The sequence below is a fragment of the Suncus etruscus genome, chromosome X (genome assembly GCF_024139225.1).
Source record: "Suncus etruscus isolate mSunEtr1 chromosome X, mSunEtr1.pri.cur, whole genome shotgun sequence".
Taxonomy (NCBI): domain Eukaryota; kingdom Metazoa; phylum Chordata; class Mammalia; order Eulipotyphla; family Soricidae; genus Suncus; species Suncus etruscus.
The window spans coordinates 128,631,801-128,920,158 of record NC_064868.1 but is presented as its reverse complement, the minus strand read 5'-3'; the positions used below and the strand labels follow the sequence as shown (position 1 = coordinate 128,920,158).

The 288,358-nt window shown below is 40.6% G+C and overlaps 1 protein-coding gene and 2 non-coding genes across 3 annotated transcripts; 2 read left to right on the top strand and 1 right to left on the bottom strand.

The window, feature by feature from the left end:
- Positions 1 to 21,781: 21,781 nt before the first annotated feature.
- Positions 21,782 to 21,888, bottom strand: LOC126000136 (U6 spliceosomal RNA). Its single transcript, XR_007492500.1, has one exon. It is a non-coding gene; the product is annotated as a U6 spliceosomal RNA (small nuclear RNA).
- A 30,646-nt stretch (positions 21,889 to 52,534) lies between these two features.
- TMEM164 (transmembrane protein 164) lies at positions 52,535 to 282,262 on the top strand. Its single transcript, XM_049767613.1, has 6 exons — positions 52,535 to 53,009; positions 131,166 to 131,215; positions 184,835 to 184,901; positions 250,292 to 250,370; positions 280,237 to 280,337; positions 281,956 to 282,262. Exons 1-6 carry the CDS (start codon positions 52,632 to 52,634, stop codon positions 282,160 to 282,162), a joined length of 882 nt encoding a protein of 293 aa, XP_049623570.1. The 5' UTR covers positions 52,535 to 52,631; the 3' UTR covers positions 282,163 to 282,262.
- Positions 254,162 to 254,280, top strand: LOC125999918 (U6atac minor spliceosomal RNA). Its single transcript, XR_007492351.1, has one exon. It is a non-coding gene; the product is annotated as a U6atac minor spliceosomal RNA (small nuclear RNA).
- Positions 282,263 to 288,358: the final 6,096 nt, after the last annotated feature.

The window sequence follows — 288,358 nt, the reverse complement described above, 5'->3', positions numbered from 1 at the left end:
ACAGTTGTGAGCAACCGTATGAAATTCAAGGTTGTAAAGAGATTATGCCTGTTTAAAATCAAGAACATGTTGACATAAGTTCGAGGAAGTATTCTTGCACAGATAATGTCATGACTTCTTTTATTTTCTTAAAGCAATCAGTTAATGTTATTTAGAATTATTTTTTCCCCGGGGTTCTTTTCAAAGAAGCAGTTTCCCAATTAATTCATTTAATTTAACTTTATTCTAGTATCAGAAAAATTTCCCATTTTAAATTTTTCCTTTTTTCCATTCTCTATTTTAAATCCAGTTCCTCATATCCCTGATCCAGAAAAACAAATTCTCAATTGCATGCATTTTTCAGTACACAGCTTAAGTAGGCATACAGCATGTAAGTTTGTGCTGTTAAAGCAATTTGTGAAAACACAATTGAGAAGAGGGAGAAAGTTTTAGCCTGTTTCCTTTCTTCCTTTCATTAAAGACCAAGTTTTCCTTGAGCTAGAGCTCTACCGTCAAAACGTTTTAAGTCCTAAGATTCTTTTTACCATAAATGCATATTTAAGTTTTAAATATTCCCAAATTCTGTTCATAAAGCATTCAGAAATGCCAACCCTTGACATATTAGTGTCCTGATTTCAAAATTGAAATTAGCATCAGATGGGGTGTTGCACCATCCCCAGTTCTCACTTGCCCTGAGGAAAGAAACGGGTGATTCTCTTCAGCTGAGGGACAGGAATGGTCAAAGCAGCACCAGTGATACTGAGGTGGCAGTGTGGTGACTATAGCACAAAGGCATGTACCTTATTGGAAGAAGCTTAATCTTTAGCTTTTGTTGCTCATAACAGGAAATGCCTTTTGTATCTTGTTCATTAAACCAAACCCTTTCAGTAAGGAGCTAATGATGGTGTTATGTAATAATATAAAAATATATAAAATAATATTAATAACCTGCAATAATATAAAATATAAAAATTATATAAATATAAAAATAATATTAAAATATATTAAAATAATATATAATATAATATAAGGCCTCTCATTCCAGCAGACTTTTTCAGGCCTCATTAAAGGGGTATCACAGAATTTATATATGTCTATCATATATTTATATATGTCTAGCCCCAGTGAACAGTGTCACAAGGGAGGGAGACCCTATGGACTAGCCACAGGCAATGCTCAGGTGCTCATCTGGAACAATAAACACCCACTAATAGCTAAAGCAACCCTGAGAAAAAAGAAGATGGGAGGCATTACTTTCCTCAATTTTAAATTGTCCTACAAGGGGCTGGAGTGATAGTATGGCTGTAAGGCATTTGCCTTGCATGCTGTCAATCCGGGCAGAACCCGGGTTCATTCCCTGGCATCCTATATGGTCCCCCAAGCCTGCCAGGAGTGATTTCTGAGCACAGAGCCAGGAATAACCCCTAAGCGCCTCTTGGTGTGGTCCAAATACCAAAAATAAATAAATTGTACTACAAAGTAGTAATCATGGTACTGAAATAAAGACAGACCCTCAGATCAACGGAATAGATGTGAATACAAAAAGAATAACCCTTAGGCATATAATTACTAATCTTTGATAAAGGAGTAAGAAAAAGCAAAATCGAGCAAGAAAAGCCTCTTCAACAAGTGGTGTTAGGACAACTGGTCAGCCACAAGCAAAACAGCAAACTCAGACCTCTATCTAACAACATGCATAAGTCAAATAAAAATGGATTAAAGATCTTGATATCAGACCTGAAACTATAAGGTATATAGAAGAAAATTTAGGCAAAACACTCCATGATATTGAAACTAAAGGCAGCTTCAAGGAGGAAACACCACTGTCCTAACAAATGGTAGCAGAGATAAATGGGATTACATTAAGCTGAGAAGCTTCTGCACTTCAAAGCAAACAGTGAATAGGGTCAAAAGTTCACCCACAGAATGGGAGAAACTATTCACACAACACCCATCAGATAAGGGGCTAACATCTAAGATATACAAGGTACTGACAGAACTTAACAAGAAAACAATATCTCACCCCATCAAAAAATGGGAAGAACAGACAATTCCTTAAATAAAACATAGAAATGGCCAAAAGGCACATGAAAAAGTGCTTCACATCACTAATCATCAAGGAGATGCAAATCAAAACAACAATGTGGTACCATCTGATGCCAAAGAGACTGGCACACATCACAAAGGACAAGAACAACCACTGCTGGTGCAGATGTGGGGAAAAAAACTCTCCTTCACTACTGGTGGGAATGCCATCTGGTCTAGCCTTTATAAAAAAAACAATATGGATATTCCTTAAAAAACTGGACATTGAGCTCCTATATGATCCAGCTATACCACTCCTAGGGGTATATCCTAGGACCACAAAAACATGAAATTTTCTTATACATGGATGGATATGGACCCTATTATGTTGAGGAAATAAGTCAAAGGGAGAGAGATAAGTACAGAATAGTCTCACTCATATGTGTGATTTAAGAGAAATAAAAGACAGTATAATAACACCCAGAGACAATAGAGATGAGGGCTGGAAGGACCAGCCCGTGATAAGAAGCTTATCACAAAGAGTGGTAAGTGCAGATAGAGAAATAACTACATTTTTTTACTTTTTCTTTTCACCTTTTCTGAGTTAATTAGCACAAGTACCCTTAATTATGTTAACTCTACTCTGGCTTATAAAAGTAGCAGGGAAAGCACCAGAGAGCTATGAGCTTGACTTGCTCAGTAAGATCACAGAGACTCCTCAGTCCCCCTGGCTGACATGTACTTTCTTCTGTAACTCTGTCTGGCTTCTTGTGTGATGCCCTTGTTGCTACCCTCTCATCCCAGAGTCAGCACATACACAAGCATGGTGAAGACTGTGAACTTCAGGCTGCAGGCAGCAGCCCGAAGAAAATGAGCAACCCCCACAGTTTCTCATAATAATACATAATTAAACAAGTACTTCATTTGCTTCCACCACTCCATGTTCCAACACTAATCCCACTACCAATATAAGTATGTTTTCTCCATCATTGTCTCCCACCCATTTCCAAACTTGCCCCCTTGGAAGGCATGAAATAATGTATTTCATATTGTTTGATTATAGGTTTAAGTGCTGCAAAAAGAAAATTTGTGAAAATCATTGTATCTTGCAATGTGGCCATTAAATCATTGTCAATATGTTTACTAAGCTATTTTTTCTTGTTGATCTTTCTGATTTTTCTTGGAATATTTTGTAGCCTTCATTCCATGTTGATGCTAAATTGGTGTGTTCTATGGAGCTGGCTATGTCAGTGGTGGCTGTTTATTTTAGACTTTTGACATCTTTCATGGAAGAACACAAACATAGCTTTAAGTCGATTGATTTTTGGCTTTATTATAGCAAGAAACCAGTCTACTATGATTTTTTCTCCATATCTCCAAGTCCAAGATAGTAACAAAAGATTCATTTTGGTTTTGTCCTTTGCCTCATTTGGACTTCCCTTCTCTAACATTGAGAAACCTGAACACATCATCTTTAATCTGATATACCCAAACTTTCATCACTTTTCCTCCTTGCAACGTTTCCCTTATCATACCACATGTGACAGCATTGGTGAATCTCACAAACATTTTGTTGAACAAACATTCAAATACAAACAAATATAAAAGGAGGTAAAGTGATATGCATGATATTCCTTCAGTAATAGTATTAAAAGCCACAGTACCTAAAAGGAAAAAAGAAAGAGGAGAGAGAAAACAAAAATGTCTGCCATAGATGATTGGTGTTGGAATAATGTATGACTGAAACTAAATCATGAACAACTTTGTATCTCTCAGGGATTCATTTCAAATTTAATTTTAATTAGGATCAGAGTGATAGTACAGTTGGTATCATACTTGCCTCATATACAGCCAACCCAAGTATGATCCTGGCATCCCAAATGGTCCCATTAGAACACTAAGAGTGTTTTCTGAATGCAGAGCCAGGAATAACCACTGAGCACTGCCAGGTGTGGCAGTTAATTAATTAAAAGAAGAGTATAAGTGACTTGATTATGTATAAATGAAAATCAAGATAAGCCACAGGCATTCATAATGATAGCTCAAGGAGCTGAGTGTTTGCTTTGGATACTGGTGACCCAGGTTTGATATCCAGCCCTACATGATGCCTAGACATAGTTTGGGGCAACATCGTATTCTTTGAGAAATAGAAATACTAGATGCAACATACAAAAATACATGCATATTTTGCATGAGAAAGAGGAAGAGAAAGAGGGAGAGAGGAAGAAATAAGGAAGTAGAGAATAATTCATAATAATCAAAGGTGATACAAATACGTTACTTCTGATGTGGGTGTGTAGCTAGGGAGGAGAATGAGGAAGAATGAAAGTATTTCTTATCTTATTCTAGGGAGTGATACTAAGCACATTCATAAATAAAAATTAATTGGCCTATTAACTTATGCTTAAGACCTGTTGTGTGATTAGTGACTATGTTAGATAGCACAGAAACATTTTAAGGGCAACCACCATGTTCCCTTTCAGTAGCATTTTAATTATAACATATGGTTGTATTTAATTCTAAATGTTATTCCTGAAGATTGCAACACTGAACTCAAAATTTCAAAATTTTAGGCTCAGATGAATCAAGGGACTGGAACATATACTTTGCATATGTAGCCCAGGTTTGATCCCTGGTACCTCATGGTCCCATAGTACTATGAGGAGTGCCCCCCCCAAAATAATTTCAGTAATTCTAAAGGGTCTAGGGAGATCTTAGTAGCAAAAATTGTTGCCATACAGGAGTCCAATGACTGCAAGCAAATTTTAGCATCACCCTACAGATCAGAGGGTGTTCCCAATGACAGCTATTTCAGACCTTAACCCTCCAACAAAGTGTTTGTGATCTCTGGCTCTGCTGGTGTGATTCTTAGAGCTGCAACAGTTGTGTGATTCCTAAGTGTGTGTGACTCCTGATGTACTTCAGAAACAATAAAGGGAAGGGAAAAACTAAGATAAATGAATAACATTTTCTCTACCCAAGTTTTAAATATATGGCGCTTGATATCAAACTATGATCAGATATAGGCAAGACAATTGCTTTAGCCCCTGTACTATCTGGCCCCTAAAATTATGTTATCATAAACCTCAGTCCCATATTCAAAGTCTAAGGATCTTTTATCATTATATAACTTTCACCTCCTTTGTGTTTTTAATTACTTTATTTAAACACTGTTTTACTGAGTTTTTCCTAATAAAGTTGTTTCTGGCATTTTACGTCCCAACACAAGTCCCACCATGAGTTTAACATTCCCTCAACCATTGTCATTTCCCAACAACCCTCAAACCTGGATCCTTGGTGGGGACAACATTATTTACTATATAGTGTTTCTCACAAATAAATGGCAATGAAATTTTTAAAAAATCTTAAATAACAGAGCATTTATGAAAATTATTGTATCTTACAATGTTACTTTAACTATTTGAAGGTTTACTAAGCTGTTTGTTGCTAGTTTAGCATTCTGTGTTGTTGCTGTAGTTTGTTGAGCTTAGGTGTCTTCTGAGAAGCTACTAATTAGAGGCTACTTTCACCTCTAATTTGATATGTCGCCACTGGGGTGTCAGTATTGATGAATTTGATGTTGCTGGGATCTATAGATCAGAACCAATGAATGGAGGCAGCTGCTGGGGCTTCTGGAATTATGAAGAGTCAAGAAGAGGCTATCAACTCGCACCCCAAGAAGACCCCTTGAGTTTTAATGCTCAAACCACCATACCTTGAGGTATTTTTCTCAGTTAGATGTCTCTGCAGAGATTAGTGATGAAGCAATAATGTTGAGCCATTGGCATGGGCCATAGTGACTGTGGTGTGTGAGTACAGCTATTAGGGCTTTGACAGGCCTTGAAATCAGCCCACTTCCCTTCTGGGGCATCTGAGAGATTTTAGCTGCAAAATCAATGTACCCATGTATTATATCAGTGCCCTTAAATGTTAGCAGCTAGGCTTGCATCTCTTCCAAGAATAGTGTGAGACTATGAAGCTGGTTGATATGCTGACAATGGCGGTTGTGGTATGTTATGGCAGCTCCTGCTCTGTTCTTTTATATCCTGCATAATTATGAGGTTATCTTCTAGTTGTCTCTTCCCTTTGACTAGTTTCACTCAGCATGACTCCCTCTAGCTCCATAAATGCTGTAGCAAACTACAAGTGTCCAGATTTTCTTAGAAATGAATAGTATTGGGCTGGAGAGACAGCACAGCGGTAGTGTGTTTGCCTTGCATGCAGAAGGACGGTGACTCGAATCCCGGCATTCTATATGGTTCCCCCAAGCATGCCGGGGGCAATTTCTGAGTTTAGAGCCAGGAGTGGCCTCTGAGCGTGCCAGGTGTGACCCAAAATCCAAAAAAAAAATGAATAGTATTCCATTGTGTCTTTATTCTTTCATCTGTAGTTGAACACTCGGATTGTCTCCATACCTTATGTCAATAGTGTGACATGGAACATGAATATGCAAATATCTTTTCCACATAATGTGTTTGTGTTATCAGGAATGCCAAGAAGTGAAAAAACCTCAGACATATGGAAGTTCTGGTCTTACTTTTTTGAGAAATATTCACTCAGCCTTCCATAGAGTGATTTAGAATACATGTTCACTAAGAGCAAATGAGGGTGCCATTTTGTTTCTTTCTGTTGTTTTTGTTTTTGGACCAATTTTTCAAGACTTACTCCTGGTTCTACATTCAGAGATCATTCCTGGCATAGTTGAAGGGATGAAATAGAGTCCAAGGACTGAACCAGGGTGGGCTTGCATGCAAGGCAAGAACCCTACTCTCAATACAATCTCTCCAGTTCCCAAAGTCTGCCTTTATAACCATACTCAGCCAGCACTAGTTGTTTTCAATCTTTCTGGTGTGTGCCATTCTCCCTTCATGTGAGCTGTTACCACATGTCTGTTTTGATTTCTATCTCCCTGATAAAATTCAAGATTGTCTGTCAACCATATCTATGCCTGTTGGCCATATGTCTGACTTATTTAAGCAGAAAAATTGAATCATCTCCTTTAGTGTGCAAATATTTTCTCCCAAATCAGTAGGGCACTTTTCAAATCTTTTAAGCTGAATTTATATTTTGATATAATTAAATTTTTATTAATTATTTTATTTAAACACCATGTATATAAGGTTGCTCATACTAGTGTAGTTTTTTTATAATTACAAAGTTATTCATGGCTGAGCTTCAGTCATCCAATGTACACCCTTGACTAGTACACTTTTCACACAACCAATGTCCCAAAGATCCCTTCCGCCCTCCCCCATTCCTCCCTATGGAGCAGACAGTTTTCTCTTTCTTTTTCTCTCTTTCTCATGTATACAGACATGCTCACTTTCTTTCTTCAACTCCCTTTTAGACACTATGCTTTGCAATAATGTAACTGAGGGGGGATCAAGCCTATCACTTTATCTCTTTTCAAAAACTGAATTTTTGTTCAGAGTGATCATTTCCAACTATCATTAGCATAGTAATGACACGCACTAAGTGCACTCTCCAACTATTCATTTTTTGTACACTCTCCAACTATTTGTGGAAACTTCCTATCATCGACTGGTCATACTGGCCCTTGTCTCCTTTGTTCTGGGTATTATTACCATACTACATTATTTTATATCCCACGAATGACTGTGATCATTCTATATCTATTCCTCTCCCTCTGACTCATTTATCTCAGCATAATACTCTTCATATCTGTCCTCATATAAGCAAATTTCATGACTTTATTTTTCCTAAAGCTGTGTAGTATTACACTGTGTAGATGTACCACAATTTTTTATCCACATATCTGTTCTTGGGCACTTGGGTTATTTCCAGATACTATTGTATAGCTATTGTAAATAGTGCTGCTATGAATGTAGGAATAAAGAGGGCTTTTCCACGTTGTGTTTTTTTGAGCTCCACGGGTATTTTTGTACTTTGTGACGTTCCAGTCTCTGAGGTGTGAAATGATATCTCATTGTGGTTTTGATTGGAATTTCCCTGATTAATGATGTGGAACGTATTTTCATGTGCCTTTTGAACACCAGAATTTCTTCTTTGAGGAAATGTCTGTTTATTTCTTCTGCTCACTTTGGATGGGGTAAGATATTTTTTTCTTGCTAAGCACTGCCATTGCCTTCTATATCTTTGATTAATCTTTGACAAGATAAGAAATACAAAGTGGAGCAAGGAAAACCTCTTAAACAATTGGTCCTTTATCTGATGGGTATTGGATGAACAGTTTTCCACATTCCATGAATAGTCTTTGTATCCTAATCGCCATTTCCATTAAGGTGAAAAACTTCTTGATTTAATGTAGTCCCATTTTTTTTAACATTGCTTCCACTTGCTTGGCAAGTAGTCTTTCATTACTGAAAATGACTTTGCCTTCATTGTCATGGAGTGTTCTACATATATTTTCCTTTTCTGTGGGGGGCACACCCGTTTGATGCTCAGGGGTTATTCCTGGCTAAGCGCTCAGAAATTGCCCCTGGCTTGGGGGGACCATATGGGACGCCAGGGGATCAAACCGCGGTCCTTCCTTGGCTAGCGCTTGCAAGGCAGACACCTTACCTCTAGTACCACCTCGCCGGCCCCATATTTTCTTGATGTACCTTATGGTTTCCTGTCTGTTATCAAGGTCTTTAATCCATTTGATTGAAGTTTTGTTCACAGCCTTAAAGACAGATTTGCGTTCACTTTTTGGCATGTAGCTAACCAATTTCACCAACACCAATTGTTTAAGAGGCTTTCCTTGCTCTACTTTGTATTTCTTACCTCTTGTCAAAGATTAATTGATAATATACCTAAGTGTCAGTTTCAGAATACTTAAGTCTATTCCATTAATCAGAGAGCCTATCTTTATTCCAATATTATGTGGTTTTATTGTCTACCGCTTTACAGTAACATTTCAAGTTGGGGACTCTGATGCCTGCTATCTTCTTTTTCCAGATGATTGCTTTCACTATGTGCAGAGTTTATTATCACATATGATATGTTTATTTGATATGTTTCTTTGAAAAATGCCATGTGTATCTTTATAGGAATTGGATTAAACCTGTATAGTGCTTTGGGATGTATTGCCATTTTAATTATGTTGATCCTCCCAATCTATGAGCAGGGTATAGGTTTCCATGTCCTTGTGTCATCTTTAGTTATTGAAGTAGTGTTTTGTAATTTTTGTTTCACTGGTCTTTCATTTCTTTACATAAGTTGACTCCAAAATACCTGGTTTTCCAAGGCACAATTATGAATAAAATTGTTATTTTAATATTTCTTTTTTCTCTTTCATTTCTTTATATAAAAAGCCACGAATTTTAGGGCTGGAGTGATAGCACTGGGGTAGGTCATTTGTCTTACACACAGACACTGGGACTGAGCCAGGCTTGATTCCCTGCATCCAATATGAGCCCCCAAGTCTATCAGGAGTGATTTCTGAGTACAGAGCCAGAAGTAACCCCTCAGTACCACCAGGTGTGCCCCTCCAAAATGCCAGAAATATTTGCAAACTAATTTTGTAGCCTAACATTTTACTAGCAAATCTATTGTTTCTAGTAGCTTTTTTGAAAAGTCTTTAGGATTTTCTGAATACAGTATGTGATCTACAGTGAGAACTTGATTTCTTCCTTTCCTATCTGGATACCCTTGTTAATATTTTCCTTGCCTAATTGCTATGACAAGTACTTCCAATATTATATTGAATAGAAGTGGCAAGAGGGGTCAATCTTGTATTTTGTCATATCTTAGATAAAAGGCTTTTATTTGTGTCCCATTGAGTATAATGCTTGCTATAGGCTCATAATAAATGATTTTATTTTATTGATGAAGGTTCCTTCAATTCCCATCTTGCCAAGAGTTTTTTTATCATTAATGGTGACTGGATCTTGTCAAATGTTTTCTCTGCATCTATTGATGTGATCATACAATTTTTATATTTTCTTTTGTTGATATTGTATATTATATTTATTTATTTTCATATGTTAGCCATCCTTGTATCTCTGGAATGAAAACTTCATGATCATGGTGGATGACCAAGTTTAATCTCTGGGTGAGCTGTCAGATTCTACTTGCTAGTGTTTTGTTGATGATCTTCGCATGTGTTTCATAAGAATATCAGCCAGTAATTATCTTTAATTGTGGCATCTCTATATATTATTTCTTTAATTTCCTGGAAGATACTGAAAAGAATTGGCAGTAAGTCTTATTTAAAGGTTTGAAAAAATTAGTGAAACCATCTGGGCTTGGGCTTTTGTTTTGGGGAAGTCTTTTGATTAACATTTCAGTTTCCTCAGTAGTGTTATTTCTGTTTAGGTATCCCAGATCATCTTTGTTTAACCTTGGGAGGAGATAGGTCTCCAAAATTATATTCATTTCTTCCAGGTTCTCTTGTTTTGTGTCACTAAGATTATCAAAGTAATCTCTGATTCCTTTTCAAATTTTTGTAGTATCTGTAGTGACATTTTATTATTATTAATATTAAGGCTTCCTGCTTAAATTTATTATTTAATTTATTATTAGTTTTATTAAATATCTATTTCTTTATGAATCTTGCTAGTAGTTTATCAATCTTGTTTATTATTTTAAGGAACCAACTAGTTCATTGATCTCTTGTATTGTTTTGGGGTGTCCATTTCATTAATTTCTGCTCTAAGAGTTATTTTCTTCTTCCTACCTGTCTGGTCCATTTTGTTGGAAATTTTCCAATTTCTTTAGCTGTGGCATTAAATTTTCTGTGTAGGCACTTTATTCTCTCCTGATGAATGCTTTCAAAGCTATAAATTTTTTTCTTAATACAGCTTTTTTCTGTATGCCAAAAATTCTGATAATTTGTGTCTTTATTCTCATTTTTTTCTAGGAATCTTTTGATTTCCCCTTTTATTTCATCTTAACCTACTGATTGTTCAGCAGTGAGCTGTTAAATTTCCAGGTATTAAAGTTATGTATCCATTCCTGCTTGTAATTAACCTTTATTTTTATTTCTGCCCGTAAATTACCTCTATTTTCTATTTCCATCATGGTCTGAGAAGATAGTTGATACAATTCCTGTCCTTTTTGATTTTATGGCCCAGAGTGTGGACTATCTTGGAGAATGCCCCATGTGCATTGAAGAAGAATATGCATTCAAGTTTTAAGGATATATATAGTATATATATGTATATATATATAGTTTTACTATATAGGTCAATATCTGCATAAATATACATATATACTAAGCCTCTCTTCTATGTCTTCATATATATATACATATATGTATATATATACATATATACTAAGCCTCTCTTCTATGTCTTCCTTCAAAGACAGTATATACTTTTAGAGTCTTATCTTGGTTGATATATCAAGAGGTGAAAAACTGTTGTTGAAGTTCTCACTACTCTTGCATTGCTACTAAGGTTTTTTCAAGTCTATTAGCATTTGCTTTATATATTTTTGACACATCATTGGATGCATATATGTTTAGGAGTGAGATTTATTCCTACTGTACATATGTCTTGATTATTAAGCAATGACCTCCTTTGTCTTTTATAACTTTTTAAATCATGACTTCTATGTCATATGCTATTAGTATGATCATCCCCGTCTTTTTTTTCTCTTGGGGTGGAGTGGTGGTATGGTAAGTGGTGGGTAGTGATGGGACACCCCAGTCTTTTTAAGGGAAATGTTTTCTTGAAGGATTGCCTTCCATATTTTGACTTTGAATCTATGTTGGTTATTTCAGACAGGAAAATATTAAATTCAATGATCTGATTCATATTGCCAATCTGTATCTCTTTTGTTTTGTTTTTGTTTTTTGGGAGAGAACACCCATTTGACACTCAGGGTTACCCCTGGCTATGCGCTAAGAAATCGCTCCTGGCTTGGGGAACCATATAGGACACCAGGAGATTGAACCATGGTCTGTCCTAGGCTAGCACTTGCAAGGCAGACAGATGCCTTACCTCTAGTGCCACCACTCTGGCCCCAACACTGTATCTCTTAACTGGTGCATACAGTCCATGACGTTGACAGAGATGATTGTCATAAAATTTTGTCTCATGTTTTTGTAGAAGTTTGGTGTGTTTGTGGTGTCTATCGTGCCTTAACACGACCCTTAAATTCTTTTTTTAAGGTTGCTTTTGGGTCTAATATTCGTGAGCTTTTTGTTATGCATGAAGTTCTCTATCCTTCCTGTAAATCTGATTGAAAGTATGGTTCTGTATTTTAATTACTTAGGCATTCACTTCATTAAGTTTTATCACTATATCACATCATTGCCTTAGAGCCTGTAGTATTGCTTTTGATGATTTTGCTCTAAATCTTCAGTTTGCTTTTTATATGTAATTTCCCTTTTTATGTTTCTTCTTTCAGTATTCTATTTATGGTGTTCATAATTGGGACTAGGATGTGCTTTGGGGTACTTAAGTTGGATCTCTTTTTGCTGATAGTTTTTGGGTGTCCTACATATGGTTGCAAGCATTCTACAGCTCTGGGAACACAATGATTATGTCTTTGACTTTTCCTTTTTTTTAATTTTCATTTTTAATTATTAGAAAAATGATGCAAAGAGGACAAGGTAAAGTTACAGTGAAAGGACAATTGCCCATAAACAGAGTTCTCAGAAGAACACCCATAAACAGAGTTCTCAGAAGAAATCCCCTTGCTGATGCCTAAATATTGAACTTACAGTCAAAGAACATTAAGAAAAATAAGGCAGAACCCATGTACAATTACATTGTCCACAAGTCCCCAGATTGTAGTACATTATAACATTTCTTAGCAGTACACAATGCAACCTAAAGCCATGAGATTTATGTGACTCCTTAAACATTGAAGGCATAGTATTTTTTTATATTTTCATGCGCATACATATTAGTTTAAGTTAACATCAAAAGTTTAAGAGGTTTTTTTAAGGGTTAGTCAAAAGGGCACGGTAAAAATGGTGTTAGAGTGGCAAATATTGTTTGCATAGGCCCACCAAAATATGGGGGACATGGAAAGGAAAAGCCTTGGTCTAAATACAAGGAGACCCCTACCCCTGAATTGTCCTGGCATAAGACCAACTCTAGGCTCCAGGCAAACTAGTTTATTCAATCCAAGTCATTGTCTGTAGTGCCAATACAGTTTTATTTTTCATGCAGTTCTATTGTTGGCATCAGGTTTCTGTATTAAAGATCCTGGAATCTGCACATCCTACATTGAAGTCAGGCTGGTGTGGAGTATCCTCTAGTTTTACCTCACAATTAAGGGGCAATACAGAAAGCCCTGTCCAGTAAGCAGGTCATTGTTGTTGTTGTTGTTGTTGTTGTTGTTGTTGTTGTTTTTGTCATTGTTGTTGTTAAGTCTTCTCAGTGTTAAGGGAAGTTTCTTTTGAGTAGGTCGATGTCAGAGCAGCGGTAGGGTCTTCCCTGGAAGAGGATTGCCTCCAGGTGATGTTATAGATAACCTTAGATGTTTCGTAGATGTGTTCTCTAGATCTGGGGTAAATGGAGAATGCCCATTCTTCTGAGGCCTGTGCCAGGTCTTTATGTCAATGTTCAGGGTGTAAGGTCCCATTGCACTACAAGATTTGTGTGTTCCCATCTCTAGTAGATAAGAACTTATTTGTATGTATAGTATTTTCCCGTTTTAGTGTGCCTATGCAAACAAGAAATAAAGCCACGTGGCGTTATCAGACTATATGGGGTCATAAGAACACGTTCAACAATACCCATGACTTGGTTCAAACATAAGCATTAAACTGAGGGATTCTTTCACACCAAATTCCATATTGAGCAGTTCACAAAGAGAAGATAAAAAAGGGGGGGATCGTCACTGTATAAGAGAATATTCAGCAAAAGTTATAGCCGTCAAAAAAAACACATATAAAATATTGAAAAGACATACATGTGCTTTCTATGCCTTTTGGAATAGTTGGGTGGGTGTTAACTCTAGGGCACCACTTTGGTCTGTGACTTAGGACTCTACAGTACTTAAGTTAAAAAGGGTAAATGAGGAGTAATGATGATAGGGGTTAAGAGAGTTAAAGAGAAAAATGATCTTTTGTAGGGGTGTGTGAAAGGGCAGAGGACAAAATGGACATTCTGCACACATAAAAACATAATTCAATGATAGTGAGTGCTATTAATGTATTTGGTGGGCGCAGGGGCACTAGCTCCCCCCCCCCCCGCGATTTTGAAAATACAGACTGGAAAGAGAAAACCAGTGACTGCATCAAGAAGCTGGGAGGCCTGAAGTTCAGAGCCCCACCCAGACCCTCCCCAAGGAGCCGAATGAATAATAGGGGAAAGCCTAGGGTACCTTCAAGCTCCGCCAAGGGACCCAACTCACTGGCTTGCCCAGGCATGTGGCCCGGGGAAGCCCTGGAGATCTGGAGCAAGGCGGTAGAGGGGTGCTGGGGTTACCCAAGTCCCGCACCCCCCCAGGCCTGGTTAAGAAGGCCTCTGGCATGGCGGAGGCCTGCCGAACCCCATGCTGCTAGACTCCCGGCTCCCAGGAAGGAAAGAGATCCGACTTTTCCTTTTATAAAGATTTTCTTTTGGGCCCTCTGGGACCCCAATGATTCTTATGTTGTTCCTATTGAATTTTGTGGTAAGAGTAAGGATAACAAATATTAGTACTGTAAATCATTATTATGCATGGAAGAAGCAGGGGTAATGCCATGGATATAACTCACAGCCTCACCCATACAAAGTGGGCATTCTACCATTAGGTCATATACCCTATCCTCTGAACATTTCTAATTTGGGAATTTTCATTTTGAGGACACACTCCAGTAGTTACCAGGCTTCACTCTTTATTCTGAGCTTATTAATCATTTCTGGCATTCATTCATTTTTATTATTGAAACCCAACTACAGACATGTTTGTAATCACGGTGCTTAAATAAAGATATTAATTTAAAAATATAATAAAATGAAAAAAGTCATTCCTGGCAGTGCTGGAGATCAAACCTAGGTTGACTGTATTCAACGTAAGTGCCTTTTTTACCAGCTGTACTAGCTTCCTGCCCCTTTAACAAGTTTAATTTTGTGGACTATATTACATAAAATCTTGTCCATGGAATGAGACTTTATTACTAACTTTATATTGCAGTAGCTCACATTTTATAACTTGTCAAATGAGTTTGGGAGGATATGCAGAGATTGGATCTTTTGTATGTTGCTAGTAGGAATTTATAGCCACTTTCAAGCAGTTTGGCTGTTGCTTAAAAGTAAAACACAATTAACATCTGACAAAACAAGGTTATTTCTAGATGTTTGGCTAAGAACATAAGAAATATTCATTGATACAGACACTAGTCTATGAATGTTTATAGGAGCATTTTTTCAAAATAGTCACAAAGCAATAATACAGGTATTTATTTTTTAAGAATGGGTAAACAGTGTGCTGTTTTTACATAAATGGAATGTTTTCCAACCCTGAAAAGGGATGAAGTACTGACATATGCCAAAACATGGGTGAACCATGAAAAGTTTAGGCTCAATGAAAAAAAAGTTAGACATAAAATAACAGATTGTATCTTTGGTTCCATTAATATAAAATGTTCAGAGTAGGCAAATTCACAGATAGTTTTTGTTTTTATTTGTCAGGAAAAAAGATGCAATGTTGAGATTTTTTCCATCAGTATATATAGATCTACTTCATTCTGTCAACCACGGTTTATTGTCTATTATACAACACTATATATAACTCATGCAGTCAATAAAAGCCCTGTTTCTCTTTGGGTGATGTGGGAAGATTCCCCTTTCTGCTCCAGCAGCCAACAGCCAAGCCCAACACCCTCAAGCAAATTTTGTGTGAAGTTTAAGCTTTTCAAACTACCAAGTCACCAAATTTCCAGGTTTATAGATCTTGGAACACAAAATGTCATAAAATGTGGTAAAATCACTCACAGCAAATCTGGTAGAAAAGTTGCAATGAAGACCAACGGGATAAGTGAGCAGAAGCTATTCTGTTACTTGAGTAGTAACAGATACTTCTGTTACTATAGTTACAGATACTAGTAACTATACTTCAATAGTAACAGAAGGCTCAAATTGCACCGACCACAGTTCAGGAAGTCCTTCCACAATGACATTAGTAACACTATGAAGAGAAATAACAATAATTACAAATTGACCCTTATTGACAAAGTTTGTATTCACCATTTGCCTTTGTATTGTAACAAACAATATGGAGTAAATGCCTTTATGCTTCCAAGGGTGTAGGCTAAGGTGGGTAAGTGGGGAAACTAGGTACACTGGTGGAGAGAAAAGTCACATGGGTGGGGTTCTAAAGTCTGAGGCCTGTCAGAGGCCAAACAGGCATGCTTCAGACAAGAGAGGTTTTTCTGGGAACCAGGCTTAATAAAGGATCAGGCAGGGTAGAGAGGCCAGGAGCCTTATAATAAACCTCAAGGCCAAAGAAAGGGAAGGAGAGAGAGATCTGGGTTTGGGACCAGGGTAAGGATTCAGTCAGATACAGAACCAGAGAAAGGGGATAGGAAGAAGGGACGACAGAACAGTACAACCAACAGTTTGTCCAGCAAAGCTGCCGAGGAAATGTAGCCAGAATCAGAAGAAACTACAGCAGCAGTAGCAGCAGCCAGTTCCCACCAGCACCCATACCCCAGCATTCGAGCTGGTGTTTATAAACACCCCAGATAACTGCCACTAAATAATTAGGGTGTCATCTTAAAGGGACAGACTCCTTTTATGGGCTGTACAGACCCGTGAACCTAAAATCGTTGGGATTGGTGTTTGATCATTTAATGCCTGAAATTACTGTGTTCTGAATAACTTGGTAAATCGCAGTGGTGTAATAAAAATCTTTAAGCAGATGAAGTGCATGCCTTACATGTGCAAGCCCCCTAAGTTAGATCCCTGATATTACTTGTTCCCCCAGTAAATTCAAGTTATCCTTGATGACACTGAAGACTGTCAAGCCTGAGCACCAAACTATGAGGTCTATGCTGCTAGATGGATAGATGGCTGGATGAATAATTGAATGGATTTAGCTTTTGAAGAAATATGAATTTAGGATTTTTGAGTAATATGAATATGATATGACAGAATACTGGGTGCCAATTACAGATCTGTGTGTATTCATGTTGCTCTGAAAATTATATTTATGATCTAAGAACTTGAGAATAAGCTCTTTTAAGAAAGCAGTTTTGTAGGATAGAAAGTATATTGAGCTTGGGAGTCCAGCTTTCTATTTTAAGCACAGTTGTGAGCTGACTGGTGACCTGAGGTTTTCTCTGGTCCTTAATGTCATATTTTGAAAGAGCTGGGTTATCTGTTCATGTCATAGCATTTTCTTGGGAACAATCATTAACAACAGTAGAAAGGTACAAGGTATTGTTGTAAGTGTTGTGCCCTGTATGGAATAATTTCATTATCAACAAAGGTTTGTCTTTGGGGGAATTTTATAATCAACTGGATTTGCATCAAAGGAGGAAAGTGAAAGCCAGAGAAGTGAAATGGCAGACCTTAAAAGTGAGAACTTGGGGAGTCTAGCAGGAGGAGGGTTTGGCAGGCCCCCCGCCATGCCGGAGGCCTGCTTGGCCAGGCCTAGGGGGGGTGCAGGACTTGGGTAACCCCAGCACCCCTCTGCCGCCTTGCTCCAGATCTCCAGGGCTTCCCCGGGCCACATGCCTGGGCAAGCCGGTGAGTTGGGTCCCTTGGTGGAGCTTGAAGGTACCCTAGGCCTTCCCCCACTATCCATGCGGCTCCTTAGGGAGGGTCTGGGTGGGGCTCTGAACTTCTGGTCTCCCAGCTTCTTGAAGGATCTCTCCTTCCTGGGAGCCGGGAGTCTAGCAGGAGGAGGTTTGGCTGGCACTGGTAATCTCTGTCCAGTCTACATTTTCAAATGTACAAGAAACATTAATCGTACTCTCACAAGAAACATTAATCGTACTCTCACAAGAAACATTAATAGTACTCACTATCATTGAATTATGTTTTTATGTATGCAGAATGTCCATTTTGTACTCTGCCCTTTTGCATACCCCTTCATAAGTTCATATTTCTCTTTAACTTCCTTAACTCCTATCATCATTACTCCTTTTTTACCCTTTCTAACTTAAGTACTGTTGTGTCCTAAGTCACAGACCAAAGTGGTGCCCTAGAGTTAACACCCACCCAACTATTTTAAAAGGCATAAAAAGGACACATATCTTTTCAACATTTTATGGGTGTTTTCTTTGACGGCTATAACTTTTGCTAAATACTTTCTTATACAGTGATGATCCCCCCCCCCATGTTTTTTATCTTCTCTTTGTGAACTGCTCAATATGGAATTTGGTGTGAAAGAGTCCCTCAGTTTAATACTTATGTTTGAACCTAGTCATGGGTCTTGTTGGAAATGTTCTTATGCCCCCATATATCTGATAGCACCACGTGGCTTTATATCTTGTTTGCGTAGGCACACTAACATGGGAAAATACTATACATACCAATAAGTTCTTATCTAATAGAAATGGGAACACACAAATCTTGTAGTGCAATGAGACCTTACACCCTGAACATTGACATAAAGACCTGGCACAGGCCTCAGAAGAATGGGCATTCTCCATTTACCCCTTGATCTACAGAAGACATTTACAAAACATCCAAGGTTGTATATAACATCACCCGGAGGCATTCCTGTACCAGGGACGACCCTACAGCTGCTCTGACATCGATCTACTCAAAAGAGACACCCCTTAACACTGAGAAGGACAACAAGAACAATGACCTGCTTACTGGACAGGGCTTGCTGTATTGCCCCTTTATGGTGAGGTTTGTCTATAACATTACCTGGAAGCAATCCTCTACCACGGAAGACCCTACCACTGCTCAGACATCGTCCTGCTCAAAAGAGACTTCCCTTAACACTGAGAAGACTTTAACAACAACAACCTGCTTACAGGACAGGGGCTTCCTGCATTGCCCTTTCATGGTGAGGTGAAAACGAGAAGGCACTCCACATCATGACTTCAATGTAGGACATTCAGATTCCAGAATCTTTAATACAGAAACATGAGACCAACAACAGAGACTGTGTGATAAGTGTGTTGGCGCTACGGACAATGTCTTGGAGGCGAACGATAACTTTCCTGAGGCCTAGAGCTGGTCTTATGCCAGGAAACTTCTGGGGTAGGATCTCTTGTATTTAGGCCAAGGTTATTCCTTTCCATGCCTCTGATATTTTGGTGTGGCCTATGCAAACAACAATTGCCACTCTAACACCGTTTTTACTGTGCTCCTTTGACTCTAATCCTTAAAACGCACCCACTTAAAATTTGAGGTTAACTTAAGCTATATGCATGTACATGGAAATGTAAAAAATACTATGCCTCTAATGTTTAAGGAGTTACGTAAGTTTGATGGCTTTAGATTGCCTTGTGTGCTGTTAAGAAATATTATAATGTGCTACAATCTGGGGACTTGAGGGACAAAGTAATTGCACAAGGATTCTGTTTTATTTATCTTAACTTTCTTTGGTGAAAGTTCAAAGTTAAGATATCAGCAAGGGGACTTCTTCTGATAATTATGTTATGGGTGATTGTCCTTCCACTGTAACTTTACCTTATCCTCTTTCTTTGCATCTTTTGTTCTCATAATTCAAAATAAAAAAATCATAAAAAAAAAGAAAAAAAAAAGTGAGAACTTGTCTGGAAGCCCAGCTTTAGAACAATTCAGATTCTCAGTTAGTCTAGCTCTTTGGATGTGGCTCTGAGTCAGTAGGGCGACGCTGCTTTTCCGGATCACCTTCAAATAGATGTCAGCCTCTCTTAGACACTGAGCCCTGAAAGGAGCCAGGAACCTGGGGCATTAATGAACTTTTGTTCACTTCAGCACAGATTGCTCTGACATTTGCTGTGTTCAATCTGAGCATGCCCTGGTTCCTCTGAAATCTCTTCCATCACAATATTAGTTTAATTTTCTTCAGATCCAATGACTTCTTGGCCTACAGATTGGTAGAGGATAGGTTATTTTTAAATCTCTGGCTAAACATCAATATTAAATATTTCTGTGTGCCATTTGAAACAAAACCCAACATACATTCTTGCTTTTTGTCAGGTGTCAACACAGTGAGACAAGTGGCGTAGCTATCTACTTGACTCTCTGTCCCTATACCCTCTCCTTTCTCCATAGCAGTCCCCTTCTGGCCACATGACCCCCAATCTATGAGCCAAAAACTCTATGTCCTATCTTTGGGGGCCAATCTTGCCCTACAGCAACTTAAATTCTTCCCATTCAATGCTCATTCATATTCAGAAATAATATAGTGTTGACAACTGCTACCTTCATCCTGAAGTTCAACTTCGTAAAATTTGTCTCTGAATCTTGTCTTTGTTGTTGAGCTTCTACTTGGTTATTAGTAATTTTTTATATTGGAAATTTATTCTGTTTTTCCTTAGTATTTTTCTTCCTGCCTCTCAGGAGTTCTAGCTCTTCACTGGTTATAGCTTTCCAACTCCATGCCTTAATTTCCTAAGGATGCCTAACCAACTGCATTTGAACACCAGCTGCTGACGGAAATCCCAAGAAATCCCAATCTTGATACCTTGAAATTTGCTCCATCTGCTCTAATTAGATCTTATCTCTAAGCTGGATTATATGACAAATCAGAACCAAGTGGATATTTCTATTTCATTGATATTTCTATTTCACATTCAAAATGAACCAATAACATTTCCCCTTGAATAGTGGGGTTTATTTACCTTTGGGTATTTTTGGTCACTCAGGGATCTGCACTCTTGGTGATACTCCTGGAGTCATAGTACAGTGAATAGAATATTTACCTTGCACATGGATGGCCTGGGTTTAATTCTTGGTACCTCATATGATCCTTCAAAAATTGCCAGGAGGGATCCCTGAGTGCAGAGCCAGTAATAAGCACTGAGCACCAACATGTGTGACCCCAAATCCAATAAATAAATAAAATGCATCTACCTCAAAGGCCCAAAAACTCTACTCAGAAAATATATTTGTGCTAATTTATTCATTACATCACTTTTTATAATAGCCAAAACTTAGAAACAATAAAAATGTACAAGGAGAAATGACTGGGTTATTAGATACACAAAATGGATTTATTCCACACAATGGAATACTACTCAGTGATGAAGAAAGATAAAATCAAGAAATTTGCCAGTACATGGATGGAACTGGATAGTAAATCCTGAGTCCTGTCAACCAGAGAGAGAAAGATACAGAATGATCTCTCATATGTGGTTACAAAAACCCACAGTATGGCAACAACATCTGAGATCTGGTCTACAAAATGGTGATACTGGTGGAGGGAGGGGAATGGGTGGTAAAGCAGAGGAGGAGACAGATCATCCTCAGACAATGGTACCATCATGATGGTAGTGGATCTAGTGTTGCGATGTTCTATGCAGCGATCCCTATCATTGTTAGTCTTGTACAACTGTAAATCACAGTGGCTAAATTTTTACAAACTAGCAATTAAAATGTGGAAGAGGGTGACTTTGCATACTGCACCAATGGAAAACGGCATCTAATCTCCAATAACAAATCTAATTCCCTTATCTTCACCAAGATCAACCCCCAAGCACCAACTCACATTCAGCCTGAGTACTGCTAGATGTAACCTCCCAATCAAAAATAAATAAATTAAAAAGACATAAAATTGGGCCCTTTGTGAACTATTTAAAATAAATCAATTTTTTAAAAAAGATTTGTTCAATAAAGTAAGAGACAACAAAAATAAAGAAAAAAATGAAAGACTTGTTCAAGGGCATCAATTGACCTATTACCTGATAAAATCAATCAAAATATTTAAATATTTCAATGTTTTTTGCTCATAGTATCATTTTTTGCAATGAAAAACTACATATAAAAACATGGAACACTTCACAAATTTGCGTGTCATCCTTGCGCAGGGGCCATGCTAATCTTCTCTGTATCATTCCAATTTGAGTATATATGCTGCCAAAGCGAGCACCATAGTATCCTTTAATCTGTTGAGTTTAAGCTTCATAGTAAATCGGAAATTCATCTGTTCTCTGCAATGCTATATTTCTAATGCCTAAAACTGTGCTTAGTTTATGATAAGGTTGCAATGAATACTGTTGAAATGATGAAGTTTAATCAATTGTGTGGTAATGGAAGTGTTTGTCATATTCTCTGAGCTTTTTAACAGGTAAGATAAAGATTTAACATCTTTATTTCCAGGTATAAGGATAAGGAACACATGCAGGCAGAGAATCACCACTCATTCTAATACAGAGGTGAATATTTGTGTAGCAGATTAGTTAGTATATTTTGTTTGGATGTGCAGGTCTTTCAGACTACTTTGCCTAAATATTCTGAGGGCTTGTTCTATATCACTGTGGTTTTGGAGGAGGTTTGTCAGAAAGATTCATTCATTAATGCAAGAAATCATCCAGTTAGCAAATGTTCATTGAATGCCATGTATCAACCATAATTCTAAATGTGGGGAAGTGGACCCATAAATGAAATTAAATTCTGTTCCCAATAATTTTACATTGGGAAGAGAGAGATTTATCAAAAACAAAAGCATACTACAGCATTTGGTGCTATATCTCAAAGGAAACAAAATATTAAGAATTTTCTGATGATATTGTAAATAGCTCTGCAATGAATAGAGGGGTGCAATTTTGTATTGTGTGTGTTTTCTTGTATTCTCAGGGTATATCCCTAGGAGTGGCCTCACTGGATCATATGGGAGATCAATTTTCAATTTTAGAGTAATCTTCATATTGTTTTCCATAAAGGCTGGACCAGCAGTGAATGAGAGTTCTTTTCTCCCCACATCCCTGCCAGACAGTTTTTTGTGATTTGTGCCAGCCTCTGTGCCATGAGATGGTACCTCATAGTTGTTTTGATTTGCATCTGCCCGATGATTAGTGATGTGGAGCATTTTTTGATGTGCCTTTTGACCATTTGTATTTATTTCTTCTTTGAGGAAGTATCTGTTTATTTCTTTTCCCCACTTTTCCCCCCACTTTTCTTGTTAAGTTCTGTCAGTACCTTGTATTTCTTAGATGGATATTAGGTAAATAGTTTCTCCCAGTCTGTGGCTGGCCTTTGTATCTTCGTCACTATTTCCTTTGAGGTGCAGAAGCTTCTCAGCTTAATGTAGTCCCATCTGTTTATCTCTGTTTCAACTTGTTTGGAGAATGCTGTTTCCTCCTTGAAGATGCCTTTAGTCTCAATGTCATGAGTTGTTTTACCTACATGTTCTTCTATATACCTTATGGTTCAGGGTTTGATATTAAGGCCTTTAATCCATTTGGTTTTGACCTTTGTGCATGGTGTTAGACGCAGGTCTGAGTTTGCTTTTTTGCATGCGGCTGACTAGTTATGCCAACACCACTTGTTGAAGAGGCTTTCCTTGCTCTGTTTTGCGTTTCTTGCCCCTTTATCAAAGATTAATTTATGGGGCCAGAGAGATAGCATGGAGGTAAGGTATTTGCTTTGCATGCAGAAGGAGGTTGGTTCGAATCCCGGCATCCCATATGGTCCCCCGTGCCTGCCAGGAGCCATTTCTGAGCATAAATCCAGGAGTAAACCCTGAGCGCTGCTGGGTTAAAAACAAACAAAAAAACAAACAAACAAACAAAAAGATTAATTTATTATATGTCTGGGGAACATCCTCTGAATACTTCAGTCTATTCTGTTGATCTGAAGTTCTATCTTTATTCCTATTCCATGCTGTTTTAATGACTATTGATTTATAGCACAATTTGAAGTTGGGGAAAGTGCTATTTCCTATCTTCTTTTTCCTCAGATTTGTTTTTAGCTATTTGGGGGTGTTTATTATTCCAAATGAATTTTAAGAGTGTATGAACCACTTCTTTGAAGAATGTTACAGGTATCCTTAAAGGAATTGCATTAAATCTGTACAATGCTTTGAGAAGTATTGCCATTTTAATGATGTTAATCCCCAATCCATAAACAGGGTGTGTGTCTCCATTCCCTTGTGCCCTCTTTTATTGTTTGAAGGAGTGTTTTGTAGTTGTCTTTGTATAATTCCTTCACCACTTTAGTTGACTCCAAGGTATTTATTTGCGTTTGTGTGGCACTAATGTGAATGGGATTGTTTATTTAATGTCCATTTTTTCTATACACATCACCTGTGTATATTATATTAAATATTATATTCTATTAAGTATAATATAGTCTAGTCTTGCTCATTTGTGGGATTTAAAAGAATAAAAGATTTTATTGTAATAATACCCAAAGACAATAGAGATGAGGGCTGGAAGGAACATTTCAAGACATGAAGCTTACCACAGTGAGTGGTGAGTGCAGTTAGAGAAATAAATACACTAACAACTATCATGACACTGTTATTGAGTGAGAGAAACAGAATGCCTGTCTTGAATACAGGCAGAGGAAGGGGAAGAGGATGATGGGGGACATTGGTGGTGGGTATGTTGCATTGGTGAAGTGCGGAGTATTTTTTATATGACTGAAACCCAACTACAAACATGATTGTAATAATGGTCATTAAATAAAGATATTATTTAAAAAGCACTTTTCTAGAGCATGTTGAACAGATGATACACAAAAGCAGCAAATAAAGTTCATATTATGGTAGTGACTTACTCTTTCCTTTAGGAAATAGACTAACTTATGAGTCACTGAACAGTTCCAGCCATTCATTTTATAAAAAATAAATTAAAATTTTTCCCTGAGGAAATAGCCTTTGGCAGACCTGTAAGAAGTGAAGTGATTCCTGTGAATATTCAGGAAGAGTTTTCCATTAAGGAGTGGCAAGTCCATAACCTGAAAGTGGGAATATGTGTGACATGCTTTAAGAACAGCGGATTGATGGATATGACTGGAGCTTATCAGAAAAATAGCAAGAAGGATGGGAGGGTTGTCCAATTATGTAGGGGCATGGATTTGACGGAGTGAAATTTGGAGTAAGAAGATAATATTTAGTGGGGATTGAGTGATATAAATTCAAGCAATTCATTGTAGCTGCAGTTCTGCTCAAGAATATAGTTTAAGATATTAGGAGCAAAAAGCCAGGAAAGCAGCTGGGAGTTTGCCGCAGTATTCTAGATGGGAAATAATAATAGTTAAGATAAAGGTTTGTGCAGATATGGGATAAACCAATCAAATTCTGTTGTATTTATTATCATAATCATAATTATTATTTATATGAGGACGACAAGCACGCTAGTGATCAAATCCAGTTTTTCCTGGATTTGCAAGGGATGCAATTTACCATGAGACACATCCTTAACCCCTCTGGTGCTATTTTTAGCTAAAAAATCTAATTATTTGCAAATATCTTGGGAGAAAAAGGAATTTAGGATGACACAAAGGTTTGTTTCAGCAACTAGAAGGATGGCCTGTTGAGATGAAAAGTAGAGAAGGATTAAACAAAGAAAGAAAAAGGATCCAAGAAGCAAGATGGATATTACAAAGTCAGGCAGCACAGATTTATAGTCCAGATGTTAGCCATCCTGCCTGCCTTGAAACAACTTCAGAGAGGCTTAAAAAGCAGAATGACCTTGAAGTTACTGCATATTAGTAAGAAAGTAAAAGTAACTACTACACAGAAGTTTAGTTATAAAGTAAAATATTGCTTGCCTATCTCATTAATTATAAAAGTATAAAAGACAGAGAGGGACCAAAGAAATGTAGACAATTCTAAAGACTTAGGCAATTTAGCTGTTTAGATAATTGCTTTTCACACTGTTGGATTACACCCTCTTTTACTCAAAGCAAAGACATTCCCTAGCTTCTTCCATCCTTTTTCCCCTTCCCCCTTTTACATGTTTTACATGTAAAAGACTGGGTTACCTTGAGATAGGTACATTTATCTGTCACTGGATCCTCCCATTCCTGGTTGTGGATTGAGCTGATTAATAAAAAGAAGTCAGTTTAGGATGCTGAGGACCACAATGCTGGAAAAAAAAATCCCTTGCTCCCACGACTATGCTTTTCTACCATATGAATGTCTTGGTTTATTAATGTTAATGGCAACCCTGTTTCAGACCTATTCTTCTGGGTTGGATTACAGGAGTGAGCCTTTATACATGTGACTGATCTGGGTTAAATTCTTGGCACTGAATATGGTCTCCCATGCACCAACATGAATGATACCTTAAAACCACAGGTTTGGTTCCCCTCCCAATAATAATAATAATAATAACAACAACAACAACAACAACAACAACAAATTCAGCCACCATGTTTGAATCAAGCTACTCCAATTGTTAGAAGGGAATATTAGAATACAAGTTTAGAATTAAGTGCTGTTTCACTTAGATATAAGTTCTACCATGACAGGCTTTCATTGTAGAGGATAAGGAGTAGGCCCAATAAGATAACGAGTTCCAGAAACTTTATGGGCACATACCAGAATGATCATAAAGGAATGCAGGAAATAATCTAATAATTCACCCAAGGCTTTTAGATCATTGGACCTATAGAAATGGCAGGAAATAAAGATTTTTGAATGAAGTTTAAAATTATATTCATAATGGTTGTTTTATGTATTTTGTAAGTTGAGAAGTGTTTCTTTTATATTTTTTGATGGTATTGGGTCACACCTGGCAACGCTCAGGGGTTCCTCCTGGCTCTACACTCAGAAATTGCTCCTGGCAGGCTCGGGGAACCATATGGGATGCTGGGATTTGAACCACCATCCTTCTGCATGCAAGGCAAACACCTTACTTCCATGTTATCTCTCTGGCCCCTGTTTTTTTTTCTCTTCTTGGCAACTTTAGTATTTTGATTCTTCGTGGCATTATGTTGGTTTGGATAAATACAGGCAGGAAGTTTTCCTCTCTGTAGTCGGGATTATTCCTTGTGCGGACTAGAAATTTTAAAAGTCAGCTAGGGGACCCCAGAGCTCTCTTTCAGGGATACAGAGTTGAAAGGGGTCAAGGTTAAGTGACAAGCAGGTCCAGTACTATTACAAATACTCTGCAGATCTCAGGGAGACCACAGAAGTGGATTGGTCTAGGGAAATTGGAGATCATCTAGGAGTGTCTAGATAGGTTCTGGCTGGCCACAGCCTGGGTCCTGCTCTCAGCTTGAGAAAAGCTGCAGAGAACTTTTCCAGAGAACCTGTGGAGAGCGGTGGGGCAGGCTCTCCCTAGGACACTCCTACAGAGGGTGAAACACCCAAGCATGGAGGAAAGAGCTTAGGATCAGACTTCCACGAATTGCCAAAGATAGATGACTATGCATACATCCAAAGCACTTTCTGGACTCCTTAACAGAAGTAACAGAAGTCGTGCTCCATAACAGGAGGGAGCTCGACCTTGTTTTGCTTCAGCAGGGAGGGCTCTGTACCACTTTATGACAGTGAGATCCTGCATATTGAACCAGCTAGTGAGTTGTGTTAAAAACCAGGTCCAATCCAGCCCAACTACTGGTCTGAAGACAGCAGAACCAGCCTCTAGGTGAGACAACCATATGAGTGTGGTCAGGATTGACCACATGTACCAGAAGAGGGGAGGAATGTTAGAAGGGAATATTATAATTATTAACACAGTCTTTTCTCGAATGAGATGCAAAGCAAGCCATGAAAGAGTACGGCTACACCAGCTCATGCAGCGCAAATCTAGCCATCTCAGGAGGAGGTGGGAAAAGTCTGAATTCATGCTTGATGTCTATGCCACCCAGAATCACCATTCCCCCTACAGTCTGTCTCATCCATCACTGACTTTTAGGATTCCCTGCCAGGATGCTCACCTGACCACACTTCAGTTCTGCCAGGTCTTGGGCTGGTATCACCAGGGCTTTTGTTGAACAAGTGCTGGCACCTCCTCCTTATCTTCCTTCTTCGAGGAAAACCTGGCAGCTGTAATCATACCCACAGACACAATCGCCATGTTCAAACTGCGACTTCTTTCAGGATGTCCTGCAGCTGAATATATGTCCCTTAAAATTCGTAGTATCATAGCTTTGAATTTCTGGATCTCTGTGACGCTGTGATCACTAAAGGAACACCTCAATTTAATAAACTGAACATATAACAAGAACTTCTGTCATTGCATTAATGACTTTATTGGTGATACATTAATTTTGACAAATGACCTTGCTACTGTACTTTTTTCTTTCTTTTATCTCTTCTCTTCCATTTTATTTTTATTGTCCATTTTTTCAATAACTGCTTTCACTTATATAGAAAGAAATATTACAATGAATTACGTCAACTATGGGATACATTTTATTTAGATAAGTAAAATGATAAAAAATAAAAATAAACAAAAATTAAAACAAGTAAAAAATAACAGAAGAGGTAAAATCACCTTTCCTCACTGAAATTCTATCTATAAAGACCGATCCCATTACTAATGGGAGACTTTCTTCTGTCCTGCATATTTTCTTGTCTTTATCATGTCACTGGGAGCTCAGTTACTGCATCTTCTGTCTATCAGTCTTCATTGACAGGTGACAGTAAACTGTCCTTAATACTGCCATCATGAGAGGCTGGCAAGACAGAAGAAGCCGCAGGTTTATGGAGGGGGTAATAAGGAGTTCTGTTCGAATGTGTTACATTTAAAGGGCTGTTGAGTTGACAGTTGGGTAGGTGCAGCAGGATTTGAGAGAAGTGGTAATCTCAGTTACAAATTTAGAATTATTCAAATATTTATGCAGTTAAAGCCACACAAGGCTTGGGAAGAGTGTAGAGAATACAAATAAACCATGTTTGAATTCTGAGGCTATTCCATTGGTTAGAGGTCAGGAATCAAAGGAGAAATCAACAAAAGACCAGAGCAGGAATTAAAATGGTGTTTTCATAGTCATTGAAGAAAAAAGCATTTTAAGGAAGAGAGACGTTTCAGCTGTTTAAGATGCAGATGACTTGTCAAACAAGAGGTGGACTGAGAATTAGCCGTTTGATTTGACAAACAAGAAGGCCTATTTGTCATCTTGAGGGGGGGCTATCGTGTTAGAAAGATACAGACAGAACCTGATTGGAGACAAGTTAAGAAAGAGGCAGAGGGGCCAGAGCAATGGCACAGAGCGTGAGGCACTTGCCTTACAAGCCGCTTGTTGTGTATGTAAACATTTTAATGGGGTTATCATGTTACTGACCCTACCCTTGATCTGTGATTGTGCCCTACCCTAGGGTGTGACAACAGCCGCTGACTGAGGTTTCAATAGTGGCCTGCCATATGGTTCTCTGTGCCCTGTCAGGAGCGATTCCTGAGGTCATAGCCAGGAGTAACCCTGGAGGACCCCTGGATGTGGCCCCCAAACCAAAGGATGAGGAGGAGAAGGAAGGAAGAAAGAAAGGGAGGAATGAAATAAGGAATGAAGAAAGGATAAAAGGAATGAAGAAAGGAAGGAGGGAGGGCGAGGAAGGAAGGAAGGAAGGAAGGAAGGAAGGAAGGAAGGAAGGAAGGAAGGAAGGAAGGAAGGAAGGAAGGAAGGAAGGAAGGAAGGAAGGAAGGAGACAAGGAGGGAGAGTGGGAGAAAGGAAGAAAGGAAATAAAGAAAAAAGAGAGAAGAGGAAAGAAAAAAGAAAAAAGTAGGAAGAAATGAGAGGAGAGAAGGAGGGAGGGGGAAGGAGGAAGAGAGGGAGGAAGGAAGAAACGAAGGAAATAAAGAGAAAGAAAAAAAATACATAAAGAAAGGAAAGAAGAAAGAAAGATAAAGAAGTAATAAAGAAAAAGAAAGAAGGAAGGAAAGAGAGGAAGTAGGGAAGGAGAGAGGGAGGAACGAAAGATAAGAAAGAGATAAAGAAAGAAAGAAGGAAGAAAGAAAGAAAGAAAGAAAGAAAGAAAGAAGAAAGAAAGAAAGAAAGAAAGAAAGAAAGAAAGAAAGAAAGAAAGAAAGAAAGAAAGAAAGAAAGAAAAAGAAGAAAGAAAGAAAGAAAGAAAGAAAGAAAGAAAGAAAGAAAGAAAGAAAGGAAAGAAAGAAAGAAAGAAAGAAAGAAAGAAAGAAAGAAAGAAAGAAAGAAAGAAAGAAAGAAAGAAAGAAAGAAAGAAAGAAAGAAAGAAAGAAAGAAAGAAAGAAAGAAAGAAAGAAAAAGAAAAGCAAAGGGCCAGAGCAGTGGCACAATGGTAAGGCGTTAGCCTTGCACGTGGCTAACCTAGGATGAACCACAGTTCGATCCCCCGGTGTCCCATATGGTCTCCCAGGCCAGGAGTGATTTCTGAGTGCATAGCTGGGAGTAAACCCTGAGCATCACCAGGTGTGGCCCCAAAACAAAAAAATAAGGAAAAGAAAGCAGAAAGAACGAAAGAAGAAAGACATTTTAGGGCTGTCAGAAGGAACAATAAGAGAAAACACAGACTGCTTCTGCTTAATGCTGGTTATTTGGCCTGTAAGCCATGGATACTCACTATAATAAAATAGCATTTTTTCCTCCCCTGACCATTTGCACGTGAACACATACAGACATACACTTGATTTTTGTTTAGTCTTTTTGGGCTGGCAATGCTCACGAATGACTCCTAGGTCTGTATTCAGGATTCACTTCTGCCAATGCTTGGGAGACTTTATAGGATGCTGGAGACTGAGGTCAAGTCAGGAATTTGCAAGGCTAGCTCCTATCCACTACAATAACACTCCGGCTTCACACACACACACACACACACACACACACACACACACACACACACACACACACACACACACACACACACCACACTCTTGAGTTGAAACTTAAGGAGTTAAATGTTTGCAACTGAGCCAGGAGGAAAACTGAAAGTCCTATTTCTTTTTCATTGCTAAATCTAAGCTCTGCCTCTTGTCCTCGGCCTAGGTGTGCTGGGCTGGGCCTTTGACCAATATTTTTCTCACCATCTGTTTTTAAGATCCAACTTGACCCACTTCCATTACAGAACATAAATTAGAAAGCTCACGTCGTGCTATTGGAGCCCAGTGGATCATGTTATTCATTTCTTAATCAAATCCTCTGTCTTTAGATGCTGGAAATGAGAATTAGTTGGAGTTTAATATCTCCAGGGATGTTTTCTTTCCAGGCAAGCCTGGTCTGTCTTCTTTAGAAAACAAGATGAAATTCAATCTTCTGTTGATGTGATGAGAAAGGAAAAGAGGCCACCAGGGCTAAGATCTGCCCAGAGGATGCAGATGGCCTGAGAAAAGTGTTTCCCAAAGTGGCATATGGAGGGGGGTGAGACGGGTGTTAGAAACCTCAGGTGGAATAGGAGGTGCTTTCTGTTTACTTGCTTTAAAAAAGTAGATTTAAAAATGTTTTATTTAAATCCCATAATTAGAAGGTTGTTCTTGCTAATTTTCTTCATAATGTTGTTCATATTTGAGTTATAGTTATATAATGTACAGCAACCTTCATCAATGCCAACTGTTTTCCACTCACCACCCTAACTGATGCCCTCTTCCCTCACACCTGATCTGGGGCAGGCATTTTAATTCATCTTCCTTCCTTCCTTCCTTCCTTCCTTCCTTCCTTCCTTCCTTCCTTCCTTCCTTCCTTCCTTCCTTCCTTCCTTCCTTCCTTTCTTCTTTCTTTCTTTCTTCTTTCTTCTTTATCTTTTTCTTTCTTTCTCTTTCTTTCTTTCTTTCTTTCTTTCTTTCTTTCTTTCTTTCTTTCTTTCTTTCTTTCTTTCTTTCTTTCTTTTTCTTTATTTCTTTCTCTCTCTCTTCCTTCCTTCCTTCCTTCCTTCCTTCCTTCCTTCCTTCCTTCCTTCCTTCCTTCCTTCCTTCCTTCCTTCCTTCCTCCCTTCCTGTCTCCTTCCCTCTTCCTGTCTCCTTCCTTCCCTCTCTCTCCTTCCTTCCTTCCTTCTTCCTTCCTTTCATCTTTCTCCCTTTTATTTTAATTTAATTTTTATTTTGATCATAGTGGCTTACATATTGTTGACAATCATATTTTAGGTACATATTTACATAAAATCAGGGGGGATTTCCATCACCAATTTGTCCTCCCTACACCTCCGTTTTTGTCCTACCTCCCATATGCTCTTCTCTCACCCCTAGGGCTGCCAGAATATGTTGTTCCCTCTGTATCTAGCCTAATACTTAGTAGTCTTGCACCTGTTTGGTCCTGGTGCCTCCCTTATTTCCCCCTCTAACTGGGGGGCAGGACTAGCTAGTTCAAGTTACGTGGTTTTGTTTGAAGAAGGGAATAGTAGTAAACTGGAGTAAAGGTTTAATACGCAGAAAATAAGCGGAATTCTTCTAGAGGGTCTCATCCTCAGTTAGAGAGACAAAGGAGAAAAAGGTGAAACACTCCACCAGTACAAAAAGAAGTGTCAAATATCCAGTGAGGACTCCAACAATAACGCTAAGCACCACAAAAAAAAAACAAAAAAACAAAAAAAAAAATGCCACGGTCTTGAGATAAGAAACATGGCACAGCATAAAATGAAAGAAAAGAAAAGAAAGGAAAAGAAAAGAAAAAAGTGTAAATGGGGGCACCACTTCAATAACCACACCAAAACAAAGAAATCAACCAAAATAGGTAAATATAATAATAATGATAATAAATGAAGATAAAAAATAATATATATAAAAAGATAAATAATATTTTGTGTTTTGTTTCTTTCCCTCCTGCCCTGGCATAGTAAATATTGGGGTCATTCCAAAAGGAATTCACTTGGCCTAAGAGATATGGGGTTTCTCCGCCCTTGGAGTATATTGTCATGGGATCAACTATAGATTCTGTTCAGGATCCTTTACTCTCCCGGTGGTGTTTTTGTGTTGTTTGGAAGACTTCTGTTCCATCCTAGGTGATACAATCAGACCTCTGTATCTATTGATCTCAGTATCTGCACAGTTCCAGGGATGGGACTTATGATGAAGTCAGTCTTTGTGATTCTAGAAGCTTCGTTCCCTCAGTGTCATTTTAATCCATCTCCTGTGGTTGGTGGTCTTGGTCTTGGCACTAAACCTGGGATGGCACCTAGGATAACGCCTTACCTTGTGTTTCCAGAAGCCCCATTCCGTTACAGTTGTCTCTGCCGGACCTTTGGAACTGGGGATCATGGTTGTTGTGCAGGTTGTAGTTCAAACCCTAGACTAGGGCTTTTATATTGGTCCCAAGATATATATAATCTGGTCATGGTTCTAGCAGCCAGTCATCTGTAAATCTCGATCTTGGTTTTTGGACCTACCAACAGGTGACAAGTCTTCTGATTTTGTCTTATCGATGGCTGGTAAGGTAGGATAACCTGTTCTTAGGTCATGTTGTTCCCATTTTCCTGTTGTCAGGATATTAGATATCTATATCTATATTTATATCTAATATCTAATAGATATTAGAGCTGGCACTCATTGGTGTTCCAGCAGTATTAAGGTTGTCCCGGATGGGGTTTGTTTCCTGCAGCTGTTGTGAAGAACTGTGCCGTTTCTGTGACTGGGATCCAGGGATCAAGGCTGGACAGATGGGATCTAATCTCCTGAGGTCTAAGTTGATTCCACATGACATATTTTCAAGGTAGGAGTTAACCCTGTATTGTAAACAACTATGAGTTCCTATCTCTAGTAGATAAGAGCTCTTTTTTATGTGTAAGATTTCCCCTTTTTTTAGTGTGCCTTTGCAAAGAGAAATGGTGCTATGTTATATTGTTGGTGCATTTGGGTGGACAGATAGGAAAACAGAAACAGGTCACATACCCAAAAAAGATTAAAAAAATAGGATTAAAAATGTATGTGCTCACATATGTATATGTAGAACAGACAATTAAAAAATGAATTAACGAAGTATTTAAAGGACCAAAGTGATGCAAAAGACTACCTTACATTTGGGGAAAGGCAGGTAAAGAGGAGGTGTAATACAGGTCTTATGTTTATGTTGGGAGTACATGTTTTCCCATTGTCTTTTGGGTTTTTCTTGTAGTGTGTGGGTTCCCAGGCACCTTTCCATCACACCCCCTGACCTTCTTCAGATTGGCAAAAGATTTGCGGCAGAAAGGTCTTGGAAGAGTTCTTGTATTGGGACTACTTTTGGAACTAAGTCTGGTTTCAAGTAACAGTCCACATTAGGAGAAGATAGTAGGGAGGGCCGCGCAGCATGGGTCCGCAGGGGAGTTAGCTGCCTTTTCTTGCAGGAGACAAAGTGTGGGTTTGACTGGGTGTCTCTTCATTTGGGTACTGGGTACTGGTTCATTGGGGTAGGAGGTCAATCTTGATGCCTAATAGAGTAAGGACTGAGGGTGAAGAGTTTTAATACAGTGGGGAGTCTGGATGGGAATGAGGGGTGAGGGGGTAGTTGGATTTCCAAAGGGGGGAAAGGGGAAGGTATATGGTAGGGGTAGGAAGGGAGAAAAGAGAAAATACATTAGAAAGAAAGGGAAAAGAGAAAAGAAAAAAAGTAGAGAGAAGAGTAGAAAAGAAATAATAAAAAAGAAAGTAGTGAGAAGAGAGGAGAGAATAGCAAGGGAATGTTAGTTTGCTTGAATGTGTTTGATGAGTAGAGTCTGTAGTTTAAGTCTGTATGTCACGGTTACTGCTTCGGTGGTCTGACTGGCCACGTGCTTCGATTCCTAAAAGAAGGTATAACCTTGAAATAAAGTGTATGTTAAAGAGTTTTCTTGGGACCATCTCATAGTGCCAGCTAGGTATGGTATCTCATGTGGTATCCCGAGCTGCCATCTTGGTTTGTCCACCCTTTGTATCCAAGAATGCCCGGTCCGCTCTCCGCTTGCGCTTCTTTCTCCCTTTTTTTAACATTGTGGCTTACACTGCTGTTAATGAAGTCCTTTCATAATGGATCCTGTTGTATTAAATAATTAAAAATGGAGCTGAATGGCGATGGATGGAGGTGGATTTCTTTCTGCCATCCCAGGCCACGTGGCGAACGGCGGAATCAGACTCACTCACAGGCATCAGGAAGCATCAACTTTATTCATGCCCTATTCACCACATGTGTGTGGCTTATCTTATAACCTTTCAAGCATTGCTATTCTTAGCTAGCCCTGCATCTTAACTCCTTTCAGCCATCTTCCTTTGACCTCCATCCTGGTCAAAGACCAAAAGAGGCAACAACCCAAAAGCCAGAGCGTGCAGCAGGGCAGACCAGCCCCTAATCCCCTGGCTCCAGGGTTTATCTACCTATTCCAAGACCCCTCCCAGGAATGGGCGGGGTCTTGCAGGTAAGGTCACACCTAATATTCAGTTCCCAAGACCCCTCCCAGAAATGGGCGGGTCTCAGATAGGCACACCTAACTCCAGGGTGGAGTTACAGATCCTTCTTACTCTAGTTGCACTCTCTGATTTTGTAACAAGCTTCCCACCGTAGACTGGTCCTCCTATTCCTCATCTCTATTGTCTCTGCATATCATCCACACACTCTTTTATTTTCCTTATATCCCACAGATGAGTGAGATTATTCTATGTTTATTCTTCTCCCTCTGACTCATTTCACTCAACATAATAATCTCCATGTCCATCCATGTATAAGCAAATTTCAGGGATTTATTTTTCCTAGTGGCTGCATAATATTACATTATGTATATGTACCACAGTTCCTTGGGTGTTTTTTAGCCATTCATTTAAAAGGTAGATTTGGAGGCTGGAAAGATAGTACAGGATTAAGGCATGTTCATACACAGCACGGCCTGTTTGATCGTTAACGGACCATGTGGCCCACTGACATTGAACCCTGCCAAGAATAATCCCTGAATATCATCCAGAATGAGTATTGAGTACTACCAAGTGTAGTAAATGAATGAATAAATAAATAAATAAATAAAATCTAAAGATTTCTGGCCAGTGGGTGCTAATTAATTTTCTTCTGAAAAGGACCAGTAGGCCAAATAAGTTTAGAGTAGCAGCTGTAAAATATTGATAAAGTCTTTTTCTTAGAATCTCTACTTTGGAGATATTCCTTCTGTTTTATTTCTGATTTTAACATTTAAATCAGATGACGTGACTAGACTAAAATTCAACTTCAGTTAATATTGAAAACCCAACTGAGGTGAAAATTATATTGAAGGCAAAAAGAAATAAACATTATAAGAACTAGTGTTCTCAATCTTTTTTAAGTATTTTTTGCTATTTTTCTCTCCTTTTACTCTACAAGTTACTTCAATCAGGGCCCAGATTCTCTACTCATAATCAGAGTTCCTTTGACTTCTGAAGGGATTGGAAGTTTTTTTTTTGTTTTTGTGCCATACCCCGCAATGCTCATGGGTTAATCCTGGCTCTACACTCCGGAATTGTTTTGGCAGTGCTGGGGAACCAAATGGGATGCTAGAGTTAGAACCTGAGTTGGCCACATGCAAGGTAAATGCCTTACCTGCCAAGCTATCTCTCTAGTCTCAAGAAATGGAACTTTTTGATCCCAACTACCTACTACTCTCTTTCACTTAGAAATTCCAGGATCTTATATATAAAGATCTTCTATTCGTTTTTTTCTTTCTTTTTTATATAAAAATTTTATTTAAACACCATGATTACAAACATGATCGTAGTTGGGTTTCAGTTATAAACAAAACAACCCCCTTCACCAGTGCAACATTCCCATCACCAATATTCCCCTCCTTCCCAACCCCTGCCTGTATTTGAGACAGAAATTTTACTTCTCTCAATCATTAAGATTTGTTTTACCTTTATAAATTATTCTGTTTTTTCTTTATAAATTAAACTCCTTAATTTGAGATAATCATGGATCCACAAGCAGTTGTAAGTGATACTAAAAACAAAATTCTTTATTCACCATATTTTTCGTACTATAAGACACATTTTCTCCCTCCTCTCCAAAAGTGTGTCTTTTTTGTTTGTTTGTTTTTGGGTTTGGGGCTAAACCCGGCATCGCTCAGGGGTTACTCCTGGTTCTATGCTTAGAAATCACACCTGGCAGGCTTTGGGGACCATATGGGATGCCGGGAATCAAATCCAGGTTCATACCAGGTTGGCCTCTTGCAAGGTAAATGTCCTATCACTGTGCTGTCTCTACACCCCCACCAAAAGTGTGTCTTATGGAACAAATGCTTCTTGGAACTGAAGCCTGATTGCAGGGGAGGAGAAGGTCTAAAAACCGTGTGCATCTTATGGTCAAGTGCATCTCATAGAGTGAAAAATACAGTACATTTGCTTTCAAAAACCACTTAAAGATAACACAAGGATTAAGACACTTTCCTTGCATGAGGCTAACCCTGGTTTCATCTCCAGCAGTGTATGGTCTCTGAAGAATCACTGGAAATTGTCTCTGAACACAAAGCCCATGAGGACCACTGGGTGAGGCCTTAAAATGGGGAGATCTCTTTATTGAGGTCGGATTGACATACAAAAGGTGTACATTTAATGTATATGATTTGATGAATTTGGAAATAACTGACTTGACATGTCCATAATCAATATCACAAAGTATTCATCACTTCCAAGTCTATATATGCCATTCTTTTATTGACTTTTAGTAAGAACAATTAACCTAAGCTTGATCATTTTTTCTTTCTTTTTTTCCTTGGTTTTTGGGCCACACCCGGTGATGATAGAGGTTACTCCTGGTTATACGCTCAGAAATCACTCCTGGCTTGGGGGACCATATGGGAAACCAAGGAATTGAATGGAGGTCCATCCTGGGTTAGCCACGTGCAAGGCAAACGCCCTACCGCTGAGCCATCGCTCCAGCCCCAAGCTTGATCTTATTAGCAAGAATTTTTGATTCAGTGCCATACCAGTGATGTTCAAGGTTTACTCCTGGTTCTATGCTCACAGATCATTCCTGGAAGGGCTAAGGGGACCATAGATTGGAACCAGATTGTCTTCATATAATGATAGCACCCTGCACACTGTACTATATATCTGGCCCTTCCTCTTAGCAACTTTTTTTGTTTGTTTTTTGGGGGCCACACCCAGTGACACTTAGGGGTTACTCCTGGCTCTTCAGTCAGAAATTACTCCTGGAAGGCTCGGGGTATCATATGGAATGCTGGCAACAGAACCGGGGTTCCTCCTGGGTTGGCCATGTGCAAGGCAAATGCCCTAACACTGTGCTATCTCTTCTACCACCCCCTTAGCAACTTTTAAATTAAAGAACAAACACTGTGATGTGCACTGTAGGAGGAAGGTGATATTATTAGATTTTACTTGATTGTCTCCTCCACTCTTTATTCCGCCTCTCTTCATGATGAAGTTCATATTACATTATTCTGTACAACCTCTAGAAAAGTAGGAAATGGTATGGCTGATTGACTTTTGTAGGTGTTTTATTCTAAGTGAGAAAAGATGAGACTCCTAGGCAACCACTGAAGCTCATTATTCACTTGCATTGATGATGAATTATATCTTGCTCTACACAAAGTCCCTGAAAATTGCTTCAAGCCAGAACAAAGGGAATATCAAATATAGGAAGAAATGTTATTTAAAATTGTGCCAGGTATACCCATGCATATATCTTTTAGAGTTTAAAGGAGGCCCTTTGGAGGACCATCTGTTTTTTGTTTGCTTGTTTGTTTGTTTGTTTGTTCGTTTGGGCCACATTAGCAATGGTCAGTTCTTACTCTTGCTTTATCCTCAGAGATCATCCCTAGTGGTGCTCAGGAGAGTCTATGTGGTGTCAAGAATCCAATCCACATTAGTTGCATGAAAGGAAGTGTCTCAACCCCTGCATTTCTCTGGACCCCTGAAGACTAATCCAAAGCAAAGAACAAATGTTGGGTTGAGGAACAAATGAGATAAAATTGGGTGGCACAAGGTAGCTGTAAATAAAAGGCTCCATCACAAAATGTATGCCCTCTTGGGCAGGCTCTGGAAAGAGGCAGGAAATCATGGAGATAATGAAAAACTTGAGTAGAAATTGTTCATTGCTCCATGTACAATGATCATGTCCTGGGCAAAATGCATAGCTGGTATCATATTCGATTGTTCTTTCTTCTTGGTTTGTTTCTTTACAAATACATTTATCAATCTCCAGAGAATCCCATCCAAGAAAGAACGGTTCAGGAAATATTCAACTAGATGCCAGCTATGCCAACTGAGTTCTTACAGAGGTGGATCACTTCTTGATTTGAAGAATCAAGTGAAAATCGTCTACCTATCCTTAATGGTAGGAAGTAATATCCAGTGGTCAAATGATTAAAATGAAATTCTGTGGCTTTTTGGCATGATACTAAATCAGGTATTGTGCTTGCCTTGTATATGGCCAATCTGGATTTGATCTCTGACACCCCATATTGTTCCCTGATCTCTGCTGGGAGAGATCCTTGAGTAAAGAACCAGGAATGTACCCTGAGCACCACAGAATGTGACCCCCAAACCAAAAAAGAAGATAAATTAAAAATTAGAAAATTAAATGAATCTCTATATTTACAGGTCCAGCCAACTTCAGATTGGCCCTAGATGATTAGGTTGCAGGAAGCTGCATCTTGACTTAACATGTATAGACATTTTTTCTTATAAGTAGTTCCTAAATAGGTATATTTAATTCAGGATCCTGGATATTCCAAATGGTCTACAGATGAAAATAATATAGATGGGGAGTGGGATTTAGTATAAGATTATGGAGTCAGGGCCTGAGCGACAGCACAGTGGGTAGGGCATTTGCATTGCACATGGCAGACCCAGGTTTGATTTCTGGCATGCCATATGGCTTGTCGAACTTGACAGCAGTGATTTCTAAGCACAGAGCCAGGAGTAACCCCTGAACACTACTGTGTATGGCCCAACCCCCCAAAAAGATTAGGTAGTCAACAGGTAGGATGAGCACATGGAAAGAAACAAGGTTGGAGGGTATATGGTGAGGAAAAAAAGTTGAGAAACACTACCCTAAACAATAATTTACCAAGTATTTATACAACATTGACCTTGTATTAGATATTATAAACAGTGTAGAGATGATTTAAAGTATATGTAAGGTCCATGGCTATAACTCAGGGCTTGAATACATGTTTTGTTTATATGAAGCCTTGGGCTTCATAGACATCCCGAACAAAAATAAAGTATATGGGACATATACATAGATTGCACGAAACTAACTACTACACATTTTATACTATACATTTTATAACTACTACACATATTATAATGTTCCCTCACCTGGATTTGTATATCTTCAAGGATAGAGGACTGTTGTCTATGGAGACTGAGGGTCGACTATACTGTGATGATTAAGCTGAGTCCTAGGGTCCAACACAGCACAGTGCTCTTGCTTCTTGTGCTACTGGGCTTGAGATGGTATAGGGATTAATGTGCTTGTCTTGCAAGCTGACATCATGGTTTGATCCCCAGCACTGAATATGTTTCCTGTGCCCTACCAGGAGTCATCCCTGAGCACAGAGCCAAGAGTAAGTCTCGAGCATCACCTGTGTGACCTAACTCCCCACATCCCCAAAACAACTGTGCTTCTGGCCACTAATGGTCACCTAGACTTTGTCGCCCATCGTGCAAGAACAAGTCACAGTACATGAGACTTGGGCAAGAGACAGACTGGTGTGCTACTGACGCTCTGCATTAGGATAGATCTAACTTGAAAATTTGCTTTGTATTTACTACCTGTGGGACATGAAACCTATTATTTATCACTTCCTCCTCTTGTCTAAAAGCCTTATTGTTCCCCAGGGCTGAGGTAACTTAGCATACAACTTCTTAATAAATTACAGTTGTTAATATGTTTATCATAATGAACAAGGTTTCTCTTGTTGGGTGTAACTTGAGATGCGAGTGTTGATTTGGGAGCTGTTTGCTATTGCCATACGTCACCATCAGAATTTAGTAGAAATTTACCTGGCCCTGACACATTTGAATGCAAGAGGGAAGAAATACTAACAACAATATCTCTAAGCAAGCTTGGCAAACAAAATTACATTCTTTCCTTGAGGTTGGAGTTATGGTAGAGCTGGTAGGGCACATGCCTTGTACATGGCCTACCCAGTTTTCATACTAGGAATTGTTTGTGTTCCCCTGAGCGTTCCAAGTGCCCCCCCCAAATAAAGAGAAATATAAATAACATTGTATGACTGTAACTAATCATGATAACTTTATTTGTGGGAAAAAATTCCTGTACTATGAACAAGCGTGTAAGCGTGGTGTTAAAATTAAAAATAAATAAAACTAAAAAAAAAAAGAAATAGACCTTTTCTCAATCTGATTGCACTTTTGGAGAAATGAATCCGAGGCACTAGAGAGATAGCTCCAGGGGGCAGATTGCACGTTTTGCATATGCAAGATCCCAAGTTCAATGTTTGAATACTGCTATGTGTATGGCCCTGGTTGCCTCCGCTCAAGATTGTTAGGCCTGAGCAGTACCAACTTGCCACACCTGAGCACTAAACTGTCAGCATTCAGTATTGGGTTGAGAATCTGAGGGAGTGGCCCCAGGGACCCTAAGCAGTGCTGGGGAACCTTCACACACAGAGAAAGAAAATGAATCTGAACTCTTGGTCTCTCTACCAGTAGCAACTAGCTTTACCTTCTCCTGTGGAACAGAAAGGAGCTAGAGCATTGAAGACTTTTATAAAATAGAAAGTTGGGGGAGAGCAGAGAGACAGGAAAGTGGGTAAAGTGTTTGCCTTGAACGTGGCCTACCCGAGTTCAAGCCTGCACAGAACAGGACTAAGTCCTGAGTGTGGCCTCTAAACCAAAATAAAATAGGGTAGCTAACTTACCTAGAAGTAGAATGGATGGGACAATCATTGTAAGAACCCCCCAGGGACACACACTCTACCTAGCTTTCCAAACCCACTTTCAGCACACTGACTTCCGATAGCATTGCACTTGAGGAGAAGAGGAACTCCAAAGTGCCACTTGGCCCACATCTCAAAATCAATTGCACATTGTACATGGTTTCCTTTCTTTTCTTTCTCTTATGAGAGTCTAGGCTCTAATAACATACCTGCTATGCTGTGCTTGTTCAGGATCTCAGTTCTATATAAGACTACATATTTGAAAGGTTATTTAATTAAAAAAAAAAACAAACTATGTGATCCACTGACTTCTGCCATAGGGTTAAAATAGAATTTGAATTGGAAAAAATGGGAACATGCATTAAGACAAACAGTTATAGAGTTACTTACTTGTTAGAAAAGGTGTTAGAATGCCCCCCACATGGCCTCGAGGGTCCTGCCAACATCCCTAAAGTGAACAGTATATCATGTTGGCTTTAAAAAATAAAAAGTTAGGCTTGGGGCCTCTGAGAGCTTAAGCCTCTGGTCTGTACTTGCAAAAGCTTATCATTGGCAAGGAATTCAATTTATGTGTCTGAGTTCCTGTGCAGTTTGTTTATTTACTTTTGTTACTCAAACATTGGCTCATGAAATCAAGTAGATACTTACTTTTCGATCATTTTCAATGCTGGGAACTTGAAGACTGCTTGCGGCATTAAACTTCGGCAAAAAGTGAGGAGGTGCGGTTTTTGTATCAAACAATGTTATCTGTGATGTTTCAACTATTAAATAGGGCTTTTCAACATATGGCTGGGAACATAGTGGCCTTCAAAACATGTTGCGTAAAAAAGTGACATGCCAGAGAGATAATACAGTAAGTATGGTACTAGTTTTGCATCCAATCAAAACCTGTTTAAAGCCTGAATAGCATAATGTTCTCCAAACGCTGTCATTAGTGATCCCTGAGCATAGAGACTTGAGGAAGCCCTGATCATGTACATTGCTACTCTGACACTCTCCCTACTAAAACAACATAAAAAGAGTGACGAGAGAGGTAAGGGGATAGTATCACTAGACATGAGGCAGAAGGAAACTTCTGGCCTTCTATCTTTCACAAACTTGGGGCTAACTGATCAAGGAATGAATCCATTTCTGTCAGTGGAGCAGTTACTTCATGATGTTACCATCATGGAGATAGAAATAAGACAAAAGAGTTAGAAAGCTGGAGTTGGAACTGCAGTCTGCATTTGTAAAATCCATTCTTTGACATCAACACGCCACTGGTTTGGGGAATATTAAATCTAGAAGGTACTTTAGAAGTGAGCGCTGGAAATCCTTTGGAATTCCATAAAAGGACAATGATTCCTAATGAAAGGGCATGACTTGCCCAATCTAGTTCAATCCAACTCAGGTGTGTTGGTTGCCACACTAGTAAGTGATCTTGCTGCCCCATGCTGTGAGAAGAGGGTGCAAGGAGTCTTGCTTGGTGTCCTGAAGTATATTTTTTGGTTCTGCCTGTGACTTCTAGCCACTAATCTTTTTTGGAATCCCTAGGGAAAAAAAAAGAAAACCCCCTAGCCAATTTATAATTGAGATAGTCAAATAATGCCAGACTCAATTTCTAATCACAGAATTATGGTAGTTTAGGACAATAAACCAAGAAAACATTTCTCCACTCACAGTCAATTAAGTGGATGAAGAAAAATCTTAGACCTGGAAGCTTAAGGAGTAAATTGTTGGTCTCGAACATTTCCTGCAACTTAGCTTGGGCTTTCGAGATTGTGAAGTAATGACATGATGATCTAGCAGTTTCTGTTTAAAGTCAACATCACACGAATCAATGACCTGAGCTTTCCAGGGGTGACTACTGAAGTCTTTCTTTTCTTTGTTTTAAAATCCTTTTTATTTTTTTTTTATTTTTTTATTTTAAATCCTTTTATTTCCAACTGCTTGGACTGCCTTAAAATCAAACCTTTTTTTAGTCTTCTAGACAATATAAATTGAATATTTATTATATTATAGCATAGGAACAACCGAATAGAAAGAGAAACTTTATTGGTTTGAAAACAGTCTTTTTTTTTAAACAGTCTTTTTTAACTTTTAAAAGTATTTTAATTTTGGATATCTTTATTTAAACACCTTGATTAAAAGTATGATTGTAGTTGGGTTTCAGTCATGTAAAGAACACACCCCTTAACCAATGCAACTGAAATCTTTATTTTCATTGCACCGACTGAATATTTAGACTCTTCTGTGACGTCATCCCTTGTAAAAGCATCACTTCCCCATTATTTTTACTGTAACATGTAATGACGGTAATTGTTTTGCAAATCAGGAAGATGGCAAAGAGCCTCTTGTGCTGAATTCTTTTTGCTCTGACCTCGAAGATCAGGGGAAAGTAAAGATAAGACCTGTCATCTCTTCCTGCCAAATAAAAGGCAAATGAAGAATGAACTTGGTTAGGCATCAGATCAATGACTCAAGATCCTGCATGGCTTTTTGCCTCCTCCCAATCTAATGTTTCCGTCCACTTTCGATCAGTCAGGTGTCTTGACAAGCTCTCCAGTGGGGAACAAGTGGAAATTTCTGCTAGTGAAATCCAGTGGACTCACAGAGGGCCAAATGTTGAAGCCAAACATTCAACAAAAATCTAAAGACTCCTCAGGATCCATATGAAAAAGTTGGTTGATACCTAGAGATGCCAGGAGATGATTTAAAACTCAACTTCTTCAATGAAGGTCAAGGATAAAGGATCTTACTCCTTCAAATAACATCAGAAAACAAAACTGCAAGATTATGATTTTCTATTTTTCTTAGCTCTGATGAAAGGACTGTGCATTGTGAGAGCTCAAGTTATTTTCACCTCTTGCTGGAGACAGTGAATGAAAATCAGAGCTATAGAGAAAATCTGTAACTGTGCCTGGAGGCCTTGAAAACAATTGTTAGATGGTTTTGACTATGAGAAGAATTAGCACAAAAGTGACTTAGAAAACCTGGAAACTTGGAATTGTTGTCAAAATAAAGGATGTAGATACACTCAAGTGGCTGGCATCAGCTAATGGTTGAAGAATGAGGGGAGGAGAGTAGCTGGGCCCGTTTTGCATTATTTGGGGATCAGCCAAGGCATTCTTGGCTTACCTCGGATGGAAGGATAGAGGAACATATGAGGACTTTGAGGAAATTTCTCTAAAGTGGGTTACATCAGAAATGTTCTCACCCTTCCTATGAAATATTAGAGGAGCCTTAGGGGGAACATTCTGAACCAGCTTCCCAGATTGTATGAAGTTAATGTATTCCACGTGTCTTGAATAACGTAGCCAAACTATGATATGGGAACTCTCTTGTTAATAATAGTTACGGAAGCATGTATGGACAGATGGACGGGCAATGGATGGGCGATGAATGGACAGAGAAGAGCCATCAAGAAAGAGCAGCTTCCTGCTCAGCAATGTAAACCCTGAGTCCTACGGATCCCATGTCTCCTGGGTTTACTATCTGCCACATGCTCAGTACTCTTAGTGATATAATATGTAGATATAACACATTGATTAAAGTGCTTACATGGCATGCGACATAACTGGATTCTCTCCCCTGAACACTGAACCAGGAGTAAGCCTTCAGCACACACAGAGGTGCTGCCTTTTTTGCCCCCCCCAAAAAAGCAGTGCTCTGACAGACCAAACAGACAGAATGATGCGCAAAACAACACAGACACAATATAGCACATGCTCTATGATCCCACTTACATGGCATTCAAAAATAGGCCAAATTTGGGCTTAGAAAAGGACAGAGTTTTAGGCACTTGCCTTGCATGTGGCTGTGTCTGTGACAATGCTTGGAATTCTGGTACCATGTACGGTACCCTAACCACTGCCCAATGTGGCCTCGAAGCATATAGCCTGGTATATCTGCTGAGTATAGAGACATTAGTGAGTGACCTCTGAGCTCAGAGTAAGTATGAGACCAGTAGGAGAGCACTGCCAACTGTGGCTCCCCTCCCCAATAAAATAGATCAAACTAATCTATCTAATCATATAGAAGAGTAGCTTATCATCTTGGGGGTGGGCAATATACTGGAAGGAGAGCGCCACAATAGGTGCTAACTATAGGGTGTATATATCTGTCAATGTCATGGAGCTAGGACCAGAGAGATAGAATAGTGGGTGGGGCATTTGCCTTGCATGTGGCCAGCCCAGGGTCAATCCCTGGTACTCCATATGATCTCCCAAATCTGCCAGGAGTGATCCCTAAGTTCAGAGCCAGGAGTAAGCACTGAACACTGCCAGGTGTGTACAACCCTCCAGAAAACCACATACTTGAGACTAATAATTCATATTAGCGAATATAAGTTCATCCTCAGTAAGAAAGGAAAGAAAAGGGACCGGAGAAATAGCATGGAGGTAAGGTGTTTGCCTTTCATGCAGAAGGATGATGGTTCGAATCCTGGCATCCCATATGGTCCCCTGTGCCTACCAGGGGCGATTTATGAGCATAGAGCTAGGAGGAACCCCTGAGCAGTGCCGAGTGTGACCCAAAAACCAAAAAAAGAAAGGGAAGAAAAATAAAAATGAGGGCCAGGAGACTGGTATTTGGTAGGAAGCTTGCCACACTGCAGGCAGACTGCTTAGTTAGGACAGAAATGGGTGGTGAAAGGAGGTAAAGTGTTGTGCATGATAATTTTCAGTAACGGTATTGTGTAAAATCATTCTTCATTGTGAAATCCCTGCACACACCATATTGCCAACCTTGGTTGAATGGGTCTGAAGCAGGTTAGCCGTGAAGAATGAATAAACCCAGCCAGTCAGGAGATTCTAGCTTTCTGGTCTCTCTCCAACAAGCTAGAGTGACCTTTCCTTAGTCACCCATCCAGGTGGGGGGGGGGATAGAGTGGACTTTTATATAGCAAAGGGACAGGTGAAAAGAGAAGAGGAAATTGGGGGGAATGCCTTTGTTTTGTGTAATAGCTGGGTGTCAACTAACAGTATTGAAAACTACAGTGCCTAAAATTTAAAAGGGAGAGAGAGAGAGAGAGAGAGAGAGAGAGAGAGAGAGAGAGAAGTGTCTGCCATAGAGGCAAGTTGTGGGTGGGTGGGGTTCAGGTGGAAGGGAACATAGGGAAATTGGTGACAGAAAATCTACACTGGTGAAGGGATGGATGACTGGAACTGATGCATCAACCACTTTTTAACTCTGTCTCTTCTAATAACTCAATGAACAAAAAAAGACAAGAAAGAACATTTGAAAAGGAAAGATATCTTTATGAACAGCTCGTACATCAATCAAGATTTGTTACTTGTGCTTCTCCAGTGACAGGCAATCTTGTGAGTTCAGGTCACTGAGTTTGGGACAAGCTGATCCAGAAAGAATTATGTTTCAACACTTCTGGACAGTATGACTTGAGCTTCCACTTTCTTGTCTGTGAAATAAGAATCCCAACAATTGGACTGAACTCACCAAGTTTGTCAAGAAACTTCAATGAAAGGAAGAGGCCATGAAGAGCGCTCATTGACTTAATAGTGTGCCGTCAGTCTTCGTTTGATTTTCTTGCTTTAGAGACCTCAGTGTTCTCCATTTTGGTTTTTTTTTTTTTTTTTTTTTTTTTGGTTTTTGGGCCACACCCGATGACGCTCAGGGGTTACTCCTGGCTATGCGCTCAGAAGTCGCTCCTGGCTTGGGGGACCATATGGGATGCCGGGGGATCGAACCACGGTCCGTCCTAGGCTAGCGAAGGTAAGACAGGCACCTTACCTTTAGCGCCACCGCCCGGCCCCTCCATTTTGGTTTTAAGAAGACAAAAGTCCTATGTGCACAGCCTCAAATTGTCTTAGTCTAGGGAAAAATTCCAAGATCAGTGTTTTTTTAAAAAGCTATGCTGCAGATTCTAAGTAGTAGTCAAAGTTAACAATCACTGAACTAGATTTATCCCATATTCTTTATAAAAATACCTCCTCTTCCTGATAAAGATGTTTTTGCTAATTGTATCTAGTACCAGGGGAGTTTTTGCTGGTGGTGGTGTGTGTGTGGGGGGGAATGAGATGCTTCACTTGGGTGTGCTCAGGGTCCATTCCTAGTTATAAATACACTCAGGGATTACTTCAGACTTGCTTTGGGGCAAATACTCTTTGCAGATGGACAGTTAGATTCGAACTATAGAAAGAAGCAGAAAGAGAAAAGTCAGATGGCCCAAAGTTGCTGGGATCCAGGCTACTGAGCCCCTAGGCCCAGTTCTCACTTTGCAGCTAATTAGCAAACAATTCGAGAGAAGTCAAACTGCTTCCTGAGCCAACAGCGTCAATCAATCATTTTGAACTGTTTTTATTCCGAGTAAGATGAGTCTTTTGACTTTCTTTGTTGCTTTGTTTTGAGGTGCTCCTGACAGCACCCAGTGGGGGAACCAAGCTGAGTTTGGAATTTGGGAAGAGATCACATGTGTGTGGATGGGGGAGTCGTCATGGAAACTAAGATGGGGCTAGAACCCAGAGAGGACAGGGTGGGAGGGCGGTGAGTGAAAGCCAGACTGGGAATACAATTTCGGGTCATCCATCTGCAAGCAGGCACTGGCACTGAGCTATATTTGAGGTCACTCGAAGGACTTGTGTGTGTTGCCTCTACAGGCAGAGGCGAATCCAAACAACATGCCTTCTGCTTGAAGGTTTCAATAAATAAAACTGCATGAAAAGCGGGAAAGTGGAATTCCCAAGAAGCAGAATAGCAGAAGCTCCAGATATTTTTGGTTGTTTTCGGGCTGCATCCGGTGGTGCTGAAACCCAGTCGTTCTGCTCTCAGGGATCACTCCTGTCCCTGTTGGAGATCCTGGTGGCTTTGGGGACCAGATGCTATGCTGGGGATCAAACCGGAATTGGCCACCCACAAGCACACCTCTTATATGTTGAACGATCATTTCAGACCCAGGTATTTTTTAAAAAATATTTTATTCCGGGGGCCGGGCGGTGGCGCTGGAGGTAAGGTGCCTGCCTTACCTGCGCTAGCCTAGGAGACGGACCGCGGTTCGATCCCCCGGCGTCCCATATGGTCCCCCAAGCCAGGAGCGACTTCTGAGCGCATAGCCAGGAGTAACCCCTGAGCGTTACCGGGTGTGGCCCAAAAACCAAAAAAAAAAAAAAATTTTTATTCTATCATCAATGACTCTGATCATTATTTGGTTTGCGGCCACACCCAGTTGTGCTCAGGGCTTCTGCCTGGCTCTGTACTCCTGGCAGTCTTGGGGACCTTAGAGAATGTGGGGGATTGACTACAGACAGGCACACAGGCTAACACTGTACTATGACTCTGGCTCCAAAGCTCCAGATAGAACGTTTAGAAACAAATCAACCCTCGATTTCAATGCAAGTATCAACTAAAGCACAGAGAGATGTTTTTTCCCCTAAGGCTGGTGGAAGGAGCACAGATTCCCTTTACACTGCTTTGCAAGGTTTGGCTTGAAGAGCAAAATTCATTTACTCCTGCTATTGTTTGGGGATCAGAAGGCTCTGGCCTGGGTCCCAGCAAGCAAATAAGAGGGACATTTTCTGAAGCTTTTTGAGTTTCCAAAATTTGACACACAGTTTCAACTCAATTATTGCCTGCCTCTTACCTATGGGACTAGCAATCTCGTTCGTTGATGCTATTTGCCTTTCTGTTAAGTGCTGGCTGGGTGAGAGATTAGAAAATATGAAGGCCCATCCCCTGCTGAGAAAGATCTGAGACTGGCCTAACAAGGAGAGAACAATGACAGACGACAGTAGGTGAGTCAGAATAAAGGGAATAGTGCGGGCAATAAATGCTATAGAAGCAAGAGAAGTGTGTGTGGGGAGAGAGAGGGGGGGGAGAGAGGAGAGAGGAGAGAGAGGAGAGAGGAGAGAGAGAGGAGAGAGAGAGAGGAGAGAGGAGAGAGAGGAGAGAGGAGAGAGGGGAGAGAGGAGAGAGAGGAGAGGAGAGGTGAGAGAAGAGAAGAGAGGAGAGAGGAGAGAGAAGAGAGAGGAGAGAGAAGAGAAGAGAGGAGAGAGGAGAGAGAGGAGAGAGAGAGGAGAGAGAAGAGAGAGAGGAGAGAGAGGAGAGAGGAGAGAAAGGAGAGAGAGAAGAGGAGAGAGAAGAGAGAAAGAGAGAGAGGAGAGAGAGGGGAGAGAGGAGAAGAGAGAGGAGAGAGAGAGAGAAAGAGAATGTTTTCAGTGCTGGGGTTAGGTATAAGGAAGAATGCAGTTTCACATGGGCTTTGAAGGATGAGTAGGATTGTTTATGCCAACATGAGGCATGACATTGAATCTGAGTGTATGTACGTGTGTGAGCACATACAGACACATATGTAGGCATGCACCAGTTAAGAACCATAATGTGTGGTAGGCATTGAGTACATGTTACACAGCAGATACTTCATAGTGGCCCACCTAATTTGAGTGCTTTACATGCACATAATCTTCGAACTTATATAACAACAGATCACAATAACCTTTCAGATAGTAGATGATTGGAGATGGAAGTGCGTGTACATAAAGGAAACTGCGAAGGTGGCTGGCAAGTGGGAATTAGAATCCTGGTCTTAAAGACACGCTGGTTGCTTCCCCCTGGTGCCTATGGGGAAAAACAAAAGGAATTTCTGGCTTAGTGAAGATGTTGGCTTGGTTACAGTTATTAATGGCCAATTCCCAACTGTAGTTCAGCATGGAAGTGGGAGGCATGACTGAAACAGTTTAACGAGTGCTATCATCTCTGGCTTTCTTCTTTAAGAGGGTAACTTGTGGTCTCCAGATACTGTATCCCAGTGCCAGGAGCTCCAAGGCCCGAAATGTTCCTGAGTTGTGTTGTAGGTGATTAAGTGTAAAACCTTAGTAGAAAATAAGTCACTGTCTCCATCAATTCCTGCTTCTCATTTATTTATTTATTTATATTTATTAATTTTTGGGGCCACACCCGGTGACACTCAGGGGTTACTCCTGGCTATGTGCTCAGAAATCACTCCTGGCTTGGGGGATCATATGGGACGCGGGGGATCCAACCAAGGTCCATCCTAGGTCAGCGCATGCAAGGCAGACAATTTACCTCTAGCGCCACCGCTCCGCCCCCCCAATTCCTGCTTCTTCTTGTTGCTTCATAGGAAAACAACAGGCAAAATGGTGGCTGATGTGCCAAATTTGGGATTCCAGAGTAGGCTACCTGGCTGTATTCATCCAGAAAAGCAGATTTGGAAAGGGTGTGATGACAGTTTGATGATACAGTTGTCCTGTATTTTGTCATGGATCTGGCGGGCAGCGAAACCCCAAAAGTGTTTCAGAGGAAATGACTGACTGTGTTGTGCTGGATGTCCTGAGAAAGAGCAACTGTACCTGTCCAAGACATAGGGACTGGACAGTCTCCATTGAGGAGGAGAAAGTTGGGTTTCCTACTTTTCCTCTTATAACAAAAACAACCTCCAGTCTAGGGGTGCAACGGAACAGGAAAAGCAATCCACAAGCTAGGGGTGGAAGGAAAGTGAGAGGAGGGGGACCAATCCTTGGGCCCCTCAGCACCTCCATGGTTCTGGGTGACAGGAGCAGATTGAGAAGCTATCCTGTCCCTTGTTTTGGGGGTCAGGAAGAGATGAGAAGCTTTTTTCCCTCTTCAGCCAATCTGAGATGGAAGGCGTGGCTGGATAAAAAGAGGGGGGCCTGAGCAGGTTCCTCAGGAGTGGGCTGCCTGTTGGTCAGCTGGAAGACAGAGCCGGAGCCCCAAAGGGAAGGAAGGCCTGGACGCTGCATTGGGGAGCAGGGCTGTGGCCAGACAGGTAAGCCGAGGCTGCCATCCCGCTCCCCCACTTTCCTGGGGGGGAAAGAAGTCGACAGCAGCCTGAGGTGGTGCTCTGCAGCGCCTTCGCCTGCAAACTCGGCCGGCCCAGCTGCTTTCCCGGCTGATTCATTTCCCCCAGGAACTTCGGGGGCTCCAGCCAAGTGCTTTCCGGGTGTCTGGGGTGCCGTTTCCTGCCGGCCGCCCCGGGAGCAGTTGGGATGGAGTAGCTCCCCAAGCTTCGGGGGCACCCCAGTGCGGCCCCGGGCTGGGGAGGCAGGAAGCGAGCGCGCGTGCCAAGTGGAAGGGTGCAGAAGGCGGGCCAGGCAGCGTGGGGGGGCGGGGGGGGCGGAGATTGAGGCCCCGGGAACGTGGGGGAGAGAGATCGCGGCCGGGCGGGTCAGTGGGAGGGAGGTGTGAGGGGTGGGGAAGCGGGGGGGAGGCGAGGAGCGCGGCCCCGGGGCAGGGGCGCCCCCAGCTGCACCCCGAGGGCGGCGGGGGGCGGAGGCTGGCGGGAGGGGTGGAGCGGGAGGGGAAGGAGGAAGCTGCTGCAGGGGAGGAAGGCCGGGAGGAGGAGGAGGAGGTGGAGGAGGAGGAGGAGGAGGAGCTCGGAGCGGTGGCGGCAGCGGCTGCGGCCGCCTGGGGACCGAGCGCCTGGGCGCGGGGGGCCCGGATCGGAGCGGGGGCCCGACCCGGCGGTAAGTGGCGGGTGCGGTCCCGGGGGTCCGACGGTTTGGGGGCGCGGGCTGGGGCCGCGGAGGGCGGGCGGGCGGGCGGGCGGGCGGCGAGGCCGGGGGTGGAGCCGGCGGCGGGCCCGGGACGCCCCTAAATTGGCCGCGGCGAAGTTGCGCGCTGGGCGGGGGCCAGCGGCGGCCACGCACGCGGTGGCCGGACTCCACGCGGCCCGGGGGGCGGGTGCGCGCGACCAGGATCCCGCCCCCCCCCCGTTTCCCCGTCCCCCCTTCTCTCCTCTCCGGCCCCCGCACATCCCCTGGGCCGCCCCCGACCCGCACTCCGTCCCACTCGCACCCCGCTTCTGCCGCCGCCCGCGGCCGGCCTGGGTCCCTCCGGCCCGCACCCTGGCACACCCCGCTTGCTCCCCCGCGCCCCCTTTTCTGCTCCCCCCGCCCTGCCCCGCTGCGCCTGGCTTCGTCCTTCCCGTTGCCATTGCCTCTTTGAGACCTTTTTCTCCTCTCCTTCCTTTTAGATCGTTGGCACCCTTCCTTCCTCGTTGGTGGCCGCTGGAGACGCGCGGGGGGCGCCCCAGACAGCCTTGGGGACCAGTTAGAGCCGGCCCTGCGCCTCGCGTGTAGCTCCCCAGCCTCCGGGGCTCTGCAGAGGGCAAGGTTGCGGGCGCGGGGGGTGTACCCTCCTGACCACTCCCCTCACCCCGGGCCCCCCTCTGGGTTCCAGCCTGCTGGGGTGCCCCACCGGCGGTAACCCAGGGGACCCCCTAGGCATCATGGGCCGCTATAGCTCCCAGAGTCTCCTGGACTGGCTGTACGGGGGCGTGGACCCCAGCTTTGCAGGCAATGGGGGCCCCGACTGCGCGGCCTTCCTCTCTGGGCAGCAGCGGCTGCTGGAGAGTGTGGTGGCCCTGAGCCTGTCCCTGTTGGAGATCCTGGTGGCCCTGCGACACATCCTGAGGCAGACGAAGGAGGACAGTCAGGGGGGCCAGCCAGAGAGGCCCCCACGGCCAGACGAAGGCAAGGAGAGCCTGAGCAAGAATCTGCTCTTAGTAGTGCTGTGCCTCACCTTCGGGGTCGAGGTGGGCTTTAAGTTCGCCACCAAGACACTCATCTACCTGCTCAACCCTTGTCACCTGGTCACCATGATGCATGTGAGTGCTTTGACTTCTTCCCGGGCGCCTTCCTGCTAAGTCAATCCTGTGCTCAGCAGACACAGCAGGGCAGGGTAGTTAGTGCACCCCCGCAGCTCCTGGGCTGTGGAGCCGCACACATGACGGGCCACTGCAGGGCTATCTGGGTGGGCCCAGAGTGGCCTTGCCTGCCCCTTGGCCGGACTCATCAACTCCACAGTGGACACAGGTGAAGACCATCTTGCTGCAAGTCCACGTGCCACCTGCACCCGTGTCTCCCCCTCTCCCCAGCCTGCCTCCTAAGCATTCTAGAATGTCGCACCTGCCCCCCTTTCCCAGGCCTCCTCTGTGCCCTCTGCAGAGAGTTGATTACTCTGAGGCATGTTGACATTCTTTCTGGGAGGTGGTCATGTGACACTCCTGGTCCTCACTGTGGGACTCCTCTAGGGAGGGAATAACTATTTTTATGATATTTGGACCTGGGTGTATGTATATGCTCTGAGGGAGTGACATCTGTCTCTTAGTAGAAGATGGGGGCTCACTGAGGGCTGGTGACCTCTATCTGTGGTGAGAGGGTATTTTTTTTTTGATGCATGTTTTCCTGTCTTAGCACTCTTACTCTCTTTCCCGTGGTCATGGTTCAGGGATGCTCAGCGAGCTGCTTTCTTGGCCTCCCATTAGTGGCGCTAAAAGAAAAACAAGTGGGATCCAAAAGAACAGTTGCCAGATACATAAAAATAATATCTGGGTAAGGACCAAGAGTCATATTGTCTTGCTGTATGCAGCCAGTGTGGAGAAATGTTCTAAAACCATTAGATCAAGAAGTAGGAGGAGGATTTGGATGAGGAGGAAGAAGAGACTGAGAAATGAGAAACAACCTGTTTTTTTTTTATTTTTTTATTTTTTTTTTAGATTTCAGGGCTGGTGTGCTTTCTCTGGGCAGTTTTGAACCCAGGCAATTGTATCTCTACTGCTATTCTGTTTGGGAAAGGTGAGACTGACATCCCCTGTGGGACAGAAAGTTGAGGTGATTAGGTCTGTTTTATAGGTCCACTGGGACTCCAGAGGTTATTTGCCTATATAGCCAGATAACTGACCCCCCATTTTTGGACTGCAAGCTGTTGGCGGGGCAGACTGCTTTGCATGGTGCTGGCTTTTCTCATTGAACCACACCTCTTCCATGTTCCTGGGATCTCACAGGATTACAGGATCCTTAGCCTCAGTTTCCCATTCTGTAATACCTGGCAGACAACTTTAAGATCCTTCCCATTTTTCAGATGTGGCAGGAAGGTGCTCTGGAATAAAGGAGGCCTTATTAATTGATAATTGGCATTGAGCATGGCTGGAGCAGGCAGCTTATTCTTTTAAAACCTGGCTTCTTGAGGCACAATTTCATTTACAGGAAGCCTGGGGTTCTACTAGAACTGTCTACATTAGATCTGTCTAAATTTGAGCAAGTCCTCGTTCTTTTTTCTTTCTGAATGGGCTTTTTGTTAATAAGAAGAAACAATGCATTTCAGCCACTACTTTCAAAACAGGAGTGCTTTTGGGGGATGGCAGGTGGTGAGGGGTCACAGGGGGCCTCTTCTACAAAGGAGTCTTGAGGCCTTTGGTACCCCTGGTCTCTCAAAGGTCAACAAAGACTAAATTCAGCCCATCTGGGGCTGATGATGGTATGACGACATCACACCTGGCATCAACAGGCTTTTTAGTGGAAAGGTTTCTCGAGGCTTTTAGAAACTGCAGTAGATTCTTTCCGAGCATTCATGGGTTATCTGACTTCTTTAGGATAAATAGATTTCCTGGGCCTCAGTTTCCCATCTGAAAAGAGATACAGAGTTGTACTCCTCTAAATGGTGAAGGGTGTTGTAGGGGATTCTTTGCTTAGGGAGTGTGGCCTAGAGCTGACCTAGAAGTATCTTTGAACTCCTTGTGCAGAAAACAGAAATTAGGTTTTTCTTGGCTTGCTTTTCCAGCCTGTGTTCTCCCTTGAGGGTGTCCTGGATTGCTTGTTTCTGTGGGTTTTTTTCCTTGATTATTTCCACTCGGGAGAAGCCTCTGTTCTCTTTCAGTCATGTTCTTTTCTCTTCATCTTCCCTCACATGTTTCTAAATGATTTTCAAAAAATCTTATATTGCTTCACCAAAAAAAGTTTTATTTGCAGCAAGGTCCCACAGCTCTATCTTTTCATCCTTATTCATCTTTGCTTCCTATATCACCCCTGGAAATTCCACCTGACCAAGTCACTGTTGGGAACATAGACAGATAAAGATGGCATCCTCTGCCAGCCATGCACCTCCACTCAGCTGCAGACAGTGATGAATGTTTGGGGCCTGTGGGCTGACATCCTGTCACCTGTGTTTTTTTCTGTTCTACTGTGATTCGCCAGAATATGAAGCTCTAGTGAGGGCAGAAAAGTCACCAGGCTTACGCCTGACTTAAATCCTAAATCACAGCTCTGGTGTATTTAAATAGGGACCTTTGGCCTACAGGGCACGCTTTTTGGATAGAACCAGCCTTCTGTGCCTTATCTGTGTTTTCTTCTGGAAAGCCAAATGTGCTGCTTTTCAAAAGTTTCTGTGGGTTCTTAAAAACAACATTGAACAACAGATGAGTGGAAACAGTTTTCTGATGTGGTTGTAGCAATGACTATGGATAAGAGTTATGGTTAATAATACCTTTCATTTATCTAGGACGTTTTATCATATGTAAGGCACTTTTTCACATATTTCCCTTTGTTTAGCATTGGCTAGATTTGCTGGGCTCCAGAGCAAGAGATATTAAAATGTTTCCTGTGTCTGGAAAGGGCAGGGATGGAGTACAAAGACTTGCTTTGACAAGTGAGTTAGGGTATATTAGGAAAGTAAATTCTGTGGATTTTGAGGGTCCTGGTGAGGAAAAAGAGACTTTGGTGGAAACAAAAGGGAGAGTTTAGCAGAAACAGTCTGATGTGTTGTCCCACCAAGATGAGTTGATTTTGGCTTCACAGAAAGGCTTGGGTGCCTAGAAGTTTCAAACAAGGATGGTATTGCTTTATGCCAGGAACTAGAAGGGTTGGTGGGAATTGGTTAGTCACCTCAGCTCCCATTTTTCAGTTGGTAAAATAGTTATATCCAATGCCACGTTAATTAATGGCCATTCTGATATTAGTTGACTGGCAGGATCAGAAGCATAAAAATAAGTATAAGCAGTAGTATAAGGAAGGGCAGGAGTAGGGTGCGGTGGAGAAGAAGGGGTGGTGCCATTCTTAGTAATGCTTAGAGGCAGAAGGGCATGCATCTATGTTCTACTTGATTAATATTCTGGTTCTCAGACATCTTTTTTGGTTTCATTTGATTTCTTCAAGGACCCGGTTCAGTGGACTGAAAAAGCAGAACCATTTCACATCTGAGCTCAAGCCTGAGGCGTTTGAGGGTTCTCAGGCCCAACAAGCATAGAAATTATTAGCACACGAACAGCAAACACCTCCCCTTGCTGTACATACTGTGACATTGTCAATGACATCATTTTTTCTCCAGCCTGGCTTGTCTCCTTGTATATGTTATTGAGGCAGGAAGGAATGACAAAGAATGAACTCGCTTGAGCCATTAATTATACTATTTCCCTAAAATTTCCCCAGAAGTTATAGTTGTTATGGCTTTTGAACTGAGTTGTCACTGTAGAAATCAAGGCTGTAGCAGCAAGAGTTTTCCTAGTTGTTTGCATCTGAATATGTGTCTACTTCACCATACTGAATATAATGTCAGTTTGACTGACTGCATTCATACAGACTAATGGTCTTAAATGTGTGTCTCTTTCTTATTCTTCCATGCGATTATTTTGTCTGTTTTAGGAACTTAACACACCCATTTGAGATGTCCTGTCCATAATGTTCCAGCTCCTTTTGGCTTCCCTGTGTGTCTGCATCAACAGCTTCTGATGAGGTGCTAAACTTAGTGGACATGGCACATACCAGCGAATGCTGCATGCGTGTCTGTGTGCATATGATAGCCTGGATGCAAGCTGTACATTTGGGAAAAATAAATCATGCTTTCTACCTTTGAGCCTCAGCCCACTGCTTTTTAGCCAGTAATATCAAAGAAGCCCCATCCTTTATTATAATAGCATTTTCTGTCTTTACAAGCTTTTTTGATTTCTACCAGAGATGTCTTCTATGCTTTTGCTTTACTGTTTGATTTTCTTTCTCCCTGTTGGAAATATGAAATGTCAGGGATTCAGGACAGTCTGGAGCTTTCGGTGCTATATATCTCAAAACTCACAGAATACAGGCGAGGGGGGGGGTTCTGTTTGATCTGTGCTAGCTTTGGTTGACAGAAAATTTGGTGTCTTTGAAATCGAGGCTTTTGGACCTCCAAACCCTTGACTTTAGACTAGCCACACCTCCTCTCCCCATCTGCTGTCTGGAGCACTGATAACTCCCCCTGTTTGGAATTGATAGCCATGGGTAATGGTACAATGATGGATCCGGCCATGTGGTGACAGTTTATCAAAGGGCTGTGTCTGTGACCTGAGGGATGCATGTCTTGGAAGTGAGACACGACATTATTCTTTTGGAGTTGGCATGACATTCCTCTTGGATATTTCATATTTCCTCCTCCCCTCCCCTAGGAAAAGTGCAGAAAATTTTCCATCTTTTATTGTCCCAGTCTTTTGGGGGCGTCCATTAAAACGAAACGTGGTTTGCATTGGTGGGTTCAACAACCCACAGACAGCCGTGGGATTTAAAAATATGATGCTGGCTTTGCTCATGGCTTGCTCCAGAAATCTGAGCTCAGAATTTAACCTTTTCCTGTCTTCGTATTCTCCTTCAAACCAGGCCACATTGGAAACAAAGCATTGCAGTCTTTGGAAAAATTATGGGGTCACTTAGGCAGAGAAGCTGGACAAATCTGACCAAAGCTGGCAGGCAAGCAGTCCATTTTTTTAACTCCACCTCAGAAACGTAAAACCTCAATTCTTTTCATCTTGTCTTTGAGATCTCACAGAATCTATTCCTCTCATCATTTATGTTGCTTTCCTCTGGATTTTTGCCCAGGCCTTAAGCCCCAAATGCAAAGCCTGGAAAACTTGATTTGCTGAGTCTCACCAGTGTGAGTCCACATGGAACAGAGGAAAGATTTACTTCCCAGCCTTTCCCTGCCAGGCACCTGTTAATACAACCCAGCTTGGCGCTTGCTTTCAAATAACAATCTGTTGCTGGTTCCTACCCAGGGCTAAGCCACGGGTTCTCTTCATTTTTGTCTCTTTGCCATGATGTGTCCCACTTCATCAGTTTCATGAGATTTCTTATTTATCTGCTCTCGGTAGATGCCCCTGAAGAGTCCCCTGAAAATCACGCCTGACCATGATCACATAAGACTGTTGATCTTCCTTTTGCTTAGATGATTAATTCCTTAAGATAGACCTTTGTGTACATGTGAATGATTTTATATGAGTTGTGTTGGCGGGGCCAGCGAGGTGGCGCTAGAGGTAAGGTGTCTGCCTTACAAGCGCTAGCCAAGGAAGGACCACGGTTCGATCCCCTGGCGTCCCATATGGTCCCCCCAAGCCAGGGGCAATTTCTGAGCGCTTAGCCAGGAGTAATCCCTGAGCATCAAACGGGTGGCCCGAAAAAACAAAAACAAAAACAAAAACAAAAAGAGTTGTGCTGGGACACTGAGAGTTTTGTGGGTTTGTGTGTTTGTGAGTTTTGTGTCATCGGTAACACTTCTGAAAGAAAAAAATATTATTTTTCTCCCTCTGTAACTTCCTGCAGAGTGTAATATCATTCCATACTACGCATTAATTGTTTAATGTGTGCCTGGATGTTGCTGAATGAATGACAGAGTGCAGCTGCCTTCTTTCTTCTCTTTTCCCTCCCCACTCTGGTAGCCTAGGCTATGTGCCCTTTAGAGGTCTTAGGCACTTTTTTCTGGGTCTCTGTGCCCATGAACAGATTTTCCTGTCTGATTCTGAAGTAGCTGGAGAAGAGAGATGCTTTAGTGTGGAGCTCACACATCTTTTTTGGTTGAATTTCCATCACAAAGATCTGGTTATGACAACTATGGGCCTCTTCTCTGCCCCAGGTATCTATCTATCTGCTTTCATCCCAATGAAGAACTTTGTATCACCTATGATCTTAATATCTCTGGTAGACATCTGGACATGCCAAATTTATTTCTTTGTTTCTTTGATTTCACGTAATTTGAAGAAAAAAAAAACCATTAGGCTGGTGACTCACTTTTTATCTTTCTCCCTTTCAGTATTTTTCAGTGGGAAGCATATTGTCAGCAGGTTTCAATTGAATTATTCTCTGCAAGAAGATCCTCTTGGTCCTGCAGGATTTTTATTTTTTAAATATTTTCCAGCTTTCTTATGGTCTAGTTGACAGAAAATCGTATGTATGGGGTAATTATTTGATAGATGTCTATAATACAAATAAATAACCCCATTAAGTTAGTAAACAGTTAGCTATTTATTCTTAGCTTTGGTTAAATTAATATTTAGGGTCGCTGTATGACTAAATGGGCTGAGCTTTTATTTTTTTGCGTAAATGAGGTTTCATCTCCAGCACTACATTGGCTCCTGAGCAGCACCAGAAGTAATCCCCTCGAAATAAAGGTTGTTGTCCCAAATATATAAACAAATACTGATGATAAATTGAGGTTTTTTTTAAATCTCAGATGTACCGTTTTTGCCTCTAATTGGGTGAGTGTAAATGAGACTCTATTTGTGTTGAGGAGTGATTCTCTTGAAAGCTTGTCATACTGCAGAAGCCAGTTTTCTATAGGGTATGTGTAGGTAATGGGCAGTGGTGAGAATATGTGATTATTGTAGAGACACAAGTGATTCTAATGTCACTTGGGACCTGGACCCCACTTTTAGAGACATTATATTTTGGTTAAGGTGTTAGGTGGAGGTTGGTTTAAATGGTGGTTATCTTGACTGGGGATCTGTGTGTCCTGTGGGCATGGCATTGAGTTTTCTGGCAGCATGTTCACCATCCTTGTCCCTCCTACATCTGTAGATGTTAACAAACGTGGTTGAAATCATAGAGTGAGGGCCCTTTATTATTGTGTTAAGGTTGTTTAAGATTGTGACTTGTTGAGTTACTGGAAGTTATGTCAGTGAAGTATTTATTTATTTTGTTTTTTGGGGACCCACACCCGGTGAGGCTCAGAGGTTACTTTTGGCTCTGCGCTCAGAAATCAGTCCTAGCTTGAGGGCCATATGGGACGCTGAGGGCTGAAACCACGGTCCACTTAGGTCAGCCACGTACAAGACAAACGCCCTACCGCTGCACCTCCGCTCTGGTCCCATCAGTGGAGTGTTTCTACCAGGTCTCCTTCATGTTCTATTCCTTCAACTTTCCCTCCCTTCTGTCTAGTCCCTTAAGATCTTCAGAAAGTAACAAAGGAAATATCAACTCCCTGTTGGTTCACCTCCACTTTTTTGCTTGCCGGACTCTTGCTTTAAAGGCTCATGCAAATGTATTCACTCTTGCATGTGGCCAAAGACCATTTTTCCTACCCAATTCTTATTAGATATCAAAGACACTAGACATTCCAAGGTAAAAAACGAGAAGTTCGTGCCTCTGTCTCTCCCACCCTCCGTGTTGTTCGCAGTTTAGGTCAGAGAAGCTAGAAAATGGATCGACTAAATAAAAACCTGATGTACAGGAACAAATTGAAGAAACCATAGAGAACACAGGGTCTTTTCTCCCCTAGGACATGTGGGTGATTTGTGAGCTGGCTCATGGAGGAGGAAGGGGACAGGTTAACTTTACAGCAGAAGGGCCCTTGTTTGTCTCCTTTGCTTCTCTAATGTCTCTAATAGGCTCTGGCTCATGGCAGGCACGCCTGTGCCAGTAAATGGGAGTGTACCCCCTGCTGTACAAAACAGGGAACATGAGGCATAATATGTGCAAAGGCATGAAGTTGCCTTCCCTTTTACAGGAACTTGTCTTAACTGTCAACTCCAGAAGAGTTTTACATTTTATTATTTGAGGCAGATTTTTATTTGGGGACCAGGATCTGGGATTTGGGGCTATGTCTGATGGTGTTTTGGGTTTACTCCTGCATCTATTCTCTGGGTTCACTGGGTGGGGGGACCCTGTGCAGTTGGGGGATGTAGCTGGCACTGGCAGTGTGCAGAACGCAAGTGTGCAAAGCCTTGTCTCCTCTCTGGCCTTCTCAGAGGCATAGTTCTTCTTTCTCTCCCGATCCAGCACAGAATCTCCAGGGGTTCTCTGTTGGCCATTAGAACTGCACTTGCTCACAGTCCTCTCCCACAAACCTCACCTGAGGAGAGAGAATTGTGTTCTTTGTGCTGTGTCCAGGAGAGTCTCTCAGTCTGTAGAGTAGAGTGCAGACACAGACTGTTGAGTATGTGGGGACATTCAGCCTGGGAAATGAGCTAACAGGCTTGCGGTTAGAAGCTATTTTTCAGTAGCCTGGGTGCCACAAAGCACAACCACAAACTTCTGGAAATGCCCCCCGTTTCCCCTGATTTTCCTCTCCTGTTTCCAAGTCTTTCCCATGGCCCATTCCATGCAAACTTGCTACCACAAAGAGTATCCCCATCTCCAAAGCAACCCCTTCCCTAACTGGGAAATGCCCTGTCATCTGAGAGAGTGAAATCCAGGAGGGGAATTAGCGGACATCTTCCTCCATTTGAAAACAAAAATCATTGAGTGCCCTCCTGGAATCCATCTTCTTTAAGTGAACAAACAGAAAGCGCCCCACCGTGGCAGTTGAAGTTACTGCACCCCATTCATCCCCATTGTTCCCAAACCCGCTGGGGCAGGGAAGTGGTAGTCTTCACTTTCGGGGACACTGATTGATTGATTGACTTAAAGGGGGTCCTATTCTTGAGTGATCTGTAGTTTCAGCGGAATTTGGGGGGAAAGAATGAGTTTTGAAAGGAACCCTGTCACCTTGATCTCTAAGGTGCCCAGTGTCGTCAAGCAGATGGCCGCTCCCATGTCCCTTGACCCTTTTGGGCCACTCCCCCACCCCTTGGCTCCCAGCCAGAGAAATGGGGTTCTCAGGGTTTGACTAACTTACTTGTTGATCACGGGGGTGGGGGGTTCTAAGGGGTCTGGAAGCAATAGTTCTACCTGCAATGCACAAGAACTCTTGTTCGCCCTCTTCCCTCTGTGTTTCCTCTTTCCTGGGGAAAGTGTGGTGTGTCTTGCCCTTCTGTCATTGCATGGTGGGCAGAGACACTCAGGCCGGTTCGCAGCCTGAGACCCTGAAGATGGAGGTATGAGGGGGCCAGTCTCTTGTCTGCGGTTTCTTTTCAGTAGTGGCTGTAAGAAATCCCAGGATGAGTAAGTGGGGGTGAATTTACCCTGAGCTTTGTGGTTTAGCAGGACAGGAATTCCTGGCAGGAGCCCCGGAGGTTGGAGAAGATGGATTGGTTTGGTGATAACAGTTCAAACTAAGACCTCTGGGCAGGTGTTTAGGGGGTAGAACGGGCACAAACTCATTAAGTAGAGGAAAAAGGAAGCACACGTCCATTCCAATTGCATTTTTCTGCTGCCAGTATCATTATCTCTATCATGTATCATCAGTGGTAGAAACTCTAGGTTCATTTTGCTGGAAATTTAATCACATTTGCCAGTCAGCCAGCTGTGTTTGCAGAAAGACTCAACAGACTGTGCTCCGACTGTTGCTTGCGAAGTGACATTTCATTCAGGTGCTGAATGAAATAAGGCCCCAAACCAGATAGCACAATAATGCCCTTAACTATAGATGTGGGAACCCTATGTAAACACTTATTAGATGTCCAGTGGAACATGAGAAGTGTCTGCTACCCATAAAAGTCTTTCTGCGTGTTAGATGAAAAGGGGATGACCATTTTAGGGATTTGTTTTGGGCTCCCACCTGGGATAGCTCAACGGTCACTTTTGCCAGTGCTCCAGGGACCTTGCAGTTCAAGGGATCAAATCTGGGCTTCCTGCCTGCAAAGCATGGACTTTGGGCTCTGGCTCCAGATTCAGAAAAGAATCCTGATACTATTTTCTTAGATTAGTCCAATCTGAATTGCTGGCATTCACTTGAAGAACCAAACAGGCTTCCTAATTGGCATTTACGTGCTCACTTTTCTCTGGGGCCCTGTAGGTTTGGATTGGGACATAAGTAGCCTGCTTTTCCAACTGCAGATTAAACTTAGTTGATTAAACACGTAACCATACTTTCTGAATTTGTGTTCGAGCCCTCTTCCCACATAATCTCTCCACTCTATTGCCAAGTTGACTTTGCTTTGGAGACCAAGCTGTCACTCTTAAAAGGTGTATCTCTGGAGCTGGAGAGATAGCACAATGGTAGGGCATTTGCCTTGCATTTGGCCAACCTGGGACGAACCCAGGTTGAATTCCTGGCATCCCATATGGTCCCCTGAGCCTGCCAGGAGTAACCCCTGAGCACCTCTGGGTGTGCCCGTTCCCCCCAAAAAAGGTACAGCTCCTTAGACTGGAGAGATAATCCAGTAGGTAAGTTGTTTGCATTGCACTTGCCCAAACTAGGTTTCATCTCCAGTACCCTCTGTGGTCCCCAGAGCTTCAGAAGGAATCCTGAGCCCATAACCAGGAGTAAATCCTGAGAACTGCTTATGAGGCCCCCAAACAAAGAGATGCAATCTTTGAACCCCAACCACACTGCTGTCATTGGAAGACTTCTGGACATATTTCCAATCTTGGTTGGAAAATGAACAGTACCTTGGTCTTGGAATTCAAAGAAAGCTGAAAGCCCTGTTTTCTGTAATCTGGTTCCATAGGGCCTGGTGTTGAGGGAATTTCTAAAATAAATACCAACACTTCAACATTAGTTGTGGAAGGTCACTGTTCCAAAACCCAAGGGAAATTGTCACAAAGGGTCCTCTTCGGATCTCTGCTTGGTCTTTGTCAGATTGCATCTGCTAAGAATTTCCTTTCTTATTAAGTTCCAAGCACTGGAGTATGCCTAAGCATGCCTATTGGCCATCTCTTCACTCTCTCCACTGCATTTTGTTCTCTGTCTCCTGCAGGAATAATGCTGAATTTCATGTGTAGAAGTGCCTCGTTATCTTCAGCACTTTTACACTGAGCCCTGTGGGCTGTCACTGCCAGTGCAAACTGACAAGGTGGGCATTTCTCCCTTATTTCTAGGTTGGGGTTCAGGAACCTGAGCTTCTCCTCAGGAAAGGGAACTAGATTCTCTCTTTGCCATTTTCATTCCAGTTGTCCATTCCACTTACTGGACTTTCCAGTATAGCTCAGCAGACTGGCACCACCCCAAAGTCACATGTCCGTGTTTGCTTGTGGAGTGCCTGCCAGGTGAGCAAAGAGATTGATGGACACTCCTGCCCTGTGACTTTTCTCTCTAAGGCAGGCTTAACATTGGAGTGCTGTCTTCAATATAAGAGGTCAGGGGTCACTTTCAGGCCAAGGAAGCAGTAGATTTTTTTTTTTTTGGTTTTTGGGCCACACCCGGCGGTGCTCAGGGGTTCCTCCTGGCTGTCTGCTCAGAAATAGCTCCTGGCAGGCACGGGGGACCCTATGGGACACCAGGATTCGAACCAACCACCTTTGGTCCTGGATCGGCTGCTTGCAAGGCAAACACCGCTGTGCTATCTCTCTGGGCCCCGGAAGCAATAGATTTGTGGAGAAGAATGCAAACCCCATAATGGGTCTTCTGACTGGCTGAATGGTGCTTGATCATGCCTCACAGCCAGACGGACGCGAGTTAGAAAGTGGGCTAATTGTCATCTTCCCAGATTTCTTCCTCCCCCTACTTCGGGGCTCTCCTGAGAACAGTGTGTAAAGGACATGGATGGCCCCTGCCTGTTGTGTTTTTAATCCCTCCTCCTTCCACAGTCAGTTTTCAATGAACTCTCAGTGACTGCTGGCTTGTTCCACTTAAATTTTCTCTTGATCTTTTTCCCTGGGCATTGGGGGGAATCTTTCTTTGTAGACACAGTTGTCCAGGAACCTGAAGGACAAAGCAGTCTTGTCATCTTTGTCATGCTTTGGAAATAGCAGTGACAGCAGGTCAGAACTGAAAGAAACTTAAGAGAACATCATATCTGTGTCCTGCCTTGTTTTTCCAAATGGACAAATTGAGACCCAGAGGGAAAAAGAGGCTCACCCAAAGTCACAGATAAATTGAAGGGGAAAAAATACGATAGGGGCCGTAGTGATAGCATAGAGGTAAGGAATTTGCCTTGCAAGTAGCTGACCCAGGACTGACCTGGGTTCTATTCCTGGCATCCCATATGGTTCCTCAAGCTCGCCAGGTGCGGGGTCCTGAAGCCCCCCCAGGGGGGGACCCGGCCAGCAGGAATTAGCTGGGAAGGCTTCTCAGACAACCGCACTCCTATTTTGCTGAGTAGAAGAGCAACCACACCTGTAAAAAATCTGAGAGAGGTTAATAATAAAGACCCAAGGCAGCGTCTCACTGTTCAAGGGTATCTTTATTGGCTACAGCTCCTTCTTATATAGTGAAGGAGAAGGGGGCAGTACAAAGGTGATGTCAGTCATACTTTTGGCGCGAAGGCCCATACAAGGCAAGGATATATTTCTGGTTTCAAGGAACAAAGAAAGTTAGGCATTCTCTAAATAAGGAAGTGGGCAGTGGGCTAGGGGGCTGGATGACCTTCAAGTTATGATGAACGTGCTGTTTCTATGGAAATTTCTAGTGACCTTCCAGCTGCATTCCTAATTGCTTAACTATCAGGAGGTGGTGCAAGATGTGCCTGCCTCAGTGATCTTGAACAGACAATGTAGCATACACTTATTGATAACAGCCTAGTTCACTCCGGAATATGGTCTTAAGGAGTGAGGCCTAGTTTCTGATAACGGTACCGGACAGTGTTGCTCTCCTCCGGGCTAGAGTTAATTATATCCTGCAGCTGCACATTCCTTTCTCTTTGGCCCAAGAACTTACAGCAAGACTGCATGTAGCCTTTAGGTGAAAGGCTGGATTATGGCAGAAAGAACAGCAAAATGGCCTCAAACAAGTCACAGTCCCCAACAGCCAGGAGTGATTTATCTGTAATCCCTAAGCACTGCCAGGTGTGGCCCATCCTCCCCCCTCACAAAAAAAAAAACCAAACCAAAATAATACGATAAATTCCTCAATTCAGTGAGAAAAGACAGGTTGTGAGGAATGGGTTGAGGTGTTACTCTTGGCTCTTCACTCAGAAATTGCTCCTGGCAAACTCGAGGGACCCTATGGGATGCTGGGAATCAAACCCGGGTCTGTACAGGGTTGGACATGTTCAAGGCAAATGCCCTACCACTATGCTATCATTCCAGCCCCTATTGTATGCTGTGCTATCGTTCTGACCCTGAGGGTTGAGGTTATTTTTTTTTCTTGTGAACAATGAGGTTGGGCAGGGTTGACCTCCAGCAATACCTGACCAGTTCTGCAGGCTCATACTATAGTTCAGCACTTAGGTCCAGAAGGGCTGGGGATGACTTGGGCCAATTGTAGCAGTTCTCATGGCCACCAGATCTACAGCTGTTAGTCTCAGCTGCCATGTGGTCCTGGTGATTGAACTTGGTGATTAGCATTTGCTAACTGTACATTCCAGTTCTTTGAACTATCTATTTCCCTGACCTGAGAAAGGGCATCTTAGTGTGTCTGGTAGTAGGAGTGGAGAGTAGCATACACCTACAGAGGTATGTAAACCCGATATTCCATCATATTGCAAAGCAGGAATAAATTAATGAAAACATATCATAGAGATTAGAGGTGAATCCAGTGTCTGTGGTAGTACACAGACATGTCTTCTACTCCTAATCAGTCATTCCAGCCTAAAGGGATTTGGATTTGGACACCTTCCCACTAATAGAGAAACAGAGATCATCTATTTTGGGGCATCAGTATCAACCATGCTCTTGGCAGTGAGGTGCCCTGTAAGGACACAGAATCTCTCTTTCAAGTGGATGGCAACTGCTTTTTCATTGTGCTGCTTTTCTGGCTTTGCTTCTTCAACCCCACAGAAGTCCCTCCCCCAGCATCACAACTCTTTATCTTTGTGCCCAGAGCAGGGAGATATGTATGCTGATCAAACCTATTCCTAAAGCTGCTATGATCTGTTACAGGCCATTTTTTAAAAAAATATTTATTTAAACACCATGATTACAGAAATGTTCATAGTTGGGTTTTGGTCATAGAATATATACCACCCTTCACCAGTGCAACCTTCCCATCACCAATGTTCCCCATTCCCTCCTCCCCCACCACCTGTCTTCAGAAGAGGCATTCCAACTCTCTCACTATCATTGTCATGGTAGTTGTTAGTGCAATTGGTGCTCTAACTGTGCTCACCACTCTGTGGAAAGCTTCATATCATGGGCTGGTCCTTTTGGCCCACATCTCTGTTGTCTCTGGATATCATTACCACACTGTCTTTTATTTTCTGAAATCCCACAGATGAATGAGATTATTCTATGTCATCTCTCACCCTCTGACTCATTTTACAGGCCATATTTTGTTGGACACAGGCCTTATTTAGCTAGAAATATAGCTAAATTATTACTAAATATATATACATATATGTAATATTTATAGGTTCTATAAATTTATATATAGCTAAATTATTACTTCCTCTGTTTTGGGAAGGGCTTCATCTGGTGGTACTTGGGAACTAGTGCTGGCTCTGAGTTTGGGAAAACCATACAGTGCAGAGAATCTACTCTGGGCCTCCTATATGCACAGCATGTACATAGCATTTGAACAAACTCTCAGCCTCACTTCTTTCCTCCAGAAGAAATCTGCATTGAGTCATAATGAAGAATTGTCTGAGATTCCATGGCAAGGATCTAACATGGTATCAATATGGTACAATATGGTCCACTATGCTTCTTTTCCATCAGGTATGCCCCACTCAGCATTCATTAAAAATTTACTTTATTTAAATGCCGATTACAAGATTTACACCTAATACTGTTGTGTTGTTTCCCCTCAGATACTAAGTTGTTCATGATTGAGTTTCAGTTATTCAATGGATAAAACCCTTCACCAGTGCACATTTTCTGCCATCAAAGTCCCCAGTTTCCCTTCCACCATTCCCCCTGCCTGCTCTGGGGCAGACATTCTTCTTATTCTTCTCTCTTCCTTACTTTCTTATTTTTTCCTTTTAGACATTGTGGTTTTCAGAAAAAGTTTTTCAAAATGAAAAAAATAAAACACAAGTCTGGGGAGATAGTATAGGACTAAGATACTTGCTCGGTTTGATTCTCAGTACCACATATGGTCCCCAGAGCATAGCACAGGAGTAAGTACCTGAACACAGAATCAGGAATAGCCCCAAGCACTGGTGGATATAGCCCTCAAATACAATACACAGAAAAAGGGTGAACACTTAGGACCAGGCTAGTCAAATTCCAGTTCTACTTCAGCTGTTTCCTAGCTCAAATACTTGACCTTAGGCAAGTTACTTGTTCTCCCTGTGTCTGTGATCTTATCTGTGAAATGAGGTAATAACTTCTTTGAGTTTATATGAGAATTAAATGCATATTTGCATAAAAATGATGTAGTAAGATGGTACAGAGCAAATTCTTAAATAGAACATCTGAGCTATAACTGAATTGATCTGTAAAGTAGGGACAGCCTTTCCTCTTCCTCCCTTGTAGGATAAGTGAAATAACGTATGTGATCTTGCCCTGTAATTAGTGGGGAAGATAATCTTTTGAGAGCATAAACTTTCCCAGGTTTATGGCCCATTATTGCTAGGATGAAATATTGTGGTGGTTCTACTGGCGACATGGCAGTATGAATCCTGAATGTGTCATTTGGATTCTATCTACAAATGCTCAGGTTTTCCATCAAAGCATAATATGCTCTTTTCCTCAATATAATCAAGGGTGCTTGAAATCCTTGTCAAGTGGTTGGAGGATTTGGACTGAAAACCAAGTATCAGGAGACTCTTCCTGAAGTGCTTCCATCTTCATTAATGTTCTTGCAGTCTATGTAGCGACCCAGGTTAAATTCCTTGAACCTTGGACTTGTTCCCCCCCCTTCCTTTTTTATATCTTCATGGCCTAAGGTTTATATTTTATTATCTCCTCCATCTTTCTCTTACTATTTTCTTCTGTCCTCATTCATCTGTTCTTCTTTATCATCAAACTTTGTTTCCTCCAGCAGTTTCATGTCTGATCTTTTCTTCTCTGTTTTTTTTGGGGGGGGTTCAGATAAAGAAATTGTCTACCAAATAATAGTGCTTAAGAGGCCTAGAGGCTCCTCGCAGTAATCATCAACCAGCACCCAACCTCTCAGGTCAGGTGGCTACTTGAGTCTTGCAGCAGTGTGCTTGCATATTGGGGCATTATATGATGCTTTGGAGATGGAACTGCAGGTTTGGCTGCATGCAAAAAGACAACATGGTCCTTAAAACTTACACTATCTCCATGGCCCTAATTTTTGCATGTTTTCCTGCCCTGTCTATCATCGATTACATATTGTAATGATACTAGTAATGAGTGGTACATTGAAAATACATTTAGGATTATGCTATTCCCTTGCCCAGAAATCTATACTAGTTTCCTATTATCCTCTGTTTTCTGTAGACACCGTCTGGTCTCTTGAATGGCCTTTCTCAGGGAAGGCCTGTAACGAGCCTGCTTTCCCAGTGAGTTGCCAGGTCAATTCAAAATCTCTTCTAGCATACGGTTTTAGGCAGGTACTGTCAATTAGTTGGGGTTGGCAGATAAATGTACGCTGGCAAAAGAAAATCCTAAGAGAGTCTGAATTCCCTGTGACAGTCAGTATTCAGGAACTTAGCTGTCTTTGTTCCCATCTTTCTTTCAGCCTGGTGCCCTAGAGCATGACTTTTCATGTGGCTGTGTAACAGCACATGGGGCTCTTAGAATTTAGCAACTGTAAACAGTTTCTGAACTTATCACAACCAAAAATAAAGTCAAAATTAAATGTGTAAAGAATTCAAGGTGTTTCTTGCAGCTTTCACTCGGTTACCTGTGTCAGGTGAAAAGGAGTTGTGAGTAGATCAAAGTTGAAGAATTCTGTGCTAGAACATTTTCTCTTTGTGTAGCAGCAGGTCCCGTATCATTTCTCTGAACTTCTTCTTTGTCTGTGCTGCATTTTAGTCATCAATCTTTCTTCCTGGGTCCAGAGAGGTCATACAAGCCAGGAACACACCTTACACATGAACCAGCCTTGGTTCGATTTTTTCAGCACCGCATTTGGTCTCTTCAAGTGCTTCCAGGAGTGATCCTTGAGTACTAAGCCAAGAGTGAATAAGCCTTGAGTGTTGCTGTGTTTGGGCCAAAAAACAAAAGAAGGAAATTTCTCTTCCCATTGAAATGCCACTTGAAATGCCATTCAAGGTTCCTTTCAAATATTACATATTTGTGGAATTTTCAAGCATCTTAGCCAAATTTATTCATACTCATCTATCTTAGCATTTTATTCTACCAAGCATTACATATTTCTGTGCTTCTTTATTCTTTAGCGTGTATACTCCTACAATAGAAGGTCTGTGTTTGTAATTTTCTATCCCCTCCATCATCTAGTCCAAACCAGAATACAAGTTTTCAAAGCTTGTCATAGAGACTGTTCCAATCCATTTTTTGAGATGTGTAAATACATTTAGAAGACAATTTCATCCCTTGATGTGGGTGTTTGATGAATTTCAGAGGTTTGAGGCATCAAGGATAGAATATATAGCAATTAGAATGTAGGCAGGACTGGAAAAATTATTTTGGTGGCAACTCTTTAGAGATGATAACGGTTAAGGAGACAAAAACATTCCATATGCTGGGAGACAAGGAGAAGAGTCTTAGAATGCATAGTAGAGGCAGGGAGAAGCATAAAAAGGACTCAGTGACACAATACACAAAGAAGTAGAAGGAAGACTTAAGAAAGTTTTTTTCCCCAGAAATTTAAAGCATACCCTCCTGCCACGAGATGCACCATAATTGAGACCAAAGATAACTTCTGAAAAGGCTATTGGAATTAGTGAATGCAGGCTCGGCTATGTAGCTGTCTACCTACTTCCAAATATTTCCCCCAAGAAATATTTTTTTTGTGGGAAGAGATTCCTGAAAGGACATGCATGGTTCAATGTTCATGAATAACGAATGTTAGGAGTCCGTTTTCCAGAGAATATAAATCCAGCCCGTATTTAGCGCAGTTTTTAAAAAATAGGCTGATTTCTATATTTTCTTTGAAAAAGGATCATAAAATATTGTTAAAGAGTATAAAAAGTTTGCACCTCGAGAGATATCTCAGTGGATAGGTTGTTTTCCTTGCACAAAACCAATCGATTTTCATCCCTGGCATTCCTTATGGCCCCCGAGCCTGCAAAGAGTGATTTCTGAGCACAGAGCCAGAAGTAACCACTGAATGGTACAGTGTGGCCCAAAAACCAAAAAAAAAAAAAACAAACAAAACAGTTTTAAGCAATTTGCAGAACAATATTCATGACAGAAATCCATTTCCTAAGATATCAATCCTTTTCATAAGCATATATTTATGCATACCTCATAAAATATAATATATGGACCAAACAGTGCTTGCTTTTGTACAGTTAGGGTAAAAGTGACACTTTTTAACACACTTCTATGTTGCTTGAGTTGGAAGTGCATATTTTTTTGTAATTAAGAAAATGATTTTTCAACATTGAAGCCATCGAGTGCAGTAGATAGGGCATTTGCCTGACATGCAAGCTGACCCGGGTCCAATTTCAGGTACCCCATATTGTTCCCTGACATCCCTGTCAGGAGAAATCCCTGAGTGCAGAATCAGAAGTAAGCCCTCTTCCTGCCAGGTACCCCCCCCTCACACACACACACACACACACACAGTAAAGGCTTATTTAAGGAAAGGAAGGTGATGATCCTTAGCAAGCAGAAACTTTTTGAGCAGAGGTTTAGTGGCTAAAGGAAGCCCATTTACGAGAGAAAGAAGGTTTGGCAAGTGAGAACACATCATGTGTTTGGGAGGCTGTGCCCACAGAGTCTTGCTGCCCAGTGTTGTGTGTGACTGCTGAGGTTGTGGTAGGGGATCTAGGCGAGACTCCTGCTGGCACGAGAAGCACCCCCTTTGCCAAGAGGTCCAGCTGAAAGAGGAGGGGCATATGTAGAAGAATACTCGTGATCCTCAGACTGATTAAGAAAGTATTTAAAAAGCAAAAAGAAAATCAAAAGGGATGTGTGTGTATTTATGACTGATGAAAAGTATTTTGAGGCAGAGAGTAGGGCTGAGCCAAGATCAGCTTTTCATTTTCCCCCCACATTTTTACCAATTTCATTTCTATTGTAATGATATCAAATAATTTTTAAACAGCAATTTCAAGGACACATTAAATTTTAATAATGATTTTCATAATAAAAATTGTATAACTAAAATAAAATAAAAATAAAATTAATAATTTTAACCAAGGAAAACATCAAGCAGAAAACACCTATCCACAGAATGCAAGTAAAGGTCTATTAAAATGAGTGTATGGACTAGTTTACGAAATGCTGACTTCTATCTTGTCATAACATTGAATATTAATGTTTGTGTGAGTATGACTTCTATTCCACATGCCTTAAAGAAATACCATTTTTAATAAAGGAGGTTCCACTCCTATAGTTGTTTTGTTTGTTTTTCCAAGAAAATGAGATCTCTGGTTATTGATCTCTGGCCTTCAGTAAACTGAATGGTTAGGATACAGCTGGACTAGTTAGGAGACTTCAAGGACTGACTGATACTTTAAAAAGCCCCTTTCTGTTTATATATATATATATATATATATATATATATATTTTTTTTTGATGGGAAAAACACACCTGGCTGTGTTTAAGGGCTTACTCCTGGCTCTGCACATCCAGACCTTGTACGGTGCCAGGGATCCAACCAGGGTCAGTCTCAGCACTTTAAACAAGAGCCTTAATTCCTGCCCTACTTCTCCGGCCCACCATTGTTTCAATTTGGTTTGCCAAATCTGTTTGGGCAGTAGCCGAGTTCTTGAATGGCTTGAGAAGAATCTGATGCCTGGCTGAGCACTTTGCGTTAGCTGCTAGGACCCCCCCACCCCCAACTGTGTTTGGTACTAAAAGTGGCAAAGCTGAGGTGAACAATCCTCAGCCCTGACCAGTTATCTTGGGAGCCATTTGCAAAATACTTAGGCTTGTTCCTAATACTCCAATTTTTTTTTTCTTTCCCTCTGATTTTTTATATTTTGGAGGCCAACATCAGATCATTTCCGGAGACGATCATGATTGGATCCTTAGGGAATCATGTAGTTCTAGGTCTCAAAGCCAGGGATCTCACTTATATAGCCTATTTTCTAGCCCTCTGAGCCCTCTCCCCAGTCTCTCAGCATCTCATTCTTAAATTATTTTCTGGGTTGGGGCCTGGGTCATAGCATTTTTAAAGCTCCCCATGCTCCCCATGTGATTTCTGAATTAAATTTGTTCTGAGCCTAAACAGACCGTGTGTGTGTGTGTGTGTGTGTGTGTGCGCGCGTGTGTGTATATGTGTGTGTGTACGTGTGTGTGTATGTGTGTGTGTGTGGTGTGTCGGTATCTTAATATACGCATTTCCCCTCAATATACGTATTTCCTCTCCATTCCCAGAGGAATTGGGTGGGTACAGTGCTAGTAAAGTTTTTGTCCCATTGTGTAACAGTTACAAGCTGGTTTGTCTGAGATATCTAAGATTTAAGAGGCCAGATTTAAGAGTCCCACAGCTACGGTAATTGTACTTCTAGGACCTTGCACCACACTTAAGTAAACTGACTTGCCCTGAATCATGCTGCTTATTGAACTTGTGCCAACACTAGTTTTTTTGTCAGTCTCTTCCCCAGTAGTACAGAATGCTGGGAAACTGGGTGTTCAATCATTGTCACCCCAAAGTGAAAAAGAGCCTAGTTTTCTTCTTCGGGGTTGGATTTTTATTAAAAGGCTAGGAGTGGTAAAATGAGACATATTTGTAAAATCTGTAGGGAGAGAGATTTGATTAGAATTCAGCCTCTTATCTGACAGAAGAGGCTTTGGAGGCATATCTATAGCTCTCCGCATTGATTATGCAATTATCGTGGGCCTAGGGACTGTGAGAGATAGGAGATATATCAGATATGGTTTCTGTTCCCCAGGGAACTTATTTATAGAGCTCATTTGTAGTCTAACCACACAACTGCCTTTTTAGGTTTCAAGTTATATACAGAACTAAGACCATGAAATCTAGAGGTAGAGGCCTTTCGAGTCTTGTGGTCTATGTCTTTTTTTTTTTTTGGTTTTTCGGGCCACACCCACTTGATGCTCAGGGGTTACTCCTGGCTAAGTGCTCAGAAATTGCCCCTGGCTTGGGGGGACCATATGGGATGCCGGGGGAATCGAACCGCTGTCCTTCCTTGGCTAGCGCCTGCAAGGCAGACACCTTACCTCTAGCGCCACTTCAACAGCCCCATATGTCTTTTTTTAATTAAATAATTTTTATTTTGACCAAAGTAGATTACAAATCTTTCACAGTAATATTTTAGGTACATAGTGGCATTGAATCAGGGGCATTCTCACCACCAATGTTGTCTTCCCTCCACCCCTATTCCCAGCATGTAACCCATATTCCCCTTCTTTGCACTCCAGTCTGCTATTAGAAGTGGTCCCCTCTGTGTCTAGCTTGTTGTAGATTGGGTTTCGATTCTGTTGTCGTTGGCTTTGGATTCGGTGTTTAAGTCTGATCACTTTTTTTTGTTTGTTTTTTTGGTTTGTTTTGGTTTTTGTTTTTTTGGGCCACACCCATTTGATGCTCAGGGGTTACTCCTGGCTAAGCACTCAGAAATTGCCCCTGGCTTGGGGGGGACCATATGGGACGCCGGGGGATCCAACCGCGGTCCTTCCTTGGCTAGCGCTTGCAAGGCTGACACCTTACCTCTAGCGCCACCTCACCGGCCCCAAGTCTGATCATTTTTTATTTCTTCTCAATGTTCATACAACTGTTTGGTCTTGATACCCTCCATTATTTCCCCCTCAATTTGTGAAGCAGAACAAGATGGCTCAAGTTATATTGTTCTGTTTGGAGGAAAGAAAAAATGGGGGACAAAAGTCAAACAAGCAAAAAACGGGAGGAGTCCTTCTAGACATTTTATCTTGCTGTTCAGGGAAGAAGCCTCAAGTGTGAAGCTGCTCGCTTGGGTGGGGGGGGGTCATACCCTTTGGGAATCACAGAAGTGGAGCTGGAATTTTGAGGTCTCCTGAATCCCCTAGTTCCTTTTACTCGGTGCTGTTGAGTAGTTGCTGGACAAGAGAACTTAATGGCACATATTAAATCTTTAATGAGAATTCCATTTTGTTCTTGCTGCTTCCAGGCTTGTTCTGGCTGAGGGAGGGGAATTTTAGTCTTTCTTTGTTATTATCTTGTGGGGGGAGGCACCAGAGCTGGTTTCTGCTTGAATTATAGCTCAGGTGCAAGGGGCCTTAAGCAGGGGTAGTTTCTGCTATACTGTAATAGCCACTGACTGTAACTTGATCATGTTCAATTGGGGCAGTTTGGGCCTAGTGCTAGGATTTACCAAGCTTAGTGTGTTTATGACTTTGCCAACACTGTCATCCCTTTCCCCCTCAAGGGGACCCTTGAGTGAGATTACCTTTGAGGCAGGTGTTTTCTGTGTGGGTCTGAGAATATGTGAGATTGGATGGGTTCCTAGTGGTAAGGTTGGGTTTTTGTTTCCACTCTTAATTAGCGAGTGATCAAATGACAAATTTAGGCCTAGGTCTGGGGCTTTCTCTGAAGAGTTGTGTGGAATTCATGGTAGAAAGACTGACTTGTGCTTCCCAGAATCTTTCCTCACACAAATAGGATTTAGGACCCGAAACCTGTCTTAGTGTGCTAGGTTATGTTTACTAGTAACAACAAGCATCTAGGAAATTCTTCCTAGGGGTTGCCTTATGGAAACAGTGATATTCTGACCTTTCTATTTTCAGATGTGGAGCATAAAGTTCCAAGAGATTAAGTAACCTTTTGAACATCACACAGGTAGAAGTGTCCAACATGGTAGGACTGAGCCCCAAGGCAGCGCTTGCTAACTACTATGCTAATATAGCCTATTTTTTAAGGAAATGACCGATTGCATGTTTAAAAATTCATGAAGAACAATCTATCTGTCAGGCTCCTCCAGTTTATTTAAGGAACTAATCCTAAGAGTGGTGTGCATACTTCTTGCCAACTCTTGGGAGGTCTGTGTCCAAATACCTGTTGCCAACCCTGTAGGATCAGGTAAGTGGGCTTCTGGGAGTTCATTATTCTATGTCTGGAGATGAGAACTGACCAGCTGATAGCTAAGATCCTCCTAGCTCTGACATTTGATGGCACTTGGTTTCTTTTCTTGCTTCTTTGCAAAATAAAAAAAAATTACAAGAGAACTAGAGGAGGAACAAAATGTCTCAGAAGTGCCAAAGTGGGGGACATCTAATAGTCCTCCCTGGAGCTTCCTGTATAGGTCAATTAACCTCAGCTAGCTTGCCATGGTGAGCCCGTTTCATTTTGTTTTCTTCTGGGGGTGTATCAAGAAACACTTTTCTTTTGAGCCGTCGCCTTACTTATTATCAGAAAGTACAAGTTTTCTTATTTCATTTCAGGCTGCATCCTCTTTAAGAGTGACTCTAAAGGATCCAATAAAAAACTCGAAAGGTACCAGGGCACTTTCATTTGGGGTGTCTATGTGCTCTGTTAGATTTTGGTTCTGTTTTGCAAATGAGCATCGAGAAAGAGGAGTGCAGAAGCGATCAAAACAGCTCCACCTGCAATTTGGGTCTCTTCAGAATTGAAGAGCTGGGAAACAGCACTAGGCAGGGGCATAATTGGCTTTTCAGTTATCTGTTTTGTTATTAAAACTCATCTAGCATTCAAGAGCACCAAGGTTAATCATCTCTAAAGTCTCTGTGGTGCTGTAGTTAGAATAGTTGCTTTGATTTAAAAACCTTGTTTATGTTTTTGTTGGCGTGTGTAGGAGTGTATTCTTGAACTTGGAAGCCCTCATTTTGGATGGCAATGTGTATCCAGTAGATTTACCTCAGGCACAGCTCTGAAAAGCAGCTCCCTAAGCCAGGTTCTGTTGAATTGCTTCTCTGTACTTAGAATAGCTCTACAATGAGGACGAAATGGTTGTATTTGGGCTGAATGATCCGATGGCGGAAGTCCTTGGCATATAGTCAGTGCTGCCCAAATACTCACCTTTTGCTCACTGGCTTCAGTTCAAACATTTGGGAGACTTGTACTTGGGGACAACCATATCAAGAACCCCATTAGTGCTTCAAAACAGTTCAAAATCCAGTGGCAGCAGAACCCCAACATTAGGGCCCTTCCTTGCATTGTGTGCAGCTACCACCCTGGTTTGAATGTTCAACAGCACATATGTTCCCCTTGAGCACCACCAGAGGTCACTTCTGAGCCCCCTCTGGGTGTGACCCAGTTACCACCCCCAAGCCCTCCAAATCAGGCTTCAAGGATATCCTGTATTTTGGCTTTCAAGCCTCTAACACAAGTGGTTCTACCTTTTTTTGTTCACTCAGATCTGGGTATAGAGATAGTGACAGCAAGAATTTGGTTTTCAGCAAAAGAAAGGGTAAAGCTTAGATCTCATGTCTTCAGTGTTGAGTCTTCTTTGGATTTAGAGCTATAATATTCTCTCACATTAACAATATAGCTGAAGACTTTATCCCTATTACCCCATTACTTCCCTTTCCCATCTCTTCCTTCCCACTTTGACTTTGTTTCTTCTCTGGCCTTCTCTTCCCTAAGGGCCAGGGTCATCTAATACATTACATTTCCTCATGTAGGAATTCTATATAACATAGATAAGTCAGATCATTTTGTTTGTCTTTCTTTTTCTGGTTTACTTTACTTAACATGATATCTTCCAGTTTCAACATGCTTGCAACACATTGCATTTATCATTATTTGCAGCTGTATAGTATTCCATTGTGCTTACACACACATATATATCACATCTTCATAACCCTTGGGGGAGGTAGGTATGGTGAAGTGTGTAAACATTGATGATGGGAGTTGACACAAGTGGTGGGATTGATTTTGAAAATATGCCTAAAACTTGACTATCAGTAACTTTGTAAATCAGTTTTCAAATAAAAAAAGTTGTAATAGAATAAAATGGTATTAAAGGAAAAAAGAGAAGAATGGGTAAAATAAGACCACACAGTGGTGATATGTTTTAAAAATATATATTGTTCTGTTGTGTCATGTAATAGTTTGATGTTTTATCTGACTTTGCCTTAAATGCTTAAATATAATGAATATTCCCACAGTCGTTTTGGCCTTTGGTCTTAGAAGAAAATTAGGATCCATAGATTTGCACATGTCATATCGGCTTCATATCAGTAGTTGTCATTTCTAGATTACCACAAGGTTTTAGAGTAGACCAAATGGGGGGGTTTGTTTTTGTTTGGGGGCCTTACCTGAAAGTGCTTTGGGTTTATGTACTTTCGATCTGCACCGAAGGAACACGTCTGGTTTTGGGGCGCTGGGGACTCTATTCAGTGCTGGGTTCTAAACCCAGGTACCTTACCTCCTGTACTCTCTCCATCCTCAAGGTCCGGGCTTGAAGGTAATTCTGACATTAGTGTACCTTTAAGCAAGTCTCCTAACTCTATCACTTTAATTCTCTTTTGTAAACTGTGTCTAAAAATTCCTTTCTACCATCAAGTTAAAGAGAAGATGTATGACATGAATTAATATGTGTGAAGCCTGAAAAATATGTGGTACTTAATAAAAGTACCAAAATATGAGTTACTGTCTTCCTCTTGTTGCTAAGAAGGGAAGCCAGTAGCTAGGGCTTTTCTTCTGAGATCTCACACACTCTCCCAATGTTCACGTGTGTGCATAGGCTGCAATTTGCCTTTTCTTTGGATGACAAAGAGTAATCTTCTTCACAGGAAGCCTACAGTTGTTGACTTGGCTGCTGGTTGAAGAGTTGGTAAGATTGGGCTGGAAAGCTCTAGAGAAAGGGCGTGTGGTTCTGCTAATTATCATTGCTTGGCAGACAGCAGGGTGGTGTGTGGGGTAATGAGCTCTGGGCTGCGTGGAGGAGTTCCATGACCAGCCCTAGGGAGGACACGCATGAATTTCATTGGCTCCTGTGACATGTGGCTGCCTGCCCTGTCTTTACCTTTGAGATGCATTGGAGTCCAACAGTTGTGATGCGGAGCTTCTAGGTCATAGGGCTGCTAACTGTTTCTTCCCAGGGATAATAACAGCTCGCATTTACTTAGCTTTCACTGGGTCAGGAACTGTTCTTTGTGCTTGATGTCAATTAGCCCATCGATAATCAGAAGCGTGCTAAAAGGTTAGGCAGTTGAAGAGCTGTCATCAAACCCAGCAGCTAGCCATGGGGCAGTGGTAGGAAGTCAAGTTTGCATAGCAGACCCAGGGCTGTCACCCGCTAGTGACAACCACAGTGTCAACTACAACTACAGTATCTTGCCAACTACAGTGTCTTGTTGTGTTTTAAAATGTTATATTTTTAAATAACATTATTGATTCAATAATAAATCTTATTTATTATTAATAATATCAATTATGTGTTTTATTATTGTTGATAAGTGGGTATTATTATTAAGAATACTAATTATTGGGTTATTATTGGGGTCTGGCAATACCTGGATGTGCTCAGGGTTTACTCAGGCATCACTCAAGGTGCTGCTTGGGGACCCCTAAACAGTAGTACTAGGGTTAGACCCTGTAAGGCTTCCTAGAATAGTCTTCCAGCCCTAGTTGTATATTTGTTTGTTTTTTTATTTTGGGACACACCCGGAGATCCTCAGGGGTTACTCCTGAGTATGCGCTCAGAAATTGCTCCTGGGTTGGGGGACCATATGGGATGCCTTGGGAATGAACCGCTGTCCATCCTGGGCCAGCTGCATGCAAGGCAAACGCCCTACCACTGTGCATCGTTCGGCCCCTAGTTGTATGCTTTTAACTTAAGCTTTCATATTACAGCTTTTAGTCTCTGATGTCTCGAAGGTGAAGTTGATATTAGCTCCGACTTTTTGGATCTAATCACTTTACAAAATGCTCATAAAGTGAATTCCATTTTTGGTGTTGGTGGGCATTGAGCCCAGGGCTTCCACATGTCCTCTGCCTCTGAGTGGCACGCCCAGCCTTAGAACATATTTCTCTGAGATTTCTTTTGGGTTCTTTTAGTGAATAATCATAATGGGCACGTGAGGGAAGCCTTTGTCTTTTCCTTTCAGCCACTACATTTTTAATATATCTTTCTTGCCTTATTGTCTGATAAGATCTCTACTATAATGATGCTTTTTAAAAAAGCCACACCCAGCGGCGCTCAGGGGTCACTCCTGGCTCTGCCCTCAGAAATTGCCCCTGGCAGGCTGGGGGACCATATGAGATGCCGGGAATCGAACCCAATCCTGGTTTGCATGCAAGGCAAATGCCCCACTGCTTGCAATCTCTCTGGCCCTATAATGATGCTTAATAAAATGGCAATGGTGGGTGTTCTTATCTTGTTTCCTATCTTAAAGGATATGCTTTCTGTATTTCATAGTGTTAACTATGATGTTTGCCTTATATTTTGGCTGAAATCCTTTATGAATTAGAATAATTTCTTTTTATTGAGTTGACTTTTTATCGTGAATGACTATTACACTTTGTGAGGATTTTTATGCAGCCACTGAGACAACTGTATTGCTTTTGTTCTCTAATATTTTAATGGAGTGAATCATATTCATTGATTTTTTCTAATGTTAAGACCAACTGCACTCCTGGAATCCAGTTACCTTGGTCATAAAGTATCATCTTCCTTATTGCTGAATATGGTTTTGTGGTAATTCATTTGGTAGTTTTTACAACCATATTAATGAATGAATCTTCCTCTAGTTATCTTTTTTTTCTACTGTTCTTGTCAGGATTTTGAGTGTCTGCCAGTTTCATAATAATGGTGGAGAAATGCTCCTTCTCTCCATAAAGTTTGAGCAAGGGCAGTAGTTTGAATAACACCTGGCAAGTGCTTCAGGCTTATTCCTTGTTCTGTACTTAGGGACCATATGGTATTTGAGGGGACCATATACAGTGCAAGGGATTGACTTCTCCAAGGCAACTGGCCTCTCCTGACAATCTGAGGCAGCTTTTATGAGGTAGGATTTATTTATTCTTGAATGTTTACTAGAATTTTTTCTGACGAACTCCTGGACTTTGGTGCCTTTGTGGGAAACTTCAGGGCCACTCATTCAATTTCTTTACTGCTAGTAATAATTTTTAAATATTCTGTTTTTTCATTAGTTGGCTTATATTTGATCATTTTTCTAAGTTTTAAATTTTAGTGGTTCAAAATTATTATCAGGGTCTTAACTAGGGAAACTGCAAATATTGAAATGGTTTATTTTCCTTTATAAAGTTACTTTAAAAATTAATCACTAATTTTGGCTTTGTTATTTTCTTTAGTGTGTTTACCTTCTGTTTTATTATCTTACATCTTAAATATTCTTTTGCCTTGTATGTATTGTCTGAGTTTTTCCACTTTTTTCTCTAACTTGCATGATTAGCTGATTTTATTTCTACTTTCTTATTTGACACCAACATTTACAGTCCACTAATTTTGTTCTGTCTATAGCTTTAACTAGATCTCAACTTTCAATAATGTGGTATTTTGATATGTTTTTCAGTTCTAAGTGTTTTTAAATTTCCATTATATTAATGGTTTTCTTTCACCTGGGGAACCAATTTGAGCCACACCAAGCTGTACTCGGGATTTACTCCTGGCTTTCTTCTCAGGGATCACTCCTGGTACCAGGGATTGATCCAGAGTTGGCCAAGAATATGACAGGCACTTGAACCCCCTGAACTATTATCTGTTCTGCCCTCCATTATGATATATTTTATTTTTATTTTGTAAATGCAGTAGTTGTTTTTAAATTTAAAACGTAAATTAGTTGGTGCTCAAGGCTTACTCCTGGCTCTGTACTCAGCAATCACTTGGCAAGTCTCAGAGCAGTGTCAGCATTGTGTTCAGCATTGTGCCAGGCCAACACTCTACACGTGCTATTGCTCCAGCCTCTCCCTGGTGATTTCTTAACCCATGGACTGTTTCAGAAGGATTTGAAATACGTTTTAAGCACTTTCCAGGGTTCCTTTTATTATCGTCTCTAACTTAATAACACTGCAATCAGAGAATGTGATGTGTGTGTGTGATCTGTTTCTCTGAAATTTTGTTAAGATTTCTTTTGTGGCCCAGCTTGAAGTTAGTGTCCAACAGGTCAACTTAATTTTACTTTTCTCTGATTTTCTTATCCAGCGTTGTGTCTGCTGACGCTTCCAATTGTTGGAAGTTATTAAATTCACCACTAAAAAGGCCAATTTATTTATTTCCTCTTTTAGGACTATGAGATTTTACTTTGATATTTTGAAAGTATGTTACTACATATAGTAAGCAAATTACTTTTTGAATTTCTTTTTTTGTTTTTTTGTTTTTCTTTTTGGGCCACAACCATTTGATGCTCAGGGGTTACTCCTGGCTATGCGCTCAGAAATTGCCCCAGGCTTGGGGGGACCATATGGGACGCCAGGGGATCGAACCGCGGTCCATTCCTTGGCTAGCGCTTGCAAGGCAGACACCTTACCTCTAGTGCCACCTCACCGGCCCCAACTTTTTGAATTTCTTATAGCCATTAATCAAATGTGCAATTTTGGGGTTTCCTTTGCAACTTAGTCTGGCAAACAGATGAATAAGAATGGCTTGGTGGGGGCCGGAGAAATAGCACGGAGGTAAAGCATTTGCTTTGCATGCAGAAGGTCGGTGGCTCAAATCCCGGCATCCCATATGGTCCCCCGAGCCTGCCAGGAGTGATTTCTGAGCATATAGCCAGGAGTAACCCCTGAGCGCTGCTGGGTGTGACCCAAAAACCAAAAAAAAAAAAAAAAAAAAAAAAAAGAATGGCTTGATGAAAGCAAAACATCCCTCTCTAGGTGGATTGGTGAAATTGGATTTTGAGCTCCAGAGGAAACACATTGAAAGTCAGAATTGTACCTTCCAATTTGTAGAATTAATTTTTTAAAGCAATTTGACGTTAGCAAATAAAATTAACACCCTCATATCCTCAAGTGCCAGAGGCTTTTGTCACCATAAGGGGAATGGTTTTGAAAGTGCTGTTTCATTTGAGATGGACAAGTTGGGAAAGAGAGGAAGGAGAGCTTTGCTTGGGGGGGGGGCTTTCCAAGTAAGTTTTGGACCCTTCAGCATGTTTCTGCCCACTGCTTGGCATTTTCTATGGGACCTGGCCCCAATCCCATTACGTCTCTGCCTCTGAGTCAATGACTATGATTGTTTAGGTGCTATTCTTTCCTTTGCACCTGTCAGGGGCACAGTGTACAGAAATGGAGATAATAGTTGCTAGGGGTTCTTAATTCATCTGCTCTTCTGTTCCCTCTGAAGAAAGAAAATAGAGTCTTTAGAAGAAAAGAGCTGGTAAAGTAGGGGGTGTTCTTGACATGACCGAAACCCAACTACAATCATAGTTGTAATCAAGGTGTTTAAATAAAATTATTAAAAAAGAGCTGGTAAGGCCAAGCATCAGAATTGATAGTAACCAGCCAGTGACACCTTTTATTAAACTGTGGAATAGACTCCTCTGCCATAAATCCAAAGTTTGCAGAGACAAATTGCCTTTAGTTCTATTTCAGAGGGATGGGAGATTCTCAACTCCAGTTCTTGACCCTGTATGCTCTGTGACATCTCATTTTCAGGTTCTGGTAAGGCCATTCCTGATTATTATGATTGTATTTTTAAGTAAGCTCTTTAAACTGGTGCCCATTGTTAGCACCTCCTCCCATTCCAGAAAGTTTCAAAAAAAGGGTAGTGGGGAAGTATTTGAGGAACCCACTTTCTGTTTTCCTTTCCTTTAAGTGCAATGATAGTCATCTTTCTTTCTCTGTATTTATTTATTTTTGTTTTGGGTCATATCCGGCAGCTCTTAGGGATTACTCCTAGCTCTGCACTCAGAAATCACGCCTGGCAGGCTCGGGGGACCAAATGAGATGCTGGGAATCAAACCAGGGTCTGTCCTGTGTTGGCCGCGTACAAGGCAAGCACCTCACCGCTATGCTATTGCTCCAGTCCCTTTTCTTTTTATTTTTAAAGTAGACCTTTCATTTTTGATCATGGAAGTAGCGTATGATTATACAGGTTAAGAAACTTAAAAAATACAGGCATGTATGAAGAAAAGATGAAGGTTCCTAAGAATCCATCTATTCATATATTGCATTCTCTTCTTTTTAAAGACATGGGATAATGTCAGAAAGTGTCTCCTCCCACCTCTGATTCTTTCTTTCAAATCTGCTTGAATCATAGAAGTGCAGTGCCACAGAAATTTCAACCTAATAATGCGTATGGGGGACTTTAGATTTTACAGACTATGACTGCATGAAATATATATGAGGGCTTGAAGAGGCTTAAATGATAAACATTAGTCATTCATCTATATATTAGCCTGTAAGGCGGGAAATGCGATTTTAGGGACCTATACTCTGATCCAGTAGTGATTATATGTTAGGAGGGGGAAGCAGACAAGAAGTACATTTGGAATTAGATCGGTTTTGGGTTTTGTTTTGGGGCCATACCCAGCAGCGCTCAGGGGTTCCTCCTGGCTCTGCACTCAGAAATTGCTCCCGGCAGGCTCGCTGGACCATATGGGATGCCAATATTGAAACCAGGTCCATCCTGGGTGAGCTGTGTGCATGGCAAATGCCCTAAAGCTGTGCTATCTCTCCGCCCCTGGACTTAGATTGTTTTTTAAATAACTTCCTTTCTAATAATGAATCACCTATGAGCTAACTGTAGAAAATTAATTTTTTGTATGACTTAGCAAAGTCCTTGATTGGAAAAATCAGTTTCCTTTCAAGTTTTCTATTTCATTAATTTTCTCCTTAATTAAAACCAGTGATTTTAGTGGAAATTCAAATGAACAATATGCATTTCTATTGGGTATAAGCATATGCTTTACAAATACTAGAAATACTGCCCTGGTTCACCCCTGTTCGAAGAAAAGAGACCAACTTTGATTATTTTAGTGACACTGCTTTATGAGCTTTCACATATTCTGCGAATATGAAACTAGCACTAATATCAATGCTATCTCTTGGTAGTGAGTGTTCTTATGTATTTATTTAGCCAGTTAATATCTATCTGTGCACTATTACAAGACATCTAGAAAATATCTGTGCTTCTGTTATTACTCATACATGAAATTCCAGAAGTTTAACTTACTTCATCAACTTCATATAATGAACACCTCAGAGACATTGCAAGGTCACTTCTAGAATGCTGAAATAAAGCTAGTATTGCCATAAAGTAAGTCCCATGAAATGTTTTTTATTTCACTGTGAATATAACAGATAAGTGTTTACTGTACTAAATTATCTATTAAGTGTACAATAACATTATGACATAGAAACACAAAGAAACACAACATAGAATACCTAAAGCACCTGGCATTGAAAAAAATGTTGTTGAGGGCTGACCATCAGGCTTGCCATAGACTTTTATCTGGTAAATCACATAATTTCTCCAAAGTTCAATAGAAGGAGATATGTCTGTGTACCACATTAATCGAGTAGGAAAGCAGAATTCAGTCTTGGAGGAGAAAGATCAGATCAAGTGTTATTTTGTATGTACAGGTAAATAAGCCGCCTGGTGTAGAGAATGGAAGAAGCATAGAAGGATTATTTTGCATTTCCTTAAATATCATCACACAGACGATGGCAGTTTATAAACTGTAAAGATGGGATGGGTAACAGTAAAAATACTGGTCGTTATTGTGACTCGCGAGATTAGCTGGCACCTACCACTTGAACTGTGATATGCTTCCAGGCAATTCCAGAAGAGTCCTAGCAACTTCCTGTCCAGTGCTAGAAAGAACCAGAGAAGCATAGGTTCCTGGTGACTGGAAAAGGCAGCCAACTAAACGTATCAAGGCATTTGTCAAGTAGAGTGACAATGATAATGAGCGATATTTGGTAGACAAAACTGTTGTCTGATGAAACAAAGATGGTATCGAACCACTCTGGCATGGGAAGAAGTATTGCTATGACAACAAATTACTTAGCTTTGATCTAGAAGAAGGGGAACAGGGCAGCAGTATGGTTCAGAAAGCACATGACAACAATTGTTGGCACTGGGCATCGTTGAATTACAAAATGTTAAGTGTAAGCTGTTAAATTATTGAACACCTGGTTGCATTCTGTATCTGCTCCCTTTAACCCAATAGAATTCAGTCCAAATGCATTTTAAAAAAGTGTTTTTGTAAGTAAGATATCCCAAAGGAAATTCAGTTTGAATTTATTGAAGTATCAGGTGTTAAAAGAGAGGGGGATATCCCTAAAAAACCCAAACTCTGGATACCTCTTTACTGGTAATTTGGAGTTCTTATTCTGTAGATGATTAATCTTGGTGATTTCTAATGTGTGACTTTGTAAGGGAATGATTTTTCAGACTGTTTCCACCATTTCACTCTGTTCATGCCTGAGAGAATGAGTAAACAATAGTTTGTACAAACTGGTTTTTGCAGTACATCTGGAGAAGTAGGTCGGAGGCAGGTGCGGAAGACAGAGAACGTGGAGAAAAAGCGTCTGAACAGAGAGGTTTTCTTTTAGAGACAGCCATTTCCTCTTCATTAAGAAAAAAATCAACAGGTGTTCCGCAGGTTTAATAGAGTCCGTAGGCTTTTTACAAATTTTTGAGCAGTTCTAAAGATGGATCGATCTAGGGTGCTTTGAATGCTGTTAAGATAGAGACTTCAAATAGTACCTCTTCTTCCCTTTAGTGACTGCTGTCCCTTTCCACAATAGCATCTCCCTGTCCTCCCTGTGTCCTTCTATAAAAGGATCTTAAAATAAAGGATCAAAAAGGCTTAGAAAGTGTGGGACTGAGTTCAAGAAGATTAGCATATTACCATTAAACTTTCAAACATTGCTTTCAAAGCAGATAATGACATACTTGCTTACTTTTTTTTTTGGAGATAAATTTCTCACTGATTACTTTTCATAGGATTTATTCCAAGGAGGATGTTGGGAAACAATAAGAAGCCACAGCTTAGGCAAACCTTCCCCTTTAAAGGTGGAGGGCCCCAGAATCAACAGCTGGTGATGAATCACAGACTGCCTGGCATGTGGTTTAAATTCCATCTTTTAAAGTGATCAGGTGTTCTGTGATTTGACTGGGTGGCATCTTGTTAGAGCATGTCCTAGTCTTCTTAGAGACTTCTAATATTTCTAGTACTTAGGAAATGAGGTCTCAAATTGTTCCTTAGAGACCCTCACAGTATGAAAAGAGATCTTTTGGAAGAGAGAAAAATTAATTATTATAATATAAACAATAATATAAATAGTATTATAAATATTATAAATTATTATCATAAAGCAATTGTTAAGTGTTCGGAAAATACAAGGGTTGATAAGCTTTTTCTCTAAAGGACAATAGTCAGGGGTTTTGTCAGTGTAATTTGGCCAGCAGAAAAGCCACTACAGAAATGAATGTGTGCATTTTTGTTCCAACAAAACTTTATATATAAGCCTATCAGTGAGTCGTATTTGGATTCTAAGCCCTAGTTTGCTAAGCTATGGTTTAGCGAAGACAATTTACGCATAATCTTTCTACCAAGATGTAGAATTTTCATTTTTCTCTTTCTAATGGTCGTGTTTTATTTGATTGTAAGTATACGTGACATTCATTTTTAGCTTGGGTTCCTTTACTTAACATTCTCATTCAGAGTTTTGAGGTTATGTAAAACTTTTTAGAAGCACGCTTAAAAAGTTCTTAATTATAAAATTGGTTTAGGGCACGTGGCCAACCTAGGGCCAACCTGGGTTCTATCCCCGGCTTCCCATATGGTCTCCCGAGCCTGCCAGAAATGATTTCTGAGTGCAGAGCCAGGAGTAACTCCTCAGAGCTTCTGGGTGTGGCCAAGCCCTCCCTCCATAACCTGGTTTGTAATTTCATTTTGGGGTAAGAATTTGGGCCACACCTGGCAATGACAATGCTGGGGGACCATAATCAATCCTGGGATTGAACCAGGCAGGTGCTCTCTCTGGCCCTAGCTTGGCATCTTTCAGTTAGTGTATTGCTGTAGTTTTAACTTAAGTCCTTACCTTATTTTTTGTTAATTTTATGAGCATAAATCTTTTTTTTTTTTTTTTTTTGGTTTTTGGGCCACACCTGGTGACGCTCAGGGGTTACTCCTGGCTATGCGCTCAGAAGTCGCTCCTGGCTTGGGGGACCATATGGGACGCCGGGGGATCGAACCGCGGTCCGTCCTAGGCTAGCGCAGGCAAGGCAGGCACCTTACCTCTAGCGCCACCGCCCGGCCCCGAGCATAAATCTTTATGGCCAAATGATGCTCTGTAATTAGCTGGACGATAATTCAGTGAATAATGTCTGATTGCTTTCTCAATTCTAAATAGCAGTGCTAAAACTATTTTCCATAAATGTTTGTGTTGCAGATTATTTTGTTGGCCATTGCCTTTGAAGAGGAATTATTGATTCAGGGCCATGAATGTTTTATAGGTACTTAATTTTATTCTCCAAGAATAATCTTCATCTACATTCCCACCAGTTGTTTAGAAGGAGCTCTCCTGCCCCACCTCCTCAGTACTGCATCAAATACTCTTTCCAAAGAAAAATGTTTTGATAATAGCATCTAAGTGGTGAGAATGCATTTCATTGTTAAATTACATGCCTCACTAGTGTGTGACCCTAATTTCCACCCCTGACACTCAAAAAAAGAGGGAAAAGACAGAAAAAGAAAGGAAAAAATAAAATGGTATTTAAATCAGTGTTTACTTCTTTGATTATTAAAGTGGTTAGGGGGAAATTTTCAAATGATTATTTAACTATCATATTTCCTCTTTGTCTCACTTGCCTGGAGATAAATTCTAGATTCTACTTTCCTGTTCTTTTCGCACCTGGAAATCCCCCCCCCCTTATTCTCCTGGATCCTCTTTGTCAAAATTCTGCTCATCCCAGGGGTCTCAAACTCGCGGCCCGCAGGCCGCAAACAGCCCTCCGTACAACATTTTGTGGCCCTGCCCTAGAGGAATCTTTTTTTTTGGTGTGTTTTATTTTAGTTGTTTGGGTCACAGCCCCCAATGTTCAAGGCTTACTACTGACTTTGCATTTAAGGATCACCCCGACTTTGCCTCCTGCAGCCCCCAGGTAAATTGAGTTTGAAACCCCTGCTTTAGGGCCATTTTGAATTTGATTTTATTCTGCCTGACAATGCAGCCCTCCCACTCATCTGTTCTCTCTGCCCCATATTTCTTTTATGTCTGATGTTTGTTTCTCCATCCATTTCTAATTTCCCTTTGTTTTTTTAAATATATAAAATCTTTCTTTATTTAAGCACCATGATTACAAGCGTAATTGTAGTTGGGTTTCAGTCATAAACAATACCCCTTTAACCAATGCAACATGGTTTGGGTTGTTGGCTCTAAGAACTTAGCATAAAGCTTCCTACTCGGTGGTCTGAGTAATCTATTATGCTTGCTTTTTATTTCTTTTTTGTTGGGGAGTTGACTCACACCCAGCAATACTTGGGGCTTACTCTTAACTCTGTACCCAGGGATCACTCCTGGTAGACTTAGAGGACCATGTGGCATTCCTGGGATCGAACCTGGATCGGCTGTGTGCAAGGCAAGCACCTTAACCACTGTACGATTGCTCAAGTCCCTAGCAATCCTTTCTTGAAAGGTTCCTGATGTATGTTTCCTCAGGTTTTCCCAAAATGTGATGTTGTAATTTACCTGTGAAGTGAGTGTATGGGACTAGTGGAGTTCGTTGACTAAAATATGCTCTTCTGGAGCCAGAAAGGTAGTAGAGGGGCTAAGATACTTATTTTACATGCAGCTGACCCCTCTTGATCCTTGGCCCTGCTGGAGGTCCCCCAAGCACATCAGAAATAGGATAGTGCTGAGGCTAGAGAGATAGCACAGTGGTAGGGCATTTGCCTTGCATGTGGCTGTTCCAGTTTGATGCCCGGCATCCCATATGGTCCCCCAGCCTGCCGGGGGCAATTTCTGAGTGCAGAGCCAGAAGTGACCCCTGAGCACCGGTGTCTGTGGCCTAAGAACCAACCAATCAATCAACTAATAAACAAAGTTAAAAAAAAGAAATAGGATAGTGCTATAAATAGCTCCTGAGGGGCCAGAACACTACAGAGGGTAAGGTTCTCTATCCTCGTCTTGATGTGGCCAAAGTGGGTTGGATTTCTAGCATCTCATATGAGGAGAGAAGGAAAGAGAAAGGGAGAAAGAGGGGGAAGCATTGTCAGATGTGTTCCAAAACTTGGAGGGAGGTCCTAAACAATATCAGATGCAGTCCGAAATTCACCCTCTCCCCAAAATAATGTTCTTCTGGTTGCTATATTCCTTTTAGTGAACTCTGAATCTTTACATTTTTAAAATGATAATGAAGAACTATTTATTACATGTTAGGCTACTCTTTTCTTGTATACATACTGTTGATAGAAATGCAGTATATATATTGGTTTTTGGGTCATACCCGGCAGCGCTCAGGTTTTACTCCTGGCTCTATGCTCAGAAATTGCTCCTGGCAGGCTTGGGGGACCATATGGGATGCCGGGATTTGAACCACAATCTTTCTGCATGTAAGACAAATGCCTTACCTCCATGCTATCTTTCCGGACCCTGTAGTTGATATTTCTATGAAGAAGGGAAATATTTTAGATCTGCCCTGTACAACGACTTAGCCACATGTTACAACTTTACTTGGTATGTCATCACTAGACCTAAGGCTCTGGTCTTTTCATTTTAAAGTACTTTCAGTGGAGCTGTATACATGGGACAGTTACAGACATATTGGACAGTGCAGAAAATATATATTGTTCCAAAGTCTAGTCCCATTAATATGTAGAAAAGCTCATTCTTACAGTTTTCTGGAGGAGGATGGAGACTGCTTACAAGTCTGGAGAGGCACCATGACAGAGAGCTGTAGAAAGAGCCAAAGATGGAAGTTTGGTTTCGAATTGAAACTGCCTCTATGGGGAGGTCTGTGTGGAGCTCAAAGGGAAGTGGTGGCAGATTGGTGGGGTAGAGACAGAAACAGAGTGTTACCAGCTAGAATACCAAGAGGAGACATGTGGACTTGATGGGGGGTGGGCCTAAAAAGGGAACTGTTTACAGTTCGTGAGGTGAGGAGTGAGGAGTGACAGATGGGAGTCCTGTGAAAAGGTCACCTCGGGCAGGTCCCTACATGTTGTGGGGAGAGGATGTGAAGTATTAGCTCCTCCTTTCTTGGATGGGGTTGGGCAGTAATGATTCACCCAGGCCATCACAACAGAGCCACATCAAAAAACAGAAATGATTTATTTTTGCATGAGCTTCCACTCATTGTGTGACTTCCTGTGGCTCAGAGACAAGCTGTCAGAGAGCTCCCAGGGCTCATCATTGGGACATGTGGAACAATGAAATGATTGCCTGCGAAAAGGGGGAAGCTGGTGACTGCTGCTCTTTGCCCCCTGACTCAGGTACCATGAGGGGTCTCATGGTTGGCTCTCTGGTCCTTTAAAGGACTAGGTGATGCCCACCCGTTCTCTTTCTTGCTTCTTTGAAGGGTGAGTTGGTTGCACTTTTAAGAAAAAGGTTTCATAATACTCTTCAATCTCCTTTCAACTTTTTTGTCAACTTTAAGCTGTCAATCACATTTTTTCTATGTGTTCCTGACTGCCCTCACCCTGTTCCTTTTAATATTTATATTTTCAATAGTTGGATTCTTTAGCACTTAAAATGAGCTGTCAGTGAAGAAAAAAGAGGATCAAAGGGACTCCTCCTTTCCTCACACATCCAAACATGATCAGAGAAGTCAGTCACTTCTGTTCTCTAACTTACTAGGATGTCTTCCCAGTTTCCAGGCCCAGAGAGACAGCCTAGCTCAGAAGTAACTTCCCTTTTATGGACATATTTGACTTAAGTCTGACTTAGAAGATTTCAGAAACCATTGACCTGGGTAGGGCCTTGGGAAACAGCTAAAGCTTCCATTTTCGTGTGTCAGCAGACCTCACTAGTGATACCCTGCACTCTTAGCCACCATCAACTGAGGGGAGTTGCTGTGAGCAAATCTAGCTGCCTGTGGCTTGCACCTATCTTACCTCGTCCTTTTGAAATCCAGCCAAGTGAGTAATACATGTTTTTGTAGCAACTTCCTCACTATGGGGTGATTAAAGGATAAAAGACAGTTCTTTAAGTGGGAAGAGGGACATGGGGAAGCTACCTGTCACTGTAGTTTAGATTTTGTCAAAAAACAAAATCAGTTATGATTTAGTGTTTTTTTATCCTAAACAAAGCGGTGGTATAATTTGATGGTTAAGAACATGGATTTTTGGGCTGGAGTGATAGTACAGAGGGGAGGGTGCTTGCCTTGCAGGGAGCCAGCCTGGATTCAGTTCCCAGCATCCCATATGGTTCCCTGAGCCCACACGAGCAATTTCTGTGTGCAGAGCCAGGAATTTCTGAGTACCACTGGATGTGCCCAAAATAAAACCAGACAAACAAGAAAAAAAGAACATGGATTCTTTGCAACGTGCTATTTATTGAGCATGTGCTATCTCGCTGGTAGTTCTGCTATAGGCTGGAATTGGGAACTGGGAGATTAAAATTGTGCTTCTGCTCATTATTACTTGTTGGAACTTGGTGAATTTTGTTAACATCTTGAATTTCAACATAGCCTGTCAGTAAAATGAACTTATGCCTGGTGGTTCTGAGGTTTAGAGTGTTTAGAAAGTAAACTTCCTTGGGACAAAGTAAAATGTACTTCTCATCATTAAGGCAGTTTCATTCATGAACCACTGAGTTGAACCTTGGGATGTTCTGTTTGCCTGACTTTAAGGAAAACTCTTTGTGGCTTTTTAAATGATCAGAATGAAAGAGATGGGTTTTGCTCTAGTTTTGCAGAGAAAACTAACTTTCATTTAGTGGTGCTGGATTCTAGGAAAACAATTGTTCTGGAGTTTGGTTTTCTGTATTACTAGGTCCAGGAATTTTGAGGAGACATTTGGGATGTGAATGAAATATCAAAGATGGCTCAGTGAGGATGTGTGATCGTGGCTTTGAAATCCCTGAAGCATGGCCCTGAATAGCAGTAGGGCATTTGCCTTGCACGTGGCTGACCCGGGACTGACTCGGGTTCAATCTCTGGCCTACCATATGGGCCCCTGAGCCCGCCAGTAGTGATTTCTTAGAGCAGAGCCAGGAGTAACCCCTGAGTGGCACTGGGTGTGCCCACAAACAAACAAACAAATCCCTGAACCAAAAGCATGGAGGTTTCCATGTCTGTAAGCCTTAAGGCACCTAACCAGCTGGGGCAGAGACTTATAGATCTAAAAATTGAATGCTAAGAGAGCGTCCCTCTTTAAGAGCTTGCAATATTGCTTTTCCTGCGAATTTACTCATGTTGCTTGCTGTTTTGAGAGTCTGAGAGTAAATACTTGGGAGAAAATGGTTGTGATGGAGAGCCACATATATCTTCTTTCAGTGAAGAGGGACAGTTTGCCAAAATGTGAGAACTCTTACACAGAACATCTTAGACAAAAAGCCCTTTGGGAATGCGGATGATCACTTTGAGATTTCTTGGTTGTTAAGTCTTGATACCTATTTTGGGTTTTCTTCAAGTCAGATCTCTGTTTTGACAAGGCTGCAGACTCCTCTTAGTGAGCTGAGAATCTGGATCCCTTATAGTAGAATCTTCAGTGCCTTGTCTTTCTTGACCCGAGTCACTGGAGATTAAGCAGTGGCTCTGTTTTTTTTTTTCCTCCTTTACTTTTTTTTCAGAAAAGGAGAGGAGGAGGTGAAGAGGAAGAGGTAGAGGAAGAGGAATAGACAGAGGAGGAGGGAAGAGAAGGGGGAGGAAGAAGAGGAGGAGGGAGAGGAAAAGGAAGAAGAAAAGGAGGAGGGAGGAGGAGGAAGTGAAGGATGAGGGAAGAGGCAGAGGTTCTGTTTGCTTTCTTAGTGAGCTGGTCCCCTTTATCCCCCACCTGTGCTGAAAGGTATGAACAATCATCTCTACATTCAACACAATACAGGTTTATCCTATTTTTAAAAAGCCAAGTGACTTATCTGTTTCCTTTTTCTGGCCTTTGCCTTCTCTTGATAAGCTGCACTTCCTCTTTCCTTGCCCCCCTCCCGACCCACCATGGAACTCTGAGTTTAACTACTGCTCTCAGGATCATGTGAGACTCAGTAGAAAGTAACTGTTGTGCTGAGGCTAGAGGACAGGTCTGAGGACTGATCTGTGGGCTCATTTTCATCTTGATTTCAAGAGAAGCCATTTAGTCATTCATTTTAGCATATTGGCCCATGACCCTTGGAGAAAACAGCATATCTCACACCACAAATTGTTCGATTGCACCTTGTTTGAAAATAATCTCAGGATAATAGAAATAATAAGGGTTAGGGGACAGGGAGATAGTACTATGAAAAGAATAAGGCACTTACTTCGCACATAACCAACTCAGGTTTCATCCCCAGATCTTCCAATAATTCCCCAGGTGTGATACTTAAGCAGAGCCAGGAGTATTCCCCCCAAAAAAAGAAAAATATGGGTAGGGGTTGGAGAGTGAGTAGGGCACTTGCTAAGCACACAGCTGACTCAGATTTGATCATTGGCATCCTAGATAGTTCCTCCAGACCTGCCAAGAGCTGGGCGCAAGTGGTCCAACCCCTCCCTCGCTGACAAAAAGCAAATACAAAAATAAAAAGTTTCACCTGTTTGTACCTTTCCTTATTTTGCAAAATGGGGGGAGGGATCTAGTCTGCAGTGATTCTTTGGTGAAAAATGGGGATGCTCTTCACAGTGGGAAGTCTTTCTCTGAAACAGATCCCTGGGTAATATCATTGTAAATAAGTAATAAACACAAATATCACCCCCACCCTGCTAGTCCTTGCAGCCAGAATGAGAAAGCAGATTCTTTCTATGGTTTTCATTTCACTTGAATTGAGTGCTTGGATCAGACATACTCCTGTTTGTACAGAAGTCGTAAAAAATCTGTTGTAATAGGCTATCGGCCAACTTGTTTGTCCATAGTTACGAGATTCCAACAGGGACAAGTAGTGTGGGGGCTGTTGGTTTCCCTCCACAGCCAGTGAAAACACTTCCTATCCAGTTCTACCATATAGCAACTTAATAATGAGGCACAAGAAAGTCTTAGAGCCGAATCTACACATTCAGAGATGGTCCAGATGTTTTTCACAATCGCCATCTTCTGTGAAAAGTTCACTGGAAGTAGATAGCTCACGGTAGGAGTCAACTGAACTTCTTAAGTAAAGAGCCCATTCAGACCCTTTATTGGACATAAGATTCTGTGGAACCCCTATTCCAAAAGTGGAGCTCATTCCATACACATGAAAGAAGTTGATCCAACCAGACTCATCTCCATTTATGCAAGGTTTTCGGGGCTGCTTGAAAACTATCTCTTGTTTTCTGATTAATATATCTAACTCATCCACCTGTCTGGAAACATCGAGAAATTTCTCAGTGAAATATTTTCTGGCATCCATTACTATACTAAATGGGGGCTTCCTAGCTCAAAAGGGGATTTGAGTGTGGCATTTTTCTATGAAAAAGGCTTAGACATATTTTACATCTAGTTAAGGCCCTTTTGTGAAAGCAGAGCTATAAGTTTTGACAAATGAATATATCACCTGCAAGATAAGGGCTGTTTTCATCATCTTCTGAAATTCACCCACGAGTTGATGAATTTTGGCTTAAAACCAAAATTATTGAGCTAAAATTCAGATACAACTCATCTACTTGAGGTGTACAATACAATGGGTCTAAATTGTGCTCTGACCTGCATTACATTAAATGAATCATTTTCACAGTTTTGAAATATTATTATAGTCACTGGATTCTGCAATTATCGTCATTATTTACTTGCCAAACTTCATCACCGCAAATAGAAACTGTCCTACCCATTAAACATTTTTTAGCCATTTCTATTTCTTTATCCATGAACCTCTAGAGTCATTTTTCTACTTTTGTTCTCTAACAATATCTCTGTTCTTGGCACCGATGTAAGTGAAATCATAGAGTATTTGTCCTTTTGTGTCTGACTTACTTTCTAGTTGTCTTTATGTTGTAGCATCTGTTGCATTTCAAACTGAATGTTGGGCTTTTGAATATATGAATATACTCATCTTTTGGTTAACCATTTATTTGTCATTCACCTCTTGGGGTACTTTCAATTTGGGCTTGAGTGAATAATGCTGCAATATACATTTCTGTGTCCATATCTGTTCGAATGACCATTTTAAATTCTTCACTATATATATATATATACATATATAAAATATATCTCTTTTTTTTTTTTTTGGTTTTTGGGCCACACCCGGTGACGCTCAGGGGTTACTCCTGGCTATGCGCTCAGAAGTTGCTCCTGGCTTGGGGGACCATATGGGACACCGTCCAAGGCTAGCGCAGGCAAGGCAGGCACCTTACCTCTTGCGCCACCACCCGGCCCCTAAAATATATCTCTTAAAGCCCCTATAACTGAAAGAGTTATAATTAAATTATATATAGGTAGGTATATATATACACACACTTGTGGAATTGCTGAGTCATGTTGTATGTCTGCAGTGAACATTTTTAGACTAGCAGAACTGTAATCCAGCAACTAGGCCATTTTATATTCCTACCAGTCATGTAAGAGGCATTCTTTCTTTTCTTCTAACACTTATTTTACATTAGAAAATCGATGCTGATGGACCCGGAGATATAGTACAACTGATGTAACTCTTGCCTTGTATATATGGCTGACCTGGGTTTGATCCCCGGCACTCCATTATTTTCTCTCAGCCCTGCCAACTGTGATTCCTGAGCACAGAGCCAAGAGTAAACCCTGAGCATGAAGGATGTGATTTTCTCAATAAAAGACAAAAAACTGGTGCTGCTGTTCCAGTACTATGAAGTGGTATTGCATTGTAAATTTAATTTGTATTTTCTGATGACTGTATTGAGGATTTTATATGTGCTCGTTGGCTTCTTGTATGAATTCTTGGAAGAAATATCTGGTCAAGTCCTTGGCCCATGTATTTTTAAAAATTGATTTTATTTTCATTTTGTGATTAAATTCTTAATTGTGGGCTTCAATCGGTGATTTTTCAGTTACTGGATATTCACATCTGGAATGTATATTCTCAGTGAGGGGCTGCACATATTAATAGTGGTGTTCTGGCAAAGATTTCAAGTGCTGATTTCTACTAAAACCAATGGACAGCCATAGAAAGTGTTTCAATATAAATATACTGAAAGGAATTTTTGGTTTAGGGCTACAGCTCATGGGGCACAGGGCTTACTCCTCCTGGCTCTGCATTCAGTAATCATTCATGGTGAGGCTTGGAGGACAATGCTGGGGATTGAACCCATGTTGGCTCCATTCAAGACAAATGCCCTGTACTATCTCTCTAAGCTCCTATAACTGAGAGAGTTATAATTCAATTATATATTATATAATTAAATGGCAGACATTATGACTAAAAGTAAATGAAATGATTTCCAATTATAATAGTTTATTCATTGAGAGTTATTTGTAGAGCAGATCATATTATTAGGCTCCTTTTAATAATTTAACAAACATAATCAGTAAGGAGAAAGGTTCTGAAATAAGCTAAGAGTAGATGAGCCTGGACCCCAGTGCTCTTACTGAGCCTCTGTATTGTTTTGTCTCTGTTCCATTAATGGGGTTTACCAACTGAGTCCCAAATGCCTAAAATAGAGCAAGGACCTTTTCTAGCTCCAGAATTTCTTTGTTAAAATTTTTTTTTTATTTTTAGGGGCCGGAGTGGTGGCATGGACCGGTAAGGCATCTGTCTTGCCGGCACTAGCCTAGGATGGACCGCGGTTCAATCCCCCGGCATCCCATATGGTTCCCCAAGCCAGGAGCAATTTCTGAGTGCATAGCCAAGAGTAACCCCTGAGTACCACAAGGTATTTCCCAAAAAACCAAAAATATTTTTTTTGTTTTTGGGGGGCCACACCTGGTGATGCTCATGGGTTACTCCTGGCTCTGCATTCAGGAATTTTAACTCCTGGTGGGCTCTGGGAATTATATGGGATACCTGGGATTGAACTTGGATCAGCCTCAAGCAAGACAAGTGCCCTACCCATAGGACTATTGCTCCAACACTTTTTGTTATATTTTTGTGGGGTTACTTTCAGCAGCACTCTATCCTCCTAGACGTGCTCTGGTGATCATATGTGGTGCCGGGGATCAAATTGTGGTTGGTCCAGTACAAGACAAGTACCTTGGCCCTGAACTATTTTTCTGGGTCCCTTCTTTGTTGCTATCTATTTTCTAGCCCACCTCAAACCTGTTTAGATGGAAAGTGGTAAAGCTAATGTCATAGTGTTAATAATAGTGCTAAAATATATATATCAGCAAAAAAAGGAAAGAAAAAAAGAAAAATATAAGCAAGTCACAGATTATGTAAATAAAAATAGTCCACAATCCATCCTCAGGTAACCATTAGCAGCCAATATTTGTTTGATTAGATCATTCTCTTTGATATTTTCAAAGAATATTATTGAAAAAGCTTATGCTTTTCATGTAGGAAGCCTTGCTGATTATCCATTATCTCTGCAAACAATAGCCCCAAAACACAGAATTGGGGTGATGTCTTTTTTTCTCTTTTTTTGTTTGTTTGTTTTTGGGCCACACCCGGTGACACTCAAGGGTTACTCCTGGCTTTGCATTCAGAAATTGCTTCTGGCTTGGGGGACCCTATGGGACACTGGGGATTGAACCCAGGTCCATTCTGGGTCAGCCGTGTGCAAGGCAAATGCCCTACCACTGTGCCATCACTCCGACTCTTGGGGGTAACTTCTGAATATCAAGCCAGATGTGGCCCAATACTCCTCCCAACAAAAATTCCTTATCTGCAAACCTTTTACCTGCTCATGTAGTTATATATCAGGGCCTCCAGCACTATCTAAAATCCCTCATATGAGAAGTTTAAGGGACTTTGAAGGATCATTTGAGGGCAGGGTTGGGGCCTCTCACTGGTACTCAAGGGCTAGTCCTAATTTTTTGCTCGAGTGACCCATGATGGTGCTTGGGGGACAAAATGCAGTGCCAGGGTTTTAAGCCTGGGTCAGCCTCATAAAAAAGCACCTTAACCCTTGTATTATTTCTTCGACTCCTGACCGGCTAATTTTTTTTTTCATTTTAGGGCTGCATTGAGTAGTGTTTAGGAGGACTACTGGTCTATGCTGGATCACACCTGACAGTGCTGAAGGAGCCATACTGTGCTTGGAGTACAACCCAGATCTCCCATGTGTAAAGCATAATCTAGCCCTTTGAGCTATCTCCTAGCCAAAGGATTATTTTGCAGCAGAAGGAATGGCAGGAATCATGCTGGACAAAATGCTGGCAACCACCATTGGTCTCAAAACAGCAATACTATACTGTTTACTCCCTGAGATGATGAGTTGCCAACTTATGAATGCTTTGACAATTACAGGAAAACTCAAACTCAACTACTTAGGGATGGTGACAGGAAGGCTGCACATCACATTCTTTCACATGTCTTTAGGGCTTTGCAGCTCTGCTCTTTGAATCCCATTTTCAGATGTCTTGACCTTCAGATGGCCCAGTTTGAATCTCAGGAACATGATTTTTAGGGAACCCCAACCATCTCGTTTCTCCATCTGCATTCATTTTGCAAGAGAACTACCACCACATGTTCTTGCTGTTCTTAGTCTATTCTCATGGTTGTGTTGCCTGTTTTCAGGAGCCCTTGTCACTAACCGAGCTCCTACTAATTTTAACCAGATGTGGTATTGTCACAGCTTGGAATTGACAGGAGCAAAGAAGGCTGCATAGGGCAAGGGTTAGCCAAGAGAAGTAGTACAAGTGTCTGACAAGTCATTAAGTGGCTGTCAAAATAGCATGTTTTATTCTCCTGCACATATGACTCAAGGGAATGCAGTAATCCGAGAACGGTAAGCTCTCAATTGCCATCTGTCGGGTTGTGATGCTGCTTGCCTTGTTCTAGTTAACTTTGAATACTGACCTCACATTGCACTGGGAGAAATTCAGAGGAAGTTAAGATGATCATAGGGTGAAAAACAAACTGAACCCCTGTTGATTGATAGGCTAAAGGACAGTGTAATGATTTATCAGGATTTGCCTGGCTCTTCTTCATAGTTTGCAGTCGACAATATATTGTTTCCCTCTATAGTAGAATATATTTACATTTTATTTTCTGTGGGGAGGGGCTCACAACTGGTGCTTGATGCCAAGCACATATTCGTGGTTGCATGTGGTTTAATGATCACAAGTTGCAGGGGCACCAGTATCGATGTGTTAAGGAAGGCAAGGGCCAACTTCCATGCAGAGACAAGCCAAGAGGTGCTGGGTAGGGGACCGTCATGTCAGATCATGTCTAAGCTAGTGTTGTGAAGAGGCAGAAGCCATGAGTAATCACAGGAAGTTTGTTAGAGAGAGAAAAAGTTGCAGTGAAAGACAGTTTTGCTGGTAGCCATGGCCACCTTGAATCCAGTTGTCCTGAGGTCATTTTTGATCCTCCATCAGAATTTTCATAAATGCTTCTTATAATAAGCATCCCCTTTCTTGAGCCAGCTTGAAAAGGGCACTCTGGCAATAAAAATCATCAGTACAACACTTGTCCTTTTTTGTATTGCAATGAAATATATAGGACAAGTATTGCAAAGCTGGAAATTGAAAATCTTGTTCACTATTGATGGAATACATAATGGTGCAGTTGCTATGGAAAAACATTATGGAGACACCTCAGATAATTACAATTAGAACTGCATGTTATCTAGCAATCCCACCTTCGGCCTACAGGGTACTTATCCAAATGGATAGATATATCAGATTCTGAAAGTAATGTACTGTTCATTGCAGTAATAACTCACATGCAACCTCGGTGTCCATAGATGGGCAAAGAAAGAAGAAGGACAAAGATTATTATTTAGCCTTAAAAAGGAGGAAATCCTGACTTATGACATGATTGAACCTGGCGTGTACTTTGCTAAGCCTTGTAAACCGGTCACAAAAGGAAAAAATACTGCATGATTTCACTTACATGAAGTATTTAAGGTATGCGAGCTCTTAGAATCCGAGAGCAAACTGGTAGTTATGAGGAGCTGATAAAAAGCAGCAATCGGGCTAGAGCTCAGCTAAGGAACATGTTACTTCTACTTAACAATACCGTATCGCACAGTAAAATTTGGAAAGAGGGTAGATTCCATGCTAAATGGTCATGCCCTACTGTTGTAAACTTTGGGGTTGGTTAACATTTTGAGCTGAAGTCTGTTCTCGGTAATGTGGGAACAGTGGAAAAACACAGATACCTGATTATTTCTGCCAGGCTCTGTGCTAACAGTAAGGGCTTTAAAATCTGTGTTCCTGGCCAACAGTGAGAATGAAAAGAGGCAGGGGACCTGACTGTTCATTTAGCACCTCCCAGTGCTCGATCCACAGGGGTCCTTCTTTATCCTAGTTAACCTCTCAGTAGACTCTGCTTGTCATTTATTCCTCCTTCCAGTCAAGTCTTGCTTATTCATGTACTAAAGGAAAACATTAATGTGAATAATAAAGGCTTCCTCCATTTGGGCTCCAGCTCTTACCACCGCCTGCTGAGTTCCAGAAATGGAAACCACCTAGCAGGAGAGGTAAGGCGGGTAAAACACTGGAGGCTAGGCCAAGCACATTAAAGCCCTTTCTTCTCACATCTCGGTACCTATATTCTCTGTGATCCCTATTTAGTTCTGTTACTGGTGCTGGTAGGAGATTGCTGGAAAGACATCACCATCTGCTTGACTGAAATGAAAATATGAGATAAAAATAAAGTGGGGGGTATTGATTAACACGCTGGTTTTCTCTGCCATCTAGTTCACCCTCATTCTGTTGATGGCAAACATCAGTGCTATCCAGCTTTCATCACTGGCAACCATTACTCTCAGTTCGAAATTAGGAACTCAAAGAAAATATCTGCAGTAGTGTTTCTTTTCTTTCCTTCTTTCCTTCTTTCCTTCCTTCCTTCCTTCCTTCCTTCCTTCCTTCTTTCTCTTTTCTTTCTCTTTCTTTATTTCTTTCTTTCTTTCTTTCTTTCTTTCTTTCTTTCTTTCTTTCTTTCTTTCTTTCTTTCTTTCTTTCTTTCTTTCTTTCTTTCTTTCTTTCTTTCTTTCTTTCTTTCTTTCTTTCTTTCTTTCTTTCTTTCTTTCTTTCTTTTTCTTTCTTTCTTTCTCTCTCCCTTCCTTCCTTCCTTCCTTCCTTCCTTCCTTCCTTCCTTCCTTCCTTCCTTCCTTCCTTCCTTCCTTCCTTCCTTCCTTCCTTCCTTCCTTCCTTCTTTCTTTCTTTCTTTCTTTCTTTCTTTCTTTCTTTCTTTCTTTCTTTCTTTCTTTCTTTCTTTCTTTCTTTCTTTCTTTCTTTCTTTCTTTCTTTCTTTCTTTCTTTCTTCCTTCCTTCCTTCCCTTCTTCCTTCCTTCCTTCCTTTCATCCTTCCTTCCTCCCTCCCTCCCTCCCTCCCTCCCTCCCTCCCTCCCTCCTTCCTTCCTTACTTTCATCCTTCCTTTCATCCTTCCTTCCTTCCATTCTTCCTTCCTTCCTTCCTTCCTCCCTCCCTCCCTCCCTCCCTCCCTTCCTTCCTCCCTCCCTCCCTCCCTCCCTCCCCTTCCTTCCTTCCTCCCTCCCTCCCTCCCTCCCCCCTTCCCTCCCTCCTTCCCTCCCTCCCTCCTTCCCTCCCTCCCTCCTTCCCTCCCTCCCTCCCTCCTTCCCTCCCTCCCTCCCTCCCTCCCTCCCTCCCTCCCTCCCTCCCTCCTTCCTTCCTTCCTTCCTTCCTTCCTTCCTTCCTTCCTTCCTTCCTTCCTTCCTTCCTTCCTTCCTTCCTTCCTTCCTTCCTTCCTTCCTTCCTTCCTTCCTTCCCCTTTGTTCCTTTCTTTTCTTCCTCACACCCAGAAGTGCTGAGGGGTTACTTCTGACTCTGCACTCAGAAATCACTCCTGGCAAGCTTGGGGGACCCTATGGGATGCTGGGGATTGAACCCAGGTCAGCCACATGTAAGGCAAATGCCCTACCTGCTGTGTTATCGCTCTGGCCCCTGCAGTAGTGTTTGTTAAAGTGTGGTTCTTAAATCATTTTGACTAGTTATTGATATTCTCAATTCCAGACCAACTCAAAAGGACTCAATTCCAAATCAACTCAGTGCAAATATGGAAGACTGAAATTACCTTGGAATTTTAACCTAACCCTCTTCAGGCAATCGTTATGCACAGCAAACTGTGTAAATAACCTGAGGGGGATGTAGACTGGTTTGAAGAAAAATCCCAACAGTCCCTTTTCTTATACTTTGTAGATCTAGTAAACAAGTAGGGGAGACAGGAAAATGTGGCCTTCCAGTTATTAGAGTATTTGCCTGATGTCTAGTACATAGAGAAGTGTTTTCTCTTTAAAGGGAAGTGAAAATGATGGAAGCAAATTTAGAGGGCATTTATCATTTCAGCATTTGTGAAGTAATGCCTAGATAATTGAGAGTTGGTTGGGCAAGGGCTTCAGAAGTGGTGTGGAAGTTATAGACTCTGGTTACATCCGTGTTTCTAGCTAAAGACACCAGCCTCTAGCCCATTCCTATATTTTTATTTTGCGTGAAATAGCCAGTATCCCCAGTATATTTGGGGATGTAAATGATCAAATATATGATTATATAAATATCTGCATAGATGCAATACTACGATGTTATTTAATCATTGGACTTAAACCTATAACACTGCAAATCAAATAAGGTTCTGTGCTTATATTTTTAAGACACTGGTTATGGCGAGCTTTTTTTTTTCAGAGGCAGAAAGCAAGGTCATGTGTTTTACTACATTCCAGGCATTCTCTAACAAATGTTGAATGGATTTTGTTCTAAAGGTTTCTTTGGAATTCTGATTAGAATTTAGATTGCAATTTTCTGTGTACAAAATCCTGTTAGGAGGAGAGTTCCCAGATTAGCTAAAGGCTATTTTATGTGACCTGATATGGACATACAGTCTCCCAACTTCTAAGTAGGACTCCTTAAATTTTTATGGGAAAAGTCATCAGGGGTCAGATCTGTGATCTTCTGCATACATCCCAGCTTCATTCTGGGAGCAGAATCATGGGGATGGCCTCCTACCTAGCCTTTTTGTGCTCTGACTTCATTTTCCCTCTCCAGGATCATTTACCAAGTTGTCTCTGTGATCCAACTACAGGGGCTACTTGTAGTTCCCTGAATGGATCCTTGTAACTTTTGCATCTGGGCAGCTTTTGCATACAACTCTGCCTAGAATCTCTAATTTCTACTTGAGGACTATGCTCTCAAAAACCTGATCGCTCTTTGCACTTTAGTATGTGTGCACATGATGTCATTCTTCTACCTTCCTGCCAGGTCTAATGCTCTGTAAAATCAAGGACTCTTGTGTTAGTTCACTGTGGGACCTCCCCAAACTAACATAGTGCCTGGGGGTATTAGGGTCTTAATAGCTCCATGGGAAGTGGCTGAATGGTCCGGTTCAGAGGCTCTCAACGTTTTTGTGGCTGCTATGCACATATGGCTTTTTCTCCACCAGTTCAATCGAATACAATGAAGTCTATGTCACAGAAGAGAATATTGGAGGGTTGCATTATGTTTAGCCTCTGTATCTGAAATTCACCTTTGCTCTCTGATTCTAGCAGGGATATTGGAATCCAAATGAGAATGACTTCTCAGAAGGTTATCTCAGAAGGAAGAGATATGTAAATCATTTTCCAGCTTCAGGACTTGAATTGTGATTCCTAATCAGTCAATGGTCTCTTGCTTAATGAGATAAATCAAGCTAAGAAATGCCAATCCCACTCCTCCTCTTTCTCAGATCTAGGCCCTGAGCTTTGGCAAGAGTAAGCGTGTTGCTTAGCGACTTAGTCCCTGCTTGGTAAACCTTCAGCTGCCACTTCTGGTATACATCGTATACACTAAGTATGCTCAATGAAAGCAACTTGAACATCTGTGGTTATTTGAGGCAGTCTCAAATTCCAGATGGGGTCACTACTGGTGGCAAGTTGGGGGCAAAGGGAGAGTGAATTAAAAATGAGCATGTCTGTTCTGTAATTTTGTTTTCATTATTACTGGGTCTTCCGCAGAGGCAAAGGCATACAATTTTCTCAAGAAACGGCATACAGAATTGAGAGAAAACAGATGGCTTTTCATCATTCTAGGATTCCACATTTTTAGAGCGTGTGGGACAGAACTGGATGTTCAGTGGGCCTGTTTGGGCTCTTTCCTGACTATGTGATTAGCTGAAATCATTCTTTGAGTGTGATGATAATACGGTTTCTGTAATTTTCTTATCGCCAAGCGTTTGATTGAAAAGCATTTTTAGCCATGTTGTCTTATTAGTCATTTTATGACCTGTCTATAGAGCTCAGAGGAGCCATTAGGTCATTGTGTTTGGAGTCCTACTCCTCAGCTATTCAAACTAAAAGAGCATCTGGAGTACTTGTTGCCTAATGTACTTTGTACATTAAGACTCCTGTGGATTTCTCCTATGAAGAATAGTCTGTCTTAAATTAAAATTAAGTTCTGTCTTAGAGTCTATCTGAATTAAAGAACCCTGTTTAATAGGTTTAATAGTTCAAAGGCATTGAGAGAAGAATGCCCATCTGTAGCCCCTGGAGAAGAAGATAGAGGAGCATGTGGCTTCCCCTAGAAGGTAGAAAATGGTTGGCTGGAGAGGGCAGTATAGCTCAGTCCTCTGTGTTATTTTTAGTAGGGTATTCTTTAAAAATCTGATATCAGACTGATTATTTCTCCATGGTTGGAAGAAATCAGCCAGCACATCGCTAATTAAAGAGGTCCTCAGCCCAAAGCCACCTTCAAAGTCTTGCGAGCCCAGCATCTTCCTACTGGGCTACCCAAACACCCCAGAAACTGGAAGGCAAGTATCAAAGAAATAGCACAGAACACATCATTGTTTGTGCCCTTCAGGAAAAGGCCCGTTCTTCTTTGTGGTCCCCAGATCATTACTTGACACCTTCCCAGTTTGGCTTCCTTTCTTTACTGTCAGTCTGAATAATCCCTGGATTGTCTGTCTTTTGACCAAAGGGAAATACAGTGAACCTAGCAGGGCTCTCCTTGGAGCCACACATTGCCTTCTTGTAACCACCAGTTCTGGGCCATTTGCTTTGATTTTTTTTTCTCATATCACGTGGTAAAACACATTTTATTTCAAGGCACAACACAGAGCACCTTTGAGTGACCAGTTGGGGCAAGTTGAGGCAGTTTATGAGAAAAAAACAGCTTCTTTTGATAAAGAAATGTTCTTTTGTTATTTCCGTCCGTCCTTCCTTCCTTCTTTCCTTTCTTCCTTCCATCCTCTTTTTTTATCTATATCTGTTTTCCTTATATATGTCTCATCATATTTTGTCCAATTTTGACTTACTGCGCACTGAAATTTTCTTTACATATCTACTTTACTGAATAGTCCCTGCTTGAAGACGAGAACAAAAGGCTGAGTCTATGACTTTCAGTTTGCAGCATCCCAGCCTAGTCATCTATCTCAGTGCTTTCCTGGGTGGGGAAGAAGCCCACGCATCAGGATATGAGACAGAGTGGAGCAAGGAGAGGAAGAACAGGTTTTCCAAAGCCAGGCCCAGGTCAACTTTATATTTCATCGTCATGCCACTCAGCAATTGGGTCAAGTACAGGTGGGCCAGCCAGAAAAGACCTTGGAGAAAATATAAAATGGTCTCTAACCTCCGCCAAAGCAGATGCTCCCATCTCTCCCTGCCCACATGCTTATTAAGAAGATTTCTTGTTCTCAATGGTGTAATTTGCTAATTCACATCTGCTTTCCATCTTCAGAGCATTCTATGCCGAGGTGTACCTTGTTGGCGAGATGAGATAGGAGTTTCAAGCGCTGCCATCTGGGCACCCTTCACCCAGCAGGCCTTTGTTTTCCACTTTTATTCTTCTGCTTCCTTTGGTTCAGTGGTCCTCAAACTGTGGTCCGCGGGCCACATATTGTATTTTTATCTGTTTTGTTTCTTCATTGCAAAATAAGATATATGCAGTGTGCATAAGAATTTGTTCATAAGTTTTGTTTTTACTATAGTCAGACCCTCTAATGGTCTGAGGGACAGTGAACTGGCCCCCTGTTTAAAAAGATTGAGGATCCCTGCGAGTTTGGTTTCAAATCACTGAAGACTTAACTCTTGTGGCTCCAGCTGGTTGTCTTGGTGACAGACTTCTTTCCTCTTCCTTTCTTTCAGGGGAATAGACTGCTGAAAGAAGATGAGGGAAAATAGTGATTCAGGTCTTTTCTTTAAGAATATTAGGTATTGGGGCCCGGAGAGATAGCACAGCGGCGTTTGCCTTGCAAGCAGCCGATCCAGGACCAAAGGTGGTTGGTTCAAATCTCGGTGTCCCATATGGTCCCCCGTGCCTGCCAGGAGCTATTTCTGAGCAGACAGCCAGGAATAACCCCTGAGCACCGCTGGGTGTGGCCCAAAAACCAAAAAAAAAAGAATATTAGGTATTGGGGGCTGGAGAAATAGCATAGCGGTAGGGCGTTTGCCTTGCAAGCAGCTGATCCAGGATGGACGGTGGTTTGAATCCCAACATCCCATAGGGTCCCCCGTACCTGTCAGAAGTGATTTCTGAGTGCAGAGCCAGGAGTCACATCTGAGTGCTGCTGGGTGTGACCCCAAAAACAAACAAACAAACAAAAAGAATATTAGGTATTACGAAATGGGAAGCACAGTGATTTGCAAAGCTGATGAGGTTGAAATTCGTTGGGACCTTGTCAGGGACTGCTGCCCAGACACTATGCTTCCTGCCAAAGCCATTGAGTCAGTATCCTCTAAAGCAGCTTACAGGAATTAATAATTTGTTTTAAATAACCTGCCCCAGTGAATCTAGTGTCTAGTCAGTATTTAAAACTACTGACTTTATCCTTGTTTTTTTTTTTTTTTTTGGTTTGGTGCCACACCTGGTGGTACCCAGGGGCTACTGCTCCTGACTCTACTTAAGAATCACTTCTGGTAGGGCTGGAAGATCATTTTGGATGCTGGGGATCAAACCTGGATCAACCTGTGGAAGGTAAATTCCATCCCTACTGTACTATTGCTCTTGCCTCTGAATTTCTTTAAACTATTTTAGGTACCTGGACTTATAATACTATTAATCATACTTTTCATGCATACATCATTCCAGTACCAAATCCATCGACAGAGTCAGCTCCCCTCTACCAGTGTCCCAACGACTCCTCCCAATTTCCTTGCTAAATAAGAGTTCTATAGCTACAATCTTCAGTTAAGGCCGGAGATATAGGACAGCGGTAGGGCGTTTGCCGTGCATGTGGCAGAAGTGGTTTGATTTCTGGCATCCCATGTGGTGCCCAGCCTGCCAGGAGTGATTTCTGAATGCAGAGCCAGGAGTAATCCTGAGCACCACTGGGTGTGGCCCCAAAACCAGTCAATCAATAAATAAAGTTTAATAAACAAAATCTTCAGTTAGTTGGAAAACTTGAGTTTTAATAGTGAAACCAAATAAGCTGAGGAAGTATACTCATCTTTTTCACACCTCAGAGTTATCTGTCTAGATTCACAATGGTCCTCAAACTACGGCCTGCGGACCACATATTGGATTTATTCCCATTTTGTTTCTTCACTTCTAAATAAGATATATGCAGTGTGCATAGAAATTTGTTCATGATTTTTGTTTTTACTATAATCTGGCCCTCCAACAGTCTGAAGGACAGTGAACTGACCCCCTGTTTAAAAAGTTTGAGGACCCCTGGTAGAAGGTGGGGACACTTAAAGAGTTAAAGATGCTCTACTGTGGCAGACTCATCATTATTGGCTTAGTCAAAAGAGTGTCACATTCTTTTCAAAAAATTCTCCAGCCGACTTGATGTCTAGGATAGAACAGTGACTTGACATAGTCCCTGGGATTAAAAGAAATTTTTCCAGTTGCTTGGAGAAGCTTATCTGTGAGGAAGAACATTACTTTGACTTACCATAAAATGATTTCAGCAGAAACTGTGGTTTTCTGAACTGGCCTCAATTTCTACTGACTTCCCCAGGTAGTTAAATAATTTTGGTGCCACATTTTTATTATTGGTTTATTTACATATACATATATATTTTTAATTTGGTTTGTGGGCCACACCTGGTGGTGCTCAGAGATTACACCTGGTTCTCACTCAGAAACTAATCATGGCAAGCTTGAGGACCATATGGAATGCCAGGATCAAACCCAGGCCCACTGCGTGCAAGGTGCCTTATCACTGTGCTATCACTCCGGCCCCTGAAAATGCCTTTTTAAAATCACATGTTTGAAACTTGAAAGGAACCCATGCTCATAATCCACTTCTGAAACATTACAAGATTATGGCATGTAGTGAGTTCGTGATGCATTGAAGTCTCCTAGAGATGACTACTACAAACATGTTTTTCAGATTTTAGTTTGGTTACTATATAAAAATGCAAATAATTTGAAAGACATAGAAACACATGGATGAACTCCCCACCATTTTTACTCCTTAGAACCATCCCATCACCTTTAGGTTTGTTTTTCAAATATTGTAAAACTTGTATAAACCAGATTTGAGATTTTTCATTTTTTAATTTTATTAAAGCACAGTATTTACAAAATTATTCATAGTTGAAAATTTCAAACAAACTTTAGATTATATCAAGTCTACCAATATGCCAGAGATGTTTAGTTTATAAATCAGCAAATACCTGACAAGCATCTTGTATGTTCCAGGAACTCTATTCGTTTATGAGTGGTTGTAATTGGACCATAAATGTTGGAGCTCAGGGATTGTTCATGACTCTTTGCTCAGGAATGACTCCTGGTGTTTGCTCATGGAGCCAAACTGGGTGCCAGTAATTGAATGGGGGTCAGTTCAAGAGGACACAGGCAAGGTAAGTTTCTTACCTTGCATTCTCTCTTTCTAACCCTGCATATGATGGGGGTGTCCTCTTATATGACTGAAATGCAACCACAATCATGTTTGTAACCAAGGTGTTTAAATAAAATATTATTTAAAAAAAGAAAGTTAAATAAGAAGGGATTAGATCAGAATCGGGGGATGAGAGGATAGAAGGATTTCTGAATGGGGAGGAGGGATAATATAGAAGAGGGGCTATATACACCATAGGCATGGATTGTTTAAATTTAGGGTTGGCAATCAGAGAGGAGTCCACTGTATACAACGCATGCCCACATTTAGACAGAGATTAGAGATCTGTTCTTAAATTTTTGGAGGACTGACCCTCATAGGATGGTCAGGTGGGGATTTGGGACAATGGTGATGGGAATGTTGCACTGGTGAAGGGGAGTGTTCTTTACATGACTAAAACCCAACCACAATCGTGTTTGTAATCAAGGTGTTTAAATAAAGATTTCATTTAAAAAAAAGATTGTAGAAGTCCAATAAGGACCAGCGATATTCATTGTCCTTTGAAATAAATTTTTAGGTTTTTAAAAATTACTCTATTTAAACATCACGGTTTCCAAGGTTGTTCATAATACAGTTGGGTTTTTCATAGTTACAAAGTCGTTCATGATTGAGTTTTAGTCATATCACGTACATAACCCTTCCCCAGAGCACATTTCCTGCCACCAACCTCCCCAGTTGCCCTCCCAGAGTCCATCATGCCATCTCCCCTGCCTGCATCTGTAGCAGACATTTTTCTTCTCTGTCTCTTTTTCTCTCTTCCTTTATTTTCCTTTTAGACACTCTGGTTCACAATATGTTAATGAAGGGGAATGCCTATCACTTTATCTCCTTTCAGCACCCACCTTCTTTTCCAGAGTGTTCTTTTCCAACTGTCATGTTCATAGTGGTTCTTTCTCTGTCCTAACTGTACTCCCCCACTATTTGTGGCAAACTTCCTACCATGGATTGGTCCTCCTGGCTCTCATCTCCATGTCTTTGAATATTAATATCATATTATCTTCTTTAATTTTTTGTTATTTTTTTGGGTGGCACACCGGTGATGCTCAGGGGTTACTCCTGGCTATGCGCACAGAATAGCTGCTGGCTTGGGGGACCATATGGGATGCCTGGGGATGGAACAGAGGTCCGTCCTAGGCTAGTGCTTGCAAGGCAGAGATGCCTTATGCCTTACCGCTTGCACCACTGCTCTGGTCCCTATATTATCTTCTTTTAATATTCCACAAATGAGACAATAATTCTGTCTATCCTTCTCTCTCACTCATTTCACTTAGTATAATACTCTCCCTAATCCATCCATGTATAAGCAAATTGCATGACTTTATTTTTTACTAATAGCTGTGTAGTATTCCAATGTATAGATGTACCAGAGTTTCTTTATCCACTTGTGAATAGTGCTGGAATGAACATAGGAATGTAGATGGCTTTTCTGCATTGTGCTTTTAGCTCCTCAGGAATATTCCTAGGATGGTATTGCTGGTTCATATGGAAGCTTAATTCCTAGCATTTTGAGGAATTTTTATTTTGTTTTCCAAAAGTGGTTGAACCAAACAATATTCCCACCAGCAGTGAATGAGAGTCTTTTTCTCCCCACAACCGTGCCAGCACTGGTTGTTCTTGATCTTTATTCATGTGTGCCAATCTCTGCAGTGTGAGGTGATACCTCATTATTGTTTTGATTTGCCATCTTCATGATGATTAATGATGTGGAGCATTTTTTTTCATGTGCCCTTTGGCCATCTGTATTCTTTGAGGAAGTTTCTGTTTATATCTTCTTCCCATTTTTGAATGGAGTCAAATGATTTTTTCTTGTTAAGATCTTCTGTGTCTTATAGATAAAATTGTTTGTTATTAGATGTCTATTGGGTGAATAGTTTCTCCCATTCCATGGGCAGTCATTGTATCCTAGTCACCATATCCTTTGTGTTGCAGAAAGTCTTAGTTTAATATAGTCCCTCACATTTGTTTATCTTTGTTTCCACTTGCTTGGTCAGTGGTGTTGCATCTGTGATTATAACTTTAGCTTCAATGTCACGGAGTGTTCTGCCTACATTTTCCTCATATGGATCTTATGGTTTCAGGTCTGATATCAAGGTCTTTAATCCATTTTGATTTTACTTTTTTGCACTTTGTTAGAGAGGTTTGAATTCCCCTTTTTTTTACTTGTAGTTGACAAGTTTTCTCACCACCACTTGTTTAAGAGCTTTCCTCTATTTAATTTGTATTTCTTGCCCTTATATTAAATATTGATTGATCATATATACCTGGGATCTGTGTCAGATATTTAAGTCTGTGTCATTGATCTGAGGTTCTGTCTTTATTCTAATACCATCCCTTTTTTTTTTTTTGGTTTTTGGGCCACAACCGGCATTGCTCAGGGGTTACTCCTGGCTGTCTGCTCAGAAGTAGCTCCTGGCAGGCACAGGGGACCATATGGGACACCGGGATTCGAACCAACCACCTTAGGTCCTGGATTGGCTGCTTACAAGGCAAACGCCACTGAGCTATCTCTCCGGACCCAATACCATCCTGTTTTAATAACTACTGCTTTACAGTAGTTTGAAGTTGGGGAAAATGGTGCCTCCCATTTGATTTTCCACTAACGATTGCTTTAGCTATATGTGGAGGTTTGTTTTCACTTATGTGTTGATCTATTTCTTTCATCTATTTAGAAAAATGTCATGAGCCTCCTTAATAGGATTGCATTTAATCTGTACAATGCTTTCGGAAGTATTGCCATTTTAATGACATTAATTCTCCCAATCCATGTGCAGATTATGTGTTTCCATTTCCTTGTATCCTCTTTTATTTTTTGAAGCAGTATTTTGTATTTTTGTACAGATCTTTAACCTCTTTTGTTACTTTGATTCATTATTTACATACAGAATTAACATGGATTATTTTCATGATGATTTTGTACTCTGCCACTTTATTATACAAATCTATTAGTTTTAGAAGCTTTTTTGTAGAGCCTTTAGGGTATTCTAAATATAGTATCATGTCATCTGCAAACAGTGAGAGCTTGACTTCTTTTCTGTCTGCAAGCCCTTGATATCTTTTTATCGCCTGATTGGTATGATAAATATTTCTAATACTATATTGAATAAAAGGGACTAGTGTGGCCCCTCTGAAATATTATAGCTGGCAGATAAGATTTACAAAAGTAGCTACTATAAATTGAGAAATGGTAAGGAGTGCTGCAAAGAAGTAGAGCAGAGTGTACATGCTTCATTTCAAAATTCAGAGTTGATAGTTTCCTTCCCTAACTAATAAGGAATGATTGGAATCAAATATTATAACCTGGAGCCTTTTTTTCTTTTGGAGGGGCTACTTAAAAGTGGTGTGCAAGGGGCCAGCATGTAGGGGGCCCTCCTGATAATTCTTGGCCTGGCTAGCCAGCTACTCAGTGTGAGGAACAAGGATGTGGTGCTTTGAGGTCAATATGGTGCCAGGGATAATGCAGTCCACCCAGTGATGCTCAGAGGGTACTTCTAAGGCCAAAAACAGCAGTGCTTGTAAGGCCATATAGTGCTGATGATTAAAATGGGATTAGCTGCAATGTCAGGCATGTATTTCAACCCCTGTACTGCTGTCTGGCCCCTGGGCCAGCCTTTGTTCTTGCCAACAATTTTCTTTTTTTTAATAAATTATCTTTATTTAAACACCATGATTACAAATATAATTGTAGTTATATGATTACAGTCATGTAAAGAACACCCCCCTTCACCAGTGCAGGATTCCCACCACCAATTTCCCAGATCTATCTACTCCCCACCCCACTCACACCTGTACTCGAGACAGGCTTTCTTTTTCCCTCATTCATTCACATTGTTATGATAGTTTTCAGTGTAGTTATTTCTCTAACTGCACTTATCACTCTATGTGGTGAGCTTCATGTCATGAGCTGCACCTACATGGGAAGATGGGGGGAAATAAGGGTTGGGACTGAGGCAGTAAAATATTAGAAATGAGATTTGTAGGGCGGTATCAAGGTCACAATACAAGATGGATGTTATGGATATATAAAATATATGCCTACAATACTATCAATAGGAAAACAAGAAGAAAAAATTCCAGTGACTGTCCCAACATAAACCAGTACTAAAACGGCCCGCCCTCCTCCCAAAGCGCAATTTTCATCTTATTTCCCACTGCAATTTGGATCTGACAAATAAATGCCCCCACTGAATGTTAAGGTAGTCCATCAGCCAGCTTTGTCATTGATTAGCAGAGTATGAACAGTGCTCCCTCCAAACCAGAAGACTACTGTCAATATAATAAGTGTTCTTGCAAATAGAACTAGGTCCCACATCTTTGTTTACCCCAAACCCTGGCAAGTCAAACTGAGGTAGGCCTCTATCCATGTGTGCCTTTATTACCTTCCTATATTTGTACCTCAGCAGCACATCAGATGGTGGGTAATTTGAGTCTTATTTATTTTGGGGGGGACAACCAGCAGTGCCCAGGGCTTACTCCTGCAGTTCTTAAGCACCATAGGTGACAGGGATGGAACTAGGGTCAGCTGCATGCAAGGCAAACACCTTAAACCCTGAGCTATCTTTATAGCTCTTGATCTCATTTTTATAAAGAAAACAGAGACTTAACAACTTTTTTTTTAAAAAATATTAGTTATCTTGAGTTTTGTGTTCACACCTGGTGGTGCTCATGAATCACACCTGGGGGGCTCTGGGGAACCTATGGGATACTCTGGTTGAAGCCCACGTCAGTAATGTACGAGGCAAGTTTCTTACTCACTGTACTATCCCTATGGCCCCAATTTGTTTGTTTGTTTGTTTTTTGGTTTTTAGCCACACCCGGCAGTGCTCAGGGGTTACTCCTGGCTGTCTGGTCAGAAATAGCTCCTGGCAGGCACGGGGGACCCTATGGGACACCGGGATTCGAACCAACCACCTTTGGTCCTGGATCGGCTGCTTGCAAGGCAAACTCTGCTATGCTATCACTCCGGGCCCTAAATTCTAAAATTCTAAAAGCTATATTCTAAAATGTAAATTCCATAGTCTAAAATTCGAGTTCCAAATTCTAAAGTTCTATATTCTATGTACAAGAATTCTATATTCTATATATTCTAAAATTCTAAATTCTAAAATTCTTCTTTCTATAATTCTAAATTCTAAAATCTAAATTCTAAAATTCTTCTTTTTTTTTTTTTTGGTTTTTGGGCCACACCCGGCGGTGCTCAGGGGTTACTCCTGGCTGTCTGCTCAGAAATAGCTCCTGGCAGGCACGGGGGACCATATGGGACACCAGGATTTGAACCAACCACCTTAGGTCCTAGATCGGCTGCTTGCAAGGCAAACGCTGCTGTGCTATCTCTCTGGGCCCCCAATTTTTTTAATTAATTTTAAATAGTTAACTTTTTGTTAAAAGAAAGTTTTGAAGCATTATTCTTTTATTTTTTTGGAATATGCTATTTCATTTTTTTCTTTGCTTGGGCTGCACCCAACAGTGCTCAGAGCTAACTCCTGCCAGGAACTGAGAGGGCCATTGGTGGTGCTAGGGATTGAGCCCAGGTCAGGTACACGTAAGGTAAACACTTTAATCTCTGTACTATCTCTCTGGTCAAATACTTTTTTGTTTGTAAGAAGTAAATGTCTGTTTACTTTCAGAGTACAGTGTTAGCACATGATAACCTCTTCCTCTTCCCTGTCTTTCAAACCCTTCCCATTACTCATCCCCTATATTGTATGTAACCTCATTTCTATTAGCAGAACAACTTTCTTTAAAACAATACTAGCCCTCACCTCCAGGAAATCCTTGGCTGTAGTTACATAGCTCCCTTGTGGCTGTGCTCTACATACATTTGTGGGTGCACATGACCGTGACTGTGCCCCTGGACACAGTCCCCCTTCCTGCAGGGAGCTGTTTCCTATTTCATTACTCCCATGGCTTGGCCCATGTTTTGTTTATTCAGAGTTCCTTTGAAGAATATGAAGACAAGTAGGTCATCCTGTTGAAAATATTTTTCTGGAGTGAACATCAAGTCAGCAGCATGAGCCTCTCTTCCAGAGTTGTCCAAACTGATGGGGCCTATGGCTCCGTTTAAAAAAAGAACTCAGCACAACTGGAAAATTTTTTTCAAATGAACAAACAAACAGAAGGTATCAGCCTCTATAGCACCTGAGGTTGCTGTCCCTGCCTAGCTCCTTCCAGTGCCTCAGCTCAGGGATGCCACTTCCCTTTTGGGAAATACAGAGTCAAAGACATAAGACATCCATGGTTTCCAGAATTATTGAGCCTGTTTCTATTTTCTGTTCCTCTTCCCTTTCCTTCAGCCTGTGTTCTGAGATGGGCTAACACTGGTGCATTAACTAACAGTGGGTAATTCAGAATGCTTCTTGAGTGAAGTTTTCAGAGCTGACACTGCAAGTTTAGGAGGCAGAGGAAACTCCTTAAGAGGCAATATGTTGTTGTGGGAGATCAAAGGTATTGGCTGTAAACAGTTGTTAAAATTAGTTCATGATCCAGACATTCTGCATTTCACTGCATAATTGTTCATGATTGTTGCAGACTTTATACGAATTCTTTTGTTATTGTTGTTGTTGTTTGAGGTCACATTTAGCAATGCTCAAGTTCAATGCTCTTGGTTCTGCACTCAGGGATCACTTCTGGAGAAGCTCCAAAGACCATATGCGGTGCCAGGGTTTGTACATCTCTCTGAACCCTGTCATTTCTGAGGCAAAATGGGGGTGCAACCATTATGTGAAATTTTCTTAAAGTAATACATATTGGGTTAGCATTACATCAAAGTGCGGTTAAACAGTTATGCCAATGTGATATGATTAAGTGGTAAAATACAGTTCTTTTGTGACTTCAGGCACAATACATTTTAAGTGGCTTGTGTTTTCATATAAAGATAAGGGTTTTTAAATATTATCTCTTAAGATTGCAATAAGAAATACATGTAAGATGTTGAGTAGTAGGTACAAGTATATTGCAAGCACTCGATAAAGGATTTTTACTGACAATAGTACTAGTGTTGCTGTTACTAGCAATGATAGGGCATATGCCAAATAGCCGTGAGTATATCTAAAAAAATTATAGGGGGTGAGGTTACCATTTATTTCTGGGCAAGGAATAAATAAAATAATGCCAAGTAGAGCAGATAGGAAAGGGAGACTGAGTAGAACAAGAAAGGCAGAAACAGATTGAACGTACTTGATGCTGAAACATATGGAATGCACTTGATGCAGTATATCTAGCCCTTTGTGACTTCTAATTTTAGAAAGCCCCAAATTATTGCTTACAGTTTACTTAATTTGGGGGGAGGTCTACATCAGTGGGGGCCTGGGGACCACTAGCTTCATGATCTGGGAACACAGTTGTGCCAGGGATTGAAACTGTCCTACGCCAATCTCACATTCAATACTTGGAACTCTCTCCATGTTCCCTCCAGCTTGTAGTTTAGAGGTCATAGAAGGCATTATAGGCAGTCTGTGCTTCGTCGAGTTGTGTGTATGCTATAACCATGTAATCCTACAGCAATGTCTTTTTTACCTTGATATCATTTAGGAAATACTTTTCAATATGAATGCAGATGCAGCTGTTTGCTCCCGGAGTGCATTTTCACTTTCTTCCCCAATTTTAGGAACGTTTCCAGCAGAACCACCATGAATGGCTGTGTTCTGCACAACCCTAGGAGAGGGTGCCATTACATAGACTAGAATTGAATGGCGCCACTAGGGTTGTGCCGTGCATAACCCGTGCAACGATACTCAGAAGCCCTGCTATAAAGTTCATCATGTATTTGTTAATCACGAGGTTTGGGGGACATCTAGAGAGTTGCAGCTTTGCTTTGTTCTCTAGGACTTTGTAAGGGGGATGTTAAAGCAGTGGGGTGCTGCATGGTTTCTATGGGTATGGTGATTTATGTCCCTTGCTTCCTTGGAAAGGTATGTGGAAAAGAGTAGTTAGTGATGGTTGGGGTTGAATCACGGGTGGGACGATGGGGAAACAGAGGAACTTGGATTTTAAATGAAGGTGTTTGGATTTGATTCAGTAAGAAAGAAGGAGCTGGGTTCAGCAAAATAGGGCAAAGGGCTCTGAAGACCAGAAATGAGAATTTCTTGTCAGTCCTCGTCACTGCATGATTCCCTAACTATGGGAAGTGAAGCCTTAATCCTTGACTGGGTGTAGCTTAAACCCCCTCACCATATATTAAGGAAGGAACCATCCGAGGGTTTAAAAATTGCTTATTGAGATGCAATTCACATATAGACAATTCACCTCTTTAACATGTTCAGTGTTTATATATATCCATAGGTATGAGCAAATCAACACAGTTCCATCATTTCAAAAAGAAGCTCCATATGATTTTTTTCACCCACCTGCATTCTCCTACTTTCGTGCAACTACTTCCCATCTGTTTGTCTATTTTGGTCATTTTATAGACACGAGCTCAAGTAAATATGGTCTTTTATTTTTGATTGACTTTTTTCATTGACCATGTTTTAGTGTTTAATTTATGTTGTAACATGAACTAATACTTCATGGGGGGTACAGAGATAGTACAGTGGACGGGCACTTACCTTGTACTTGGCTAACCCTAGTTCAATCCATGGCATCCCACATAGTCCCAAAAGTACCGCTGAGTACCACCAGGATTGAATCCTGAGTACAGAGTCAGGAGTAATTCCGAAGCACTGCTGGCTGTGCCCCCCCCCCAAGTTCAATCCCAGGCCCCACATATGGTTGTCAAAGCACTGCCAGGAGTGATCCCTGAGCACACAGCCATGAGTAAACCTTGTGTCCTAGAGAGTGTGATTCCAAAAAAATGTAGAATTAATGTTTCACTGCTTATTGATATATCACATTTGTTTTTTAAATCCTCCAACAGGGAATATTTAGACTGTTCCATTTTCTTGCTACCCTCAACATCCATGTATAATTTGTCATGTGAGCATTACTACCAATGTATGCATAGTAGAAGCGTCTCTTTGGGTCATAATATGACTCGATCACTTTTTAGGAATTGTTATACCAGTTTCTAATGTAGCAGCACTATCTTTATTTTTACCACCAGTGAAGAAGGATCCCAATTGCTCTACATCTTTATGGGCACTTAGGATTGATTTTTAATTTTCACCTTAGGGGTGAAGTGGCATCTCATTGATAATTTGATTTGCATTTCCCTAATGGACTAATGATATTGAAGATCTATTCCTGTGCACAATGGCCTTTTGGATGCCCTCTTTGGAAAAATTCTGTATGAATCCTTAGTCTTCTTTAAATTAATCGTTTGCATAATTAATATTGTAGTTTATGTAACATGGTGCAGTAGTCTTGATGTTTATGGTTCTAATATGAAGTTGTTATACTCTCTCCACTTATGCACATATTCCAAGTGCATAAGATTCTGTATCACTGACAATAATAATCCATCTCTTCCTTATAATCAAGTCTCCTCCCTCTAAATTTAATACTTTCATTTTCTATTCAAAGTCCAAAAATTTGCCATTATTCAATAATCTATTCAATTGTTTTGTTTATATATGTATATATATGAGGCCCTTATATAGTTGCTCTCTGTCTGCTTTGTTTCACTTTACATAGCCTACTATAATTTCATTCATATTGTACCAAAAGATAAAAGTTCAGCTTTTCTTACAGCATAGTGACCATTGTATGGGTATACCATAACCTCTTTTTCAGTTCACCTGTCATTAGCCCACATTTTTTTATTAAATATATTTTTTTATTTTAGTAACATGATCATATTTGGGTTACAGTCATAACCAGAACACCCCCCTTCACCAGTGCAACATTACCCCCTCCCCCTTCCCATCCCTTGCCTGTATTCGAGACAGGCATTCTACTACAGTAATTTGTTTTTAAGTTCAGTAAGTTGTATTTTTTTCCTTAAAGGATAAGAGTAAAAAAATATAGTAAAGGTGTGATAGTGACAATCGCCAATGTTTGCATAGGTCCAGAAAAATGGAGAAAATGGAAAAAAATCCTTGACCTGATTACAAAAAAGCCTCACCCCAGAAGCTTATTGGCATAAAACCGACTCTGGGTTCCATGCATAGCAGTCTATCCAACTCCAGTCATTCTCAAGGTCCCGGTGAAACTTTTGCACACTTTAGCTATAGTTGGTATCAGACTTTTATATTTAAAGACTCTGGCTACTGTGCATTTCTTTCGTCGATGTCAGGCTGCTGTGGAGCATCCTCTAGTTTCAGCATATCATTAAATGCGGAGCGATCTGCCCTGCATGCAGACTGTTGCTGAGTCGCCTGGGTGTTGGGAGTACTCTTTGGAGTCAGTCAATGCCAAAGCAGTGGTAGGTCTTCTCTGGTAGAGGCTTGGATCCTGGGAATGTTAAAGACAATTGTGGTTGTTTCCATAGTTCAGGTATATGTGGGCGATGCCCTTTCTTCAGAGGCCTGAGCTAAATCATTATGCCAATGTTCAGGGTAAAAGGCCTAATTACATTACCAAATTTTTGTTCCCATCTCTATTAGATAAGAACTTGTTTGCATATGTATTATTTTCCCACTTTAATGTGCCTATGCAAAAGAGAAGCAATGCCACAAGATATTGTTGGTGCATCTGGAGGCCAATGAATAAAGTCCAACATTTCCCGTAACTTGGTATAAACGTGAAATCCATACAGAGTTACTCTTCTACCAGTATTGCTTATAAAACAGATCTCACAGGGGGAAAATAAAACAGTCAAATAACTAATCTAGTGGGCAAAATTGTCACTATATGAGGATATTTGAAAAGAGTTATAGATGTTAAGGGAATACATCTGAGATATACAAAAGAGATACATGTGACCCTTTTATGTTTAAAAAAAAAAAGAAAGAAAACAAGGGTATTTGAAGACAACAGGTGATAGTTGAGTTTGAGACATGTTTTGTGGCATTACGGAACTCTATATTGTCCTTGAACTAGGGGTTATGCTGAAGCTGATTCCGGTATCATGCAACAGTCCATAGTTTGATTGGGGCATGAGGGGCCACCAAGCATGGGTCAACAGGCGTGTTGGTTGCAGTTGTTTGTATAGGCATGAGCTGGGGACCGAGAGGGTGTCATTCAATGAGGAGCTGGATGGTGGTGTTGGGGCAGAAGGTCAGTCTTGGTGTCTACGCAATTAGGAACTAAGGATAAGGAGGGTTGAATAAGGGGAAGATAATGGTTCAGGGTTTGGGTATGAGGAGGTAGGAGAGACAAAGGGGTGAGGGGAGAGGCAATACATAAAGAACTAGACAATAAAGGTCAATTTGAGTGTTTTATCAGAATCTTGGGCATCCTGATTCTATTCCTAGGAACAGTCTAGGATCAGGAACGTTTTTGGATAATGCTTAAAAAGTATATTTGCACCCGCGTGGTTTTGAAAAATAGTATTACTAGCAAACAAAACAGGGGGCCTAAAAACATAGGGGAGGGATTTCCCTCCTTCGCCCGCCCCCCAGAGCCCGAGTTGCCAGGGCCGGCCATGAAGACCCAGACCCAGCTGGCGTGGGGGGTCCCAGTCTCCTGGACCAAGTGTTCAGTCCAGGAGATCTGTGGCCCGCTGTCTGACCAGCGACCCTAACATACCAGAAAACAAGAGGGACGGCTTTCCTGGCATGTGTGCTCTGCTGCATTAGCTCACATTTTAAATGGATTATTTTCTTTTTATTTTTGACTTTTAAACACTATTCTGGATCTGACACCCATATCAAATATATAATTTGTAAAGGTTTTCTTCCATTTTTAAAAAGTCGGTTTTATTTTCTTTATAGTGTCCTTTGAAACACAAAAGATTTTTGGCAAAGGACCAAAGGGTGTTTTTGTAAACTTCAATTTATCTTTTTTCCTTTTTATTGCTAGAGCTTTTGGTAATAAAATTTTTAGAATATATTGCTGAAACTGAGGTAATGAAGATTTATTACTATATTTTCTTTCTCAGTTTTATAGCTTTTGCTTTCATATTTTAAGCTTTCATCCATTTTACATTTTATATCGGTAATACAGGGGGCTCAGACTTCATTCTTAGGCATATGAAAACTCATTTGTCACAGCATCATTTGTTGAAGACACATAGTGTTTTCTTGGGTAGTTTTAGTATTCTTGTTGAAAATCTTTTGCAAAGATTAAGATTTACAGTTTGGTTCTCTATGTAATTCTTTTCATCTATTTTTGTGCTACTACTACACTATCTTTTTATTATTGCTTTGAACTAAATTTTGAAATCAGGTAGTATGCATCTCTTTAAGATTGCTTTGACTGTTTGGGATACTTCACAATTCCACATGAATGTTAGAATTAGCTTGTCAGGTTGTACAAAGAGATCAGCAGATTAGTATTGTGTTGAATCTATTACCTGAAAATATTATTACTGGGAGCAGAAAATGATACTGAGTTGCATTTGAGGAATCAGAATATAGCAACATGATACAGAGTAAATAATGGGAGATACTTGAGATCTGGAGATCAATTTATTTATCATTCTATTAGCTTAACAAAATGGTAAAGGGGGACAGATAGTACAGTGGTTAAGATGTTTGCCTTACACCTGGATGACCCCTGTTAAATTCCCAGCATTGCATTTGGTCCTCGGAGCACTTCTAGGCGTGATCTCAGAGCCCAGAGCAAGAAATAAGCCCTGAGCACCACCAGATGTGGCTTCTAAATACCCTCTGCCTCCCCCAAAAGGGAAATTGTAGAAACTGAACTAAACTGCGTTATAAAATAGTGCAGGTGTATTTGAGAGATATTGAAACATTTGAAATGTCATAACAACAGAATTGGAGACTTGTTATCTGCGAGAGGCTAAGGAAAAGGAAGCACATCAAAGATTTCTTTGGGGGTTGAAGATATACTAATTAAATAAATTACTTTATTATCTTTGTGTTTTAAAATAACTTTCAATTTATAGATGATTTTAAATAAGATATAATTCTAATATATTCATTAATGAACTTCTAAGTTTAACCTCTCATAGCCATAGAAAGTAATTTTAATAGAAATTAGCATTGTTGATAGGCACTAAACTATACTTTTATTATTTTTCCTACTTTTTATAAAAAAGATCAACTTTATTTAAACACCATATTTACAATGTTGTTCATATTTGTTTACAGTTATGAAGTTGTTCATTATTAAGTTTCAGTCATACAATGTCCAATACCCTTCACCAGTGCACAGTTTGCCACCAATGTCCCACTGCCCTCCACTGCCTCTGGAGTTGAGATTTTTCTTCTGTTTCTCTTTCTTTTTATTCCTTTTAGACACGATGCTTTGCAATATTTTTACTGAAGATGTCTCATGCATACCCAGATTATGACAATGATTATTCCTTCTGCTTTTTATGTACAAGATAAATGTCTTTATGTAGCAGATGCCAATCGAGTATATTAAATTGCTTTTAGTTGTTGCATCTTGTTTGTTTCCTCCAGTCCAACAATTCTTCATTACCTAACAATTTTGAGAGTATTGATTGGCGACTTGGTGAAATATCCCGACTTTGGACGTATTTGACTTTGAACCTTCATGTTTTGGATAGTTTCATGATCAGATATGAGCTATTTGGACAAAAGTACCAAGCAAATTATAGACTTCTTTGTTCACCATATCAGGGGTACATGATACATCTTATCACTGCTTATTGCCTGGTTAAGGTAATGTCTTTTTGATTTCACCACTGAGAAATTAACTTACCTTTTGCAATTAATAAGTATGGTGCATGCAAAACCATAGCATTTTCCTTAGCAGTCACAGCACCTACAAATAATTCTGGCCTGATTATTACTATATTGTTTACATAATAGCAATTTTCTGTTTCATTGCCATTCTCCTTTACCAAGTTTTTTTTTCATTTTAGCTGCCATGATTTACAGTAATGATAGGGTTTCATGCATGCCGCATTCCATATTCTCAACCAGAGTGTCTGATATTCCCCCACCATAACTCCCCTCACTTGCTCCGCACCTTGTTGAGCTCAAGTCTGTCGACCAGAGTTCTGGTTCTGTTGTTTTAGCCCCTTTGTTACTCCTTAATATGTTTCCTTACTGCATTTGAGAGAGATCAATCTTTATCTGATATTCTGCCTAACTTCACTTAGCACGATTCTTTCCAGACCCATCATATAGCAGCAAATTACATGATTTTTGTCTTTTCTTGTAACTGAATAACATTCCATGTGTATATGATAGTTTCTTTACCTTTCCAAATTTTTGAGGAAGCAGTTAGAGAGGGCAGATTTAGGAGAAAAAGAGGTGATTGTTCAGATTTTGCATGTTAGGTCTGAGGTTCCTTGTCACATTCAGAGAAAGGGAACTAGAAATCATTTGGTTGGAACTTAGAAAGAACATTAAGGGGCTGGAGTGGTAGTACAGTGGGTAAGGTTAGCATGCAGCTAACCCAGGTATGATCCCTGACATCCTACATGGTCTAAAACCTGAGTTCTCCAGGAGTTATTCTTGAGTTCAGAGCTAGGAGTAACCCCTAACCCTACCTAGTTAGTCCCAAACCAACCCCCCCCCAAATATACACCAATACATTAAGACCATGATATTGGAGGTAAGCAGTATTATTCTCTTAGAAACCAAAGTTCAGGTTGAAGTTCTGAGGCACAAGAGGAAATAAAACTATTAAGTAATTGTGATAACCTTCATAAGGATGTGAATGATCCTGCAAATAACTTTTGACTTTGATCATTGGCTCTTCAAGGTCAGTCTAAGATCTGTCTGGAAAGAAAGACATATCCCTCAAACAAGTAGTGACAATGTAATATATGTGAAAAGAGAGAGTTATGTGATATCCCAACTTAATTAAGCTAATGAATGAGTCTTAGAGGCTCCTATGTGTGTGTGTGGGAGAGTGAAGGGGAAGCATTTTTCTGAAGTTACCTGAGAAGGTCCTACCTAAGAAATAGATTTACCTTGGGCTTGACTGGCATTTGTAGTGAAAGAAGAAAAACAGGATCCAAGGTGGAGGATGCTATTATCTCAATCATACCTTTTAATTTCATACTTTTTAATTTCTACTTAACTGAACACTTGAAATATTTAATGTACACATCTAGCATATGAAGTGGTATGGTTGCAATGTCTATTTGATGGATTAGGAAACTGAGTTTAGGGTGAGAATTTTAGATCAGGATTATAACTTGTATATTCATTGCTACCTGTTTGCTTGTTTTATATCATTGAATACTGTCCTAAATCTTCTTGAATACAGATAGTATTTTTTTATCCCTAACAATCTCTTGCTCAAGGAGGCAGAGCTGGAGAATGTCAGAACCAGCTGATAGACCTATAATGAAATGAGGAACATCTATCTAAGCCATGGAATCCTGTGGTGTGTCCCTGCTAGTAATGAGACAGACGCATGATTTTTTTTTTGTTTTTGTTTTTGGGTCATACCCAGCAGCGCTCAGGGGTTACTCCTGGCTCCATGCTCAGAAATCACTCCTGGCAGTCTTGGGGGACCATATGAGATGCTGGGATTTGAACCAATGACCTTCTGCATGAAAAGCAAATACCTTACCTCCATGCTATCTTTCCGGCCCCCAGACACATGATTTTTATGGGCTGTCTAGGGCCAGTGTGTGTGTATTGTATGGCCTAGGAATACTGTTGTAAATATGTAAAAAGACCATTCCATCATTGTTCTAAAGCACTTAATTCTAAACACTTAGCCATGCTGCCTGCTTTGTTTTCTTTTTCTTAATAAGAATGGATTTGATAATATGAACAGAAAACTTGATATGAATGAGCTAACATTATCTGGTCTCTGAGTAGTCTCTTTGTGACTCTCTTTATTTTCTACCTTGTTTGTTAACCAATTCCATTCTTTTTATGTATAATTTTAGCATGTTTATCTGGTCTTTCATGCCTAGGAACATTCTGGTGGTATTAAAGTGATTTTACAGTCATTTCAACTGGGTCTATTTACTTTCAAAACATAATAATCAGCAGGAACTCTAATACCATTGTATCTAAATTTTTGGAGGAAGGATCTTTGCAAATGTCTTATACTAACAACAATGAATTTCTCAGAAAGAAATAAACAGATTGACTTAATGAGAGATCAGAAGAGGGACATTTATCCCTAGGCTTCCTAGAGAAAATGATGCTTATTTTGTGTTTGATGGGTAAACAAGAGCCAGAATAGGATCAGTGAGTGAGCATTGTGGAAAAGTAATAAGTAGGATTGGCAGTGGTACAAAGTCTTAGTGTAAGAGATTTAAATTAAACATTTTAATTATGGAACATTTATAAAATAATATTTAGAAAGTAATAGGTGACTGCATTTGTACCATCAGATTTGCAAAGGATATTTAGTACATCATATCAGAGAAGCTGTGAAGGACATGACACATAGTTAAAGATAAAAAAAAAGTTGTTATAGGGGCTGGAAAGATAGCATGGAGGTAGGCTGCTTGCCTTGCATGCAGAAGAATGGTAGTTTGAATCCCAGCATTCCATATCATCCGCCAAGCCTGCCAGGAGCAATTTCTGAGCATAAAGCCAGGAGTAACCCCTAAGTGCTGCCAGTATGACCCAAAAAAACAAAAATGTTATAGATAAAATAAATACTACATAGAAAATAAACTAGATAGTAAAAACTATCATACTCAGAACTATGACAGTGAGAGCTTGGCAAAACTATTTTCAGTATGTATCAATTATTTTATATTAATGCTACTGAAACCATCTGAGGGTCTAGGGTTCAGTCCCTGTTCGGGTGCCAGGTGAAGTAGAAGCCTCATTCCCCAATCCCAAGGAATTGGGGAAACACGAGTCTGGGAGTAAATGTGGGCATAGGAAATAATCCACATAGATTGAAAGGAATAACACGGGTTCAGGAAAATTCCACTGCAAGCCTTCTGCTAAGGAGTAAGAGATACTAAGGCAGATGGACCAGCTGTGGAAAACTGAAAAGCAGTTCTTTCCCTGAGACCTGAGGTCTTTATTGGGAAGAGAAAGACCAGCCCCCTAGGGTGGAGAACAGGTAGGGTAAGGGACCGATCCTGAAGTACTTCTAGCAAAGAAGAATTATCCTGAATAGAATGAAAACCAGTTACTCCAACAACAGCCCAATTAAGTTTGCATTTGGAGATGCCTCACCCTGTTTAGAGGTCTCGGGGAGCTGGTATCCTGCAGGGGTGACTCCCTTCAGTACTTTGAGGCATAAGGTAGGCAAAGATTCTAATGAAGAGCAGCTGCTCTGGACCTTGCACATGTGAGGTAGAAAGTGTGTTGAACTGGGATTTTAGGCGGCTCATGTTCTATTCTTGTTAGAGAGTTTGTTAGAAAATTCCCCCCTGTTGTCTCTTCATCCAGAAAACAGGATTTATGACAAGGTCTTTTGGTGGAAGTGATTTGGAACCTGAGTTGTCACTTGCCATTTACTTTTCTTCAAAGTGCCGAAACATGTGGATTTTAGTGACTGCAAAATGCCAGTTGGTGCTGGAATCCACCAGAACATGTTTTCATCTTCATATTGTACCTGTTTGCACTTCCAAGTGGCCTCTTTCCTCCCACTCTGCAGCTGAAGGGAGGGTTTTTTTAGTCCTTTTTAGTCTTCAAACATGTCCTTCCAAAATCAGATTCCATTGGCAATTAAACAAGAAGGAAGTTTGGGTCAAGGGAGGCAAAGTCTGGGGAATTTTCATCCTCTAAAATAGAATGATATTTTCACACAACTCCTGTAAATAGTGGCGATTAGGACTGTGGATTCAGCATTGACAAAGAGGTTTCCCTTGAAAAATCTTAATCATCACTGGAAGAGGCTGGGAGATCTTTGGAATTGCCTGTGATAAATATGGGATCCTTTCTTTCCAATCTACTGCTTTAATAGTTCTTTATTGCTTTAAGAATTGCTTGGATAAAAAATAAAGATGAGCTGTATTCTGGTGATGGGAAAAGATATTAAAGGTGAGAAAGAACAAAGTGGACACTGGAGTGGCCTAGCCATGTGAAAATGCTGGCTAAGAACTCAATTAGCATCAAGACCATAGTCACTTTCTCAAAAGAAGGTAGGTTGTGATTGTTTAGAGAATAATGTGACAGCCACCTGGCTTGAGAAGGGACTCTTGCTCTTTTGAGTAGGTTTCTGAGCTTTTGGTGGAGGGATATCATGGATCAGAACCAGCCAAATGGAACAGTTGCTGGGATCTGTCCCCAACAATCTGCATCTCTTCTTTTCTCTTTGAGTGAAGAATAGTAGAAGTTCATTGTGGGTCCCAGTGCCTATTTCATCCTATCTGCTTAGCATGTTGGAAGTACCTTGAATATGCAGATGTTTCAGAAGGCTACTGGCATGCCTACTAGATGATTTCAGAAGCATGAGGACTTTTAAAAAAGGGTTGAAAATCCCTGACTTGTCTTTTATGCTGAGTGTAGCTTATGATGGGCTTGATGTTTTGTAACTGTGTGCAGCCTTTAACCTGGTCCCAATGGTTAAGGTGAGTAATTTATTGCTGGGTCAGTGGGTACAGAAACCAGTTTTTTTTCTTGGATTGATCCTAAGATATGAATGTGTAGGGAGTGGGGTAAGTGAAAATTGGGTGATTTAGGGCTAGAGAGATAGCCCAGTGGTAGGGCTTTAGCCTTGCATGCAGCCAACCCAGACAGACTGTGGTTCGATTCCCAGCATCCCATATTGCCCCCCGAGCCTACCAGGGGTGATTTCTGAGCACAGAGCCAGGAGTAACCCCTGAGCACCACCAGGTGTGACCCCTCAAAAAAAAACCTAAATTGGGTGATTGAAATACCAAGCCCACAAATTCATATCCAAATTCATTAAGATCTTGGACCAAAGAAATAATAGAGTGCATGGATTGCTTTCCTTGTATGCAGCTGACCTAGGGTCAATCCAAGGTATCCTGTATGATCCAGTAATTACTGCCAGGAATAATTTCTGAATGCAGAGCCAGGAGTAAACCCTGAACATCACCAAGTGTGTTCCCCAAATCAAACTAAACAAAAAAAAAATCCCTAAATCATTAAGGTCAGATGCAATTCAGGAATCAGATAGCTTAAGAAAGGTTTTAGATAAAATTACCATGCCTGGGGAATATTTTATATAGACTTCCTGTGGGGTCTAATGCAGCACTCCAAATTAAATACATGATTTTATGGAAAATGCCTGACTTCTCTGTAAGTAGAATAGATCTATTCAAAGCAAATCTATCGAATAAATTTATTTTGAATAATTATTTAGAATTTATTTAAACTATTTAAAATACGTAAATAACCTCTTTTCAGTTGAGGCCTTTTATATATAGCTTTTTTATATACACCGTTTTGATGTAGCTATTGTCAAGGAAGTATTGTGGGTATGTAATTGTTATTGGCTTGGTTCTTTTAATCAAGTTAATCCACAGGGGGCAGGAAAGGTAATATCTTGATGGCTGTTTTCTCAGGTATTGTACAGGTCATGGACCTCTCAAGATTCCTTCTATTTTCTGTTCCTCTTTCTCTGCAACTTGGCAGGAATTCAAGCAGGTGTCTTTCCATAGTGAGTTTTCTTCTCCTAGGCTTTCCTTCTCAATGGAAAAACTGAGAAAAGCAAAGAGCCAAATATAAACAATATCTTCAAGTGCACAATGCAGACAGTTGACTAATAGAAGTTTCCCAGAAGACGGAGACAGGAATCAATTATTTCTTAAACCATAGCATTAAACCTAGTGTAGTTGAAAGAACTTTATAAATAGGACTTTTGCTTTTTAATAAGTCATTATATCTTGGTCGAACATCTTTTACCCCTGTAATTATTCAGACTGAGGTTTCCCTGTATCTTGGATGCTAGGAATGTTTAAATCACTTGGAAACTTTGCTAAATATGCAACTTCTGGTGGCTCAAACTTGTGACTCTGAATCCTTCATGAGGAAGGCCAGGATTTTGCATGTTCTACAAACTCTACTGGAGTTTCTTTGTCTTCTGGGACATTTGAGAACCGGTGCTTTGAGGAAGCAAATGTGACATAGCTGCTGGCTTTCAAACACTGTTAAATCATGCCTATAGCATAAAACCAATTTGCGTCATAGGACACAGTTTGTATTGTTTGGTTTGACTTGCAAAGAGAATAAACCTACCTAGTTATGCTGAGAAACAAAGCCATTAAACCAAAAGTATGCTTTAAGGGCCAGAGAGGTAGTAGAGTAGGTTAGACACATGTAGGCGGCCAATCCTGGTGTAATCCCCTGTACTTCGCATGATACTGAGAACTTTTAAGTGTGATCCCTGAACACAGAGCCATGAGTAAGCCTTGGGCACTGCCAGATTTGGTCCCAAACCCAAACCCAAAACAAAATGGAAAAAAGCAGATTTCAAGTTTTCTTGTGGCAATGTTAATAGGATTTTTTAATAAAACTTGGATGCCTGTGGGGCTGGAATGGGTGCTTGCCTTGCATACAGCTGTCCAGGTTCAATCTAGGGTACCACATTTGGTTCCCCAAGGCCTATTAGGAGACATAGTTAAGCACAAAGCCAGCAGCAAGCCCTGGACTCCAGTGGGCATGGCCTCAGAAAATAAAATTAAAACAAAAAAATTGGGATGCCCAGTTAAGTTCTGATAAACAGTGAATAATGTAAATATGTGCATTTTGAGTAATGTTTATACTAAAGTACTAGACACTGTTGATTTGAAATTCAAATTTAACTCAGTGCCCATTTTTCCCCTCTTTTAAGTCAGACTATTCTGAGTATCGATTAACCCACTTGCCTCAACAAAGCAGATGACATTTTGTCCAGTGCTCCAAAATCTATTTTTACTTGCCCTGGGTAAAAGTTTATTAGACTAGTTACCTGTGCCATATTGAAGTTGAAGAGTTAGAAAATTAAAAATACTCTTGATGGGGGCAGAGAGATAGCATGGAGGTAGGGCATTTGCTTGCATGCAGAAGGATTGTGGTTCAAATCCCGGCCGGAGCGATTTCTGAGCGTAGAGCCAGGAGTAACCCCTGAGCTCTGTCGGGTGTGATCCAAAAAAGTACTCTCAAGGTTAAGAAGTTATTGAAGAAAGTTAAAGGTCCTAAGAAAAACGTTCTCCATCTCCCCTACCCTCTTAATAATTTTTCACTTTCTGAAGCATGTATGCACACGCAGGATGTAATACAAACATGTATGCATTTTGGAAAAGTACCTGCCTGCCATTTTTGTCCTCTATTTTGCTTTTGGGGATTGGTTGTTTTATTAGTAGTAGTATTTATACTCCTACTGTACTTATTATTATATTTTCTCAGTGTGTCTAATAGTTTTTCGATAATTATACTCAATTTTTTTCATTTGCAGATCTTTCTCCTGGCCTGCCCACCATGTCCCAGCGTTACTGTTATTTTCAGGTAAGCTACTAATTGTTTTTTTCTTCTTTTCTGGCATTGTTTTTTCAGAATGCTTTTTCTGTTTGCTAACAATGAAAAAAGCACGTTTGCTGTGAGCACTTTGAGTTCATGTCTTCCTCTTTGTCTTTGAGTTTCCAAGGGCCTGAAGTCTCTGAGGGCCAAGAGTAAAAGAGGAATGTATGAAATATTGGCTATTGTCAAGGTCAGCAATGATTCCTTATGGTGGTATTGATAATTAAGGTATTTATTTCCCCTTAACCATAAACATTAAAGCTTTATAAACTTTATAGAGTTTCCCTCCTTGCAATAATCTTTGGGCTGTGGTCCACTTCATGGGGATTAGCTTTTGTGTACAGAAGTACAATTTCCTGCTGAAAGTGCAGATTGAAATGAGAGAAGCATATTATCTTATTACAAATATCATTCTGAAAAATAACAAGCATCAAATTCAAATGAAATCTAAATCTTGATGGCAAACCATGTTGATCTGAAGGCAAGTTTGATGAAGTGAAATCCTCAAGAGTCCTAGAATCCTCTGTTTAACCGTCAATTGTGACCATATCAAGTATCAAAAGAGTATTAAGCATTAGTATCAAGTATTAGAGTTGTTAAATAGGCCAAACGGATTTAATCCTTTTCTCTTTTCCTGAGCTCTCAATTTGGAATATTTCTGAGCAGTAAAATGGCCTAAAGCCAGAGGGAGGGGACAGGAAGTAAAGAACCCAGCAAATCTTTAGGTAATAATGATACTAATGGCTTTCTGATTTTCTTAAGTCATTAAGGGGTTAGGGGAAAGTAGACCATGCTTGCGGCTTCAAATGGCTCCTTGGAACAGCTACTTAGGTCTTGTCAAGGGTGAGTGATCAATGTTTTTGCTGGATGAAGAGTCATGAACCCGGATTTCATGTTTTTCCAACTCAAACTATTCCTAAGCAGGATGGGTATTTATATTTAATCCTGTTTTCTTCTCTTAGTTTTCAAGATGAGGTTAATTTTTCAAGTGTAAGTGCATTTAGTGTCACATTTATTGGCGTTAGTTCATGAGTATGAAAGTGAAAATTCTCATAATAAAAAATGGACACACACCTAAAAGTGGGAAATACAGATCACCTTGATTCCTATCACCAAATGATAATTTTGGTTCTTGCCCCTTTTTGAAAGGAAAAATTGCATTTAGTTTTTTCACTCTACCTTTTCCAAATTTTAATTAATTTGCTTATGAATTGACACACAAAAATGACAGCTATGATTGCTGGGCTAATTTTTTTATAGTGATTCTTTTTGTTTTTTTTTTTATTTTCCTTGTTTTGTTTGGCTCTGCATCTACCTTTCTAAACCTTCCTGCATATTATTACCACACCAATTATACTTATGATCTTTTCTCTGTGCTCATATGCAAGAACATGCACGTAGTCCTATATATACATATACGCATGAAATGCAGATACACACAATACAAATTATTATTTGTTTAACAAAAATGGAATCTTATACTTTTATATTTCTTATAGACTATATAAAATACTTCATGATTGATGTATGACAATTTATTTAGCAGTTTCCTATTAATAGCACTTCTTTTTTTTGTGGGGGTCATACCCGGCAGTGCTCAGGTGTTGCTCCTGACTCTGTGCTCAGAAATCACTCCTGGCAGGCTTGGGGGAACCATATGGGATGCTGAGGATTGAATTTAGGTCTATCCTGGGTCGTCAGCCTGCATGGCAAATGCCCTTTCACCATGCTATTACTCCGGCCCCATTAATTTCTGTAAATTTGTTTTCTATTTTTCTGACACTACTGTCAGTGCTGAAATAAACATGATTACTCACACGTACTGGTGCTTTTAACGCATATATATGCTTGAATATGTTAAATATTTATATTAGAAAATTTTGATTGGGAACTGGCTTCAGAGGTGGGTCGGGACATACACACACTGATTCCTGCTGGTTTCTGCCGGGAGTCAGAAGGGCACGGAAGCCACCTTGGGCCATGCAGTTTCCAGCTGCCTGAGACTGGATTTCATCAGCGTTCCTGCCGTTAATCCTGCCTGCTTCAGAGGTGGGTCGGGACGTACACACACTGATTCCTGCTGGTTTCTGCCGGGAGTCAGAAGGGCACAAAAGCCATCTTGGGCCATGCAGTTTCAGCGGCCTTAGACTGGATTTCAACAGCGTTCCTGCTGGTAATCCTGCCTGCTTCAAAGGTGGGTCTGGAGGTACACACACTGATTCCTGCTGGATTCTGCCAGGAGTCAGAAGGGTGCAGAAGCCATCTTGGGCCATACAGTTTCCAGCTGCCTGAGACTGGATTTCATCAGAGTTCCTGCTGGTGATCCTGCCTGCTTCAGAGTGAGAGACAGACTTGAGGAACTATGCTGGAACTCAGATGCCAGCACCCCTATCTACCTGCTTCTGGGCTATGCTCCATTTTCGGCCTGATTTCATCCTGTGTGTGGCTCATCTGCAGACAGCTCACCTTCCCTGGAGCCTTCCCTGGAGGTGAGCTTACATGCCCAGAAAGGATGGAGCCAGAGGAGCGTGGCCGCTCCGCTTCGCTTCCTGGCCATGCACATCATTTAGCCAATGAATACAACTACAACACGTAGAAAAACTCAATACAAGTGTGACAATGGGGAAACAAAGCAGGCCAGCGCCAGACATAGAGAATGACGATGGCAACTCTGATGACTTGAACATGACCAACCAACTAGTCAGTCTCTCAGATAAGGAGTTTAGAGTCGCAATATGTTAGATGTTCAAAGAACTCAAAGAAAATATAGAAGAGAACACTAATAAGAATCAAGAGAATATGAAGATAGAAATCAGAAAACTCCAAACTGAAATCTCAGGTCAAATAACAGGTCTGAAAAACTCAGTAGATGAATTGAAGAAAAACATGGTTGAGCTTTCCCATGGGTTAACAACAGCTGAGGATAGAATTAGTACACTGGAAGATGAGATAAATAACAATGCCATACAGCAGAAGAAATTGGAGAAAAGCCTTAAAGCAAATGATCAAACAACTTCTACCAATCCTGGCAAGACTCTTTCATGAAATCGAAAAAACAGGTACACTTCCAAATAGCTTTTATGAAGCCAACATCACCGTGACACCTAAACCAGACAGAGATGCTACCAAAAAAGAAAATTACAGAGCAGAATCGCTGATGAATACAGATGCAAAGATCCTCAACAAAATCCTGGCAAATAGGAGTCAGTGCCTCATTAAGAAGATCATCCACTACGATCAAGTAGGTTTCATCCCAGGAATGCAAGGCTGGTTAAACATCCGTAAATCTGTCAACATCATACATAACATCAACAACAAGAAAAATAGAAATCACATGATCATATCAATAGACGCAGAGAAAGCATTTGATAAGGTCCAACACCAATTCTTTATCAAAGCTCTCAGCAAGATGGGAATGGAAGGAACCTTTCTCAATATAGTTAAGGCCATCTACCACAAGCCAGAGGCAAATATTATCCTCAATGGAGAAAAACTGAAAGCCTTTCGTCTACATTCTGGCACAAGACAAGGCTGTCCTCTCTCACCACTCCTATTCAACATAGCACTGGAAGTACTTGCTATAGCGATTAGGCAAGAAAAAGATGTCAAGGGAATCCAGATAGGAAAGGAAGAATTCAAGCTATTGCTATTTGCAGATGACATGATACTCTACCTAGAAAACCCTAAAATCTCTACGAAAAGCTTCTAGAAACAATAGACTCATATAGCAAGGTGGCAGGCTACAAAATTAACACACAAAAATCAGTGGCCTTTCTATACACCAATAGCAATAAGAAAGAAATAGCATTAAGAAAACAACCCCATTCACATTAGTGCCACACAGTCTCAAATATCTTGGAATCAACATGACTAAAAATGTGAAGGACCTATACAAAGAAAACTATAAAACTCTGTTCCTAGAAATAAGAGAGGACACGTGGAAATAGAAACACATACCTTGCTCATGGATTGGTAGGATTAACATAATCAAAATGGCAATACTCTCCAAAGCATTGAACAGATTTAATGCGATCCCTCTAAAGATACCCATGACATTCTTCAAAGAAGTGGATCAGGCATTTTTGAAATTCATTTGGAACAATAAACACCCTAGAATAGCTAGAGCAATCATTGGGAAAAAGAATATGGAAGAAATTACTTTCCCCAACTTTAAACTTTACTACAAAGCAATATTTATCAAAACAGCATGGTATTGGAATAAGGACAGGCCCTCAGATCAGTGGAATAGGCTTGAATACTCAGAGAATGCTCCCCAGACATACAATCACCTAATTTTTGATAAAGGAGCAAGAAATCCTAAATAGAGCAAAGAAAGCCTCTTCAACAAGTGGTGTTGGCACAACTGGCTAGCCACTTGCAAAAAATTGAACTTAGACCTCCAACTAACATCATCTACAAAGGTTAAATCCAAATGGATAAAAGACCTCGATATCAAACCCGAAACTATAAGATATATAGAATAACACGTTAGTAATACACTCCAGGACTTTGAGACTAAAGGCATCTTCAAAGAGGAAACTGGTCTCTCCAAGCAAGTGAAAGCAGAGATTAACACATGGGAATATATTAAGCTGAGAAGCTTCTGCACCTCAAAAGAAATAGCACCCAGGATACAAGTGCCCCACACTGAGTGGGAGAAGCTATTCACACAATACCCATCAAACAAGGGGGTAATCTCCAAAATTTACAAGGCACTGATAGAAATTTACAAGAAAAAAATCATCTAATCCCATCAAAAAATGGTGAGAAGAAATGGACAGACACTTTGACAAAGAAGAAATACAAATGGCCAAAAGACACATGAAAAAATGCTCCACATCACTAATCATCAGAGAGATGCAAATCAAAACAAATATGGGCCCGGAGAGATAGCACAGAGGCGTTTGCCTTGCAAGCAGCCAATCCAGGACCAAAGGTGGTTGTTTCGAATCCCGTTATCTTATATGGTCCCCTGTGCCCACTAGGAATTATTTCTGAGCATACAGCCAGGAGTAACCCCTGAGCAACGCCGAGTGTGGCCCAAAAACCAAGAAACAAAAAAACAAAAAAACACAGCAACTATGAGTTACCACCTCACACTAAAGAGATTTGCACACATCACAAAGAATGAGAACAAGCAGTGTTGGTGGGGATGTGGAGAGAGAGGAATTCTTATTCACTGCTGGTGGGAATGCCGTCTAGTTTAACCTTTAAGGAAAGCAATATGGAGATTCCTCCAAAAACTGGAAATCGAGCTCCCATACGAACCAGCTATACCACTCCTAGGAATATACCTTAGGAACCCAAAAATACAATACAAAAATCCCTTCCTTACACCTATATTCATTGCAGCCTATTTACCATAGCAAGAATCTGGAAACAACCAAGATACCCTTCAACAGATGAATGGCTAAAGAAACTGTGGTACATATGCACAATGGAATATTATGCAGCTGTCAGGAGAGATGAAGTCATGAAATTTTCCTATACATGGATGTACATGGAATCTATTATGCTGAGTGAAATAAGTCAGAGAGAGAGAGAGAAAGACGCAGAATGGTCTCACTCATCTATGGGTTTTAAGAAAAATGAAAGACATTCTTGCAATAATAACTTTCAGACACAAAAGAGAAAAGAGCTGGAAGTACAGCTCACCTCATGAAGCTCACCATAAACAGGGATGAGTTTAGTTAGAGAAATAATTACATTTTGAACTACCCTAATAATGAGAATGTACGAGGGAAATAGAAAGCCTGTCTAGAGTATAGACTGGGGTTGGGTGCGGAGGAGGGAGATTTGGGACATTGGTGATGGGAATGTTGCACTGGTGATGGGTGGTGTTCTTTACATGACTGAAACCCAAACACAATCATGTATGTAATCAAGGTGTTTAAATAAAAAAAGAAAGATAAGTTAACCAAAGGAAAAATCAAGGGCAGCAATGACACACACACATACACACATCAGAAAAAAAAGAAAAATTTGATTGATTTACAAAATCAGACTGTTATAATTTACTTTTTCATTTTGTATATATAAGATGATTTTCTTTTTGTTGTAGTGCAGCCAGCAGTCGGTAATAAGATTTGTTTGAAAGTTTGATAATGCAGTGGATATCTTTCCTTGGTTACTGATATATTTCAGTATTATCTTGTTATCAACTTATTTTGAATTGTTCATTTCTGTTAGCTACTTTTTTTCTATGAACTGTTTATATTTTCCTTTTAAGACTTCATTGAATAATTTGAAAATTTCCCTTGTTCATGGTCACTTTTAAAGCTTCTTTTACCAAATATGTGCTCATTACTTTTGCTGGTGGTAGAGCGTTCCCACATAATATTTATTTTTATTTTTTTGTTAAACATATTCTAAAATACTTTATTAAAAATGTTTCATCTTCCCTGGCACAGGCCTCAGAAGAAAGGGTATTTTCCATTCACCCCCTCAACCAGGGAAGCCATCCACGAAACATCCAGGTTTGTCTATAACATCACCTGGAAGCAATCCTGTACCACGGAAGACCCTACCACTGCTCAGACATCGACCTGCTCAAGAGACTTCCCTTAACACTGAGAAGACTTAACAACAACAACGACCTGCTTACAGGACAAGGCTTCCTGCATTACCCTTTGATTGTGAGGTGAAACGAGAGGATGCTCTACATCCTGACTTCTATGTAGGATATGCAGATTCCAGGATCTTTAATACAGAAACATGATACCAACAACAGAGACTGTGTGAAAAATAAAAGTGTGTTTGCACTACAGACAACGTCTTGGATTGGATGATCTAGCTTGCCTGGAGCCTAGAGTTGGTCTTATGCCAGGAAACTTCAGGGGTAGGTTCTCTTTGTATTTAGGCCAAGATTATTCCTTTCCATGTCCCTCATATTTTGGTGGGCCTATGCAAACAACAATTGCCACTCTAACACCATTTTTACTGTGCTCCTTTGACTCTAATCCTTAAAAAAAACCCACTTAAAGTTTGAGGTTAACTTAAGCTAATATACATGTACATGGAAATGTAAAAAATACTATGCCTCTAATGTTTAAGGAGTTACGTAAGTTTATGACTTTAGATTGCTTTGTGTGCTGTTAAGAAATATTATAATGTGTTACAGTCTGGGGACTTGAGGGACAAAATAATTGTACATGGATTCTGTTTTATTTATCTTAATGTTCTTTGGCTGAAAGTTTACAGTTAAGATATTAGCAAGGGGACTTCTTGTGAGAATTACGTTATGGGTGATTGTCCTTCCACTGTAACTTTACCTTGTCCTCTTTCTTTGCATCTTTGTTCTCATAATTAAAAATTAAAAAAATTAAAAATGTGTCATTTTCTCCATATTTTACATAGATCATGTTTCATAACATGATTTGGTAGACATAAATTTGTGTCTATTTATAAAAGTTATTTCTATATTATAAATAATATTTTTTAAATAAATTTATTTTTAATTATGAGAACAAAGATGCAAAGAAAGAGGAAAACGTAAAGTTACAGTGCAAGGACAATCACCCACTAACAGAATTCTTAGAAGAACATCCCTTGCTGATACCTTAATTTTGAACTTTCAGCCAAAGAACATTAGGAAAAATAAAATAGAACCCATATACAGTTACTTTCTCCCTCAAGTCCCCAGATTGTAGTACATTATAACATTCCTTAGCAGTACACAAAGCAATCTAAGGCCATAAAACTTATGTAACTCCTTAAACATTGAAGGCATAGTATTTTCTTACATTTCCTTGCAAATGCATATTACTTTAACCTCAAAAGTTTAAGTGGTTTTTTTTTAAGGATTAGAGTCAAAGGAGCACTGTAAAAATGGTGTTAGAGTTGCAGTTATTGTTTTCATAGGCCCACCAAAATACAAGGGACATGGAAAGGAAAAGCCTTGGCCTAAATACAAGGAGACCCTACCCCTGAAGTTTCCTGGCAGAATGCCAACTCTAGGCTCCAGGCAAACTAGTTTACAGTCTCTATTGTTGGTATCATTTTTCTTTATTAAAGATCCTGGAATCTGCATATCCATAATTGAAGTCAGAATGGTGTAGAGCGTCCTTTAGTTTCACCTCACAATAAAAGGGCAATGCAGAGAGCCCTGTCCTGTAAGCAGGTCGTTGTTGTCACGTCTTCTTAGTGCTGAGAGAAGTCGCTTTTGAGCAGGTCAATGTCAGAGCAGTGGTAGGGTCTTCCCTGGTAGAGGATTCCTTCCAGATGATGTCATAAATGACCTTGGATGTTTTGTAGTTAGCTTCCCTGGTTCAGTGGTGAATGGAGAATGCCCATTCTTCTGAGGCCTGTGCCAGGTTATTATGTCAATGTTCAGGGTGTAACGACCAATTGCTCTACAAGATTTCTGTGTTCCTACCTCTATTAGATAAGAACTTATTTGTATGTATAGTATTTTCCCATTTTAATGTGCCGATGCAAACAAGGAACAATGCCACATGGCATTATAGCCCATATGGGCGCTGCAAGAACAAGTCCAAAAATCCCCATGACATGGATAAACATAAGCATTAAACTGAGGGACTCTTTCAATCAAAAATTCCTTTTTGAACAGCTCACAGAGAGAAGAAAAGGTAAAAAGTGGGGAAATCTTCACTGTATAAGAAAATATCTAGTAAGAGTTATAGCTGTCAAAGAAAATAGACATAAAATATTCAAAAGCCATACGTGTCCATTTTATGTCTTTTGAATTAGTTTGGGGTTGTTAAATCCAGTGCACCACTTTGGTGTTTGATTAGGACTGTGCAGTACTGAAGTTAAAACAGGTAAATGGGGGCTACTGATGCTTGGGGGTGAGAGACTTAAGGAGTGAAAATGAGCTTTACTGGGTTGAGTGAAATGGCAGAATACCAGATGGACATTCTACATACACAAAACATAACTTAAGGATAGGACATACTATTAATATATACAATGCTAGTGTGGCATTTATCGTTTGCATAGGCCCACCGAGTATGGGGGTCATGGAAAGGAAAAACTTTGGCCTAAGTACAAGGAAACCCTACCCCTGAAGTTTCCTGACAGAAGACCATTTCTAGGTTCCAGGCAAACCAGTTTGTCCAATCTCAGTCATTGTCTGCAGTGCCCATACAGTTATATCTTTCGCAGTCTCTGTTGTTGATCTCACGCCTCTGCATTGAAGGCCCTGGAATCTGTACATCCCACATTGAAGTCAGGATGGTGCGAAGTGGTGTCTAATTTCATCTCATAATTAACGAGCAATGCAGAAAGCCCTGTCCAGTACGCAAGTCATTGTTGTTGTTTAAATCTTCTCAGTGTTAAGGGAAGACTCTTTTGAGTAAATCGATGTTAGAGCAACAGTAGGGTCTTCCCTGGTAGAGGATTGCTTCCAGGTGATGTCATAAACAACGTTGAATATTCATAAATGGCTTCCCTGGTTCAGGGATGACTGGAAAATGCCCAAACCTCTGAGGCCTGTGCCAGATCATCATGTCAGTGTTCGGGGTTTGTAAGGTTCCATTGCACCACAAGATTAGTGTGTTCCCATCTCTATTAGAAAAGAACTTATTTGTATGTATAGTATTTTCCATTTTAATGTGCCCAAGCAAACAAGGAATAAAGCCACCTGGCATTATCAGCACATAAGGGGGCCGCAAGAACAAGTCCAACAATCCCCGTGACATGGTTAAACATAAGCATTAAACTGAGGGACTCTTTCACCAAAATTTCTTATTGAAGAGTTCCCAGCAAGATTGGTGCCTATGGGGATGCTAGAACAAGTCCAATAATCTAATTGACTTGGTTCTTATATATATATATATATATATATATATATATATATATATATATACATATACGTTAAATGGAGGGACACTTCTACAAACTTCCTTATTTAACAATGAGCCAGGTCTTGAAGACAATGCTCAGGGTGTAAGGTCCGACTGCATTACAAGATTTGTGTGTTCCCCTCTCTATAAGATAAGAACGTGTTTGAATATAATTTCCCATTTTAAGGTGCCTATGCAAAGGAAGAACAGTATCACATGGCGAAATTGGTGCCTATGGGGATATTAGAATAAGTCCAACAATCGAATTGACTTGGTTCTTATATAAACTTTAAATGGAGGGACACTTCTACTAACTTCCTTATGTAACAAATAACAAAGGGATAAAAAGTGGGGAAAATAAACAATCTAACTTAAGACAGTGGACTCAATAGTCACCGTATGTGGAAACTAATCGGAAACCTAGTATGGTAGCAAACACAGTTAAGCAGTGAAGAAAGGAAGAGGCCAAGAAGCCGCTGAGAGTGAACAAGTAGAAAAAGAATACTTTTGAATTGAAATGCCATATTATGTATTCTAATAAAGTTTTCTAAGCTAGGAACTATTCATAATTTTTTTTTTTTTTGGTTTTTGGGTCACACCTGACACGCTCAGAGGTTCCTCCTGGCTCTAAGCTCAGATTGCTCCTGGCAGGCTCAGGGGACCATATGGGATCCCGGGATTCAAACCACCGTCCTGCATGCAAGGCAAATGCCCTACCTCCGTGTTATCTCTCCGGCACATTTATTTTTATTTTTTAGTTAAATTTGGTTCCTAGTTTTTATTTATTTATTTATTTATTTATTTATTTATTTATTTATTTATTTATTTAGTTAGTTAGTTAGTTTTTTGGTCACACCTAGTGATGCTCAGGGGTTACTCCTGGCTCTACGCCCAGAAATCGCTCCTGGCAGGCTTGGGAAACCATATGAGATGCTCCCTGCTCTTTCTATTTATTGATTTTTGTATTCTGTTTACTCCTTAGTTTTCATTCTGGGAGCAATATTTTTCCTCTGTCCTACTATGTTCTTTTTATGTGACTTAATGAGACATAGAGGAGAAAAATAAACTTCATTGCATGTGATGTAGTCTTGCAATTATGCCATTGGATTTGCATGTTATTATGGGCTAGGGAGAAGGGGCTCAGCATCTGGATCTTCAACAGGGAGAAAGACAATTTCAGGATGATGGGAAGAGCTTGTGTTTCTTAAACAGCTATTTTTGATGTCCTGCTGAGACAGAACAATCCAGAGGTGACTTGAAGGAACTGGCCTTGCTAAATCACCACCACTCCCCTCCAGTAGATGCCATTAGCTCATAGTCTTTGTTTTGAACCCTGGTGCTAGTCACTTCCTGGAACTGAGCTGCTATCCAAATCACATTAAGCAGCTAAGGCAAAGGTAAAGAAATGCCCACTGAGTCAACTGGGAATGGTTAGTTCAAAACAATGTACATGCCAGGGAGCATATTTGGGGGGTCTGTTACGCTTTTTTCTTCCCCAAGGCACCCAAATAATATTGATTACATTGGCTAAAAGTGTTTTTCTTGATTAGTGATTTATTTTTTTTCTTGAAGACTGTTTTAAGATCACTTTCAGTCAACTGCCCTGCCCAAATTCCCATTCTAAGTTAGAGTTAAAATTGTACTTTTAATAAGAATTATTTTTTAAATGATAAAGTTCTTTTTTTTTTCACACTCATCAGTGCTCAGGGTTTACTCCTGGATATGTGCTCAGGGATCACTCTTGACCTGATTGGGAATGCCAGGGATTGAACTTGGATTGGGCATATGAAAGGCAAATGCCCTATTATTGCTCTGCTTTCCTCTTTTAATTTAAGAGCTTGTATTTCTGTCTATTCAGATCTTGATTTATATCTTTTGATTGGATTTATCCTCTTCTTCTTATATACATGGGGCCTTTGTGATACATTTTTTTCTAAATCTTTTTTTTTAAGAAAAAATAATGTATTTAAGGACCATGATTACAAACGTGTTTATAGTTGGGTTTTGGTCATAAAAAGAAACCCCCCTTCACCAGTGTTACTCCTAAAGCTTTTGGAAGCCCATTATGAGTGGGATATATTCTTCTCTTCCTGAATATTTCTTGGTAAAATATGAGTTACTGATATTAATAATAGTCCTATCCAGTTTTCATATCAAAATTTGTTAGTTCTGATATAATTTATTTTGGTTTTATCCCTTTTTTTCTAAAGTTAGTCAATTTTCTTATATTATTATTGTTGTAGAAACTCAAAGACAAAGTTTTAAAAAATGCTGCCAGGGAGGGAACTCTTATCTAAAACCAGTTTCAAAGTGATTATTTATTCCTTTGTATTTACTTTTGGGTGTTTGTTAAGGAGATTTTAATTTAAATTTTATTTTGGGACCACCCTCAACTGTGCTGGGGGTGGTAACTACGCTCAGGATTTAACTCTTGGAAGTGCTTGGGAGACCATCTGGGATGCTGGGGAATGAATACTTGGTCAGCTGTGCACAAAGCAAATACCATACCTTCTGTACTAACTTTTCAGCTCTTGAAGATATTTTTTTTGGTTTTTGGGTCACACCCTGGTAACGCTCAGGGGTTACTCCTAGCTCTACGCTCAGAAATCGCTCCTGGCAGGCTCAGGGAACCACTGACCTGCGTGCAAGGCAAACGTCCTCCCTCCATGATATCTCTCCAGCCCCTTGAAGAGATATTTTTAAAGAGGGTGGTTTTTGTATTGTTTTAAGTGTTTCCTCATTGTTTATTGATAAGATATATTTTTCTTTCTTTTTTTTTTTTTGGTCTTTCGGGCCATACCCGTTTGATGCTCAGGGGTTACTCCTGGCTAAGCGCTCAGAAATCGCCCCTGGCTTGGGGGAACCCTATGGGACGTCGGGGGATTGAACTGCGGTCTTGATCTTTCCTTGGCTAGCGCTTGCAAGGCAGACACCTTACCTCTAGCACCACCTCGCCGGCCCCAAACAGGTTTTTTTTTTTTTTTCGGGCCACACCGTTTGATGCTCAGGGGTTACTCTTGGCTAAGCGCTCAGAAATTGCCCCTGGCTTGGGGGGACCATATGGGACGCCAGGGGGATGGAACCGCGGACCTTCCTTGGCAGACACCTTACCTCTAGCGTCACCTCTTCGGCCTCAAGATATATTTTTCAGTTAAGATTTTGATACAATGAATTGTTGATAGATTTTTTTTTGGTTTTTAACTGTCCTGTTAGCCCAGCTTACCATAATACATATTGCTATATTGTTGGAACCTACCAGTCTTTTATTTAGAACCTTGCTTTAGTTTTTCTAAGTGAATTTGAAGTATTTTCGGTGAACTTTTCATAGTTAATTATTAAAATTCTGATGGTTAGGTAGCAGGAGCTGTGATCATCCCTTCTTTTTGCTCTACCTTGGAATACTTTAATTGCCTTTCGAAACCATGTTTTTTCAAAGATCAAGAAAAACGTAACCATGAAGCTCAATTGATGTTAGAGCCCTTTTCACCTTTTCAGTTGGTAGATTCTTTTTTTATTTTTGGTTTTTGCTTTTTAAACCATACTGGGTTGTACTCAGGGGTTGCTCCTGGCTCTGTGTTGAGAAATTACTCCTGGAAGGCGTGGGGACCACATGGGATGACATGGATCAATCTTAGGTCAGCTGTGTGCTAGGCAAAAGCCCTCCAGCTCCAGTTGGTGGATTCTTAATCATCTTTTCATTGTCTTCTGATGTACTTAATTTATTCATATCTTTCTGGGTCAATTTTGGTCATTTATCTTTGCTAAGAAATGATCTATTTCCTACAGTTTTAAATGTGTTGCCATGAATTTAGTTTTCCTCTGAAATTTTTCTATTTCATCATTTAAAAATAGTTTTCATGGGTTCTTTCTTGATGTTAATCTTATTTTGTTTTTACTCTTTTATTTGTTGTTGTTGTTGTTAGTAATCATTTTATCTAATCTTAGTTGCATTGTGGTATCTGCTTCTGGATAATTTTCCACTTCTTACCAAAATATATTTTTTGTCTGAATCTTTCAGCTTTTTAAAAAACCATTATTGATTGCTTCTTCCTGTTTTTCCTAGTGTCTTAAAATGAATATTCTGACCCTTTTGTCTTCTTTAGTTTTGTACCGCTCCCCTTTCCATCCTCCCCAGTCCTCCTTTCCTCCTCTTCTTTTCTCCACCTTTCGCAATGCCTAGCATGATGCTAAAGGACTGCTCCCTAAGGTGTTCCAGGGAACTCTGTGATGCTGGAGATTGAAACCAGACCTCCCATACCAAACATAATGCACACACACCTGCCTTTTGAGCTATCTCTATAACCCCACTGTTTTCAAAGCACTTCGCTTTACACAATCTAATTTTCAGATAAATGTTGTGAATATATTTTTCGGAAAGCAAAAAAATAAAAAACAATTGGGGTCAAAGATATTGGTGAAGATGAAAAAATAGGGCCAATCTGGCTAAATATTACACAGAGATGCCTTTATCTGCTAATACTCATAATCAGGCTTCCTCTTTGCCTAGGCTCGCTTACTGTGGGTTAGTTCAATTACTTTTGGTCATAAGCCAATATAGGGTGCAAATACTATATCTGGTTGGAACAAAATCAGTGGCTCGGAAAGTTGAAGTCACTTATTCAGGTGGGATTTGATCAGCTGTCTGTCTGACCCTAGAGCTGAGGTTGCTAATCAGTGCATTTCATCAGGCATGCAAATTTTTTCTGCTATTCAGTGTTACTCAAGGGTTATAACCATTTAAACATTTTAGGGGAAATCCCATAAATCTCATCATACCCAAATGGGTACTCTTGTGGTCTTCTCTCCAGTGTGTTATAGGTTCATAGATACTCTATACCTCTTGGTCCTTTACTCTTTCAGCCATGCATGAATTTGTTAGCTTCTTCACTAAGTAGACTCCGGCATGTTCTGCATAGCACCCAACCCAGTCACTTTTGGAAAGCAGTCATTAATATTTGCTGAAAAATTATGTTTCTTATGTCTTCAAATTTGTCACCCAACAGGCAGTCTGTCCTAGCTAGACAGGAACTGACAATATTCTTTTCTTTATTAATAATTTTTATTTAATAAAAAACTCTGATATACAAAGTTATAGATATTTGAGTTTTTTGTTTTGTTTTTGTTTTTGGTGCCACACCCAGCAGTGCTCAGGGGTTACTCCTGGCTGTCTGCTCAGAAATAGCTCCTGGCAGGCACGGGGGACCATATGGGATACCGGGATTCGAACCAACCACCTTAGATCCTGGGTCAGCTGCTTCAAGGCAAACACATTGTGCTATCTCTCTGGCCCCTAGATAATTGAGTTTTAGTTGAGTTTTTATTGACTTTATTTTATTGAGTTTATATTGAGTTTTTGTTGTTGTTAGTAATCATTTTATCTAATCTTAGTTACATTGTGGTATCTGCTTCTGGATAATTTTCCACTTATTACCAAATTATATTTTTGTCTGAATCTTTCAGCTTTTTAGAAAATCATTATTGATTGCTTCTTCCTGTTTTTCCTAATCTCTTAAAATGAATATTCTGTCCCTTTTGTCTTCTTTAGTTTTGTACCCCTCCCCTTTCCATCCTCCCCTTTCCTCCATTTCTCCTCTTCTTTTTCCCACCTTTAGATTCAATACCAATCTCACCACCAGTGTTAATTTCCCTCCAGCAGTTTTCCCATACTCCATCCCTCCTCTCAACCTCATCTCCAGCTTGATACCTTGAAAGGCACATTATAAAGTTTTATAATTGCAGCTTTCATCTCATATTTTCAGTGTTGTTGAGTCTGTGCTATGTATATATTGCAATACTACTTCCACATGCCCATTATAACCAAAGTCATGACTCTTGGTACCCCATAACTTTCTCACTTCCTCCCACCTTGGTTTTCTTCCTTCTCTTTCCTTCTCCATAAACTCTGTGGTTAAGAGTGATCTAGGTAGTCTGCCTTTACTACATTACATTGCCTCATCCAGTTATTCTATATATGACAGATAAATAAGACCATCTTTTGTTTTTCTTCTTCTGTCTTATATGTGTTCCCTTTAGAACAGCCTGGAGTGACCCCTGAATACCCCTGGATATGGCCTATGGAGAAAACTAGCATCCAAGCAAACACAGAAACCAATTTGCCTCTCAAATTCTTAATAAATAATATTTGTTTTATTGTTTTTAGTTTTAAATAATAACTCCTTTATTTAAACACCATGGTTACAGAAATATTCATAGTTGGGTTTCAGTCATAGAATGTATACCATCCTTTACCAGTGCAACTTTCCTGCCAATGTCCCCCATTTCACTTCTGCTCCTCACTCCCTGCCTGTTTCGAGGCTAGGCATTCTTCTCTCTCACTATTTTCTGACTTTGTGGTTTGTACTATTGTCAATGAGCGGGTGCTATGCATAGCACCTTATTCCCTTTCAGCACCCAGTTCTTGTCCACAGTGATCAGTTCCAACTATCATTTGACATGGTAGTTGTCAGTGTGTTTAGTGCTCTAACTACACTTACAGGTCTTTGTGGGAGTTTCATACCATGGGCTGGTCTTTCTGGCCCTCATCTTTATTGTCTCTACATCTCTACATATTATTACCGTACTGTCTTTTTTTTTATAAGATTCCTTTTTAAAAACCTCAGGGACAAGAAAGAGAACCATGTTAAAGTGCTTTGCTTTTGCTTTCTCTGTGCCCTTTTCCTCATTTTATTCCTCCAAAATGAATTTTAGAAAATTTCAAGTAACCAGAATTCTTATATGTATCTTACTGACATTTTATTTTGATCTGAGAATTGGCACAGCAAATTCTTCATGCAGTTTTTATATAGGAATTTTTCTCCTTTTTAGTTGAGTTTCTTTAAATATAGTAAGTACTGACTCTTTATTATCTTTTAAGAGAATGTTCTTTCCAGACTGCTTTGTAGCTTTTCTCATTGGCCTTATTGCAGTGTATGCTTTGTTTATGTGCTTGAAATCATTCTGCTAGTTCAGCCAAGTTTTTATAATGCTTTGGATATATACTGTTTGACACTTTTATAGTTTAGATTGATTAGTTGTCAAATGTAACCGTACTCCCAATGTCCTTTTACCTAAGCTTTCTTTTGAGATGTTAATCCCACCTGAATGATCTGACCAGCCACACCTGGGATGGGGCTGGCTGTTTTAAATAAAGAATAAAAATGTCTGGCTAGGGTGAGGCAAGAGAGAAGCAGGAAGAGGCCAAGAGGGAGGGGCAGCAAAAAGCTTACAGAGAAGCACATGTGAGGAAGAGCACATGACACATGGCAGAGAGACTCAAGGCAGAGAAAAGCCTGAGAAATTGGGGCCAGAGAGATGCACAGTGGTAGGGTGTTTGCCTTGCATGCCAACCCAGGACAGATGGTAGTTTGATTCCTGGCATCCCATATATCTCCTGAGCCTGCCAGGAATAAACCCTGAGCACCACTGGGTGTGACCCAAAAACCAAAACCAAAAACAAATCTAAAAAAGAAAAGCCTGAGAAATAAAGCAAGCTGACTCTGATGAAACTTTAACTGACTTCTTGTGAATTATTTCTCCATTACCCTTCTTCATCAGACCTATCCATCAGAGTGATTAGAAAATCCGTGCCTGGGAGGACTCACCCAACACGTTGACTTTATATTTTTTTATTTTAATCAACAACCAAATACCTTTTAGGCAATGTTAATTTCTTCCATCGCATTTACACAGGAAGGATTTTGCTAGTGGTAAATTATCTGTCTTTTACAAATACTCAGCTTCGTAGTTCATCTCAATGCAATTTTGAGAATAGAGAAGGTAGGGAATGATATGACTTTTATTTACTCCAATCATTATTACTTGAACACCATTTGTTAGATCACAATTCTCCTAAGAATAATATATTCTATTGTAACCATACATTCTTTTTTATTTTTAGGTTTGTGGGCCATACCTGTTGGTACTTAGGACTTGAACCTGGATCTGTACACAAGTATTATTCCTGTATTATTAACTAGGCTCAGGTGTTTGCAAGGAAAATACCTTAACAACTCTGTAATATTCCACTGTGTAGATGCACCACAGTTTTTTAGACTACTAGGTTCTCAGGAACTTTGGTTCTTTCCAGATTCTGGCTATTGTGAATAGTGCTGCAATGAACATAGGAAAGCAGACGGCTTTTCTGCATTGTTTTTGGGTTCCCACTGTAGGAGTGGTTTTGCTGGATCATATGGAAGCTGAGTTTCTAGTCTTTTGAGCAATATCTATATTGTTTTTCAAAAAGGAAGGACCAGTCTACATTCCCACCAGTAGTGAGAGTCCCTTTTTCTCCACATGTGTGCCACCACTGGTTGTTTTTGTTCTTTGTGATATGTGCCAGTCTCTGTGGCTTGAGATGTTATCTCATTGTTTTGATTTGTATCTCCCTGATGATTAATGATGTGGAGCATTTTTTCATGTGCCCTTTGGCCATCTGTATTTCTGCTTTGAGAAAATGTCTGTTCATTTGTTATCCCCATTTTTGAATATTTTTCCCTGCTAAGCTCTACCAATGCCTTATGTATTGTAAATATTAACTCCTTATCAGATGGGTATTATGTAAATAGTTTATCCTATTCTGTGGGGATTCTATGTATCCTGGTTGCCATTTCCTTTGAGGTACAGAAGAGTCTTAATTTAATCAGTCCCATTTGTTTCTCTTTGCTTCTACTTGCTTGGCCAACAGTATTTCCTCTTGAAAGATTCCTTTAGCTTCAGTGTCATGGAGTATTGTGCTTTAATTTTTCTCGATGTACCTTATGGTTTCAGGTTTGATATTAAGGTCTTTAATACATTTAGATATTACTTTTGTGCATGGCATCAGACAGTTGACATTTTTGCTTGTATTGACCAATTTTCTCCACACCACTTGTTGAGGAGGCTTTGCTCGCTCCATTTCATATTTCTTACCCCTTTATCAAAGATCAGTTGCTCATATACATGAGTATCAGTCTCAGAATATTCAAGTCATTATATTGATCTTTTCCAATAGAATGCTATTTTAATAACTATTGCTTTATAGTACAGTTGGATGCTGGGTAAAGTGATGCCTCCCTTCTACATTTTCCCATGGATTACTTTAGCTACTTGCGATGTTTTATTGTTTTATGTGAATTTCAGGAGTGTTTGATCTAGTCCATTGATAAAGGTCATGGGTATCCATATAGGGATTGCATTAAATCTGTTCAGTTATTTGAGAAATATTGTGATTTTAATTATTTTAGATTTCCCAATCCATGATCAGGGTATTTGTTTCCATTTTATTGTATCCTCTTTTATTTCTTGAAGCAGTTTTTTTGTAGGTTTTTTTTTGTATAGGTCTTTCACCTCTAAAGTTGCTACAAGTTACTTGATTTTTTGAGGCACAATTGTGAATGGGATTGTTTTGTTTTGATTTTTTTGATTTTGGGGCTACACCCAGTATTGCTCAGGTATTACTCCTGGCTCGGGGACCTTGTGGGGTGCCGGGGATCTAACCGCTGCCCGTGCTGGGTCAGCTGCGTGCAAGGCAAATGCTCCACCGCTGTACTATCACTCCGGCCCCAGGATTGTTTCTTAAATAAACTTTCTTCACTTTCATTCTTTGTTTATAGAAAATCCATGGATTTTTGCATGTTAATTTGGCAACTTGCCACTTTACTGTTACAGTTATTGTTGTTTGAGACTTTTTTGTAGTCTTTAGGATTTTCTAACATGGAGTCACGTCATCTGCAACAGGAGAGATTGACTTCTTCTCTGAATGTCCTTGATATATTTTTCTTAAATGTTATGAAAAGTACTTCCAAAATGAATTCATGAAATTTTGCTTAGTGAGGATGGATATGGAGAGTATTTTGCTGAGTGAAGTGCGTCAGAGGGAGAGGGCTGAGCATACAATAACTGCGCTCATTTGTGGGCTATAGTAAAAACATAGTATGGTAATAATATCTGGAGACAATAGCAACGAGGGCCAGGAAGACTAGTCCATAATAGAAAAATTGCTACAACTAGTGGGGGAGTACAATTAGGGCCGGGAAGGGAACACTATGACAATAATTAAAAATCATCATTCTGGATTAGAACTGGGTGCTGCAATGAGGTACAGTGATATGCATGATAACCCTGCAGCAACAAATGATATTGCAATCTACATTATCAAAAAGGAAAAAGAGAATAAAAATGTGTGTGTGTATGTGTGAGAGAGAGAGAAGAAAGAAACTTAGGGGAGGGCAGGAGGTTAACTTGGGGCATTGGTGGTGGGAAATAATGTGCTGTGGTCAAGAGTATGAATGAAAATCATGAATAACTGCAATTGTGAAAAAAATCAAACTATATTATGAATAACCTTATAACCATGGTAATTAAAAGAGTAAAGTATTTCAAAAAAGATTTTAGGATGATGGGAAGATATTTGAAAGATATGTTAGGAGTTTTTGATTCTGAACAGATGTTTTATCTACCTTTCTACCTCATATCTAGTTGTTGTTGAAAAATGTAGTATAGGGGCCGGAACGGTGGTGCAAGTGGTAAGGCATCTGCTTTGCCCTTGCTAGCCTAGGATGGACTGCAATGGTCCCATATAGTGCCCCAAGCCAGCAGCGATTTCTGAGCGCATAGCCAGGAGCAGCCCCTGAGTGTCACCTGGTAAGACCCCAAAACCAAAAAAAAAAAAAGAAATATGTAGTATAAATTCTCTTTGACTATTACCCTAGCTGCAGTTGCAACCTTTTATCATAGTGCTTGCTTATTTGATTCCTATTATACTTTCCAATAAAATAGAAATATCACAGTAAAAAAAAAAAAGAAGGACCCAGAGAGATGGCACAGCGGCGTTTGCCTTGCAAGCACCCAATCCAGGACCAAAGGTGGTTGGTTGGAATCCTGGTGTCCCATAGTGTCCCCCGTGCCTGCCAGGAGCTATTTCTGAGCAGACAGTTAGGAGTAACCCCTGAGCACCGCTGGGTGTGACCCAAAAACTAAAAAAAAAAAAAAGAAAAAAAAAGAAAGAAAAAGAAAAAGAAAATACTTTAAACCCTGTACTATCCCTTTCCTCCAGTCCAATAAATTCTTTATTTTAGGGTAAGATACACACCTGACTGTGCTCAGTGATTAGTCCTGACTCTGTCCTTAGGGATGACTCCTTTCAGGGAGTGGGGGTGTTATATGAGGTGTCTGGGATGTCAGGCAAGCACCCAACCAACCGAACTCTCTCTCCAACCCTGCCTAGACTTTTCTTGATCTGGTTGATCACTGCAATTTTTTCCTCTTCCAAATTAACTTACGAAGGTTTATAGCAGACTCTTCCTCCAAAATTATTAAACTTTCATTAGTGCCATAACTTTGTGATATTGTGATTTATTAAAAAAAACATTTATGTGGTTTTTATCCTTGGTTCCAGACTAGTAGCTTCCAAAATGCAATAATTTCCCAAGATTTGAGTGTGATAAAGGATGTCTTTTTATGTTAATGAGAAAATAAAGAAAGCACCTAAGATGGTGGGGCTGGTGGTCAGTGGAAAGATTTCGAATGGGAATTGTCAGATTCTCCTACGTCCTGCAATAGAGAGGATCAGAAGGTTTATTAAGTCGCCTTTGAAAGAAGGGTGTGGGGGCTCTGGGGTGTGGAGTATTGAGATCTAGTTTGTGAACGTGTAAACTGGTGGGTAATGACTTGCCACACCTTTTCCTTCCCTTCCATCATCCTGTATATCTCTCATTTGTTTATGAGTTTGAGCCTTTCATAAAAATCCAGTAATTGAGGAAGCAGATGTTTCTCAGTTCTCTGAAAAGCTCTAGCCAAAGAATGGAACCTGAAGAGGGGGCCAGGGGAGCCTCTGTTTTTTGTTTGCTTTGTTTTGGGGTCACACTCTGCTGGGGATGGAAACAGGGTCTTCTGTGTGCTTGGCTAGTGCCTTCATTGCTATGCTATCTGCTGCTCCAAGAACTTCTGTTGTTTTTTAAAATAAATTTTTAATTGAATCTCCAGGAGGATGCAGTTACAAAGTTGTTCATGATTGAGTTTCAGTCATCCAATATCCATCCCTTCACCAGTGGACATTTCTCACCACCAGTTTCCCTACTTTGCTTCCCACAATTCCCCCTACCCTCCCTCCTTCCTGGCTCTCCCCTCTCTATCCATCTATCTCTCTCCTCACCCTCTCCCTCTCTCTTCCCTTCTAAACATTTTGGTTCACAATGTGGTTACTGAAGGAGTATCCGTATTATCAATTCACTGTCTTTCAGCACCCAGTTCTTATCCAGATTGAGATTTCCAACTATTATTTTCATAGTGGTCCTTTCTCGCCCTAACACTCCCCTGCTGTTTTTGGCAAGTTTCCTACAATGGATCAGTCCTCCTTGCCTTCTATTATCTTTGAGTATCTATGTTCTATGTTTTATGTATCTATATTTTATGTATCTATGTTTTATGTATTTATGTTTTATGTATCTATGTTTTATGTATCTATGTTCTATGTTTTATATGTCCCACAAAGGAGTGTGGTCATTTGATGACTATTCCTCTCCTCCGACTCATTGCACTCAGCCTATACTCTTGATATTCACCCCTGTATGAGCAAATTTTAAGACTTCATTTTTTTAACAGCAGGAGCCTCCACTTTATAGAGAGAAGTTAAAAATGCTGTTAAGAACTTGGGCTTCTGAAGTAAAGGTGGTTCTGTGCAACTCAGCCCTGTAATTGGTCCATCTGATCATCTCTGGGTAGTGTCAGAATTGAACTAATCTCCAAGTGCTTCCTACACTTTTAGGAAACTTCTCCCACCTTGGGAAATATCAGATAGCTTTCTTAATTTATCTAAAGTTGCTTTTATATTTTTTAGTGTGTGTAATGCCTACATTTCTCATCAGTCATTCCACAGAGTTTGTAGTTTATGATAGCATTTGTTATATGTTCACATGATTTTAAAGCAGTACTAGAAAGATTTGGATTTTGTATTTTATAATAGGTTTCCATATTTAAGCACTTCTAATTCAATTTTTCAGTTGCTTCATTTGTATTAGTATGTAAATAAATTGCATCACTCTAATTTGACATAATACATTTTCCCCTTTGGAAAGCCCATACCACACCATTCTCAAAGGTTGCTATTGGCTTTAAGCTCAGGAATCACTCTTGGTGGCCCTCTGGCACCATATGGGATGCTAGGGATTAAATCCTGGTAAATACAAGGCAATGACATATCTTATCCATTATACTATTTCTTTGGCTCCTAATAAGATACCTGAAAGCTATATACTATGTTCTAGCCCTTTATTATTTTATTAGTGATTTTTATTGAAATACTTGGAATTACAATACTGTTATTCAGACTTTTCATGCAGACACCATTCCAGTATCACATCTATCACCAGTAAGCCTGTTTTAACAGTAGGATAAATTTATATAAAAGTGGTTCTGGTAGGAATTTGTACTTTGTTTCTAACATTGAAATTTTTTCTCAGAACCAGGGACTGAATTCATAGCTTCATCCTTTTGAGCCATGTGATCTACCACTGAGCCAAATCCTCAGACCCTTCAGATTTTCTTTATTCACTTAACATGAATCATTAATATTAAAACATAGGAAAGTTTCTAGTATTTTACTGTTGACTCTGATATTCCTTGTTGGCTTAGATTACTTAGACTTTATAATTCTGAAATGTTGCCCTGGTACCCAGAATTTTAAAACTAAATTAGAATGCTTGATGAATTTAATGTCTCTTCTCTTTCATTATTTGTATATAGTAAAACCATGGATTTTTTACATATTAATTTTGTAGCCTGCTACTTTACTAAACAAATTTATTGTTTCTATAAGGTCTTTGGTAGAGTGTCTAATATTTTCTGAGTATAGTATCATATCATATGCAAACATTGAGAGCTTGACTTCATCCTATCTTATATGGATGTCCTTGATAACTTTTTTCTTTCTTTTTTTATGGTTTTTGGGTCACACCTGGCAGTGCTCAGGGGTTACTCCGGGCTTTATGCTCAGAAATCACTCCTGGCAGGCTCAGGGGACCATATGGGATGCCGGGATTCGAATCACTGTCCTCCTGCATGCAAGAGCAAACGACCTACCTCCATGCTATCTCTCCGGCCCAATACCTTTTTCTTGCTTGATTGCTATGACAAGTTCTTTCAGTACTATATTGACTAGAAGTAGCAAGAGGAAACAACCTTGTCTCTTGCCAGATCTTAGAGGAAAGTCTTTTAGTTTTTCTCATTGATTATGTTTGCCAGAGACTTGGGATAAATAGCTTTAATTATATTGAGAAAAGTTCTTTCAGTTCCCATCTTGTTGAAAGTTTTTAATCAATGGGCACTGGACCTTGTCAAATGCTTTCTTTGTATCTATTGATATAATCACATGCATTTTTTTTCTTTATTGATTTGGTATATTATATTGATTGACTTGCATATGTCAAACCATCCTTGCATCTCTGGAATAAATCCTACTTGATTATAGTGTATAATCTTTTTGATGAGTTGTTGGGTTCAATTTGCTAGTATTTTATAAAGGATCTTTGCATTTGTGTTTATCAGGGATATTGGCCTATAGTTTTCTTTCTTTTTTTTTTTGGTAGTGTCTCTATCTGCTTTTGGTATAGGGGTGATGTTAAATTCTTAGAAATAATTTGGGAGTGCTTCTGTTTCTTCCATTTCCTCACTTGTGGTAAGTCTGTTCAGATAGTTCAGATCATTTTGATTCAAACTTGGGAGGTAGTAAGCATCTAAAAATTTATCCATTTCTTCCAGGTTCTTGTGTTTTGTGGAATAATCTCTGATTACCCTCTGGATTTCTGTAGTATCTGTAGTGACCTCCCCCTTTTCATTTCCAATTCAGTTTCTTAATTTTCTCTCTCTTTCTTTGTGAGTCTTGCTAATGGTTTATTGATCTTGGTCATTTTTTTTCAAAGGACTAACTCTTACTTTCATTGATCTTTTAGACTGTTAGCTGAATTTAGCTAATGCATTTTGGGGCTCTTTTGAGAGGTCTATTTGGATTTTTCTCTTTTGTCCTCCTCAGTTGGTAATTTATATTAATAGATCTCCTAATAACTCTCACTGTTAGATGCCAAATGTCAGCTTTCTTTTCCTCTGCATGTCTGGGGTTTGACTTTTGTATTGTGAACCTGTGTGATTTTGCTCTTTTGTCATCTCCAATGTGAAATTTGATTCTGTTGCTGCAATGTTAAGTTCTTTCTAATTTTTCCCTTCTCTGATGCTTTCTTCCTTTCACCCATTTAGTTTTTCTGTGTTGTATTACATAGTTTTCTATATATATAGAATATATATTCTATATATAAGCATATATAGTTTTATATAATCCATGTTTTTTCTCACTCATTAAGATATAAACAGTTTTCTAAACTATTTGATTTGCTTTAGCATCTAAATTCAAACTTTTTGCTTTCTCCAAATCTTCCATGATTCCTATTTCTCCAGTGCTGCTAGAGGTCCTCATAGGAACTTTATTGTTGTACTGAAGGGGCTTTATGATTATTATTCATGTTTAAATGAGGAATAGTATATGTGTTCCAAAGACAGGTTTTGCCTTGGAATATTCTCACATTCTTTTTTGTATATGTTTATAAATTCTCAGGTCAGTCTTGACAGACTGGTAAATATTCTAGATACTAGTCTACTTCCAAGGTCTAGGTAGATTTAGCTTGGTAGGTTTACTGGACCCTAAATAAATTGTCTATTCTGGGTTCTCTGATATTCTAATCAAACAGTCAGGGGAAAACTGTTACCTCATATAGTCATTGCTAGCTGGGTTTCCCTCTGTGACCACTCCCAATTCCAGGACAGTAAGTTTCAGGACGTAGTCTCCATATGAATGGGAGAATAATTTTGATTACTTGTTGATTTCCTTTGCAATCATTAGTCATGTAGAAGAGACCTGGGTATCCTCTTTGCTGGTTGCTAGAGGAACTCTGAGTTTCTAAGCTATGAGGCAATAATGGTGGACAGTGGAAACAGTATTTCTTCCTGTCTTCTTATAGGAATTTGGGTTGCCTACCTAAGTTAACCACAGTTGGTCTCTCGATTTAGCACCCAGCCTTTATTGCTAATAGGGTGCAAGCAATAGGAGTCGGTTTTCAATGACTTGGGGGGGGGGCTTTGTTTTACTGTATCTTCATAGCTGTGTTTTGGAAAGTTGGGAGAGGTTGTGCTACCAGCTGTCAGCCAGCTGTCTTACTCGATCACAAATGCAGCATGAATTTTGGTTTGGGAAAGAAAACAAACCATCATTTATGGTAAAAGGCCAGATAATGAGTATTTAGAATGAAGACCATGGATATCTGTTCTACAACAACACCAGAGCTGCATTTTATGCATCTGTATAAAGTATAATCAAATGAATAGAGCTATGTTCCAGTAAAACTTGATGTGCAAAAAATACCATATGAGGAAATTCAGGAGGCGGAGGAGTGAGCCCCCTGTGGTCACTTGATGCTATTGAAGTGTCTAAAGATTGTTAAGAGGGGACATTTTGTTTTATGCATATGTATCATAACAAAAGCCAAACAAATCCCCTCAGAACACCACAGGAGGAACGTAGTTTGCTGACCTAGAATTTCATGCAATGAGACACAATAAAACAGGGTTGGGGCAGGAATGGAAGAAGAGAGAGATGGCTACGTGGCACCTTGCAAAGTTGGAAAACAGCAGAATATATTTCTCCATGCCTCAAGAGAAGTAAGATTCTGAAAAGCTGCAGTTTATCCCAGTGACAGACCTCATCCTTTTTTATCGAGAGAAACATATATTTTATAGACCTGCTTTCTGGCCTAAGGACTGAGGCTTGGGTGACCCCTGCAGCTGTCAGCAGTGTTCAGATCAAACACAGTTGGCAATTTGAAACCCACTCGGTCCTTCCAAATGATTGAGTTTCTCCCCAAGACAAACATACTTAGCTTTTTGGTTATGACCCAGGACAGGCTCATTGACAGATTCATTTGCAGACTGCAGTCCTGGGTCTGAGTTGGCTGTTTCTGCACCCCCTGGCTCAAATTCCTTGGTCAGCTGGAGGGAGACCTTGGACTTTGCCTCCAGAAATAGCACCCTGCTCAGGACCCCAAGCTCCCTTACTGGGGGAGAGAGTGCTTCTCCTTCCCAGAGTGCTCCTTCTTCCCAGCTTCAGCTTTTGCAGCCCTCCACTTATCCCAGACCTCAAAATAGACTAATGTCCAATTGTGGTCAGAGAAGCGGGTCTCTGGAGAGTTTAATGTTGTTCTTTGAGCAGAATTAGCACACCCGGGATTTTTTTCTATCCCCACCCATCTGAAAGCTGAAGCTACAGCCATGCTTGGGGAATCAAGGCTTCTTGGTGGCCCTGGAGGCTGTTAAGTGATGCTTAGTTCAAAGATGCTTCCAATCCTGAGATCTGCATGCACAGATCTGGGAGCACCTCTGGGGTGCTTAGAGTAGGGAGATCAGTTCAGTGTGACCTGCTCTGTACTGATTATTTAACCCTGATCGATAGAGTGTCCTCGTTTTAGGGTAGTCAATGTTTCCCACCACCTCCTTTCATTCTCCATGGAGGCCTCTAGTCCAGAAGATTTTGAGTGCAGAAGTGGGGGAGTCTCAGCCAGTAGCTTGCTCTGCCCTATCGTGGTTTGTTGATTGTGGTAGGAAGTAAAATGCTTGGCTGCAGAAGGGGCTGGGGGGCTTCTAGAATAATCCACCCTGGGAAGATTCTCCTTTTTCTTTTGGTTTTTGGGCCACACTGCTGACATTCAGGGTTTACTCCTGGCTCTGTGCTCCGCTCCTGCCTCAGGGGACGATATGGGATGCTGGGGAACAAACCCAGGTCCATTCTGGTCCAGCCGCATGCAAGGCAAATGTCCTACCACTTACTTGCGCCACTGCTCCTGCCCCAGGATTCTCCTTGAGCTGGGAGATTTGCAGGGACTCAAAGAAGGAAAAGACGGGCCAAGAGAAAAGATTCCAGTTGGGATCAGGTTTGCAGCTTTGCAAACACTCCCTGCTCTACTAGGCCACCTGGTGATCACAGAGTAGGGTCAGAGCTTGTGTGTGTGTGTGTGGGGGGGCGGATTCTGGGAGGGAGAGCGGGAGGGAGTCACCCAGCCCAGCAGTTAACCTTCCAATGGAGGAGCACTCCCCACCTCCCTGACCCCGCCCAGGGGGAGAAAAGTGCATATCCTCTGCTTCAGGAAATGTACTGTGGTGGCTGGCCCGCCCTCCTGCCCCTCACTGCCACCTCCCAGATCACCGCTCATTTGGCCCCTAAAGGAGGGGAGGAGTGGAGCTTGGGTGCAAGGACAACTGTTAGGCACCCAGACTCCTCTGAAGAGGTTTGGGAAGATGAGATGAAATGCCATCTTGCTGCTGCCCAACCCAGCGTGCTGTTGGATGGAGCTGGAGCCCTGAAGGCAGGTGGTAGTCAAGGTAAGTGAGGGAAGCTCTGGGTTGGAGGTGGACGGAAAGGGGGAGAGGGAGCCAGGGGAATCTCTCTGGGACAGATGAGGGCAGTGGAGCTGCCAGATTGCTGTGTCCCTGGCCTTCAGGACCTGTGAGATTCAGAGCCCCCTAAAACCTTTGGGTCGTGATCTCTTCTATTAGGCTCTCACATCTTTAAGCAACTTGCATTTCCCTAAGGTACTAGGTACTCATATCCTCAGTGCTCTCTGTCCCCACTTCCATAGTTGGGCTTAGGCCAAGTGTGTTGTGTTGTGTTGTGAATGTCCTAGAATGATTTTTTGCCACCTCAGAGCCCATCCCCTTCTGCTCTCAGGGCCTGGTACATCAGATGCTCCATAATCTTCAAAGTTCCAATGCTTTGGTACCTGAATTTAGCTCAGAAGTGACTGTTTTGAGGCTTTACTTCGGGCTGATGACTGGTAAAGATGTTGGTGAGAGGGACTCAGCCCCCAGCAGATTTTAAGACGCAGTTTTTGGCAGGGAAGAGAAACTCCGTACCTGAGTGCTGCAGATAGGAGGCTAGGGATTAAGACATCATACGTAAGTAATAATTAATGTTTATCAGGTAATAAACAGCTATCAAAGAGACTGATTTGTTTCCTCTGGCATACACCTCTGGGTGTCTTTCCAAAAAGTTGTCTCCTCAAGGCTGTGGTCTGGACCCAGACACTGAAAAGAAGAGAGACGCTTTCAGGCTCCCAGTTCCCTTTCCAGGGGAAGCTGTTCTCCCATGTGTATAGAGTCAGTGTCATTCACCCCTCAAAGCTTCTGCTTCTATAATCTCAGACCACATTTTAGGAAGCAATATTTGAATCCTCCCCAAATTCTCTGCTGGAAGTCTTTCTGAAGGTTTCTGAAGTAGAGGCTGCTCTGCTTTTTGTTTTTTTCTTTCTCCACTGTTCTGTTTTCAAATTGTGTTTGAATGAGGATTATTTGGGGAAGATAAAAAAAAAAAAGAGGTTCTGATAACTCTTACCATTTGGAGGAGCAGAGAGAGAGCAGCTCTCAGCAGTGAGATGAGAATTTGCAGTTATTTAGAAGCCCATCTGTCCCCTCTAGAATTCAATTGCAATTTCTCCTAGGCTATTTTGTCTTTTTTTATGGGTCGCACCCGGCAGCACTCAGGGGCTACTCCTGGCTCTACGCTCAGAAATAGCTCCTGGTAGTCTTGGGGGGTGGGCATATGGGATGCTGAAATTCGAATCACCGTCCTTCTGCATGCAAGGCAAACACCCTACCTCTATGCTAGCACTTGTACAGTATATCCCAAGCAAAAAAAAAAAAAAAGCAAAAAATAAAATGAAAAGGAGAAAGGAAAGAAATTTGTCATTCTCATTGTAAAAGTAGTCATAGTAAGGAAAATATTCTAGCAATCAATGAGGAATTGACTAGGAAATCTTCTCTTACTATACTATAATTTTCTCCTAGATTTCTGTGTATTCTAATTTATTTGATTATATTCTTTGGGGGTTACTCTGTACAGAGATGATCAGGGGTTACTCCTGATTCTATACTCTGGAATTATTTCTGGTGTTGCTCAGGGGAACCATATGGAGTTCTGGGGCTTCAACCCAGGTTTGCTGGCTGCGAAGCAAACCCTCTATCTGCCATACCTAGGACCCCTCTGTATTTTCATTTTTACTTATTTTTAATTAATTTATTTTGGGGTTTGGGGCCACATCCGGCAGTGCTCAGGGCTTACCCCATTCTGTGCTCAGAAATTGCTCCTGGCTCGGGGGACCATATGGGATGCTAGGGATCGAACCCAGGTCCGTCCTGGGTCAGCTGCATGCAAGGCAAACACCATATCACTGTGCGACCACTCTGGCCCTGTATTTAAATTTTTAAAAGCCAAAATTAGGATGCATTTATATATACTACTTTCTTCAAATAAAAAATTTTGTCCTCTTTGCATCATTGTTCTCATGATTAAAAATAAAAAATTAATTAAAAAATATATATACCAGGGCTGGAGTGATAGCACAGCAGTAGGGCATTTGCCTTGCATGCAGGTGCTCCAGGACGGATGGTGGTTCGAATCATGGCATCCCATATGGTTCCCCTGAGCCTGCCAAGAGTGACTTCTGAGCATAGAACCAGGAGTAACCCCTGAGCACCACCGGATGTGACCCAAAAACTAAATATATATGTATATGTATATGTATATGTATATATACACACACCATATATATATATACCATGATTATTTTCTAATGTGATTTAGTTTTCAAAACATGACTTGTAATAACTGCATATTATTGCATCATTTGAGTAATCGTAATGTGTTTAAATGATATGTACTATTAGTTAAAAATTTGGTTGATATTTTAAAATACTCTTTAAGGAGATACATGGTAATTTTAGCACGGTTTTCCTGAGTGAGACTTAAAGACTCAACCTCTTTGTTTCCTCATTCCTAATAGAATATTTTGATTAGCAGTACTTCCTGAGTGGCAATAACCATGAGATGAATTGCTTCATATTCATTTCTTCATCTAGAAGACAGTTGAGTTAGGAATAGTCAGTTTTCCGCGTTTAGGCTTCTTCTTTATCACAGAAACTAGAGGCTTTCTCTTCTGTCACTTCTGTGTAGGTTTTCCTCACACCCAGCAGTTTTGTGAAAACAGGATGGGGGGTGCATTTGGGACAGACGGGCTGTAATCGATAGAGGAAAACTGTGCATTGAAGTTAAATTCTTTGTCTTTAATGGGCATGTAGGGATTCCCAATCCTGAGTAAGAAAGGAAGTGCAGGGCAGGAGACATAGTACAGTGGATAAGGAGAACATCTTGCAATCAGCTGTGCTGGGTTCAATCTCAGGCATCCTGTTTGGCCCCCAAGGCCCTCCTGGAATGAACCTTGAGAGCAGAGCCAGGAGCAAGCTCTCTGAGCAGGGTCCAAAAACCTCTGCATGTGGCACCACTTCCCTCCCCCCAAAAAGGTAAATGTATAATTTGGGGTTTTGTTCGTTGTGGGGAGACCCACTCCCTGTCACAGTCCCCAGGGACCACTCCCAACTGTGCTGACCATGCTGTGCCCAGGGCTCCTGTTTACCATACAGGTCTTCCATCCTTTCAACCACTAAGTTGGACCAAAATGCTTGTTCTGAATTGGAGATGATCCTTTCAAGATAGATGTGAAGAAAAGAAAATGAAGGGATCCCAGTTTATTTGAAGATGTTTCGGGTTTAGGGGCCTGAGAGATAGCACAGCAGCAGGGCATTTATCTTGCATGTGGCTGACCTGAGACAGACTCGGGTTCGATCCCCGGCATCCCATATGGTCCTCTGAGCCAGAAGTGATTTCTGAGCAAAGAGCCAGGAGTAACCCCTGAGCGTCATTGTGTGTGGCCCCCAAACCAAAAAAAGTCTGTGTCCTTATATCTAACCCTACGTAAGTGATTAATGTCAACAGTAATATGCTGGGTACTCTTGACTATCTTGATTCTTTCTTCTGGGACTCATCTTGTTTTGTGTCACAGAGGAGATAATGTATCTTAAACTTTTTAATAAAAGTAAATTCTTTAAATGAATTTTCATGAAGTACACTGTCACAAAGGTGTTCATGATTGAATTTCAGTTATACAAGGTACAACACCCAGACTTTCACCAGTGCATATTTCCAGCTAACTGTGTTCCTTTCTACCTTTCTCCCCCGCCTGCCTCTATGGCAGACGGTTTTTCTTGTCTGTCTGTCTGTCTGTCTGTCTGTCTGTCTGTCTGTCTGTCTGTGTCTGTCTATCTGCCTGTCTATCTGTCTGTCTGTCTGTCCGTCCGTCTGTCTGTCCGTCCATCTGTCTGTCCATATGTCTGTCTGTCTGTCTCTTCCTTTTTCCTCTTAGACACTGTGGTTTCTAGCTATCATTGCCATAGTGGTCCCTTTTCTACTCCAACTGTATCCCCCACTATTTGGGGCAAGCTTCCTACCAGAGACTGATTCTCCTGGTTCTCGTGTTTATTATTGCCTCGGGAATTATTACTAAACTGCCTTGCTTTTTTAAAAATCCCCACAGATGAGTGCAATCATGCTGTGTATCCCTCTCTTATCTCTTTTGCTCAGAATAATATTCTCCATGTCCATCCATTTATAAGCAAGTTTTATGACTTCATTTTCCCCAACAGCTGCATAGTATGCTAGTGTGTAGATGTTCCATCTTCAGTGTATCTTTCATCTTTCATTTTAATAGTGGGGTGTCTTTCAGTTGGGAACTTGGGCCAACTTCCTGAACTTGTCAGGAAGAGTGTTCCGTAACCTATGTATGTAGTTGTTGTGTGGTCTCCTGTGGGGCAAAACAAGGAAGTGGGAAGCACCCATTGCAACCTGTGAATTAATTACCTTTGTGGTCTCTGGCAAAGTGAGTCAAGATTTTCTTTCCTGTGGTCTCATGTTATTCCTTTTGGCGTTTTGGGCTACCACACTGCGCTCAGGGATCATGACTGGTTGTGCTCAGGGGACTAAACAGTGGAGCCAGGAAGTGAAACTAGGTTTAGTTGCATGCAGGGGCAAGTATTCTACCGACTCTACTGTGTGTCTCCAGTCATTCTTGCAAATATTTCATCTTTCACTTGGAATAATTGCAAAACTATAAAAAAATGAATAGGGGAGTAATTTTACTGAAATGGGTCTGTAACCTCTACCTAGAATCCTTCACAGAAAGATCTGATTTGTATCTTTGAGTGTGAAATGCATCTCATAGGGCTTATTTTTGCCAGTGTCTTCTTCTGGTTGGTGAGCTTTATTCATTTGTATTTGAAGTGATTTTGTGTTTGTTTTCAATATACGTTATAATGATTTTGTCCCACATATCCTGCATATGTGTCTATGTATTCAGTTGACATTTTGTGTAAGGTACCACTTTAAGTCTCATCATTATCTTCAATGTGTATACATGAATATTTTTCTTTGTGGTTACTATGGGAATATACTTAACATCCTAAAGTGATAATTGTGAACTTGTATTAGCTTCATTTCAGTAACAAAACTGTACATCCTTAGAGCTCTATTCCCACCCCTTTTATATTCATAGTACAGAATTTTCTTTATACAATATGTACAGAAAGCATAAACTAATAATAGTTTTTAAAAAGTTCACCAATCTCCAATATTTAGAAAACAATATATGGCATTACAAATTATAGATATAATATTTAGATAAGTAATTATGTTTTTAAAATGTGTTAGATTCTTTTTTATTAATATCTTTATTTAAACACCTTGATTACAAATATGATTGTGGTTGGGTTTCAGTCATGTCAAGAACACCCCCCTTCACCAGTGCAACATTCCTACCACCAATGTCCCAAGTCTCCCTCCTCCCCACCCAACCCTCGCCTGTACTCTAGACAGGCTTTCTATTTCCCTCGTACATTCTCATTATTAGGAGAGTTCAAAACATAGTTATTTCTCTAACTAAACTCATCCCTGTTTGTGGTGAGCTTCATGTCCTGAGCTGGACCTTCCAGCCGTCCTTTCTTTTGTCTCTGAGAATTACTGCAAAAATGTATTTTATTTTTCTTAAAACGAATACATGAGACTATTCTGCATCTATCTCTCTCCCTCTGACTTATTTCACTCAGCGTGACAGATTCTTAATTCACATAGAAAGCAAAAACAGCGTTACAAAATACTGTTAATACCAGACATAGTAGAGGGTAAGGTGTTTAACTTGCGTATTATACTGACCCTGGTTCCGCCCCTTCCTCTAAGCACTTCCAGGAATGATCCTTGATCAAAATTAATCCTTGAGCGCTATGTGGCCCAAACCCTGGTCCAAGTAATAAAATGAAGAAAAATGCCAGTTTTTGTCATTACACATGCATTTGTTTTAATTGAGATCTTTTAACCTCTATTTTATCCTTAGAGTTTCTGAAATTAGATCATTTAATTCTCCGAGATTCATTTTGCTGCATATTTTCTGCTTCCTCTTTATATCTGCTTTTGAATTTCCCTAGTGAAATTTTAGTTCATCTACTGTACTTTTTGTTCCACAATTTCTTTTTAAAAATATTTTTTTCATTTTATTAATCTTTTTATTTTCTTTCCACTTTCTATCTTTGTTATTTTTGGGTCACACTCAGAAGTATTCAGTGCTTACTCCTGGCAGGCTGGAGGATCGAACCTGAGCTACCCAACTGCAAGTTAGTTGCCCTCCCTGCTGTGCTATTACTCTAGCTTCCCTGCATTTTGATATGATTGTAGTATTTCTTTTTGTTACTCATTGTGAGTACTTTATATATTCTGGATACTAACTCTTTAACTGATCTATTAGAGTACAAATATATTTTCCCATTTAGTTAGCTTTCTTTCAGTTTTAGCCTGTATTTCTTTTGTCTTGCAGAAACTTGTTAATATTAGGTAGTTCCACTTTATCTCTTATTCTATTGGTGTTTCCAGTAGTATAATATTATTGAAGTCAATTGAGGTTCAAATATTAGAATATTCTTCCTATATTTTTTCACTGTCCTTTGTAGATTCTGCTTGGGTCTCAAGGTTTTTGATTTATTCTGAATTGACTTTGTGTAAGTTGTGAGATGGGGGTCCAGAATAAATTTCTTATATATGGTTATTCAGTTTTCCCAGTATCATTTGTTGAAGAGGCTATTGTTACTCCATTATGTTTTCAGGTCCTTGTCAAAAATTATCTGTCCATAAGTATGTGAATTTTGTCTTTGGGTATTCAATTCTGACCCATTATGCAAATAGTTTTTATTCCAGTACCATGCTGTTTTGATCACGATGGCTTTATAATACAGTCCCATGTTAGGTAATAAGATACCTCCCAGTTAGTTAGTTTGTATTATAGTGTGGTTATTCAGGGTCTCATTGAAATCCAACTTTATTAAATGGCAATTCTAGGTCCTGTAAGAAGGTTTGAATTTGGATGGTTGCATTGGATCTACACAATAGTTTAGGTAGGATAGTTCTTTTGACAATATTAAAAATTCCATTCTATGATAAAATACATCTTCTGATGAGAAAAGAGCTGATAGCATTTGCAACAACTAAGCCTAATTTGAAAGAATCACTAAAAAGACACCTATAAAAAGGCAAACTGACACTTGGATAAATAACTTGATTACACATACACATAAGAATGGCAATGCAACCCTTTATATCAATAGCATTTCCTTTTTTTTGGTTTTTGGGTCACACCCAGTAGTGCTCAGTGGTTACTCCTGGCTCTGTGCTCAGAAGTTGCTCCTGGCAAGCTTGGGGGACCATATGGGATTTCAGGATTTGAACTGTGGTTCGTCCTATAATGGCTGCATGCAAGGCAAACACATAACCACTGTGCTATTGCTCTGGCCCCATCAATAACATTTCTTAATGTCAATGGACTAAACTGTCCTAAAAATGGCATATAGTAACTGAATGGATCAGGAATGAAAATTTGTCTATTTATAGTTGCTTATTGATTATATATCTAAAATCCACAGGATAAATTACAGATTAAGAGTAAAAGGATGGATAATATCATACAAGCCAACGACAGACAAATAAAGTGGAGACAGCTATATTTATACCAGACCAAAGAGTATTTATTCAACATAAAGAAAGTACAGATAGGATGGACATTACTTATTGCTTACGGAACTCTACACCAAGAATTACTAACTGTGATCAATATTTATACACCAAATGAAGGGTCAGCAAAGTACATAAAGCTTCTATTTGCAAACGTAAAGAAACACATTGACAGAGACACAGTAGTAGTGGAAGACTATACTTTGGCAGTAGAGAGATCAATCACATGGAAAGTCAATAAAGAGATTAGAGACTTAAAGAAGGATCTATAAGAACTGGGCTGATTGGACATATACAGGGCTCTTCATTTTCCCAAAGAAGAATACACATTCTTTTCTAGTACAATGTTTTCCAAGATAGAATAATGATAGGCTAAAATGGAAACATATATAAATTTATAAATATAAAATATCCAAATTACATTAACACGAAAGTGAAAAATAAAAGTCAACTACTGAAAGAAGAAGGTGGGGAAAACCCCTATCACTTTGAAGCTGAGCAAAATACTACTGAACAACAACTGGATCAAAGAAGAAATAAAGTTGCCTTGAAGCTAATGAAGATTCAGGATATCTCAATTTATTGGATACAACAAAATCAATACTAAGGTAGATAATTCATAGCAATGCCAACTGACATTAAAAATAAAGAAAAACCCAAATCAGCAGCCAAACACACATCTCAAAATCTGTAGAAGCAAAAGTAAGTGAACCAAAAAGCACAGTAGAAGGATTGATGTTCAGTAAAATCTTGAGCAGAAATATCTAATCAATAATTCAAGAAAAGAATTTAAAGAATCAATGACTCCTGGAATAATATACAAGAAATAATAAACACGATAAATAAATCTTTTGGTAGATTCATGAATAAAAGGAAGAGAAAATGTCCAGATAAATTGAATCACAGATGAGATGGAAGAAATAACAACATATTCTTAAGAAATTAAAAACATGACGAGAGGTTACACGGATCAACTTTTTGCTCTTAAGCTGGAGAACCTAGAAGAAATGGATATCTGCTTAGAGTCATGTAATCTTCCAAAGCTGAATGAGGTAGGAAGCCTGAACAGGCCAATCCAAGTAAGGAAAATGAAACAGTAATCAAGAATCTGTCCAAGACCTAAAGTCCCAGTGCAGATTGGTTAATTCGTAAATTCTATCAAATTCTAGTCAAACCTTCAGAGAAGATCGACTGCCCTTAATTTTCTGCCCTTTAAAAGTTCTTCCAAAATATTGAAGACATTGGATTATGTCCTAATAACTCCTATGAGGTTAAAACTGCACTATTACCCCCATGCAGATAGGCTTCTATAAAAGAAAATTTCAGACCAAACCCTGGTGAACAACAATGCAAAAGTTCTTAACAAAATCTTAGCAAACCAAATCCAACACATATCAAAAAAAATTATACAACATGATCAAGCGGGATTCATCCAGAGGATGCAAGGCTGTTTCAGCATACAAATCAATTAACATAATATATCACATTAGTAACAGAAAAAATAAAAAAATCAAATGATTATATCAATTGATGCAGAGAAAGCTTTAGACAAGATCCAACATTCATTCATGATAAACCTTCAAACAGAGGTAGAAGGAATGTTTTTCAAGATACTAATAGCCGGGCCCGGAGAGATAGCACAGTGGCGTTTGCCTTGCAAGCAGCCGATCCAGGACCAAAGGTGGTTGGTGTGAATCCGGTGTCCCATATGGTCCCCCGGGCCTGCCAGGAGCTATTTCTGAGAAGACAGCCAGGAGGAACCCCTGAGCACGCTGGGTGTGGCCCAAAAACCAAAAAAAAAAAAAAGATACTAATAGCCATCTACAACAAGCCTACAGCCATTATCATTGTTAATGGTGAAAAACGAAAAGCATTCCTTCAGAGATTAGTTAAAAAGCAAGGAAGAATGCTAGCTCAACTTTTATTTAATAATATTCTAAGTACTGGTTAGAAAAGTACTGGTCAGGCAAGAAAAACCAAAAGATCCAAATTGGAAAAGAAGCTAGATTATTACTATTTTCAGATAATGTGATAGTATACATAGAATGTGTATGCTCTAGGATCCACAAATAAACTCTTAGAAGTAGTAAAACAGTACATCAAAGTAGCTAGCTAAGTCAGTACACAAAAATCAGTTGCATGCTTATAGACAAAGAATGAATCAGAGGAGAAAGAGATCAAAATGTCATTTCAAAGAGCATCCCAAACCATCAATACTTAGCAATCGACTTCTACAAAGTTGTGGGAGATCTACGCCATGAAAATGTAATCACTTAAGAAAGAGGTAGAAGAAAATATTAGGAAATGGTAAACTACCCTGTCACTTGGAGTCTGTAAGGGACCATTTGCCAAAATGCAGCCCCAGGAAAAGGGGTTTAGAGCAGGGTCGTCAAGGAAAATAGCAAGCCAAGACACTCACTTGATAGAACGCATGGAGATGGGATGGCTTCAGACTCATGGTCCTCTATCTGGTGTCTCTCTTCAGTAAGCACCTCAGTTCAGAACCTGGCAGGGGTGGTGGGTGATGGGATGGAGGTAGACATTGAAGGATGACTGAGGAATGGCCTCTCTTGAACTAGTCCAATGCCGGGTCTTTTACATGTAAATAATGCATGGCTGCAAGTGTGCTGACGCTCTGGGCTACAACAGTTCCTCTTTTGGGGCAAATGCAGGATGTAATCTAACCCTAGTCCAACTTTCATTGCTGCCCAGTAATCATCCTGCTTCTTCGTAATCTGAGTTCAAGAAAAACCAGGCCAAGGGTTTGTTACGGTCAAACTCCATCGTTTTTGTCTGTCTAGGTACCGTAGGTGAGTGAGAGGATCCAGTATGTGTCCTCTGATCATGCAAGTGTTCTTGGAGGACCTTGTTTTGAAGATATGACTACTGTAAAAGAAAAAAGAAAAATTGAATTGAGGAACTGAAAATTTAAAACCTCTGCAAGTTGCATCATCTGAGGAAGAAGGGCTTTTTTAATTTAAGTTCTCCCACATCCCTCTGTTGGTATTGGATAGAATAGGGGGCCACACACACTTGGTTGTGGAACATTTACTTGTGATGCTTCCTGGGGAGGGGCTCAAATATTCTTTTATTATTGAAGAGCAGATTGGGCCCATACCCAGTGTTGCTCGGTGCCTATTCTTGGCTCAATCCCTAGGGTTCAGCTGCTTTTCTACGCAAGCACCTCAAGCCCTGTTCTCTATCTGTACCCCCATTTTTCATTGAATTGTGGTGCTTACATACCTGCTCCCCTGAGCTTACACTTCTTTCTTTGTGATGCTCACACACATTCTGGTAGAACTTTCTGTGTTGTACTGTACACACGTGTTCATCGGGGTAGAACTCTGGATGGTATTGCTCATAGTTTGATTTGCATGACTTGCTGAGGTCATACCCTTTTGTTGCACTACTCACATTCCCCTGTGTGCTGTGGACTGGAAACTGTATGTGGTTCTGAAATTACAGAATACATTCCTGGTTATACATGTCAAAATGGTGACATTACTAAGGATTGAATAATTTATGGTCTCACACTTGCTGAGGAATCACTTAGCCTCTTAATCCTGTCTGGCTCTAGGGTGAAATAGGAGGAGGACTTCATTTTGGTTTTTTTGGGGGGCGGGGAAACACCTGGGGTGTAAACCTCAGGGATTTACTCTAGTTCTAATTTTAGGAATCACTCCTGGCAGTGCTCAGGGGAACCATATGGGATGCGGGGAATCAAACCAGATTCAGCTACATGCAAATCAAACTCCCTACCCACTATACTGTCTCTCCAGGCCCCTGCAGGGGGGACAAAATTTTAACCAAAGAGTTTTGGATACAGCAGTTCTTGTTTATACCTTCTCTGATAAGCAAAAATAAGAGCATGGATCTGTAATTTCAGTGGACAGAAACACATTGCCCCCTCTGGATCTCCAAATGGTGTAAAATTGCTCTAAGATCTTGTGCTGCTGCTCTCACTGGTGGTTGGAGGCTTGGTAGCTCTTTTTGAACCATGGTCTATAATTATCTATAATTATATATACATATATAATTAACCACAAGTTTCTGGCCAAGTTCTTTCCTGGAAGTTCCAAGCCTGTAACAGACTCAATAGTTCAAAGTCATTATATCAGAAAGATTCTGCTTGTGCAATTGTTTACTTGGTGGGGAGATAGAATCCTGCTGCTATTTTAAGTTTTAAAACAAATATGTTACCATAACTATTATCAAAATGGGAGTATGGTATAGTTAGATCATTTCCAAAAACTAATAAATACTATTTGTTTTCACATTCACCATCCACAAACCCTAATAACTCTTGATCAGTTCTACTTCACTCTAGTTTTGTTCTTTAAATAATATATAGGGACAGGAGTAAAAGGACAGGAGACAAAGCTTGATCTCTGGCATCCCATGTGGTCCCTGAGAATTAATTCCTGAGTGCAGAGCCAGGGTTAACCTCTGAGCATTGCTGGGCATGGGTGCAAAGCACTTATAGTGTTTGCCTTGCATGCAACTTACCTGGGACCAACCCAGGTTTGATCCCTGACATCCTATATGGTCCCTCCCAGTCTGCCAGGAGCAATTTCTGAGTGCAGAGCCAGGAGTTGTCCTTGAATGCTGATGGGTGTAGCCCCAAAACCAAATAAACAAAAAGTACATACTGGGATTGGTGAGATACTCTAGCTGGCACAATGCTTGCCTTGTATACAGGCAACCAAGCTTAATCTCTAACACAAACCAATATGGTCCAACAAACCCAGCCAGGAGTAATTCCAGAGCACAGAGTTATGTGTGCTGTTGAGCACTATAATGTAACCCCAAAACAAAAAGGATGCATATAAATGGAACCCTACAATCTGTTTTATGTTTTGAAGACCTTCTTTGTTTATTTAGCATAATGTTTTTAAGGTTCATTAATTGTTGCTTATACCACTCATTCACTCATTATTTTTATTGCTTACTGACTTTCTGAATTATATATGTACCACTATTTATCCATTTTCCTATAGAAGACATTGAGACTGATTCTAGATTTTTGTCAATTGTGAATAGACTTGCTGTGAAATTATGTATAATAGTTTTACATTTACTTAAAGATTCATCTCAGAGTTACATTATTGAATCAAAATGATGAGAATTTTTAAATTTTAAAACTTTTAAAGCTTAATTTTGCTTGTATTTGTTTGGGGGCCAGGTCCAGCAGTACTCAGCTACTCCCAATTTAGTGCTCAAGAAATCATGCAGGGCTGCATATTCTAACCCAGGGTTCCCTACAGCAATTTGCATAATTTCCCTACTCAAGGTTTAAAACTCTGTAAGAAACCAGACGTTTTCAAATGGTTTTTGTTTATTCTTTTTTGAGACACACTGACTTAGGGTTTAACCATCCAGGAATAAGGAGACTATATGATGCTGGGGATTGTATCCAGTTAGGCCTCTTGCTAATAAGGCAATTTTTCCAGTGAAAGAACTGGGAAAAGTGATTTTATGTTTCACATTTTCACCAGAAGTTTTTGTTTTTGCTGATGCTCAGAGGTTCCCCCTGACTCTGTACTCAGGGGTCACTCCTCACTGAGCTGAGGGGGGACATATGGGGTGTCAGAGATCAGTGATTTGGCTGTATTTAAGGCTTTACTATTGCTCAGACCCTCCACCAGCAAAATTAAGAAGGTTCAGTTTCTCATGTTCTTTTCTACATTTGTAATGCCAGCATTTTCATTGGAGAGATCCTAGTAAGTAAGGAGTTGCATGTTACTGTGGTTTCACTTTGCATTTGCCTAGTGATATGATACATCTTTCTATGTGATCCTTTGCCATATTTAAGTCATCTTTTGGTGAGGTATCAAAGCAACTATACTAAGCCACTTTTACACTGCATTGTTTTCTTACCGATGTCTGTACGTAGCTCATTATATTCTGGATAGTTCTTTGTCGGGCATGTGACTTGCAAATATTTTATCCCCCCTATAGCTTCCTTTGAAATTTCTTCAAAATGTCTTCATAGCACAGAGATTTTCGGTTTATTAGTTTTTGATGTAAGAATTACAAACTGTTTAAGTAGAGATCATGGAAGTGTTTTATATTAGATGTTCTATATTATTATTATTATATTATCATTATTATTATTATTAGAAGCAGTATGCTCTACTGCTTGCACCATCGCTCTAGCCCCTGAATATCACTTTCTTATTATATTAAATGTCTCATTAGATTCTGCACATATTTGGGGCCAGAGCGCTGGTGCAGCAGTAGGGCATTTGCCTTGCACACAGCTGACACAGGATGGACCACGGTTCAATCCCCCTGACATCCCATATGGTCCCCAAGACAGGAGCAATTTTAAAGTGCATAGCCAGAAGTAACCCGAGTGTGGCCCAAAAACTGAAAAAAAAAAAAAAAGAAAAAGAAAAAACCCCTAAAGACTCCACAAAAATCTTCTATAAATAATAAACAAATAGAGTAACAAAATTAATACAAAAAATCCTATACACAAATAGTTAACTAGAAGAAAAGTAAATTAAAGAAAGTACTATGTTCTTCAAACTAGTACCATAAACAATCAGATACCTGGAAATCAACTTATCAAGGGAGGTCAAAGACTTACCCAGTGAAAATATTAAGAGAAATGGAAAGACATTTCCTATTCATGGATAGAAAGTGAACCTTGTTATAAATGGCCATTTTATGCAAAATAATACACAGATTCAATACAATAGCCGATAATATTTTAATGAATTTTCAAAGACAAGGAATAAACCCTGCTAAATTTGTGTGGAACCATAAAACATCCTGAATAGCCAAAGTAATCATGAGAAAATGAAAGCAGGTTGGAAGAATCACATTTCCCACATTTGAACTATACCAAAAAGCTATAATTAACAAAATGGCATGGTACTTGACTATAGATTTATCTGTAGATGAATGGAACAGAATTGAGGTCCTGAGTTAAACTTAGATATATGGCCAGCTAATTTATGACAAAAGAACTAAGTATATAAGGTGGAATAGAGAAAATAAAATATCTTTAACAAATGTTGTTTTGAAATTTATTACTCACATGTAAAAAACATTTAACTAGACCAGTACTAGACTCCCTTCACAAAAGTAAACTCAAAGTAAATGAAAAATCTTGAGGTTAGACAATAATTCATAAAATTCATTAAAACATAGTAGAAATTGATCATAGAGGTATAATCACTGAGATGATATGAAATGATAGTACCAAATACAACTAGAAGAAAAATAAACAATGGTACTGCATAAAATGTAAAAGCTTCTAGACAGTGAAAGAAGCTCAAACTCTCATTAAAAGATAACCTGAAAACTGCAAGAAATATCTGCACAAAGTACAGTAGGTAAAGTGGTATATCCAGTATCTATATAAGGCACTCACAAAACTCAATAATAAAAAGTACAACCACCATAACAGTCAGTGGGGCAAGGAGCTGAGCAGGCACTTACTGAAAGAAGGCATGGATCAACAAACAGGCATATCAAAAAATGCTCATTGTCCTAGGAAATGTGAATATAAACACAAATGAGATATTCTTTCATGCTTATAAGAATGGCTCATATTCAAAATTCTGGAAAGAGTTATTGTGGTGAGAAATATCTCTCATCCACTCTTGGGAATGTCATCTTGTTCAGTCTTCACGGGAAGCAATATAGTGGTCTATAGCAAAATAGTATTAGAACTACCATATGACCTAGTGTACCCCCTCTTAGCTTCATCATTGAACACAAAAACATTAATTTGAAAAAATATATGCACGTCTATTTTCATCATTGCACTTAATACAATAACCAATATATAGTAACAACCCAAATGTTGAACTACAGATAAATGGAATAAGAAGTTGTATATATGCTCAATGGAATAAGAGCAAACTCATACAACTTGCAACTGCATGGATAGAACCAGAGGATATAATTCTGAACAAAATCAAAAGGAAAGGGATAGAGAATATTCTTTCTCATATGTTGAGCTAAAGATAGTTACAAAGGTCCAGAGGCAATCTAATGAGAGAACCCTTACAAACATTTGAGTTGGGTAAGGGTTTGAGGAGTAATTGGTGTTTCTGCCCTTAGGAAGGAGTGGGGGAGCACTGGTGGTATGTATAGTGTTGGAATTATGTGCATTAAAATAGTACTGACTGCATTGTAAACCAACGACTGAATTAAAATGTTTTTTGAATATTTCTGTCAAGGAGGCATCCTGGATGTGGAAAGGAGCTTGGGGGAACTGGTAGAGGGAAGTTTACAGTGATGATGGTATTGGTATTCAAACTTTTAATACTTGAAACTCAGTTATGATTGACTTTGTAAGTCACAATGTCTTAGTAAATATTAAAACAACAACAGTAAAAAATAAAGAGCCCACAATTTTGGTTTGATATCTCAAAATGTTGTTCAGTAGAAATGTAATTGATGTCTCTGTGTTGCCCTTCTAATTCTGCAATATTGCTGACTAAAACTAGACATTAGTTCTAGGAACTTCTTGCACATTACTATGTGATGTCTATATATCTGTTCATACATTTGTGAGTAAAGACAATTTTATTACTTTCTTTTCAATCTCTAATGTTTTTGTTCTTTACTGCACTAAAGAAGACTAGTTGTGTGATGTTGAATTTGCTGCAAGTTAAAGCACCCTTGCCTAATTCCTGACGCTAGTAGATGTATGCACGTATGGGCAGGGGATGGTAATTCAGTCTTTCCTGTTCAGTATGATTTTGTGTTGCCTATTTTAGATGCTCTTCATTAAGCTGAGAAAGCACCTTACTATTCCTACTTCATTAGAGTTGTTTTAAATCTGAACAAATGCTGTGTTTTGACAGTGGCTTCTTTGATATGATCTTGTACTTTTTATTTTTTCTCTAATTGATGGATTGATCTCATAATAAAACTTCAGTTATTGAATCAACCTTCTATTATCAGGATAAAGCTCACTTAGTTGGAAATTATTCTTTTAATATTGCTAATATTTTACTTAGAAATTCTGTGTGTGTTTATGAGTAATTTGTTCCTTTTCCTTGTTTTTGTAATTTTAAAAATTATGACAGATAATAGACATAAATGAGTTGAAAGATGTTCTATTACATTCTAATATTCGGTAGAATTAATCACTTGAACTCATCTGAGTCTAGCGATTTCTTATTCAGATGATCTTAATTTTGAATTCATTTTCTTTAATAGGTCTTCTTAGATCTTTTTCATCTTGGTCAATTTCTTGCAGTTTTAATTTTAGAGGAAAATTTTTCCATTTCATACAGATAGTTTTTATCCTCAGAGAAATGTCCATAGTATTTCCTTTTTATTTTAATTCCTGAAAGTGTATACTAATGTCCCTCTTTTTTATGTTGTTAATGTTGATAATTTGTCGTCTCTTTCTCTTAAAGTATCTTATTCTTCCTAGAGATTTATCTGTTTATTGACTTTTTCTTTTTTTAATTGATTGAATTATTTTGAGACTCAAAAGTTGTTTATGATAGAGTTTCAGTCCTACACTTCCACCCCTACAAGTCCACCCCTCCACCAGTGTCTCATTTCCCTCCTGTCTCCCAGCCTGCCAGTATGGCAGACACTTTAAAAATTGTTTAAGACATTTTTTATTTACAAAGCTATTCATAATTGAGTTTTAGACATATAATGTTTCAATACCAATCCTACCACCTGTGCCAACTTCCCTCCATCAGTGTTCCCAGAGTCCATTCCATATATCACTCCTCCCTCCAACGTGCCATCTTAGCCTTAACCAGCACCTTTTTAAGTTTGTTGTTAGAGTAGAGTCTCATGATATCAGTTTTGTTAACTCTGTGGTTTGGGTATATACTTCTGTTCTTCCTTAACACCAGCGATGTCCTTGAATCCCCTTGACCCTGTCCCATGTTATTTTACACCTGGCTTTCTCTCCCTACACTCTTTCCTTCCTTCTTCTCACTGTATTTGGGGTCCAAGACTGTTACAGGCTACTTCCATTAAACCATTGAATTCCCTCATGCAGTTATTTTAAATATCACATATAACTGATAACCTACATTTATTCTTCTTCTGGCTTATCATGCCGTCTTCCAGTTCCATCTATGTTATAGCAAATTGCATGATAGCATCATTGCATATAGCTGTGATATTTTATATATGTTCCACAGTATATATGTACCACATCTTCATGATCCACTCATCTGTTCTTGAATATCTAGTATGATTCCAACTCTTAGACTTGCATTTAGTGCTGCAATGAATATTGTTGTGCCTAAGTCTTATTGAATGCATGTTTTTCTTTCATGGATATAAATACCCAAAATTGAAATTGCTGGGGCATATGTCAGCTCTCTTTTGTGTTTACTGCTAACCCTCCATATTTATTTCCATAGGAGTAGAAACAGACAAACTGATGGGTGCATCAGTTAGCTTCTTTTTAAAAACATCCCCTCCAACATAGATTGTTCCCAGTAAATTTTGATATGCACCATTTTCATACATATAAGATGATATATTTTTGTGAATTAGATTTGTATTTCCTTAATGATAGTGATGATGAACATTTTTCCATGTTCCTATTGATCTTGGTCAGAGAGGTTCATTTCATCTCCTCATTTTAATGGTGTTTTATTATTTTGAAGGGTTAACATTTGTGAGTATTTTGGATATTCTAGATATCAATCCTTTATCTGCTGTGTTGAGTGCAGATATTTTATCCTACTCAGTTAGCTGTCTTTTAGTTTTAGTCTATGTTTCTTTTGCCATATAGAATTTTATTAGTTTGATACAATTCCTTTTATTTAGTTTCAATTCTGTAGCCTTTGCCATTGGCATATATCATTGAAAACTCATTTGAGGTCTTGAAGCATTCTGCCTATGTTTTCCTCAATCTACTTTATAAAGTCAGGTCTGATCTCAAGGTATTTGACCTACTTTTGTGTAAGGTGTGAGATATGGATCCAGTTCTTATTTCTTATTGTGTTTATCCACTTGTCCTAACAGAATTTGTTGAAGAGTCTGTCTTCATTCCATTTTATATTATTGGCTCCTTTGTCAAACAGTAGTTGGGGACTGTTGTCAGATAGTCTGTTCTCTGTCTTTCTTCCAATACCCTGTTTTGATCACTATTGTAGTACAGATTCAAATTAGGTAATAAGATGTATGGCATATTCTTTTTTTTCTTTTCCTGTTGCATTTTTCAAATACAAAGTCTTGGATTCATTTACTTCTGTTCTTTTTTCTTTAAAAAATTAAATCTGTTTATTGTTATGAAACTATGTAGTACATTGCAAAGGAAAAAGGATGTAACAATACAATATTGACCATCTGATTTATTTATTAATGGACTGCCTATATTTATTTTATTTTTAAAATATAATTTACTTTATTTAAAGGCCATGTATCACACAGTTGACATAATTGATTATCCTACATTTGTTTCCAGGTAATGAAGGAAAAATTATTAAAAACAAAAGAAAGGAAAAAGAAGAAAAAAAGAATACATCAACAAGAAAACTTGTGAAAATTATTGCTTCTCATAATGAGGTCTTTTAAGTCATTGTTAGAATGTTAAGCAAGCTCTTATTGCTAGTTGGCGCTTTAGTTTCTGAAAATCAGGTGACTTCAGTTACATATTGGCCTCTAAATTGGTGTGATATTACGGGGATGACTGTTTAAAAAATGGAGCGCATTCTCTAGGAATTCTATGCACTGTTGCTGATATTGTGGCTTTCGTGGGGCTGTTTCAGCTGCCAGGGTAAGGGATGGTTGCAGCAGATGTGATTTTAGCAGGACAGGAACTTGGCCTTTGTTCTCCTCCTGAGATTTCCAGCTTTCAGCTACATGGCCAGTGTACATCTCTTTTACTTCTCTTTCAGAAACAGGAAGTTTGTGGAGCTGGCCAAATTAATTTCTGTTCTTTATCTTTCTTCTTATTGCTTTTGGGTTTATTTTGCTCTTATTTTTTTCTGGACTGTTTAAGGTAGAATGATGCAAGTCAGCCCCTGAAGAGGTTGACTGATGGAGGGATGGACGATGAGGCCTTTCTCCTCCAGCTCGGACCACCTTCTGTTACCCTGTTCAGTCAGCGGTTCTGCAGGAAGAAAGCCAACAGGCAGTCAGGCTTCCGAAGAAAACAGCTCTTTATTCCGTGAGGAGGCCGAAGCCAAAAGGCCTAAGAATAGGTCCAGGACAAAAAGCCTCTCGCCTTCCACAGACCCTTGTTTTTATGCCCCAGAATCAGGTACCACCCAATGGTGGGATTAGGTACCACCCAATGGTGGGATTAGGTACCACCCAATAGTGGGAGCAGAATCAGGTACCACCCTAGGGTGGGGGCAGAATGCCAGGTCACACCTTAGGGTAGGGCACAATCACCAATCAGGGTAGGGTCAGTAACATAATAATCCCATTCAAATGTTTACATACACAACAGTAGAAATTTGGAATGTTGATTTTTTTCATTTTAAAATAATTTGGACCACATCTGGCAGTGTTCAAGGCTAATTGTTAGGTCTACACTCAATAATCACTCCTAGAAGGCTCAGGGCATCTTATGGCTAGCTGAGTATTGTATCTTGGTTGGTTGGATACAAGACACATTCCTACCCATTGTACTATTGCCCTGATCCCTGGAATTCTTATTTAAGACTATTTTCTTTATACATTTTATTTGTAAGAATGTATATATTTTTATGTTTTGGGTCCAGTACAATAAATATAAAATGCCAAACATATATATCCACATATCTTAGCACTGCTAGGTGTGGGGCCACATACAGCAATAAACCAGGCTTACTCCTGGCTCTGTGCTCAGAAAACAATCCTGGTGGGGCTCATGAGACCAAGTGGGAGGTTGGAGAGCCAACCTGGGTCAGCTATCTGCAAGGCAAGTGCCTTAGTCACGGTACTAGCTCACCAGCTCCATGATCAACATATTTTATTACTTGTTTTGAAAATTCATTTATTTCGAATTTGCCTTTCCATCCACTCACTCATTGAATGTAAGATGACACCCAGCTATCAACCCCAAACAAAGGTGTCCCCACAACTTGCCCCTTCCTTAAACCTCTTCCTTTGACATATAAAAGACCACTGGATAGGTACTTTTGTTTCTCTACCTTCCCCTTCCAACTGGATAGGTATTGGTATAATAAAATAAGTCAATGTTGGCTGGATGCTCAGAGACACCACAAGGAAGAAGCCACACAAAGCCACTCTAAAAGCCACTGACTTCTTAACTTTCCTGACTGGCTTGGCGTATTTTTTTTTGCTGCTACCCTTCTCCTTCAGACTTGGCTGTGTGGTTATGTGGGGTTTAGAAATACAATGCTTGGGGTGATCTCACAACTCATGGATTTCTATTTTATAATTGACCTTCTCCTCTCTTTTATGTATTTTTGTTTTGGGTTGTAACCAAGTGTTAGATTAGAAGATTAGTCTTTTGGGGGCCAGAGCAGTAGTGCAAGTGGTTAGGCATCTGCCTTGCCTGAGCTAGCCTTGGACAGACCACAGTTTGATCCCCCGGCATCCCATATGGTCCCCCAAGCCAAGAGCGATTTCTGAACGCATAGCCAGGAATAACCCCTGAGTGTCACCAGGTGTGTCCCCCAAAAAAGATTAGTCTTTTTGTGAAGGTTTTTTTTAACTATAGCCACTAGTTCCCAGGGCTTACTCCTTACTTTGTGCTCAGATATTAGTTCTGCCAATGCTTCGGGAACTGTATATGATGCTGGGGACTGAACCCAGGTCAACCATGTGCAAGGCAAACATCCTACCTACTGTACTGTCTCTATCTAGCTCTGTTGTGAAAAATTTTAAATACTTTTTGGAGGGAAGGGTTTCTGGGACCACAAATGGTGATCAGGGGACATATATGGTATTGGGGTCAAACCTGGGTTGGCTACGTGCAACAGAAGTGTTCTACCACTGTATTACCTCTCTTACCCTTCATGATTTGTTAATATGTTATAATATCCACTTGTATTTCCTTAAAAAACATAATAATATTTTCTATGTTTTTCATGCTTATGATGTCTAATGACCTTTATTCAATTCACATATCTAATTGAAAGTTGGCTGACATGTCTTAAGCACTTTACCGTCATTTTGCATGATCTTAACTTATGAAATTTTCTCACTAGCTAGCCATTCAATCAAGTAGTTATTTTCTTAGGTTTATTTTAAATAAATTTTCTAGAGTTATATGGGCAACAAGTGGTAGTCCTAGGATTCAAATATAAATTTAGTTCTAAACCCCAAATTCTTTTCTATTAAACTGTATTTTCTCTAATTAATTTTTACCTTTCCTGTAAGTTACTTTCTTGAAGATATATACTGCGTTTTACTTAAGCTGACCTTCCTTTTTTCCTTCTCATGCATAAGAAAATGTTAGACACATGGATGATTTGTTTTGTCGAACTAAACTCAATTATGTTACATGACCTTGAAGAAAATCAAACCCATGATGCTTGACATATTAGCCTATGTTTTTACCAAGTAAGCTAACTGAACTCATATCCTACATAAAGCAAAGTAAAAGCAGAAAAAATTCTTTGAAAATGGTCATGGCAAAATCTTTGAGCTGGTCAAAGGGAGTTATTTATACGTATGACAAATTGAATAGGACTCCATCTCCAGGCCATGATTTCTGATTCTGGCCTTCAGTTTTGTTGCTTTCTTTGGTTTCCTTTTTCATATCTTGGTTTTTTTCCTGTTTCAAAGTCTTTTTTTAATATAATTTTTATTTTAATCATAGTGGCTTACATATAGTTGACAATAATATTTTAGGTACATATTAACAAAATCAGGGGAATTCCCATCACCTAATATTCCTCCTTCCACCTCCATTCCCTTCCACCTCCGTTCCCTTCCTGCCTCCCATATCCTCCTCCCTCACCCCCGGGGCTGCTAGAGTAACTGGTCCCCTCTGTGCCTGGCTTACTACTTAGTGGTCTTACACCTGTTTGGTCTTGGTACCTCCCTTATCCCCCCCCTCTTTCGGAGGCGGGACTAGATAGTTCAAGTTATGTGGTTTTGTTTGAAGAAGAGAAAAGTAATAACCTGGAGAAAAGAAAAAGAAAAAAAGAATCCAATATTCCGGAAGTGGGCGGAGTCCTTAGAGGCTTTTATCCTTGGTTTGAGAGACAAAGGGGAAAAAGAAGGTTTTTTAAATAATATACTTCAGCTCTTTCATATGATATTGTTCCACATTCCCTTTTCATTTGAGACTTTAGGTAAATCTCTCAGCAATTATTTATTAAGCACTTCTATGTGTTTTACTGTGTATCACATAAATATTATGTGTTTGGGTGTATATATATTCACTTCTTATAATAATTCTATGAATTAAGTACCATGATTTACCTTGTACAGATGAAGGAATTATCACTGGATTTCTTTTGATCTATTCTTCATTTCTTACACCCAGTAAAAACCTGGGTGGCAGGCTTGAGGTGAATATAAAATGTAAATCAAAGTCTGCCTCTGATAAAGGCAGTTGCTTAGATGTTGGGTTGTGGTATGGGACAGTGTAATGATGAAATTAGGGAAAGTTTTGCCAGAAAAACACACATGGAGTTTCATTTTCTACCTAGCCTAAAGTGTGCCCAATCCCCATACCTCATTATCTCCCTCTCACCTCTCTCACACACAGAATATGTATAGTGTTCATTTCATGAATTTGAAACAGGTCACAGCCTGGCATTTGGTGAGACCTGTGACTTTTTCCTCTGTTGTTTATTATTTGTGTGATCTTGAGGAAGTCACTAAATCACTTAGAACTTTTGTTCTCTTACTATGAATCAAAGAAGATGGCAACAATTTTAATAAAAACTGAAGGATTACAGAAGACACGGTTCAATCCTTACTCTAGTATTTGGGATAAAAACTATATAAGACGTACTAATTATTTTGCCATTGTTCATTTGCGATCTCCAGTGTTATTTTAGAGCCACACCTGGGGAAACTATGTGGCTATTTTCGATTTTGTGCTCAGTGCACAGTGGGAATTTCTGGAAGTACTCAGGGACCCATATACAGTTCCTGGGTATGGACGGGGGTTGACCACATGAAAGGCAAACACCTTACACCCTGTATTATATCTCTGAGACTCCTGAAATCCCCTGATGATAATGATGTATGTATATATACATATGTACTTGTATATATGATATGTATGTATGCATACATATGTTTATGATATATGTATAATATTTATTATATATATGATAGAAGAGAATCTTGTATCATCTGAGTGATACAAAAGTGAAATGTATAGGAGGTTTTCAAGGTGCCAACTAATTTCCCAGTAATGGTTTTGAAGAAGCCCAAGATTAGAGCATCTGTGAGAGTAGCTATTTCAGAGCAAGCATAAAAGAGCCACAGAGAGCAATCCAGTGAGTGAATGACTGGGAGTGTTTTTAACAAGGCTTTTCTTTTTCTGTTTGTTTCCTTTTGATTTTGCAACAACAAAGCCTATTACTTAAAACCAATCAAAGAAAGTGTGGAAGGCTGCCAGCTGTGCCTGCTCTATCTCCTGCAACAGCCCCTCCCCCGAAATACTTACAAATAAAAATTCCACAAAAATACACAAGAAATACACATGAAAAAATGCTTCACATCACTAATCATTGGGGAGAAGCAAATCAAAACAACATTGAGGTGCCATCTCACTCCACAGATACTGGCACACATCACAAAGAACAATCAGTGCTGGCGGGATGTGGTGAGAAAGGAACTCTCATTCACTGTTGGTGGGAAGGTCGTTTAGTCTGACATTTATGGAAAATAATATCGATATTCCTCAAAAAACTGATTCCATATGATTCAACCACTCCTAGGGATATAACCAAAGAATATAAAAACACAATCCTAAAATGTCTTCTGCACACCTATATTCATTGCAGTGTTATTTACAATATCCAAAATCTGGAAACAACCCAGATGCCCGACAATAGATGAGTAGCTAGAGTAGCTAAAGAAACAGTGGTACATCTATACAATGGAATGCTATACAGCCATCAGAAGAGATGAAGTCATGAAATTTTCATATAATGAATGAATATGAAGACTATTAAGCTGAGTGAAATGAGTCAGAGGGAGAGAGATAGACACTCATCTGTGGGATATAAGAAAAACTAAAGACATTCTTGTAATAATACCCAGAGACAATAGAAATGAGAGCCAGAAGGACCATCCCATGATATGAAGCTTATTGCAATGAGTGGTAAGTGTAGTTAGATAAATAACTACACTAATAGCTACCATGACAATGATAGAAAGAGAAATACCGAAAAAGTGCCTGTTTTGAAGATAGGCAGGGGATGGGGGAGAAGGAAAACGGGGGACATTGGTGGCAGGAAAGTTGCACTGGTGAAGGGGGTGTGCATTTTATGGCTGAAACCCAATCATGAACAAATTTGTAAACATGATGCTTAAATAAAGTCTATACCAATTGGTCCTCACAAGAAAGTAGGGCCTTACAGTTTGCAACAAAACTCTCGTTGGTTCCAGGAGTTGCGCTAGCTTCTGATACCCAAGAGCTTTTTGGTGAAAGGGACATTGCAGCTAGGTTATAATAAAGAGATCTCCACTGTGACAGCAGACTACCTGGCCAGGTCCCATTTCTAAAGCTGTCAGAGCTGCACCAAATTTGTTGATGGGTGGTATAGCATCATCTTTAAGAGCAAGGAACTCATTACATAGTAAAGTGTTTTAACCAAAGTGCATTCCACAGACCTAGGCGGTGCTCTTTTTTTTTTTTTTTTTTTTTTTGTATTTTTCTTGCATTTTCTTATGGTGTGGCAAAACCTGACATATTTGTGTCTGCCTTTGGGATCAGAGTCTGAGTGTGACCTAAACAGTCTTTCCCCCGACTCTTCTCCATAGGCTTCAGATGCACATGTTGAATGGAGCGCTTCTGGCCCTGCTGTTTCCAGTGGTAAATACACGGCTGGTAAGTAGCCTCTTCTAGACACGTACCTAACCTGCTACACTGAAATTGTATTTGATCATGCCTTTATCATCCAGTGCTTGTCCATAGCCTTTGTTCCACTGTCTATGGTACTTTATACATTTCTGTTTTGAATGTGGAGGGTTGATACAGTTCTGTATGGATGTAGGGGAGGAGAAATGGCTGGGAAGGTTTTGTGGAACTCTAGGGCTGGAATAATGAAATGAGTTAGAACCAAGGAAAGTCAAATCTAGAGAAATTCTTATAAGGCAGGAGAGATGACTCAATGGATTGAAGGTATGTGGAGGTTCAGGTTTAATTTCTGTCACCACATTGTGCCTGTTTCTCCCCTTGGCATTGCTTATAACAAACCCAAAGTAACAAACAGGGTGTCATCCCTAATCACTATCAATGTGACCTGTAGACTGAAAAAAATTCTTGGCAAGGTTTAGTGGCAAGAGGAGAGCTGAGATCCCCATCTTTCAGAAACTCTTTAGGTATTCAAAGGCTCTAGTACAGAATTAGGAGCATTGATCCCAAATAATCTGCCACAAAGCCTCAAAACCTGTCTGCTTTGTTTCAGTCCCCTTGGCACTTTTTGCAGAACATCCCAGAATAAGAGATGATATGATTCTTATTGTGCAGTCTTAAGAATAAAGTTACCCCATACATGACTGAAACCCAACCACAATCATGTTTGTATTCAAGGGGTTTAAATAAAGATATTAATTAAAAATAAAGTCCCCTAGCCCATTCACATATCTAATTAAGTTAGAAAGCTGGAGGTAAATTTTTCATAAAATATTTTTATTTAATAAATTTTAATTGAATCACCATGAGGTAGTTTCCAGGTTGTTCATGTTTGAGTTTGAGTTATACAGTGCCCAACACCTGTCCCTTCACCAGTACACATTTTCTGTTAACAGTGCTGCAAGTTTGCTTCCTGCCTCCCCACTGGCTGCATCTATGGCAGATATTTTTCTTCTTATCTCACTGTCTTCTATTTTTATATTTTAACACTGGTTTCAAATGAGGCTACTGAAAGGGTATCATTCATATTATTTCATCTTTTAGTACTCAGTTCTTGTGCACAGTGATCATTTCCAACTATTATTGTCATAGTATTCACTTCCCTGCCATAACTGTGCTCTGCTACTATTTATGGTAATTGGCCTACCATGTACCAGACCTCATGGCCCTCATCACTGTGGTCTTTGGGCATTATTATCATACTATTTTACTTATGTCTTATAAATGGTTGTGATTATTTTATGTTTATCCCTTCCCCTGTGTTTTATGTCACACAGCTTAATATTCTTTATATCCTTTCATGTATAAGCAAATTTCATGACTTCATTTTTCCTAACAGCTGCATAGTATTCCATTCTATAGGTATACCATAGTTCCTTTATCCATTCATTTATTCTGGGGCACGAGAGTTGTTTCCAGATCCTGGCTATTGTAAATAGTGCTGCAATGAACACAGGTGTGCAGATGCCCTTTCTGTATTGTTGCTGAGCTTATAGGGTATATTCAGAGGCCATTGTTTTCTGCTTCACCATGTCATCTGTTCATGTGATGTCCCTCTTTTCTCTTTTTGTGTTTCAATGTACTGTTCTTTCAAGGAAACCTGTCAGATTGAATTAGACTAACCCTAATGGCTGTATAGTAACATTTATCTCTTGAAAAGTTATTTTCACACATAGTCACTGTTGGATTAACCAGCTTTTACCCTAACTTGTTATGGCATATCAGGATTCACCCTCAAACATTATGGTTTCCTCTTTTCTTATTGGTTTCTGGGCTACACCCAGTGGTGCTCAAGGGGTCTTCATCGCTCTGCACACAGAAATCACTCCTGGCAGGCTCACTTGGATGCTGAGGATCTAACCTGGGTCAGCCACATATATAGCAAATGACCTAACCACTGTGCTATTGCTCAGGGCCCTGGCTTCCTCTTTTACATGTCTAAAACCCACCTGAGTGGGAAGAACTTCTAGATAGGCTCTTTACTCTAACTTATTCTCCACTCATGGGGGTTGGTCCTATCTTCCCAATAAATACTGCAGTTCACCAGACCTTTACTTTCTGCTCCACATGGTGGAAAGGTCCCCAGAAATGTGGTTTATCTCTCTCCAACCTGGTTTGGATTATTTCCTGCAGTATCCCTGCTCCAGACCTGCTTATCTTCTCCCCTTGGGATTGTAAGGTGTGGAATTATTCGCAGTAACAATCTTAGTATAGATCTCTATACTCTAGGAATCAGAATACAAAGTTTGTGGGAGACTCAGTTTAGCCCATTATATTGTTCATTTGCTGCTCTTTTCAAAAAAGACTTTCTCTTTTCCCTACCCTCTTCCATCATTTTCCCTTCCTTCTTTCTCTCTTTCCTCTTCCCTCTCTTCTCTTGTTCCTCCTCTCATGGCAGATCTGTCATTCTATTATTATAATGACTGACATTTCTCTGGTATATGTAAAGCTATAGCCAACTGGTTTCACAAGTATATTTAAGTTATGTTCCTTACAACAGAAGTAGCCTTGGCAATTTCATTCATAATGAATAATTCCAGTCCCTCTGATGAGAAATCTTGGTCCAATCTTTTGAAAATACTGCTGGAAAAAATTCAGAGTGGTGGTGGTGCCATTTCCATGTGTATAGGCAATTGATTTTAGTCTACCTCAGTAAGTTTCCAGAGTTTGGGGGCCTACTTCCCTTTTGCAGAAAAAAACTTTAGTCTGCATCTCCCAATCTGCCTTCTTTTAGCAGACAAAGGGCCTCTGATTCACAGCTGCACTCAACGCTTCATCTTGATTTTAACAGTGGTTTATCTTTTTTTAACACCGTAGTAACAAAGTTGCTCATACTAAAAATATTTTTATTTTCATAGATAAAGTTGTTCATTGTTACAGTCATACAATGCACAACAACCTTCACTAGTACTTATTTCCCGCTACTGTTGTCAACTCACCCTCCCTGATACCCTCTTCTCTCCCACCCACCCTCCACCGTCTGCTTCTAGGTGTCATGTTCCTTATTTATATTATTACTTATTTTACCAATATTTATAATATATAAGTATATACTTATATTTATATTATTCATGTTCCTTATTTTATGTTACTTCAGCCCCTTGGATTCCACCAGCTGATGTGGTTTTTGGTGGTGAAGATGCCGGACTAATTATTTGTGTCATTGACCTCCCCCTGGTACTTCTTCAGACCAAGAGTTTTTTGCTTTGTGATATTTGAGTTGACATTTTAAAAGGAGAGAAGGAGAGAGAAGTTAGGTAACACTTTTTTAAGCATCATAACCCAATTAGGCAGGAAGCCAGCTTTGGACTTTACTTTTGTCCTTCTTTCCCCTCTTGAAACATTACCTTTTTAATCCCTCCTTTATTATCAGTAATGAGGAAGCAAGGAAGAGAAAATGAACCAATTAGTGTGTGTCCCAGTAAGATAGATCTATATGTACCCCCATTAATAAAGGCAGAAAGAGAGAGGGAGGGTGCTGGAGGAAGTTGCTATCATCAGCTTAACAAATTTGGGTTTATCAGTAAATTTCCATGTACTGTCCTTCGTCCTGGAACTGATTTGCACCAGGATTCACTAACCAACCAGAGATAAATAATACAGGTCTCAAGTCTTCCTGGTTTTCCACCTCAGAAGTCAAAACCATAGGAAAAAAAACCGTATATTTAATGACTTTTTTAGTAATAAGTGTGGTATGCTTCCATGAGTCTCAAGAAGGGAGAAGGTCCATTTGTGACCTTAGACAAATGTTCTTTTTTTGGGAAATGCAGTGCCCTGGATAGAAACCAGGAATCCATACACTTGAGGTATATGTTCCATGGATAGAAACCAGGAATCCATACACTTGAGTTATATGTTCCATGGAGGCTCTTAACAATTTCTGTTTTGTTTCTGGGCGAAAGAAGATTAGGAAACGTATGATTATTACACAGTGAGCTATGAGCTTCTCTTATCTAAACTTCCCTTTGAGTGAGAGAATTTAGAAGGATAAAGTATTAGCTTATGAAGACACGGTGCGTACTCTAGAAGTTAGCTTTAAGAGCTCTTTCTCTTGGCTTAAAATCATCAGAGCAAGTATGAATGTTAATGAGTCAAACTGTAGATGCTTTTGGTATTTCTCCAGACCAAAAACTTGGGTCAAGAGGTTTCTTTGAGGAGATGAAAATAGGAGAGCATCTCTTCTCCGATCAGTGCATACACACAGTTTTCAAAGGCACAATCACTTGCCATAACCCCAAGTTTGCCTGTGGAACCCACATGAATATCTCCCCCAGCAAGCTTGTCAGCAGTCCATGGCTGGGATAACAGGTTATCTCACCTGTTGCTGCCACTGGATTCATTATCTATGTGTGTGACTTGGCTAGTACTCATTCATTCAGATAGCTAAGGAGAGCAAAAGCAAACAGGACAAAGTTAAGTAGGCCACCTTGGATTCTGTGTACATGCTCTCTTTTCAGTTCCAGATCCTACCTTGCATAGCAGGGAAACTGGCCTTCATAATGTGGCACTGGGCCCAGGAAAACTTCTAATCTGTGAATGCAAAAAGTGAGAATGCAGGAAAGAAGCTTTAGAAACCCTATTAGCAGGTTGGGAGAGGGCTCAAAGGGTTATTGTATGTGCTTCAAATGCAGATTTTTGGATTCTAGTTACAGTATATAATTGTCCCCTGAGCACCTCCCTGAGCAATTTGTCACGGAAACCCCCTGAAGCCCCAAATCAAATAAAAAGAAACAATACTATCCTCCTTCCTAGACTAACCTGGCACATTTTTGTGTTTGCAGCCATCTTCTATTCAAACAATCTTTTTTCTTGTTTTTTTCTTTTTGTTTTTTTTTTGTTTTTTTTTTTGGCCACATCCCACAGTACTCAGTGGTTACTTCTGGCTCTGTGTTTAGAAATCACTCCTGATAGCCTCCGGGAACCATATGGAATGCCGGGAATCAAACCTGGGTCTGCCACATTCAAGGCAAAAGCCCTGCCACTGTGCTATCTCTCCAGCCCTATTCAAACAATCTTAAGAATTATATGATTCTTTTCATCAAGCTTATTTTTCTTCTAGACCTCAGACTATTATTATCATCTCATTTTCAAAATTGTCCTTTATGACGTACTATGTTGACCCTACTAGTTCTTTAGTTTATTCCATCTTCCCTCTATATGTACCCTTTTCTCCTCAATTCCTTTTCTCTGGTGGTTCTTTTGAATGTTTCTTACATTCAAACAGAGAAGAAGAGGCTAGTTAGTAAAGATTTTTTTCATTTCCGGAACATCCAGCTATACCGTCCATGAATTTTAAGTTTGTTGTTCCTGGGAAGCTTTGTGCCTTGTACTTGGGTGTGCTGCTTATGACACATTGCCATCACTAATGCAAACATGCTTGAAAATATTGCTCTTGGCAAATTAGCATACTGACTTAGAATATTAATTGACCTAGAAAAGTTATTTCTCTTACCAGTAATTTCAACCATTTGAAAAAGTTTACAGCAGGGGTGGCGAACAAGTTAGACACAAAAAGCCAAAATTTTAAACTGTGAGAGTCAGAGGGCCACACCACGCAGTGACCTGCCAAAACAGACAAACACTCACACAAAAGCATCTCATTTTAACAATAATCTATGAAACACATATTGCATTTTGCCATTTTGAGTGAGGGTAAAAATCCTGTTCACCACCCCTGGTTTATAGTTTGGATTTTGGACCTGAAAGAGGGACAGAATGTCCATTTGCTTTTCTGAGAGTATTTAAATATAAAACCCTTGGTCTGAAAAGAGGCCTTGACTTTCTAAAGAATTGATTTGGACAGATTTGTGCCTCTATCTTCTACAAAGTCCTGTATGTTTAGAATGGAATGAATGCAAGGAGTGTGAGACTGTGAAAGGTTTTGTGAAGCATTGGTCTCTGGTCCAATGAAATCTTAGGGCTTCCCCTAGATGAAGCTTTGAGAATTTTTACATGCTTCTTGAATCCAGCCCAATCTAATCAACTGATCCACGGCTCTTTTCCTATGCAGAACACTTGCTTGCCTTTTTCAGTGATGTAAATCAGACAGGGCACATGTCCTAGTTCTCAAGCAACTTGCAGTTTAACTAGAAGAAAGCCAATAGGACTTGAGAAGTTACGGCAGTCTTAGCATCCCGAACAGGGAAAAATAGTCAAAAATGCAGTTCAGGCTTGATTACTAAATTGCAGTTGCTGATTTGAAAGAGTTGGGAAGAGGATTTACTCTGAGCATTTCTTTAGCACTAACGATGTGCCAAGGAATGCACTTATGTTACTGTGTGTTTCTTATGAAAACCCTCGTTTTCTGGATAAGAGCAGTAAGATTTTGAGAAATCAACTGATTTGTTCCAAGTTTGGAAGGGCAAACAGTAAACCTGTACTTTGACTTCCTTCCTGGAGAGGCCATGAGATTAAACTTTCCAGAAAGAATTACAGGACCTGAATCAAGACTTGGAGAATATGTGTGCAGTTTGTAGAGCATGCAGACAGTGCAGCTAGAGGAGGAAATGACCTACCATGGTCCTGAAGGTAAGAAACAGTCAACTCATACTGAGTGTCTGAAGAGCAGGAGGTAAAGTCATGAGTTCCAGTTTTCTTTAAGACATGGTCACTTCTATTGGAAAGGACGACATGCTGTATCTTGGGATACTACTTCTGCCACAAAGATTTTGGTGGAGTTCCCAGATTTAGTTGGCTTACTGCCTCCTTTTCAAAAAATTCTCTCAGTGTTTCCCACCCTGGAAATCTGTCTTCTTTTTAAATAAGCAAACAGAAAGTACCTTCCCACTTGTACTAGAGGTCACTTCTGACCCCATCGATGGGTCCAGCCACCCCACTGAGAGGCAGTTTCCCACTTTGGGAACTGTTTTGCCGGACACGCATTGCTTCTCTTTGCCCTCCCTACAAATACAAACTATTTACAGGCAGAATGGACTTGGCAACCTTCTAAGCTATACAAATATCTCATCCTGGCAAAATTGTTAGTGTAGGGATCTGATTCTTCCAGTTCATAGCCCATCTGTGCCATTCCCTTATGTGAATTCGTGTGTGTGTGTGTGTGTGTGTGTGTGTGTGTGTGAGAGAGAGAGAGAGAGAGAGAGAGAGAGTATGTGTGGAGAGTGAGAGAGAATAATGGACAGGAAAGAGGAAGTTTACAACTTTCAATGGCCAAGTTGCATGACTTCTGTGGCCATCAGTGGTCTCTAGAATAAAATAGAAGTATTACTAGTGCCTTGTTACTGCCTGTTTGGTCCAGACACTAAGGGAATTTTGGAGGTCCCTGCTGCGGACCTTTTATCCTGATAAGATAAAAAATCCCTAAGAAAACCTTACTGGGTTCATTTTCCCACTGGGAGTCAAGCGGCAGCACGAAACGGACGGATATGAAATATGAAATAAATGAGACCACACAGAACTACATGGTGAAAACAAGAGGTGAGGCCAGAGAGAGAGGCCAGAGCTTTATTGGGCCTTAAATAGACGGATGTTTGGGGTGTAGCCAGGGAGAAAGGAAAAGGGGATAAACCAATGAGATCAGAGCTAGAATTAGCATGTGAAGAGACAGGTAAAAAGAAACCAGATACCTTTAAGAAAATTGGGGGGAGACAGAGATCACAAAGGAGCTCTCAGCAGGAGGCTTTTGGCAGGCTTCTGGCACTGTCCTCCTTTGTTAGAAAAACTGAGGCCTGATTTCTAATAATGGTCAAAAATAAAGAGAGATAGTTACAGCCAAACAATCCACGCAAAGGGTCAACTGATTTGACTACTCTAAGCGGGCCTTTTTGGCAAATAATTCTTTTTCAGGAGTGCACTACACCTAAGAAGGTTTAAAAAGCACTTCTGATGTGTGCCCTTCCTGAGTGGGGTGTAACAGGTCCCTACTCAGGAAGGTGTGTGCATGAATTCAGTGTAAAGGGGATCAGAGATTTACACACTCAAAAGTGAAGTAGCACCTTGTCGCTTTATTCTTGTCTTCATTCTCTTTGGGCTAGAGCAGAATACTTAAACAAAATTTCTTGGCAAGGGAGCACAATTGCCACATAACCATTAGTTCTCTACAGTGGATCTAGACAAAATGCCCGGGACACGCTGCATATTTTATCATTACTGACCCAGGGCAGAACACAGCTCCCAGTCTTCCTGCTCCTTCAGCAAGGTCAGTTCCCAGAGACTTCCTATTGTTTTGGCCTTGCTCCAGTTCATGTATTCTGAGCTGAGGCCTGAAAGATTATAATATGACTGTACTTAATATGACTGTACTTAGGTTAACAGTAAAGTTAGGTTTGAGAGTGGTTATTAATTCTGTAAGACTAAATAAAGAATACTTGAATCTACACAAATGCTCATAACAAGGTGTGTTTATAGAAATCTGAGCAGTCTTTAAGAGTGGCTCAAAGGGGGCCAGAGTGGTAGCACAGTGGTAGGGCGTTTGCCTTGCACGATGCAGCTGACCCAAGACAGACACAAATTCAATCCCCAGCATCCCATATGCTCCCCATGCCCGGGGACATTTCTGAGCGCAGAGCCAGAAGTAACCCCTAAGCGCCACCAGGTGTGCCCCCCCAAAAAAAACACAAAAAACTAAAAAAGAGTGGCTCATAGAAAGTCATAGGAAGTTATATCTTGAATAATGTCTATGCTATATCCCCATTTACCTGAACGCCTTATGGATAGGTGAACAAGATCTTCCAGCACCCTTATTCCCTCTACTTTGTGGGTACAGGAGCTTTTCAAGCACCCTCTCTTACAGGCACATGCAGCTTCTCAAAAGGGCCCTTCCTTAAAGGTATAGGTGGGCAGGGCCTTCTCAAACCTGGTGCCCTCCTTTGGTCTTAGGGTTAGAGTTCCTTACACAGGGTTGAACGTAAAAGTGCCTTCCGGGCCAGAGAAATAGCACAGCAGAAGGCATTTGCCTTGCACGCAGCCCATCAAAGGACAGACGGTGGTTTGAATCTGGCATCCCATATGGTCCCCCGAGCCAACCAGGAGCAATTTCTGAGCACAGAGCTAGGAATAACCCCTGATTTCTGCCAGATGTGGCCTAAAAACCAAAAAAGGAAGAAAGAAAGAAAGAAAGAAAGAAAGAAGGAAGGAAGGAAGGAAGGAAGGAAGGAAGGAAGGAAGGAAGGAAGGAAGGAAGGAAGGAAGGAAGGAGGAAGGAAGGAAGGAAGGAAGGAAGGAAGGAAGGAAGGAAGGAAGGAAAAGAAAGAAAGAAAGAAAGAAAGAAAGAAAGAAAGAAAGAAAGAAAGAAAGAAAGAAGGAAGGAAGGAAGGAAGGAAGGAAGGAAGGAAGGAAGGAAGGAAGGAAGGAAGGAAGGAAGGAAGAAAGAAAGAAAGAAAGAAAGAAAGAAAGAAAGAAAGAAAGAAGAAGAAAGAAAGAAAGAAAGAAAGAAAGAAAGAAAGAAAGAAAGAAAGAAAGAAAGAAGAAAGAAAAAAAAGAAAGAAAACTGTTCTGAGACTTAATATAGTCAATAAGTATTAACATGTGTTTATTATACAGTATATAGTAACAGTACAGAAGCTGGTAAATAGGGAATCTTCACCATCAGTTGTCACTGTTTAGTCTTTGATTCTCATAGAAACTCTGAAATACAAAGAATTTGAACCTATCTTATAAATGGAGCCTAGACAGTTTAATTTGAATGGGGGTACCCACAAATTAACAGAGCTTTTACTCAGAATTAACAGGACTATCTGAAAATTTCTCCTTTTCCTAATTTTCTAGATTTATTTTGAAGTATTAAACCAAATCTATAATCTGTTTAGTTTGCGTAAACTTCCACTAGCGATTTGGGTAATCGATTTTACTTTTAAGATTATATTTAAGGGCCCGGAGAGATAGCACAGCGGTGTTTGCCTTGCAAGCAGCCGATCCAGGACCAAAGGTGGTTGGTTCAAATCCCAGTGTCCCATAGGGTCCCCCGTGCCTGCCAGGAGCTATTTCTGAGCAGACAGCCAGGAGTAACCCCTGAGCACCGCTGGGTGTGGCCCAAAAACCAAACCAAAACAAAACAAAAACAAACAAACAAAAAAAAAGATTATATTTAAGCAAAAGTAATATATGCTGGTAGTGAACTATTAATCAGAGGAGTAGAAAGAGCCAATCATTCTACTGAATTTAAATTCTATTTGCCGACAGCGTGAGTTATATATAAAGATGACTCCATATACAAAGCAAAGAGAATAGACAATGACCAATGAAAAAGAATTCCTGAGATTCTTCCTACAAAGATGCATTTATTAATGATGGAGAATAGATGAGGACTGTGAGGGTGGCCAAGAGAATGCCAAGGACAATAGTGGAGAGATGGTGGTTCTATGGTAAAGAATGTGGTATAGTAAAATCAGTGCTAATACTGATAAATCTTGATAGCTCAATAACTTAAAATCAATATTATTCTAATATGCTTCTTTTTGAACTATCAGTAAGGAATAAGTCATGTTTTCAATATTTAAATGACTCATTCTGTCCCATGGCTTAGTTTAATATCTATTTAGTCTATTCCTCTGGTTTCTAGTACTCTAGCCTAACTCTACTTTCCAGTCAGAGATAGTTCTATTATATCTGTTTCCTGCAGATACTTGCATCTGGCATGTTGTAGATCCACAGATTGTAGAATAACTTAATTAAACAACCAACTTAAATCTATATTTTACACAGAGAAATTCCAGGGATTACTATCACACGTTTTCAGAGACTTTGGGTAGGAAGTCATAGGGAAGATAGATATTTTCTTCAGGTAAATTCTCTCTAGAAACCACTTAAAATAATGTGTTTATGGACCAGTAACACATATGTATGTATATAAAATCAGTGATTGACCACTTGCCTTGCATGTGTGCAACCCTGGGTTCAATTCCTGGCATCATCTTATCCTATTTGTTTTATTATAATAGAGTAGGGCCAGACTGATAACACCATGTAGAAGAGGACATTTTCCTTGCAAGTGGTTGACCTGGTTTCAATCCCCAGCATCCCACATGGTCCTGTGAGACAATCAGGAGTGATTTCTGAGAACAGAAGTAGGAGTAACACCTGAGCGCCATCAGGTGTGGCCCCAAAACCAATTCAAAGCAAACCAAAAGATAAACTAAAACGTATTGTTGACATTAGATGAGATCAGAAAACATAGTGAACAAAAATCAACAGTAATGCAAAATTTGGTATTTCTTGGGGTAGGTCTGGAAACAACAGAAAACTTGTTTCCCTTGTCTTTGCAATGACATCAATATATTTTTATGAAAGGAAGGCTATACTGCTAATTATAAATGAAGGAAAAATTACTTAAAAACATTAGCCTGAAAAAAAAAAACATTAGCCTGAAACAGAAAACATTGGGCTGTTAAGTGTTAATGGTATTTGCCACATATTTGGGCAGCAAAGTGTCTCAGCATAGTTGTTACGAGTTAGCATGGAGGTTTTTTCTCTGGTACACTGCCTGTAGCTCCCTAACTTCCATGCTCTCATTTGTTTTTGTAAATGATTTTTCTTGCCTGACAAAAATAATAAAGTTATCAGCACAAGCCAAGTGCCTCACATGCAAATTACTGCTTTCTGTCAGATGCTATTGCTACTATGATTCCTCATACTGTCATAAATATTGAAAGTAGACTTCCTGTTTGCATTTCTGTGTCCATCTAGATACTTGTCCTCAGAGTTTTAGCCCCAGCTCCCTGAGCCCTGGGGTGCTGTGAAGTGAAAGGCACTTTGTTCTTATTGAACCTTTAGGTGAAATTAAAATTCTACACCAGGCTCTTTTCCACAGTGACTAATTGTTGTTTTACAACTTGATTTCCTTCAAAACAAAGATCTTCTCTACTGACTCTCTTGTTTTATCTGTCAAAAGCCTACCTGGGTGGGACTCGCTCAAATTAGGCCTTTCCCCTCACATATTTCCCCCTCTCAAGCTTGGCCTGATTTATTTCCTGCTGTGACCCCTGCTCCAGACCTGTATTCCCAGGGTTACAGCATGTATAGAGCCCAGAACTAATAGTACCTCTGTTTTTTGCACTTCTTTCCTAGATAGCTTGTTTGATTAGGCAATTGGTCAACATACTCCCCTCCTCCTGACAGGTGAATTAGATTTAATTGGGGGTATTTGAATAAAATACCCAAATCTATGGGCTTCCTAGTGAGGCACTTTCCTCCTTGGCCCATGGTAGCTTTAAGAGAGAGTATCAGGCCTAGCCTTTTTGCCTTCAGAGTTTCTCTAGGCTCTTTTTTCCTCCACATTTATTTTGGTGTTCTTTAATTATTTTTGGTAATGTTTTATAGCATATTGAGGAACATTTTGGACTTTCTAAATTTTTTTCTGTATATTTTACTTATTTTGATAGTATTATAAGTCAGTTCGTTTCTTCAATTTGTTTTCAGCTATCTCTTTTATACTCTAGAAATGTAGTTTATTGTTCTTTGTTGATCTTGCAACCATTCAAAACTCATTTATTGTTGCTCATATTATGTTTGTCTGTGTGCCCTCTAAAGAAAGGTTTTCTAAAGACAAGATCATATCTACTTGGATACAATTATATAAAGATTTATTTACTCCTTTCCAGTTTGGAATTGGAATTTTATTGCCTTTTCTTGTGCAGTTGCTCAGGGCAGAACCTTTAGTGTAGTGTTGAGCAGAAGTGACACAAGGAGATGTTTTTGTTTCTCTTCAGCTTTAAGAAAGCACACAATGTTTTCTATTAAGTTTGATCATGATCATAGCTGTGGGGTATTCAATGTTTCCCTAAAGTTAGAGAAGTTCCCTCGGTATGCTTTAATAAATATTGGGTGACTAAGGACAATAGGATATGGTTTATTAAGCAAAGGCACTTAGAAGTCATTCAGAGTTGGCTATTGGCTTCCAGTAAGAAAAGGTCATTTTATAAAGACATTGAGATGCTTTCCAGGATCAGAATCATCTATATTCAGATTGATATTTTGGTGTTTTAATTCATATTTAAGCACCTTGATTACAAACATGTTTTTAGTTGGGTTTCAGTCCTAAAAAATACCCCCTTCACCAGTGCAACATTCCCATCACCAAAGGCCCCCAGCTACCTCCTCCCCCATCCCTTGCCTGTATTCGAGACAGGCATACTACTTCTCTCACTTAATAACATTGTCATGATAGTTGTTAATGTAATTATTTCTCGAGCCATACTCACCACTGTTTGTGGTAAGCTTCATATTGTGGTCGGTCCTTCCAGCCCTCATCTCTATTGTCTCTGGATGTTATTACAATAATGTCTTTTATTTTTCTTAATTCCCATAGATGAGTGGGACTATGCTGTGTCTATCTCTCTCCCTTTGACTTATTTCTCTCAGCATTATAAATTCCCTGTGCATCCATGTATAGGAAAATTTCATGACTTCATTTCTGCTGACAGTTGCATAATAGTCCACTGTGTATATGTACCACAGTTTCTTTAGCCATTCACCTGTTGAAGGGCATCTTGGTTGTTTCCAGAGTCTGGCTATTATAAATAGCGCTGCAATGAATATAGGTGTGAGGAAGGGATTTTTGAATTGTATTTTTGTGTTTCTAGGGTATATTCCTAGGAATGGAATAGCTGGGAGCTCAATTTTCAGTCTTTTGAGGAATCTCCATATTGTTTTCCCTAAAGGTTGGACTAGAGCAGTGTTCGGCAACCTGCGGCTTGTGAGTCACATGTGGCTCTTTACATTTTTAATTTGGCGCTTCTGTGTGCTGGGCGGCCGCTCCAGGAGTCAGGACTCTGCTCCTAGCCTCTGTCAGTGTGCACACTGTGTGGCTCTCAAAATAAATTTTAATCGTGATTTTGGCGAGATTTGGCTCAGTTGAAAAAAAAAGATTGCCAATGGTTGTTCCCATGACAATATGCTTCAAGAGTGGAGAAACCCTGAATCTCTTAGGCCATGGGAATTTCCTTTCTTCCCCAATACTTGCTGTGCCTATACAAAATAAAAGGTGGGGTAACACAAACCCTGCCACTGCAGCACTTTTTCTGGTGTTGTTTTGTTTTATTTTTTGTTTGTTTTTTGATATTATTTTCCTTCTCCCTTTTCTTCCACTTTTTTTTTATTTCTTTTCCACTTTTGTGGATATTATTCAGTGATTTTTTTTTAGTAGTTGATACCAAAGTTTTTCTCCTCTTTTCCTTAACCTTTCTACCTACCTCCAACAGAATAGTATAATTTTAATCATTCAGCCTCATAAATTGAGAGGGGGAAGAATGATACCAGGACCAGTCATATGAACAAGTAGTGTAAATAAAAAAATGACCAGACGGGAACACCAAACAGAATAGATACCCAACCTATAACAAGCTGTAAGGCGGAGACCATTTGCACTAGTATTCTGGGGGGTAAAGGAGGGAGATGTGGGAGACATGCTGGGAACAAGTGTGGAGGAAGGATAACATTGGTGGTGGGAACGCCCTTCATTCATTGTCACTATGTAGCATAAATAATTCTGTGTAATGAACTTCAGTCACAATAAAAAATTTAAAAAAAAAGAAAAAGAAGATTGCCAACCACTGGACTAGAGAGCATTCCTACCAGCAGTGAATGAGAGTTCCTTTCTCTCAGATCGATATTTTGAATGGAACTCTTAAACCTAGTTAAAGTAGAGCAGTCCAGGGGCCAGAGCTATAGCACAGCTGGGAGGGTGTTCAACTGGTGTTTTATCCTTGGCATCCCTGAGCCTGCCAGGAGTGATTTCTGTGTACCAATGCTCCAAAAATGTAGGATGGGAGGCAGTCAAAAATGGGACTGCTAACAGCAGCTGCCTCCTTTATCATTCCACCCCTTCCAGAGATAAAACCCTGACTGTAGTCAGGAAAAGAGACATCAAATCATTCCATCAGGCTACTTCCTGCTGACTTTAGGGTATCATGTAGAGCCCAGTGTAGTCAAGGTGTTTTTTTTTTTTTTTTGGTTTTTGGGCCACACCCGGCGGTGCTCAGGGGTTACTCCTGGCTGTCTGCTCAGAAATAGCTCCTGGCATGCACGGGGGACCCTATGGGACACCGGGATTCGAACCAACCACCTTAGGTCCTGGATAGGCTTCTTGCAAGGCAAACGCCGCTGTGCTATCTCTCCAGGCCCAGTCAAGGTGTTTTTAAGAGAGGAATACTTGGAGGCCCAATGCCTGAACTCAATTAATACCATGCCTCAGTCACCTACATCTGTGATTAACAACATTCATCACTACCTGTAATGTGAAGGCCTTAAGCATGAAGGAAACCAACCTGACAAGAAGGTTATGAGGTCAGGAAGGTCCTGTCAACTTTAACAGATCTAGGTCCACAAGGTATCAAGAAGTACAGAACCCAAGTGAGCCAAAATTCAGTATTTTTTTCATGAAAACCACTCATGAGAAGCCTGTTCCCAGAACCGGAAGGTCTTTTTTGTAGGTTGAAATCTGATCTTGATTTATGTAGATCTATTTACAAAGAAGCCATGTTCCTTTCAAGCATAGCTGAAATGTCTTTGTGTCTAGGGGCTGAGAGTAATGTTTGGAGGTTGAAGGGTAAATGTGGTCTCCGGTGTAGTGGGATCTTTTAGAAAGGGTCCTGTACTGAATCAACCATTCAAACAGAGGATAGGATTATCTTCTGATGTCCAGAAGATAATTATCCACTAGTTTGTCCAGGCTATCTGGCCTTACCTAGGCCACCCCTGTGACATTTCTTATTTTCTTTTTCTAATCTGTCCTTGCCAGTACCCTTGTCATGTTGCTTACAAAGAAATACAAGGCACGGATATCTCTTTAGTGAATATAGGAAAAGGAAACGTTACACATTAAAGGTTAATCTTTTTAAGGGGGTACTTTCTGGTAAAGCAATTACAGAATAGTAAGAGCCCAATTATTAAAGTATCATTATAAAGAACTTAAGTTCCTAGGGCCAGACGCCTTGGATTATTTAAAAGGGAGTGGCTGACTTAATTTTAAATTCTAACTGGAAGATTATTATATTTCCATGGAAACAGAAAATGGTCTTTACACCAAATCCATGTTTCTACATGATTTTATCTCTGCCTTTAAAACTAACATAGCATATTATTCGTCTTCTGTAAAGTGGCTGCTATTTTGCACATGCGCAATAAGAACTAGGATAGGAACCTTTAACTGAAGATTTAAAGCAAGGTGGCTTTTCTCAAGGAATTGGTCATATTTTTCAATTGCTGTCTTCAGGCCAGTCTTATAGTTTGCCTAACCCCAGAGGGTCCTTCTTCTAGGTCTTGGAGGAGATAGAGCCTCTGTTTTCACCATTTTCTTCTAGCTAGTGGCTGTTTCTTTGGAAAGTCAACCTTGTAACGTTGAGTTTGTGTCTCCCATGTCATAGGTAGGATGGGCCGAAGCCTGTCCTGTGGTCTTTGTCTAACAATCCACATTTTGGGTATTATATTTTTAGGATAGTCTTAGAACAACTGAAGCTTAAGTCAAGCCAATATGATAAATGTTCAGGATTTTGTGAGACCCATCAACAACATGTGAATCTGAGATTTTAACATACACAAGTGATACTCTATTAATAAATAGGAACCGCTTTGCTATTTTTCAATGAAATAGTCCACCTTAATGGACCTTTGCAAACAGGGATATTGCTAGTAAGCATTAAATATGTAAAAGGTGTTGAGAAAAGGTGTTTAGCTCTACATTTTCAAACAGTAAATTTTGTTGATCTGTTTCTAGAATTTCCACATTGTAAAATAAAAATATCCAGGAGTTGGTGAGATTGCCCCAGGCACTGTGTTTTAACCCCTGAGGTGGATGAAGAACGTGGAGAATTAATACCAAGCCATTGGGTTAAAGACTCATCAGAATCAGCCTGCTTTTCATTTCATGGCCTCTCTTTGCCATGTGTTCTCTCTCTCTCCCTCCCTTCCTTTCTCCATCTCTCCCTCTTCCTCTCTCACCGTCTCCTCTCTCTCAACCAAAGCCAGCACTCCTTTCTTTATTCCAACCAACTACCAAATCCAGCAGGGGAAAACTCAAGCCAGATATAAAAGTAACAATCTTACGGGCCCAGAGAGGTGGCACAAGCGGTAGGGCATTTGCCTTAAACACTGACTTCGGATGGATCGCAGTTCGATCCTCTGGTGTCCCATATGGTCCCCCAAGCCAGGAGTGATTTCTGAGTGCAAAGCCAGGAGTAATCCATGAACGTCACCAGGTGTGGCCCAAAAATCTAAATAACTAACTAACTAAATAAAAAATAAATCAAAGTAACCACCCAGTGGGCTTTTATAGTTCAAAGGAAAAGGTTACTGAGAAGTGGAAGTTAGGGGAACATCTTTGTTTAGCCCTTTATCTAGGTTTATCTTACACACATTATTTACATGAGGTTGAATATTTCATTTTTATTATAAATATTTTATTTAAAGACCATGTTTTACCTGCTCACTATGTTCCATTACGTTCCAACACCAATCCTACTACTAGTATAAAATTCCCTCCACCAATGTCCCTTATTGCCCACTCATTTCCATTGCCTGTCCCTCAGCAGGCAAAAATAATAAGTTTTATATTGCTGGTTAACTGATAATTGGTAATGAAATTATTTTTAAATGTTTATGAAAATTATTGTATCTTGCATTAATTCATTATCAGAAGGTTTATTAAGCTATTTTTGCTCCTTGATTTCTTTTGTTCTGAACATTAGATGGTTTGATTCTGTATTGACGTCTAAGTTGGTGTGTTCCTATTAGAATAAGAGTGTTGAAAAATTTGAATGCAGCTACAACATCCAGGAATTCCAAGTTCTGTGGGTGATATTATAGCATTTGTGTGGTTTGTGGATTTGACTGCTAGGACTTCTTTATATACTAGAAGGCAGGGGGAGGGTGCCTACACTCACTCTGACAAATTCCTTGTGATATCAGTCCAAATACATTCCTGGAGTTTTAGTCGGTTTGGCACCTCTGCAGAGATTAGTGCTTAAGTGGAAAAGTTTAACCATCATCAAAGCTACCATCAATTGTAGGTGGTGGTTGTAGCTTCAGTGAGCCTGGGACTTGCCCCCCTCCCCATCATCGCCCCTTTTCATTTGCAAGGCCAATGTATTCATGATTTTTCAATGCTTGCTTTACTTTTGAGTATAGAGTTGGCTGAATGTCTGACATCTGAACATTTCTTTTCATATGATAATGCTTGCCCAGAACTTTTTACATACCACATAGGTGTTTATCCTTTTGTCACATTTTATAGATTTAACTCTCCCTTTTTTTTTTGGGGGGGGTCACACCCAGCAGCGCTCATAGGTTTCTCCTGGCTCTACGCTCAGAAATCGCCCCTGCCAGGCTTGGGGGACCATATGGGATGCCCGGATTCGAACCACCGATGTTCTGCATGGAAGGCAAATGCCTTACCTCCATGCTATCTCTCTGGCCCTAACTCCCTTTTTAAAAAATACCAAGTGAGACCTCTTTACTAAACATAGTACAACTCGATTAGCCAAAAAATTTGGAAATTAGTTGTTAATTATATTTTCATTTATTGCGACAAATTTGTACTACTCCGCAGTTCTTAGATTTTTTTCTTCTGATCATCTTGCTAAAGAAATAGCAATAAATTCGTTCTATTAATGTCAAGAGACATTAGTTGCACACAGGTAAAGATTATGGCTAGGTTTCAGATCTTCTGAGAAGACTGACATTTAATATAGCTATCTCAATAATAGCATGTAAACTCATATACTGAGCTGATTGACAACATAGTCTGAAAAAGCTTGCTGTCATTTCCCACATTTTCACCCAATTCTCCATAGTACAGGGAGTTCTGAGAGAGATAGCCTGGCTATCTGAAGAATGCAGTTCAGTGAGTGCATAGGACCCTGGCCACTCAGTGACCTCAAAGCAGGGAGAAGAGAGGAGCTAGTGGGCATGTTAGCACCTGCTTGGCCTCAGGCAGAGCCAAATGCTGACTGCTGAGCCATGTCGAGGAAGGCAGCACCAGTAAGTCTGTAAGGCTGGGACGGCCAGGCATAATTCCCAGTGACTTTAAGGAATTTCGAACTATTTTCCAATATGTTTGCCAAGTAGCTTGTAAACTTAGGACTTCCCTCTTCCTGCCACTTATCAGCTATTCAGAGAGTACTCAGGCCTGGGTGGGAGCTATTCTTGAGGGTCTCAGGATCAAATGTTTGCTAGGTTTTATGCTTAGACTCTTAAGGAGTGATTCTTGATGGGGCATTCCCCATTTGAAGAAACAAGGAGATGCTTGAGCATCCCCAAAGTCCCTCTTAAGTACCCAGTGGCAGGACAGGGATTACCCTAGCTTCAACGACTGCTTCAAACATGACGAAATGGGTGCAGATGGCCTTATTGGACTTAGATGAGCCCTTATTGATGAGGCCTGCCCCTCCTTAGTGCCCAGTTTCATATCCAGGCCGAAGTGGTGCCAGGAGAGTAAGCAACATAATACCTCCAGGAAAGGACCACTGCACTTAGCCATAGGGGTTGAACCCCATCTAGGGGTCTGAAATGACCTGCTCTGTAAGGGCAAAGTTGCTTTGGGTGCCTAAGATCTCAGCTCTGGGCCCCAAGCTGATGCAAGTGGGCTCTAGTCCAAGGTGGAGACTGTTATGCAGATTGGGAATGTGTTGCCTTGGTGCTCTGAACAAAAAGATCTCTAAATTGTCTCTGGGAGATTCTGAACAAGGATGACCAAGGTTCCAGAATGAGAGGGAGGTTGGATGATTGGCTCACTAGCCACGGCAGCTCATATGAAGACCCACGATTGGGCTGACCCTGTGGCCTCTACTGCCTTCAGGTTTCATGCTGCTCTGTTGTGGCAAAGAAGCTTACCTCAGTGACCCCTAGACACAGAGCCAGGAATTAGCCCTGGGCATTCTGGATATAGCACCCAAACCCCAACTAAAACAAAGGAACTTAAGATTACAAATCCAATGAGATTTTTTTAGAACTTGAATAGGTGAGGTTTCTCAGACCCTGGCTGACCAGTTATTTTGATCTTTGGAAAGGACCCAAGGCAAATATCCTGAGATTCATGATCTGCTCATATGAGACAGACCCGAGCCACATTGAGAAACATTGTGTGAAACAGATGATCTCTGACCATATGAAATGGAAACCACAGCAGACAGAGCTCTCCAAAGTACACTATGGCAAAATCTTCCACACATTGTTTGCATAAGATTACCCAAATGTTAATAGAGAAAATCAAAGTGTTTATGAATTTTGCTAAGTGTTTGGTCCTAGTGACAGGCAATAAGGGAATACTAAGGACTTGGTAATGAACAGTATAGTTAACTGGCTTAGTGATTTGTTGACTAATGTAAAGTTCTTGCAACCAAGATAAAGACATAGATGACTGAATTGTCATATTTTCTTTCCCTAAGTGGGTACTGAATGTTAGGGTGGTCGATAGCTGTAACATTCTAAAGTACCCTGACAGATACTACCTAGAACATTCCCTTAGTATAAAGGTAAATTTTAAATACTTAAATGAAAAACAAAACTTAATCCTAGAATCTTAGCCCTTTGTGGTTCCCTAGAAATTAATGTACAGATAAAACCCTAGATCATACATTTTAAATAAATTGTTTGTGACAACCTTGTGTAGAGTACGTCCATTGACGTCCTCTTTTGTTGTTTTGTTTTTGGTTTTTGATTTTGGGGCTATACCCAGCAGCCTCTCAGGGCTTATTCCAGGCTCTGCTCTCAGAAATCGCTCTTGGAAAGCTCAGGGGACCATATGAGATGCCACGGATCAAACCTGGATTCGTCATGGGCCAACCACGTGCAAAGCAAACATCCTACCGTTGTGCTACCACTCTTTTTTTCTATTTTTTCATAAAACATTTTAGTTAAGATAGATACACTGGGTGTTGCAGGTATAATATAGAGTTAGAAACCGCCTTGTGTACAATTGTCCCTGTTCAATTCCTAGCAGTGAATTTGGTCCCCTGTGCATGGGCATGAATGATTCCAGAGCCAGTAATTACTAAGCAGTGTAGTGTGACTCAAACCCCTATTCCAATACCACAAACTAACGCTATAGTAATATAATATGGTTACACAAAACTATAATAAAACATTTTCAGACAAGAAAAAGTACCTGAATATAGCTCTAGCCCACTTCCAACAATAGTCACTTTGTTGCCAGTAAATGTTTTTAAGCTCAACATACTTCACTTCTCAATTTGTCCCACCATGCAGTGTAAGCACTTCTTTCTGGATGACTTTGGAGGAAATATCCTGATGTTTCAACTGTATTTTTTTGTCCTATTGGCAACAGATAGTTCATATTCATTCCAGTATCCAGAACACAGACTTTTGATTCAGCCTAACTCCTTTCTATGACATTGGTAGTCCTTTCCCAGTCATTTTCAGAGTATGGCCATTAATAATAATTTCTGACACTCCAGTAAGATGATTCATTTAAAGTGCTTACTGACACTTACTAGTCAGTACTCAATGAAGTGGTTACTATTTATATTCATATACAGTCTTTGAGCATTTATGAATGTACTTTAAAGACTTTGGAGGGGGTTCTCCCTAGCCATGATCTAAGGGCCCAGGATACTCTCTAAGGTGATCAGGGTAGGAATTCCTAGGGCCTCCACATGCTGGGCATATACTTCATCACTTTGAACTATCATCTCAGCCCCTTAAGAATGGTTTTAGGTTGCCATACCTGTATTCAGATATCTCCATAAACTCACTGTATTCTGGAAAGAGATGTAAACCAAGCCGTGAAATATTAAGGGTATAGCAATCTTGCAGCTGAAAATAGGCCATCTTGGGAGGAGATTCAGGCCAAGTCCTTGCCCTGCCAAGGCCTTGCCAGTTGCCCCTTCCACTCACATTCACCGCTTCACCATTGGCCTGACTTTCCCACTTAACAGCTCTTCTCTGCAAAGATGCCTAACTGACCCAAACTCCAGGTATGCTGATATTTGGACTGACATTCCCAGGGCATTGCTGTAGTGAGTGTGGGTATTCTCTTCCTGCCTTCTTGTAGTCTCGGAGTCAAAACCAGGCTCCACAAACACTGTAATATCAGTCATAGTGCTTTATATACCTGGTTAGTGTGGCCTCACTGTAGAACAACTCCAAATTTTAATACTGTCATCCCATTAGGAACACGCCAATGTAAACTTCATCGTTGAATTGAAACCAAAATGGAAACAAAATAGATAACAGAAAGATCAAGTAACAACGAATAGTAAACCTTCTGACAATAAGTTAATGATCCCAGTGAGACATGAAATAATTTTCAAAAGTTTTCTTTTTGCTGACCTTTTTAAAAATAATTTCATTACCACTTACCTGTTAACAAGCAATATAAAATATAGTCTATTGTGCCAAGGGGACAGACTTGGGAATGCTGGGAATTCAGGGACAATGGTAGAAGGTAGTTTGCATTGGTGGTGGGCTTTATGTTGGAACATGAGGTGGCAGAGACAAATGTATTATGAACAACTATGTAAAATAAGGTTCAAATAAAGTAATTTATAATAAAAATAGTTTTAACTTAGAATCAAAATTTCTATTTAAAAAGGAACTTGGGAGGCCAGAATGATAGTACAGTGGGGAGGGTGTTTGCCTTGCACATGGCTGACCCGAGTTTGATCCCCGGCATCTCATGTGGTTCCCCAATCCTGCCAGGAGAAATTTCTGAGTGCAGATTAAGGAGCAAAGTAACCCCTGAGCGCTGCCAGGTGTGGCCCCAAAACCAAAACAAAATAAAAAGGAACTTGGATAGGGGAGAATTGGGAGGAAGATGAAACTTTCAAAGTGGCTGAGAGCACTAGTTTCAAAAGGACAAGTGGAACTAGGAATGCAATTAAGTCAGGCTTGATCGCCCAAAACCACATATGGTCCTGTCCCCGCCATCAGGAATGGTCCCTGAGCACGTAACCAGGAGTAAACCCTGAGAACAACTTATGTCCTCCAAACAAAAACAAAAACATTTCTTTTCCTTTTGAGATGCCTTGCTTTGCTCTTTGCTGTCTGCTCTAAGCATTAGGTTCAAACATATTAATGGGATGATAATGTATCTGATTTTAACCAAAAGTTAGAGAACACTAGATATTTTATTCTATCTGAAGATTCCAGGGAAGAAAAGCAATTAGCAGCTGCTACTGATTTAGAAACACACCTGCTAAATGAAAACCTGTAAAATCAGCCAGGCTTGGCACCAGAAATGTGTACAGTGCTTCTCAAGCATTTTGGAATTGTAAATTATGTTGCCCCCAAATCTGCAGAGAAATAGGGTGGAGGCTAGGGTGAATGGGCTTCATGTAGAGCAGGAGCATATTTTTTAAGAAAAACTTAGAAATGGCAGTTTAGCAGGATGGGTATAGTGGGAAGAAGAAAACAAATCGTGTTCAATTTGCCAGGCTACTCTCTGCTTCTGACCTGACTCACCCCACTCTGGGGACCATCCCCTGACAGAACAGGGGATTTGCTTCTCTTTTTCTACTGTCTTGAAGCACGATTCTCGTACAAGAGGGGGTGAACATATGAGGTGTGTCAGTGAGCATTGCAGTGGGGGAGTCCCTAATTTTGGCATTGGCTTGGAAAGAGATTCACCATAGGTCTCTTTCTAGAATTCTTTTCCAAGCAAACACAAACTGATACCCCTTCCATTATGGAGACACCCCCGACAGATATACAAACAAGGAAAGCTTCCAACTTCATGAAGAGGGCTTTTGGAGGATGTAAATGAGGGTCAGGACACACGTATAAAGGGGATCTGATGGAGTGGGTTTAAGATAGAGGTGAGAGAAATAGCAGATAGGCTGAGGTGCTTCGCCTTGCTTGTGACCAATCCATGTTCGACTACTGGCTCTGCCTGAGTGATTACTGTGTACAGAGTCAGGGGTAAGCTTAGAGCATAGCTGACTGGGCCCCCAAAAGCAATAATACATACCTGATAAGCTAGAAGACTGACTTGAGTTCTATAGAAAGAAATGGGTAATTCCCCCTTGTACCTCATGTTTACTGACCATGTCTGCTACTTCTTAGTATTCAATCAAGGCCAGAGCTTAGATCCTACCTGGTGCAATGTGGGGAGATCCCTGCTCTTTGTGTAGTTGGACTGGAGCAACGGAATGTGCCGTGGCTGTCTTGGTCCAGGTACATTAGGGAATGTCTTGGAACTCCCACAGGAAAATATGTGCACAGGAGTCAGCGAATTAGGAATGACAGAAGCCACACATGGTTTTGTAGGAGCACAGTGTTCTGGTTTATTCAATAAATATTGGGGGAATTTTGCCAGCCACAGTTTTTTATGGTATGTAAAAAAAATCTCATTTCTCTTGTTAACAGAAACTATATCAGTATACACTGATCTTCAGAATAATTCACTTGCCTCTAGGTGGTTTGCAGACATTATGAAGAGATGCATTTCAATTAAGAGCTCAGATGATCAAAGTGGGAACATTTTTTTTATTCAAACAACTTTATTACATACATGATTGTGCTTGGGTTTCACTCATGTAAAGAACACCACACATCACCAGTGCAACATTCCCATCACCAATGTCCCAAATCTCCCTCCTCCCCACTCTACCCCTGCCTGTATGCTAGACAGGCTTTCTATTTCCCTCGTATATTCTCATCATTAGCATAGTTCAAAACGTAGTTAGTTCTCTAACTAAACTCATCCCTGTTTGTGGTGAGCTTCATGAGGTGAGCTGTAAATTCCATCTCTTTTCTCTTTTGTGTCTGAAAGTTATTATTGCAAGAATGTCTTTCATTTTTCTTAAAACCTGTAGATGAGTGAGACCAGTCTGCATCTTTCTCTCTCTCTGACTTATTTCACTCAGCATAATAGATTCCATGTACCTCTATGTATAGGAAAATTTCATGACTTCATCTTTCCTGACAGCTGCATAATATTCCATTGTGTATATGTACCATAGTTTCTTTAGCCATTCATCTGTTGAAGGGTATCTTGGCTGTTTCCAGAGTCTTGCTATGGTAAATAGTGCTGCGATGAATATAGGTGTAAGGAAGGGATTTTTGTATTGTATTTTTGTGTTCCTAGGGTATATTCCTAGGAGTGGTATAGATAGGTCGTATGGGAGCTCGATTTCCAGTTTTTGGAGGGATCTCCATATTGCTTTCCATAAAGGTTGAACGAGACGGCATTCCCACCAGCAATGGATAAGAGTTCCTTTCTCTCCACATCCCCACCAACACTGCTTGTTCTCATTCTTTGTGATGTGTGCCAATCTCTGGGGTGTGAGGTGGTACCTCATAGTTGTTTTGATTTGCATCTCCCTTATGATTAGTGATGTGGAGCATTTTTTCATGTGTCTTTTGGCCATTTGTATTTCTTCTTTGTCAATGTGTCTGTCCATTTCTTCTCCCCATTTTTTTGATGGAATTAGATGTTTTGTTTTTCTTGTAACGTTCTGTCAGTGCCTTGTATACTTTGGAGATTAGCCCCTTATCTGATGGGTATTGGGTGAATAGTTTCTCCCACTCAGTGTGGGGCTCTTGTATCCTGGGCACTATTTCTTTTGATGTGCAGAAGCTTCTCAGTTTAATATATTCCCATCTGTTAATCTCTGCTTTCACTTGCTTGGAGAGTGCAGTTTTCTCCTTGAAGATGCATTTAGTCTCAATGTTCTGGAGTGTTTTTACCTACGTGTTGTTTTATATATCTTATGGTTTTGGGTCTGATATCGAGGTCTTTCATCCATTTGGATTTAACCTTCGTACATGATGTTAGCTGGGGGTCTAAGTTCAATTTTTTGCAAGTGGCTAGCCAGTTGTGCTAACACCACTTGTTGAAGAGGCTTTCTTTGCTCCGTTTAGGATTTCTTGCTCCTTTATCAAAAATTAGGTGATTGTATGTCTGGGAACATTCTCTGAGTATTCAAGCCTATTCCACTGATCTGAGGGCCTGTCTTTATTCCAATACTGTGGTGTTTTGATAACTATTGCTTTGTAGTACAGTTTAAAGTTGGGGAAAATAATTCCTCCCATATTCTTTTTCCCAATGATTGCTTTAGCTATTCTACCATTTCTTTATCCACTCATTTCTTGTCGAGTACCTGGGTTGCTTCCAGATTCTGGCTATTGTAAATAGTGCTGTGATGAACATTATAGTGCAGAGGTTATTTTTGTATTGTGCTCCTAGGGCATATCCCTTTAGGATTGGTATTGCTCAATTTCCAGGATTTTTTAAAAGGAATATCCATATTGTTTTCCAGAAAGATTGGACTAGACACTATTCCCACAAGTAGTGAATAGAGTCTCTTTCACCCTAGATCCATGCCTACACTGTTGTTTTTGTTCTTTATTATGTATGCTATTCTCTGCATGAGATGATACCCCATTGTTGTTTTGATTCACATCTCCCTGATGATTAGTGATGTGGAGCATTTTTTTCATGTGTCTTTTGACCATCTGTATTTTTCTTTGAGGAGATGTCTGTTCATTTGGTCTTCTACTTTATAGAAGGCGTTAGATTTTTTTCTTGTTCATCTGTCAATACTTTATATCTTATATTAGCTTTTTATCATATGGATATTTGGTTAATAGTTTCTGCCATTCCGTAGGTAAGTAGCCTTTGTATCCTCGTTACTGTTTCCTTTGAAATGCAGAAGCTTCTCAGTTTAATGGAGTCCCATGTGTTAATTTCTACTTCCACTTGCTTGGCCAGTGGTGTTTTCTCTTTGAAGACACCTTTAGTCTCAATGAAATGGAGTCTTGAGCCTATGTTTTCCTCTATATACCTTATGGTTTCAGGTCTGATACCAAGATCTTTAATCAATTTTGATTTGACCTTTGTGCATGGTGTTAGAGGTCTAAGTTTACCTTTTTGTACGTAATCAACCATTTTTCCCAGCAACCCTTGTGGAAGAGACTTTCCTTGCTCCATCTTGTATCCATTGCCTCTTTATCAACTATTGATTAAATATGTAGGGGTCAATCTCAGAATACTCAAGTCAATCCCATTGATCTGAGGATCTGTTTTTATTAAAATACTGTGCTGTTTAAATTACTATTGCTTTGTAGTACAATTTAAAGTTGGAAAAGTTATGGCTCCCACCATCCTTCTCCCAAGGATTGCTTTAGATATTCATGGGTGTTTATTGTTCCAAATTAATTCTAGGAGAGTTTGATGTATTTAAAATATGTCATGGGTATCCTTAGAGAGATTGCATTAAATCTGTACAATGCTTTGGGGAGTATTGGCATGTTAATGATGTTTATTATCCCAATACATGAGCAGGGTACATGTTTCCATTTTTCTGGTTTATTCCTTGCTCACTGTTCATTTTTGATTCAATAGTGATATTTTTTTCAGATGTTAGATCATCCTGATTCAATCTTGAGAATTTATAGGAGCTCAAGAATTTATCCATTTCTTCAGGGTTCTCTTGTTTTTTGGCATAGAGTTTCTCAAAGTAACTTCTTATTATCCTTTGAATTTTTATACTTTCTATAGTAATCTCTCACTTTTTCATTTCTAATTTGGTTTATTAACTCTCTTTTTTTGTGAATCTTGCTAGTATTGCTTTATAGGTTTTGTTTATTTTTTTTTCTTTCAAAAAACCAAATCTTGTGCCATAGAGATAACAGCAGGTAGAATGTTTGCCTTGCACATGGCCAACCAGGATTTGATCCCCAGCATCCCATTTGGTCCCCCTGAGCCTGGAATAATTTATTAGCACAAAGTTAGGAATAACTCCTGAGCGCTGCCAGATGTGCCTCCCCCCCCAAAAAAAAAAGAACCACCTCTTGCTTTAATTTATCTTACAGATTGGTTTTTCGGCTTCCAGTTCATTAAATTTATGCTCTGAACTTTATTATTTCCTTCTCTCTGCCTATTTTTGGTTCATTTTGCTAATCCTTTTCTAATTTTTAAGCTGTTCCATTAAGTTATTTAAGTAGGCTCTTCCTTCCTGATGAATGCTTGCAAGGGTATAATTTTTTCTTTTAATTCTGTTTTTGCTGTGTCTCACACATTCTGATAATTAATATCTTCATTCTTATTTGTTTTCAGGAATGGTTTAATTTCCTCTTTGATTTAGTCTCTAATCCACTTGCTATTCATTAGTGAGCTGTTTAATTTACAGGTGTTAAAGCTCTTTCTCTCTGTCTGTTTGCATTCACTTCTAGTTTCAGCACATGATGATCTGAGAAGGTATTTGATATAGTCTGTATCCTCCTGACTTTATTGAGGTATGTTTTGTGGCACAGTATATGGTCTATCTTTGATAATGTCATATGTACGTTGGAGAAGAATGTGTAATCAACTTTTGGGGGATGGAGATGATATATATATATATATATATATATATATATATATATATATATATATATATATATATATATATATATATATATATATATATGTATATGAAACTCTCATTTCTTCCTTCCGAGCCAGTGCATCCTTGTTGGTTTCCAACCTGGTTGTGCTATCATGGGTGACTGGGTGATGTTGAAATATCCCATTATTATTGTGTTGTTATTTATATCTTTCTTCAAATCTGTAAACAATTGTTTTAAATATTTTGTTGGCCCCTCATTGGGTGCATATTTGTTTATGAGTTTTATTTCTTTCTGTTCCCTTGATTATTAAGAAATGTACATCTGTATCTCTTATAACCTTTGTAAGCTTAAAATCTGTTGCCTGATATTATGGCTAACCCAACCTTTTTAAGGGAGATGTTTGCTTGAATTATTGTCATCTAACCTTCAACTCTGAGTCTATGTTTGCTGTGAATATTCAGATATATATCTTGTAGGATGCAGGATGGTGGATTCAGCATTTTGATCCATTTTGCCATTCTGTATCTTAATTGGTGCGTTTAGTTCATTGAGCTTGAGAGAGATGATTATCATTGGATTAGGTGTCATCTTATTGTAGAACTTTTTGTGATATTTATTGAATCTGCCTTAGCTTACAGCAGACTCTTTAGCTCTTCTTTTAATGTTGGTTTTGAGTCTGTAAAATTTCTGAGCTGTTGTTTATCCATGAAGCTGTGTATCCTTCCTTTAAACCTGAATGAAAGTCTGGCTGGGTGAATTATCCTCGGCGAAGCATTCAATTCATTGAGTTTTGTCACTACATCCCATCATGGCTTCAGGTATTGAGAGTTGTTTGTGATAAATCTGCTGTAAATATTAAGGATGCTTCTTATATGATTTCCCTTTTTCATTGTTCTGTTTTCTGTATTCTATTCCTTTCTGTGTTTTTCATCATTGTTACTATTATGTCCCTTGAGGTGTTTTTCTTTGAATCTCATTTAGTTGGTTTTCTTCGGTCATAGAGAATATGATTGCATGCACTTTTTAGTTCTGGGAATTTCTCAGGAATGATGTCCTTCACTGTTGATTCTTCATTAGGTTTTCTTCCTGGGTTTCTGGAAGTCCAATGATTCTTATGTTGTTCCTATTAAATATATCCCAAGGATCTATTGTTGTCTGTTCACTTATTTTGAGGATATTTCCTATATTATGTTTTCTTATTTATAAGAATTTTTTATTTCTTCTGTTGAATGGAGATGTTATGCAGCTAATTACCCAGCTGTTACTCTGCTGCTGAAGCTTTCCAGTGAGACTTTCTTTTCACCTATTATGTTTTTCAGCCCTGATATTTTTGTTTGAAATTTTCTCATTTCTACTCTCATAACTTGTTGAGTCTTCTGGGCTGTTCCTTCCATTTTTCTTTAAGTTCACTGAACATTCATAACATTTTCTCTTTAAAGTTCTGATCAGAAATGTAACATAGGTGGCAGGTGTTGGTTGGGTCTCCAGAAATAATTTTTTTAGTGATACGGTGTGGCGGGGTTCTGTGTAGTTTTCTCATTGTGAACTTTGAGGTATGGTACTCTTATTAAGTATTGTGGTACCAGTCCTTGACTGGAATAAATGCACAGCCACAGTGTAAAGCAGAATGGCTGCACTCTTGCTCGTCTCACTCCAAGTTGAGCTCAAGTTGGGGATTTTTACATTTTAAGTCTCTCTACATTGTTCTTGCCTCATTCTTTGGTGGTGTCACTTATCTTGCAACACTGTCCTCTGTGCCACCATACAGACCTGTTCTAGTTATTTTAATGATTAACTTACTAGTGCTAATGCACTTGATTGAAATCTAGAGCTGAGCAATATCTTTGCTGTTCTCTGAAAAGATCCAAGAGCCAGAGAGATAGTAAAGCAGGTAAGGCTCTCAACTTGCATGAAGCTGACCTAGGTTTGATTCTACACATAGCATTTGGTCCCCAAGTACCATCAGGAGTAATTCTTGAGTTCAGAGCAAGGAGTAATCCCTGAACATTGCTAGGTGTGGCCCCCAGAAGAAAGTTAAAATGATGCAAAGCTCTTATAACATGTCCTGATAATAATTGAGAGAAGAGTGTTTTATTTTGCTTTGTTTGTAGGCCATACTCACCTATATTCATATCTTACTCATGGCACTGTGCTCAGGGTATTGATCCCTGGATGGGTCAAGACCACATGGGATGTCTGGGACCATATGGGATGGCGGGCCATCTGCATATAAAACCAGCACTGTACCCACTGTACTATCTCTCCAGCTCAAGCTTCACTTTTTTTTTTTTTTTTTTGGTTTTTGGGCCACACCCGGTAACGCTCAGGGGTTACTCCTGGTTATGTGCTCAGAAGTTGCTCCTGGCTTGGGGGACCATATGGGACGCCAGAGGATCGAACTGTGGTCCGTCCAAGGCTAGCGCAGGCAAGGCAGGCACCTTACCTCTTGCGCCACCGCCCGGTCCCAAGCTTCACTTTTTAAAAATATATCAGTTTTAAAACTTTCATTCACTCCAAAGAAACTAGCATTCTTTAAGCTATTGTTTCTTCATGTCCTAAAGCCCTTCTAAAGTTCTAAGTAGATACTGATTTTCATAGATCGGCCTATTCTTCAGCAGTTCATAGAAATGAAGTATACAATGTTTGTAATTTTGGTTTGATTTATTTCACTTAGCATAATATTTTGATAACCCATCCACATCACATTCACATTTATTCCCTTTTATTGCTTAATAATGTTCTTTTGTATAAAACACCATGTTTATTCATTTGTCAGTAATATGAAAATTTGATTGTAACTACATTTTGGCTATTACTAGATATGCTGTTGTGAACATCCGTATGAAACTTTTAGTGCTGACATTTTTATTATCTCTTGGGTATAGTCCCTAGGAATATATATGCTATGAAGTAGGATAAAATTTTAGTTTTTGTTATTTTGCATGTATATATGTTAGCTTTTTATCTCCAATTATGCATGTTAATTATATTTTATGTATTTTCTAATATCTTCTAAAATATCATCTTACATGATTCATTTTTATTTAAATCAACTATATATTAACCACTTTTCTTACTGTTTTTTATCAGATTTCTCACTGATGTTATATTTGTTATGCTGGTAGTATGTTCTTTTCTTTTTTCTTTTTTGGTTTTTGGGTTACATACAGCAGAACTCGAGTTACTCCTGCTCTAGCTCAGAAATCATTCCTAGCAGGCTCAGGGACCATATGGGATGCCGGGATTCGAATCACCTTCCTTCTGCATGCAAGGCAAATGCCCTACCTGCATGCTATTTTTTTTACCACACCTGGTGATGCTTTGGGGTTACTCATGGCTATGCACTCAGAAATTGCTCCTGGCTCGAGAGACCATATGGGATCCTGGGGATTGAGTCAAGGTCTGTCCTGTGTTAGCAGTGTGCAAAGCAAACACCCTACTGCTGCGCTATCACTCAGGACCCCTTTATAAATCTTTTGATGGCAAACTCTCTCACTTTTTGTCTAAAAGTGTTGGTATTTTCTCTTTTTTTTGCTTTTGCAACAGTCTTGGTTGTATTTAGGAACTATTACTGGCTTTGTGCTCAGAAGTCACTTTAGTTGGTGCTTGGAGGTCCATGTGGAAAAGGGAATCAAACCAAGGGCTCAAACCTCTCATTGTTTCTTAAAAGATACTATATATACATATATATGTATATATATATACACACACATATATAACATTCTAATATCATAACTATTTTTCTTCCTATACAAAGAGCATGTAAATTATGCCTTATTCTGTCTTCTATTGTGCTTTGAAGAGTCAGTGATCATTCTTTCACTGCTTGGAAAAGAATCTGTATTTATTTAACTGATATTTTTTAACTGATATTTTTAATAGAAAATTAAATAATTAGATTTTCTCTCTCTCTCTTTTTTTTTTTTTTTTTTTTTTTGCTTTTGGGAGGTTACATCCAACAGTGTTAGGGAAAATTTCTGATTCTGTACTCAAGAATTTCTCATGGCTTGGGGAGCCATTTGGGATACGAGGTATGCACCCAGTTTGGACAATTGTCCGAAATGCAAAACAATTGTCCTACAACTCTACTATCAGCCCCTAAAGAATAAATATGTCTATAGCAATTATTTATATTCCATAATGCTAACATCTTATTTTGTTTTCTAAGTAATCTTATTTGTAGTTTTTCTTTTTTTCTTATTAGTATGTATATTTTTAATTTAAGCACCATGGTTACAAGGTTGTTTATAATACAGTTTTTACAACCACCTTCTCCAGTGAGCATTTCTCACCACCTAGGTCAACAGTTTCCTTCTCATCTTCCCTGATGCCATCTCTTCCTCCTGTTTCTGGGGCATACATTTCTCTCCCCCTTCTTTCTTTCTCTCTCCCCCCCCTTTTAGACACTTTGGGTTGCAATACAGTACATATTTTCCCCACCAATGCCCCCTGTTTCCCTCCTTCACTCCCTCTGGGGCAGGCATTTTAATTCTCTCTTTCTCTCCCTCACTCACCTACTCTCCCCCTCTTTCTTTTCTTTTGTGACATTTTGGTTTGTACTACTGCAAATAAGGGATACCATGAGTGTCCTTTCCATATTTTAAATGTCAGTTTGTTTTTCAATACTTTTTAATATCATCTCTTGTAAAATGTTACAGTGTTGATTTCTCTGTGCTTATAAATCTTTGGGATTCTCAAATAGATGAGCATAGACCTCTATGTCTAGATATTCTCAGCTACTATATCTACAAATGTGGCTATGGTCACATTTTCTTTTCCTTTTCTGAAACTATGTGAGTGAAATTCACAAAGAAACTCTTTTTCTGTGAGTTAAATCTGTTCATCTTGTTGGATTAAATAAATAACGATGGGGCTGGATGGCGATGGATGGAGGCCTTTGTGCTTAGGCCCCAGCCACGTGGCTTCATCCCCCATCCAGCTGGCGGGTTCCAGGCCCAGCTGATCGGCGTAATCAAGACTCACTCACAGGCAGGCTTCAGGAAGCATTAACTTTATTCATACCCTATTCACCACATGTGTGTGGCCTATCTCATAACCTTTTAAGCACTAGTTATTCTTGGCCCTGCATCTAAACTCCTTTCAGCCATCTTCCTCAGAGCGCCCAGCAGCGCAGAAAAGGCCAAGAGCCAAAAGCCGCGAATCCCCTTGGTTCCGCCTTATCTAACATTTCCCAGACCCCTCCCAGGAATGGGAGGGGCTCGCAGGTAAAGTTACACCTATTATCCGGTTTCCAAGACCCCTCCCAGAAAAGGGTGGGTCTAGGGTCTTAAATAGGTACACCCACATTTCCTCCTTTTCTTAATATTTTTATGCACCAACATAATAGAGTGAAAATTAATATACCAGCCCTTTTCAAAAACATATTTTTGCAAAATATACTTTACACCTGTAATCTAAAACTCTATTAATGCTTTTTTACCAAGCACTATTTCGGAACTTTCATGTTCCTATACTTTTAAACTATATTGGGGGAACTTCATTGTTCCTATACCTTTTCTATACACAAGTACTCCAGCATACATGCATAACATACATTTTAAAAACAGGCTAAGTACATTAAAATACACAGTAAAACATTTTGCAATAGAAAATATTAACTTTGAAAGACAACAAAACACATTTAAATCATAAAGAAAATGACTAAGACAAAGATGCAGGTGGTTAGAAATTAGATGTTAAACTGTATTACCTTCCTTTTATTTTTATTTTTTTAACCACTAACTAACTAAAAGTTATTCCATCACCAACTATGAGTAAACTATAAAATTACCTGCTAAGTTCCTACACCTAAAATCATAGTTTAAATGATTAATTTGTTTTACGCTGATCTCACCACGTTGATTTCACCATGTGGCTTTTGTAAATTTTTAGAGTTTAGATGCTGGTTTGTCCCACGCTGATCTCACCACGTGGCTTCTGTAAACTTTTAAAGTTCAGATGTTGGTTTGTCCCACGCTGATCTCACCACGTGGCTTTCTTTCATAGTTTCAGGCCCCGCAGACGGTTCTGTAGACCATGAGGTCGCAGGTTCCGCTGCCCGCTGCCGGTTCGCTGGAGGGTGGATTCTAGGTTTTTCGCTTTTCCGGGCCAAGCTGAGCTCAGCCGAGCCCAGCTCAGCCCAGCCGAGCCGCCGCTTGGAGCTTTTCGCCGCTTCTTTGATGCTGGATGGGCTTTACCGCTGCCTTTTTTTTCCCTCCGGGCGCACTTTGGAAGCAGCTTATGGATGTTCAGAGTTCCAAGTGATTTAAACTAAAAGTTCAGTCCGAAATTTCCAAAGTTGAAATCCAAATTCAAGTCAAAGGTCATTCTCAGAAAATCAGTCCATTTTTAATAGTCTTTTAGTACTTGTGTATAGAAAAGGTATAGGAACAATGAAGTTCCCCCAATATAGTTTAAAAGTATAGGAACATGAAAGTTCCGAAATAGTGCTTGGTAAAAAAGCATTAATAGAGTTTTAGATTACAGGTGTAAAGTATATTTTGCAAAAATATGTTTTTGAAAAGGGCTGGTATATTAATTTTCACTCTATTATGTTGGTGCATAAAAATATTAAGAAAAGGAGGAAATGTGGGTGTACCTATTTAAGACCCTAGACCCACCCTTTTCTGGGAGGGGTCTTGGAAACCGGATAATAGGTGTAACTTTACCTGCGAGCCCCTCCCATTCCTGGGAGGGGTCTGGGAAATGTTAGATAAGGCGGAACCAAGGGGATTCGCGGCTTTTGGCTCTTGGCCTTTTCTGCGCTGCTGGGCGCTCTGAGGAAGATGGCTGAAAGGAGTTTAGATGCAGGGCCAAGAATAACTAGTGCTTAAAAGGTTATGAGATAGGCCACACACATGTGGTGAATAGGGTATGAATAAAGTTAATGCTTCCTGAAGCCTGCCTGTGAGTGAGTCTTGATTACGCCGATCAGCTGGGCCTGGAACCCGCCAGCTGGATGGGGGATGAAGCCACGTGGCTGGGGCCTAAGCACAAAGGCCTCCATCCATCGCCATCCAGCCCCATCGTTATTTATTTAATTCAACACATCTTACTCTGTCTTCTGCATCTCTTAATTTTAATTATTTTACATTTCTTTCTATTGTGCTGCATTTGAATAATTTTATTTCTTTACATCACTTAATATCTCCTTAGTTTTACCTAATAAGAAACTAAATTTATTATTTTTTCTTAATCAATCTTTATTTAAGCACCATGATTACAAGTATATTTGTAGTTAGGTTTCAGACATAAACAGAATACCCCCTTCACCAGTGCAACATTCCCACCACCAATAAAGGAATATTTTATTTTAATTATTTAGACATGTTAAGTATATTCTGTAATAAGGAATAACATTCTGAAATACATATAGATTGTGGCTTACTTATAGATCTGATTAAGTTTTAGGAATTGCTAGGGGTTTTTTTTTGGCGGAGGTTGGTTTTTGGTTTTAGGGCCACACCCTGCAGCCCTCCGGTTACTCCTGGCTCTGTGCTCAGAAATCACTCGAGGCAGGCTCAGGAGACCATATGGGATGCTGGGGATTGAGTCCAGGTCAGCTGTGTGCAAGACAAATGACCTACCCACTATGCTACTGCTTCAGCCCCTAATATTGCTGTTCTTATTTTATCTTGCATTCTTTCTTTTCCCTGGCACTTTCTTTCGGTGAGAGGCATCTTATAATTTATGATATCTAATGGAGAGGGGTCTTTGTTTTTTACTTTCCAGGCACTATCAGTTACCAGTGTGCAATTGTGCTACATAAAATACTTAACTTACTCTTTGTATATTTCAGTAGTGTAAATTTAGGCTAAGAATCATATAAAGATATGGTTCCAAAATTTTCAAGTTTTTTCACTGAAACCTAAATTATTTTCTGTATGCTGCCATTGAATATTAGATTGAGACTAGAATTTCTTTACTGTTCTAGGCTTAGGATAATTTGTATTACTAGGACACATCAACTCTAAAGTGTAGCCTTTTCATTTCCTAGATGTTTGAGATTAATCATCTTGAAGACAATTTGGGGTAAAGGCCACACCAAGGGCACATGTTTCCAAGGGGGGATGAGCTTGGTGGCAAAGGAAGCAGCTAAGTGGTGGTTGGGAGGTTGAGATAAGCCCAAAAGAATGACATTCAGTTTGCCCAATGAGTAGAGTCCACATCAAGGGGCATTATTGCCAGAGCTGGTCAAAGTTTATGTGGTCAGAAGATAATCTCTCACCCACATAAACCCCTGGGATCTCCCATGCAGTGGGGAGGTCTGAGGGTGACATAAGCCTCTTGAGACAACAAAAGAAAGCATGGTAAAGCAGCAAAAGAGGCCACCACGATGCTTGGGTGAAGACTGCAATCCTGCAGTCAGTAATAATCAGTAATAATCCACTACAAAACCTCTCTGAAATGCTTAGGACATTCCCAGGGGTCTCAAACTCAATTTACCTGGGGGCCGCAGGAGGCAAAATCAGAGTGATCCTTGAGTGCAAAGTCAGTAGTAAGCCTTGAACATTGGGGGGTGTGACCCAAGCAACTAAAACAAAACAAAACAAAAAAAGATTTCTCTAGGGCAGGGCCACAAAATGTTGTAAGGAGGGCCGTTTGCGGCACTGAGCTCAAAGAAACAATGGAACATACTGCCAATAAGAGACAGGACATGATAGCACATTTGAGAAAAATACAAACAAAAATGTCACAACTGCAGAACTTGCTAAGTGAAATTAAAAACTCATTGGATGGCCTCACCAGCAGAGCAACAGCTGAGGAGGATAGAATCAGTTGGGTTTGATGAATTAATGCAAAAAACTGCCGATGGGGAAAAAAAGAGCCTCAAAATAAACAAACCGATGACACTGGAACTTTGGGATAAATTCAACAAAAACAACTTAAGAATCATTGGGATCCCAGAGAGCCAAGAAGAAAAGGAACAATTGAGCCAGAGCGGTGGTGTAGTGGTAGGGTGTTCGCCTTGCACGTGGATGATGTAGGACGACCTCGGTTCGATCCCCCAGCATCCCATATGGTCCCCCAAGCCAGGAGCAATTTCTGAACGCATAGACAGGGGAATCCCCTGAGCATCACCGGGTGTCCCCCCCCCCCAAAAGGACATCGTTCCAGAGAAGTTCTGGGAGCTGAGAAGTGGATGTACCCAAATCCTGAATGAGTACCAGCTAAAATATAGACCCAAAGAAAAGCACCCCCAGGCACAGTGATGAAAAGCATAGAGAGAGAATACTGAAAGCAGCAAGATCAAAGATCAAAAAAAGAAATCCTATACAAAGATATATCCTTAAGATTATTTTTGGCAAATAGAAATATTTGATTACAGTATTTTGTACACTGGATACGTCTGAACTCTACATTTTAAATATTATTTGTAATAGACTTTATTGTTGACTCATTCAGAATTCCACTAGTTTATTTTTAATTTAATTTAATTTTATTGGAACCATGGTGATTTCCAAAGTCCTTCATAGCTGGGTTTTAGACATACAACGAATCAGGGCCAATCCCACCACCAGTGTCACCTCCGTCCACCGATGTTCCCCAAATGAATCCCACACCACCACCCTAACCCTGCCAGTATAACAGGCCCATTTTAAGTTCAGATCGTTCAAGTTTGGGTCTCCTGGTTCCAGTGTTGTTGCCTTTGGCTTGGATATTTTGTTCAGTCCTTTTCTTAAATCTTCACCAATACACCTAAAACCACTTTGCTCCTGGCCTTCATCCTTTTATATATGCATTTCTCCTCCTCCACTCAGTTCTTTTCCTTCTCCTCACTCTACTCTGGGGCCAAAGATGTTTAAGAAAACTCCCATTTAGACCATTGCATTTCCTTAGGCAGTTCTTCTAAATGTCACATAAAAGTGATATCATTCTGTATTTATCTTTCTTCTGGCTTACTTTATTTTATTTTATTTTATTTCTTTTTTTTAATTTTTATTTTTAATTATGAGAACAAGGGTGCAAAGAAAGAGGACAAGGTAAAGTTACAGTGGAAGGACAATCACCCATAACATAATTCTCAGAAGTCCCCTTGCTGATATCTTAACTTTGAAATTTCAGCCAAAGAACATTAAGATAAATAAGACAGAATCCATGTACAATTACTTTGTCCCTCAAGTCCCCAGATTGTAACACATTATAATATTTCTTAACAGCATACAAGGCAATCTAAAGCCATAAAACTTACATAACTCCTTAAACATTACAGGCATAGTATTTTTTTACATTTCCATATACATGCATATTGGCTTAAGTTAACCTCAAATTTTAAGTGAGTTCTTTTTAAGGATTAGAGTCAAAGGAGCACAGTAAAAATGGTGTTAGAGTGGCAATTGTTGTTTGCATAGGCCCACCAAAATATGAGGGACATGGAAAGAAATATCCTTGGCCTAAGTACAAAGAGACCAGACCCCTGAAGTTTCCTGGCACAAGACCAAGTCTTACTTTATTTATTTATTTATTTATTTATTTATTTATTTATTTATTTATTTATTTATTTAACATATCTTATAGTTTCTTCCACGTTACAGAAAATTGCATGATTGCATCCTTCCTTTTTTGTTTGTTTTGTTTTTGGATCACATCCAACAAGCACTCGGATTACTCCTGGCTTTGCACTCAGAAATCATTCCTTGCATTTTTAGGAGACCATATGGGATGCCAGGGTTCAAATCCAGATTGGCCATGGCTTTTATTTTGTCAAAGACTTTTTTATCAGCACTTTATTTTTCTCAATCGTGATGGTTCTGCTCAGATATGCTAGATCATCTTGGTTCAAACTTGGGAAGTTATAAAAGTTCAATAATTTATCCATTTTTCCAGATTCTCTTTTTTTGGGGCATTGAGTTTCTCAAATTAGTCTCTGGTTACCCTTCGAATTCTCTATTATCTGTAGTGATCTCTCCCTTTTCATTTATATTTCAGTTTATTAAGTTTCTCTCTCCCTTTCTACTGCCAATCATTTTCAAGCTCTTCCAGGAAGTTGAAGAAACTGAAAGACTCCCAGTTTTTATGAAGTAATATCCTGATACCAAAAGTAGCCAGAGACAGCACTAAAAAGGAGAATTACAGGCCAATATCTTTGATAAAAACAGATTCATAGATCCTCAATAGAATGTTGTGAAGTAATATCCAGCAATTCTAAAGTAGCTTGACCAAATAGAATTCATCCTGGGGATATAAGGTTGATTTAACATACACATGTCAGTCAACATAATATACCATATTAATTGAAGTGAAAATAAAAATCATATGATCTTATCAGTAAATACCAAGAAAGCATTAGACAAGATCCAGAGCCCATTCATGATTTTAAAAAATACTCTCAATAGGATGGAACTGAGAGAACTTTATTCAATAGAGTCAAAGCCATTGACACCAAGCCTAGCACAAACACTATACACAATGGGAACAGTTAAGAGCCTTTCTCCTAAGATCTGGCAAAAGACAATGTTGTTCACTCTTACCACTTCCATTCAATATAATGCAATAACTTGTCATAGCAATTGGCAAGAAAGAGATATTAAGGGTATTCTGATATAAAAGGAAGAAGTCAAACTATTTGTTGATATGATAATAGGCTTAGAGAAACCTAAAGATGCCACAAAAAATATTTGAAAAATTTTGGGGGTTACATCTGGCAGTACTCAGGGGTTATTCCTGGCTCTGAGCTCAGAATTCACTCCTGGCAGGCTTGGGGGACCATATGGGATCCCAGGAATCAAATCTGGGTCTGTCCCGGGTCGGCTGCATGCAAGGCAAACTCCTTCCTTCTTGCGTCAATCCACTTGATAGTACATGAGTACTATGTAACATTTCAATCAAGTGTGAATCAATGTCATAGGTGAGAGTTTTACAAATGTAGAAGTATTCCAAATAACCTGAGGGTCTGAGAGATAGAACAGAAGGAGGAAAGACTTGCCTGGCATGTGGCTGCAGTGGCTGTGATCTTAATTCAAATGTGACACCATATTTGGTCTTCTAAGCATTGCTAGGATTCTCTTTTGAGCACAGTCAGGAATAGCCTCTGAGCACTGTTGTGTGTGTCCCAAACAAAGTCAAAATAAGCATAGAGTAACTTAGAAATAGTAAGAAATAGTTCTCTTGTGAAAATAGACTAGCCATTTATAAAATACTTTCACTAGTAGCATTTCACATTTTGGAAAAAATATTTTTTGTTTGTCTGTTTATTTTTTGGCCACACTCGGTGATGCTCAGGGGTTATTCCTGGCTGTGCACTCAGAAATTGCTCTTGGCTTGGGGACAATATGAGATGCCAGGGATTGAACCGAGGTCTGTCCTGGGCCAGCTGCATGCAAGGCAAACACCCTACCGCTGCTCTATCATGCCAGCCTCAACATTTTGGAAAATTACAAAAATAAACAGTGCTGGTGTGGATACAGAGAGGAAGGAACTCTCATTCAGAGTCTTTTTAGAAATCCATATAAACATTTCTCAACAACCTAGAAATTAAGATCCCATATGAATCAGCAGTACTGGTCCTGGGAATATAGCCTAGCAAACCAAAAAAAAAAAACCATAATGCAAAAATAGCTTCTGCAGTTTAATTTATGCAACAAGCTATGTATCTGAGACCAGGTGAATGGGCACTTTATCCATTCTGGTTTATCCATAATTGGTCCATCTGCACAGTGGAATACTATCAACTGTTAGGAGAATTGAAGTCATGAAATTATACATGGATGGATATGGAAGGTATTATGTTGAGCAATATGAGTCAGAAAGCAGAGGATTGAGACAGAATGATTGTACTCATTTGTGGGATATAAAAAAGATGGTATGGTAATATTATTCAAAGACTATAGAGACATGGGTCAAGAAGATTAGCCCATGTTAGAAAGAGCGGGGAAGAAAATAAACCACTATGACAATGATAATTGGAAACTATGACTATACAAGAACTGGGTGCTGAATAGAGGTAACATGATATACATTATAACTCCTGGGTTGCAAACTAGTGTATAAAAGGGAAAAAAGTAGTACTGAGATTGAGAAGAAAAATATCTGCCATAGAGGCAGAGTGGAGGTCAGTGAGGAATGCAGGCGAGAACCTTGAAAAGTTCATGGGTGAAGGGATGTGTGTTGGACATTGTATGACTGAAATGCAACCCTGAACAACTTTGTCACTTTATCTCAAGGTGATTCAATTAAAATTATATACCACCACCACCCCCCAAAAAAACTGGGGAATCTTGTCTTTGCTCTTCTAGTCCTCAAATTCAGTTGCTGCTGTATACCGTTCTGATGCTGTACCAAGTGCTATGAAATATCAGGAGGCCTCTAACACATTCTGTAGCCAATAGCACATTAATATTAATGATCTCAAGTCATTAAAACCTAGATTTAAGCCATCTCTTGATTTTTTGAGCCCTACTAATCCTAAGAATAATCATTTGGAGTAAGTTGGGAAAACCTGGACACCAGACAGAGCTATTTCTGTCTTTTTCATAATAGTTGAGCATGGATAGGTGCTCAATAATTATTTGGGATTTGCTGGGTGGTTGTCAGGCCATAAACAGCTATGCTAAGGATTTACTTTTGATTTTTCGCTCTGTGGTCACTCCTGGCAGTGCTTGGGAGACCATATTCAGTGCGAGGGGTCCATCTGGTGTTGGCTGCAAGGTAAATGCTTAAAACCTTGTACTAGCCCTCTGAATCAATATTTATTTGTTTATTGGATGTATGTGTGGGTGTCTGGGAGAAGATGGAGGTAGTTTCTAATGTAGCTCACTGCCTATGGTAATATGGAGGTGACATGGCCATGTTCAAGGAGAGAGATGTAATGTTTCTGTAGCAAGAGAATTGATTTATGTGTAAATTAAAATTGCAAAGCCTCATGGATTTGACTAATTTGTAAATCAAGCTTTAAAGTCAATGGGCCGGAGAGATATCAGTAGGGCATTTGCCTTGCATGCAGCCCGACTGGAGGGACCAAATTCTGTTCCTGACATCCCATATGGTCCCCCAGCCTGCCAGGGCCGATTGCTGAGTGCAGAGCCAGGAGTGAGTGCCGCTGGGTGTGGCCAAAACAGCCAATCAATCAAGTTTAAAAACATAAAGTCAAGGATTTTCTCTTGGCATGCCACTAGTCTATGTCATACAAGCCTTGTGTTGCAAACTTGGACCCTAGAGTCAGACTATTTGGGATTATATCCTGGCTTTATAAGTAAACTTGGGTTAGTGCTCTCATTTGCATCTTAATTTCCTTAGTTGTAAAAGAGAAATGATAGAGACTATTTATAACTCTAGTTATAAAGATTAGTTAATACATGCCTACGTAGGACAGTGTCTGGCAGAGAAATGTGATTAGGCATTGTGATGGCAATTACTGATTTTATTGCTATTTCTACACTAGTCCTAGTATCCTTATCAGTAAATTTTCCTTAATCTGATCATCACACTAACAATTCAGTCTTAATAGGATCCGAGCCTATCATTCTCTAGGTGAAGATCAAAATCTCCTAATTAGCTTACCTTTAGAGACCTGTATAATCATTGGGCTCTATTAAAGTAGAGGAGGCTGTCCCCATTCCAGTGGAATCAAAAATTTTCTCCAAATATGTGAAAAATAAAACGTTTTGCCCAATCTCTCTGTGTTGGCTAAGCTAGGATTTTTCGTGTCTTACCTTTTTCATCTTCCAATGCTCAGAGAGAACCAGGGTACAGACTTGGAGCTATGAGAGGGAGAGAAAGAAAGAGTTAAATAGAAATCAGAATAAATATACTTATGACAAGAGCTGGTCAGGGACCATTTCCTGTGGCCTCAAAGGGACATGTAATATTTGGCTTTACTTGCCATTGGCTTGATCCATCTGACTCCAGCTTGGGAGATAATATTTGATAGATGAAGGGGGCAGAGATCTTCCTTACAAATGGCTCCTACTGGCTACATTCAGGTAGGGACCTCCAGGGCACAAAGAATGAAACCATTTCTCAGATTGTGGGGTGGAGCTTATCAGTGGAAGGACTACATAGTGCCCTTGAGCAGTGTTGACTTGTCCAAGAGACTAGTGTTGCATGTTTTTGTCCCTTCTTGGCTCTAGTGGTTTAAATTTGTCCTTATTTAAAGTCATCTTATATCCAAGTATTTTGAAGACACTGCTCTATAGAAAGGACTTCGAGCTTTTCCAGGGCTGATGAGGGGTGACATTTGGGTAACTTTTCCACTAGACTTCCCACTCTCTACCACTTATATTTCTGAGTGGAATCTATAAATCAAGAAGAATGATGCAGTGATTCTGTCAATGTATGCAAGGCCCTTATGGAGCCACTTGCCATGGACAAGCCCTAGATTCATCCAGACTTGGGAAAGAACATGTGTGCAAAAACATGCACACGCACACCCCCACACACAGAGTTTAGCTTTCTAACTTGGCCATTGCCCTGATTTCTCTGTAGGCTTTTTTTTTCATTTTCTTTCTTTTTTTGTTTATTTTTGGGCCACACCCAACAATACTCAGAGCTTACTCCTTGCTCTGCACTAAGGAATCACTCTTGACAGTGCTTGGGGATCCTATAGGATGTCAAAGATTGAACCCCGGGGTGGCTTCTCATGCAAGGCAAGCACCCTACTCACTATACTTCACTCTAGTCCTTGGTAAGCATTTTGAACAATCTGTCATTACCCCATTTTCTGAAGTCTGGAAGGAGTTGCAAAAATATTTACTTTTCCTCCTTGCTGAAAGGTCAAATAATTGTGCAGGACTGAGCTACAGAGTCCTGAAATGCCTTCTTGTCATACTTGGAACTGCTTTCCTTTTTTCCATATGAAATCCGAGCATTGCAAATAAAAACAACTATGAGGTACCATCTCACACCACAGAGACTGGAACAAATCACAAAGAACAAGAACAAGCAGTGCTGGCATGGATGCAGAGAGAAAGGAACTCTTATCCACTGCTGGTGAGAATGCTGTCTAGTCCAGCCTTTAGGGAAAACAATATGGAGATTACTCAAAACACTGGAAATTGAGCTCCCATATGATTCAACTATACCAATCCTAGGGATACCCTAGAAATACAAAAATACAATTCAAAAATCCCTTCCTCACACCTATATTCATTATAGTGCTATTTACAATATCCAGACTCTGGAAACAACCAAGATACCCTTCAACAGATGAATGGCTAAACTAACAGTGGTACATATACACAATGGAATATTATGTAGCTGTCAGGAGAGATGAAGTCATGAAATTTTCCTATACATGGATGTTTACATGGAATCTATTATGCTGAGTGAAATAAGTCAAAGGGAAGAGATAGACACAGAATAGTCTCACTCATCTATGGATTTAAAAAAAATTAAAGACATTACTTTAATAAGGTGAGAGACAATAGAGTTAAGAGCTGGAAGGACTGATTCACAATATGAAGCTCACCACAAAGAGTGGTGAATGCTGTTAGGGAAATAAATATAATAACAACTAGCATGACAATGTTAATGAGTGAGAGGAGAATGCCTGTCTCGACTACAAGCAGGGGTGGGTGAGGGGGGCATTGGTGGTGGGAAGGTTGCACTGTTGAAGGGGGGTGTTCTGTTTATGACTGAAATTCAACTATAATCAGGATTGTAATTATGGTGCTTGAATAAAGATTTTATATTAAAAAAAGAAAGAAATCTGATCATTGGCTTAGTGGGACAGAGTGAGTAGGAAGGCTTTAATGATTTGGGAGTCTCCTGGGTCCAGTTTGGCTAGAATATATCTCATGGACACTCTAAAAGCTAGGCCCATTAAATTTAATATTTCAGTTTTAGTTTTTGTAACTATTTAGGTTTCATAGTAGACCCATTTCTTTCTCCTGAGGGAATAAATAGCCTGCAATATAGAACAGGCAGCTATGATCAGAATTACAGAGCCCGAATCCAAGACCTCGATTCATGTCCTAGTACAGCCCTTTCACAAACCTTGACTCCGAGGCCAAGTAATTTTGCTGAGCCCCCATTTTTTCTTTTAAAAATAAGCTTTGCATATACAATTGTGGTGATCACATTTTAATCTTCAATTAATACCGGACTCCACCGTTGAGCTATGTGTGGCCAGTTGATTTTGTTGTTGTTGTATGTTTTCTTGATTTTGTTTTGTTTGCATGTTTTGAGATCATACCCAGCATTACTTATGGGTTTCTCCTAGCTCTGGACTCTTGAATTACTCATGGCTTGTATGATCAGGAGAACATATAGAATGCCAGGAATTGAACCTGGATCAGCCATGTGCAAGGCAAACCCCTTAACAACTATACTATCATTGTGGCACCTATGGCCTATTTTAATTTTATTCCTGAGCACATTTATTCATTGATATATAATATAAACTAAAAATTCAATGCAAGAAGATTCCTTACAATAATTTATGAAGTATATTATTCTGTATGCAGTATTCTGGAATTTGTCTTATTCAAAATTTTATTACTAAGTTTCAGCCCTGGTATTGACTATATTAATTAATACTTTTGCTATCATATGAATATACTATACTGTTTTTCCCCATTGTCTTTGAGAGATGGCATTAGTCATTTCCTGTGTTTTGCTTTGATGGAAAACCTCTCTGGGCCTCAATTTCTTCATCCTAAAATTAGATAATAACAAAAATAGGAACTGCTAATTGTTAAATCTCTTCTGAAGATGAAGGCATTATTTGCAAATTGCTCAATCAGGTCTGACTTGCTACATGTGGTTGGTTGCTTGGTTAATATATGACTTTGCTCTGGCTGTCATACCACTACCACAGTTGAAGTAACATAATAGATTTGTTTACTGCTATCTCTAGTTTCAGATATAACAAGTTTTAAGTGGTGGACAGAGTTGGTTTCTTTAAAGGCCTTGCTCTTTTCTTTGAGATGGTTGTTGTCTTCCAGTGTTTGCACATGGTCTCTTTTCTCTGTTTTTTTTTGGGGGGGGGTATTCATTTGAGAGCTATCTGATGGGGAATTGCAATCAGGAGACTGGATTTAATTATGTAGTAAGTGAGAGTAAGGAAAGAAAAGAGCCAGTACTTGGTTCTAGGCTGTTCCTGTATTTAGAAATGAGGTGATTATCAAAGAGTTAGCAAAAGAACTGTTGGAGAATAGGAGTTATTGAAATAGGAGAAGATAAGCAAGTCCTGTCCTAAACATTCAATGTAGAAAGCATTTGAAGGAAGAGGGGATGTATCTGATTTTGTGGGACAAACATGACATGAAAAATAACCTGTTGGGGGCAGTAGCAATAGCACAGTAGTAGGGTGATACTCAGGGGTTATTTCTGGCTATGCGCTCAGAAATTGCTCCTGGGGCTTTTCCTACCTGGTGCTCCTGGTATAAAAGTGTGAACGTGACTGTGCCTTTGTTCACTCTGAGGACTTCAGGGGAAACTTCTACGCCTGTCTGCCTGTGCTTCTGAATCCGCGAAGGTTTCCTCAGAGGCCTAGGGAGCGCACCCCCCAAAAACTGCATTTTGAAGATGTTGAGTAAGTACATTCTGGCTGCAGGGGTCGCTGTCCAATAAGCTGAGGCCTCTGGCCTGTGGAGGCTCTGCCCTGCTGTGCCTTTGTTCACTCTGAGGACTGTCAACTAGAGGCAGCAGAAGAGCGGCCGCGCACTCTTTCTAACCAATGAACCCCACCACAACACGCAGGAAAAACCACACTACAAGCGTGACTGTGGGGAAACCTCGCAGGGAAACACCATCCACAAAGAAAGAAGACGAAAGCTCGGATGACCTAATAAATTCCAACCACCTGATTAAACTTTCAGATAAGGAGTTTAGAATAGAAATATGGAATATGTTCATAGAACTCAAAAAAAGCACAAATCGATCTGAAGAAAACACAAAGACAGAAATCAGAAAACTCCAAACTGAAATAACAGATCTGAAAAACACAGTTGCTCAACTGAAAACCTCAATGGATAGCCTCGCCAACAGGGTATGAGCAGCTGAGGAGAGAATTGGCGTACTGGAAGATGTGGTGCAGAAAAACTCAACACAACAGAAGAAATTGGAAAAGAACATTAAGACAAACGAACAGGCAATGGAAAATGTACTCAAGGAATGCGAACAGATGAAAATAGAAGTCTTTGATAAACTCAACAGAAACAACATAAGAATCATTGGAGTCCCAGAGACTCAGGAAGGAGATCTCCAGGAAGAATCAACTGTTAAAGACATCATCAAAGAGATAATCCCAGAGTTAAAGACTACATGCAATCAAATCCTGCATGCCCAAAGAGTACCAGCTAAAAGAGAACCAAAGAAAAACACCCCAAGACACAACCTCGTTAAAATGACAAATCCCATAGAGAGAGATAGAACATTGAAAGCAGCAAGATCAAAAAGGGAAATTACATTCAAAGGAGGACCCCTAAGACTTACAGCAGACATGTCACAAGAAACTCTCAAGGCCAGAAGACAGTGGTGGGATATTGTGACAAGACTAAATGAAATGAATGCCACACCAAGAATACTGCACCCAGCCCAACTCACGTTTAGGTTTGAAGGAAGAATACACAGCTTTATGAATAAACAACAGCTCAGAAACTTCACAGATGATAAACTAGCCTTAAAGAAAAAACTGACAGGTCTACCCTAACACAAGACAGACCAACAAACACAGCAAACTTATCTACAAAGATGACATTAAATCCTATGCCAATCATCTCCTTCAATGTCAATGGACTAAATTCACCAATTAAAAGACACAGAGTGGCAAAATGGGTCAAAAAGATGAATCCAACCTTCTGCTGCCTACAAGAAACACATCTGAATAGTCAGAACAAACATAGACTCAAAATCAAAGGCTGGAGGAAAATCATCCAAGCAAACAACACCCTCAAAAAAGCTGGGGTGGCCATATTAATATCTGGTGACACCAACTTTATACTCAGAAAAGTAGTAAGGGACAAAGATGGACATTATGTACTAATCAAGGGATATGTGCAACAGGACGAAATCAGACTATTAAACATATATGCACTCAATGAGAGACTGGCAAATTATCTAATACAATTACTGACAAATCTGAAAGAAGAAATCAATAATAACACAATAATTGTGGGTGACATCAACATGGCCCTATCAACACTTGATAGGTCAACCAGACTGAAACCCAACAAAATCATACTAGCCCTGAAAAGAGTTATGGAAGAAAGAGGACTAGTAGATATATACAGGACACTCCATCCCAGAAAACCAGGATACACATTCTTCTCCAATGTACATGGGACATTCTCCAGAATAGACTACATGCTGACACATAAAACATACCTCCATAATATCAAGAGGATAGAAATCTTGCAGGCTATCTTTGCTGACCACAAGGCTCTGAAATTAGATGTGAACTACAAAGCCACACAGAAAAAAAAAAACTTTAACAATTGGAAATTAAACACCCTGCTACTGAACAACCAGTGGGTCCGAGATGAAATCGAAAAGGAAATCAAAACTTTCTTGGAAACAAATGATAATGAAGACACAAACTTCCAGAATCTATGGGACACAGCAAAATCGGCCCTGAGAGGAAAATTCCTCTACAAGCACGCATCAAGAAGGAAGAAGGAGCATACCTGAATAACTTAATGACACAGCTCCAAAAATTAGAAAATGACCAAAAAAAGGAACCAAAAATAGGGAGACAGAAAGAAATAACAAAGCTAAAAGCAGAACTCAACAAGGTGGAAAACCGAAAAACAATCCGAAAGATCAATGAAAGCAGAAGCTGGTTCTTTGAAAAAATAAAAAAGATTGATAGACCATTGGCAAAACTCACAAAGAAAGAGAGAGAGAAATCTGATAACCTGTATTAGAAATGAAAAGGGGGAGATCATGACAGAAATTGCAGAGATCCAAAGGGTAATCAGAGACTACTTTGAGAAACTTTATGCTACTAAACATGAGAACCTAGAAGAAATAGAAAAATTCTTGGACACTTATAACCTTCCACATTTAAGTAAGGAGGATGTAGCATGTCTAAACACCCCCATCACTACTGAGGAAATTGAAACTGTAATCAAACATCTGCCCAAAAAGAAAAGCCCCGGCCCAGATTGTTTTCCTAATGAATTTTTTCAAATCTTTCAAGAGGAGCTACTACCAATCCTAGCCAAGCTCTTCCATGAAATTGAAAAAACGGGAACACTCCCAAACAGCTTTTATGAAGCCAACATCACCTTGATACCAAAACCAGACAGAGACTCTGCCAAAAAAGAAAATTACAGACCAATATCCCTGATGAATGCTGATGCAAAGATCTTCAACAAAATCCTGGCAAATAGGATCCAATGCATCATCAAGAAGATCATACACTACGACCAAGTATGTTTCATCCCAGGAATGCAAGGATGGTTTAACATCCGTAAATCTGTCAACATCATATACAACATCAACAACAAAAAAAATAAAAATCACATGATCATATCAATAGATGCAGAGAAAGCATTTGATAAGGTCCAACACCCATTATTGATCAAAACTCTCAGCAAGATGGGAATGGAAGGCATCTTTCTCAATCTTGTTGAAGCCATCTACCACAAGCCAATGGCAAATATTATCCTCAATGGAGAAAAAATAAAAGCCTTTCCTCTAAGTTCTGGTACAAAACAAGGCGGCCCGCTCTCACCACTCCTCTTCAACATAGTACTGGAAGTTCTTGCTATAGCGATCAGGCAAGAAAAAGATATCAAGGGAATCCAGAAAGGAAAGGAAGAAATCAAGCTCTCATTGTTTGCAGACGACATGATACTCTACTTAGAAAACCCTAAAAACTCTACCAAAAAGCTTTTAGAAACAATAGACTCATATAGCAAGGTGGCAGGCTACAAAATCAACCTACAGAAATCAATGGCATTTTTATACACCAATAATGATAGGAAGAGATGGAAGTCAGGAAGGCAATCCCATTCACAATAGTGCCAAACAAACTCAAATATCTTGGAATCAACTTGACCAAAGACGTGAAGGACCTATACAAAGAAAACTATAAAGCACTGCTCCAAGAAATAAGAGGACACACGGAAATGGAAACACATACCCTGCTCATGGATTGGCAGGATTAACATCATTAAAATGGCAATACTCCCCAAAGCATTATACAGATTTAATGTGATCCCCTTAAAAATACCTATGACATTCTTCAAAGAAGTGGATCAAACACTTATGAAGTTCATCTGGAACAATAAACACCCTCGAATAGTTAAAGCACTCCTAGGGAAAAGGAAAATGGGAGGCATTACTTTCCCCAACTTTAAACTGTACTACAAAGCAATAGTTATCAAAATAGCATGGTATTGGAATAAAGACAGACCCTCAGATCAGTGGAATAGGCTTTAGTCTCAGAGAATGTTCCCCAGACTTACAGTTACCTATTTTTTGACAAAGGAGCAAGAAATCCTAAGTGGAGCAGGGAAAATCTCTTCAACAAGTGGTGCTGGCAGAACTGGTTAGCCACTTGCAAAAAAGTGAACATAGACCCCCAGTTAACATCATGTACAAATGTAAAATCCAAATGGATTAAAGACCCTGATATCAGACCAGATACCACAAGGTATATAGAACAACACATCAGTAAAACACTCCTTGACATTGAGACTAAAGGCATCTTCAAGGAAGGAACTGCACTTTCCAAACAAGTGGAAGCAGAGATCAACAGATGGGAATACATTAACCTGAGAAGCTTCTGCACCTCAAAAGAAATAGTGCCCAGGATACAAGATTCACCCACCAGGTGGGAGAAACTATTCACCCAACGCCCTTCAGATAAGGGGCTAATATTTCAAAATATATAGGGCACTGACAGAACTTTACAAGAAAAAAACATCTAATCCCATAAAAAAAATGGGGAGAAGAAATGAACAGACACTTTGATAAAAAAAGAAATACAAATGGCCAAAAGGCACATGAAAAAATACTCCTTGTCACTAATCATCAGGGAGATGCAAATCAAAACAAAGATGAGATACCACCTCACACCGCAGAGATTGGCGTACATCTCAAAGAATGAGAACAATCAGTGCTGGCGGGGTTGTAGAGAGAAAGGAACTCTTATCCACTGCTGGTGGGAATGCTGTCTAGTACAGCCTCTATGGAAAGCGATATTGAGATTCCTTCAAAATCTGGAAATTGAGCTCCCATTCAACCCAGCTATTCCTCTCCTAGGGATATACCCTAAGAACACAAGAATACAATACAAAAACCCCTTCCTCACACCTATATTTATTGCAGCACTATTCACAATAGCCATGCTCTGGAAATAACCAAGATGCCCTTCCACAGACGAATGGCTAAAGAAACTGGTACATATACACAATGAACTATTATACAGCCGTCAGGAGAGATGAATTCATGAAATTTTCCTATACATGGATGTACAGGGAATCTATCATGCTGAGTGAAATAAGTCAGAGGGAGAGAGAGACTCAGAATAGCCTCACTCATCTATGGGCTTTAAGAAAAATAAAAGTCATTTTTGTAACAACCCTCAGAGACAATGTGAGGAGGGCTGGAACACCAGCTCACTCCATGAAGCTCACCACAAAGAGTGGTGAATACACTATAGAAATAACTACACAGAGAACTACCATAATCATGTTGATGAATGAGGGAACTGGAAAGCCTGTGTGGTGGGGGTGGCGGTGGGTTGGGATGGAGGGAGATTTGGGACTTTGGTGGTGGGAATGTTGCACTGATGAAGGGGCGTGTTCTTTACATGACTGAAACCTAATCACAATCATTTATGTAATCAAGATGTTCAAATAAAGAAGAAAAAAAAGAAATAAGTCTGAGGGAGAGAGATAGACACGGAATAGTCACACTCATCTATGGGTTTTAAGAAAAATGTAAGACATTCTTGCAATAATTTCCAGAGACAAAAGAGAGGAGGGCTGGAAGATCCAGCTCAGGACATGAAACTCACCACAGAATGATGAGTGCAGTTCAAGAAATAACTGCATTGAGAACTATCATAACAAAGTAAATGAGGGAAGTGGAAAGCCTGTCTAGAGTACAGGTGGGGGTGGGGTGGAGAGATTTGGAACATTGGTGATGGGAATGTTGCACTGGTGAACTTTACGTGACTGAAACCCAACTACAATCATATTTGTAATCAATGTGTTTAAATAAAGATATTAATAAAAAAGAAAAAAAACAATTTGCTCCTAGCTTGGGGGGACCATATAGGACGCCTGTGGATCAAACCGCAATCTGTCCTAAGTTAGCATGTGCATAGCCAGGAGTAACCCCTGAGTGTCACCCAGTGTGGCCCAAAAACAAACAAACAAAAAATTACTTTTTTGTTGCAGCCCAGATGGTTGAACAAGGTTGTTAAATGTTGGAGGGATTTGGGAGATTCTCATCTACTGAATAGGAAGCTACTTAGAATTCATACAAAGATGCCCCATGAGCTCAATTCTATGTGTTGCCTATTGAAATTAAGATTATGGAGATCATTCATGATCTCACTGATAGCAGTTGGGGGGAGTGATGAATGTGAGTGGTTGAATGAATATTTGAGAAGGGCAGGAACAATGAGAAGGGACCTTTGAAGTTGTATTATTAAAGGAAGCAGAGATGTGGAGATTCTGATTGGAGAATGAAGTGGCGTCAAAAAAAATGGGCCAGAGCAAGAATAGAGTGGGTAGAGCGTTTGCCTTGCACTACTAGATGGGCTCCCCCTGAACTAATGTGTGTGTGTGTGTGTGTGTGTGTGTGTGTGTGTGTGTGTGTGTGTGTTGAATCAGGGCACTAATTCAAGTTATGCCTTGCATTTCATTCTCTTACAACTCATCATTGCAGATGATCCCTAAAGTAGTGCCAGACCTGATTTATCTCCAGAAGTACCTGCATTTGTAATCCATGGTGCTTAAAAATTGAAAAATAAAGAATTAAAGAAAATAACCACTTATTTTTCTTCTGGCACTGATGAGAAATGATATTTCATGTGTGAAGCTAAGACAAGTATAAGCTTCTATCTCAGGAGCAGCACATGTTGGAGGCATGCAGAAAGGCAGAAGGTGTGGGGGTGGGAGACTGTGATGTTTCTTTCCAGCTGTTCTTTTCCTTTGTGAGAGATGAAATCATAGCAGTACTTGAGTGAATGGGACATAAGGAAGATTTGAAGACAGTTGTGGCACAGTTGTCCAGTGGAGCTTATAATAGGACATTGGGAAAAGCAAAATCAGTTTTTAGTAATGAATGTAAAGGAGTAATGAATTTTTCTACAATAGTCTTCTTTACATGTTATATTTATCTTATATATTTCTATTACTTATATTTATATAAATATATTTGTATTTTATCCAAGAATATATTTTTGATTTTTCTTGTATGGGTGTAAGGCTATGAATATAGAAATTTGGCTTGGAGAGGCAAAGAGCTAGTAAGGAGGGTAGGATACTACCCAAATCTTGGGGAACCCAGAGATAGAACTAGGTTTGGCCACATGCTAGGCAAGCACCTTATTTTCTATACTATCTCTACAGCTATTCAGTTTCTTTTCCCTGACCCTTTTTGCCCCCATTTCTTTCATCTCTTCCCTCCATATATTTTCCCACACTTTCTACTTTTCTATGTCTTTTATCCTCTTAGATACTGGATGCCAGATGTGCTCTTGCCTAGTTTGATCCACACCTGGCCTTCCAAGGAAGGGAGCTCTAGGAAGAAGGGGTGCTGGTGAGAGGATGCACTTGGGCACTCACCTGAGATCTGTGACCCAAGAGTCTCTGCAGGCTGGTGATGTTTACCCAGAAGTAGAGACTTACAGCTTGCTGGCCTTGCTTGGCTTCTGTTCTCTGGAACCTGGATCCCTAGTGAAGCAAAGAGATTAGGAGTTCCAGGCTCTAAAAAAAGGGAGGTGCTGGACCTAGCCCCCAGGGTCCTGCCTCATGTCCTTTAACTCTATTCTCCATCCTTCCCTTCATGCATCTCCTTCATTTGGGACATTGTGTTATGGACAAGAGGAAGCTGGGTATTCACAGAGTTCTCTGGCTAAGGCTATAAATTCTCAAGCAGAAGGCCAGGGTTTGAATCCTGGCTCAGTCCCCAATGAGTCAAGAGCCTTTAGTCAGTCTTCTCACTTCTCTGTGCCACAGTTTCTTACCTCTAAAATGAAGAGCAGCAATCTTTATAAAGAGTCAATGACGTTTTTCAAAGAAATCGCTCAAATACTCCTGAAACACAGATGAAACAATAACACCCCTTCCTGTCAACTTGCTAAAACCATCCTAGGATAAAGAAGATGGGAAACATCTGAAAACTGCAACAAAGAACTAGTAGTAACTCAAATTTCTTGATGTGTAGACCCTCAGATCAATGGCCACATTGTTGAGCTGAATATGCCAAGACAGACCCTCAGGTATATTATCAATTAATCTTTGATTTAAAAAAAGTAAAAAAATAAGAAGTGGAAAAAGGAAAGTCACTTCAATAAGTGGTGCTGAGAATACTGGTCAGATATAGGCAAAAAGATGAACTCAGACATATTTCTAATGCCAAGCACAAATGTCAAATCAAAATGGCTATCAGACCTGAACTGTAAGTTACATATAAGTACATAAAGGAAAAGTGGGCAGAACTCTCCATGACATTAAAACTAAACGTATCTTCAAGGAAAAAACAGCACTGACCAACCAAGAGGAAGCAAAATTAAACAAATGGGACCAAGTAAAATTAAGAAGCTACTGCACGTCAAAGGAAACAACCAGGATACAAAGACAGCCCATGGACTGGGAGAAGTATTTATTCACCAGTCATCTAATAAGGGATTAATATCAAAGCTATATAAGGCATTAGTTGAGCTTTATAAGAGCAAAACATCCAGCCACATCAAAAACTGGGGAGAAGTAATAAACAGAAATTACTTCAAAGAAGAAACCAAATGGCTAAAAGGCCCCTCAAAATGCTCTGCATCACAAATCATCTGAGAGATGCAAAGCAAAAGAACAATGAGGTATCATCTCACACCACAGAGACTGGCACATGTCATAAAGAACAAGAACAACCAGTGCTCATATGGATTTGAGGAGAAAGGGACTCTCATTTACTACTGCTGGGGATATCGAATAGTCCAGCATTTCTGGAAAACAATATAGACATTCCATTAAAAATCTAGAAGTGAAGCTTCCATTTGAGCCAGTAACTCCACTTCTTTGAGTGTACAGTAGAAAAACGTCTCCTTTCTCAGGGTCCCCCGGGGCTTCAAGAAGACACTTAGAAGACCATGCAAAGAACAAAGGTGAGATTTTTCATTTCTGGCGCATCAGGGTCAGATGCCCAAGGTCCTCTCTTGGATTAGGCCAGTAGACAAAAGACCCTGAACAAGGGTTTTTATAGGGAACAATTCAGACAAGCACAAACAGTTAGTTTCATTTTTATCCTTTTTTAGGTTACATCAATCTTGCACCCGTTACATTCTTGTGACATTTTAACGTACTGGAAAAACATACCATTTCTATAGAGGGAGGTGGCTAGCCATAAATCGGGGTCTCTGTCTCAGATAAGCAGAGCTTACTCAACTTGATGGGAAAACAGGACTTAGGGATGTGGCTAGCCATAAATCGGGGTCTCTGTTTCAGACAAGCAGAGCAAGACTTCAGGAGAGAGGGGCCGGGCGGTGGCGCTGGAGGTAAGGTGCCTGCCTTGCCTGCGCTAGCCTAGGACGGACCGCGGTTCGATCCCCCGGCGTCCCATATGGTCCCCCAAGAAGCCAGGAGCAACTTCTGAGCGCATAGCCAGGAGTAACCCCTGAGCGTCACAGGGTGTGGCCCAAAAACCAAAAAAAAAAAAAAAAGACTTCAGGAGAGAGAAGCACATAAAACTGCACGTAGGCTTAGAGGAGGGGTGGGGGTGACTGGGGTTACACAGTATTATATTAGATGTATTAGGGTCCTTTAATATTCTCCCCTTTCATGAGTATACCACAAGGGCCCCCAAACAAAATGGAGATAAAATATCTACACCCTATGTTCCTTGCAGCACTTTGCACAAGAACTAATATACCCAAGTATCGAAGAATAGATGCCTGGATTAAAAAATGGTTCATATGCACCATGGAGTATTACTCAACTATAAGAAACGATAAAATCATAGAGTTTGCTAGTGAGTGGAGGGACTACTTGAGTGAAGTTAATCAGAAGGGGGAGATACAGACATAAAATGATCTCACTAGTATGTGGGATATAAAGAAACAATGGTAGCATTACAAATAACCCATAGCAGTGGAAACAAAGACTATGAGAATTGGTATGCAGTAGCAAACATGCCACTTGAGGGGCCTGAGAGGACAGGCAGAGGGAATGTCTGTAGTTGACGGAAGCTTTCAACTTGGAGGAGGAAATAGTACTGCAAAGTGGTAAACTCTTATGTCTGAAAAACCCTATCATTACTAGTCATGTAAACCACAGTGCAAAAACTGAAACGAAACTAAACTAAAATAAAGTTCTTTTAATAGAAGCAGACAGGTGGGGAGTAGGCAAATGTGCAGGCATTGTTAGAGGAAAGTGACACAGAACACTGTATGCCTGAAACATAATCATGAATAACATTTTGATTTATTGGTGACATAAAATAGAAAAAGAGCATGTAGCAGCCCAGTAGTGGTGATTCGAATTATGGATTTAGCAATTAACAAAGTGATTCTGATCATTGCTGATACCTAATGAATGGCATTGACATGCTTATTCTCTATTCATAATGTAGGCACAGGATCTTATAATAACATAATTTAAATTTTCAGGAAGGGCAGAAGTGGGGTTGGAGAGATTGAAGTATTTGCCTGAGGCTACGGGCTTGACAAGTGGCGGAAGGAAACCATCAGCTCAGGTATCACAGACCTCAAAAGCCATGCCAGCTGCCTCAGAGCTAAATTGTTTTTCTGGCCAGATGATTGCAGTGGGAAGCAACAAGTGGGGGCTGTGAGAGGGAAGCAATAAGTGGGCACTGTGAGTCTCAAGGGGAGAAGCAGATTGTCAGGGGTGTGAGCGTGGGTGCGTTACTGGGACTGGTAGGGGAGTGGGTGCTTGAGTCCTATTTTGTGCATCTCCCCTGCCAGGCCATAGGAATCTGGCTTCCTGGCCTATTACCAGTAAAGGTCAAGTCCTGGAAGTATGTGAACATTTACTAGAGTGTGTTAGGCTGAGGGTTTTTTATTGTGGGGGAGTTTCTTTTTTTTATTTGGCCACACATGGAAGTAATCAGGGCTTCCTACTGGCTCTGTGCTCAGGGACAACTTCTGGTTGTTGGGGTACCGTGTTTGTGACAGAGAGCAAATCCAGGTCAGCTGTGTGCCAGGCAAATGCCTTAGCCACTGAACTAAATCTCTGGCCCCTTGCCCTGGACTGTTTTATGAATGACCAGAGTCAGGTTCACTATTGCCTCAGACATTCAGTGAGGGAAATGATATTTAAACTGTCATCTTCTAGGGGGAGTTAGAGAGCCATGAAGAATGTGAACACATGAGAAGAGAAGAGAACAGTACAAATTCAAGCTAGTATGATGGTCCTAGACCCCAGATATGTGAAGGCCAAGTAGGGGCCTCTCAGAGCCCCAAAGACCCTTCAACTCTCCTAACCATTTTCAGTGGTTCAAGCATATTCTTCAGAAACTGGGAATCTTGCCTCTTCATCTGTAATTTTGCTTTTCTGTTTATCAGTCTTGGGATTGTTGTGACTTTTTGTTTATTTTTATTATCAAATGCTAGGATCTCAGTCCAGCATCCATGGTCACTTCAGGACTCATTCTGACAGTTCTCCCATTTTTCGGCTTCAGCTCTTGGCACAAGGCAGGCTTAGGACCCATGTCCGGAGATACTAGAATTGCTTTGATTAATTAGAACTCACCTTCTGGTTCTAAACTTGCTCTGTAGAGAAGGGGAAGGCAGCAGACTCTTGCTTTAGGAATGGGATGATTGCCTCCCTAGGCTGCCCCTCACAACCCATGTATGTGTACATATGTGTAGATGTGTGTGAATATGGAATTTCAAGAATCCAGGGCCTCTTGTCATCTACTGAAGTTCTTTCCCAAAATGGACTTAGAAACCCATTTCCGTTCTCTTCCTGCTGCCTAACTCCATGGTGATGTTGTCAGGGCCCCTACATGGTTAAAATCAGGTTCTTCTTTCTTCTGAAGAAAGAAAGCAAAAAGAGAGAAAGAGAGGAAGCAGGAATGAGTGAGGAAGCATGTTGGATGGGAGGGAGGATGGGGAAGTTCTTTTTGGCAAACCAGATCAGATTGGGTTCAGTTGTTGTTTCTTGCCAAAAACTAGGGATAACCATAGATTTGACCACCAACTACCCCACAGGATAAGCTTTTTAGCAGACCTAGCCATCAAGGTTGAGTTTGTTTGGCTTTAATCGGAAGAAAATGGGAATTAGAAATCCGACCCCACATAATCATCATGTTAACAGAGAAATAATCTTTTAATTAGAGCACTCAGTATACAGCAAATGGGGGTGTTCATTCTAACCAGTCATCGTGCGGTCAACGCTGTCAGCAGGAGCATCTGGACAATCTGTGTTCTGCTCTGGTTCTGGGAGCTGAGTCAGCTGAACCTGCGGGGGATCCCTTTTGTCTGGGCGTTTCCTGCATGCTTTTCAGTTCTGCAAAGTTAACAGATGTAGGAGTAGAGAGAACAAATACATGGAGCCCTAGAATCCAGTTGCTGGAGAGGTGGGCTGTGTGGGTCATTGCCCTCCCTGCACTGGCTCTGACAGAAATATATCCCACACCTGGAGCTAATTCTTTTCAGGATAGGCTGTAATTTCTGCTAGGTTTTTGTTAGTGCCTTTGGTCCCTCTTGCCCCTCACTCCCTCAGCAGCTTTCCTGCTGACCTTCCTGTTTTATATTTTCCTTAGAGATTTCACCACCTTTGAAGTCATTAAAGGGAGTATGGGGAAAGATTCATCTTTCTTAACTTCTTCAAGCTGGCAAAGTATTATAAACCCTGCCTGCAAAAAAAGGGTGAATTCTTATGCTACTTTGGCTTTTAATAGGGGTCCAGGCAATTGATTGGTTTGGGTTTGCAATTATCAACATCTGAAAAAGACCAGATCAATGAGAGGAATATCATTTAAAACAACCAAGTCTTGGAGCAGTAAATGGTCCTCTTTCCTTGGGAGGACAGAGCAGTAGTTGATGCTTTTGGGGATGGTGACATAGAAGTTAAGCTACAGAAACCAAAGCATCAGAGCACTAAACTTGTTCCTTGAGCATTTAGGCATCTCTATGAGTTCATGCTGTCAGTCTTCCTTGGATAAGCACTCCAGTATTATGCAGGTATTGCCTGGAGAGGAGGCCCCCAACTCCCACTAGGTTTAGTAACAGCACATCTGACATCTCCTACTGTCCTGTTCAGCTTAAGTTCTGTCTGATCAAGTTATAGCTTCCACTATCCTAGTCACACTAGTGATGGCATGTACAGCTTTTAGTTTCTTCAAGACCAGTATATTAATTACAACCATTAAGTATCATTTCATAAGCGTTATCCAAGAGGAGTGGGTTTTAAGGTAAGGCTGCTAGACTACATTTAATTCTGTCAGCTACAGAAAAATAGTTTTTATCACCAACTTCACCTTGAACATGGCCAGATAGCTGAATAAACTCAGCTTGTTCCTTTGCATAAATTCAACAAGACTGCAGAAATTCCCATTTGGGACACCCCATTTTTTACAGAGAATTTCTGGGGATTGGTTAAGAACAGAGCAGGTGCTTTATTAAAGAGGCATTAATACTTTAACAGTTATATCAGGGTTACCCAGGCTTGGCTGGTGTGAAGATGCGAAAGTCAGATCAGCATGATGACACAGAGGTGGCTCCGGGCCTTTCATCCTCTGTAGGAGTGTCCTGGTAGAAAGGAGTCTGTCCCATCCCTGTCCAGGATTGGGAGAAATTCTGATCACCAGAACTTTTCTCAATTCTGAGAGCAGAGCCCAGAATGTAGCCACTCCTTGCAGATCTAGACATTCCTAGATGATTTTCTATTTCCCTAGACCAATCTGCTTCTATGATATCTCTGTGGTTGGCTGAGTACTTGTAACAGTACCAATTGCTCTTGTCATTTAATTCTCCCCCCATTTCAACTGTTTCCCTGAAAGAGGACTCTGGGGTCCCCTAGCTGACTTTTAAGATTTTCTGACTGTATGAGGAGTAAACCCCACTACAGAAAAGAAAACTTCTTTCTGCCTGTATTTATGCACACCAATGTAGTGTCATGAAGCATCAAAAATACTGAAGGTGCCAAGAAAAAAGAAAAAGCAACTGTTTCCCAATTTTTTTTGTTTGGGTCATACCCAGCAGTGCTCCGATTGTTACTCCTGGCTCTACACTCAGAAATCACTCCTGGCAGACACAGGGGGGCCATATGGGATGCCGGGATTCAAACCAATGTTGCTTCTGGCTCGGCTGCTTGCAATGCAAATGCCCTATCGTTTTGCTATCTCCAGCCCAATGTTTTCCAATTTACAGAACACACAGAACAGTTATATGTATGATTTTATATTCTATTTGGAAAACCTTGATTTCCTCTAATTTCTAAGGTCTACTTTTATTTTTTTATTTTTAAGTTTCATTTTTGTTTGTTTGTTGGTTTTTTGGGGGCCACACCTGGAGGTGTTCAGGGGTTCCTCCTGGCTGTCTGCTCAGAAATAGCTCCTGGCAGGAACGGGGGATCATATGGGACACTGGGATTCGAACCAACCACCTTTGGTCCTGGATTGGCTGCTTGCAAGGCAAACACCGCTGTGCTATTTCTCCAGGCCCAAGGTCCATTTTTCTAAAAGGACTGTGACATGAGTCTAGAGAGCATCTAAGCTCTTTTTTCATATAATTATTTTTACAAAAACATTAGATCATTTCTAACTTGGAGACATAGTAATAACAATCCAGTTTGACTATAGAGTTTCTTTTCTTAGTACACATCCTCAAACCTTCTACACATCCCTTTGCATTCATTCTATACCTTCCCTTCGTTCCAATTTGCAACCTACTGGTCACACTTTCACAGAATTCCCTTCCATTTTTTCAACATCCATACTGCACACATTATTTTTTTTGATAAAATGCATCTACATACCTTTCTCTAACCTCTTCTGTCTTCAACTTCAGGCAGTCCTGACACGCTGACTGCTTCTAGCACCCGCATGCACCCAGCTCGTAGCACTGTTCAGGGCTGTTCTTGGCTTTGTGCTCTGGTCTCTGTCTGTACCTTTTTTCTGTATCCTCCTCCTAAAACTTTAGGAGGGAAACCTGAAACCTCCCTCTTTCAATTTCAAAACAAATTGCTAAACATTCTTACACATAGCAGGACCAAATTGCCCTTTATAGTATTTACAAAGGACCTTTAATTCAGTCCTAATGATTTCCCATTTTTTTGTATATTGACAATCAAATACCATTACATTTAGATAGCATTTACTAAGACTATCATGATCCATTGATATTTTCACTCTTAAAGTTATCTTAAGACCAACATTAAATTTGATACCTGGTGTCAAAATTGACACGCAATTTAGTTACCTTAACAATATTTTGCATTCCCATGGACTGGGCAGACAAATAAATAGTATAGTCTCAAAAAGTCTATCACAGTAAATCCCAAAATTTCCACCCAATTCTTTACTCTTAGAAACCAATAAAGTTAAAGAGACTATTCCTCTTCACTTGAAAGTTAAACCACCATAAAAGGAAAGAAAACACTAAAAATTAAAGCTGATATTTGTAGCCCATTGGTTTGAGTTTTTAAATGGTCAACTTTTTTTCTATTATTTACATATGACACCTTAACACAGACTCAATAAATGCCCCAAGCTGAAGAATTCTTGAGGGTTGGGTAATAGAAGACAGAGAGCTAGACCTTGGACATTCTCTTCTAAAAATCTCCTTAGCCTTTGCTCCAAAGGATTTTAATTCCTTCAGGTCTGAGTTCTCCCAATCTTCAATGTCTTAATAGTTCTTTCTACCAGCCAGAGCACTTCTTGCTGGTATCATCAAGATCTAACTTCTCTCCTGCTCTTCTTTAGCCAATTCCCATGATTGGAAGGGGCTAAGAGGGGCACCCTTGTCCCAGGTCTGCCGCCTGTCCTATCCAGCCTGGACTGCACAGCTCCATGTAGGCCTTTACACTGCCCTCTTTCCCATGGACAGATGCACAGACCTTCAGCAATCATAGAAAGAGGAAATGGGGTATAGACTCATGCTTTTACCTTCGGGTGGGGATCTCACAGAGAGGCAACATGAGGACCGACCTCCCTGATTCCTCGGGACTTCATCCCTTCATTCTCAGGTCCTGTGGGACTGGAACCCACAAAGATCTCCTGAGGGAGGAGTGGGGCGCCTCCGCACAGCCTCCAGCCCTGGGAAGCAGCCCAATTTTTCTCTTTGGGCCCTACCTGGAGGTCCATTCCCTTAGGCCTTTACCTACCTGAAGGAGGTCCCAGACTTCATCCTTGGGATCTAGGCAGCCATGTTGGTGACTGGGTCAGTGGTGTTCAATCCTAGATGAGCCCCCAAATGTTAGTATTTAGAGTTGAAGGACATGACCACACAAATAGAATAAAGACAGACATTGTTCTGTCACCAACAGCTCAAAAGTATCCAGCCAGAGCCACCTCTCATGAGAGGCGACCCCACAGGGGGTCACAAACCAGATTATATGGGGGCTAGAAGCAAAAAGTATTGACCTTTAAGTTGATTGGCTATTGTGTAGGATGTTTTATCATGTTCTTTTATGGCTAGGTGGCTCGGGAAGTATATTGTGGTTTATAGGGCCTTGGGGTCTGCGTCATTATTGTTGGGATTGAAACTTAGTCCTTTAATGGAAGCTTAACCTTGTTAGTCTTAAATGGAAACAACATTGGTTCAACAAAATGGAATCTTCTGCTCAAGGCTTCACATTGTTTTATCCTAAGAAAGTGAATATTGGTTTTATATTAGAAAATATTATATTATAAATTCCCTTTAAATGATTTCATTTGACAGGATAAAGCCTGCGAAGTGTTGGATGCTTTTCTGAACCATCCTTTGTGGGTGAACATGGATGGTGCCACAAATTGCCTGTCTGAGGATCAGACACTTGGATCAGACCTAAAACTTTCTATATAATTTAGAGAGTAATGTATTATTAAAATGTATACAATTCCTTAAGCTAGTAGTAAACATACCTTTCTTTTTTGTTAAAACAATCTTTGTAAACAAACAGCTTAATTTACAGAAAATATTTGAAAACATAAAGCACAACATGTAAAGATTATTATTTATGTAATAGTATCTATTTCCTTGGATTTTTTTTACAAAAGTTCTCCTTCCTTTTCAATCTGGTGAAGAGGTGAGCTATTAAATGAGACCCTTCTAGAACAGGACTTTTGTTTACTCCTCTGTTTTTCATTTTTTTAAATTTTATCTTATTGAAACAATCGTGATCTACAGAGTCCTTCATAGTCGACTTTGAGATCTACAATGAGTCAGGGCCCTTCCCGCCACCAGTGTCAACCTCCCTCCACCCATGGCCCCAGACTGCATCCCATCTCACCACCCTTTGCCCTCTGGCCTGCCAGTTTAACAGGCCCCTTTGAGTTCAGATGGTTCAAGTTTAGGTCTCTTGATTCTATTATTGTTGACTTTGGCTTGGATATTTAGTTCTGTCCTTATTTATTTCCCAACCAGTGTATCCAAGACCACTTGGCCCCTGGCTCCAGCCTTTCTTTATCCCTTTTTTCTTAGTTTTATAGAAAAATGCAGGAATGTATGGTAAAATAAAGTAATCCATGTCCCAAGGTACTATGAAAAAGGCAGGAGACTTGATTTAAGAGATAAGAGATAAAAATACAGTAGATAATAAAAAGGTGTGTGCATGGCACTCCTTTGCTTTTTATCATATTAGTAATGCCAGAACTTAATACAGATCTTCCTCGCTCAACGACCTACCTATTAGCAAACTCTTGCACTTACGACCATCTCTTCACCATTATTTTATTTTATTTTAAATATCCCCTTTCCATCTTGTACACTCTACAGTACAGTCCTGTGGTTTTTGGTGCTTTCATGTACCGACTTTACTAACTTTATGTTCTGTAATCCATTGCAGGACTGTGTGTAAATGACACAACCTCTACAAATTAAAACAAGTGCAAGTTTTCAGTTTGATCTTTCTCTTTTGTTTTACTTATTCAGAATACTGCATTGTCAGGTACTGTGCATATACTGTACATGCGGTTCTTCACTTAACGACCAAGTCTTTGAAACGGAACTTGGTCGTTAAGTGAGGAGTATCTGTACCTACCTCGATTATAACTTGTAGGGATTCTTTTTATTTATTTGAAGGCAAAACATACCTTTCTTAATCTAAGTAAAGGAAAGCTATAAACATCATATGTACTATGCAGAGTGCACATGCTGGGAAGTTTGTCCTTCAAAGAAACTCCTGTAATGCTTCTTGCAAAACTAATTTCAAGGCTTTGAATTTCCTTAGCTGTTGCCTGTTCATGAAAGGGTGATGGTTAACATGTGTATAATACCAGATAAACAGTAGTAATCAGATTGTTGTTATTTTCTAGAGGAGACCCTTTGGGTCAACACTCACTTAGATATATAAAGTGAACCTATAAGATGACATATTGTATCTAATTTATGTAGATCTAAAGTGATATGTATAATAGCTCTTTAGCTTTCATGTTGTTAAGCAAAGTTTCATAGTGAAGTAGCTTCTCTGCACAGTGAAAGCATCATCTTTGCACAGTTGAAAGAATATTGGCACAGACCAAGGGTGATTTGGTGTATTCATTTCAGCCTCTTTCCAGGAATCACAAAGGGTGGGGGAAGCTGGTGCAAAGCCCAGGGTGTTGCTAACTTGTGGGCCCTAAACTGTAGGGGCATTCAACTTCAAAATTGGATGACACAGCCAGAGAGATAGCACAGCAGTAGGGCATTTGCTTTGCATGCAGCCAACCCGGGAGGGACCGGGTTTGATTCTTGGCATCCCATATGGTCCCCCCAAACTAGGGGCTATTTCTGAGTGCAGAGCCAGGAGTAACCCCTGAGTGCCACCGGGTGTGACCCAAAGACTAAACAATCAATCAATCAATAAAGTTTAATAAACACAAAATTGGATGACATATATGTTGAACAACTCTTTCTCCCATCCTTGCAGCTCCCCTTTGAATTGGAGGTCTACTACATCCAACATGTTTTGCTGTACGTGGTTCCCATCTACCTGCTGTGGAAAGGAGGTAAGGTCACTCACATCCTAACTAACTGTGTCTTCCTGCACACCTCGGGCCCACCAGGATATTGAGGTGCTGTCTGGCTGGATTGCCACAGCAAGTGTGACACCAGCCACCAGGCTGTGGGCCCAGGATACAGCCTGCCAAGCGTCGGTGCTTTTATGAACTATCATTTGTGTGTAAAAATGGATGGTGGCGCCACTCGCCTGTCTGAGGACCAAGGCCTTGGCTTCGGTGACCATGGTGCTTTTGGCTTTGTTGATGCCTCCCCACCCCACCTCAGTATTCGGTCAATTCTAGAAGGAGGGAAGGCAGCACTCAGCCTTTTCACAAAAGGGACCAGCTCTGGCCCAGTAGAGCTCTCCTCTCTGAGCCCAAGAAGATCAGACAAGGGTAAAGTAGTCTAGAGATGCTAAGATTTGGGGATATAGGGAATGGGGTAGGCGTCCAGGCTACCTTTCTCAGGTAGAAGTAACTATCAAATAATTTTATTTGCATGTGGGGAAGGGCATGACCATTTGGGACCTTCCAGTGACTGTCCAGCATTCGTTGGCCTCTACTGCCATGTTCGTCTGCAATGGAAGAGCAACATGTGTCTTTCTCGCTGAGCAGTGAGGCAGCCCCTTGAATTCTTGCGACCAGCTTCTCTTCCTCCTTGCTGGCACTTTGCACGGAGACCAGCCTCTCTCCATTTCTGTGCAGGAAGAATGGCAGTAGGCAATAAGGACCTTTGAGCACACTGGATGAAAGATGCCCAGAAAGTTGTTTCCTCTAACTCAGGAATTCTGGCCCAGCCTCCACTTTGGCCTGGAGCCAGACTTCAAGCCAAGTCAACCTGGGGATATTTTTACCTTATGCAGCCACTTGGGGTCTCTTTCCTGGCTTTTTCTCATTTGCTCGAAAGGTGACTGCTGTCATGAAGTTTAAGAGAAACAAGTGTGAAGTTCCAGTATGCAGGAGCTTGTGTCATTTCTCAGGGCCATGCCTTGTAGCATAGATAGCAGCTTCCTAATATTCGGATCTTGGAGAGAGAGCTCCTCATTCTAAAGGGGACCAGGCAGCCGACTAGCTCCCCTTGGCCCCACAATCCCCACCACTCATGATACCTGCTCTCTGAGGTATGGGGAAAGTTCTGGCAAATAACCACGACCCATATTTGTGCTCTGAGATGCTCCCAGACATCTTTCAGGGAGCCCCCTCTCTGTGAATCTGATGTGGAGAAAAATCATGTAGCCTTCCCTCCTCCCTCAACCTGCTCCCACCTCACCCCGGAAATAATTGGGAAGCTGAAACTTCTAAACCAGAGTTATTTCTGTACTGCTGAGGGGAAAGAACCAAGCTGAAAAAGGAGCTATTCTGAGGGGCAAGGAATCACAGGGACATCAGTTCTGCTATTTGAATGACTTAAGCCATTCGAGTGTGAGCCACTGGTGGTACACATGAGCATCAATGTATTAATTCTCTTTGTTGTTCTAAAGTTACTGCTAGTGATTCTTGTCCTTCTCTGGTCCCTGGCCCTGAAGGGCTCAAGTCCCAGGTGTGCTTTGACTTTCGTGTTTGCTCTGCATGAAACACTTTGCTGGGTCAGTTTTGTATAGTTTCCCCTCACATTCAACCAGATGAAAAATGTTCCTGTGGAGAAGAAAATACAGGCGTACAAATGGTTTGTTACCTTGCCCACAGCTGTACGTAGCAGAACCAGGATCCCAAGCCTAGACAAGTCTCCCTTCCAAGGAAGTGCTTCTTCGAACAGACCATGTGGTCCCAAAGGAAAAATGCCTCTCTCTCTCCCAGCCACATTTATCTGGAAATCTCCCCCCACATTCCTCTCATTCATCCATTCAGTCTCTCTACATATTAGCTGAACACTTCGGTGCTGTCATTTGTGTGAGGGATTTCATCCTACTGAGCACACAGGCTGAATTCTTCTGAAGGGAGCCCTTGTCTATATGGGAAGAGAGAAAACTGTAATAAAACATAATACATACGAGAGAGGGAACTGTAGAGCTGGAGAATATAATTTCCAAAACCAACATGTTAGCCTTCCCATTTTGTCCAACTTCAACAGGCGTTCTAGGCCTTTTCCCAAGCTCTTGGCTGCCATCTGTTGTCCCTTTTAGGATACTGCTAAACATTTCATGAGGAAGGACTCTCTCAAGTCCGCTTTCTCCAGCAGTCTGACAAAAAGTCGAGCTGATGTGGACAGTGTGAAGATTATTTTCTGGGAAAAAAAGTTGAGAATTTGGGTCTTTTCTTCTCTGAAAGTTTCCTGTCATTTCCTGAAAGAAATAGCTGGCTTGGGATTTTTTTCCTTCACCTAAGCTATCCATCTCCTACAGATGGTTAGAAACAGTACAGCGAAGGCATTCCCATTACATGTGACTGAACTTGGTTTGATTCCCAGCATCACATACCGTGCCCCAAGCAGTGCCAGCAACTACCTCCACCAGAAAAGAAAACCAGCAAAGGGTTATTCCGGAGGCTAAGAAGTACAAAATCCAGGTGTCACCATGATCACTTCTTGATGAGGGCTGCCTGGCCCTTGGCAACTAGATGGTACCTTCTCTCTTGGTTCTTGCTTGGAGTAAAGGGCACGGGACCTTTCTGGAGCCTCTTCCAAAAAGCAGTGATCCCACATGACACTCAGTGTTTATGGTCTCAACACCTCCCAAAGGCTCCAACTCACAGCCTAAATCATTGGCTTTTAGGATTTCATCCTATGAATTTGTGGAAACAAAAACATTCTAATCCTAGCAAAATATTTACACATCCCTTTTGCCCAAGGAGCCAAAAAAAAAGAAAAGATAAAAGTACCATCTCTTTCATCTCTCTCTTCACTGAATATGTAATGTAGGGGGAATTACATATAAATCTAAACATATAGTTATAATAATCACACAAGAAAGCCCAAGGAATAGCTGAGAAAAGTACTTTGAAGGAAGGGAACAGGCTTTGATGAGAACAAAGAGGAAAACAAGGTGATAGAATACGCAGGGTTTAAAGGAAACAGTAACCCTGATTTTCAATTGAGATGTGAAGGAGTCGCTGTGTCCTAGGCAGGCATTGCCCAATAAACGACCTAGGGTTTGGCGGATATCCCCTCACAACAGGACTGGACGTTATGGGGGACAGTACAGTTTAGGGATGAGGAAGGCATTTGCTGAGGGCAGGCTGGAGCCAGGCATGGAAGACTCTGCTCACTGGGGTGGGGTCCTTGGGAACTTTGAAAAATCAAGGAAGAGCATCGATTTGTTCTTACTAATAGTTCCTTTCTTTTGACATTTATTTTTGTAGTTCAGAATTGAACTAACCAAAAGGTTTTGTGTCACACGTCACCTGTTCTGTCCTTTCCGTCTCGCCATGAAGTCCCCTAGCCCCTTCTTATACTAATATTTCCACAGATAACTGTTTTTGTTTTTGTCTATCCTTGTAGCGTTTCTTTCCACATATTTAAGTAACTTTTAATTTTTTTCTTTTTTTCTTTCCTAAGAAGAGCCACATGCACAGTAGTTGTATTTAGCAGTGTTTCCTATTGGTGTTTATTTAGGGGGGGTGGGATTGGGAACCACATCCTGGCTCTACATTCAGAAATTACTCCTGACAGGATCTTTTGAGATGCCAACAACTGAACCCAAGTCAGCAAGTTCCCTACCTGCTGTGCTATTATTCCAGTAGTGCTTGTTAGAGTATTCCCAGTACCAGCCTATAGGAAGCTTCCTTACTGCTTTCAACAAGGTGTATGTGGGCCTTAGTACATTTGTGGGGGGAGAGGGATCCAGTATTAAAACAAAAGAGCTGTGTTGTATGAAAGGAAAGGGTGGCACTCCTCTTGACAAGGATGGAAGAGGCTTTGGTCTATACAGTCATATAGTTAAGGCTCTACCAAATACTTAAGACATGAAAGCATTCTATATTTAACAGACATGTATCAAACACCATGTCCAGCTCTTCCTACACATGTCTTCATTGTATCCTTACCTGTTGTCTTAGCTCAGTGTTACTCTTTGGTAGACCTTGCTTTTAGGTATATGTATGGTATTACTTTTAGGTATGGACAAAGTACTCTCAGTAATGTATCCATCTTCAGCATACTTTCTTAGGAATTAATTCTTACGTGCACATTACTCTTCTTTGTTCATTGCTTTGCGATTTCTCTCACAGTTATAGAAGCTGAAGCTCCGATACTAAGCATCAGATCTAAGATTGGAACTCGGTGTTATAACTTTATGGTTCTTGTAAAACACAGCATGAGATCAAGACAGCAAGCCCAATTTATTTACTCAATTTTCTACTGGTAGACATTGAAGCTCTTTCCAGTTTTTGCTACTATAATAATAACTGCACTGAATGATCCTGTATTTATGCCTCCTTGATCTCTGTCCATGTAGTTCATTAACCCTGATGCAGAACAGTGGTTTGGGACCCAACCCCCTGTGCAATCAAAAATGTATAAATTTCAGTATTCTTCCCAACTTTACTAGTAGGAGCATTCTGTTGACTGGACATATTGCTAATAAGATACTAATCATCATATTCCACATGCTATATGGATTATGTGCCATGTTCTTCCAATAAAATAAGCTAGAGGATGGAAATTAATAATATTTTAAAACTTATTATAGTTCAGATAGCATGGTTATACTACTAATAGCACTGATACTGTTTGTTGTGGGTTTGGGGGACACACCCAGAAGTACTTAAGGCTTACTTCTGGTTCTGTGTTGAGGAATCACTCCTGGTGGTTCTGGGGGGCTATACAGGATGCCGAGGATCGAACCCAGGTTGGCCTCATGCAAGAGAAGCACCCTACCCATTATACTATACTTCCAGCCTCATTTTTTTTGTTTTTGGGCCACACCCAGTGGCACTCAGGGGTTACTCCTGGTTCTGTGCTCGGAAATCACTCCTGGCTTGGCGGACCATATGGGACACCGGGATTCGAACCACCTTCCATCCTGGATCAGCTGCATGCAAGGCAGATGCCCTTCTGCTGTGTTAATGCTCTGGCCCCAGCCCCCCAGCCTCATTAATGCTTTCACGGTTACACAATGACTGCACCCTGCCACCACCAACAATTGGCCAAAACCATATGTTACAAACATTTTGTCACTTCTGGTCCATCCCAAGAGACTCTAATTAAAAGATTCATAAGGAAAATTTATTATCTATATTGTTGTATATTTACGGATTCTTAAATTTAACTTTTTTACAATATAATTTGCCTCTTAGTACCTATGTCATTATATGCTATAAAACAATGTTGCTATTATCTACATCACTAACACTAGACATCAAAAATTAAAATGTAGTATGAAAAATTCATATTATTTAAAGGACTAATGATACATGCATTTGTAATGAAGAAACAATCTAATAGCACAATAATTTCTTCACTGTAGCCCAGCCTACAGAAAAAAAAATGAATGTTTATACAATTTTGTGGCTTCCAGCATTGAAAATGCATCATTGGGGGTCAGAGCAATAGCACAGCAAGTAAGGTGTTTGACTTGCACATGTCCAACCCGGGTTCGATCCCCGGCATCCCAAATGGTCCACCAAGCCTGCCAGGAATGATTTCTTAGTGCAGAGCCAGGAGTAACGGACAAGAGTCCCCAAGTGTGACCCCAAAATAAAACAAAAATGCATCATTGACCTTTAGTTACATTGGAGTAATATTACAGTGGGTAAGGTGGTTATCTTGTATGCTGCCAAAACGGGTTCACTCTTCAGCACCCCATTGGTCCCACAATCACTGCCAGGAGTTATTCCTGAGCAAAGAGCCAGGAGTAACGCCTGAGCATTGCCAGATATACCCCAAAAATAAAAAGGGGGGAACATCGTTACATTAAAAAGAAAGCAGAGGCACATGTGTTGCCTGGATACATGGTACCTGAGAACATATCTTCCCCCCCATGAGATGTGTACTTTCATATTTTTTGTGCTGGGTTGTGTACCAGGATGAGGTTGTGTACCTCTGGAGAAGCCCTCGCTGTCTCTTGAGTATATTACTTTGGACCTTTTTACATTCTTATCCTTTCCCTCCCCTTCCTCAGTACCTCCAAATAAAATCTGTTTTATTGCTTCAAAAATTTTTTTTTGGCTTTTGGGCCACACCCAACCACGCTCAGGGGTTACTCCTGGCTCTGTGCTCAGAAGTCACTCCTGGCAGGCTTGAGGACTGTATGGGATGCTGGGAATCAAATCCAGGACCGTCCTGGATCAGTTGCGTGCAAGGCAAACATCCTACCACTGTGTTAACTCTCCAGCCCCTGCTTCAAATTTATAAAATATAAAGAGAAAACAGAGAGTAAAACTATAATGAACTTTGTAATTCATGATTTTTTAATTAAAATAATTTTAATTAAAAATTAACACAGTTTCTTATGCTTCTAGGCAGTTTCTTTAATTATAAGACAGACACTCCATATGATAAGGTAGTTCTTTGAGAGCAAACTTAGTTAAAGGAACCTAATATATTACGAAGATTATATTAAGTCTGACCCACTTGCTGCTGGTGGAAGAAAAGATATCTACTTCCATTTAAGTCTTGTACACAGTGAGTGATGAAGTCGATGACACATAAGCATTACATACATTTATTACTACACAGAGAAATTATATTTTTATTTTATTTTATTTTATTGAAACACCTGTGATCTACAGAGTCCTTCATAGTTGAATTTCAGGTATCAAATTCAGTCAGGGCCCTTTCCACCACCAGTGGCTACCTCCCTCCACCCATGGACCCAGAGTGTATCCTGTACCACCACCCTTTAACCCCGCTGGCCTGCCAGTGTCACAGGCCCTTTTGAGTTTAGCAAGTTTAGGTCCCTGGATTCTATTATCGTTGACTTTGACTTGGATATTTAGTTCTGTCCTTATTTATTTCCCTGCCAATGCATCTGAGACCACTTGGCCCCTGGCCCCCAGCCTTTCTTTGATCCTTTCTTTTATAGAAAAATGTGGGAATATGTGGTAAAATAAAGGAATTCATGTCCCAAGATTCTATGAAAAAGGCGGGAGCCCCTAGAGAAATTAGATTTTTAAAGAAATAGAAACATAGAACCAAGGAGTTTATAATTGGCCCAGTACAACTAGTTACTGCTAGCTAATTGGCATTGTTTTTTCTGCCTGGAGGACTTACCCCATTTTCTACTCTGTAAGACGCATGTATTTTTTAGATGCTCTCCTTACCTGCACTCAGACTTTAGCTCCAGGTGGTATTCACTCCAAAGGATGCACTTTGGGGGGAGTCTTATAGTATGAAAAATATGGTAATTCTGCATGTGTATGTTTGTTTGATTTTTCTCTTTATTGCAAATAAGTAAAGGTATGTATGTAGGTTTAGGCCCCAGCTTTCATATATTTAAATTTGTATAATTAGTTTTGTGCCTGTATTTTGGTAGTAAATGGTACCATAGCTACTTATCTCTCCATATTTATATATTTGTATCATATACACCTTTTTCCTATTTTTAAATATTTTAGGCTTGTCTGTGAAATTTTATGAATCTTCTAAAATGTTCCAAATATTTTTTCTGATTTAAATATATAGACTAGTAAACTCACAGAGTATAAGCGCATATTGCTCAAGCATAAGTTATTTATAGGATCATATTCCTTAATGATCTATAGGGAGTGCTGAAATAAAGTATTTGTCATTCAGATGGATATTTCTAAGTCCATAAAAGTTATACCAGTTAAAATTTCCAAGAGCAATGTGGAAGGGTGTGTTTTCTACACAAAATCATCATAAGAATATACTTGTAGGAGGAATAAATACAATCTACAGTATTCTGTGCAAATGTTATATCTTTGGTAGAAAGGTCTGAAATATCTACAGACCTTCATATCGTGGGGGGAGCTGGAATCAATGGCCTACTGCTATTGAGGTTGTGTAGTTAACCCCCTGTTTTATGAGCTGTGTGTACAGTTTCTTCTTTCTCTGTCTTTTGCTTGTGGATATACAAAGGCTTCATTTTGTGAAACTCTTCCCAATGCTCTCCTTCTCCAGGCAGCCCTCTGTGATTGTTCTTTGACCATCACACTGCCAAGCTGGTGTCTGAATCAATTAACATGTGTTCTGCACTTTGCATGAATGGGTATTGGGATCACATTCTCACGTATTATCTTTTGCATTAGATTTATAAGATGCACAGCCTTGGATGGGAGAAAAGCCACTTGTTCATTTGTATTAACTTCAGGAGAGAACTTGTTTTCTTCCATCTGGAGTTGTAGATTGTTGTCATCATGTAGTACATGTGAGTCAATCTAAAAAGAAAGTGTAATAATTGTCTTCTTATATTGCACTCTCTCCCGAGAGTTTGACAACTCTCCTGAGCTGCTGCTTACCTAAAATTGAAAAAGATGACATGTTTTCAAAGAAGATTTGGGAGACAGCTTTCAAGACAATTGCCTTCATTTGTACTCCTCTATCTTCCCGTTTTCTGCTTCTTGTGAATTGATTGTACTTCTAGCTTGTGCCCTATTGAGGTCAGGATTGTGCCTTGATTCCTTGTAAAACCTCAGTGCCTATGTGGCCGGCAGGTTTCATAATAACCTGTCTTCTTGGGTCTTCCCTGACTCAGTTTCTCCTTGGTCGTTTTGGCTTCACCTCCCCCTGCAATCTCAGTGTTCACATTGAGAAATGTTACTGAAAGTTCAAGAAGCATTCTGGGGACTGCAAAAGGCCTGACTACCAGAACTGGCATTTCTACATGATCCCCTGCTGACTTGCTTTCTCCTTTAGTTCCCATCTTCATGGTCCCTCTGTCAATTATGTGCCCAGACTCAAAAAGCTGCCTACTGGGAAGTCCTGAAGCTTCACATTTACAAAATGCTTGCAAGGTTAACCCTCTTTCTTCACCTCGATCCTCACTACCTTAGCTCTCATCTCGGCTCACAGATTCTATTTCCAGTTTTATGTGTTTTTCTTCTCCCCCATGCTAGACCCTGACTGCCCCTACCTCCCACCAAGTCTCTTCTAGCAGGGAGATTTTATTAATAAAGCTTCTGCAACCAGTCGTGGCTTCATTGCTTTTAAATGCCAAGATAAAGACCAAGCTCTTTTATGTGTCATTCAAGGTAGTTTTAAATGGGGCCTTTCCCTGTATCTTCGATCTTATTTCCTTTTGGCTCCAACTCCCTGAACATTCCCTTTTACATAAACAAGCTGCTGTCTGCCCACCTGACCTTCCTCTTGTTTATATAGACACCAGCTTCTCTCCCCGGCACCCAGAAAACTCCATGTTTTCCTTGATAAATCAATTCGTCAGCATTCTCCCTCCCCCCCCCGGAGCATTATATTACTTCCCATGGTGACTTAAAGCACATTTTCCTAATATTTTAAAAATAAAGTGCTTGTATAGAAGGAAAGTCTTAGTACAGCTGCTGGGGTGCTTGCCTTACACACAGCTAACCCAGATTAAATCCTCCATATCCCATATGGTCCCTAAAACATATCAAGAGTTATTCCTGAGCACAGAGCTGGGCTCACTGCCCTGAGCACTGCTGGCTGTGACCAAAAAACAAACAAACAAACAAAAACATTGAAAAGTATTAACTGGTATTAACTGCCATGTTTGTTTATTTGTATTTGGCCAGTAGGTGGCAGCAGTGTCTTTTTAAATAGCCATTTGTGTTTACAAACTTGCCTGTTCATTTTTTAATTTTAATTGTTATCAGTAACAAATAATAAGGCTGCCAAGATGGTGCAAGAGGTAGGACCCTCGACTTGAATGCAGCTGACCTCTTACTTGAAACCTCTGGCACTGTGCCTGCTTCTCCAGGCAATGCCAGAAGTCTGCCCTGAACACAGAGTCAGCTTTGGAACACCTCAAAATGTTTTTTATTGTTAAGGCATTATGTAAGTGAGGGAGAGGAGAAGACCTGAATTTTGGCCTGAGTGTACAGGGGTGCAGTGGAAATAATACTGGTAAGAAGGAACAGAATAGGGCCCGGAGAGATAGCACAGCGGCGTTTGCCTCACAAGCAGCCGATCCAGGACCTAAGGTGGTTGGTTCGAATCCCGGTGTCCCATAGGGTCCCCCATGCCTGCCAGGAGCTGTTTCTGAGCAGACAGCCAGGAGTAACTCCTGAGCACTGCCGGGTGTGGCCCAAAAACCAAAAAAAAAAAGAAGGAACAGAATAGCAAGATGAAAGAAGGTAGAGGATTATTTCCCTTCAGTGGGAGGCACTTCTTGGCTATCCACTTGGAGTATTCTGGAGCTTTTCCTGGGTGTCTGGGTTAGAGGCTGTTTTTTATTTGTTTGTTTGTTTGTTTTACAAATATTGTTCTAACAACATGGGAGTGAATGAGATGGTCCAGAGTAACTGCCCAAGTGGAGAGACATTTAGAACCATCCCAGAACAGAACAGAAAAAGAGTGCACTAGTGGTCAGGCAATAGGCAGATTGACTCTTAGAAGCCAATACAATACAAAACTTTATCAGTTCACTTTGTCTCTAGATTTTTAAAAAGTGCTCTTTTAAGCTACACGACAGACTGAATGAAGTTGTCCTGGATTCAGCCTCAACCTCATTTTTGCCTCATCCACATTTTAACAGTGGTGTTGAAAGAAATGTTACCCACCCAAGAAGATGACCTTGTCGTTGTCATCACAGTTGCAGTGATCAAGAGTGCCCCAGTGTGACAGAGTACCCAGAAAAGGAGGTGCTCAGATGAAAGGCAGGAGTGAGAGAAGATCAAAGGTTGTAGCATAAAAAGGAGATCAGTCTGAGGTGATGACAAGTGTTGAGGATGGAAGGAGGTTCTAGGGAAAGAAAAAGTCGGGGGTTAATGAGAGTCTCAATACTGTCGAACTCTCTGTGATTACTCAGTTGTTCTATATCCATTCTGTCCAATAGGGTAGCCACCAGCTCCAAGTATTCCTAAACGAAAAGATGAAGCAAATTTGATTGAGAAATCAACATGGAACATTTTCTATTTTGCACTGATTGGAATGGATTTCAATTAAACTTGAAATGGTTGAAAAAGAGTATTTTCTTTTTTAAAAAAAATTCATCTAAAGCATTTTGATTTATAAAGTTATTCATAGGGAATTTTATAGATACAAAGTTTCAGCACCAATCCCACCACCTGTGGCCCAGAGCCCATCTCATAACCCAGCCCCCAGCCCAAACTGCCATTTATAAGACGCACCTTTTTAAGTTTGGTTGTTCAAATTTGGGTCTCCTGATTTCAATATTGTTGGCTCTGTGGTTTCCTTAACATCACCACGATACCTGAATCCCCTTGACCTCTGTCCCCCGTTATTTCACATCTCTTTCTCCTCTTCCACTCTATTTCTTTTCTTCTCACTATACTCTGAATTCAAAAGTGGAGTCTAGACAATCCCCACTTCAACCATTGCATTTCCTCATCCCTCTAAACACTACATAGAAGTGATTTTATCTTGTATTTATCCTTCCTTGCTTAAGGAAAGGAACCCTTACTTAAAGGCTTACTTCCTTTCATATGATATCTTCCAGTCCCATCCATGTTGTAGCAAATTTTATGATTGCATCCTTCTTTAGACTTATATAGTTTTCCATTGTATATGTTAGATAGCACAGCTTCACGATCCACTCATCTGTTGCAGTATATTTTCAAGAGTTGGTTTGATAATGGTCTGTGCAGTTAGCACATTTCTCTAGGAGCACCCAGAAGCTTGAGTAGATCACCATTGGGATTGCTGTGGTTTAAGATTCAGGAAGGATGTAGAGGTAGAGAGAGAGTACAGGGGTTAAGGCCCTTGCCTTTATGTTCAAAGAAAGGCCAACTTGTATTCAAACCCCAACACCAGATAGAGCTTCTTAACCCATCTCGGTCAGCTCAAAGGACAGTTTCTGTTCTTATCTACTGTCATATGTTCATTGAAACCACTGTTCTGAGAAGAGATTTGAAGATTTGGAGGTTTTAACAGCCTGAAGGTTTGACCAGATTTTACCAGCCCTGGCTGGTAAGTTCGGCTTCCAGATGCTTTCAAGTCAATCTTTCTTTGCCACTAGAGGGAGATATGGTTCATAGAATTATAGATTATAGGACATGGCAAGGAAGTTGTTTGGAAATAAGGCGAATCATTTGTGTTCAGGATACTTTTCAAGAAACTGGAGTGTAAGCACCCTATTTGGGGGACAGAAAGATGATGTAGAGTGTAGTGTTTGCTCTCCACGCAGCTGAAGTGGATTAGATCCCTAGCCAGACATTTGGTCCCTTGAGCACCTACATGAGCGACTCCTCAGTACAGAACTAGGAGTAAACTCTGAGATTCACCTGGCACGGCTCCAAAACAAGCCAAAAACCAACCAAACAAAAGCAACCCTATTGTTTGGTCCGGACAGGCACTTCTCCCCTGAGCCCCTGCTTGCTATTCTTATGTGTTTGTGGGCCACACCCTACTGGGGATCTGGTTTCCCTGGGCTGCCTCAGGGACCTTGGGGTAGTGTAATCTTTTTGTTTGTTTTGGGGCCACACCTGGTGATTCTCAGGGTTGCTCCTGGCTCTGCACTCAGAAATCCGTCCTGGCAGGCTTGGGGGCAGGCATGTGGGATGCCAGTTATTGAACCCTGATCAGTCTCCTACCAGGCAAACACCCTATCTGCTGTTTTATGGCTCTGCCCCCCCCCCAGGGATCTTGTGATCTAATTTAGTATCCAACTCTGGGCTCCTGCATGCTTGCTTTTTCTTCTATTTGGAAGCCTTTGAGCCAGCTCCCTTAAAAAGGCTTTAAGTTTCTCTCAGGGATATTGAGGGTTGGATGTGGTCCAGGGCCTGGAAGAGAGAGAGAGGAAGAGGGAGAAAAGGACTTCCCTGTGGAGGAAGAAGTAGCTGTGACTTAGTGGTGGTTGTAGTCTGAAGTCAAACATTCTTTGCTTTTGTTTCTTTTTATTCTTGTTTTGGGACCACACCCAGCAGTGCTCAGTACCTACTCCTTGCTCAGTGCTCAAGGATAACTCTGGTGGGCCTGGTGGTAGTGCTAGGAACTATACCCTAGACTTGCTGCATGTTAAACTTGTGTTCCGTCCTTTGAGCTCTCTATCAGACTCCATGTTTTCAGTTTTCATTTTCCTAGATCCTGTGGCCCATCTACTAGTAGTGTCATCTGGGCCTCTGCATACCTCTGCCTGCTTCAGGATTCGGCCTCAGTGTTTACTAGGATTCAGAAAACCTAGAATGAGAATCATGTGACTTATTCAGGAAAAAGAATGGAAAATCCAGTCCCTTTCCAGATCTCCTTAGATTCAGATCTTTGGGACAGTGACCCAGTCACTTAGATGTTCCCTGGAGGGGCTGATGGGATGCTTGCCTTGCATGCAGCTAATCCAGGTCTTATCACTGGCATCCATATAACATATGGCATCCCATAACCCAAACCTTGCCAAAGTTGATCTCTGAGCACCCAGACAGGAGTATGATCTGAGTGCCACTGGGTGTGCTCCCAAAACAAAGCCCAAAATTATATTTAGTGAGTCTAAGATTCTTAATTCAGAACCACTGACTCTAGCCAACCTCTTAATACCATAGCATAGGATCTCCATGTGATTGGCAAAGTACAGACCAGTCTGCCAAATGGCCTTTCAGCAAGCCCTTCAGGTTATTCAAATGGGGTGTCAAGTTTTGAGGCAGCTGGGTAAGGAAGGTCATTGCCTCCATGATCCAAAGATGCTTGCTGCCTCAGTCAAGTGTTGTGCATCAGAAGTACTTCTCTCTGGAGCAACTCCTAGGCCCCTTTAGCTTTGTTTTTGCTCGTTCAATAGACCCTGCACCTACCCCCAAATTTCTTCTAGGGCCTTGGGGACACTTCCTGACTTATAGGCTTGGCAGTACTATGCTAATTGAGCTCAGTGTGGCTCAGGGCCACGGAGTTAGACAGCACTAGACCTCGAAACACTTGGGGATAGTTCTTGTCTTCTCACACCACTTGGTTCAAATCTTTTATTTTCTGTCTTTTTGTTTGTTTGTTTGTTTGCAGGCTATACTTGGCTGTGGCCAGGAATCTGTCCTGGCAGGGTTCAAAGGACCCTCTAGGCTTCTGGGGGGGGGTTGCTTGCACACCAGTCAGCTGCTGGCAAGGCAAGTTCCTTACCCACTGCACTGACTCACAGCTCATCTTTTTTTATCTTTTTTGAAAAAAAAATTTCTATATAAGTCCTGTGGGTCAGCAGGATCTGGATTTTACCATGACAAGGAAGATCACTGATGGCTTGAGGTGCTTCAATCCTCACAGATTTTCAAGCAGAAAGTTATAAAGAGGAGAAAGGAGAGCCTGGGTCTCAGAGCCAAAGCATATTCTGTGAGGACAGTTAATGCTTGTTGAGTTTTGACTCCTTACCTATCGGCCACCTTCCAAGCCTTCATTATTAACTCCTTTTTTCAGGTTAGAGGTTCACCTCCTGAGCAGTGTTCAGAGGACCCAGTTTATAGTCTGGGAGATTTTCAGCCACATGGGTTGGCTCAGAAATGTTGGAGAATGGGGAGTGGGGTGGGAGCAGCAGATATTGGAGAATTAGAGCTAGAGACCAAACCAGGTCAGCTTTGGTGCCTTTTGAAAATAATCAGTCTCCATAGAAAATATGATAATAATGTTGTACTTCCAGAGCCGAAGACATTGCCTATAATGTAACAACTGTCCAATAATTCAGGTGAATGAAATGACATGATTTTTAGAATATAAAATACTTTTTACTATGTATCTAGTTTTCTTTTCCTTTGTTATATTTATTTTTTATGTATTGAAATTCTTTGGTTTACTATTCTGTTAATAACAGTTTATCATACACATAGTGTATAAATGTGAGATGAGCTTCCTGATACTGTAAATTGTATCCTCTTTCTCTGGTCCCAGAGAAATGATGATAGCAGGATATACTGAGAAAGATTTGTCTCCTTGGATTCAATTTGAGCCACACTCCTTGAAACTTTTTTTATTTTGTCTTCTTATGGGGCCACACATACAACTGTGTTCAGGTCTTACTCCTGGCTCTTTGCTTAGGGGTCACTTCTGGCAGTGTTTGGGGGCCCATATGACATGCTGGGGATCAGTCCTAAGTTAGCCACTTATAAAACAAGCACTCAGTCCACTGTAATGCCTCTTTGTCTTCAGTTTCTTTCTTTTTTTCTTTTAATTTTTATTAACACTGTGATTCAAAAAGTACATAGCAGTTGTTTCAGTCATACGATGTTCCAACACCAAGCACATGACCAGTGTCACCTCCCTCTGCCAATGTGTCCAGGTTCCTTCTAACCCTCCAGCATGATACCTTGGCAGTCATATAACAAAACCTATTTCATATTATTTACGACAGCAAAACTTAAAAAAGCGGCAAATGAACTGATCATAAAGTAAATTAATAAAAGTTAATCTGTGCTGATTGATTGCTAAGAGATTTTAACCAATTTAAATACAACAATCATTGTTGAAAATGTATTCAATTCCTTGGCAAGCTACCAATTTACCTTTCTTAATCTAGTAGAGGATAACTGCTAGGGACATGTTGAAACGTTTGTTCTGTCCTTTACAGAGCTATTTGCATTGGTTTCTAGGCTATGAATTCCCTAAGCTGCTGCCTGTCTAGGAAACTATTGTTTTATAAATCTGAATGGTAATGCATAGAGTATTCTTTTTTTTTTTTTTTTTTTGGTTTTTTTGGGCCACATCCGGTAACGCTCAGGGGTTACTCCTGGCTATGCGCTCAGAAGTCGCTCCTGGCTTGGGGGACCATATGGGACGCCGGGGGATCGAACCGCGGTCCGTCTCCTAGGCTAGCGCAGGTAAGGCAGGCACCTTACCTCCAACGCCACCGCCCGGCCCCGCATAGAGTATTCTTGGCAAGGTATACGTTTTGAATACTATTTTCTCTCCATATTCTGGGTTCACGGAGTTTCATTTGATAATACATTTGCAGTACATCTTATGGGCTTTCCTTTGTATGTAAATTCCTTTTTAGATCTTGCTGCATTCAATATTTTGTCTCTGTCTTTGAATTTTATCATTTTGAATACAATGTGTCTTGGAGTTTTCCTAGTTGAATCTGTTTTTGTTGGGACCCTCCATGCCTGGAAACCTTGACTCTGGGAAATCCTTATTGATGATTTCCTAAACTATTGTTTCTTTTCTCTCATCTTTTCTTTTTTTAGGGGGGTGGCGAGGGGATACCTGATGATGCTCAAGGTTCACTCCTGGCTCTACATACAGAAATTTATCTGGCTGTGCACAGGGACCATATAGGATCCTGGGGATGGAACTTGGGTTGGCCACATGCAAGGCAAAGCACTGTCACTCCAGCCTCTAATTTTCTTTCTTCATCACATTTTCCTTCTTGTTTCTTTTATTTTTTGCCTTCCTGTTTCTTAAGGGCACCAATTATTTTTATTCTGTTTCTCTTGAACTCATCCCATAGTTTTATGGAATGATATTCATTACTTTTCAGACTATTTTTCACCTTCAGCTGTTTCCTAGTGGTTTCCTTCTTCTCATCTTGGAGATCCTAGATTTTTTGTTCAGTTTCTGTTATTCTGCTATTTAGAGCTCCTGTTGAATTTTCATATCACCTACTATGCTCTTTACTTATGATCAGAAATTTTCATTTGGACTCCTACTTTCTTCTGTTTTGCTGACTGTGCTATAATTTCTTGGAACTCATTGCATATTGTCATCATGGTGTCATTACATATATTGTCTGAGAATTTACTGTTGTTTTTGGTGTGGTCAGTGATAGTGTTTTGACTCATTGAGCTTGGCGGGGTTCTACATGTTCTCCCCATTGATTTTTCTAGTGTTCTTGCTGTGCTTAGGAAAGAGTCTTTTTACTTGGGTCATCTGGAAGATGCTGAGGGAATAAGCAGAGATTGCTTTCTTTTTCTCCGCCCGTCTTCCCCAAATGACAGGAGGAATAGCTGTGAGCAACATATCCTTTGATGAGTAAATTTGATGCTTCTTCAGGAGTTGTCATGTGGGCCCTTTATATGGCACCAGTCAGGGAAAGGCTCTGCTTCCCATTTCAGAGTAGGCCCCATGATGTCAGTCAGAGGAAAGCTCCCTCTGAAATGGTGCAGTAGTAGGCAGGAAGTCCTAGTTTTTTTTTTATCTGTGTTCTTTCATTTCATCAGGATCATTCTTTGAGTTCTTGGCCAGCTCAGGGACCACGCTCCGTATACTCTTGTAGAAGGATCCATGGGCTCTATTAGTCAGGAGTCAAGAGAGTTGTCTTAGTTATAAGGAGGGTGTGGCACAGTTTGCCCCAATATTTGGAGAGGGAAATGTAGCCTGAGCGAGCATGTCAGTCTCTCAGTATAGATGTTGAATCCTATGAACCTTCTCTATGAGCTCCAAATCTTTTTTTTTTTTTTGGTTTTTGGGCCACACCCGGCGGTGCTCAGGGGTTACTCCTGGCTGTCTGCTCAGAAATAGCTCCTGGCAGGCACGGCGGACCATATGGGACACCGGGATTCGAACCAACCACCTTTGGTCCTGGATCGGCTGCTTGCAGGGCAAACGCCGCTCTGCTATATCTCCAGGCCCTATGGCATCATCGTCTTCTTCTCTTTTACTTGTTTTGGGACTACACTCAACAGTGCTCAGGGCTTACTTTTGTCCCTGAACTCCTTGCCAGGAATCAAGGCTCCTTGTGCAGTGCTGGAATCAAATCTGGACCAGCCACAACCAGGCAAATGCCTTCTCCACTGTGTTAGTTCATTTGGTCGACTCCCCAGATAAAGGGAAAGGGGGGCCATACTCAGGGACTACAAATCACATATTCTTGGGTGTCTTGCAGTTGGGTCACACAAATATATCTTCTGAGCAAAGAATTACAAAGTGAAGAACTGTGGGACTGCATCCAGAGGGTACTAAAGATGGTCTAGAATGGTCGTGTGTCACTGACCATGTCTTTCCTGTCCTCAAACATCTGATGTTCCCAGTCTCACTGACTGGTACTTCTACCCACACATTCGAAGACAAAATTTATTTTTATTATTGAGATTCTCTGGTTTACAATACTGCTAGTAATATACATCGTTCTGATACTTCACCCATCATCAATATACACACAATTCTAAGTTCCCCAATGTTGCTCCTCTCAACCTCCAGGTCAATTGTTTGGATCAAATTTCCCAATAAGTTGCCCTTGAACCATTTTCGTTACCTTGCTGTGTATCTGTAAATCCTACATATGAGAGGAATCATTCTGTATCATTCTCAATGACCACTTAATATGAAATCCTCTAGTTCTGTCCATGTTGCTGTGAATTACATGCTTTTGTCTTTTTGAGAACTTCATAGTATTGCATTGTTATTGATACATTGTTATTTATACTTATGTAAAAATATTGAATCTGAATGAAAAAGTTGCAATATTACCATGATTAAGTTTCAGGCTTACTGAAATTACTGAAATTTTAGAAATCAATGTTCCAACACTGATCTCTTCTTCATCATTGCCTACTTCCTCTAACCACGGTCCCCAGTTTCCCTCCAGTCTCCATCCTGCAAACACTTTTTAAAAATAATAATTTCTTTATTTAAGTACCATGGTTACCAAGTTGTTTATATTTGAGTTTCAGTTTAGAATCTACACTACCCTTCAAAAGTGTACTTTTCCTGCCATCAATGTCCCCACCCATGCCTGTCTCTGCTTTACTTCTCTCTCTTCCTTTTTTTGACACTGGTTTGTACTATTGTCAATAAAGGAGTACTAGGCATGCCACTTTATCTCCTGCAGCACCCAGTTCTTATCCAAAGTGATCAGTTCAAACATCATTGTCATAGTAGATCCTTCTCTACTCTAAGTACACTCACTACTCTTTGTGGCAAGCTTCCATCCATGGACTAGTCTTCCAGGCCCTCATCTCGATTTTCTCTAGATAGTATTTCTGTACTGTATTCTACTTCTCTTATATCCATAAATGAGTGAGATTATTCTATGTTTATCCCTCTCCCTTCGAGTCATTTTACGCAGCATAATAATCTCTGTTTCTATCCTTATATAAGCACATTTCATGACTTCATTTTTCGTAATGGTTGCATAGTATTCCATTATATAGATGTACCACAGTTTCTTTAGCCAATCATCTGTTCTCAGGTTCTGTCTGTTGTAAGTAGTGCTATGATGAATATAGGAATATAGAGGGCTTTTTGTGTATAGTGTTTTGGTTTTTGGCAGGCACTTTTTCTTTTTTTTTCTTTTTTGGCATATACAGTTTTTTTTTCCCTTTCAGGAACTAATGTTTATAATACCGTTACTGATAGATTATACATATACCACTTTGCCTCCTTTCATTATACAATCCTTGCCCAGAGTGGCCATTTCCCTCTATCATTTTCACAGTGGTGTCTTTCCTGATATACTCCCTCTGTCCCAATGGAAAGCTTCCTAATAAGGACCAGTTCACCGGTTCTTTTATTGTCTTTGGGCATTAGCTACTCCCCTACTGTGTTTTTTTATATCCTGTATGAATCTTAAGTCCTTCTCCAGAATCTGACTAACTCACTAAGTATGATACCATCCAGATCCATGTATTAGTAAATTGCATGACTTTATCTTTTCTTATGACTGATCAGTATCCTGTTGGGAATCTGTATACCACAACTTCTTGATCTGCTTACCCATTGTTGGTCATTTGGTTTGTTTCCATAACTTGGCTATTGTACTAATTGTGGCAATGAACATAGTGGTGTGTGTGTGTATACAAATATAACTCCCACATGACCTAGTGGTATCATTTCTTGGTATCTATAATGAAAACACAAAAACATTAATTTAAAAGGAGATACATATATGGATATGGATATGTTTTTGGGCCACACCCAGGCCCAGGGGTTACTCCTGGCTATGTGCTCAGAAATTGTTCCTGGCTTTGGGGAACATATGGGATGCTAGGGAATTGAACTGTGGTCCGTCCTAGGCTAGCACATGCAAGGCAGATGCCTTATCGCTTATACAACTGCTCTGGCCCCTATATGCCTATATTTTGATAGATCACATTGTTTTCCACAGAGGACGAGTCAGGTGACATTTCCTTGTTCTACCTGAGCTCAACAGAAACAGCTGGGACAACTAGCTCTCATTCTCTTCATTACCTTTGATGCTATGTGGGTTGCAGGACAGCATTCTAATATAGCTGGTACCAAAACATAAGTGCTTATGTTTCATTGACTAAAGCAAGTTTCATGGCTGAATCATTTTGGGCCACATGGCCAAAGCAGCTCAGGAGAAGAATACTGGAAATATTTATGTACTAGTTGGGTGTGATTTATGGGAACCATACTATAATGCTTGATTACAGGAGTCAAAATCAGAAGTGGATTTCAATGTACCAGGCCCACAAAATCTTTAAGTACAGTACGTACAGATGTTGAAGAGGTTGTGTGGCTGGAGCTCAAAGCAGAATTTCTAGGTTCATATATATAAACATTGTGTCACTTTATTATAATAAAGCCACAGACATTATATTGCTGCTATATTTTGAATGACTCAGTGCTCAGCGATCGCTCCTGGTGGGTGCCTAGTTTGAATCTGTTTCATATATACTCCCCTGAGCACCACCAGGGGGCTCTCCTGAGCACAGTTAGTGTGAGTCCTGCATGCTTCCTTTGCAAGAACTATCATAACACTGTCAGTGAGTGAGGGATATAGAAAGCCTGTCTTGGGGTGGGGGACAAAGGAGATGGGAACATTGGTGATGGGAATGTTGCACTGGTGAAGGGGGGGGGTTCTCTTTTTATGACTGAAACCCAACTACAATCATGTTTGGAATCAATATTTAAATAAAAGAATTATTTAAAAAAATTGTATAGTAAAATTCACCATTGACTGACACATAACCAAACCCAGTAGAAGCATTGATTTCTTGCACCTTACCAGAGACATGTATTCCAAGTAGAATTTGCTGTCATGATAGCTGTTCTTACCTTGGCACTTTCTAAGATGGCAGTTCCCAGCCACTTGTGGTTATTGAGAAACAGCTCTGTGACTCCTATGCATGTGGAGCCAAATTTTGAGTTTTATTTCATTCAAACCCATATAAATGTAATTAACAAGGCTGGTGGCAATGTAGAAACGTCTTTTCTTTTCTTTCTTCTGATTGTTTCATGGTCATCTATCCTTGGGTTTTAATCTCATCCTGTAACTGCTTCTTCACCAATTTTATCCATATCACAAGCTCTTTCCCAGTTTCTCATCTGAAACGAAAACCCAAACTACAGTCTTCAGCTGATTATAGAGGGTGCCCTGGCTGTCCTGTCAGCCTTCTTCGTTGGCCTGCCCCAATCTGAAATCATCTCTCTCATAAATCAACTTCTAGTTACCGAACTCATCAACGCAGAGTCACCCTAGCCTAGATCAAGGGTCCTCAAACATTTTAAACAGAGGACATGTTCACTATCTTTCAGACCATTGGAAGGCCAGACTATAGTTAAAAAAACTATGAGCAATAGTGGCCCACGGACCATAGTTTGAGGACCCCTGCCCAAGACTGAGAGGAAAAGTCAAGAAGCAGGGAAGGAGGGAAGTGGGAGAGTGTCAGCACACATTCTACACATGCGCACTGTCAGCCCAGCACAAGTTGGCGGCTAAGCAGGACTGGCAGCAGCAGCAATAACCAACGATGAACTGGATAAGTGTCCTCTGGGCCTGTTAGACGTTTCCTTTATGTTTGTTCAATCGCCAGTTCATCATCCACTCAGCTGCCAGAGCAGTGTGGCTGGCTAAATGATTAACATACTCTTGCCCTGGCCTGCTGGAAACCTCTCCCTTGGCCTCACATATGCAGAACCAAGGTCAGTTTCAAGGTTCTTTGGGAGTCCACCCCACTTACCTGTCTCTCAGAGCTTTCTCTGCTGATACATGACCCCCGCTCTGTGACGCTTCACTCACACAGACCTTCTTAGACTTGTATCCAGGACCAGCATGCTGGATCACAAACCCATACCTTTCCTCTAGAGGTCTCTTCGGCCCAGAATGTTCTTTCCTTCCTTCAAGCTCCAGCCTTTCCCATGGCTTCTGTTTTCCAAACTGAACCATCTTCTTCTACAGAGCCTCTTCCTTCGTGTCCCCAGTGTTCTCTATGCATACTTTGTTAGACCACCAGATAAGTTTGGGGAGCTCCTCTAAAGTGGGGGCTCTCTTGGTCTCTCTCCCACCCCAGTATCCAGTATGCAATCTGACCTGTGTGCATTGGATCAGTGTTGACTGAATGGGTGAAGTGTGTTAAGGAAGGAGTTAAAAGGATCAGAGAGCTGATTGGAGAAGTGGATGAGTCCCCCAATCCAGACTCATCTCTTTGGTATAAGTGATGCCTGAGATGAGAGGGCAAGAGAAAGGAGCCTTGGAAGCTACTAGTGATGCGGTTGACTTCTTGCCTAGCTCTCATTAAGTTCCCTTTTGGCAGGAATCAGTAGCCTAAAAAGTTGTTACCATGCTTTCCAGAACCCTACCTTTTGAGCTGAACTCCTGTCCTCCTGTGATGTGGGACACTAGTCGAAAATGTCACAGTTTCCTAATATGGACTGGTCCTCCTGGCACTCATCTCTGACAGTGATAGGTGGAACTGATCACTCTGGATAAGAATTGCATATTGAATGGTGATAAAATGATGTGCATGGTACCCCTTGATTAACAATTGTGCAAACCACAATGTCTAAAATGGAAAAGGGGAGAGAGAAAGGGAGAGGAGTAAAATGTTCCCACCCCAGAAGCAGGCAGGTGTGGGGGCAAACTGGAGACTTTTTGGCAGAAAATGTTCATGGGTGAAGGGTGGCATACATTGTAGGATTGAAACTCAATCATGAATAACTTTGTAACCACAGTGTTTGAATAAAAGGGAAAAAATGGTAAAAAAAAAAAAAGAATAATATGATGGAGATTAGGGGCTTAAAAAAAGAAAATGTCACAGTTGTCCTTATGGTAGACAAAAGAAAAGGATTTATGTCTTTCATTTTCCTTAAAATGCTTGCTTCTCTTTTCCTTGAGAAAGAAATCTGACTTTTCACTGAGATGATCCCAAAGGCCACATCCAGGTTTATAAAAAAAAAAAGAAACTGATGTAGGTATGCATCCAACTTGCATAGATCTTTGGAGGCAGGATCCTGTAATCTCTTGATGCATTCTCTTTTCTTTCTTTAGCAAATAAACTGAGTAGCCATTTCCACAAGGAAACACACCAACTGCAGTAAAAGCACAAATCCCCCATACAGAGACATTCACCCCCTGGATCAGGTTCTTATATTCTTTCTATTGGAAGAGATTTTTGGGTTTGCCATGATCAAAATAGTAGCTGCCAGCTGCTATATTCACACTTCTCTGAAGCTTATTCCCTCAGTAACCCCTGCGATAGTAAAGGTGACCTTCAGTGCAGATATGGGAAGATGGGCTTAGAGGAGTGACAACATTTGCTCAAGGAAAACCTCAGAAGACAGTAGGAGACACAGGCATCAAACCCTTCTCTAACTCCAAGACCTTGATGGCTTGTGGATTTTTTGTGTGCTGCTATTGTAGGTTTGTTTGTTTTTTAATAGAGTTGCTTTCCTTACTAAATCTTAAGAAAATAAATACCATGACCGCCAGGGAGTTGCACATTATCACCTACACAGAGGAACCTTGGCAGGCAAAACTCTGGGATCATGGATGGAGAAGCAGGACCCTGAGGGGAGTGAAGTGATCATGGCTCAGCAGCGTTTCTTCTACCCCCTCCTCTTGGTCCTCCTTGGGGGCCAAAGCCATATATGCTCAGAGGCCACCCTTAACTGTGTTAGAGGTAACCATATGTGGTATCTGGAATATAACCAGATATGCAAGGCAAATGTTTTTTACCTGCCACACTAACTCTCTGACCCTTGGTTTTGTTTCGCTTTCTTTTGTTTTGAGGTTTTATTTGTGCTCGGAGGGGCCACTTCTGGTGGTGTTTGGGAATTATTCTTGGATCTGTGCTCAGGAATGACTCTTGGTAGACTCGGGAAACATATGGGTGCTGGGAATTGAACCTCTGGGTCAGCCGCATGGAGGCCAAGAGCCCTATCCTCTGCACTATCTCCCTGGCCCTTGGTTTCTATTTTTGAGACATAATCAACGTGCTGCTTAGTGTTCCGTCTCCTGTTCTTACCATGACTCAATAGGGGCTGTTCCACACAGGAAAAGAGAGAGCCCTACTGTCCTAGAATGATGTTCTGTGGGTTGTTGCGTAATATGGAGGCTCTGAAGTTTACTTCATTATCTCTCCACTTGGTTTGCTTTTGGTTTCTCAATAGGCAACACCAGTCTAAAACTTTTGTGCAAATAAGGGCAGTATGCTGGTTTTGTGTATGTATGGATGTGTGTTTGTATAAGGGACAGCAGCCCTCCAAGTCCTATGGCTGAGCTAAATAGCTCTAGTTCTGCCATGTGACTGATAGCCTATGCCACTGTATAATGATTTTCTTTTCCTACTGAACCTGTTGAGCACCAACTAGATGCCAAATGTGGTGGGGTGATTTGGTCACACTTCCTGCTACCCTAGACTAACAAAGAGTGTAATGAGTTAGATGATGCAATAGTAAATGAATGAGATCAAGCTTGTGAGGGCTAGCTTGAGAGAGCTAGTAGGCTGCCTGAGAACCCTGACTTCTGGCTGCTGTAAGTGACCCTTCCCCATCATGAGGCAGCACAGGACCAGAGGCTCTAAGGTGAAGGTGAGCTGGAGAGAAGCATAGTGATGGAAGGGCTCCCCCTGGGTCAGAGCCTGTGCCCAAGTTTCCCCAGGTCTCCTGACTGATGTCCTATATTCCCATTCCTGCAACCATTGCCACCACAGCTCAGCTGTCGAAGAGAAGCTCGGGAGAAGAACCCTTCAAGAAAAAGACATCCCATCATCCCCCTCCTTAGACTCCCTTCCCCAGAGGCCAGGGAAGAATGCAGGGCCCAGTGCCCACATGGGAGCAGAGAGCAAAGTCTCTGGAGTGGAATCCAGAAGTGAGCCCACTATCTTTCCACTCTTCATACATTTAGGCCAATGCTGTCCACATTGGGACTCTGAGGCATTGTGGCCAAGAGAAGAGAAAGAGAAGGAAGAAGCGTGTTGCCATGAAAGCTACAGGAAAACTGGGCAACTATCTGCAGGTGCCCTGAAGAATGAGGCCCTGAGCGAATCTAGAAGTTTGGTATTCTGTCAGTAGGGGAAGACCACCCCCTGCCTTTATCTGTCCATATTGCATACTTAGTGGTTTTGGAACTTCATTTTCTTTCCATAAAATGGAGAAATAACGTTGATGCTCTTAAACAACCTTCTGACTCCTCAGCTCCTTTCTCCTTTCTTCTATCCCCTCAAGCCCATCTCTCTCCAACTGGAATTCCTTAGGCACTGCCTTCCACCTTTCACCTCTCTCTTTCCATAGGCTTACATCTTACATTGTATGCGGATGGCACATAGTGTGCTAAACCCCAGTGGGGAAAAAGGGCTGAGTACTACAGTTTTGCATGTGGGAGCTCCAGATTTAATCCCCAGGCTTCATGATCCCCTGAGCACTGCCAGGAATGACCTCCAAGCTCAGAGCCAGGAGTAAGTCCTTGGACACTGCCAAATATAACCCTCACAGGCAATAAAATTAACAGTCTGCATTTATTAATTCCTGTGTAGAGAACTACCATCATGACTTGAATGATTGATTGTATAGAGTTTCATCTACTTTCTTGAAAAATAGTTCCTGTCATCCTATTTTCTAGTAAAATAAGGATCAAGTCTTGCTCAGGACACTGTAGTTGCTCATTTATAAAGCTGGCAACTACAAAGCCATGTCTGCCAAACCCCTGATATTGGCCCCTGAGACTTATTACCTGAGAGACATAACCAGTTGGAGATCCCCCAAACCCTCAATTTCTTCTTCACTAAACTGACTTCTCTTCTGGACCTTCTGCCCTAATCTACTATTTTTTCTTTTCTTTGTCACAGTTAAAAAGGTTCTAGCAAACCTAGTGAGAACAAAGATAGACCCCTGGCAGGGATTTTTTCTAGCTCTTTCCTTCTCAGTTTTTCATTTTTTGCCATACCCTGCCAACTTTCATTTTTTTTTGTTTGTTTTTTCGGGCCACACCCGTTTGATGCTCAAGGGTTACTCCTGGCTAAGCGATCAGAAATTTCCCCTGGCTTGGGGGAACCATATGGGACACCGGGGGATCGAACCGTGGTCCTTCCTTGGCTAAGGCTTGTAAGGCAGACACCTTACCTCTAGCGCCACCTCGCCGGCCCCATTTTTTTAAATTTAAGTTGCTGCTTTTTGTTTTATTTTGCTTTGGGGCCACACTTGGCAGTGCTCAGGAGACCATATGAGACTCTGGGCATTGATACCATGTTAGCTGTGTACAAGGCAAGCTCCCTACCCCTGATTTGGGGACTTTGTTTTTTGTGTGTTTAGTTGTTTGTTTTAAGGCCACACCTAGCTATGCTCAGGGATTAATCCAGGCTTTGCATTCAGGAATCACTCAGGGAAGCATAATGGAATTCCGGGGATTGAACCCAGACAGCAAATGGCCTATCCACTGTACTATCTATCACTCCAGCTTTTCTGTTTGGTGCTTTTCTGTTTCACTTTTCAGCCCCATTGCTAAGTACATTCCACTTCCTCCCTTCTCCTTGGGAGTCTCTCTGTCTCAGCAGGCCAGATTGAGTTTGGCCAGCCCCGCACCTGATCACATCCCTGTAGATGTCCCCAACTTCTGCCCAGTGGCCTGGCCCTGCAGGAGAGCTCAAAGTTTGTCCCCTGGGGTGGCAGGGGGGGGGGGCTTAGTTCCTCCAGAAGATACACTTTATTCACTATTTGTTCAATATTCTCAAGAAGTTTTGAACTATTTTCAGCATTTAAAAATAAAGTAATGGGGGGCCGGAGAGATACCTGGAGGTAAGGCATTTGCCTTGCATGCAGAAGGATGGTGGTTCAAATCCCGGCATCCCATATGGTCCCCTGAGCCTGCCGGGAGTGATTTCTGAGCGTAGAGTCAGGAATAACCTTTGAGACTGCTGGGTGTGACCCAAAAAACAAAAATAAAAATCAAGCAATGGGGCATAACTATTCATTTAGTTCACGGCTTGAGGGTCACTCCTGTCGGTGCTTAGGGGCCATCTGCTCTGTGATCTGGGGTCCTGCCTGAGGGTGTTCAAGGAATATGGTGGTGTCCCTTCCAGGTAGTTGTTGGTGCTGTCCTTTCTCTTTGGCTTTAGAGTCCTTCCTTCTGCCTTCTCTTGCAACGTGAGAAGCTAGTACTTTTAGTCCTAAATCCTTACCAAGTGGTGGGATGTTTGGTGATAGAGCTGCCTGGTGGCTGCCCCCTTGAGAGGTCGAGAGCCAGTTAGCCAGGGGCCCCACATTTTGGAGGGAGGGCTAGTCACTTCCCTGTTTGTTATTATCTGCCTGCTCTCGAGCCTATAACATAAGAGGACTGGAAGAAGCCTTGAACTTAGCTTGGTGGTAGACCTGGACTCCCTCCTGTTCATCTGCGTCTAGGTCCCCTGTGCCTCTAGTCTCCACACACACCTGATCCCCTTGCTCCCACTGTGGTCTGCCCACAGGCTGGGTGCTGGTCTGCCCCCTGAGCTGATGCATTTGCCCCTCCGAATAGGATTCTGCTTCTGCTCCTTCAACAACAGGTCCCAGTACCCCTTCCATACCTACCTAAGCTGGGTTTTGCCATTCCTCCTTCTACCAATGGCCCAGACTTTGGTCATCACACTAGTCACTGGGTTCTGACTCACACATCCGCCTCCCCCACATCTCACCTTCCCATTCCCAAAGGTAGCCCAGGGCTTAGAAATGGAATCAAAGCTTAATAGCTGCAGGAAATAAGTGACAGTCTGACCCGGGGAAAAGCAGTCCAGGATGTCATCTTGCCCTCCGCTTACTTGCTGGGGACACTGAGCTTCACGTTCCTTTCATTCTGGATGGAGCACCCCTCTTAGTCTCCATTCACAGTGACACCCACACCATTGTAGAAACCACACTCCAGCTCTGCCAGCTCTGGAATTCATCCAGGCCCACTGAGAGATTTGCGCCGAGTGAGTAGAGAGGGGAGAATTTGTCATTCTTGTTGTTCTTAGGTGGGGGAAGGAAGCTGTTTTATTAACAGCTGGGAAGTGGCAAAACCACTGGCTATGACGCATTCCTTAGTTATAAGAATAATTATCCTCCTTTAGTAATGATTCCATCTAATACACATTCAATACTTAGATTGTGTGTGGCAGCTCCCATGCATACAGCTCTCAGGAAATTGAGGCCAGAGAGATAGATGTTACAGGGTTTAAAGTGCTTGCTTTGCACATAGCCAAGCCTGGTTCCATCTCTGGCATCACATATGATCCCCTGGGGCTCAGCAAATGTGATCCCTGAGTATATAGCCAGAAGTAAGCCCTGAGAACAACCAGCTGTGTCTCAAAAGAACAAAAAAAAATAAGCTCTTTATTTTACTCTTCCCTACTTTGATAGGACTATTAGCTACATTTTATAAACAAATAAAGATTTAAGAATGTTAATAACTTTTGCTGGTGCTGGAGAGAGTGCAGGAGTAAAAGTCTTATATTCAGCCAACACTGGCTCAATCCCTGCCACCATACACCCACAGATAACACGAGGACTCCCAAACACAGAGCAGAGAGCCTGGAACAATAATACAGTAGTGAGTGTGCTTGCCTTGTGCGTGGCCTGGGTTCGATTCCCAGCATCCCCATAGCACTGCCAAGAGTAATTCCTGGGCATAGTTCCAGGAGTTACCCCTGAGCATCACCAGATGTGCCCCAAACCCTTTCCTGCAACACACACACACAGAGTGTTACCAAGCAAAACAAAACCAAAAAACAACTTTTCAAGTTCAACAGCCAATAGTAGAAGAATCTAGATTTTGAAACCAAAATCTATCTAACAAACATCAAAGTTAACATTCTTAATCTACATATTGTACTTCCCAATGATATTCCTCTGTAGAAATATGAAGAACTGATTAAAATTAGAGTGGAGAGAGCCAGGCAGAGAGTTCAAAGGACTCTTGGATGCAAGAGGACTAGATATTTTTTTGCTTCACTTAATTTTCTTTACAATTTTTTTCTTTAGAAAAAATTGTCTATTCCTTTAGAAATATTATATCTGGTATTTCCAGGAAATCATTTATATAGTTTTAATTTTCTGTATAAGGTTATTATGAAAGGAACACAGATAATAGGATGGTCTAAGACATTTTAAAAAAGTGTATCCAGCAAGACTATTTTATTGTCAGAATAAAAATATCCAGACTCACACCCCTTAATGTACATGCCGAGACATGGAAACATAATTTTCAGGAGAAGTAAATGCTTTACTATTTTTTTTACTTATAATAGGTTTTCTTATTTATTATAGTTTATTTGGGGGGGTGGGCTACACCCAGCGGTGTGCAGAAATCTTGGGGGACCATATAGATGCCGGGAATCGAACCCGGGTCTGTCGTGGGTTAGCCGCGTGCAAGGCAAATGCCCTACTGCTGTCCTATGGCTCCGGCCCTAAGACTCAAATTCTTTAGGAAAAAACTGCTAAGACATAGCAAAAGGGGTCATGGACTGCCCCACAGGCTAGTTATGGGTGTGTTTAATTCTGCTGGAGACGGTCTTCATTTTCCTCTGTTCTGCTTTGGCTTCTTCAGAATTGCATGCGTTTATTCTAGAAGTTCACGGGTCTTTTTGTCATGCCCCCACCCCTTTGCATGGGGAGAAGCTGAGACTGGGAATGAGTGGTTCTGTTCCAAGCAGAGCACTGGGTGGACTGTGGTGTGGCTGTCACTGTTGGATGAAAGGGGGTGTCCTCAGCACCTCTACCCACCTGGGGCCCAAGCAGAGAAGTGGGTCACCAATGTGGGGCACCGTCTCACTGTCTCCCCTTTTCCTCCAGGTGCTTACACCCCAGAGCCCCTCCGCAGTTTCCAGTGGGCCCTTCTCTCCACTGGCCTCATGTTCTTTTATCACTTCACCGTCTTGCAGATCTTGGGCCTGGTAAGTTGGGTTCTCTCTCCTCTGTCCGGAGGCCGCCATAAATCTGGCTAATCCTGGCTAAAGCCTTGCTTGGTTTGACAAATCTCTGAATGCCAAGGGCCAGGATTTCACGTTGTTGCATCTGGGTTGGTGATTTATGCTCCAAAGAGTTTCCTGAAGCCTTCCATAGTGCCATTTCTCTACTGCCCAGAGACGCTAACCGTCCCTTTACTGGTGGCCACTTGGGGGTGCAGAAGCTAAGCTGCCAAGTGGAAGTTGTTTACTGTACTCCACCCCACAGCACTGGAGAGGCAGAACCTTCAGCGTGGCCATGAATTGGTGGGAAACTTCCATCCTGGGCTTCTTTCTGGGCCTAATCCTAGGCACTGAGCTCTCTGGCCAATGGGGGGTGTAGTGCTGGCTCTCCGGGGCATCCTTCAGGGTTCCAGACTGCTTGCAGAATGGCGATTGGCTGGCCTCAGTAGTTGAGTTCCATGAAGCTCATGCCTGCTGAGTGCATGGACAGCTAGAAAGAGTTGGGGAGGGTCAGGACAAAATTCAAGGCATGGCGCTGTCCCCTCTTTGTGCTACTCCTCCCCTTTGAGGGCATGGCTCTGGGCCTTCTGTGTCATGGACCAAATGCCCTATGTCTTGAAGCAGTGGTGAGGACGCCTCTTTCCAGTGCCTGGGCTACAAGGGTGGTGCAGGGTTCTGAGCAGTGCTGTGGCTGTGCTTGTGGCCTGAGGAATGTGTCTGCATTTGTGTGTGAGTGGCATGAATGTGACACTGGCCACGGGGGCTTCCTAAGACCTAGTCGGACTAGGACATGTAGCCAGTGTCACCAGTGTTTTCCTAGAAACAGTCGCTATCCCTTCTCCCTATTCTCCCTGTTGTGTATTGCTTGGAGCTGGTTTGTGGGTGCCATGGGAACACCCTGCAGTGGTGAGAATGTTTTCTGCACTCTAGGAAGTAGTCTGAGCATCCACCCTTTGTCTCCCATGCTCTTCTGGGACTCTAGAGCCTAGGGTCTGGACGATCATCTTGTAACCAGACCAATGAAGCTCAGTGACATGCATATGCCTGGCTCAGTTTATGCCTCCTACAGAAAAGGCTCTGCACACCCATTCATCCCCATCCCACCCATCCATCCATCATGAAGCTATTTGAGGTGCCACGTTCCTCAGGAACTCTTCTCTGAGGATTCACCCCCATTCTGTGTGCGCTGCAGATCTCAGCATGGTGGGGAGAGATTGGCAAGCACCATATGATTTTGAGGTTACTTGTGGAGCTAGCCACCGGGCTGTCAATCTCTCCTGGGAATAAGAACATGGTAGATGCTTACAAATCAGCAACCAGTTCTGGACCCCACCGGACTGCAAGGCCCCGCAAACAACCAAGAGCTTTTGCCACTGGACTGACTTCCTCTCCCCCTGCCCACTTCTCTGCCTCAGCCCCCCAGGGATTGAGCTTGGACCTGCTTGGAAAACCTCTGGGCGAGAAATCCCTCCAACAAACAGGTGGCGATGGATCAATCGCGCCTTATTTAGTCCCCGTTAGTCACTAGCGGTGGCCGAATTGGCAGCAGCCAGAGGAAGCCTAAGGACGGTCATCGCTCACTCTACCTCCCTTGTCCCTGCAGGTCACCGAAGTGAATTTGAACAACATGCTGTGTCCGGCCATCTCAGACCCATTCTACGGCCCCTGGTATCGCATCTGGGCCTCGGGACACCAGACTCTCATGACTCTGACCCACGGGAAGCTGGTCATGCTGTTCACATACATGGCTGGGCCCTTGTGTAAATCTCTGCTAGATTTGCTCCGGCTTCCAGCCAAGAAAATAGACTGAAGGTGCTTGTGTTGTCGGTTTTATTTTCTCTCCTCGAGGAAACAAGCCCTGACTTGTGTGGGACAACACCCAGCTCTTGATGAAATCATGGAAGAGGCCAGTAGGATGTCTGGTGCCATTCTTCTCTCCTCTTCAGACCTTTCTTCTACCATTCTTCCTCCCCCACCTTGGCCCCAGGAACTCTCCTGGAACCTGGGGTGTAGTGCTGAGGCCTGGATTTTTCCTCGTTCCCTTGATTCCTTCTCCTGGCTCCTTGTGGCCTTATTGGGAGTCTGGGAGTGAGTGGTTCTTTCATTCTGCTGGTCGGTGCTTTAACAACAGCTGGTTGAGGAAAAGGGGGAAAACAAGTCATATAGTTCTTTTCGTGTTTAAGCAGTACAATTGGTCTTTGTTTTATTTCACCACTGCCAGGCACCCTCAGATTGATGCTGTGGTTCCCTTTTGCATCCAGGGCAGCCCTTGCTATGAAGGGGGAGCCAAGGTCTTGTTTCTATACCAGCGATAAACTGAGAACCAAGGGATTTCCCAGCTCATGGACTAAATGCAACTCCCAGCTCCTTCTCACTGATGTCCCAAAATTCAAAGCAAATAACCAGCTAGCCACTCCCTCAAGGATGCTGCCTGGGTGAGTAGTGGAAACACTGCTGGGCCTCAGGATTCCATTTCAGAGGAGTTGCAAGCTGTGAGAATGGCAAATCCCAAGTGAACAAGGTGCAAATGGTCCCATCCCAGTCAGAAGCAAGCAGAGATTAATCAGCACAAGTGGGAGCTTGAGCAAACAGTGATTTAAATCATGAGCTCCATTTTAATTGTAGATTACCAATAGTTGCCATTTTCATCTGAAGTTCTCCTTGAACATTGGTTCTCTGCCCATTGGCCCCAGTCTTAAAGGGCAGCTTTCGGCCTGAATGAGCTATAGTTGGAGATTTTTTGCCTTTTTCTCTTTTTGGTTTTTGGCTAATTGGTTCCTGGACATTGACTTTCGAAAATATCTTGTCTCTGGTCCTGATTTTCACAGCACTCTTGTCGATCCGTTGCTGTAGTGGTTGACAGTCAACAGCATACGCTTGGACTGATGTAGACACTGGCAGCATGGTCTGGACTGAGATGTCCCTGGGGACAGGCTCACTTGTTGGGGAAGGGGCCAGGGCACACATTCTTCTGCCACCCACAAACTCATGTCTAGGTAAATGCCAGAGGCCAGTCTGTCATCAGTCCCATTGCTGGAGGGCCAAGTGCTCCAGAAGAGACATCATGGAACTACCCTTTGTTCCAACAATTGAGTTCCACCATGCATAGACCTTCAGAACAGAGGCACCAGCCAAGGGATTCCCGGTGGACCCTTAGCACAGATTGGCCGAAGAACAGAAACAAATGGTTTCATGACCTCATCTGCTCTGTTCTCTTCCTGCTTGCCATTCTAGGCCTCTCAGTGTACCACGGCCATGCTAGTGTTGTAGCTATTACTGTATTAATCCTGGATGGAACCTAAGCAGCTCCCTGGCTGGGATGTTAGCAAGCAGGCCTTCAGGCAGCCGCAGAATGCCAGAGATTTTGTCTGAGCAAGTAGACATTCAGGGTGGCAGCCATTCTGAGGGCCAATTTTTATAGAGACTTTCTGGCTTGGAAGCGAGCATTTCCAGGGGCAGGAGGGGAACTTGGGTGCTTACTCTCCCTTAACTCCTACTGATGCACAACCTCTGCTTTGGGTCCTCTTAGAGAGTTTAGCCAAAGTTTTCTTCATGCTTCTCACTCCAGGCTTGGCCTTCAGTAGAGATATCTCTTGGATGACTGGGTTAACCCTACCTGGCAGTACATCATTGCCTGCAGGAATGATGGAGACGGAAATGAGCCTGGCTCCTTATATCCTCAGCTTCTCCTCAAAATTAATGGTTGAATGGAAATTGTGGCAGACTGTCAGCAACCTTTGAGCCTGTCTTGTATTCTGACAGGACAGAGAGACATGTAGGCTGCTCTGGGACATGTAGCTTGGGTGGGCCTTGGGTTCAGTGGCCTAGTGAATCTGACACACCCATCATCCCACTGCACCAACATCTGCCCGTGTCTGGGATAAGTTGCGAATTAGCACAAACTTCCCCCAGAGGGGCAAGCATGCATCTTGCCATTGTCCTGGATACTACTCAGCATCCCATTTCTGGCTAGTTCTTTCTGCTCCTTGCAGGAGACTTGAGAGGACAAGCTATAAGCCTGGCAGTGTTGGGCAAGGGACTTACAGATTGAGAAGAAGTAGGAGTGAAAATTCTTGGGAATATTGGCTTCCTTAGAAACAAGGAGGTGAGACAAGAGAATGAACCCACCACACAAAAATTTCATCAGAATTCAAGGGTCTGTATTGGGGTTTTGGAGGTTGCAGCTGGCATCTGAGTTGGCCTGTATACACTCTGCTCTGTACCTAAAAGCCAAGCCCATCAGGTCCTGGCTTCCCAGATCCACCCTGGGGCTTTCCCAAAGGGCTCAGGCACTTCTCCAAGCACCACAGCCAATATCCCACAGTCACCTGCCAAGGTTGGCAGCCTGGAACAAGTGAAAATGTTGGTCGGATGAGCCTTTTGCTCACAAACAAACAGCCCAGTCAGGCCAAGGAGTGAGTGTACCTTCAGGTGCTCAGGTAGCCTTGGCCAAACATCAGGGCCCCCAAAAAGCAGTTGGTCCAGCTGACCAGCTTATGCCACTTCCTCAGAATAGCAAAGGGGCTAGCCTGCATCCAGCCTGTCCCCACAGCCCACACCCTACCAAATCTTTGGTTCTGTTCACCAAATATGAACTGGCCAATTTTCTCCCAGGCACACAGCAGTGTTATCCTCTGTGTGAAGCCACGGACTCCCCATATCAACATTCTCTTTTCTGGTCAGGAGCACTTTGGACTGTGCACTTACAGTTCCTAGCTGATACCTCCTTTCTAGCTACTAGATCAGCCTTTGGGCTGTCCCCCATCAATATTTTGCTTTTCGTGCTCATTGATAACTTAGTGTTGGTGCCCCCCAAAATCCATATTGTGATTCGTCAGCATTCCCCTTTGTACTGGTATTGGGGCCATCAGCAGCCCTTAGATTGCAGGTGATCAGAATCATGTTTAGAAAAGGGTTTTTACTAAGAGAAGGGGTGCAGGAGGGAGAAGAGAAGACCGAACCTGATCCGGGAGGCAGGATTGCTGGTGTGGTTGGGGAGGGGGGCAGCATCAGGAACTGGCAGAAAGGAGCATTTTTGTACCGACTGACTGTTTCTGGACAAGGCCCATTTTGGGAAATAGTCCCATGCCAAAGCAAGGTAATGCCTCGTCTGTGACAAGGATCGTCTCCCTCTTCTGTATGCGGTGTTTGTCTATTAGGCCACAGGAACCCCTAATCACTGGTTGTTGGGTGTTGTTGTTTTAGGTTTTGGGGTTTTTTTGCGACATTTTGGTATGTTGCTTTGCTCTTCCTGGCATGAAACACACAAAAACTAGTCTTTTGGAGCAAAGCCATTGTCCAGGGAGCTTGCTTTCATTGTCAGTGTTCTGTTATATCTTCAAGATTCCTTCCTCAGGACAAGTGTTCATGAGGCGGGGACAGCAGATGGTCCCAGGCCCCTTTACCCCTCCTTTCTCCATCCCTTCACATTCTCAGGTGGGAACTGTGAGGTACCAGGCAGCCTGGCTCTGTCCCCACTTCCACCCCAATGGCTACATAGCTTATCTTTGGAAAGTAGGGCCTGGGAGAGATTCTCAAGCTGGGTCCAGGTTGGCTTCTGTTTGCAGGAGCTAAATTCATTTCACGAGTGTTGCATAATATGTTTCTGTTTTGTAAAACACTTGGATAATAGAGATATAGTTTCTGTAGTCACCTTTGGAAGAAAATGATTTTGGATGTATGCTTAGCTTTCTTCATTTTAGGCCTGGGTGTTTTTTAGTTGACCATACTGAATAAAAAGAACTTATTACTACTACTACCACCATGTTTTCTTTATTTGATTTTATTACAAGATGTGTGAGAACCCAGGGGTCTTGCCCTTGCTTTCCAAAAGCCTTGCCAAAGGCCTTCAGCTTATAACCAACAGGTTATGTGAGTTCTTGGTTTTCCTGCAACCTCAGGTTGTCAGTGAAGCACTTGCTCCTGTCTTGGGCCAGGTATGCTGTTTCAAGTCCCCACATATGTTCTCACCTTTAGTCCCCTTGGCTGGGGTAGGCCTGATCTGCTGCTTGCTTCTGCTGTTCCTGTATGTTTAGGAGAAACAGAAAGTAGACTTCTGTTTGTTTTGTTTAGGGGCCACACCAAGCTCAGGATTTATTCCCGACTCTGAACTCAGAAATCACTCCTAACAGGCTAGAGGGAACATATGGGATGCCAGGGATTGAACACAGGTCGGCAAATACCCTACCCACTGTGCTGTCCCTCCGGCCCCAGAAAAGGGAGTATTTTAACTGATCTCTTAAGGAACTGAGGGGCCAGAGGTTGTATTTTGTTTTCTCTAGCACTTCCCTGGCACTCTGGGAGAGCTACACAGAGAAACCTAAGCCTGGCTGAAAGACTTCCAGGTGAAACGTGGTCTTGCAGCCTTTCTTACTGACTTCCCTGGGCCAGACCTCTGCCTCTGGGCTAGAGCAGTTGCCTAAGTCCGGTACCTCTGACTCCCACCCTAACCTCCAGCTTCACTAGCTGTGTGGGTCATAGCCATGCAAGCCTACATGCTTCCATCTCCTCACCTCCAAGCCCACCCTACCCAAAGTTCATCCAGAGACCCTTTGCTCTAACAGATTCCACCTTCTCCTGCCATGCCCCTTCCTGCCTCTTTGCCTTTTTTCTCTCTATAGATCCCAGCACTCTTTTCCTTTCTCTTCCAGAGACCTCATTGTCCAATCCTGCCCAGTCTTTTTTGGGGTTCTGCCTTCTCTCCTTGCTCCTGCAGTACCAACTGCCCTTGTACTCTCTTGGCCATTATGATTATAGATCCCTTCTCTGTCTCCTCTCTCTCTCTTGGACGGTGGACTGGGATCAGATCTAGTCTGAAGCCATAGGGCCTGTTTCATATCAACTATTCTGGGAACAGTTTTCCAAAATAATTCCAACTGAGCATTCCAACCAGGGAGGGGGAACTCACCGATATAATGTGACCTAGGGAACCAATCAGGACCACGCAAATGACAGTCCTGGGGGCCAGAGCAATAGTACAGCAGGGAGGGAGCTTGTTTTGTGTGCTGACCCAGATTGGATCCCCACTTCCCATATGATCTCCCGAGCATGCCAGGAGTAGTCATTCCTGAGTATAGCCCAGGAGTAACCTTTGTCCAAGGACCTTGAGTTCTGGCCTTGGATCTCTTTTCTGGGGTACCTGCCTGCCCCACTTCTGTAGTGTCCTGGGTAGCTGGGAACCTGCAAGCGATGCAAAGGACTGTACTGAGCCAAAAGGCACCTGGATCTTCCCCCAGCTCTCTGGCTGGAAAAGGGACTTGTCACCCGACTGTTTGATTCTATCCTCATGCACTCTTTGTATCTACCAGGACTATTGTTCGCATGGAAAAGGGCCCCAGCAGCCTAGGGAAAAGTGTCCTTTAACTCAGATGAGCCACCGACTCCCCAGTGACGTGTTTTAGCCTTGTCCTTGATTGCCAAGGCTCGAGGGGGAACAGAGTACCATGTCAGCCTGACATGACATACGCAGTGGTTGATTGCAAGGATGTTTTCTTTCTTCTAACCTTGGCAACAGGCAGGCTGGGCCACTCCAAGACAAAAGACTGTTCTGCTGCCTACTCCCACTCCTCATCCTGATGCGATGTTTATTCAACCTCTAAAGTGCACCTCCCATGGCCTGGGCCAGGATGGGCTGCCAGCCTCTGAAGGGGGGGGGTTACTGTCGCCTGGAGAGAGGCTAGGGAAGGTGGCTCCTGTTGCTAATGTCCAACCTCCAGGGCTTTGTCCCCCCGGTTGAGTTTTGAACTTTGATGTTTGCTGCTCTTCCATCTCAATCAGGCCCAGCCAGACACTGTCATGTGGACTCACACAGCATGCCTTGAATTTCCTGGAGACCTGTCTCCAAGACCTGCCACTAGCATGAGCCATAGAAGTGATGGCTTCTCTAAGCACTGAGAACCCTACAGTTCCAGCCACTGGTCTCCCCTTCCCCCTCTCTTTTCCTTCTTCCCAGGACCCAGATGAAGTTCTGCCCACTTTGGCTGTTACCTTAACTGTTCTTTCCCAAA

Coding starts and splice junctions, on each gene's coding strand:
- TMEM164 (XM_049767613.1), top strand. CDS start 52,632: ATGGGCCGCTATAGCTCCCAGAGTCTCCTGGACTGGCTGTACGGGGGC. Junction 184,902..250,291: donor CAGTGGTAAATACACGGCTG/GTAAGTAGCCTC, acceptor CCATCCTTGCAG/CTCCCCTTTGAATTGGAGGT. Junction 280,338..281,955: donor TCTTGCAGATCTTGGGCCTG/GTAAGTTGGGTT, acceptor TTGTCCCTGCAG/GTCACCGAAGTGAATTTGAA.